The 288358-nt window shown below is 44.6% G+C and overlaps 1 protein-coding gene across 50 annotated transcripts; it reads right to left on the bottom strand.

Annotated features, from left to right (window-relative positions):
* Nucleotides 1–63012: 63012 nt before the first annotated feature.
* Nucleotides 63013–267423, bottom strand: Epb41l3 (erythrocyte membrane protein band 4.1-like 3). 50 transcript variants are annotated; one of them, XM_063266554.1, is made up of 26 exons: nt 267137–267423; nt 141425–141600; nt 139597–139794; nt 112491–112595; nt 110959–111001; nt 107142–107217; nt 104462–104680; nt 103722–103809; nt 99506–99658; nt 95230–95327; nt 92796–92971; nt 89492–89712; nt 86440–86985; nt 81658–81711; nt 79077–79112; nt 78827–78892; nt 78063–78254; nt 72148–72222; nt 71725–71823; nt 69404–69526; nt 68474–68848; nt 67060–67191; nt 66264–66362; nt 65688–65768; nt 65294–65410; nt 63013–64139 (listed from the first exon to the last, which is right to left on the bottom strand). In XM_063266554.1, the coding sequence occupies exons 3-25, from the start codon at nt 139648–139650 to the stop codon at nt 65300–65302; spliced, it is 3222 nt and encodes a 1073-aa protein (XP_063122624.1). In that variant the 5' UTR covers nt 139651–139794; nt 141425–141600; nt 267137–267423; the 3' UTR covers nt 63013–64139; nt 65294–65299. The 50 variants fall into 50 exon arrangements, with proteins under 50 accessions (XP_063122624.1, XP_063122616.1, XP_038938855.2 ...); XM_063266546.1 differs by lacking the exon at nt 267137–267423 and adding an exon at nt 220203–222777 and having other exon boundaries at nt 89492–89658; nt 141425–141627; XM_039082927.2 differs by lacking the exon at nt 267137–267423 and adding an exon at nt 220203–222773 and having other exon boundaries at nt 141425–141627.
* Between the last annotated feature and the right edge of the window lie 20935 nt (nt 267424–288358).

The following is a 288358-nucleotide window of genomic DNA, read 5'->3' as shown; positions in this document are numbered from 1 at the left end:
TTCTAAATTCTGTGGTTCCTGTTATGGGGGAAATACCACACTGCAGTATTTAGCGTTATTTTAAATTCCACACAGAAGGACGTGGACCCTTTCACCAAGCTCCAGTCACCCCTATTGCCAGAGGCACATCCTAGAGCCACACCTTTCTGAAACCTGAGAATAATTTTTGTTGCTTTTCTTTCTCTCGTCCTGCCTGCAAAGCTCCACCACTTGACTCCACGGTGGAGCACTGAGCCACACTTTGGAAGCTTTTCTTTTTAAAATTTTCAGAGGACAGACCAGAAGACTTGAATTTTTGTCATCGGTCAAGGACTGTTTCATGTAAGAAAGGAAAGTGTGTATTCTTACGTTAATATCCCACATGTTATATTCCTGTTGAGAAGCAGGTTTTTGAAGCTGAATTTAGTTTCCCCTTCATTGCGGCGGACACCTGAACGGTGGACTCCTGAACTGTGTGGAGGAGCACTTCACCAGTCTGCCGGATGGTGCGTACAGCACAGTTACCCTTGTGGTCTGGGACAGTGTCCAAGCGACCACTCAGGTCCTTTGGACTGTGACACTCTATAGGACTGACAAAGTGGAATTCAAGTTATGTCTATTATAGATGCTAAACTGAAGCACCTACTGATCTCTACCTACATCAGATTAATGCTCTGTGTCCCAAATGTTCGTCAGTGTTGTGTGACGGTGTTTAGAAATTGGCCTATCATATCAGTACCTTCAGGCATGTGATATAAAACCGCTATGTGATGTTACTTATGGTATTTAATGAACTGCTCACTCTACCTTTTATACGTGAAACTAGTTCATCAGCGTGGTACAAAATTTAATATTTTATCAAAACTATCATTCTGCCAAATATTGTTAAACTAATTTTAAAGGGCTGAATGCATTAGCATTTACTGCAGGTGAGCAAAAAAAATTTATTTTGCTTTTCTGGAAATCAAAAGGTCATGCTGTCTTGCCAGCCGTGAGTACCCCAAATGTCAATATAATTAATAGATAATTGAAATAAAAATTTCGTCAACTGGCATCTGTAATTCAGCTCCATATACAACTTCGTCCTTTCCAACCCTGGTGTACATGGTTGTGCCCCTTCACATTTGGGCTGTACGTTCCACATATATTTAGGTTTGTATTACCTAAACAAACTTGTTACAGCTGGTGAAACAGCCATCGAACTAGCCCATCAATGTCACGGTATTTAGTTTCTTATCAACGTCAAAACAGTGTCAGTTCACAAACTTAGTGTATAAATTGTTCAAGTAAAGACATTGAAGAAAAGCAGCTTACAGCAAGGGGTGGCTCCTTACCTGGTGTCTGGGTGCTGAGCTCGAACCACGTGTCACTGCCTATCAACCAACGTTCCAGGAGCAGGCTGCTTCATGCGTGACTCACGATGCAGTTTCCGTATTTCTGCAACCAGAAGAAAGATAGCCCTTCCTCAAGGGCCGATCAGTTCAATAAGTGGAAATACGTAGATTTTCTTTGTGATATACATAGATTTGTTCTAGACTGTCTTGCAGATTCGCTCATATATCCAAAAGATGCCCCGCCATGCCACGGGAACACGTGCTGCACTCTGTTCCTCATAGTGGCCTCATTTGTAACAGCTGGAAGCTGGAAACAACCCAGATGTCGCTCGACAGAAGAATGGATACAGAAAATGTGGTGCTTATACACCATGGAATACTATCCAGCTATTAAGAATGAGGACGTTATGAGTTTTGTAGGCAAATGGATGGAACTGGAAAATATCCTGAGTGAGGTAACCCAGACCCAAAAGGACATGCATGGTGTGCATTCACTGATAAGTGCATATTAGCCAAAAAAGTACAGAATACAACCCAATCATTTTAATAAAATTTCATGCAATGTAAAAAAAAAAGTGTACAACTAAGATAAATATCTACGAGATATATTCAAGTGAAAATTCATAGAGATGGTAAAGAAGTTGGGTAATTCATTCTAAATTTCCAAGAGAGAGATGTTTACTCCTGTTTGACCCTGGAAGTAATTCACGTCCTCTGAGGCAGCCTTAGATGATGAGAAACAAAAGGATAACTCTGTATTAGTAAGGGAGATGTTCTCTGAGCTAGGGTCTCATTTTGTATCCCAGGTTGTCTTTGACCTTACGATCCTCTTACTTCAGCCCCTATGCGCTTCTAACCGTTTAATTTAGGACTAGTCTTTGATTCATAGAAAGGTTTACAGAGATAATGCCTCCACACTGTGATGGCTACTCTTGGCTGTCAACTTGACGACATCTGGAATTGGCTAAAACTCCTCAAGTGGCTGGGTACAGCTGTGAGGGGTTTGTCCTAATTAAATCATTTGAAGTGGGAAGACCCTCCTTTGATCCCGATCTTTTGGGGGGGAGAGATTCACCTTAAATCTGGACTCCTTCTTGTGGCAGACTATTTAAAGGGTGTGGAAGAAGACAGTGTGTGCTCTTTGCCTGCTTGCTTTCACTCTCCCCGGCAAGTTAATTCCATCTCTGAGATTCTGGTCTATTCTCAGAAACGACTGACAAGCCTCAAGGACAGAACAATTACTGGATTCTTGGCTTTTTGTTAGTGGACAGGCATTGGACTAGCTGGACCACAGTCTGTAAGTCACTTTAATAAGTTCTCTCTCCCTCTCTCCCTCCCCGCCACCGTGTGTGTGTGTGTGTGTGTGTGTGTGTGTGTGTGTGTGTGTGTGTGTGTGTTTTGAGGGCATGCTTTTTTTTTTTTTTTTTTTTTTTAAGTAAGAGCTCAAGTAGTACAGGCTGGCTTCAAACTTGTTTATTGGCCAGGATAGCCTTGAACTCTTCGTCCCCCTGCCTTTGTGCTGTAATTGCAGGAGCGTGACCTCGTGCCCAGTTGACTCTGTTACATTTTCAGAGCAAATATTATTACCAATTATAGATTTAGGAAAATGATAAGCAGGTAGGAAAAGTCCCTATACCCAATATGTCAACTGCTGGGGGTCAACTTTGTTTTCTACAAACCATGAATTATGCATGGGTCTCTAAGACTTGCAGATGATGATAGAGTGTAGGAGTCTGTCTTAGTTAGGGTACCTGTTGCTGCAGTGAAATGCCATGACCAAAAGCAGGCTGGGAAGGACAGGAATCATTTGGCTTACACATCCATATCACTGCTCATCATAGAAGGAAGTCAGGACAGGAACTGAAACTCCTGGAGGCAGGAGCTGATGCAGAGGCCATGGAGGGGTACTGCTTACTGGCTTGCTCCTCATGGCTTGCTCAGCCTGCTTTCTTATAGAAGCAAGGACTACCACAATGTGCTGCCTCCCTCCCCACCCCCATGCCCTACATGCTTGCCTACCACCTGCCCTCCCATGAAGCTGTTTTTACAATAAAGATTGCCTCCTCTCAGATGACTTCAACTTGTGTCAAGCTGACATAAAACTAGCCAGTCCAAAGTGTAACATTCTCATCCTTGGCTATCCTCACCATCTAAAGGCAAATGCACTGGTAGACCAAACCTATTCCTAAAATAAATGATAGCAAATGAAAATTCCAGTTTTAAAATAGGTGGGGAATGTATTCAGCTACAGAGATTGCAAAGGAAGGATGCTTTCAGCCCCGGGAATCTGTATCACTTAGCGAGTAAAGGAAGAAAAGGCGTAGGAGGGAGAAACGAACCTGATCGAAAACAACCACCACTCGGTCGACAGACTTTATCGTGTTCTAACAGTTCTGTGGTCACCTCCATTTTCTTTGATGCCAATTTTATTTTACGCTGTTAGTATAATTGGATCCATTGTATCTGGAGGGCAACAGTCAAACGTTACATAGTGGACGTGGTACTGAACTGGCCCTCAGTAATGCCCCAAACAAGCATCGTATTTGCCCTGCATTCCTGGAGGTGGGCTGGTAGGGAGGGAGTAGGGATGTGGGGGGAGGAGGGTGTTACACATTCATTGTCTAGCCTGATTGTTGCAATATTTTCCTACATCTTCACTTTGGAAAGAAAGGAATGAAAGGCCGGATTGTTGTGGGATTTGAAATCTGGAGCCATCAGTGATGGTTTATATATGCTTGGCCCAGGGAGTGACACTGTTGGGAGGTATAGCCTTGTTGGAGTAGGTGTGTCACTGTGGGTGTGGGTTTTTAAGACCCTTGTCCTGGTTGCCTGGAAGCCTGTATTCTGCTAGCAGCTTTCAGATGAAGATGTAGAAGTCTCAGCTCCTCCTGCACCATGCCTGCCTGGATGCTGCCATGCTCCTGCCTTGATGATAATGGACTGACCCTCTGAACCTGGAAGCCAGCCCCAATTAAATGTTGTCCTTTATAAGACTTGGCTTGGTCATGGTGTCTGCTCACAGCAGTAACACCCTGACTAAGACACCAACCATGTGGTCTGCACTCTTATTTTATAGGTATAAACATAGATACCTGCAGATGTGAAAACTAGGACTCGGCTTCTTAGCAGCAGAGCATCATGGGAAAGAACCTCTGGGACTCTAGTCTCTTGGGTTCTCTGACTGGGTTCTTTGGAGGAATCCCGTAACAGAGGCTAGCCCTGTTTCCAATACCTCACGTGTTTCACTTGAGTAAAAGTCTTCATTATAAGTGATGGAACTGAAGCATGGGTGAGTTATACTGTGTGTATATCCAATTTCATAACCCAGCTGGATTGGCCAGCTATCCATTTTATTGGCAAAATATTAGCATTATGGGAGTGTGCATGTAGAGGAAGCTAGCCCACATTTAAAAATAAAACCTGAGGGCTGGAGAGATGGCTCAGTGGGTAGGGGCACGCACTGTGCAAGTGTGAGAAACCAAGTTCAGATCCTAGGACCCACAGGACACGTTAGTTTTGGTCTCACACATACCTTAGGTGAAGCAAATGTGGGAGAGTACGTGGGGCTTGTTTGCTGCGAGACTAGCTGGAAAATGTGAGCTCCAAGGTCAGAGAGACCCTGACTGGAATAAGACAGAGGATGATAGAGGACACTCAAAACCCTCACTGGCTTGCACATACATGTAGACATATATCAAAACACCACATGCGCACACACACATGTACAGGCACATGCACCCATGTACATCTGTGCACAGTATAAAAGAAAAAGAAAAGATTTGGGGTTTCAGTCCATGGCCTGTTGACCTGGTTCATTTGCAGTATGTGAAGAGGCAGCAAAGCATTCTGGGAGTGTGTATGTAGAAGAAGCTTCTCACCTCAGGGCAGCAGGGAAGAAAAAGAAGGGGAGGAGGAACGTAGGACCCAATATCTCCTTCCTTGGTATGCCCCCAGAGGCCTGTCTTAGTCACTGTTCTTCTGCTGTGAAGAGATGCTGTGACTGAGGCAACTCTTATAAAGGAAAGCGTTTAACTGGGGGATTGCTTACAGTTGGAGAGGGCGAGTTCATGCTCCTCATGATGGGAAGTTGACAGAAACCCGGACAGTAGCTGAGACGGTCCATCCGGATCCACGGGCTGCAGGAAGGGAGAATGCTGGGCCTGGCCTGCGCTTCTGAAACCTCAGAGCCCACCCTCATGACACTTCCTCCAGCTAGGCCTCACCTTCGAATCCTTCCCAAACGTTCCACTAGCTGGGGACCATGCATTCAACCCATATGAGATTATGGAGGGAGGGGGGCGTTCTCATTCAAACCGCCACAAGGGCCCACCTCCTAAAGGATTCCACACACCCCAAAAGGTACCACAGGCTGGGGATTAAGTTTTCAACACATGGAAATCTGGGGGTTACTTAGCCAAACCATAGCACCTACTGCTTGGCAGGCTAAGGATCTGAGCCCCGATTTCCTTGCTCTAGCATCTCAACTACCAAGCCAAACACTCTCTAACTCACACGTGCAGTTAGCTCTGCATTTCTTCATTTCAGCTGCAGACTCGGGAACGGGCCACACCTCGACCCCTGTTTGCAGCACTCCCGTGGCCAGGGTAGTGCGGGTGCTGATCTTGGAGGTTGCTGGGTCTCATGCTGAACTTCACTTCCCACTGGTTCCTCCACTTTGGCCTTTTCGGGGCAAGTTCTGCTTTAATCCAGTCACTTACTCTACAAATGCATGGCGATTACCTGCTACCCACGAGAGACCGGCGCGCCGCCATGAATCAGGCAGGTATAATCCTTGTACTCAAGGAGATTATAATTTAGGCCTGGTGGTGAACTGGGGAACTGGGATGGCAAACAAGATGTGTTCTCACAAGAACAAGGGGATCTTGAAAAAAAGATGTAGCAAATTGATTTCGTGTCTGGCACTGAAACCACCACTCCGGAGATCATAGGCCCTGGGACGGAAGCTACTAGTAAGGATTTACTAAATGGTTGTCAAACCGACTTTGAAAGACTTAGGAGTGTATCATGGATTTGTATTGCTGGCGGCCTTGGTCAGAGGAGCTGCTCTTTACAGTGGGCAGTAGTTAACGCAGAGGCCCACACGTGTCAAAATGCTGCTAAGAAGTGATCGTGAATACGGGTCATCTATATCAATACCCTGCCCCATGCGAAGCTCAGGAAGCATCATGGGAGAAAGTGTAGAAAGAGTCTGAGAGCCAGAGGATGGGGAGAGCTTCCCAAGGCTCCACCTCTGTACTGGCTGGTTCTGTGTGTCAACTTGACACAAGCTGGAGTTATTGCAGAAAAAGGAGCCTCTCTTGAGGAAATGCCAAATGCCTTCATGAGATCCACTGTAAGGCATTTTCTCAATTAGTGATCAAGGGTGGGAGGGCCTATGGCGGATGGTATCATCCCTGGGCTGGTGGTCCTGGGTTCTACAAGAGAGCAAGCTGAGCAAGCCAGGGGAAATAAATCAGTAAGAAACATCCCTCTATGGCCTCTGCATCAGCTCCTGCTTCCTGACCTGCTTGAGTTCCAGTCCTGATTTCCTTTTGTTGATAAACAGCAATGTGGAAGTGTGAGCTGAATAAACCCTTTCCTCCCTGACTTGCTTCTTGGTCACGATGTTTGTGCAGGAATTCAAACCCTGACTGAGACAACCTCTCACAGAGAAGCTGTTGGCAGGGGATCCTGCCAGTGGTGATCTCTTTTTGATGGGGAGATATGGCCACTGGCAGGTTGCTCATGCTCTAAAAAAGTGACTCTACACTATGGATACTGGACCAAGGCATTCGTTAAAAGCAAAGAAGACATGAGGTAGGGAGGGATGTAAGTTGCAGGGGGATCCTCAGGGAGAGTTTGAGCGAGGGAGTCAGGAGGGTGCACATATCAAATACACTGTGTCCATTAATTTTAAAGAACAAATTAAAATATTTTTTAAAAGATGCGGAGGTTGGGGGTGACACAAAGTAGCTTCTACTGTGTCAGCGAGTATACAGTGAAATGCTAGCTAGGTGGGGTCCCAGTGATGTGGCGCCTTAGAGAGGAATTAGTGTGAAGACACTGGAAGTTGGGTGTATAGTAGCGACGATTTATATATGACCCAACACACTGTGATTGTTTTCATTTTATGAATCGGTGTCATTATGTGCACCGTGTGCATGCCGTGCCCACGGAGGCCAGAAGGGGTCGTCAGTCCTCCAGAACTGGAATTACAGACAGCCGTGGGCCACCTGGTGGGAGCAAGAGCAGGAGGTGCTCCACTGCCGAGCCACCTCTCCGGCCCAACAGAGACACTTTCCACATTTGTATTTTCAAGGCAGTGCTTGTTGGCCAATGTTCATTTTACATTTCCCACGGGAAAAGGGCTTTCTCCTGTCTATACTTGGATGGAAGCAAATTGCCCTGTTTGAAAGGAATGGCGAGATTCTGTCCCGGCCCCTAGGAAGCTTCTGTTCCCCAGGACAGAGAGAAATTTTGTTTTCAAATGTCCCTCCAGCACAAGAACTGAAAACACTTGACATATCCCTTGCGGTTTCTTAGCAATCTGTGGACGCTGAAACTATTTAGAGATTTAAACCAGAAATAATTCCTCCGCTCTCATCACGTGGCCAGTGGGAAGCTTGTGGATCCTCTGTAACAGCACAAGGTCTCCAGAGGGGGATCTGATAACACAGCCTCAAAGTTCTTCCGGTGAAGTGTTAATTATACTTTGTATTCCAAATCCACGCAGTTTGCCTGTGAGATTCATACACCATGTATTACTCGTGGCCAACTGTAACTTTGAGAAGCCAGTTACAAAGGAAAAGAGGAACAATTATTCAGTGTTCTGCACAGCATCTTTATCCAGGCCAACACATAAGTTCTCTGACCTGGTCCCATATAAGCCAATGTGTGTTTATTTCCACACAGTCACAGGGAGCTGACCAACCTGAGACCACGGCAGGTAATCTCCATTCCAGCCCTGGCGGCTCCACAGAGCACCTACTGGTGGCCGGGTTGTCATTTACATGAGGACACAAAGCCTTTCTGTCATAAAGCAGAAACTTTGCTTTAGCTGTTATTTTCTCCCCACGCAAGTTGTCCAACGTTTCTAGGAAGAGACTGGTTGTTTCCACTTGGAACAACCCATTCCTTGTAGGATGGCCTGTGCCTCTTCTGCTGTCAGCCTCAAAACCTGGTCAGAAACCCTCGCGCTCTTGCCACAAGTAAACCATTGCTTCTTGTGAAGGTCCTCATTTTTTTTATTGTGGACCTGGACTCACAGAATGAGTCTAGACCAGACTACACTAGACGACACTAGACTAGACGACCCTAGAAAGGACACAGAATCATGAACCACAGCTTCCAGGCTGAACCCAAATCCAAATTATTGTGTCTTCTGCATCCCCAAACTTTCCAATGCTTCATTTTTAGACGCAGAAGAACAGTGATCGATTAATGGTGACTAGTCAGCTCATTGTAGACACCCACTTCATCTGTCCTTCCCCATTTTAGCCGTCTTTCTCTAGAAGCCTGAAGCACCTTAGATTTCTCCCAGTCCTTTAGCCAGTTTCATTTGGTAAAGATGCCCTTTTGTCTAATGCTGCTCTTTTCTCTCAGATAATGAGAGTCTCAAAAATGTATTAGCCCAAGTTTGAACCGAGGTTGCTTTTTCCAACTGTGTGACCTCAGGCATATTGGAAAATGTCTCCCAGGGGAAAAAATAGTAGATAAGTTACAACTCCCGTGAGGTTTTTTTAGTGGCAGGATCCTGTCTGTACAGTGTCTGACAGAGTAAAGGCCATTCAGATCCGAGCTCCATTCCTTTGAACAGATCCAACCTCTATTTACATTTAACTACTTATCCATGTCCCCTTCAGTTGTGACCAAGGGGACAGTAAGGGAAAGGTGCTCTAAAATGAATTCAATTCCTGTTTTAGCTACTCTTGGATAGCTGTACCGAAACACCACAGACAAGGCTTATAAAAGAAAGCAATTATTTTGGGCTTACCATCCCAGGTCATTCTCCGTTGGCAGCTATCTTAGTTAGGGTTTTACTGCTGTGAACAGACGCAATGACCAAGGTGATTCTTATAAGGATAATATTTAATTGGGGCTGGCTTACAGGATCAGAGGTTCAGTCCCTTATCATCAAGGCAGGAACATGGCAGCATCCAAGCAGGCATGGAGGAGCTGAGAGCTCACCATTTTCATCTGAAGGCTGCTAGTGGAAGACTGACTTCCAGGCAGCTAGGATGAGGGTCTTAAAGCCCACACCCAGAGTGACGCACCTGCTCTACAAGGCCACACCTCCTAATAGTGCCACTCCCTGGGCTGAGCATGTGCCAACCATCACATATAAAAACCTACTTATCTGAATTGTGTGTGTGTGTGTGTGTGTATGTATATGTGTGTGTGTGTGCGTATGTGTGTGTGTGTCTGTGTGTATATGTGTGTGTGTGAGTATGTGTGTATGTATGTGTATATATGTATGTATATGTGTGTATCTGTGTGTGTATGTGTGTGTATATGTGTGTATATGTATATGTGTGTGTCTGTGTGTGTGTATATGTGTGTGAGTGTGTGTGTGTATGTGTATATATGTATGTATGAGTGTGTGTATGTGTGTGTATGTATGTGCGTATGTGTGTGTGTGTCTGTGTGTGTGTGTGTGACATATTCCATTCATGAAGGCCTCTCTATGACTCTTCAATTATTGAAATATCTGGTTTACCATGTGGATTCTGAAGGTAGGTTCAATCCTTGTTCAAAAAGGTGAACAGTTGCATCCTGACAGCCTGCTCAAGGGGCAGCAATGGACCACCGTGTGACTTCTCTGCCCATAGCCAGACCAGCGGCCTTCATTTCTAGTTGGTTACCTCCCTGTGCTCCCTCGGGCCTCAATGTCTTCATCTACACAAGAGGAGTGGGAACTGAATGACCTGCTGAATCTCCCAGATTTGACACTCGTGATTACAATTAGAGTGCAAATTAACAGGAATTTTCCCTTGTCATCTTCCTGAGAGTGCCAGCATTTCTGGGCTGAGACCACAGACAGAGAAAGGATCCCCACCTCTGAAGACTGATGGAACTAACCCTAAGTCACCAGGATCATTTTCCCCACCCAATGTTCAACAGTGTTGGTATTCCTCAATTTGGGGTTGATACTGAAATCCTATTGATTCCTAGTTTTTTTGTTTTTTTTTTTTTTTTTGAAGCCTGTATCACCTTTTTTTCTTTGTCAGCTGGGAACAAAGGCAAATTCAAAACCACCAATGGTCACTTCCAGGTGTTCCCTCTAAAAACCAAGCAGGACCAGAAAACCAGGCACACCTGTGTGGTTAGAGCCTGCATAATGACAGGCCAACTAATACATTTTAGTCCTACGCATCCCTTCCCATGGGTTTTCTAGCACGGGACTGACTGAAAGAATATATTCCCAATTATCTGAGGGAGCACCTTATTGCACGGATAGGTTACTGAGATCTTCACTCCAGGACACTGTTCCTTACTCTTGAGTTTAAATTTGTTGTAGCGCCCCAGATGTTCAGCAACGTGGTGGTTTGAATGAGGTGACTCACTCGGGCATTTGAATACTCGGTCCCTAGTTGGTGGCACTGTTTGGTTAGATTGCAGAGGTGTGGTCTTGCTGAAAAAAGTGAATCACTGAGGTTGGGCTTGGAGGTCAGGAAGCATTTGTAGTATTCTCAGTTTTCTCTCTCTATGTCCTATTTGCAGGTCAGGATGTAAACTCTCAGCTGCCCTGTCTGCCTGTCATCATACTTCACCGCTGTGATGGTTGGCACATGCTCAGCCCAGGGAGTGGCACTATTAGGAGGTGTGGCCTTGTAGAGCAGGTGTGTCACTCTGGGTGTGGGCTTTAAGACCCTCATCCTAGCTGCCTGGAAGTCAGTCTTCTGCTAGCAGCTTTCAGATGGAGATGTAGAGCTCTTAGCTCCTCCCGCACCATGCCTGCCTGGATGCTCCCATGTTCCCTCCTTGATGATAATGGACTGACCCTCTGAACCTGTAAGCCAGCCCCAGTTAAATGTTGTTCTTAAAAGAGTTGCTTTGGTCATGGTGTCTGCTCACAGCAGTAAAACCCTAACTAAGACACTACGCCATTCAAGAAAAATGTATTGTATCCTTCCTTCAAAGATGGCAACCATTTACTTAGCGGAAAGCTGGGGCTGTAAGTTTAAGATGCATCCATCACTGCTATGGCGTGTTTTGTTTTGTTTTGTTTTTTGGAGAAGATGTTGAGGAAGAGTCTTAGACAATAAATTCCAATGCCTTCTTTCCAAGTATTTTGCTAATGGTGGGAAATCATCCTTTTTCCTTACTATGAGAAAACATGATTTTAAGTATGACTGAAAGAAATAATCCAGAATATTAACAATAGGTATTTCTAGACTATGGCTGATATTTTCTCTTCAAAACACCTTCTCATATTTGTTAACTTTTAAAAAAAGATTTATTTATTTATTTATTTATTTATTTATTTATTATAAGTACACTGTAGCTGTCTTCAGACACACCAGATCTCCTTACAGATGGTTTCAAGCCACCATGTGGTTGCTGGGATTTGAACTCAGGACCTCTGGAAGAGCAGTCAGTGCTCTTAACCGCTGAGCCATCTCTCCAGCCCCATATTTAACTTTTATTAAAATATGCACTTATTTATAAAAGAATATCAGGAGTACATCTATGTGTGCATGTGAATAGGTCTACCCATACACTCTTATTTGAACATATTAGAAAAACCACTGTCCTCTCAGGATTGACTAGTTGTCTGTCCCCGCCAGCGGGGACCCAGTTATTCAGGGTCCCGAAGAGGCTTTCTACCTGTGGGCCAAAATGGGGGTGAAGAGAAGAAGGAGACCAAGCAAAAGTTCTGTTGTCAAGGTCTCGTTTATTGAGATGAACGTTACAGCTTTTAAGGCTTTCAGGTAGGGGGAGTGACCTTTGTGAAACATGAAGGAGGGGGAGATAAGGGTATAGGTAGTGATAGCTGGAGGCAAAGAAGTCTGGCGGTGAGGTCAGGTGGTGGAGACACCGGGTGTAGACTGAGGAGATAACTGGTATCTGTTCGAGAATGTTATCTTCCTGTGCCGTAAATTCAAGGGAGAGGCTTTCATTCAACAATCTTAAGACTTAAGGCAGTCATCTTAGGGGTGAGTCTCTGTGGCCAAACAGCCCAGAGTCACCTAGTCACTTTGAACCATGCAGTTCAAAAAGCGGCTAGGCCCAAATCCAATATGGCTCCGTGCAGTTGTCACACACACACACACACACACACACACACACATACACACACATACAGACGGCAGCAGGACAGAAGTACTAAAGGATAGATGTTTGGAGTGGAAGGAGAATTTATACAATAATATTCTTGACATGTTTGACCTGGGGTTCTAGATACATAGAGCAACCCTAGACTTGTCATACAGGTAGAGAATAACCAAATGACCCTGGGCATTGTTTAAATGGAGCAGTCCTACAGGGTGCTTGGATCCCTTGGTGGATAACACCCTCACCTTGATCCCTTACCCTGATACACATGGACATTAAAGTATGGAGCATGCTCCCTCTTTTTTCATGCTACTGAAATGGACTTTTAATGCTCTGCACCCTTAGAATAAAAAAGAAAACATCCTCTATCCTAAGTATGTAAAACAACTACGGGAGGGAACTTTTAACCATATGCACATGCGGATAACAGACAGGAGTTGCTGGGATTTAAGAGGATCAAGTCCTATTAAAGCAATAATATAGAGCAGGTGTTATGATGCCCTCAGAGCCCACAGTTTTATGACACAAGGTGCCATGTGAAGGGCCCAAGCCTCGCCCATTCTGTGCAGTGCATTAGCCTCTTGTTCTGCAGGCACCCAGCTCCCCTGCACACCAGCTTGACCTATAGACCAGTGTGACCTACACCCCAGCGTGACCTGTGGAAATGATTGAAAATCTCATTTTCTTTTAATGATACACAGTAGCCACTGGCCCGAGACTAATTTCATATGAGTCTAACGACTTCAGGATAAAGGAGGAGTGTGCTTGGGAAGCACTGAGTCCCAGATGTGGTGCTAAAGCTGAAGGAAGTGGGGAGGGTTGCCAGGGAAAATACAGGCTGATGTAAAATGTGATTTTCAGATAAACAATGAATAAGCTCACATATATATGTACATATATATATGCTTTAAAATTAGGCTGTTGTTGTTCATCTAAAATTCAAATTTAACTGAACACATTTATTTGCTCTGTTTGATACCTACAAGAAGACAATAAAATATTAGTGCAACTTAATCTTTTTCACACTATTGATAGTTCCGTTTTCAGGGCCATTCTTAGTAGGTGTGTTTGCATTTTATAATATTTCTAATGTAGATTATTTGGGAATCTGAACTTCAGCGCTGTTTTTTTTCACTCGTTAGAATGTTAATGATTTACGTATATGGAACTATAACAAAGGTTGAAGCACCTAAAATAGGTGTCCTCCACACAGAAGAATAACTCTCACTGTTCTGTTTTTCAGAGGGAGGCTGACAACGTCGGTCTGGAAAAGCGTTGTAAAGTTCTCCAGCAGAGGACTCACCAGTTACTAGCTTCATCTCTTAGGTTTCCTTTCCTCCTCTCTTTCCCTGGTGTTTCCCCAACCTCAGCCATAAGCCACAAAAGAAGCTGCATTTCTCAATGCTGATAGATGAATTCAAGCCAGACACAAACTGGATGATTAGAACATTTATCATCTCATTCTCGGTGCTTGAAGTCTGAACTCAAGGTGTCCTGAAGGCTTCCCCCAACCCCTCGTTAATTTATTCCTTTGTTCAGTTTACATCCCGGTCGCTGCCCCCTCTCCTCCCAGTGCCCCACCTCTAAGAAGGGGTAGGTCCCTCCTGGGGAACCAACACCCTGGCAACTCAAGTCACTACAGGACTGGTACACCCTCTCCTTCTGAGGCCAGACAACGCAGCGCAGTTACAGGAGCAGGATCCACAGGCAGGCAATAGAGTCAGGGTAAGCCCGGGTTCCAGGTGTTGGGGGACCCACATGAAAATCAAGCTGCACATCTACTACATAAATTTGGGGATGGAAGGTTGAGGGGGGCTAGATCCAGTCTTTGTGTGCTCTTTGGTTGGTGGTTCAGTCTCTGAGAGCCCCCAAGGGTCTACTTCTGGGCGCTTGACGTTGGAACTCAAGGTGTCCTTCTGAAGGCTTTAGAAAAGTTTTTCCTTGCATGCCTGAGTCCTGGTGTTCCAGACAGTCTGCACCATCATCCTTCATTGTGAAGGTCGTTCTTGGTGGCCCATTTCACCATATCTGGATTTCACTAAAAACCCAAGGTGCTGGGTGCACCTGTGAGGGATAATTAGTTAACTGGATCATTTGAAGTGGAAAGACCTACCTTGGATCATTTGAGGTCAGGAGCCACACTATAAATCTGGGCCACACCTTCTCGTGGCCACTTTTATAAAGGACAAGGAAGAAAGATGCTCCTGTTCTTTGCCTGCTTGTCCTGAAGGACCCTCATTCTTACTGAAGTGTAAGAGCTATTAAGAAGCTTGACCTGGTAGAAAGTAGGTAGATTATGGGGTACGTGTGAAGGACTTTAGAGGCTTTCACCAGCCTTATACCCACCACCTCAGGTCAAGATTAGGCCAAGTACCAGCTTCCCACTTCAGGTCAAGGCTAGGCTAAGTTCCATTCTCCGCCCACAGTTCTCAGGAGGAGCAGGGACATTCTTGAAAAACCACAGAATGTACTGACTGATAGTCACCTGACCTTCTGGTTCCAAATAGAGTTCGAATGTATGTCATATGCTTGCTAGCCAATAGATTCAAAGGTCAATATGCTTAGCCAATAAGTTTAAACTGCAACCTTTCTGACATAACCTGTACCCCTAAAAAGTATAAAAACTGTGTTATAGCCCGACAGTCACTCGACACGAGGGGCTGATAGAAGGTAGACCCCAATACGCTGGAAAAATAAATCTCTTGCGTTTGCATCAAACTCTGTTCTCGTGTCTCACTTGGGGGATCTCCTGGTAGTTAAGACTCACTTTGAGCCCTACAGTCCTTGGTCTTGAGTCACTGGCATTAGAGCCTGCAGGATTCTGATGTACACCAAAGACCAACTGAGACACCTAGCCTTATGGACTGAAAATTAACGACTGGAAGACTGGATTTTGCACCAGGAGACAGCCACCCATTGGGCTAGCTGACCACAGCCTGTAACCCACTCTAACTATTCTCTGTTCCTCTAGAGAACCCCGCATAGATCACACACCCTAACATTTATCACTAACACTCTGACCTCTGCCTCCATCTTCACCTGACCTCTGAGTGTGAGAGTGTGTGGCCCTCTTGTTATCTGGACAAGTCATTAGATGTTGGCCTAATCAAGGATGGCCTCTTCTGTGACAAGACCTTATAGCCAAGGGAGGTCACATTCTGAGCTCCAGATAGATACACAAGTTGAGAGGTCACCACTGACCCACTGTATGTTATTATATTGTAATACTGCAAAGTACAAATACACTTTTCCTGCCTTCCATTAGAAATGTGAAGTGGTTTGGCTTCATGAATCTTGCATTCTAATGCTCATTTGGGGCACCCACGATTGGTTGCCCCAGAGACAAGACACTCTGCCCATAGACACTAGGTGTCTCTGCCCCCAGTTAATTGTGAATGGTAAATAAGATGCCAACAGCCAATAGCTGGACAGAAGAGACATAGGTTTCGGGTTTCCTGGGCTTGGAGAGAGGAGAATGAAGAAGAGAAGAAGATCATACAGGAGAGGAGAAAAGAGAGCCACCATGGGTTAGCTGAGCCATAAAATGTGACCACGTGGTCTGGCCAATTGAAGTAAGAGCAGTGCAGATGAAATATAGCAAACAGTAAGTAATAACTCAGGTTATCGATAGGAAAGTAGATTCTAGCAGTATGGAGGGAAGGCAGCTGCCCAGCTGTTCAGGGCTTATTGTAAATACAAAGGCTGTGTGTGTGTGTGTGTGTGTGTGTGTGTGTGTGTGTGTGTGTGTCTTTTATAGCCATAAGGTGGGACAGAAATCCCATGCCATGATTTTAAATATTTACCACTACATAATGTAGTCCCCGAGGTAGACCCAGACAATGCTGTATTGACCTTCTGCTGTCTACGCCAGCATCCAGCACAGAGAGCTGTGAAAGCCCCCGACAGGCTCATCAGCTTATACCCGCTTCTTTCTCTACCAACTCGATTTCCTCTAAGCTGATTCCCCCGACCTCTTCCAACTTCAACTATTTTCCTTCTTCGCTTCCGGTTCTTTGGTTGTTATTCCATCTTCAAGGTATTGCTACGAATGCTGCCCTAAACAGTTCTATGAAGCACGGGGACTCTGAGATGCTAGGGCAGCCTACGGCGTCAAATGCCGATGGACAGAACGGAAGGTAGATGGGTGTCTGTTTGGAGCACAGTGCTGAGCTGTGTACTAGTTCATCCAGAGATGCACTCCCTTCCAGGCTTCACCCAGCCCTTCATTACTCTTTACTTAAAGCTTAAGTACTGCGTAAAGTTACTGGCGTTCATCACAGATTTTCAAGCTTAAGAACCTTGAGCTTATATGCAAGTAGGAGTCTCTGGAAAAAGCCTGTTAGCTGGCAGAGCCACCTGGCCACCCCCAAGATTACAGTGTTTAACAGAACCTTCCAGGAAGATGATCAACGCATCTCAAAGTAGCTTGCTTCGTCCCCTCAGAGACAAGAGATCAAAACCCAGAGGGCTCTCCCTGTGTAGCCAGACTCAGAACTTTGGAGGTGGAGGCAGGAGGATGGCAAGTTCCGGGCCGGCCTGTCCTCAGTAGCAAGATCACAGACCAAGACAAAACAAGATAGCCCGGATGGTTCCCTGGTTCCCTGAGCAACTAGGTATCTTAACTCTCTCCAGCTTGCTGCCACCACAACCTACATCCCCGCTTCCCAAAGCATGCCCTCACCCTTGGCTATGCAGGCGCCTTTAACCCCAGCACTGGGAGGCAGAGGCAGGTCCACCTCTGTGTGTTCCAGACCAGTCTGCTCAACCTAGGGAGAGCTAGGCCACACCCTGTCTCAAAAGAGGGGTGGGGAGCAGGGCAGGAAACATGGAAAAACGAATCCCCCAAACCAACCATTAAAACCATTAAAAGGAGGTTCAAAGGCCAAGAATTACAAAGTAATTAAAGGGTTTTAATTTGAAAGAAAAAGATCAAGTGAACGCATTAAAAGTATCTACAGATTCTTGTCAGGAGAGAGGGAGCAAGAGAGTGAGGGAGTGCAAGATAGCAGGAGTGAGACCCTGAGAGAGAGAGAGAGGGAGAGGGAGAGGGAGAGGGAGAAGGAGAAGGAGAGGGAGGGGGAGAGGGAGAGGGAGAGGGAGAGGGAGGGGGAGAGGGAGAGGGAGAGGGAGGGGGAGGGGGAGAGGGAGGGGGAGAGGGAGGGGGAGAGGGAGAGGGAGAGGGAGGAGAGGGAGAGGGAGAGGGAGAGGGAGAGGGAGAGGGAGAGGGAGAGGGAGAGGGAGAGGGAGAGGGAGAGGGAGAGAGAGGCAGAGGGAAAGAGAGGCAGAGAAAAAACACCTGCAGGAGTAGCTGAAGAGCATAGAGTGGACTCCTCGCTGTGTGCTTTTATTTGGTTACAGTTTGGTGTTTTTGTTTCTTTTTGCTTGGTATTTTATCTTGTTTCCTTGGTTTAGGAGGATTCTGTTATATTGATTTTTTTCTTTGTTTTTTGAGAAATAACTTAAATTTGGGCAGTTAGGGAGGGGAAAAGGATCTGTGGAGACTAGGGGAGGAGAGGATATGATCAAAATATATTCAAAGTTAAAAACTATTTTAAATAATAAACACTATAAAGCCACTATCATGCATGTACCCATTACATGCACATGTAGCATCTATGTATGTACACATCTGTCATTTATTATCTATCAATCATCTATTAATCACCTATTAATTATCTAATAGCCATTTTCTATCTATCCATCTACTTTATTGATCATCTATTGGTCATTTACCTATCATCTATATCAATCATTATTTGTATCCATGTGACAATCATCTATCAGTCATCTATTATTGATCATCTATTGGTCATTTACCTATCATCTATATCAATCATATGAGCCAGTCATCTATCATTTATCATCTTCCAATCACCTACCATATAACCTAGTATCTATCTATCTAGCTATCTACTTAAACATAGGAGGACTGACTCAAGTAGTCATGGGGACCGCTGGGTTTAAGCTCTGCTGAGCAGGCTGGCAGGTTAGGGTCAGAGAACAGCAATGCTGCAGTTTTCACAGTGAATGAGGTCTTTGAGGCCGAACTTTTTCTCAAGAGACCTAAATCTTTTCTCCAAAGGCCTTCAGTTGCCTGGAAAAGAATCACACACTTGTGGGATGATAACTGTCTTTGCCCAGCCTATTGGTTTAAAGGAAACCACCACTGGAAAACACCTTCACAGCATCACCTGGAGGCATGTGTGTATGAGTAAAATGACATAAAATTAACATTACACCGAGGTTGTGCACCATTTCATGAGTTTATAGCAATCGATGTATCCTTTGTGTGCTGTGGATTGACTTGGATAAAAATACCTTATCAATATTCATGAATATTTCAGCTGAATTGCTTATTATTATTAAATTGTATCGATAAACGCTATGTTACAGATATAAAGCACTTACTAGAAATACCTTGAAGTATCTATCTGCTTTTGTTCTGTACGCTTTTTATTTTCCTCGTGGTATTAATTTAAGCACAAACATTTCCCTGGTATTTAATTTACCATCTCCTCCCTTATCGCTAATGTCCTATAGGACAAATCATGAGGCCACAATTATTTATTCTTGTTTTTTTTACTAGGAGTTTTTAGTCTTCAGTTTGTATAGTTAGAGTCATGACCATTTTGGAGTAAACTTTTGCGTGTGGTATACGATTCTTGAGTTGTTCTACTATTGTTTCTTGAAGAGATTATCCTTTCTCGTCAAATTGTCAGGGCATCCGTGCCAGAAAGCAATTGACCATAATATTAAAGCTTTCTTTATGAATGCTCGACTCTGTTCCATTCGTTTGTGTGTTAACTTTTAAGCCACAAGATGGCAGTGTTTCACGGCCAGGTCCCTCGAGGCTGACAGTGAGGCAGGGTCACTACCCAAACGGGAGGGAAGCGAGGGATTCTGGGACAGGTGATTGGACCAGGTGACTTTCCTCACAGGCAAGACGAGGTAGGGGTGGGGACGCGGGATGAGGTGCAGGTTGGGGGTGGGGGTGGGGGCTCCCAGCGTCAGGGAGCTCCAGAGTGCAGAAGTTTGGTTTTTTAATTGCCACAGAGTTTGTCTAATGTAAGGGTGAGGGCGTTACTTGTGTTACGTAATCAGTCTTTACCCAGCTAAGCAAGTGTTTATCTTGCTTGTATTTAATGGAGTGCATGTGTAAGAAAGACCTTGAGGTTTGCCACTAGATAGCTTTGATGGTCTCACTGCTGTGAGAAGGAAAACACACAGTAGGACACCACTTGATTACCACAGACAGAGGTGAGCCTTAAGCTTTAAGATGAGGAAGTGAATCCTCCAATTCTGTTCTTTGCCAAGGTTACTTTGGGTTTTAGGATCAGTTCCTTCAGTTTCCCTGGATGAGCTAGCTACAATTTTGGTAGGAAAACTATGCTGTCATGTAAACAGTCCTACATTTTCTGAGCCTCAAATATGAGCAACCCTTTCCCATTTATTTATGCCTTACTTAATTTATTACAACAATATTTTATAGTTTTTAGGGGACAAGTTTTTTTTAACTTGTCCTGCTAAATTTATATATGAATACTTTTTAAAAATATCTTTTATTATTTGCAATTATTTATGTATCTCTGTGGTGTGTATGTGTGTGTGTGTGTGTGTGTGTGTGTGTGTGTGTCTGTGTCTGTGTCTGTGTCTGTGTGCACGCCTGTAATGCAGAAGACCAGAAAAGGACATGAATCTCCTGGAGCTAGAATTTCAGGTGTCTGAGCCACTTGATATGGATGCTAGGAACCGAACTCAGGTCCTCTGCAAGAACAGCAAAATCTCTTAACTACTGAGCAATCTCACCAGCCCCCTATACCTATTCACTTTGTTGTCACTGTACACAATGCCATTTGTTTCGACTTTACTGTGAACTGTTCAGAGCCGGTGTATAAAAATAGAACTGATCTTCTGTATTGATCTTACCAAACGCTTTTGCTAATTTTTAAAATTTAGTGGATTCCATAAGTGTCTGGGAGGAAGCTCGACCAAACTGCTGGTTTATGGAGAAGTTTAAGTAAAACCAAAGAACGCACATCGCCCGTTAGCTGGTAGCTTACATTAACAATCATGCACGAACCCTAAACAAAAACCAATAAAGCAAACCAGAGAGACAGAAAATGACGGTGCATCACAGACAAGTTAGGTTTAATGCCTCAGTGGTGGTTTTAACATTTCAAAAGCAAATATTAAGGGCGGGGCATGCAACTCAGTGGTGAGCACAAGGCCCTGAGTTCTACCCCAACTCTACATAAGCCACACACGTGTAACAGCACACGCCACAATCCTAAGCAGTTTGGAGGATGAGAGGGCTGAAGTTCAAGAGCATCTTTAGCTACAACTTGAGACCAGATTGGGCTACATATGACCCTTTTTAAAAAAGAAACAGGGATGGAGAGACAGCTCAGCAGTTAAGAGCACTGACTGCTCTTCCAGAGGTCCTGAGTTCAAATCCCAGCAACCACATGGTGGCTCACAACCATCTGTAATGGGATCTGATGCCCTCTTCTGGTGTGTCTGAAGACAGCTATGGTGTACTCAGAGAAATAAATGTTAAAAATAAACAAAAAAATTTAAAAAACAAAGAAGTATTTTAAAAGGAGAAATAATAACACAGAAGTATCTGAACAGCACAAATTGGAGCCAATAATGATGATGATGATGATGATGATGATGATGATGATGATGATGATGATAATAATAATAATAATAATAATAATAATAATAATAATAAGAAGAAGAAGAAGAAGAAGAAGAAAAGTTTAGAAAAGGCAAGGAAATAGGCAGTTCTGGGAAGAGATGGGAATGTATGATCAAGATAACTGTCATTTCTCCAAGAAATACTAAAAATATTTTAAAAGAAACCATTAAAATTAGTTTCATTACTCTAATGAAGAAGAAAATACATATAAGCACATGAAAATATGTAAAAAATACATTTGACAAACATCAACATCCAAGGTATATCATTTTGAAAACTTTTCGTTTTGTTGTTGTTCTTTTGTTGTTTTTTCTTTTTGTTTTTGTTGTTGTTTGGGGGTTTGTTTGTTTGGTTCGTTTCGTTTTTGAGGTGGGGTTTCTCTGTGTAATCCTGGGACTCTGTAGATCAGGATGGCCTAGAACTTGAGATCTGCCTGTCTTTGCTTCTTGAGTGCTAGGATAAAGGCATGCACCACTACATTAAATATACTACCTGGTTAAAGCATAGATATTTTAATGTATGAGAAGAACATAAACACTACAGTAAACACCTTACTTTGTGCTGAGAGCAAGAATCCACACCATGGTGGTTTGAATAGGAGCGGCCTCCATATTCTTGAATGCTTGGTCATTAGGGAGTGGCACTACCTGAGAGAGATTATGAGGTTTAGCCTTGTTGGACAAAGTGTGTCACTGGGGCATCGGTTTTGAGGTTTTAGAAGCCCAAGACAAGGCCAGCAGCTCTTTCTCTTTCTGTAGCCCATGCGTCTGGATGTAGAACTCTCAGCTCCTTCTCCAGCGCCCTGCCTACCTGTGCGCTTCCCATCACGGTAATAATGGACGAAACCCCTGAAACTGCCAGCCAGCCCCAGTCAAATGCTCTCTTTCACAAGAGTTGCTGTGGTCATGGGTTTCTTTACAACAGTGGCTCTTAACCTACCTAATGCCCCTTTATACAGCTCCCCATGTAGTGGTGACTCCCCAAATTATTTTATTGCTACTTCATAACTGTAATTTTCTCCTGTTATGAATCATAATGCAAGTATCTGATATGCAGGCCATCTGATATGTGGGGGTCATGACCCACAGGCGGAGAACCACTGCTTTACAGCACTAGAACACTGATCAAGACACACACCAAGACCGGGACCGAGTCCACATAAAACTCTCACTGTGAAGGCTTGCTGGCCACGAAGGCTTGTTCTTTGTGCTCACTGGCCAGCTCAGCAAGTCCAAAAACAAGCAAACAAAAAGTAACATTAGAGTGATTACAGGATTATCTGCAAATTGTACAATTAGTGCTTTGAAAGCAAAACCAAATATACTCATTTATGCCTGCAGCAAACAATTAGAAAATGTGACCAGTACATGCATTGAAGTGAGCACATTACATCTTACAAATAGCTAAAATTATCATGCACTGATCAAACAACCTAAATGTTTAAGAAAGTGAAAGTGCCAATCACTCTGGTTTGATAATTACACATTGTATACATGTAACTAATTAACATACTGGGCCCCACAAATATGCATAATTATTAATAAAATTAAAGAGTATTTAAAATATTAATTAAAACTCTCAAATGTGTATAGGAATAAATACACTAGGCAAAACAACGCTTAATGCAAAATCATTGTATCAAAATGTAACAATGTAGCATGGCTGGGGTGGCTGTATTTGAAGTGACTGCTGCACACAGCATGGAGACCTGAATCTGCAACCTCAGTCCTTCTGTAAAAGACTCCGGTATGGGTTAGCACCTATGATCTAAGTAATCAGAGGCAGAGACGCTAGGACCCTCAGGGATCACCACCAGCCAACCCAGCCAATCAGTGAACTCCAAATTCACTCTGAAAACTTGTTTCTAAAAATAAGGCGGAAAGTGAGAGAGGAAGATGCCTAGCGGCAACCTTTGATCTCCACATGTGCACACATGGGTGCAAGTACTGTCAGACATGCATGCACACCTATACATGCATACACATGTGTAGGTATTGTCAGACATGCATACACATATATACATGCATACACGGGTGTAGGTACTGCCAGACATCCATGGACGCCTGTACATGCATACATGGGTGGAGGTACTGTCAGATGTGCATGTAATACCTATATATGCACACACATGAATACAGTTACTGGCGGATATGCATGAACTCCTATACATGCACACATGGGTCATTTACTAGCAGACATGCATGCGACATCTATACATGCCACACATGGATACAGTTATTTGCTGACATACATACATACCCATGTACATGTCACACATAAACACACACCAATTCTAAACATGTTAGTGAAACCTAAGGATGAATGGAGGGCATAACAGGCTAATGTATGAAAGGCTGTGTATAATGATTTTAAGGTATAGAATCTATATTAATGGATTAAAATATGCAAGGCAGCTCTCCAAAAATTGATCAACGTATTCAATACATTTCAAACTTATAATTCCAGCAGGTTTCTTTGTTATAAAAGTTTGCAAGTTAGTTCTAAATTTTACTTGGAATTGAAAAAAATGCCAAGAATATTGACGAAAATTAAAGGCTTCCACTGCTGGATAGGATTTATTATAATGTCACAGAAATTATCCACAAGGATAGCTACATGCACAGAGCAGAGAACCCACACTCAGCCCACACCAAAGTCGATGGCTGATGTATGGAAAAGCACACACAGCTAACTGGTGCACAAAGAGTAGCCCGTCTAACCAAATGCTTTGGGGCAAGTGGGAATCTAAATATACAGAATTATTCTTGACCCCAGACAAAAATTCCAATCTAAAGGGGGAAGGAAGGTAGGCATGAAATCCTATAGAGAGGCCATTGCCATTTGGTGAAGTTTCTGGGAGATGGAGGTTGTTTCCTTTAAGGGTCCCCGGTAAGTCGAGCGGGCTCTAGTGGATGACCTCATACACAGGAGTATGTGGATGACATAAATTGGACAGGATGAGTTATTTTTTTTTAAGAAAGGACAGACGCAAAGTTAAAGAAGATAGGGAGGTGTGGACTAATCTGGGAGGAGCTAGGAGAGAAACATGTCTAACATGCATTGCTTCACAATTCTGAAGTGTGTGTGTGTGTGTGTGTGTGTGTGTGTGTGTGTGTGTGTGTGCCTATGCGCATGGATATATATGCATGAATATACATATATGTGCTGGTTTGAATATGCTTGGCCCAGAGAGTGGTATACTATTGAGAGGTGTGGCCTTGTTGGAGGAAGTGTGTTACATTGTGGGTGAGCTTCTCCTAGCTACCTAGAACAGAGAGTCTGCTCCTGGCTTCCCTTGAATGAAGATGTGGAACTCTCAGCTCCTTCTGCAGTGCCATGTCTGACTGGATGCTACCATGCCTCCTGTCTTAATGGTAATGGAACTTCTGAACCTGTAAGGTAGTCCTAATTAAATGTTGTCCTTTATAAAAGTTGCCTTGGCCATGGTGTCTCTTCACAGTAATGGAAATCCTAACCAAGAAAAACAAAACAAAACAAACAAATATATACATATATATACATATATATGTGTGTGTGTATATATATGTGTGTGTATATATATAAACATATATACATATCCCTTAAAATTATACACACACACACACACACACACACACACACACACACTCACACACACACATGCCTTAGAACCAGGTGCTGCTCATGGGTCATTTGCCAGCCCTCTAGTGGGTCCTCAGGATATGGGAGATCTTAAAATCTGGGCAATCAACAAAACAATTTTTCTGTGGATAGGACCAAGTAGTCTTATGCAAAACCATCACTTTATATCTTTGTAGTTTTCAAGTTTGGAGAATTTGGAGAATTTGCCTTTAAGTTGTCAGATCTTACACTGTTAAGAGTTAGGGGAAGCGGGAGGTTAGGCCATGCATCTGTAAGACTACCTCATGCAAGTTAAGGAAGTGTTTTATTGTATCAGAAGAGAAGAATGGCCACTGTGTCCTTAGAAATCCAATTTGCTCAGAAACAAATCATCGTACAAAATGACAACTCATGCTCAAAAGGTCACAAGGCCAACTCAGCAATATTCCTGTGTTGAATCACTCATTCAATAATATTGACTCTCGCCTGGAGGTTACAGTCCAAAAGGAAAATATCACATTATGCACGATTTTTATCTTTACTACATACATCAAACTCGAAAGAAAATCACATTAATGCAAGGAAGAGAAAGGGCTCGAATGACCCTTCTAAACCCCTGGAAATGGCACAATGTCTCTGGCTCCTGTTAACATCCTAGGCTGCTGCTTCCTAGCTCAATGCAGAAGAAATATCTCATCCTCTGCTTCCAAAGCTTTGCCTGGCCTAGGCTATAAAATTACAGTTGTCAATGCCAGGAGTAATAGAAAACTGTCAGGCCTGGTTCAGATTTACAGTTAGATGAAAACCATACCTCTTCTCTTCTTCCCCTTGACGTCCACCAAAATCCTTCTTAGGATGGTCTTACATAGCTGACTTAGGAAATATGGCACGGGGAACAGATGCAGTGTATTGGATCTAAACCATGTATAAAAATTCCATTAAATAACCATTTGTATATAGTCTAAAGGGGAGATTCAAAGGCCAGAAGTATGTCATGGGCCATTACCCCCATTTATTTATTAACCTGATAACGTATAAGTACAACATGACATGAACTGGAGGTTGGTAAAAGGAAGAGATCGTAAAGTATGGCATAAGTACACAGAATGCACTTTGATGTCCTGGGACTCTACAACTGGATTCTTGATGGCGTAGCAAAATATGAGGCATAGAAGTGTGGAGAGGTTCCACTGAACTGGAGAATATAATTTTTCTAAATATTGCAAGAAAATCGGTTGAGTCTCTAAGCACACAAGGTAAATGATCTAAAGGAAGCTAATCAAACAGTTTAATTTTAACATCCTTAAAACTAAAATATTTAGGAACAAGATCAACCAAGGAGACAGAGGATTCATCCTGGACAGCAACTGTCCTCAGATGTGGACTCGGTGGTGAGCCCACGGGACTGCAGTGGGTAGTTCCAAACTTGTGGCCATGCAGACATCACTGGATAAAGTCATGGGTTACAAATCAGGAAGACAGGAATGTGGGAAAGGGAGAGGTGTGTTTGGGAAGGAGTGATAGATATATAAGAGAGGGGTGGGTAAGAATAGATACAATGTACCATAAGAATGTATGAAGTAGTCAGTGAGCAAATTTAGTCAGTTAATGAGAGTTTGGAAATGGATGTACATGGAAAAGCATTTTCAGTTTGTGGGTTGGAAAACTCAATGTTCTGAAACATCACATTGCCGGAAGTCATTCCATCCACGGCAACTCTTTAAAGATTCCGTTTTTTTGTAGCAATAAAAAAAGTCCTACCCCAGATGCATTGTTTTTTAATCACAAAGGATCTGGGACAGCCAAAACAATATTGAAAAGGAAGAACAAGTGGATATTATTATAATCTCCTAATGTTCAAACCTATAAAAGCCAGGCATGGCGGGGGCATGCCTTTAATCCCAGCAGTCAGGAGGCAGAGCCAGGTGGATCTGGGTTAGTTAAAGACCAGTCTTGTCTACACAGTGCATTTCAGGATAGCCAGGGCTATGTAGAAAGACTCTCTTTTAAAGAACAAACAAACAAACAAACAAACAAACAAACAAAGAGTTTATAAAGTTTAGCAAGCAAGATAGCGTGGTGGAGAGAGACAGAGACACAGACTAATACAACAGAACAAAAAGCCTGCAAGTAACTTCATGTGTGTAGTTGCGTGTTCTCCAGCAGATTCTGAGAGCACTCGGTAAAGAAATGAAAGTTCCTTCACCAAACGACATTTGGCCCATTAGACATCCATACTCGAAAGACCCAAGGGCAAAAACTACCTTAAATGAGTTAAAGTCACAAACACAAGACCTAATATTATAAAGTACTTAGGGAAAAGCACTGGATTTGGCAGCAGTTTCTTGAATATGATATAAAAAACACACGCAATTAAAGTAGATGAACTGGGCTCCCTCACAATTTAAACACTGCACAGATCAAAAAGCACTATCAATAGAAGAAAAAGGCAATCCACAGAAATCGAAATGGTCCCAATTCTTATATCTCATAAGAAGTTCATATACAGAATATATAGAAAAACCTTCTCCTGGTTCAAACATTCTGATTTTAAAATGGATAAAGAACACGAATAGACACTCGATCTCCAAACAAATACAAATTATTATGTAGTACACAGAATATTCAACTTTACCTATGAACATAGAAGTGCAAATCACATTTAGAATGAGATGCCATGTTGTGCCTATTCGTGTGGCTATGAGTTGCATTTTAAAGTACATGCCAGAGAAAACTTTGTGATGGTTGGAATGTAAAAGATGTGGCCACGGGGTTGGGGATTTAGCTCAGTGGTAGAGCACTTGCCTAGCAAGCACAAGGCTCTGGGTTCAGTCCCCAGCTCCGAAAAAAAGAAAAAAAAAAGATGTGGCCACAAAGGAAAACAATCTATAGTTCCTCAATATACTCCAAATAGAATTTTAATAAAGTTTAGCACATCTACTTCTGAGCGTATGCCAAAAGAACTGAAACCAAGCTCTTAAAGTCATACATACCCCCCCCCCCACACTGGCATTAATCATAGTAGTCAAACACGAGAACCAACCCAAATGTCCATAGTAGGATGAATGGGTGAGTCAGATATCACACACATATATAAGGCAGTCATAATTATCCAACTTCACAAAGCTTTGAAGTAAGGGAATTCTGATGCGTGCTCACACATTATAGGCAAACCATGACACTAGATGAAACAAGCCAGTCAGAAAAGGGAAAATGCTGTATGAGTCCCTCAGTACCATGTAGCTGGAGTAGTCCAATTCTTAAAGATAGAAAGTAGCCTAGTGGTTTCAAGGGATGAGGAAGGGGTGGGCAGTGGGTGTAGAGTGGTGCAGAGCCTCATCTGAGGGCAATGAAAACTCTGGAGACAGATGGTGATGACGGCTGGAAAGAATGTGTCTAAAGTCACAAATGACATATTTCAAAATGACTAAGGTGATAAAACTTTATGAAAAGTATATTTTAGTGCAATGAAAACTGAAGACAAACTTACAAGAACAGTTAAGGATAATATAAGACAACTAAGTTATTTTGTATCTCTTACAACCAAAGGTCCTTTTTTTTTAAAAGATGTATTTATTTTATCTATGTGAGGTCTGTGAGTCTTTGCTCTGTGCTTAGGTTAGGAGAGCAGCGTTGGCAACTGTCTTCCCAGGTGCTCAGGAACAGAAAGATACTGTAGCAATGGAGGAGAGAAGAGATGTGTTTGTTTCCAGAGGGACTTCTTGGGAGGGTTTTGGGGCCCCTGTTGTATAGAATTAGATCTGGAAATGTTCAAGTCTCTGGGCCATGGAGGCAATTCAGAAAAATGCCAGAAAAACAATGAACAATGTACACAGATGCACGTGTGTGTGTGTGCGTGTACACACACATGCCCACATGCACACACACTTAAAAATGATAGAAGTAAATGTCTTTAAAATCTAATATTGCTCTACCCTAGTATTCCTGAAGTAATGAGAGTCGGCACCTACTTCATGTACAGCACTCTCCACAATGGTCTACTTACGGAATCAGCCTGGGCATCCACCATGGATCAACAACTGAAGAAAGTGCACTGCATATAGAAGCACATTTGTTAGCCATAAAGAGGAGGCAAATTATGCCATTGTAGTAGTCAAGGTTCTCTACAGTTATGGAACATAGGGAATGTCTCTATAGATTAAGGGAATGTATTGTGATGGCTTACAAATCTGTAGTCCAACTAACCCAACAATGGGCAGCTGTGGATGGGAAGTCCCAGGATCTAGTAGTTGCTCAGTCCCACGGCAAGGCTGGTTGTGTCAGCTGCTCTTCTGTGCAGTCGGTTCCAACAGATGTGCTGGCATGGCAACAGAAGTGCAAACAGTGGAAGAGGAGGGAATCTCCCTTCTTCTGATGTCCTAGAGTAGGCCTCCAGCAGAAGGTGTGGCCCAGATTAAGGTGTGCACCACCACAGCCAGATCTGGCTTATTCCAGGCTGACCTTGAACTCAGAGATCTCCTTTTCTCAGTCTCCTGGGATTAAAGGCATCTACTGCCTTTCCTCGGCCTAAGCTTTCCATGGCCGCTATACCTCAAGACCTCTATGCCAGGATCCAGGTCAGAAACGTGTGTCTTCCAGCCTCCAGATCTGAATCACAGGCTCCTATTCTGGGTTGTAGTTAATTTCTGCTGTAGTCAGGTTGACAACCAGGAGTAGCCACTACAGTCCTCTTCCAGAAACTGGACGGAACCTGCAGAGAGCATCATTGAAGCCGAGTCAGGCCAGAAAGACAAACGTCCTCTCACATACGTAAAATCTAAATGTTCTTTTAGAAAGAATATCAAAGCCAATGAGGACCATTAGGGAAGGAGGGGACGTGCATTGGAGAGGGACAAAAGGAGTGTCCTGTTAACTGTGGTTGAGATACATTAAACACGTGTAGAATGTCATCATGGAAGCCATTGTTTTACTGTGAGTGAATGCTAACAGAGGGGGAAACTTGGACCGTGCTTGCTTTGCTGCCAGTTCACTTTTCTTAAGGATGAATTATTGGTGGCTAGTGAGAGAAGAAAGGAAGACAAACCTAGCTGAGCTTCCTGGTCAGCGGGGGACTCAGTAATTAAGGGTTGGCAACATCAATGGATGTTATTTAAAAATGCATGACGAATGCCCAGCTGTCACACTACCACACTAGCCTGCGAAATGCCTGCGGTGCCCAGAATGACTCCTGCAGAACGTTTTGACAAGTGCTATGTATTAAGAAGAGTGAACATCTGACTTCAGCCCTCTGGGATGTGGAAAAAGGAAAATGCTGACACCTCTTCCAAGGCCATGCATCGTAGCGACCGACCTCTAAATGCTTCTCCACCCCACACATCTTTAAAGTTTATATGTTGCTCAACTCACTCACCCCTCAGCCCATAGCACTTTCTCTCCCCAGGTTCTAATGCCAGCCTTGGGTTGGGATGTTTGGGGAGTTTCCACATCATTGTTGATCTCCCCCAGGCCGTCTTCCTAGTTGTTCATTCTCTGACATCCCACCTGAAGGTGCCATTTGTTGCCACAAGAATAGCTGGCACTGTAAGCTGTCCATTAGCTTTGTGGTGCCAGGCGAGTAGTTTAATATCTCCTTTCAAGTCTGTTATGTTAAGAACACCCATAAAGTAATAGCTCAAACCATGTCAGAATGACAACCTGTGACCAGTCCTGACCTACGTACGCAAGGTGCAATTTCATATGCTGGGAGAACTAATTAAACATGGACTGATTCGAATGGTGCCGGGCACAACACTCACCCTCTATAAATTCTGCCTTTGCCCAAGGGTGGCAAACTTGGGATCTGGGCTGCCTCTTCCTCTGGTGTGCCCAAGTCAGCACTGCGAATTGATTGGGAGACTCTGCACATTGAATGGCTGGGGGTACTGCGTGTCCGCTCCATTCATACTCTTCTGGCTTTGTTCAGCTTGTCTATTAGAAGGATACTCCTGCTCTTCTGTGTGGGCACAGGGATCCTGGCATTTCGTGTAGTTGTCCTGTGTGGTGCTAAGGGCTTACGCTCTGCTAATACTTGGCACCACTGCGGATTTCCTATTGGGTAGTTGGGTTTTGCTGGGTCCCTTAATGACCAGAGAAACGTGACACAATTTTGGCTCCTTAGAACATTAATATCTGCAGTTCAAACTCTCTATACTCTGGCATAAGGGCTTATGGGGAACTCGATGTGTAATCTGGTTAGCTGAATACAACCCGTCCAAGGCTAAAGAGCAGCCAGTATGTGTGAAGGGGCAGTTTCCACAGATAAGGATTCTCCGTACAACTTAAAGCATGCATGTGTGCCTAGACACTTCTCACTACCCCTGTCTCAGTGTCAGCCTCGCCTGCAGTTCGGTTGTTAGAACTCCTCACTCACCACGTAAGCTGTCAGTGTTACTAGCCTCTAACTTCCGAAAGGGCATTCTTCACCACCTGGGCACTGGCAGGGACCTTCCTGACCCTGTCCTTTGAGGTAGGTTCCATCGATGTGCCAGGTTCCCACACAGCTGGACGAGATGTGGGAGCACGTTAATGAAGATGGAGTGGTGAAAAGCCAGGCTTACCCGGAACGTTGAAGAAAAACAAGAAAACAGAGGCTAAGCATCCCACCCTCTGGAAATGAAATGTTGAAACAGAGTGCCTCTTTTTTTTTTTTAATTAAATGATAATAGTGAAGTTCACTTTTCAAGACTTGAGTGAGGTCTGGTGCCAGAGACTCGGTTTCTGGCCACGCACACAAGACAGGCTTTCCCACGCACACAGCAATTATTTTCAGGTGACAAAATGAATGGCTTTCCTGTCACACAGGCAAAACCCACTGGGAATGAATGCAAATCCAATCAACTTAAAGTGGAAACACTTGTTTCTACACTGTTGCTCAGGGGTATGGAAGGCACCCGCCCTCAGGAGGAGGAGGGTAACAGCAAGCAGATTCAGGCTGAAGAAAAGACTCGTCTGGCTGGTCTGGAGATGAGACTGGGGCTGATAAAACAGCCTACTGGAGATGCTTTCAAAGTTGGTTGTCTTGTCCTGTTACAGTTAACTTTGTCATCTCCACTTTGAACATGTAGCCGGACAATTATACACTGATTCTGTTTCACACACAGGAAGTTTGTATGCATGCCCTAACTACACCCTAAGCACAAGCTTAGCAGATATTTCCCTTAAGGATCTGTGAGCTTCTTCTGTACGTTAAGAATCCAAGCACTGGTGAAATTACGTCTGGGGACTCGGAGGGAACACTAATACTGGGTTTCCAGCCTGCCTGGGCAGGTTTTTTTTCTTGCTAACCCAGGTTTAACCTTCACACAGATCACATTTGTTCTAAATTTAAATGCTGCCGGATTTGTATCACACTTCACGGTTCGGCGTGTTTGAGGCACCGCTTTAAGAGGCTGCGATATTCTGGGGAGAGTTTGATTCCGCTATCCACAGTTTTGTTGGAAGGTTTGGATTTATTTTTGGTTTGGGTTACAAACTTGAATTTCAAAGGTCTTGCTCTTGAATATTGCACAGCCAACTAAAAGGGGCATCTGGGGACCAGGGGGTGGGGCTGGTCAGTTTGCTGCCTTGTGTTAAATGTGAGCGTCCTGCTTCACCCGCAACCACACCTGGACTTATTCAAGCCTGAACTTATTCAAGCCTGTGCTTCCAGATTGCCACCCATGGCTTTCAAGGTGGCTTTTTCGGTAGCCTCACATAGTGGCCCATTTTTAAAAGGTAATCTGGACCACTCCTTCAGAGGTGCCCCTCAACTCTGATGACACAGGTGGGCATAAGATGTAAGCACCAGGTTTTATACCTGTGCGGGCGGCATGAAAACCTACACGACTGCCCTATTCTGTTCAAGTCTCAGGTCCACTTGGCTGCATTTGTCAAGTTGTTTTTTTGATTTGTTTTGTTTTTAAGAAAGCAGTAGAGGCAGAGATTATAAAATCTGGAAAAGGGGGTGCATGGAAATTCACCTTCCATGCAGCAATTGCTGTAACAAAGACGTGGGCCCATCATCTGGCTTTTGAAATGCCAGTAACTGCGGTTCCATAGTTTGCAAACCACATTTTCCACATCGAGGCTAGTCACGACCGACTGAGTCCAGCTTCTTCACTGTGAGCTCAAAGCCATTCTTAATGACTCTCCTCCACCCCACAACCCAGACTGCAAACCTGCCCATCACAGCTCGTTTTTAATTTTATTTCCTGCCACTGTGATCAATTCCCTGAAAAAGGCCATTTCTTAGAGAGAAATGGTTCAGTTGGCTCACAACCCTAGGTTGAGTCCTTCCTTGCAGGGAAGTGAAGAGGCGGGAGCTTTAAACAGGCACCCCGGTCATACCCACTGTCGAGAGCGGAAAGCAATGAAATACTGTATACAGCAGGTGCTCAGCTTCCTGTCTGCCCTCATGCAGCCCCCCCCATCCCCGCCCCCGCCCCCATCCCCACCCCCACCCAGGGAATGGTGCTGCTCACAGCGAGTGAGTCTGAGCACCGCAACTGCTTATTCCTCTCGGAAATGCCCAGGAAACGACCAAATCTAGACAGTCTTCATTGAGCTCAGACCCCCTTCTCGGGTCTCTCTAGACGTGTTAACAGTTTAAACCACTGGCCACTCTGTGCCTCCACAGGGTTGTCATGGCGTTCGCTGATGGCAAACACTCCCTTACACCACTTTCTAACATTTTTACTCAATGACACACATAGTGTGCCATCATTTCGCATGACGAAGGGGAGTAAAAAGGAGTATATTAGGATATTTCTCTTCTTTTATTAGATATTTTTTATTTACATTTCAAATGTTATTCCCTTTCCTGGTCTCCCATCCATAAACCTCCTATCCCACCCCCTCCCTCTTCTTCTATATGGGTGTTCCCTCTCCCCAACCACCTGCCCTTGCCACCTCCCCACCCTGACATTCCCCTACACTGGGGGGTCCAGCCTTGGCAGGACCAAGGGCTTCTCCTCCCATTGGTGACCAACAAGGCCATTCTCTGCTACATGTGCAGCTGGAGCCATGGGTCTATCCATGTGTAGAATATTCCTGGCTTTTAAAATTAAATCGATTTTTTTCAGATGGCGATAATCATATAATGCACGAGATAATTCTAACTTTAAATAATATTTTGAAGTGACATGTTTTAGGTAGGGCCTGGAGAGACATATCAGTGGTTAAAAGCTTGGAGTCATGATTCAGTGCCCAGCACCCATATCGTGCAGCTCACAGCTATCCGTGACACAGCTCCCAGGGATCTGTCACCTCAGCTAGCCTCCAGAGCCACCCCCACGCACTCATTTCTGCACGCCCCCCACAAAGGCCTGCATGAGCACATAATCAAAAGCAAAAGCAAATCTTTCAAAGAAAAATCCCTTTTCAAATGTTAGTGACTGACCTTGTTCCTTCCCTGTATATGGATTTTAAATACCTGCTGTGTGTGTGCCTGAATGGTTCTATGGTTCCCAAACATGGGAAATTTCAATGAAGATTTCTTCAAATCATGGTAATCTTCACTGACAAGAGACTTTCACTATCAGCAACCGGTAGAGCTTATAAATCAATGATGGTGCCTTCATTCAGGATTTGAAAGGCAGCTGATGTTTTTAAACCCCTTAACAACTCATACTGATAACTACACTCTAATTCCTTAGATGATTTTTCTTCTCCAACTATACATAGGAACTGCTCAATACATTCACTGAAGTGCTCATAATTTTTATTGACTTTTAGATTATTGCTTATTAATTTTCAAATTCTACTCTACTTTCCAGTGAACCCACCCCCAAACACAGGGACCACGAAGAATCTGTTCCCCACAGACTTCCCATCCTACTCAGAGGAGACAAACAGTAAATTTAAGTAGAATATTTAATGCATCCAGTAAGCAATTTTGTAGTCAAAACTAGCTGGCCAGCTTTGATTAGTCTCACTAAGAAAAACCTTACCAAGAGAGGTGGCCTCGTCCTGGTACATGTATGGATCTCCAGGTTGACCCGAGTTCCTACTAACCCAGTATCTGGATAGCAAAGTTTGGCTTTGATACAATCCTTTGCCTGAGTTTGATGATGTGGGGAGGAACTTATTAATCCCTAAATAGTGGGTGCTGTGCAACAATCTTAAGGCCCAAAATCTCTTCCCCATTTTCCTCCACAGTTTCAATTGGTCTCATTCTTCAAGATTTAACCCAGACCTCAGTGCCATGTGTTCACAGTGAACCATCACACCAAGTTCCCTTCAGCATGTGGCTAGCACCAGATGTGGGACAGTATATCGAAAGCGTCCTTAGGTCTTTACTGCCAGAGACGATGGTAGAACTGCCTCTAAATTGGAAGCATTGCTATGTTCTTGGCTGTCAGAAATAATACATCTATTTCTAACTTCCTAAGATCTACCACACTTAGCTCGATTAAGAGTTGCAGAATCCAAGCTCCCCTGCCTTGTAAATGTCGTACAACCAGCTCAGATAGTTCGAATTGACTTTTTCCTCCTATGAAATCTAGCCAGAACCGAAAGAGTTAAAGATGTACATTTCCTCTAATTATTGATCTCGGTGGGGGCTTCCTCTGTTGTTCAGTTAGACCTAAGCTTCATGATTGTGAGAACTATGCCTGTGGGCAGTTACACAGGGAACTGTATCTGCCTGGTGTCTGACACCCACATACTCCAAAGACAAAGCCTAGACCCTCCATTTGCTCATTTATTTCATCCTAGGTGAGAAAAGTTGGCTGGAAGCTCTGCTTCAGTGACTGTGAACATCATTAATATTCAAGATATTACATGGATGTTTTATCAATAAAAAGTGGTTAAAACTTGGGACTTTATTTCAATATTAGATTCACGTTCTTTCTGATCTCTGAAAGGAAATCCATTGAGATCCCCGTGGATAAACCCTACAAGGAATTAAAAGCTACATGTTTGCCTACACTTTTCCAAAGGTTGTAGGTTTTTGACACTTTGATGTTGAAATTATTATAAGAAACAAAATTATTATTAAAAACTAAGTTCTATGTGATATTCTCATGGCTTACAAATATAATTTGATGGGTATTGCTATTCTCTAAAATTAATGTTGGTATATGAAAACTAATATTATAAAACCTGCATTAAAATATAAAATCCACATTAATTTTCACTTTTTCCTTCCTTCCTTCCTTTCTTCCATGTGTATCTGTGTGTGTGTGTGTGTGTGTGTGTGTGTGTGAGATCAGTTAACAGAAAGAATGAAGGACAGTTAACAACTCTAAAGTATATTTTCTAGAGCCAGGATCATATCATGAGACTTCTTTGTCATGGTGAGAAGGTAAGAGCTCCATGGGAACCTGCTGACATCAAGGGTAGAGGTGGATTTGGGGGGGTTGGTCCGGGGGGGACAATGGAAAAAGAGAAAAAACTCTTGAAAGTTGAGCTCTGATCTCTATCCACACAGTGTGGCATAAATGTGACTGAGTGTACCGGTTAGAGCACTTGAGTGCACATGCACAGAAACTGGGGGGGGGGGGAGTCAGAGAGTCATAGTGTATGTCAGAGAGAGTGTGCGTGTCAGAGAGAGAGTCAGAGAAGGAGAAGAGTGTGTGTGTCAGAGAGAGTCAAGAGAGAGAGAGAGAGAGAGTGTGTGTGTGTGTGTGTGTGTGTGAGAGAGAGAGAGAGAGAGAGAGAGAGAGAGAGAGAGAGAGAGAGAGTCAGAGAAAGAATGTGTGTATTGGAGAGCGAGACAGACAGACAGACAGAGAAGTGGGGGGAGGTAGGTTGTTTTTAAAGATTCACATTTAGAACATCAAATCAGCTTGGAGCTGATTTGGGGGAAAGCAAATACCCTGTCTATAATACACCTAATGGACAATATGAGAGAAAGAGTTTTAAAAATCATTTAATACGTTTTGTTACTTTAGAACATTGTGGCTTTTGAAAACCAAATGCAAAATTACTGTAAAATGTTTTCCAATCCAGAGCTGACTGCAAATTCTCAGCAGCCTGCAGAGTTTGAACAAGTAGTTATTTTTAGGGGCTCCTATTATTGTGTCTGACTTTATATTTAATGACCCGCCTGTCAGGTTGCTATACATGTTTCATTTCACTTTCTTACAACATGACAGGAACTTTGAAGTTTCAAAATAACAAGTAGTAGACTAGAGAGTTAGATACAAGGAAATGTAGCCAGATGATACTTTTAAGGCATCCAAAGGGCAATTAGCACGCCCACCCACACACACTAGTATATTGGAAATGGTCTTGAAAGTAACTATGTTTTAAATAAGGCGTTGTTACATTTTTATTCATCACTGCGGAACAGCACCGCACACGTCATCCAGGCATCTCGTCTTACTTGGCTCTCACCGGGGGCGTTTGAATAACTTTGTCCTTCAAATCTACTCAAGGAAGAGATCAACAGCAGCAAACATCCCTTACATTTAATTACTTCAAAATAACTTTCTAACAACCTCTGAAATATGTGTTACAGCCTGCAACAGTTTTGAGAGACCAGATCTTTTGGGCTCAGACTCTTAGAGAACCTGACCTAAGGTTGACCGAGTTAACTAACAGGCAGGTACCTAGCACCAGTTTCCAGGTTATTCCCCAACAAATCTGCACCTCCAGGTTACAGTCCTGCCCCTGACACTTTACTTCCTAACAACCACCAATCAGGAGAAAAACAGAAGTTAAGTTTAAGGTTTGACTCTCAGCACCGTACAGTTATGTTAAAGGTCATAATGCCTCCCACCTCCACCCCACCCCCAATCAAAGGTATGCCAGGCTAGATACCCCCTTCTTGCCTCTACCTGAAACTGGGTTCACTGCTGCCCCCTCCCATTCTGCTACATCAGAGAGGTAGTGTGACCCAAGCTCGAAGTTGAATAAAGAGACCCTAGTGTGATTGCACCTGAATCAGCTCCTTGGTGGTCCTTTGGGTGTTGATGGTCTCATGTTTCCTGGCACAACAGTGTATGTTCTGAAGATCGAAGGCCAGGGGTTCTTCCCACTGCTGTAGCTTAAAACTCGAAATCTTCCCACCCTCCAGAGGCCAACATTCAGACGCTTTGCCTTCAGTTTGGTGCTGTTGGAAGGTAGAAGTCTGTTTGATAACTAGGATCTGTCTAGTGGGAGGTTCTGGGTCGCAGAGGACACATCTGGGAAGGGGTGGTAGAAGGCTAGCCTCTTACTCCTCGGAACCCAGCAGTACCCACTCCCAACAGATGTATTGTGTTGTGACACAGCCCAGGGCAGTGAACCACATCAGGGATTGAAACCACCAAAGCTGGGTTCCATTCTTCTTAGGTTCTTCTTCTTAGGTCTTTGTTGAAAACCGAAAATTGGAAGTCTACATAACATACCCGGATAATTCCAGTCCGGTTCAACAGCCCTGGAGCTGTTTGTAGTGTTCGGGTCTAAAGCAGGTTCACCGAGCAGATGACGTGGCTCAGTGGGTAAAGGTGACCGTTGCCAGGCCGGACAACCTGAGTTCAATTCCAGAACCCACGTGGTAGAAGGAGAGAACTGGCTTGTGCAACCTGTCCCCTGACCTCCATAAGCTTAAACGTGCCTTAAGATAGTGGTTCTCAAGCACTTTGCTTCCTGGACATCTTTGCGCTGTTGACATCACGGTGAGCCCTAAGCCTTACTTCACTAGTCTCAACAGAGAGCTGTGTCATCGTATGATTTGTGGCTCATGAAAAAGAGATGGCAGTTTCCTTTTGAGAGATTGCAAGAACAACCTAGAACCTAGGGCTTTATCCCTGTGAAAAGTCCCACTAATTTCTTATGTGCTTCTGAATGTTGGATTCATCTCGACTTTTGGTTAAGCCATTTGTAATTTCAAATTCGATAATTCCCTTCTCTTGGCGCCATGATCCATAAATTTCCTATTCAGATTAAATTAGCGTACCTTAGATACTTCTTCGTGCCTCAGGAGATGTTGAGACGTTTAGAGTTCTTGATCTGTATAAAATGCGAGGTCTCTGCATACTGAAGTCTTTGGCATTGCGTTTGTAACTCTTTACCCTGATTCTCTTCTGGATGTTAATCCCACAATGTGCGTGTGAGATAAGCCTGTCTCTGAATAATGTTAGCATCAAAACTACTCTAAACATAACTACAAAACGATAACTTTCATTTTGTTTTTCTTCCTCTAAACTCAGAAAGACAAACTGTCCCCATGTCTGTGATGATCATTTTGACCATAGGGATGGTAATTTAATTTTGATATTTATTATGAATACATGAATATTCTTGTGTTATTTGGGTGATCTATGAATAGTACATTCTGTTAAAAAGCTGTAAGGCCTAAAGGCACCATTACAATTTCAATTCTAACTTCCTTCAAGGAGTTTTTACATTTACATTACAAAATACTGTCTCATTTCCATCTGATATTTTATAAGTTGTTGTAAGGCAAGGTGTTCAAAGGGAAAGAAAATTAGATCAGAAATTGTGGAAATTTGTAGCTTGTTGTATAATGCAAAGTGCTAAGCTTTGAAGCTCTGACTGAATTTCACCCACTCACATTTCGTAGACTGTCTTTACCTCAACAAGTCACCCTTCCTTCCTGAACCTTAAGCTTCCTCACCTATGAGTTTGGACACAGTACACAAGAGGCTCTCCTCACCTTGGTACTCACCTGTCTCCACCATGAGTTCTGAGACGCTGGGCAGCTAATAGCCTGCAAAGGCACCAATTTCTGTATTTATAGCTAAGAGACAGAATGAGTACATTTTAAATTCCCCTTCAATGCTGCGTTTTCTATTTCAGTGTCTGATATACATTTCCCACTATTTCCATCTTCTCCTGGAATCTGTTCACATTAAGGTCTTTCAAGGTTATCAGGTGGCTCCATCTCCACACAGCAGACCTTGCAAACCCCTCCACCATGCCCAGATCGCCTTGCCTCCTGAGAGGAAAATCTCCTTAGACCTGCTGTGATGCCACTTGCCATCAATCCTGGCACCGGGGATGTCGAAGCAGGTGGGTGATCTTGGTGAGTTTCAGCACAACTTGGTTGATGTAGCAAGTCCCAGGCCAGCTAAGACTACATAGCAAGGCTCAGTACCAAAAAAAAAAAAAATTGTGTACATACGTACATGCATGCATGCATACACACATACTCTTTAGGTATCTTTCCCACCTTTGCCTGCTGAGAGATACCTGCACCCAGGTTCTATTATTAATTTATTACTTAACAGTGATTTGTTTTTTAAACATTAAACATTAAAACATCGCCGTGGCACAAAATAGTATGTATTTGGTAAAAGACATAGTTGAAATTTTTAATTTTGGCAACTTCTCTAAGCTGGTGATTCTTCAGCCTGTTTGGTTTTGTTTGTTTGTTTTGTTTGTGTGGCCATTATGATGCTGAGCTGGGGCAAGCAACCGCAGCTACCATTCTGTTCCGTAAGCGCGATTGATCCAACCGACGCTCTTCGGGATCCCCATTGCTGGACGCGGTGTCCCGTAGGCTTGGTGAGTTAGGCACGTTTTCGGCTAGGGCTGGTGGGAACAAGTCATTCAACTGTAAATCATCTGCCCGTGGCAATTGCTGTCATTTGAAGTAATTAATTGAAGAACAAACGGGTAAACAGAGATGCGAGCCCAACTATGACAGATGGATGTGTGGACGGTGCATCTGCTTCCTCATGAAACAAACAGGAGCTTAAACAATAAATATATATAAGGTCTGGGGATAGAGCTCTAACATGCAGCCACTGGCAGGGCCACACCCTCTCTGAAACCTATGCTCTGCTCTTGTCCTTCCTGATTTGGATATTCTGCAGTGATCGTTGGTGTTCCTCCGCTTGAAGATGCGCTGAGTCAAATCTCTACTGTCACATGATGCCCTCAACTCTTCATCTGTGTTTTGGTCCCTTCCCATAAGGGCACTGGTCATACTGAGTTAATGAATTACCCCGCTGTATGGTGAACTCTTTCCTCCTTATGTCTGTGGCAACCATTTCCAAATAAGGCGGCCTCAGAGGTGCTGGGTTAGAGCTTTGAGTTGCCTTTTGAGTGAGAAGTTTCCATTTCTAGATCAAATCCTCATCAGACTACCTAAACTCTCTTCTCTTGACTTCTGGACTCCGTGTCTACCTTAATTATCCAATTTTCACAAGAATCTAGTCAGAGTCCTTCATAAACACCTTCAATATCTACCAAATTCTTTTGTTTCCAGCAGTAAGGCTTGAATGAGTCTCCTGCGTGCTGCACAAGGTCAGTCTGGGCCACACCAAAGTCTGTCTTCAAGGAAAGGAAATAGGGGCTGGAGAAATGGCACAGAGGTTAAAAGCAACTGTTGCTCTTCCAGAAGATCCCAGTTCCATTCCCAACACCCAGATGGCAGCTAAGGACTGTCTGTAACTCCAGTTCCAAAGAATCTAATGCTCTCTTCTGGCCTACACATACACTGCACGCATGTGGCAGAGGGAGAATAACAATATATACTTAAAAACACAAGTTAATACATTTTAATCAAACCTTTCTGTAATCAGGTAGAACTTAATGACTTAATAGAACTTATAATACCATCACAGTAGAACTTAATCCCTGGATAGTCCTGCATAAAGTTAGGAGTTGGAGATTGATAATGAGAAAAATAAAATAGACCCAGGTAGATAAAAAAAAAAGAGCCCAACCGTTAGCTATCCTGTGAGGTGGGTCTTCTCATCTGTGGGTCACTCTTCAGGCAGGAGAAAAAGATTCATTTCACACCCTCCATCTGCAACTGGAAGCCTTCAGTGACAGGACTGGGATCTGTGGTGCTTTTGAAAGTTCAACCTTCCATCAGATGTCACCGAAATTACAGGCAGGGGGAATAAAGTGGAACAGGCGCCGTTGGCATTTCCCACTTCCTGCCGAAGTGCTTTATCTCCGTGCAATTATTGTAAAGTACCAAAGCCCTTGTTTTTACCTCGCCCTATCATCTTGTACTTAATAGAGACAGTGACAATGCAAGCCCTGCCCTCAAATTATGCAAGCACAAAGGTGCTTTTATCTATTTTGTTCAGTTTGCCCTTGAATACAGTGTCCATTCACGAGATGGATACAATAGGAGAGGGTATTCAGCTGTGCAGGAAGGTAACATTTCCAAAGACATCTTCAAAATACTGTGTGGGCCCCCTCTGGGATCCAAGGTCTATTTGCTACATTTTCTGTTTAGAGACCTTCAAAGAGTGAATAGATAATTCACTCCTAACACAATGACCGCCTGCTGATAATGTAGAATGTACTCAGATGTGACCCTGACCACCACAGCACAAAGGAAGGATTTGAGGGTCCACACATGCTATATCCCTAACTGCCTGTTGACTGAAACCAGGCCCTCCTAACAACCTTTCAAATAGCAAACTTTTATCCTTCTGTAAGAACCTTAGCCTAGATACTTTTTGATTGTTTTGTGTTTAATTTGTGAAGTTCTTCACAAACTCTGGCTAATAGCACCCTGATATGAAGTATAGTTGGGAAAGACTTTCTCCCATCCTGTGGGCCACCTGTTTGCTCTGTTGATAGATTCTTTCTCTGTGCAAAAATAAATGTCATCCAAATGGCATAGCGCTAAGGCAAACATTTGGTCTTAGAAAAGGGGTGAGATTATATCCCTGCAAACTCGGTGATATTTAGACAGTTTTTTCTCAATGTTATTTCTTTATCAGATTCCAAATACATACTTGTGTCACTTTTATTTCCTCAGATGAAGTGATGAGACGAGAGTCATACCCAAACTGTGTGAATACAGTATTTAGGCTGAGCTCAGAGCATTTCCTTCTCTTTCCTAACTATCCCTTGGCCTAGGCCTGGAAGCTTCTAGCCTTCTTATAACCTAATCTTCCAAGCTGATTGATTCAGTCTGGCTTCTTTCAGCTTTTGCATCAAGTGCTCTGTCTAGCCTCATACTCACTCTGGCCATCTGTTCTAATCTTCTGGCCCCTTCTCATTCTCTGACTCTTTCTGTCTTCACCTGTGTCTAGCTTGTTCTCTCTGTAATGTCTCTGTAAAACTATCCCAGTAAAACTGCCACACACACACATACACACATGCACATGCACACACAAACCACACTGCACACATTTTTTCTCCTTCATTGCTTTTAAGTAGCCCCTCTTTCTCTGCTGTTCTTGTGTGAGTTGGGTGGATCGTATCTCTCACTCATCCTGTCAAATCCTTCTCTGAATTGTCACTTTGTCTGCCCCTCAACTAGATGTTACTTTTAAGCATGGCTGCTTCCTTCTACAAACTAACCTTTCCTTCACTGTTAGAGATTAAATGTGTGTACTAAGGGCATGTCTGTATTCCAGCTGGATCGTATCTTTGGATGCCATCCCTTGCCAGAGTAGCCATATTGCCAGACTAAAATTCCTCTACACGTATTTCCATGACGCAAAAAGGAAGGAAAGCACAACAGGATCTTCTCATGGGGACCAAAACAGAAGCCAAGGAAAGCAGTCAAGAGCTGACTTGATAGGGAGCTATAAAGGAGAGTGGAGGTAGAGATACAGAAAAGAGAAATGGACTCAGAAATGTAGACTTAATGTGTACAGGCTCTGTGGTACATTACCTGGTTTTTGCCCTTGACAGTCTCTTTAAGTGACTTGACAAAGATGGGATGAGCCAGGCCTCTGTTTTCTAAGTAAAGACTGAAATGCACTGGAAATGTTCCACTAGTCTTTTTCTTTTCCTTTTTGTGATAGATGTCTGGCATTATGTTCCCTAGGCTGGTCTTGAACTCATGGCCCAAGTGATCATCCCGCATCACCCTCCAGAGTAGCGTGTGTCCACTGAAAATGTATTCCAAACTAATATAGTTTATTTTAGTTAGCAAATACCATTCCCATAATTCTGAAGATATTTGGCATTTGTCTAATTATGATAGAAGACCAAGAGTTGGTGGAGGCAGGTGCTGAGGAAGGGGGTCGGGAGAACAATGGGACACGTGACATGAAAGCAAACAGGAGACTGGAGGGGGAGGTACAGAAAGTAGGGAGACTGAAGGGAGACAAGAAGATAAAAGAATTAACTAAAACGCATGCACCTAGGAAAGGCTCACATGGCATCCAGTATTATGTATGCTAATTGAAGATTTTATTTAAAAAAATAAAACAATGCCATTTGGGATTATTTTTAATCCGTTCCGAGATCTCTATGCAGAAAGAGACGTAACACAACAGGCTTGAGGAGAAAATTCTATGGCTTCTATTACGTTCCTTCAATTCGAAGATGCTCCCTAAAATCTCTGCAGTTGGGATGAGTGTTGGAACAGATTGTGTGAAGTCCTACAAACAACAGTATCTTGAGTGAATAGAATAATATATTCCTTGGAGCACAGGAAAGTCTTGTTTGACCATCATAAGTTTATGATTTGTTGTATATCAGTTTTCTCACTAGACACATATCCAAATCAGTAGTTATCTGTGGCTGTTCTCAAGATCCGGGGTAGGCACTGCCGGAAATAAAGATCGTTTATTGATGCATGTGATAATTGCACATTAACTTGTCAATATTTGCTTCATTCACAATGACTTTTGATGATTTAAACAGGAAAGGTCTCTGTATTCAAGAGCCTGTACTCTCATATGGAAAAAAAATGAAAACATAAGCAAAATGTACAAACAAAATGTGACATGCTTTAAGTATTTTGGGGCAGAATATTTACATTAAACAGCTCCATTGTTCATGTATTGAGGTGGGGTTTTGTCAACCGGCGTACCTCTTCATCAACATCTTTAGAGAGCCATCATTGCTTTCTCCGCAGTGTGTGTTTGAAGAACCACTACAGAAGGTCTAACGCGAGTGATTACAATAAACGGAGAGTAGGCACCTTTTGGGGTTCATTATAGTATTTTGTATAATTATTGGTGTCCCCTTGAAAACTCTTACCTTTTGTCACTTTGGTTATTTCTGTAATCCTTATAGCTGCCCTCTCATTGCCTGAGGTACGGAGCCCTGCACTTCCGCCCCAGGGAGGCTGTTGTTGATTGGCGGGTGCTGATGATTGGCAGGTGTTGCTGATTGATTGGAGAGTGCTGCTGGTGCTACTGCTGCTGATTGGCGGATGCTGAAGATTGGTGCTGATTGATTGGCAAATGCGTCTGGATGGGCTGCTGCTGCTGATTGCATTGCCCTGCCATCCCTGCCTCTTGGAGTTTTAGCAGTCGCCCCATTTGATCTCCAGGACCCCCAAGATGCAGCATATCAACAGGCATCTGCTTACACCATCCCATAAGGTGACTTCAGAGTATCATCTGCACACAGCTCTACGGCAGTGTGGATGTGGCGGATTTGATTCCCTTTGTAGAATAAAAATCACAGCAGGTCAAGAAGGCTGTCGCTCAGATCTCAGTGTAAGCCAGTGATTCCCACAGTCTGAACACCAGATCATGAGAACTTGCTAAATCGGCTCTTTGTTGGGAATGAAACCTAGGATTGTAACAGCCCTCTCAGGTGCCTCTGATGCGTGCTCAGGCTTGACACCACTTTACTCGGATGATCTGTGCACTTAAAATAACAGTAAGCTCAGGCTCCTACCTGCAGACCGATTACTTTAGGCTCCCTGGATTGAAGATGCAGTTTCAGGATTATTGAAAACACTTTTAGGTGATGCTCATGTGAAGCTAGAATTGAGATGCATTGCTGTGGTCTCTCTGTAGTCCGACTTCCTTCTGTCTCAGTGATTCCAAGCACTAAGGCGTCAGACAGGAGCCTAATCAGACACACGAAGCTTGGAATACAGTCATTTGCTGACTGTCACGTAAAAGCTGTCAGTGCAGACATAAACCTCAGTGTAGGAAAAAAAAAACCCCACTGAACCCACAGATAGGTGCATACCTGCTTAGAAACGCACCCTGTCAATTGTGATGTGTTGGTCATGAGAACATGCAGAGTTAAGTTTATGAATTCGAAGCACACATTCTCAACAGGCCCTGACGGTTCATGCCAGGTTCACTATTTCATTGACAAAATTAAATTTTCACCACAGAAAAGCATAAAAACAGTAACAGAACTGTGCCTTTTTTTTTTTTTTTTTTTTTTTTTTTTTGCTGCATGTCTCCACAAATTGGTCCAAATGACTGCAGATCCTGGAAAAGATCCTGTCGCTACTATTATTGCATAATATACTGTTGTTATTGGTCTCTTTGTTTAAAAATTATAATTTGATTTTTTTTTTAAACTTAAGCTATGTTGTCAACTTTGGAAAAAAAAATCCTGATTTTCTGTATTGAGTTTGGCATTACAAAAATTAATAGCCGGGTGTTTACTGGGAGTCCCAAACCCTCGGATCCCGGCCCGCAGCAGCTCTCTGCTCCCAGACCCCGTGGGAGAGAGACCTCACCGCCTGGTCAGGTGGGCACTCCTGAGGCTGCAGAGCGGAAGAGACCACCAACACTGCCCACCCCTGCCCACATCTCTGGCCCAAGAGGAAACTATATAAGGCCTCTGGGCTCCCGTGGGGGAGGGCCCAGGAGCGGCAGGACCCCTGCGTCTGAGACACCGCTGGAACCTGAAGGGACTGACCGGATAAACAGTTCTCTGCACCCAAATCCTGTGGGAGGGAGAGCTAAACCTTCAGAGAGGCAGACACGCCTGGGAAACCAGAAGAGACTGCACTCTGCAGACATCTCTGACGCCAGAGGAAAACACCAAATGCCATCTGGAACCCTGGTGCACAGAGGCTCCCGGAAAGGGCAGCACAGATCTTCCTGGTTGCTGCCGCCTCGGAGAGCTCGTAGGCAGCACCCCACGAGCAAACTTGAGCCTCGGGACCACAGGTAAGACCAACTTTTCTGCTGCAAGTGACCTGCCTGGTGAACACCAGACACAGGCCCACAGGAACAGCTGAATACCTGTAGATAGGAAAAACTACACGCCCGAAAGCAGAACACTCTGTCCCCATAACTGGCTGAAAGAAAACAGGAAAAGAGGTCTACAGCACTCCTGACACACAGGCTTATAGGACAGTCTAGCCACTGTCAGAAATAGCAGAACAAAGTAACACTAGAGATAATCTGATGGCGAGAGGCAAGCACAGGAACCCAAGCAATAGAAACCAAGACTACATGGCATCATCGGAGCCCAATTCTCCCACCAAAGCAAACACGGAATATCCAAACACACCAGAAAAGCAAGATCTAGTTTCAAAATCATACTTGATCATGATGCTGGAGGACTTCAAGAAAGACGTGAAGAACTCCCTTAGAGAACATGTAGAAGCCTACAGAGAGGAATCCCAAAAATCCCTGAAAGAATTCCAGGAAATCATAAATAAACAAGTAGAAGCCCATAGAGAGGAGTCACAAAAATCCCTGAAAGAATTCCAGGAAAACACAATCAAACAGTTGAAGGAATTAAAAATGGAAATAGAAGCAATCAAAAAAGAACACATGGAAACAACCCTGGATATAGAAAACCAAAAGAAGAGACAAGGAGCTGTAGATACGAGCTTCACCAACAGAATACAAGAGATGGAAGAGAGAATCTCAGGAGCAGAAGATTCCATAGAAATCATTGACTCAACTGTCAAAGAGAATGTAAAGCGGAAAAAGCTACTGGTCCAAAACATACAGGAAATCCAGGACTCAATGAGAAGATCAAACCTAAGGATAATAGGTATAGAAGAGAGTGAAGACTCCCAGCTCAAAGGACCAGTAAATATCTTCAACAAAATCATAGAAGAAAACTTCCCTAACCTAAAAAAAGAGATACCCATAGGCATACAAGAAGCCTACAGAACTCCAAATAGATTGGACCAGAAAAGAAACACCTCCTATCACATAATAGTCAAAACACCAAACGCACAAAATAAAGAAAGAATATTAACAGCAGTAAGGGAAAATGTCAAGTAACATATAAAGGCAGACCTATCAGAATTACACCAGACTTTTCGCCAGAAACTATGAAAGCCAGAAGATCCTGGACAGATGTCATACAGACCCTAAGAGAACACAAATGCCAGCCCAGGTTACTGTATCCTGCAAAACTCTCAATTAACATAGATGGAGAAACCAAGATATTCCATGACAAAACCAAATTTACACAATATCTTTCTACAAATCCAGCACTACAAAGGATAATAAATGGTAAAGCCCAACATAAGGAGGCAAGCTATACCCTAGAAAAAGCAAGTAACTAATCGTCTTGGCAACAAAACAAAGAGAAGAAAAGCACACAAACATAACCTCACATCTAAATATGAATATAACAGGAAGCAATAATCACTATTCCTTAATATCTCTCAACATCAATGGCCTCAACTCCCCAATAAAAAGACATAGATTAACAAAATGGATACGCAACGAGGACCCTGCATTCTGCTGCCTACAGGAAACACACCTCAGAGACAAAGACAGATACTACCTCAGAGTGAAAGGCTGGAAAACAACTTTCCAAGAAATGGTCAGAAGAAGCAAGCTGGAGTAGCCATTCTAATATCAAATAAAATCAATTTTCAACTAAAATTCATCAAAAAAGATAAGGAAGGACACTTCATATTCATCAAAGGAAAAATCCACCAAGATGAACTCTCAATCCTAAATATCTATGCCCCAAATACAAGGGCACCTACATACGTAAAAGAAACCTTACTAAAGCTTAAAACACACATTGCACCTCACACAATAATAGTAGGAGACTTCAACACCCCACTCTCATCAATGGACAGATCATGGAAACAGAAATTAAACAGAGATGTAGACAGACTAAGAGAAGTCATGAGCCAAATGGACTTAACAGATATTTATAGAACATTCTATCCTAAAGCAAAAGGTTATACCTTCTTCTCAGCTCCTCATGGTACTTTCTCCAAAACTGACCATATAATTGGTCAAAAAACGGGCCTCAACAGGTACAGAAAGATAGAAATAATCCCATGTGTGCTATTGGACCACCACGGCCTAAAACTGGTCTTCAATAACAATAAGGGAAGAATGCCCACATATACGTGGAAATTGAACAATGCTCTACTCAATGATAATCTGGTCAAGGAAGAAATAAAGAAAGAAATTAAAGACTTTTTAGAATTTAATGAAAATGAAGGTACAACATACCCAAACTTATGGGACACAATGAAAGCTGTGCTAAGAGGAAAACTCATAGCGCTGAGTGCCTGCAGAAAGAAACAGGAAAGAGCATATGTCAGCAGCTTGACAGCACACCTAAAAGCTCTAGAACAAAAAGAAGCAAATACACCCAGGAGGAGTAGAAGGCAGGAAATAATCAAACTCAGAGCTGAAATCAACCAAGTAGAAACAAAAAGGACGATAGAAAGAATCAACAGAACCAAAAGTTGGTTCTTTGAGAAAATCAACAAGATAGATAAACCCTTAGCCAGACTAATGAGAGGACACAGAGAGTGTATCCAAATTAACAAAATCAGAAATGAAAAGGGAGACATAACTACAGATTCAGAGGAAACTCAAAAAATCATCAGATCTTACTATAAAAGCCTATATTCAACAAAACTTGAAAATCTTCAGGAAATGGACAATTTCCTGGACAGATACCAGGTACCGAAGTTAAATCAGGAACAGAAAAACCAGTTAAACAACCCCATAACTCCTAAGGAAATAGAAGCAGTCATTAAAGGTCTCCCAACCAAAAAGAGCCCAGGTCCAGACGGGTTTAGTGCAGAATTCTATCAGACCTTCATAGAAGACCTCATACCAATATTATCCAAACTATTCCACAAAGTTGAAACAGATGGATCACTCCCGAATTCCTTCTATGAAGCCACAATTACTCTTATACCTAAACCACACAAAGACCCAACAAAGAAAGAGAACTTCAGACCAATTTCCCTTATGAATATTGACGCAAAAATACTCAATAAAATTCTGGCAAACTGAATCCAAGAGCACATCAAAACAATCATCCACCATGATCAAGTAGGCTTCATCCCAGGCATGCAGGGATGGTTTAATAACCATCAACGTGATCCATTATATAAACAAACTGAAAGAACAAAACCACATGATCATTTCATTAGATGCTGAGAAAGCATTTGACAAAATTCAACACCCCTTCATGATAAAAGTCCTAGAAAGAATAGGAATTCAAGGCCCATACCTAAACATAGTAAAAGCCATATACAGCAAACCAGTTGCTAACATTAAACTAAATGGAGAGAAACTTGAAGCAATCCCACTAAAATCAGGGACTAGACAAGGCTGCCCACTCTCTCCCTACTTATTCAATATAGTTCTTGAAGTTCTAGCCAGAGCAATCAGACAACAAAAGGAGGTCAAGGGGATACAGATTGGAAAAGAAGAATTCAAAATATCACTATTTGCAGATGATATGATAGTATATTTAAGTGATCCCAAAAGTTCCACCAGAGAACTACTAAAACTGATAAACAACTTCAGCAAAGTAGCTGGGTATAAAATTAACTCAAATAAATCAGTAGCCTTCCCCTACACAAAAGAGAAACAAGCCGAGAAAGAAATTAGGGAAACGACACCCTTCATAATAGACCCAAATAATATAAAGTACCTCGGTGTGACTTTAACCAAGCAAGTAAAAGATTTGTACAATAAGAACTTCAAGACACTGAGGAAAGAAATTGAAGAAGACCTCAGAAGATGGAAAGATCTCCCATGCTCATGGATTGGCAGGATTAATATAGTAAAAATGGCCATTTTACCAAAAGCAATCTACAGATTCAATGCAATCCCCATCAAAATACCAATCCAATTCTTCAAAGAGTTAGACAGAACAATTTGCAAATTCATCTGGAATAACAAAAAACCCAGGATAGCTAAAGCTATCCTCAACAATAAAAGGACTTCAGGGGGAATCACTATCCCTGAACTCAAGCAGTATTACAGAGCAATAGTGATAAAAACTGCATGGTATTGGTACAGGGACAGACAGATAGACCAATGGAATAGAATTGAAGACCCAGAAATGAACCCACACACCTATGGTCACTTGATTTTTGACAAAGGAGCCAAAACCATCCAATGGAAAAAAGATAGCATTTTCAGCAAATGGTGCTGGTTCAACTGGAGGGCAACATGTAGAAGAATGCAGATCGATCCATGCTTATCACCCTGTACAAAGCTTAAGTCCAAGTGGATCAAGGACCTCCACATCAAACCAGACACACTCAAACTAATAGAAGAAAAACTAGGGAAACATCTGGAACACATGGGCACTGGAAAAAATTTCCTGAACAAAACACCAATGGCTTATGCTCTAAGATCAAGAATCGACAAATGGGATCTCATAAAACTGCAAAGCTTCTGTAAGGCAAAGGACACTGTGGTTAGGACAAAACGGCAACCAACAGATTGGGAAAAGATCTTTACCAATCCTACAACAGATAGAGACCTTATATCCAAAATATACAAAGAACTCAAGAAGTTAGACCGCAGGGAAACAAATAACCCTATTAAAAAATGGGGTTCAGAGCTAAACAAAGAATTCACAGCTGAGGAATGCCGAATGGCTGAGAAACACCTAAAGAAATGTTCAACATCTTTAGTCATAAGGGAAATGCAAATCAAAACAACCCTGAGATTTCACCTCACACCAGTGAGAATGGCTAAGATCAAAAACTCAGGTGACAGCAGATGCTGGCGAGGATGCGGAGAAAGAGGTACACTCCTCCATTGTTGGTGGGATTGCAGACTGGTACAACCATTCTGGAAATCAGTCTGGAGGTTCCTCAGAAAATTGGACATTGAACTACCTGAGGATCCAGCTATACCTCTCTTGGGCATATACCCAAAAGATGCCCCAACATATAAAAAAGACACATGCTCCACTATGTTCATCGCAGCCTTATTTATAATAGCCAGAAGCTGGAAAGAACACAGATGCCCTTCAACAGAGGAATGGATACAGAAAATGTGGTACATCTACACAATGGAATATTACTCAGCTATCAAAAACAATGACTTTATGAAATTCATAGGCACATGGTTGGAACTGGAAAATATCATCCTGAGTGAGGTAACCCAATCACAGAAAAACACACATGGGATGCAGTCATTGATAAGTGGCTATTAGCCCAAATGCTTGAATTACCGTAGATGCCTAGAACACATGAAACTCAAGAAGGATGATCAAAATGTGAATGCTTCACCCCTTCTTTAAAAGGGAACAAGAATACCCTTGGCAGGGAATAGAGAGGCAAAGATTAAAACAGAGACAGAAGGAACACCCATTCAGAGCCTGCCCCACATGTGGCCCATACATATACAGCCATCCAATTAGACAAGATGGATGAAGCAAAGAAGTGCAGACCGACAGGAGCCGGATGTAGATCTCTCCTGAGAGACACAGCCAGAATACAGCAAATACGGAGGCGAATGCCAGCAGCAAACCACTGAACTGAGAATAGGACCCCCATTGAAGGAATCAGAGAAAGAACTGGAAGATCTTGAAGGGGCTCGAGACCCCATATGTACAACAATGCCAAGCAACCAGAGCTTCCAGGGACTAAGCCACTACCTAAAGACTATACATGGACTGACCCTGGACTCTGACCTCATAGGTAGCAATGAATATCCTAGTAAGAGCACCAGTGGAAGGGGAAGCCCTGGGTCCTGCTAAGACTGAACCCCCAGTGAACTAGATTGTTGGGGGGAGGGCGGCAACGGGGGGGGATGGTCGGGAGGGGAACACCCATAAAGAAGGGGAGGGGGGAGGGGGATGTTTGCCCGGAAACTGGGAAAGGGAATAACACTCGAAATGTATATAAGAAATACTCAAGTTAATAAAAAAAATTAATAGCCACTTTGTTCTAGAAATATTAAACTTATTTTTTCCCACTAGCACAAAGGTTACATGCTATACTAAATACATAAGGTCTTATATATGGAGGGTCTGATCATAGAAACTAATGCGAAGTTCTCTAAATATACAATGTACATAAAAGTAATCATATATTTCTGGCGTGTCCCTGAAAGGGATAAGACCTGACTTCCGTACCGGAAGGGATTCCGGATGTGAACACTCTCGGCACCAGGATTCCAGTGCAGGATGGTGGTTTTGCACAGTGGAGGGTCTCCATTCCCAGGCATGTTTTCCTAAGTAGAGGCTACTATCCGGAACTGACATAAGCCAGCTTGAGTTCTCATTACAGATTGACACTGAGAATGAGAACATTACCAGGAAATCAGACGACCATCGATGTCATCATTGGACAGCCAGTGACGTCATTGTACGTTTTGCAAATAACTCTTCTCATAGGTTCTTGTCTGGTCACCTGGTTCCTCTCACAGACTAAGCATTCTTATCACGGCCCCTCTACCGCCGTGGATCTCTACTTAGCACTAAGTCATGAGGAACACGTGAGGAGCACGTGAGGAACACGTGAGGAGCATGCGCCCTGAGGCTACAGGTGGAAGAGGTAGATGCAAGGGCGCTGACCCAGACACTTTGCGTATTTATTCAGGCCAAGCTTGCTTAAACAGAGATAGGACAGCTTTATGTATAGGAAAGGAACAGTTAAGCAGAACCCAGGGAGGCTTATCTTTGAATTATCTGGTGGCGATACTTAAATTTACTTTTATGGCACACTAAATAGCATCCCTAAAAAGCAAACGTAAAAGCCTATGTTGCTAATGTGCCTCTAAGGAGCAGCTTATCCATTTATAAAGACCCCAACATCTAGTGTTGCTATAAATAACTTCGTTATCTATAGTAGAAACCCATCTATCACCATTTTAATTAGAAGGTGACTAAGAAAGTCAGCGTTTAACAAAGGCATCTGTAACGTTCCGTGATGGTAATAATGGCCTTGAAGTCCAAGGGAAAAGTTCCCCAAATTTCTTCTCATTTACATGTGCTTTGTGTTCCATTATTATTAGTTTCTATATAAAATTATTGACATTGTTCCTTTAATTGCTTTTCTAAACACAGTATAATCATAGTGATGGGGATTTTGGAAGACTGGGAAAGCAGAGAGAAGAAAGCACTCAGCCGATGCTCTCCCACTTGACTCTCCCAGACATTCTTTGCACAGACAAGCATGCTCTAATTAGTACCATTGTCTGCACACGTTCAGGTTACTCCTTGGGATTATTTAACAACGTATATTAGGTTTGGTTTCCTCTCTCTTGACATTTTATAATTTTTTTTTGGTGGTTATATCATATTCTATGACTGTAAACGCAACACAGATTTCCCTCTTTGTGGACATTTGGGTGCTCACTTGTTTACTCCTGTTAAAAGTAGTCGGTCATTTTCATACATCGGCTCCTGGCTACATCATCTTTAAGATCCATTCCCCAGGGGCGATGAGCTAGGTCTCAAGCTCTGGTGTTCATGGCTACACATCTGCAGGAGCGTTGCCCAGATGAACTGCAGACCAGGCAGAGTGCCCCGACGGTTTCTGCTTTGCTCCTTGCTAATGCTTAGAGCTAGAGCTGTTTTAGCTGGTTTGATCTTTGGGGGATTACACTGTACCCACGTGTATACTTCTTTGCTGTTGCTCGTCTTAAGAATAATTAAGAAGGGGAAGGAGTAGGTCTGAAATTCAGGCAACAAGTATTCTAGCTGTTGTCCAAAGATTTGGACGATTTTAGAAATTTATGTAACACTGCTCTTCTTTGGGGTTACAAGAATCTGACTAACCTCTTACAGGGTGCAGTTATCTCAAAGACACTTAAGAGGTCATTCATTCATATATTTTCTCTCTCTCTCTCTCTCTCTCTCTCTCTCTCTCTCTCTCTCTCTCTCTCTCTCTCTGCTACTGCTTCCATTAGATTTTATCGACTATTCTAGAAACTGGAGCTGTGATGGTTTGGATGAAAATGTCCCGATATAGTCTCAGGCATCAGGCATTTGAATGCTGGGTCCTCGGCAGTGCCAACTCAGGGACTCTCAGGAGGTGGGGCCTTGTTGGAGAAAGTATGTCACTGGAGACGTGCTTTGAGAGTTTAAAGGCTTGCACTAGTTCAAGTTTGCTCTGTCTGCTTTGAGCTTGCTGTTTAAGGTATGAGCTCTCAGCTTGCTGGTCCAGGCACCAGGTCTGCCTGTTGACGTGCTTCCCCACCTCGATGATGATCAGCCCTCGCTCCTCTGAACTGTAAGCCCAAAATTATCCTTATAAATTGCTTTGGCCATGGTGTTTTATCAAAGCAATAGAAAAGTAACTAATGCAGGAGCTCAAGGAATTTTTGGAAACTGGAGAATTTACACACGTGGACCTCAGTACGCACATGCGCCTCACTATACACTGGGGTCTCAGTACGCACATGCGCCTCACTATGCTCTGGGTCTCAGTACGCGCATGCGCCTCACTATGCACTGGGTCTCAGTACATGCATGCGCCTCACTAGCATCTGCTTCCTTATCCCAGGTCTTTTAATTAGCTACACATTTCCTCTCATTAAAGAAAAGACAGGGGTTGGGGATTTAGCTCAGTGGTAGCGCGCTTGCCTAGCAAGCGCAAGGCCCTGGGTTCGGTCCCCAGCTCCGAAAAAAAGAAAAAGAAAAAAAAAAAAAAAAAGAAAAAGCGCAAGGCCCTGGGTTCGGTCCCCAGCTCCGAAAAAAAGAACCAAAAAAAAAAAAAAAAAAAAAAAAGAAAAGACAGTTGTTAAATATGCATCCTTGAAACTGCGCATAGGACAGTGTAAAATGTATTCACAGAGGTAAAAGAATAACGCTATGGTTTGAATGAAGAAAGTCTCCTTCTCCCAGACTCAGGGGTTTAAATACCTAGTCCCCGAAGTAGAGATTGTTTTGGACATGGGGTCCAGCTGTAAGACATAGAGCCAGCAGGGCCAAGGGTGAGGGTTGTAGCTCGGCTCTGTTTCTAGGCTCCCTACTTCCTGGTCAGTTGCTAAGAGGAGGGAATTGTATGAGCCTCCCTTAACCCTCAGGAGGCGTCTGCTGTTGACCTGCTCCATCGTGGTGGGCTGCATTCCCTGAACTGGGAACCATAGCCCTTCCTCCCTTAAGGTACCTCTGTCAGAAATGTGGGCACATTATTGAGAAAAGCTACTACCATTGACAGCATCGTTAGGAACAGTCCTTAGCTTCCAGGTGAGCTTTCTGATCAGATCTCTGCCTTCCCTCTTTTCAAAATTATCCCGATTTTGTGTTAATCATTTTAATGGTTTTTAAGTATTAGTAATCTTTCCAATACACACATCTTTCCCTCAGTAAGCATAGTTGGGGTGACTAGGAGAGTAAGGGGAGGCCACTTCCTGTGATTTCTTAAGAGACCATGGATTGTGGTAATGATCCCACTTTCAGCCACTTCATAGCTGTGTGGATGGTGCTTCCTGGATGAAGTAAGGCCAATCAGCAGACGTGCACTAGTTCACCCATCCGGTAAGGGAACTAAAAGCAACACGCCACTCTTAATGGTGAATTTTCAGGACGAGGCCACGCCTTGCTCCTGGGGAGTGTCGCTTCTCCCCCCTTTTAAGGAGTGGCTCAGGGATGATGGAAATGGAGCTCCTGAGGGCTTTGCAGAAGGAATTGTTTCTGTTAGGAGCTTCTCCTCCAGTTGAAACATTTCCTGTTTCAGTCCCATAAACATTTTTATGCTTCAGAGAAAATCCAGGAAAAAAAAATGGTGTCTCAAAGTTTGTAAAAAGAAACCCTTGCCGATTCAGTCCCATGTACAAATATCGAGCACCATTCCAAAGGGTAGGCACTGTGACGGATGGGCTACTTTCTCTGACTCATGGCATCCAGAAGAGATACCATCGGAAAACCCACAGATAGCTCAAAATCGTAACCCTGGCATGTTATATTTGGCAGCGTTGGTTCCAGACACGATGTGCAGCTAGAGTAGCATTTGGGAGGCTGAGGAAAGACAGCGGTGAGTTCAAGGCTGGGCAGGCTATGCCCAGAGATCTTGTCTCCAAAATGAAAGTGGCTATGCCGTTTGGGAGACACAGAACAAGGAGAGCTGAGAGGGACGTTTGAGGTTAGATCTGAAGTGAAATCAAGGCTGTGTGAAGAGCTGAAGATAACTCCTTTACTCAGAGAGGGCTGCAGCAAAGAGTGTAGAGGTCAGAGAGTGGGTAACACAGTGCCGGTCACGTGACTCAAAGAGTGGGTAGGAGCTAACCCATGCACAACCTCAGATCTGCTAGGCGGAGCCACAAAACGTGACAAGTCCTGGTTAACCTTACCTGTCTGTGAACCCCGTGAGCAACAGTAATAACCGTCGGACACGCTCACTGGTGGAAGAGTGTCATGCGCATCCTGGGAGCAACCAACTGATTAGAGTCTTTTCTCATCAAGATGAAGCCCATATTTGGCCTCAAGCCTGAGCAAAGAACCTATGGTTAAAGACAGGCACTAGGGGGGAACGACAGCTATTACTCTGTTACATGGACGTAGTATTAAACCAGCCCTTAATGATTTATTGTTATGTCTGTAAAGAATGGTATCTTTTCAACCCTAGTCAAAGAAGCCTCTCCCTTCAGAGACTCACAACTGGCAAAGTTGCAAGAGAACAAAAGACTTCAGAATGTTCGCCCCTAGAAGGGCATCATGCATACCCTTCTCACCTCCTCCCAAGCCTCAGGGCTGAGGTGGCATGGGACAGGAAGGCTGTAAGAGCCAGAGGCAGAGATGATTACAAGAAAATGTTCTCTTCTGGAGATAGCAGGGCAGTCACATATATGACCCCACGGCAGTTGTGATAGCATGCAGAAGACCCGTGCAAACTCAAACCATACAGAATGCTGGCCTGGAGGAGGGATGTGCACGAGGTCCCAGCCCTAACCTAGGAGAGACTTGCAATTGACAGCTGTTGGCTGTTGACAGTGGAGTTTGTTTTCACTAAGTGTAGCCCCTGGAGGTCAATCATGCTTCATGGGAAGCCATACATCCCAGTGAAAGTGCCTGGCATTTTCTGTTTTTTTTTTTTTTTTTTTTTTTGATGGATTTGGACCAAAGACCGCACAGTTTGAAGAGAGGGTAGAGCTGGGAAGAGTTGTGGGATAGGTTGGGGAGCCTCAGAGCACATTGTGGGTGAATATTTCTGAGAACTGGCAAACAAATAATTCAGGGACGAGCCACACACACATTTCACAAAAGCGATAAACTCTGCTTCTTAGAAGACAGCAAACTGGGGCGGAGGAAGCCAGGGAACACTCGGGGGTCGACAATGGGAACATTTGTCAGGGGGCTACGGGAATGGGAATGGTCGGGGTATGGAGCCGTGGTTAAAGTGAGGACATCCAGGAAGTGTCGTTGGTAAGCTAAGGAAATCGTGTGAGATAGGTGTGAACAGTCTCCCAGGTTCTTGGCTTACATAACAGAACGAGTAAGAACGAATACAAATGAGCTGTTTTTTTGTTTTTTAATAGACTTCCATGCTACGCTTATTTATACATCTGACTTCTTCAAATTAGATGCCCTCTAGTGTTTGTTATGATTTTGATATGAAATGTCCCCCTGATGTGTTCAGGGCATAGACAGTCTCCAGTGCAGCGTATACAGGTCAGGTTTTAGAAAGTGATTAGGGCTTTGCCCTCACTGAGGGCTTAGTCTGTTGATGGATTTATAACTCACCAGACTGTGAAGGGGTATGGAAACTGGTTTACTGAAGAGCACGGGTGGCTGGAGGTGTGCCTTTGAAGGATCTGGCTTATCTTGAGCCTTTTCCTTCTCTTTGTTTCCTGTCGTGAGGTGAGAGCAGAATCATCTGTCAAATGCCTCTGCTGACGTCATATCCTGCTTCACCACCGCTTCAACGCGGTGAAGTCAGCTGAGACCAAAAGCCAAAATATTTCTTCATTTACCCTGTTTATCCAAGGCCTGTTGTCATAGTGATAAAAAAGTGACAGATGTCCTTGTCGTTTGGTGGCATTAAAGGACCTGTGAGGCACAATGTCACAAGAAGGACAAGGGAGACCCTGTGAGGGAGGGCTGGGTTTCTGCTGCGCTCATCCTCATTCCCGGAGCTGAGTGCCTGCGTGTGTGCACATGCACATGCGTGTGTGCACAGCACAACGCCTGGGGGATCACCAGCTCTTTCTCCTCCCCACCTAAATCACAGGTCTCCTCTAGGATTCTGTCTGTCAGAATGCCATTTCCAAGATCAAGATGGGTTAAGAATAGAACACTCTGGTTTGACTTCACGAATAAACATCTAGCAAAATGCATCTCTATGGCAAACCAAGGCAGGCACTTCTTATATGGGTTAATGGAGTGAGAAAGAATATAATTGAGACATACCTAATCATGTTTTATAAATTAGAAATAATTTCGAATTTAAGTTCTTTCTTTTGATATTTAAACATGTGGCTAAATTTGCTATTAACTCTCTATACCATAGGAACGCTTTGAAGAAGTTCATATATAACAAAGACTGAAGACTACAACCATCATAAAATGAGCCCAAGGGTGCGTGACCTCCGTCACCCTCAGAAGGAGCTCTGAGATTTAAAAGCCATTGTCTTAGTTAGGGTTTTACTGCTGTGAACAGAAACCATGACCTTACAGGTGCAGAGGTTCAGCCCCTTATCATCAAGGCAGGAGCATGGCAGCATCCAGGCAGACATGGGGCTGGAGGAGCTGAGGGTTCTGCCTTTTGTTCTGAAGGCTGCTAGCAGAAGGCTGGCTTCTAGGCAGCTGAGGGCATTAAAGTCCACACCCACAGTGACACACCTATTCCAACAAGGCTACACCTCTTAATGGTGACACTCCCTGGGTCAAGCATATACAAGCCATGACAGCCCTACAGTTGAGAAAGGAATACGTTCTTTCAAGAAAGCAAAATGATTTGTGATGCCCATATCAGCCATCTGTCCTCATTCCCCTCCCCGAGAATGTGTCTCTTAGCATCTCTAGAGTTGTCTGTTCATCCCTGTGCAAGGATGTCTCTCCACATAGCCAGGTACCTAGATGAGCCATGGATGGGAAGTATGAGTATTTGATTTTAAGATTTATTTTTATTTTATGTGTATCATTGTTTCACCTGAGCATATTCAACCTGTACCATGTGGTGTGGTGCCAAAGGGGGTCAGAAGAAGGTGTTACATTCTCTGGAACTGGGGTTGCAGACCAATGGCAGCTGCCGTGTGGGTGCTGAGAACTGAGCCCAGGTCCGCTGAGAGATTTACTAGTGTGCTCTTTGCCTCTGAGCCATCGTGGAAGCAGGGATATTTTACCTGCATGGTTTTTCATTGGATCCAGGGATTCACTTTGTATTTAGAGAAAAACACAAAAAAGTTTTTAAAAGCTGTCAAGACAAAGCTAAGGTTTCTGTAGACCACGGTCAAAACCATGTGTCACGTCACAGTTTGTATCTTTGCAACTTTGTGCTTATTCAAAATAATTGTACATTCTGGCTTTCTTGCCACCCTGGGCTGGAATCTGAGAGCAAACTGAGAAGCACACTTTTCAGCGAGGCAAACATCTTCCAGAAGTGGAATTGTTGTAGCTTCTAAAAGTATACCTGAGGACATTTTCATAATATCGTAGCGACACTAAACCCTTCAGCATTACTTAAGTCTTGCACATGACTAAGCCAGGTTTATACATGAGTGAAATCGAGGAACAGGGGAGACTTGATAGTGGCTAATGAATTACTGAATCGAGAAATAAAATTTGCAGACACTGCGAGCAGGAATCACGTCTTGTGTCTAATTAGAAGCTGTCGTTATAGTGGGAGCCACACCCTCGGTTGGGCTATACCATATATGGCAGTGCCGTGACACAGCCTCATCCCTAACAACACTGAATGCTGGAGTTTCTGGTGTATAGTTTTTAAGAAGCAAAAAAGAGCTCCATAGCATTAAAAACAACCAAGTGTAAGGAGGGAGACTTGTAAGTACATCCTTCTCCAGAGACAGACTGGAAGTACAGAATTCCCCAATGAAGCCTCCAGAAGAGACACCAAGACCCAGCAGACATCCTAACTCTAGTGGTACTAAATCAAATACATGTGTGTGCATGGATGTGCGCGCGCGCACACACACACACACACACACACACACACACACACACACACACAGAGAGACAGAGAGAGAGACAGAGATACAGAGAGAGAGACAGAGAGACAGAGAGAGAGACAGAGATACAGAGAGAGAGACAGAGAGACAGAGAGAGAGACAGAGATACAGAGAGAGAGACAGAGAGACAGAGAGACTGAGACAGAGATACAGAGAGAGAGACAGAGAGACAGAGAGAGAGACAGAGAGACAGAGAGAGAGACAGAGATACAGAGAGAGAGACAGAGAGACAGAGAGAGAGAGACAGAGATACAGAGAGAGAGACAGAGAGACTGAGACAGAGAGACAGAGAGACTGAGAGAGAGACAGACTCCAGACCCAGAGAAACCACAAGGCAAAGGTATGTTTTGTCTCTAGTTGCTAATTTTATAGTAATTAACACATAACAACAACAAAAATCCTCAGGTTTTAGCATTTAACAGAAAAGTACTTCTAGTAGAAAAACCTAACTACGTAGGAGAGACATTTGGAACCTGCTGAGCATGGCGGAAGCTGGGAGATGTGTGTGAGTGTTGTGGAGAACAAAAACAATACTGGAAACATATGACTCTGTTGACGACGCCTGTTGCTGCTAAGGTGAGGAACACGAGAGCATTTAAGAACGAATGCCCGCCCTGCGTAAAACTTGGGACATCAACCTGGCAGGCAGTTGCAGGCAGTCTGAGGACACCCTGTGCCACTTTTATATGTTAACTAAAGTATTAACGTTTGTGGGAAAACTCTGCTAATTCAGGTCTGAATCCACCCTGACCGGATAGCCTCTGGGCTCAGTGCAAATGCGAGACTCCCTTTATTTAGCTGGGCTTGTCCTTCTCCGACCTCGTCTGAGGACTTCTAAGCCCCCACATACCCCTCTACCTGAGGAATGCCATGCAGCTTTAGTCTGATTACAGGATCAAATTCCTTTCTCCTGATAAAATGTTCGGCCAGCACCTGAGATTCCTGAAATGCTTCCCCATGCTAATGAGGCATGTCATGTACCCACAATCCTCCAGCCAATGACCTTTGCCCATCCTGGATGTTCCTACCTTCAGTTCCCCCAATCTTTGTAAGCCTTGAATCACCCTTAGTAGTTCATCGGCCTCCTGATTGCTGGTCCCAGTGTGGTCATTCACTGTCCTTACTCACAGGGCTTCTGCCCGTCCATCCCCACACTGTCTCTGCTTCCCCTGTCCTCATGGACGGAATCTGCCAACAAGTCACGAGAGCAGGGAGACCCACACACTTTCTGAATGTAGCGTGGGAAGTTCTCCTTCGCTACAAGCTAACCTTGGATGCTCCTTGGGAGCTGTCCACCTTGTATTTTCGAGGTAGGGTCTCTCACTGGTCTGGAAGTCATTGATTAGGCCAGGCTGGCTGGCCAGTAAACTACAACAATCCTGTCTCCTCCTCTCCAGCACTGGAGCCCAAGCACACACGACCACACTGGACTTTAAGAAGGACTTAGTTTTATATGTATCGGTATTTGCCCCCCATGTCTGTTTGCACACCATGTGCATGCCCGGTGCCTGCAGAGGCAAGAGAGGGTTTTAGGGTTCTTGGAACTATGGTGACAACTGCCATGTGGGTACTGGGAACCAAACTTGGGGTCCTCTGCAAGAGTAGAATAGAAAGTGGTCTTAACCATTGAGCCATCTTACCAGCCTCAGACCCCCTCCCCCCAACCCCGTCTTATGTCAATTCCGGGGCTAGAATTCATTTCTCACATTTGTATGACGGCAACTTGCCCACTAAGTTGTAAATGTCCTCATTTTTGAAGTCAGAACTCATGGCAAACCATGACACGAAGACGTCAATAAAGGCAGGCATTCCTTTGGATCTTGGCTTTCATGTTTACGACGTGAGGAACGTGACAGGATGAGGTCATGCAGGCCTTTGCAATGCTATCTGATTTATTCTGGTGGAGCCGGTGTCTGACAGAGCAGTGCTTCCTGGCTAGACTAAAAGCATTCAGAAACAAAAAGCACCCTTTCTCCTAGAACTGAAATATGACAGCCCACAATGGCCCTTTTGAAGCCATTGTAGGGAACTGAATATTTATATAAATGTATTTTGCTATCATCCCTAACCCATCAAAGTCTGCATACCACAGAGTGAATGTGTGAATCTCTAACCCCGACTACAGGATCATTCCGAATTTCAGTCAGACGGGGCCTTGGATGTGAGGCATGAGGTGCGTGTGAACTCTGGGCACTAAAACCACACAGAATGGCAACCACTCCACACTGGAGACGAGAGCTTTCAATGCATTTGCCATTTTTATTTCGCGATGCGGTGACATCATTCACGACGGGCTGTGATGCAGTTGACAGTGTAGTGGACAATATATCTTTCTGGAGGCTATTTATAACTGAACACTAAATATTTTAATTACAGTGGAAATTCTGTACAATTTAAGGCTTGGTTCTGAACTAGATTGTAAGTATGGACCAGATTTGTAAATAAAACACCTTTTTGTTCAAGTAAAAGAAGAAAAAAAAAATCAATGAAAAAGAAAAAAGAACAGAAAGTAAAGGTAGCCAGACAGGTATTCCCTGGAGTGAATTTTCATAATATTATAAACTAACAAAAAATATGTATTTTCTTCCCACACAAATGATAATTTACATTATTGAGGGTTTGCTTAGGTAATTCTGGGAATCTTTCTGGGTCGAATAGAGACCAGAGCAAGTGTGGAAGAAGAAACCACATCAGTGTGCTAAAACCAATGCTACCTTACAGCAAATTAGAGACATAAAGCAAGGTTTGTAAGCATTAAACATTTCTAGAGGGTCAGAGAGTTGTAACTGCTTATGGGCGAGAATAACAAAACCAGATTAGACAAGGACACGATTCAAGTTGTTTACTGGATAAGGTTGGTTATTGGCACATCTAATCTGGGGTAAATCTGACACACCAGAAGGACCTAGACGGCTGACAGCATTGTAGGGTGATTACCATTTATTGTAAACAGAGAATTTGTCATCTATGAAACTGCAACTTTGTTGAGACTTTTAATAATAAACTAGGAAAGGCATGAGTTGTCGATGGGTTACATGAGATCACGGCTTACACTGTTGGTTATGAACGTGCAGGTAGAGTTGAAAACGGAGATATTTTGGTGAAAATTAAAAGTGCTGCTCCTTTGTGATTTTTTTTTATCGTTGCTTCATGCAGTATCAGTTTAATGATGCTGATTTTGGATTGCTTTATTATGGGAAGATCTCTCTGCCAGGGTCTTTCATCTAACGGTCAAAGTCAGCTTTCCTGGATCGGAATTTTCCACGGACGGTTATGAGTCAGTTGGGTTAGAAGAGGGAATCCCACATAGGCTCCGGTTTTCCTGACGGCTTACACGACTGGGTTCACGTGCTAGCTGAGTTATTCCTGTGGGAGGAGAAAAAAAAGATTTCACTACTTTCTCGTTGGAAAACATCTGAGTAGTCACAAAAAGTACCTCGGAAGCTCGAGTGCTCACATCGGCAGCCTGAAAACTGCATCATCCAAGCCCACTGCGGGGGAGTGGGGGGAACGATCTTTCATTCCCTTTTGTTTTCAAGAATTGTATTAACTTAAATCTGAGTGGGTTTAGCATTTACTTTCTTATTTTAAAGAGATATTACTCATGAATCTAAATGCTAAACCTGAGATGAAACCGGAAAAAAAAATCCTTTTCAATGTCTTATTCCAGAAGCACAGGAGCAAGTTGCTACAAGGGCATTAGTCAGCATTCACAGCACACCCAGGGATGCGCACGGCCACCTGAGTGTCTGCATGGCGGGTCGGCATACACGACAAGGCTGTGCACACAGAGGGTACAGTTTGCTCACCACGCCGACCACACAGCTTGGCAAGGCATGCACTTCCAGGAAGGAAACAGAACCACAGGTCTGCATGTTTGCCCCCTCCCCCAACCCCCAGACAAAACAGTGTACCCCAGAGAAAGTCACTCACGAAATGCAGGAGATATAAGACATTCAAAAAAAAAAAAAAAAGTTAGTGCTCAGTTCCGAACCAAACCAAACAGTCGGAGGCACAGACATTTATCTTGGAAGCGTGAGGGCGCTTCCAAGGGGCGATGCTGTATCAAAAGCAGGAAGGGGCACGGCTAATCCCTCTACAGCTCCAAGCTGAAACATGGATTCAGCTAGTCGTTAGAACCCGCCGTGGTTCTTACCAGGCAGAAGGGCAGGGGAAGTCAAATTTGACAATTCAAATTTGGGTAACGAGGACAAGGGGAAGCCCAGACGGCGAGAGTGGCGGCAGTAAGGCCTGTGCAAGCAAGGAGCCTCCTTTCCCTTTTCCTCTCACTGGCATGGGTGCCCCCTTTCCCCCTCACTTGAGTGGGTGCCGACACAACCCTGAAGACTGAACCTCTACAACCCGGGACCCACGAAACAGTTCTCCTCCTTCTTGCTTGCCAGGCCCGACAGGCGCCAGTGAGAGAATGAGGGAGAGGGCAGGTCAGGCGAAGGGTGGGAGGGAGTGCCCCATGCCGCATGCCACCGAGGCCAGCCTGGAGAATCCGTGCCACCTCTTACCTGCGGTCAATCCTCTCCATCTTCTGGTGTGATTTCTGTCTCTTTATGGACCACTACTTTGGTTACTGACATGTCGGGGTGCTGCTCTTTGGCCTCTTTAATTGCCTGAGCCAGCGCCTATCCCCGGGAAATCACAGGAGGGCAAAAACAAAAAGGAGGTGGGACATGCATGAGCGGTAGCAAGATGTAGACTTACACACGCTAAATCTATCCCCACAGCTAACACCGAGGCACAACGGTCGAGGGAGGGGTCAAAGGCATCTACTGGAAGGTTAACTCGGAAACTTATTGTCGAATACGCACTGGGCTGGGAAGATTAGCACTGGGAACCCAAAGGGCCAACATGGTCACGTTTACCCCTCTGACAGAGCGTTTACCGTCTCGCCCATACTACCTGGTCATGGTCAATGTCGGCATCTCCCGTGATGACTATTCGCTTCTCAATCCTCGTCTCCGAAATGCCTCCTTTCACAGTCTAAAGGAAGCAGAAGAGCTCTGTGAGCTATCCGCTGGGGTGACGGGGAGGCCTAGCTGCCATTCGATCTTATAGAACTAAAATAGGAGTCGACCACAGACGTTTAACGTGTTTACTTTCAAAAGTGAGGGTAGGGTTGAGTTCTTCGGGTTTGGTAGGGCCAGTTTCTGTGAGATCCACTCTACGCCCACCACTGGAGAGAACACTGAGGACCCTCAACAGAAATTAGCATACCGTGGGAGATGCACGGTAAATACATGTGTTTTTAAGCTTACTTTTTTGTATTAAGCGTTTTTTTTACTGGGTGTTTTATGTATTTACTTTTCAAATGTTATCCCCTTTCCCCCCTCTCCCATATCCCCTCCTTCCCCTGGTTCTATGAAGATTAGAGCTCACTTTAATAGAGCTATCTGTGCAGCCTAATCTGTCCAAGGCTCTGAGGAGCGATGGCTTTCCCCAGTGGTCAGGAACGCTGTCGGGTGTCTCCCCACTTACTTTGGTGATATGTGTGGTGGTGGTAGTACTCGTGGTTTCAGACGTGATCGTTTGGGCGCTCATTAGCACACCTGGCTCCAGATCTGCCCCAGGATCGACCTAAGCGAGACAGGAACACACAGAGCACACGGGCACCGTTATATTTCCTCTCCTCAGGACTGGTCTGTTCTTTAATGCACTACAGTGAGTGAACACAGCCCTCCCACCTAGGACTCAATCAACCACAGACAGAAAAACACTCAAATCTATCTGCAAGCAGACCGAACGTGTGCAGACCCTGGCCAAGTAGCGGAGCGTGACAACTGCCCGCTCAGCATTCATGTTGTGCAAGGCTGTCCAAGCCACCTAGAGATTATTTAAATGGTGCCGAGGACATTCGCAAGTTACAAGCAGATGTTGTAACTCTAGGTGAGGGACCGCAGCACCCACGGAAGGAACACGCTTCTTCGGAAGGAACAGTTGCTTCTCACCATCCTTGCACAGTTCAGATGAAAGGTGAGAGCTGCCAAGAGTAAGCTCTAGGCAATGAGGGTCAACAAACTGAGACTTAATAAATGTGAGCTGAGTGTGGCTGAGTGAGCCCTCTTCCTTATCCATAGCTGTACACTCAGGTTATCTGAGGCCCAGGCTGAGCACCGACACCTCCATAATCAGCGATCAAACTAACGGTTGCACTGCACTGTTCTTCAAGACGAGGCTTGGCTGCAGGATCCTCCAGCCTCTTAGACTGATGCCATGTAGTTAAACTTGAATGCCCAAAGCCATGCAGTCGCCAGGTTCTCACAGACCGTCTTACCTGAGAAGACTCGTACGTGATGGTTTTCGTCTCTGTGTGGACCACTGGCACCTCCTTGGTAGAGGTCTCTAGCTTCACTCCTCCTGGAGAGACACTGCCCACACTTATGCTTTCTACCTTCACAGTGGACGACTGTATCGTGGGAAGCAAGGGGAGAGGTTATGGAGGCGGGCGCACAATCTGAGCTGCTTGCTCTTGGTTCACTGTGCTCAGGACTAAGTGAGGGGGTGACGTGGGGTTCGTGGCACAGAACAAATCTACGTTAGTCTCTCCGAGTTACAGTGTTGCTAATGTAGATTGTTCAAGGCAATGGAAACATTTGAAAGGAAATTAAAGAATAAGCTCTTCCTTCTGCCCAATCGCATATGCGAACACTGATGCTGTTAAACTTATAGATGAGTTCTTAAATTAGCAACCAAGGATGATGAGGCAAGTATTACATCATCGGTTGCCACCCACCGATGTTTGGAGAATCTCAGTAAAAGGATAAAGGATGAGGTTCTGTAAGTGGGAGGAGAGATTTCTGGTATTCCTAGTAAAGTCAATAATAGATCAGAAATAAATGCCAAGTTTTCTTTTTAAAATCTATTATTATTAGTGTGTGTATGTGTACATGTGTATGTATATGTGTGTATATGTGTGGGTATGTGGGTATGTATGTGTATGTGTATATATATGTGTATATGTGTGGGTATATGTGTATATGTGCATGTGTATATGTATGTGTATGTGTGTATGCATATGTGTGTATAGGTATGTGTATTTGTGTGTATATGTGTTGGTATTTGTGTATGTATATATGTGTATGTGTACATATGTGTATATGTATATATGTGTGCATGTATGTATGTTGTGCATGTATGTATTTTTGTATATACGTGTGCATATGTACACATGTGTATGTACATATGTGTATGTATATGTATGTATATGTGTATATGTGTATGTATGTGTGCATGTGTATATGCATGTATATGTGTGTATGTGTGTGTGTGTGTGTGTGTGTGTGTGTGTGTGTGTGTGTATTTTAGAGGACAACTCTCAGAACATGGTTCTCCCCTTCCACCGTAAGTCCCAGGGACCAGGGATTGAACTGAGGTCCTCAGGCTTGTGTGCCAAGCACTGCTAGCCACTGAGCCATCTTCGTGGCCCTCCAAATCTTCAATGTGTAATCATGGGTCTCCCGTGTTTTCACAGTCATAATTTCAAAGACAGAAATCGCATCCTAGAATTACACATCAACACTACTAGTTTCTGTGAACCAAAATCGTGGAAACCCTGACATGTGATGCAAAGGAAAAGAACAGAAAGAAAGACTAAAGGCCGTGCACGACGGGGCGTAACGTTAAATCTAGCTGCACGTTAACTCCGATCTGAATCTCGGCATCACAGGAAGAGAGTAACGACCACTTACCTCAAAATGAGACTTTTGTTCCAAACCCTCAGAAGAGTGGATGGCCGACACCTGATCCTCCTCCTGGGAGACAGTGGCTGGTTGTTCCTGCTCCGGGGCAGACTTGTCAGCCTCCTCTCCTCTCTGTTCCTTAGCTGCTTCTGTCACAGAAGAGCCCTCCTTCCCATTCCCACTGTGACGGTCTGCGGGTGCTGATTCTGTGGCATCCACATCATCCCTGGCTGTGTGAGAAGCGTCCCCACTGGCGTGCACGTTCATCACGTGCCTCTCCTCTACCAGCACCGTTTCCTGCAACACCTTCTCCGTGCTGAGGGGCTGAGGGTGTGGGGTGGGTTCCACCTCTGTTTCAATGGTCTCAGTCTTCGTTTCCAGTTTCTGTATGGGAAGAGTACAGGGTCTGGGTGGGTGACCTTTTATAAAATGAAACAAACAAAACCCCTGAAGTTCCCCTGCTAGGATGTTCACAGCCACCATCAAGAGCTCACAGGCACAAATGCTGATGGAAATAAAAATTAGCTTTCCTTCCTTCCTCTCACCAGCTCTGAGGTGAGCCTCTTTGATATACACACTGGGTCTTGCATAGCTTCCTCGGAGCACAGTCAAAAAATACACAAGTAGAGAAAAGAAAGGAAGAGCATTTTCTTAGACCCAACAGATGAGACAAAATGTTTTTAAAAGTTAAACGCTATTGAAGTCTCCTGACACAGTTGCTTTTGAGTACAGGAAGCACGTTCTTGAAGTGGAGTGGAAGGAACACGATGGATACATGGAGCAGCCAAAGCGCAACTGAGGACACCTTTGGGATGCAGGAAGGCAAGGCGGCTTGCATGCAAAACACACACATACTCAATGCATGCACCTAGGAGCGCACCCATCCACCACAAACTCACAAAGCAAAGCAAATGGATACATTCAGAAACAAATGGCCACCTGCACCCAGCTCTGGGTAGTAGATGAAACCCCTCCTATGAACTCTGTGGGTTTCCTCGCAGACTCTAATAGACTGAGGATCTCCGAGCCATCCATGAGCTTCTCCCCAGAAGATTGTTTAGTCTGAGTGAATAAAGAAATGAGAGTCAAGGAGGAGAAAGACAGCTAGGACACATAGTTGCAGCTTGTTAGACAAAACTGGAGGCAGAGGAAAGGGAGCAGGAAGGAAGGAGTCCAGGAACAGAGCTTAGAAACAGAAAAGAACGGGGCGTAATGGAGCGGACTAGGCGACGGAGCCCTCGTGTGCTAAAGCAGAGAGTTATTGGGATCAGGGTGGTGGCGATCTAAGCTGGTCACTTCCCCTCATCATTGCAAGCCACAGAAGCATCATCGCACCTTGGGAATGAGCAGCTGGAAATAAAATGGGAAAATGTTTTAATGCTGACTTTGGACTGCAATATTGATTTAATCATTGGAAGGGAAAAAAAAAAAGGGTAAGCTGGGCTCGCTGCTGCTCTCAACATAAAGCTAAGCGGCAAGAGAAACGGAAAAGGTTCAGGGTGGAAGGGCGCCGTTTCAGAAACTGTCATGCTGGAATCTTAAGCGGTGACCGAATGAGAGCCACTGGTTACCACCACTTGGGATGCGGACGACTCGGTGACGTAGTGAGCAGTAGCTACTGTAAAGGCCGGCTCTCGGGAGTACCGCCACTCAGACAGGCTCTTCCTGCGAGGGCCAAAGGGCCCCACCTTGAGGACCTCACACTCCGGCACCTGCTGGGTTTTGCTGGACCGGAGGTGGGCAGGTGCATCCTCTCCCAGCTTTGGAGCCTTCTGGGTATCATCTTCCTCAGGGCTTTGCCGACGAGATTCAGCCTCCTTGATGGGTGCCAGGGATTCTGACAATCTCCGCTTCGGGGTCTGGACCTCGGGTGCTCTTCCGGATTTCTCTGTCAGGGCTTCCAGGACCTCGTATTCCACCAACAGGGGGCCCACCCTCAGGGCCTCCGAGGCACCACTCTCCATCTTCTGCAGGCCTTCCAGCGTGGAGGGCTGCGGTCCTCTCTCGCTGTCTTTAGCTTTCCCAGTCATGGTGACGATTCTTCCGGAGACAGTGTCATAGGATTTCCCCAGCGTGTATACCTTCTGCTTGTTCTCTTCTTTGAGCTGCATTTCTCTGGCCAAGTCGTCGAAGCCATACATGTCTACCATGCCCGATTTTAGCAAGTCGGCTGGGATCTCCCCAGTTTTACTGCTCACGGTCACCACCTTGTAAGTCACAATCTTTTTCGAATCACCATCAACTACCTCAGTGGGTATTTTGTCTACAATAACCCAATCCTCTGTGCCCTATATTCGAAATATAAAAGCTAAGTTAGAATAGCCCATGGTATCCGGTTTCTAAAATAAGAATTCTTTACTAAAATGTCAGAGCATAACCTACACTCAGGCATGGGACAGGACAGAAGCAAAGGACTGCTGTCATCTAAGGATTTGTGACCTCAGTCTTTGTTCACCTAAAATCTACTAATTTCAACCTAGAATATGTTCTATGAGGCAGCGTTCCAATTTTAAGTTTCTTCAAATAGGAATGTATTTTGACAATGAATTTTATAAAAAACCTATTGACCCTATGGTTGGCATCTGGTTGCTTTTTAATCTAAGGTTGGATGGTATAACTGAGCTCCCTATCCTTGAACACACATATAAGTACAAAAGACACATTTCCTTGTTTGCTGCTGTTACACGGCGCTCCGCATACTGGTATTTTTCACAAGGAAGTTGCCGGTGTCCTCCAAGTTTCTGTAAAAACCATTTTCCACACATGCAAAGTCCTTATCTAGGGACATCAACTCGTGACGATATATGACATCAACGCACACTGAATGCACCTGGATTCAAGGCACTGGAATGGCACTTCCCCTGACGTGATACTACTGACCGGATCATCCTTTTATAGATAAGACTTAGTGGCTTTTAGGGTGTTCCAATCTTAACTATGGTCCGATGTCTCAGTAGTTTCTCTCCCGCTTTCTTTAGCACTAGTTCCAACTAGGGAGAAACCTTGGCCTACATGGAATCTAAGAGGGTAAGATGGGCTAACAGCTAGGCTGCCTGCCAGGTTAAAGAAGGAAGGGCGACCAAGGTAGGGACAGCTGAGCACCGTGTTTCACGCCTCACACTCAAGGTGCTCTCTCGTCTGCATTTACTGTTGCCTGAGAACTTGAATCTGGACACATGTTTATGTGAAGCAAAAAATAATTACAGGTTGATCTACATGCTGTTGTTGGGGTAAAAAGGAAATGAATTGGAAAAAATAACCTCTAGGGTCGATGGGACGCTTTTCTGGAAGATTATTTGATGGGAGGTGGCCGCAGAATCAGCAGAGACTCCCTCCCGCGTTTTCTTAGTCACACTTGGCTAGTAAGGAAACCAGTGTAAGTTCAGCGTGTTCAAAACCAGTCAAAGGCCATTTACAGCAGCAGCTTCCATAAAACAGGCACCGTGGAGGCCACGATTACCACAAGTAGAACTGAAGCTTCGAAGCAACTTTTGCCATGTAGAAGTCATAAGCCATAGGTAATCGACTATGGACACGCTCAGAAAATTCCCCTCCCCAAAGCCTAAGCGAATTAACATACCCACCTTAGCTTCCGACAAGAAACACTAAGGACGTAAAAACTAGACATTCTGATGATGCTGGAGAGTGATCCTTTATGCAACTACCCCGTGTTTGCCTTTTACCTGAGACTCAAGGAATGGCGAGGTTCCTTGCTGTAAAAATACAACTTTCTCAGAAATCTCTCTCTCTTCTTTGGTCTGTTTGAATAGAAGGGTTGGGTTGGGGAAGAGGAAGTAGACATTTTCCAGAAAGATGAGTTAGGAAGCAATGCCGTGTCTCATACACATGCACATCATTCATGACCTCCTTGAAGAAGTATGAATTTGAGAAAAGTAAAAACCGATCTAGAGCCATTGCGAGTGTTAATAAGCCTACCTAGAGGAGAGGGCAGTGCTATTTTCTGATATGGATGCTCACACAACTCCCAACATTTTTTACATTTCCACAGACACAGAACACACGAGAGCGATGGGAAGGGTTTCCTAGCATTTCTATGGGTCCCTATCATAGCCCTCATAGTACTGAGAGGAAGTGTGAGGAAAATATTTCTAAAGGTAAGTTAGGAGGAAACACTCTCTTTGCTTCTCCCAAGTAGCCAACCATATCCTTCCTCACTCACATGTTGCTTGGTAATGAAGAAAATGTGTACACATGTGGTTGGCCTGTTAGCCACTTGTCCTGGTTAGCTTTAACGGTTAACTTGATAGAATGGAGTCATTTGAGAAGGAAAAAACGTCAGCTGGTAAATCCCCCAGCCCCCCAGGTCAGACTGGCCTGCAGGTGTATCTGTGGGGGACTGTCTTGAGTGTTATTTGTGTAGGTGATGTCATTCCCTGGGCAGAGGGTTCTGGGATGCACGAGAAAGAGAGCTAAGCTTGAACCTGCGGGTGAATCATCAGGGAGACTACTCCATGGACTCTGCTTGAATCCTACCCTGACTCCCTTCAGTGACGGACTGGGAACTAGATAAGCCAAATAAGTCTCTTTGTCCCTTAAGTTGCTTCTGGGCAGAGTGCTTTTTTTTTTTTTTTTTTTTTTGAAATCACAGTACAGAAAGCAAACCGGGACACCATTCACTTGAATAAACCCAGTTAGTTTTGGAAAGACGTCTTTGCTGGCCACTAAGCAAACGAGAGTCAGGCTTTGTTTGAACATCTACCCTACAGTGAATAAATGATTTTAAAGTTAATTTCAGATGATCTGATTGGAAACTTTATATCAAACCGTGGTTTTCTCTAATGTATAGAATTGAGGAACTACATCATCCTTTGATATAGGAAGCAACCCTGGAGTTTTAAGTGACCCCTTTGTTACTTCCGTTACCCTTAAACAGACCTAATTCACATGGTAATCCCATTACTATTAGGCCAGACTCTGCAGGGCGTACAACTCCATACGGTAGGGACAGAAAGAATATTTTTAAAAATTAACCTTAAAAAACTAATCAGGCAAATTTCCAAATCTCTGGAAGAATGGAATTCTTTTAACAGTATCATCATAAACTTTATACTTTTAGGAAACTAGAGGTTAGCCCACATTCAGAACCACGTGCCACTCACAGAAACAGCCAACACAGTTGGATATGTTTAGAATTAAATTCTATACACGGTCTGCCTCCCAACCTAATCAGCCCTATTGAAGTGACTTGGTTTGTCTACTAGTCATTTAGTAAGGACAACGCTGAACTGCTTGCCTATAGGAGGTTGTAGGGGAACATCTAGAACATTCTGCAGGGCCTACTATAGATAGTGACAATACTATTCTCAGATGATTCTTTTTAAAAGAGCGGTGAGTAACCAATTTTCATAGGAGAAAAATAATTCTCATCCTGTTGCAATTCTGGAGGAAGACTATTACTGCAATTATTAAATGCAGATATATAAAAAAAACATTTCTCACTCACAGCCTCTATTTTTTTTTCAAATGGAAGTGGGGAGCAGGAAGAGAAGATCAAAATTATAGGTGCTCTTCCAGAAAAAAAAATTTAGACCTCTAATTACAATGACTGAGATAAATGTTAACCCAAAGATAAAAGCTAGGGGCAAAAGTCTGGCAACTAAATGGTGGTTTCCAGGAAATGTCCTGGCTGAAAAATAACCAACGAAACCCTAATTTTAAGAAACACGTGCCTGCGGTTGGACACGTCAACAAGTCATGTTTAGAACTGTGTGTCAATAACAGAAGCAGCTAACATTTGTAACCCAGCGGTCGCCTCTACTAATGAAGTGACATGCGTCTGATGAATGCGAATTCTCTACACAGGAGCCTTCACGACAGCCAAGCAGACAGTCACGAGCACGTGACAGCCATTTTTTTTTTTGGTTCTTTTTTTTCGGAGCTGGGGATCGAACCCAGGGCCTTGCGCTTCCTAGGTAAGCGCTCTACCACTGAGCTAAATCCCCAGCCCCTTGACAGCCATTTTTATCGAATGGCTAACCATTACTCTGCAGTGTACTTGGATGGCCAAGTCCAAAATTCACAAACTAACCTCTGGATTATTAATGTTTCCTACTAATACATGTGAGAGAGTGGGTGAAGTTGAAAATATGAATGCTGCCAATAATGGGAGTCAACCAATCATTATCTATCTGTACTGTCTTAGGCTCACTACGTGTATCGGGCTCCCCATATCACACGGGAAGTGCATCTGTGAGCTCAGCACTCACACGGAGAGAGGGACAATCCTGGTTCTGCACAGGTATTAACACCGCTCTTTTAATCGGGATTTGGAAAATCTGGGTATCCAAGTAACAGTCAAAGAGCCCGTGTGCTTGGCCCATGAGCCATGTGCAGGGTCATTGTGGAAACTCAGTCCTCAGTGGTTCTGATCACACGCCTCGTTTACACGAACCAATCTGTTGCTAGTGTCGTGAGGGAGTGATTTTATCCACTGCTTTGGGGGCACCTCTGCTATTTCTCTGCTGTTTCTTCACTCAGACGTATGAAACGTGGACACACCAGCAAGCAACGTCTGACCTCACAAACAGTGAACACATGGCATTCTCAGAGTAATCATTATCAGTCGTTATATAGTCACTATTATTAGTCAATAATAACCATTATTAGTTCACTACACAGTTGACCTCAGTATCTTCCTAATTGTTCACAAGTGGTAGCATCTTACAGAAATAACGGTTGGCATTCAATCACTACAGATGAAAAGAAAACTACGTTAAAAATAAGTTATTAGATTTTTTCCCCCCCAACATATCGTTTTCTCACCGGAATTCACCAAAAGACAAAAACAAAGCAGAAACCATTTAAGTTGGGCCATAAATTTGAATCTAAGTCTCTTCCTGGTTCTGACACGAAATAGCACTATTTTATTTGGGATGTCAATTAAAGAATAAATTAAATATTACTCTGTAGGCATAACCGGGCTTCTTTCTGCACTGGATAATTAAAGTGGCCACATCAAATAATAGAGAGATACCAAATAATAGATATTCTTTGAGAAACAGTTCCCATCCAAAACAAAAAACAAAAAAAACTGATTGCTTATGTGTCTGTGAACCAATAGGTTTTGTACATGCCTAGGTGCAGGCTAAAACGATTGCCTGCTTTTCAGAAAGCCAGAAGGAAAAGCCAAGGTGCAAACATAGTTACTGGAGTTGATTCGGACAACAGGAATGTTTCAATTGCTTTTAAGTGTATCTTTAGGGCTCTGGGCTGAACTACAGTCACTGACAACTGTCTGGTCCTAGTCTGGTCCTAGGAGTGTAGAGGTCGCTCTGCCTGGCTTGGGCCATGTGAAGACTGCTCTCACTCTGGCTATCCAGCATGCCTCACTCTCAAGCTCATTATACTCAGACAAGCGCCTCCTGATTTCATCTGTGTAAGAGAGTGATGGCATATGGAACTCCTGCACACTTCAGGGGAGAGTGAAGAGTAGCCACACTGGGCCTGCTCTGAACTACAAAGGGATGTTTCTATTCGGTTGAAAAGACCTTTCTGGGCTGTCTCTGTTGTTTGCATGGACACAGAAGGCATGGCTATCTACGGACCATTCAGAGCACCATCTCCTTCGATTACTAATTCAACACCATTCCCTAAGATTCAAGAGTGAAAGGTTTTGGGCTGGAGAAACAGCTCAGTGGTTAAGAGCACTGACTGCTCTTCTAGAGGTCCTGAGTTCAATTCCCAGCAACGACATGGTGGCTCACAACCATCTGTAGTGAGATCCGATGCCCTTTTCTGGTGTGTCTGAAGACAGCACACTCAGCTAAATAAAATAAATCTTTAAAAAAACAAACCTTTAGGTCGAGAGTAAAAGGTTTTAATCAGTCTTATGTCTTTTTTTTCAGTCTTATGTCTTTGACTTTTAAAGTCTTTGCATTTATTAACATCTCCAATTACCCAAATTATCATTCAGAAAGTATATCAACCGTGACTTTGTCCAGTATCATCATGGAAAGGGATGCTGGCCTTTCGTTTTTCTCTGTTTTGCTTTGGTGGCTCTTTGTTTTGTGTATTTATAACTTAAGCTCTAACATGTTCAGAGCCAGAACACTGTATCCAAAAGAGATAACTGAAATAAAGTGTGTGTGGTCATGCTCGAGTGCACACACGTGTATATGTGCGTGAGTGAGGCACACACGTGTCACGGCGTGTATGGGTTCTAGTTCTTGTCTTCTAGCATGTTTGAGACAGGGTCTGTTGTTCACTGCTGCGTGTGCCAACCCAGGTGGCTCAGGGCCTTCTGGGGACTCCTTGGTTTCTGGCTCTTTTCTCAGCATGGACTCTGGGACTACAGAGACACACTCCACATCTGGCTTTAGGAAGCATTTTGGAGACCCAAACTCCTGTCCTCAGGATCGCACAGCAAGTGCTTTATTAACCAAGGAGTCATTTCCTTAGTCGGTTAGTGCCCTTCTTGATAATGCAAAGGCAATAACGATTAAATCGACAAATGTGAAACTCTGTCTCCCGGTACTTAAGCAATTTGAGTGGAACAACCGGTGTTTAATGGTACGGGGAGACTTTGGTGACAATACTTTTATTCTACCTAAGGGAAAAAATAACTTCCTCACAGTAACTCGAATGGGTATCCATCTCTTCTCTTTTCATCCGGGACAGGCTTTGTCATGAATACAGTGATAATGAGATACTGGCAACTTTTGATAAACAGTGTTCAAAGGAGGATAAGGAGATGTTGAACAATACATGTAATTTGATTCTTATTCTCTCTGCAAGGACTTAGCAAATGCATATACGGGACTGCTTAATGGCTTTCTCTCACACAGCAGCTGGAGTTTTAACTTTCCATTCTAACACAGCTTCTTGGGCAAGCATCTCACAATGAAAGGATCTTGATAAGGAGGGCAATCAATATGGCGGCGCTCCAAAGATGCAATTTCCAGAAACGATTTATTTTGAAAGAGAGCAGGATGCTCTCTAGTGGGTGACTGAATGGTCACTACACAAGCTGAGTGTGAGCCCTGGGGTGACACAGCTGTCCCCATTCTGTAATTTAAAGTCAGTTTTTCTTATCTGAGAAAGTTTTACTGAAAAAGGGGGGGCTTCTCTCACTTGAAAAAAGGAAAGAATCACTGATTTAGAGTTGGTTAAAATAACCAGTTACGATTAAAATAAAAGACATTAAATTAAATAAAAGCCCAGTATTGTATGCCAGAGGGACGTCTGTCCTGACGTGCTATCAACTTCTCTCATTTAAACAGCAGACAGTCTCATCTTCTCATCAACGAGAAGAAGACACGAGTGTTCGTGGGCAATTCTCAACGTAGGAGAGGAAAGTGTGTTTACAGAAGGCACCGGCTCATTAAGAGATCACCAGCTTCTCCCAAGTATAAAACTGAAAGTCCGGGTAAGAACCTGGCAATGAGCTCTGGAGTCCCCTGAACTTGCCCAGTTATCAGCTCCATCTGAGGCTGAGGTCCCCTGCACCCTTTAGCCACCTGCTCTCTTTACCTGGTAGCTTTCTTGGGAGCCCTGAACACCTACTGTTCCAGAGGTCACCACCCCTCTGCCTAGTCCCAGATCCTGCACCACAGAGCAGACAACCAGCCGAAATACTGACCTCCTCAGGTACAAGTGGCTCAATCATGGGCGCATCCTCCTGCCTGGCAGCCAGCCGCACGGGGGATGTGGAGAGCCTCTTTTCCCATTCGTTTGTTAAGGCAGTTTCTGTAGAGGTTTCTAAGAAGGTTCTTTTCAGTTCGCTAATATTGGTTTGGTGTTTCACCAGCTCATCTTGAGTTTTATCTAGCTCCTATAGTCAGAGCAAGACAAGAGTCCAGCGGTCAGACTTCCACAGTGATTTTCTACTCCTCCCCCACTCTCTCTCTCTCTCTCTCTCTCTCTCTCTCTCTCTCTCTCTCTCTCTCTCTTTCTCTTAAAAGTATATCAAACATATTAGCAGTCAAACGGAAATGGGATTTGGATCGAGGTTTCAAGACACTACCACAAACGCACTAGTGAAAATGTAGTATTTCCAGGAAAAGAAAAAAAAAAAAGAAAAGAAAAAGAAAAATAATTTAGGTTCACACAAGCATTAAAAATAAATAATAAAAAACCAAAAACCAAAAAAAAAAAAAAACAAGTTAAAGGTAAATTCTACAGAGTGTGGAGCATGGTTTATGTGTAACCAGAAAGTATTAAAACAAATACACACGCAGGAAAAGGGGCTAAGTCTAGGGGAGAATAAGAAACCAGAGTGAGCCAAGAAATCACCCCGTTGCTGACAGCTGGGCACACGGTCATGCATCACGGTTCAAGGCCACAGGGATGCCATGGGAGGAGACCACCACACAGAAGCATGCACCGGTATACACCAATACCAACCTCTAACATAAGATTACTATGTTTGACATACACATTTTCACCCTTTATTCGCTTAATCAGACTATTCTGAAAAAAGTGGAGAAGAGAGGGAAAGGTAAGGGACACACGGTAGTCACGGGGACAAACGCCATTCTACACGCTGCCGGTAACCGAGAGGGAACATGCGGAAGATGCCTGGACACGGCAGACAAACAATGGTTTATCACACACTGGTCGTGGGGGGGGGCTTGCTGTATCTTTAATCTTCTACCTGTGCCTTGAGCTCTGCGTCTTCCTCCTGGTCCGACTGCCAGCATCGAGAAAGAGTGGGAGATAAAGACTTAACCAAGGGATTCGCTCTAAGGTTGAAGACCTGTGGTCTACACTCGATGCTCACTGGCCGTGGGCACCACAGTTCTCTCGTATGCAGGTGCAATGCTATCTTAGACAGGAAGGGTAACACTCACGGAAGAGGCTTCATTAAGAACAAGGGGTTCCTTGCTCAGTGGTTTGAGAGGCAGAGACGCCTGTGCTCTGGAAAGGGGTAGGGAAGGCTTAGCAGGTTGTCCTCACTGAACATCAGCAAAGACTTTGGAGTCTGGAAGTTGGGGAGTCAGTTCATTACATGTAGAATCTTACAGGGATCACATGTCAGCTATTTCAACTTTGTTTGTAGACCGCAGGACCGCAGCTGAAAGAGCTTAATACACAGTGTCCTGCATTTCTAAGTCGTGAGGAATCTTGGCTGCCTCGTACCTACGAACTTTGCTTTTTAAAATTATTATTTATTTTGTGTGTTAGTGTCTTGCTTGCTGGCAATTTTATTCTTAATTAAAATATACCTATCAAAAACATCCCACAGCCAATTCACTATTCTTCCTTCCCCAGTTTTAAGGGCCTAGTTTTTCCCTTGGCCTGATACTGAAGGACCAATGTTCAAGCACGGAAAAGCTGCTTCCCACTGCAGCTCTCCGACCTGAGTCGGCTCTGGATCCTCGTAAGAGTCACAGGACAGATGAGAATCAGGTCATACTCAAGCAAGCAGCCACGGGTGAAGCAGTCAGTCTGTTGAGGGCTCAGCATGTCATTTTGTTTTTGCTGAGACGGAGTCTTGCTACATAGCCCAGGCTGGCCATATACTTTGTTTCCATTTTCCAAGTGTTGGGATTACGGGTATGTATAGCCACATACGTCTTAACTGGTCTTCAATGTCTTATCAGCCAATGGGACCATGGGGCCTTCTCTGCACAGCTCCATAGTATATATAGCAATGCCCAGTGACACGAAGGGAAGGGGATGTGTTCACAATGGCAACAGGACAGCAACCCTGGACAGGTGGTGTGCTGGTTCTTATGTGTTGGGTCCCAGCTCTTTATTTCATCTCTAGGTTCCCAAGTATACAGGGCTACATAGACACAGCCACTTGCTTTAATGCTGTGCAACAAACTTAAAAATTGCTATAGAGATTTTTTTATCGCTATAGGCATCGTTGGTGAATTGCCATTCGCTTCTAGCACAGATCAGGTTTGGAAGGCATCTCCCTAATGTACTAGTCTGTGGTTGCTTACAACCGCAGGGAATTGCCTGTGGATATTTACAACCGTCTCTCACAGTTCACTTAGTTATGGCAACTGAAGAGAGTCTGCAAAGGGATTCTACGCTATATCCTTTCACTCTAGAATATGATCTATAAGCTGTGGCATTTCTAAAGGAAGAAACCCTATAGAGTGCCCACCAGAAAATAAAGTCTCTCTGAAGGCATTTTCAGTTAACTGATCTATGGAGATAACATAGCATTTTTCTCCTCAAAAATCCAACCAGAAAGTGTGATTATTATTGAATTGCGTAAGAAAAGATCACATTGCTTAAAGTATACTTTGTCACCAAGTAAAACAGGTTCATCCCGCATTGTGAGAAGCGAGTCCACCTTGATTTCATTCCTATAGAATGTTTTTACTGTTATTTGAAATATTTGGATGTTTTAGCCATATGAATATGTGTGAGAGGGTATATACATGAATTTAGGTAACTGTAGAGGCCACAAGCATTAGATGACCCCAGAGCAGCCTGATGTGATGCTTGGATGCACTCCCAATTGCTAAGCCATCTCTCCAATCCCAATTTTATAGTATTTTCACTGTTCCTAAAGGGGCAGATTTTTAACAACAACAAGTCACATACAGGAGAAATAATAGGATTCTGTCTGAATGCAATTTTTGCAAGTAGTAAAGCTGCTGGTCTCCTTTCTTTAAGGAATTCATTTCCTAAGAGTGACTTGTGTGGTAGCCAAGGGCTCAAAATGTGTTAAGTGTTACTTTACTAAGTGTTAGGTGGCCCCTGGGGATTTACAAATGTATCTGTATGCAGCCAATCAGCTAATTCAATTATCCATGGACCTTCCTCCTCATTCATCATGGCTGCTAGTATACACAAACAGCCTCCTATCTGAGCCAGGAGTATCACTGTCTGCCTCTCCTTCCTCCCAGCATGTTCCCATTTTGTCTTTAAGATACCGTTAGTTAGATAACAGTTTCTCAAAATGCAATCCCAAGACCAGACATTTGGGAACCGGTTAGAACTATAAATTGCCCTTGCCTCAGCCCGTTAGAACCAGAAGCAGGAAGCGAGGACCATTTCAGACCACTCGGACAGATGTCAGAGTCTGAAAACCACTGGCTTAGGCAAGAACAAACAAACCAAGAAACTAAAAACGAAACAAAACTTATTCGGTTTCTGCCCAAGGCCAGCATTTCCTTCCAGTCCGAAAGCTAAAGCAGAAATCTTGCGCTTCTGGTCGCCCTCAGTGTATCTGTGCTAGGAACCGTCAGCTCTCGCCCTGACTCTGTCCTCACCTCTGTGGCACTGGTCTCTCCATCAGCCGCAGTGTCTGTCCGCTCACTGTCAGTCTGTGGATCACAGAAGAAATCAGATCCAAGGAGGAAGCAGGGATAGAAAACAAACCGGTCTGGTTAGAGAGCACGCACTGGTAGGGCCATTCACATTCTTTCTCTGGGACCTGTGGCATCCTACCTTCCCACGGGGGTAAGGGGATGAGCGAAGCAAAGAGGAGGCAGAGCTTGGGGTCTTCAGCAGAGCCCCTCCGAGGTCAAGACCCGAGGCACACACACAGTGGGCCGCCCTGACCTGTCTGCTTTTACAGTTCAGAACCTCAAGTTGTTCTCCGCCTCCCCCAACCCCATTTCTACAGATGCCTCACACAAGCTCTCCTAAAAAACCAGTGAGCACCAATCAAATGGAGGTTCACGTACACACATCTTACTCTAGGAATGCCACATCTTAAAAGTACATGAATTTAGATTTATGCTCATGGCTACTGAAACAGTCGCTGGACTTTCAGCCCCTCATTTATTCTATTGGATCATTTGCACCCACTATATGACCACCAGGCTGTCTGCATTACCAATTAGTGATTGGAGCATACGCTGGTGATTCACGGGCATGTATTTTATATAGAAAGCATAACTTAATTTTCAAACAGCATCGCTAGTGGGTAGCAGCTCTGGTCGCTTTGCCCCATTCTCCAATATAAAGAGGTAGGGTTGGGTATGCATTTAAACGTCTCATTGCAAAAGTACCATTCAAATGATGCAAATGATAGCAGTACTAATGAGAGAGAGAGAGAGAGAGAGAGAGAGAGAGAGAGAGAGAGAGAGAGAGAGAGAGAGAGAGAGATATTTTTAGAGACACGTAAAACAAAGCACAGCATTGGGCAGAGCAGAGGATTCTGGGGGACTGCGAGAGCCGGTTCTGGCTCACTTTTGAGGTCTATGTGTTTCCATGTGTTTAAAGGGGCTCACGGTTTGAAACAGACACTACATCCTCTTAGGAAGATGAGCCGTCAGATACAAACCGATACTTTTTTTCATCCACAAATTTCAACCTGTTAGTAAGTTTCTCTCGGTCAAAGCCTTGCGGCTGATAGTTTGAAACTAAGTATCTGAATCAGAGGCTGGAGAGTTGTGCTCTAAATACAACTCTTACCTAAAAGGGGTGTTAGACATGGTGGCCAGGACTGCTTTGCCTCTCTTGACCTATCTCTGGCAGGACGGTGTCCTGGCTCTACCTCAAACTCCGGTTTTATATATTCCTAAAACAAAGGAATTGAACTGCGCACTTGGCAGGTGTGCCTGAGAATGGAGGACAAGGTTTCAACAGATTTTTCATGGCCTAATCACTTCAGCTTAAAAAGTGTGGCAGGGAGGCCAGGGGTGTCTATTAATTCTCCTTCAGGACTAAGGCATGGCTGTGGTGATCCCAGAGCCTCCACAACTGACAGCCAGGGAAGGATGGTTCGGGATAGTACAGAACACAGACTAACTGGAAGACAGTTTAGGTTTTCAAGAAAACAGGAACCAGCCATGCCTGGAATCGTAATTAGCTGTGTCGGACACAACTGATGTTATGGAGGAAATCCTCTTCCTACCTTAACGGGTTTTCATACAATTTTAAAATTTACTTCATGAACTCTCCAACCTGATGAGCATTCAGTCACAGGCAAGAGTGAGGAGTTGACGGATTAAATATACTCAAATCCTTGCTTTTCAAGCCTGGGATACACTGGTCATGTTTCATAATTTAACTCCTGGGTTTTTTTTTGTTTTTTTTTTTTTTTGGTGAAAATGGAGACAGTAACAGCTGTAGCTACATTGCACCAGGGAGGCCAAGTGCTTTATGGAATTTCCACCACACAGAATTGAAAGTCGCGAATGAGAAACTAAAATACAATATACTGTTAGTTGTTATTATTCTGGTTTTCCTAGTTATCGGATGTTGCTGGCCATATCTAAACCCTCACAACCTGGGTGCAGGGCGTACACCCGTAACGAGGCATAAGGACCCAAAGTTCTATGATAGGGGGGTTGGATAGGATGGGATCCTGTGTTTAAAAACTCATCTGTAGACCCTGAAATTCCTACTTTATAGTCCACTCTATCAACAAAAATAATAGTTCGAATAAGGCGGTTTTGACAGCAGCCGTTATGTATACTGTATATTATTAATAATATATACTATGTACCTGTGAGGACACAAAGCTGTAGGGCAGAATGTCATGAATTACTTATACGATACTATGTCTACACAATTTAGAGTTATAAATCAGTTGGCGAATCATTTTTTTCCTTGCATAGTTGAACAGATCTCCCTCTTCTTGGCACTAGAAAGAACTACTCAGAGACTCAGAGACCATCGTACCCGACGCCACAGCAAACTAAACTCATCTAAGCGTCTCCTGGAAGGCGACTTGATTTTCTGCCTCTCACCTGACCATTCTGAAAGCTAAGAGGAATACGGCTGGGCCAGTTACCGCTCCATTATCTGAAGTGATTGAGTGTTCATATGCTGGGCTTTGCTTTGGAGAAAGGCAGTAACTGACTGACTCCCTGTGGCAGGAGGGATGTGTTAAAAGGACCACTGTCTTTAGTGGTTTTGCAAAAGAGCGAGGCAGAGATGAACTGTGTTTTAAGAGGCCATCCAGTTTGGCTGCCAGAGCAGGTGAGGCCTACAGAATTAAAATAAGCCATGTAAACAAATGCCATTTTAAGAAATGTAGTGACCCAGATGTTGGTGACTCTCAACACCGGGGATTGAGAGTCAACACTGAACAGATGGCCAAACCCAGAGCCTGGTGGCCAGAGCTCTCTCTCAGGAGGCTGGAGACACATGGAAGGCTGCTCTGGTCAGCGCTGACTCAGCCTCAGAGTTTGCAGTACCGAGGACGGAGGGCCTGGGAAGCCCCTACTCTTCGTCCACTAGCTTAAAACAGGGCTGCTGTGATTTGCTTTGCTGATGTAATGCAGACATGCCCAAGTCAACACTGGTTCTCATGCACCGACTCCAACAAGATGTAAACCCTGGATTAGGCACAAGATCTGTGTGGTTAGCGCTGGGAACGTTCAAACGGCAATTCAGAATTTAGAAAAAGCGTAGAGCAGGAATCATCTTATCATGTGAGCATGAGGACTTTTTCCTCCGCTAAGAGGAAAAATAGAAACCCTAAATTTCCATGTGAGAGACCCATCAATGGTCTTTGTACATAATATTCTATTTCCAATGGCAGCACGCTCTATAGACAATGTTTGATAACGCTGCCACTGTGAAAACGTCACATCGAAAGCCTAAGGCTGGAAGTGTCCAAAGTCTGCAGCAGAAACATGGTTATCTATTTATGCAGCAGAAACATGGTTATCTATTTATGCACACGTACCCAGAATATGGAAAGGGACTCGTCAGCAGCCTAGACTCCCCTTTAAAACACTGGTGAGATGGTTTGTATTTTCCCCTTTGCTGCTCAGAAACAGTCACACTGCTACTAAAAATACAGGTACTAACACCTCTGGCAGCTCCATGGGCTAACGGGCAGGGGCAGGTCAGATTACGGAACCACATAATTCTCTTCTCTCTTTCTTCTTCTTCTTCTTCTTCTTCTTCTTCTTCTTCTTCTTCTTCTCTCTCTCTCTCTCTCTCTCTCTCTCTCTCTCTCTCTCTCTCTCTCTCTGTGTGTGTGTGTGTGTGTGTGTGTGTGTGTGTGTGTCTGTCTCTCTCACATTGCCTTGACTTTGTGATTTTCTTCTCATGCAAGGAGTGCCTAGCATGTCTCCTGTCATATAAAATGCTTGCCTTGTGGGTCTGGGTAAGCTTGGGGCTCCTAGGGAGTGGTACAGGAGACACAAAAGCCAGTGCCTCTGGGGGTTTGGCGGGGGCCAGAGTCTATTCTTTTCCCTCTGCTTTGACTGAAGTCCTTTGAAAAGAAAACCGCTGTGCTATTCACAGGGCCGTGGAGCCAGGGGAGGGGGAGTAATCAAGAGGGAAAGGTGCTAGTTACACTGACTTACCTAGGGGCTGGGAGGAGGGACGAGATGGACAGGCTCAAAGTTCAGGTTTTTCTCCCTGTATAAGAATACCTAGCCAAGGGCCAGAGATATCAAGACGATTTTCTGGCCGTACCTCACTACAAAATGTACACATTTTGGGTCTTATGCTGCTGTCAGGTACATACAAAGGTACGGCCAGCATAGGAGAGGAAAGAAACATCGGCTACATCTTGCCCCGAGTTTCTGCGGAAACCACAGCACTGCATCTGTGGTTGTTCATGTGGTTCTTTCTGGTCCTATTGATGGCCTTCCAAGATGAGTGATGTCAAGTGGGTGCTACAAACTGTTGTAGGCATTTCCTTCTGCCTCAACAGCAAGAACTTTTATCTCACTTGACTGTGGAAGCACCTTGGATGGTGGCAGGAGGAGAAACGTGGACAATCTGGGGATGCTTCTTAGAAGGTGATATTTAACGCCCAGTACAATTGCTTGGTAACTAAGACGTGACCTCTCTGCCTTGAGTGAGTTATGTGAAATCGAATTCCAGCTGAGTCCTTAGCCCACGTAGAACTCAGTGGGTAGCAGAATGGCTAGTCGGCTACAGGCTGCCACATCCCACATGGTGTTGTGCCTAACCCTGGGGCCTGGCTTGGACTCCCCAACACAGAAACCCTCAACGTCGTGGCACACACAATAAATGAGGCTCTGAAAGTAGGACCGCTATGGCAGCAGCCAGCTAAAACTGGTTCGGACTGAAGCACAGAACACGCAGGGAAATGTGTTCTATGCTGAGGTACACACCTCTTCCTCTGAACTGTCACTCGGGTCATTGTCTAGGGAGGCGCTCAAGGAGGCCGCCTTGGGCTCCAGGAAGCAGAGGCACAGAGCCAGAGGGAAGGAGAGAGTGAGGGCGTATGGTACTGAGAAGGAGGCAGACAGCAGGAAGAAGAAGATGAAGAGGAAGCAGGGAAGGAGGGAGGGCGAGCGGATGGGCAAGAAATGCTGCCAACTCTGGGGCAGGAGGTTGGTTTCAGACAGGTTGGGGAAAGAGAGGTACCCGTCTTCATCTAGGAGCGAGGGGAATGACTCTGGGAGCTGCAAGGAGAAGGAAAACAGTGTGGTTCCTTTGCCAGCCGGCTGCCTGTAACTAAATGCCACATCTTGGTCCCCTAGGTAGGCCTTCCCCTGGGCATCAGACTCCGAGGACAGCTCTGCTCTAGGCACAGCAGAACCTGGAGAGGCCCTTTCTTTCTCCTTGCACCTCCTACGGAGCTCTGTGGGAGAGGGAGGGTCAAGATGGGCTGATGGAGGTGACAGGGGACATGAGTCAGAGCCATGCCCTGGTGACTGATGTGAAAGAGGATGGAGGAAGACAGACAGGAAGCAGTAAACGTGGATGCAAAAAGGACAAAAAGAAAAGTGCAATTAGTCAACTTTCTCATGGGCATCGGCATAAAATCCGTAAAACAAGAGCTTTAAAGTAGTCAGTGCTGCTTGGCAGCGACCCTGAGGATGACTACGGCTCTCCCAGTAGACCGTCTGTCATTCAGAGGCTGAGACACCAAACCTCAGAACAGAATCTGCTGCGAGGAATCCCCCCGCAGAAACATGCCTGAAGACTGGACAACTCTAATAAACAAAAGCCAAGACTTTCAATAACGTTCTTCTGATCTCCAGGTAACAGATCAGCCTGTAGCTTGGCTGGATTGAGAAATGGAAACAAAGCACAATTCACATTTTGACTGTGTTCAAACGTTTTCTAGTCATCTTCTTTTCCTTGGTTAGCCAATTATACCCTTCTAATTAGGAAGTTTCTGGCCCCACTCCTGTCTGAAAGCAGTTACCGATGGGATGAGGGTGTCAGCAGTGAGCACTTCAGGGTCTCTGGTTCTCCATGGAGAAACGAGGTTCCTCCAAGTCACCCATCTGTGGCTTCTTTATCTATGCTGCTAAGGAGGACCTCAGCTCTCATCAGTGGTTTAAGGCAGTTAACCAGCAGAGAGAACAGGTTTCCGGTTTCCTGTACTGTGGTTTCTATGTGTTTGGTTTCTGCCACATACGGTCTACAAATAACAGAATGATGAAATTTTGTAGTCTTCCTATTTCTCTGAGCAGACAAAGGGTATATTTACAGCTGAGGTTTGACTCCTTCACACAGTGATAAAGCGGGCATTTCCACTGAAGTGCTCCCCATGAGTGCCTGCCTTTATGAGCTTGGAGAATCGACTCCATTCCCAGCAGTCTCAATGGCCAGAGCCCAAAGCAAAGAGTCCCTAAACAGGCTGGGGCAAAGCACGGGGGCTGGTATAGCTGATACGTTCCAGACTGGGGCATGTGGAGCCTGAGATAGCTTTCTTCAGCTACTCTGCCTCTGTGCGTGTGTGTGTGTTACCAAGCATCTTAAGAACATAAAATTATTCCGCCTCTGCTTGGTGGTGGCTATCCAATCCTGAGTTAGAGAGATGTGATAAATGCATCGGCACACGGGAAGAAAATGTACAAAGCAAATCACATGTGAGGCACCGGGAAGGGAGACAATGGCCTGGATAAAAGTTTATCTGGATAGGTCAACCTCTGAAATTTTTCCCTGACACTCATGCCTGATACTAAAGCATCCCCCAACGAGCCATTTGAAGAGGGAAAAGAAAGGAATTTTGGGAAGACAGCTTTGGGGTGGGGAGATAAAGACAGCCAGCACTGGAATTGAGCTACAGCCCTCCAGAAGGCGCTGTCGAAAGGCTGTCTTCCAGGGGCCTAGGGCTATGAGGGTCGTAGTTCTCTATGTCCTTCATTTCCCCTGGGGATGGCGATGGCGCAGAGGGAGGTAGACGGGCGCTGTGCATCCCTGCATGTAAGGATCACGGGGTGGTCTTTAGAAAACAGAACGAAGAGCAGAAAACCCAGATCTACTTTGGAAGAGAACATAAAATCCTTTCTCTCTGTTGGCCATTTAAGTGTCTCTTCCCAGCCATTGAGAATCCTCTGCAGGCACCAATTATCTCAAGAGAACGGGGAACAAACCAACCTAAGAACAGCCCATGTTTACACTCCTGGTGGGTCATCTCCCCTTCCCACGCCGCCCCAGTTATAAGATCTGACTTTTGGACAGCAGAAGTGACCCGAAGGTCCTGCCAGCCGTCACTTCTGACTCTGTGCTGATTTCCGTGTTTGGGAAACAAAGGATCAGTTCCTAATGGGAGAAATGGGATGGTCCATGGGGTGACCTGAAATACTTTTATCTACTACAGAAAGTGTTTGTCTCTTCTGCTTAGGCTTTTGAGGTCTCGGATATTAAACTAAGGCGCTGTGCATGCTAGGCCAGCTCCTCACCACTAAGACACAGTTAGAGGACTGAGAGATGAGATATAAACACACAGGTTATGGTCATGCAGGGTACACGTCATCGGAAATGAAGCTGTGTTTCCTTCCTATCTAAGCTAGCATAGCATACTGGGGTAGGGGGAGAGTGAGGCCAGAAACATTCAATAGCTTTAGTGACGGTTATAAACTGGGAGCCCGGGCAAAGTATCATACCATCCAAGAACATTTCTAAAGAGACCCATACAGAACGGCTGTTGAAAGTCTCGTAAAACACACCCCCTGCTAAAATTATCCAAAAACGTCAAAGTTTTTAAGGAAACAACTTTTAGAGAAAAACGCTGAAATAATAATAATAATAATAATAATAATAATAATAATAATAATAATAATAATATAAAATCTGACATGAACATGACCAGTGCTGGAGTCTGGGTACCCCTCCACCCTAACGCACTCCTGGCCGACCATCTCGGAATGACCGAGCTGTTAGTACGAGCTGCGGGCAGCTCTGGAAGGCAGCCGAGAGCTGTACCTTTCCCTCGTGCCGGAGGGCTGCGACGGGCGTGGCTTCCTCGGCCTTCTTCCTTCTGTCCTCTTCCTCCACGTGCTCCTCCTCAGCCTTTTTCTCCGGGGTCACAGTGGTGATCAGGTTGGTCTGAGAGATGACCTTGGTTGTGGCGTACTGGCCTGTACCAACCTCTGCAGCAGACATAGAATCCTTCATGTATATTTCATGGTTTTCATTCACTGAGGCTAAAAGCAAATACAACCGGGGAAATAAAATCCCAAACAGTTACGTCAGGAGACAAAACAACAACACCACGTGGTATCATCCCTAGGAGTAAAACCCCAGTATAAACTATCAGGCTGGTTTGAGGAAAGCAAGGGAGAGTTCTGCACGGACCTTCATCCCTCGTCCAAGCACTGCATCTTTCTACATCACAATACTGGTGTTTTAAGATGATTTAAATGCCGTGTCTCAAACCCTCCTGCTCTCTGGTGGGGTGGGGAGGACTTGAGGGAGAGGAGGCTGCTTTCACCGGCAAGAGCAGTGGCTGGACCCTTGGACCAGATTCACACCAAGCCCAACAATTCACAGCAGTATTTACGGCAAAGGCTCCAATCACTTGGCTTTGAGCATGTCCGAGGAAGTGCCCGCCATCAAAGGAGCGGTGGGTTGACTCTATTATCTTTTCAGTGTTGAACAGTCCGGCACACTTCCGGTACGAAAGCTCGAAGCACAGTAATGAGGTTTAAGCATTTTGGCGGAGACTGTAGAATTTGGAAGGTCATTCCTCTCAATGCTGATGTAAGGGAGTGTTTTCATTTCCACCGCCATGAAGATGTGCCTGAACATTCTCAGCGCTACTACGTGGGGAAAACAAGACAAACACTGCCAGCAAGCCAAACCCATGCAAGGGCAGAGCGTGGGAGCGGAGCGTGGGGATGCAGGCTCAGCCCCTCATCCCAGCTGCTGTCTTAGTGAAGGACGCTTCATTCTGGCCAGCGCTTAATTCAGATAGATTTTAAATGTTTTCAGTCATTCTTTTAGAGCTTGAATGTCATAAAAAACAAACTGAGACCTAAAAGCATTGCTTTTCAAATACTCCACAGCTGATCACGGACAAAAATAGGACCAGAATTCACATTTCTGGCACTTTAAGACACCAACTAAAAAACAGAGAAGAATTCTAAAGGGAAGCCTTCACTAAGATAGACGCTGCCTCTCTATGCTGATGAAAGGCTCACACAAGGCATGGCTGCTTAGTGGCCATTTGTGCTGTTATATACAGGCTGCTGCCTTGTCAGAAAGCAGTTTAATGCTCCCACATGCAGGAATGGCACCCGCTCCACAGCAGGGGACAGACTCGAAACGTCAGAAGGGGACAGCACATACTAACGTCACTTTTGGGCAGAAAGGAAGAGATAGCATGGTATTAGTCCACTGAGTTCACAAGTGTCTTCTGTTTTCTCAACAGTCATTTTCACACAAAGACCAAGAGGAAAGAAACAAGACAACAACAGCACCTTTCCCTTGGTATCCAGGGGAAAGGAAGGCTCGAGTCTATGCAAGTCCCTTGAATACCGACACAGAGGACATACAAACGGTTAGCAAAGAGTCTCTAAAGGGCAGGAAAAAAGTTCTGGCGCCAACGTGGAGATTTTCACGTCCTAATACAATCCTGCAAGCGGACCTGGGTCTAGAAACACAGAAAGGTATCTAACGGCAGTATCCTCTCTTGACATCTATTGTGGGTTGTTGCTGGGACGTCTCTGAATAGAGGCTCAAGTCCCTTATGGAGAATGACACGTCTTTTATACACACAATTTGTCTCTAGTGTTTAGGCCACTCTCTACTGGTTTTAATGCCTAGCACAATATAAATAAGACGTGAGTAGTTAGCACAACGCAATGTTTAGGGATGATGAAGGGAACACAGCCTGTGTATTCCGTATGGATATAATCTTCTAAGGGGCAGGAATACTGGAGGTTGTAGTTATCTGTTGGCTGTCTGTAAGTCTGTCTATTATGTTTTCTGGTGCTGGAGATGGAGCTGAACCTAGGGTCCTGGGCCTGCTTGGTAAAGGAAACCCCTATCCACCCTGGAGTCTCTCATATTTTCAACCCACAGTTTCGATCTACACTAGGCTGACTGCAGAGCGAGAACCTTTACACGTGGAGACCGATGGTAATCATGCTGTGGCCAGCTCACAGGAGCCTCTAAGAATAACTACCAACATAATTATGGCGACAGTTCTATTAACACGAAGACTGCTTTCCACATATCTTTCCTCTTCATAACAACCCCGGGGAAGGGTGAAGCTGTTCTAATGTCTTTTTTGCTTGACTAAAACCTAGGACCACATAGCCCTGGCTCCAGTTGTATTTTCCTACGTATAAGCCTTGTTTCTGTACTAATAGCAATATATACAACACAGCACTCACAATAAAAGCATGGCTGCTTCTTAATCAGGGGTTCTAGGGAACCCCTCACCCACTGCTACTTTGGGATAAGGTAAGTGGAATGGGGGTTGTTACGACCCAACAAGGAACAGCAGAAACACACAGACGAGGAAAGAGGGCCCAAGCAACCTAACTTTTCCCATTTTAATTTAGGTTTACTTATGAACACTGTGTATACTTTTCAGAAATGTCTAATTCTTTATCCATTCAGAGGACAGAAGGAGTCTTCCAAGGGCCAGCCAGGCCATGGCCAGGTGCTGAATTAGATCCGCCCACACCCAGGTCCTAAGTGTTACTATTGCTAGCGTACTCTGGGGCAAAGAGCAGAGCCCTCTGTTGTGAGGGATAATACCGCATGCCATAGACAAAACTACCCCCTACTGAAAACTCAGGATGAAGCTCTTCCTGACCAAGGGTCATCGTTGGCTGGACTTGTCTGACTAGACAGCAGACAGGGTCATCGACTACAGCAATGCTTTCTCCCAGGTATGATCATGGTTTTTAGTCTCCCTAATTTTTTTTTTTTAGAAACAGAGATGTATTTAATGTATAGTTTTCCTCCAGTTAATCCCTGAAGATCTGCCTGGAAGAGAATGGATTCCGGGAGGCTAATCCCTGTCCCGACAGTGAAGACATCTTCCCCAGGTTCTTATCTGAGGTACCCTACTCCTACATGAGCTCCCAATAAAACCCACCGACCAAGACATACTGTGGAGATGAGATGGTTCAAAAACCCGCCCTTCAGCCGTTCAGACTCACATAGTGACATCTTGCAGTGTTAGGAGATGTCTGTTTAGCCAAAACCCACAGTGGTTTCACACACCCTGCTGTGCGGCTATCAAGAGCTACTGAGACCAGTCAGCAGTGCCTACCTCCATCCAAGCTGCGAGACATGGTGTATCGTTTGCTGGACGAGCGTTCGAAGTAAGGCGCCGGGCGGTCTATCAATGCACTGGCTCTTCTCGTCTGCGCCTGGGTTCTGCCACTGTAGCGGAACTTGGAGCCCAAGGTCAGGAATTTCTTTGGAGGTGCTTCTGGTAGCAGTAGTCTAAGGGTATTCAAGAAAACACCAGAAATGGGAGCTCACCTTTAGATGGTGTTTGAAGCCCAGCACTGTGCTTTCTGTGCTAAAAGTTTAATGCACAACTTGCAGCTAAGTGAATCTGAGTTGACAGGAAACACTATCAACACATACAGCACACATTAACTGGGGGTGCATGTGGGGTTGGGCAAAATAGGAAGGAATGTTCTGAGGATATAGCTTGATGGTAGAACGTCTGCCTACTATGCCAAGGCCCTGGGTTCTATCCCTAGCACTACAAATTTTTTTATAAAAAGATAAAAGATATAGTAAGTCAGGCGAGGTGGTACATGCCTGAAACTCTTGCAGTTAGAAGGTGAAAGCAGAAGGGTAAGAAGTTTGAGGTCAACACACACACCTACACACACAAGCACATACACACACACACACATATATACATATACATACATATATACACACATATACACACACATACACATACACACATACATACACAATACATATATACACATATGTACATACATATACACACAGACATATACACACAAGCATACATAAATACATACATACAGGCATACACACAGACATACACACATATATATACATACACATACATATCATATATACACACATATACACAGAGACATATGACATATACACACATATACAGAGACATACAGACATATACACATACACACATACATGCATATATACACACATACATATACACACATACATATACACATATACACATAGACATACACACATACATATATACACACATATAACATACATACACAATTCATAATACATATACACATAAATACATATATACATACATATACACAGAGATACACACATACATACACACATATACATACATCATATATACATACATACAAATACATATACACATATATGTACATACATACACACAGACATATACACACATACATACATATATAAATACAGAGATACACACAGACATATAGACATACACTCATACATATACACAAATACATACATGCATACATATACACAAACACACAGACATTCACACATACATATAAACACACACACATAGAGGACCAGACAGTATAACTGACAATTATGAAATATAATGTTGAAGACACACAACATAAAAAAAGGACAAGAGCAGGTAAGTCAAGATAAATTACGGAAAACCTTCACGTTTGTCAGATGTTCCTTTAGAATTTCACACCAGCTCTCAGTGTGTGAGCTGGGAATAGAAGCACAGGCCTGCGACCCCAGCTCTCCAGAGGTTGAGGGAGTTGGATTGGGAGCCTCAGGACAGCTTGGATTACATAGTGTGCTGTCTCAATACGTGATGTACTTGCCTCGTAAGCATGAGAACCTGAGTTTGGATTCCCCAGAGCCCACTTAAATCTGGCAAGGCAGATCCTGTAATACCAGCATATCTATAGGGAGCCAGGAGTTGAGCCAGGAGAGCTCAGCTAGCTGTATGAATAGCACGTAGCAGCAGTAAAGAATGGACTCTGTCTTAAAGACGGTGGGAAGGGAGGAGGGATATATCCAAGGTTATCCTCTGGCCTCCATGTGTAAAGTGACATGTATAACCTACACACACACACACACACACACACACAGAAACACAGGCACACATATACATAAACATACACACATGCACACATATAGGCACACACACGCACATGTACACACACACATACACACACACGTGCATAGAGAGAGAAAGAGAGAGAGAAACCGACACACACACACACACACACACACACACACAGAAACACAGGCACACACACATAAACACAGGCACACATACATAAACATACACACATGCACACACACAGGCACACACACGCACATACACACACACTCGAGCATAGAGAGAGAAAGAGAGAAACCTACATACACGCACACGCACACAAACACAGGCATACACACACATACACATACACACACACAGGCACACACACACATACACACACATGCACACACAGGCATACACACATGCACACATATGCACTCATATAGGCATACAGATACACACACGCACACACACACGTGTGTGCACATGCAAGCATACACTTGCACACACACATATACAGAGGGGGGGGGGAGAGACAGAGACACTCATCCATGTATATTTTTAAAATGGAAGGAAGGGTCCATGACCCTTTCCTCTATAAACTTTTTGTTTTCCCCAAGTAAAAGTATCTCCAACAGTTCAAAATTTTGTTAGGAAGAAACAAACATTTGCTTCCTACCTGAAAAATGTATGATGTTCCACACATACTTTCCAGAGGCGCTTGGCAGCCCTATGGTTCGGCAACTTGAAGCCAATGGTGCTTTCGAATTGTTCAAACTAGAAATTAAAGAGAGAAAACCAGGAGAGATTAAAATGACCTTTGCTATTATAAATAAAAACTCTGCAAATAACATACAGACATAGAGTCCATCCTAACTCTTTCTGTTACTCACAGATTTGGTGATTATGCACAGACTTGACTCTAAGGAATCCATTCATTTTTACCTGTTATCTTTCACCTTAAAAATGCGTGAAGTGTAGATAACTGTGTTAGGCATGGGGTGCCTATACGATCACGAGTCTTGCAAAAGTCTGAACTCAAATCAAGGAGATGCATGGATCCCCTCCAGAGACCAGTTCATCCTGATCTCACCTCGAGCTTGAACTAAACTAACAGAAATGTAGCAGTTGTTCACTGCAGACATAGAAATAACATCTTCCAGTACCTGATGGAAATATATATATCCTTTCTCCATAGCTGATGCCTTGCTATTTACATGATATTGCTGAGGTCTCCCACGTGGTCTGCTGTGGTTACAGGACTGACTGCTAACACATCTCTCTATTGAACATCACAGACGAGCAGAGCAAATTTTTATATTTCCCATCTTGTTGAGAATCTTCATAGGATACTCTGTCAGCCATTTTTATGCTTTTGAAGATAAATATCTACTCTTCTGTATCATGTTTTGATATTATTACAGATGCACCACCACCTGCTTTTGGCGTCTGCAGGAGTCATAATCCATCAGGCCAGCAGAGGGCAATGACCTTAAACATAAAAGCTCATTCCACCGAGCACAGAACAACCGCAGCGTTGGTACTGACAGCAAAAGTTACTTATGAGGCAAAGTATCAAGGTGAGGGAATCATGGGAGATGTGATTACCCCTGACCTCTTTTGCTTGTCTGCTCAGGTAAATGGGGGAATCAGGAAATACATCAGAAGTGGCCTTCCCCAGTTTTGCATTGGATTCAGTCATCCCTGTAAAGTGGTAGTTGGAAAAACTGCTGTTGTCTGAAGGTCCCAGTAAGTACTGTGGCTGTGGACTAAGCACCACCGCCTTTAGCAGTGCATCTAACATCTAAGAGCAGAACACCCAGGCCAGGGGGTGTTGAGAGCTGGCCCATTCTCCATGCAAGACCAGGAGAAATTGCTCTTCTCTTTTTAAGAAAATCTCAAAAACATTTATGGTCATACAGTAACTGTCCATATTTTTGGAGTATCAAAAAAATTAGGGGTCGTTTGGGATACTCATCTCCTGAAACGGGCTCATGATTTAATGCTGGGGATATTCGAAATCGTCCCTACTAGGTGTTTTGAAATGTATTCCCTGTCAACTCTATTTACAGACTGAGCTACAGAACACTGGAGCCCTTCCTCCTATCCAAGTGCAGATGGGTCTGATAGCTATTTTCTTTCTAACTCAGCTGCCCCTGTAACCCTTTGGACGCACCCCCATCCTTCTCTCCAACTCTAGCGGCTCGTTGGTGGGAACAGAGAGGCTTCCCACTCTGGTTTGTGTCCGCAGAGCTTGTATGCCATGGGTAATTAACTCAAATGGGAGTAATAAAGGGTGCACATTTCTATGCGCCTGCTTCTGACACACCCCAAAGCCTTATTCACTGTTGTCTGTCATACCTTAGGATACTGTCTGTCACCCCCAAGAGCTGACCACTCACTGACCCTCAAGCCTCTGAACTCTTACATGGTCATTGAACACTTTTCCCTGGTTCCCATTCTGCACGTCCTCTGTGTAGTCCACAACACCACTAGTGAATCATTTGACACAGAGACTCATGTGGAGATTAGTCCCTTGTTGTCTGTGGCTGTCAGCTCCTCCATATGTTGCTTCTCCATCTGTCCTCTCTTTAAGGCACCCTATGATGGTTTGTATATGATTGGACCAGGGAGTGGCACTATTAGGAGGTGTGGCCTTGTTGGAGTAGATGTGTCACTGTGGGTGTGAGCTTTAAGACTCATCCTAGCTGCCTGGAAGTCAGTCTTCTCCTAGCTGCCTTCAGGTGGAGATGTAGAACTCTCAGCTCCTCCTGCACCATGCCTGCCAGGATGCTGCCATGTTCCTGCCTTGATGACAATGGACTGAACCTCTGATCCTGTAAGCCGGCCCCAATTAACTGTTGTCCTTCTAAGAGTTGCCTTGGCCATGGTGTCTGTTCGCAGCAGTAAAACCCTAACTAACACACATCCACACACTGTTTTTATTAAGGCCTCCTTTTGAACCCTTCTTTTTTTTTTCCTGTTCAATTTATGCCATGCCTAAGGCCTTCGATAAGTTGTATACAGCTGGTGACTCATTATTGTCTACCATGCAAGAATGAACCCTTAAAGTCTGCCTTCACTCTGCCAAGCTTCTCAAGTGACTGAGCGGTTTTTGTGTTTTTTATTTCATGATGTCTCCTGACTTTATTTCTCCATTGTGATCCTTAAAACTCAACATCAAAACAGACGTCAAAGTGTTAATAACTAAGAGACCCCAAAGAGCTGGGAGTAGATCCGCGTGAAGAGAATTTCAGTATCATTTTCTGAAAAATTTTGCCAACTCTTTCCTCACGGTTAAGATCATGTCTGCCAATGCCGCTCATGGGAATAGAAGAGTCATGGGAAATGACTCTTTTAGAAGCTTCTCCCTTTATTCCCATCCCAATCCTGCTCCAGAGCTTACCAGTTCTGCCTGGAACCCTCTCGCAAGCCTGTTCTGTCCAATCTTCCCTCACAGCCTCTGAGCCAATTGGGTCTTAGCATTGTCTCATTAGAGTTGGGATTTTGTTATGAAATTTACAAAAGCAAAGTATTCCTCCTGGACATTATGCCCTTATTTAAGCCTCCATGACTCATGGCTGTCCGGTCAGCTCATGTCACCAACTCTCCCCTCGACCTCCCCCAACACTTCTTGCTCCACATCTACAGAACGCCACGTCGTGTGCAGCGTGGTGTTACAGCCTCAGCTCCCACTGTTCCTCTGCTCAACAGAAGGCAAATGGAAAACGCCTTAAGTGAAAGAGCAGGTAACGTCTGTCTGTCTCTCATGCTCGACCCTGGCTGGGAAGAAGCTGCTGCTCACCTAGGTTTTCACTGAGTTCAAGTGAGTGCAGGTGCATTAAGTTTAAAAACACCACAACTTCAGGTGCAATCACGTGGAAGGCTTACGTATTACACCATTATCGATAATTATTGCTTTAAATTCATATTGCATTTGATCCTTGCTGTATATTTTAATTTAATTTTCAACTTTCTAAAGATATATGTGTGTGTGTGTGTGTGTGTATGTATATAAATGTTTTGCCTGCATGCTTTGTGCCCGAGGAAACGTCTGGAAGAGGGCATTGTATCCTCTGGAAATGGGGCTACAGATGTTTGTGAGCCACTGTGTGGGTGCTGGTGATAGAATCTATCTGGTCCTCTGCAAGAGCAACGAGCGAGTGCACTTAACTACAGAGCCCGTCTCTCCAGCCTTACACTTTCATTTTGAGAAATGATTTTCCACTAAGAGGCTTCAGTGGAGGGATGAAAGCCTCAGAGAGATTATGCCAGAAAATGTTCAGAGATACAAAAGGGCAGGGATCTTTGAGGCTTGAGAGCCTTTAATATATTAAATCCCACCTGTTAGAAATTAGAGGTACTTGTTAATTTTCTCCTAAGGGGGGGGGACAGCTGGCATTCACAGCTCGCTGTGCACAGATCGTCAAGGATGATGGAAGTTCATTGGGTAGACTGTGGCTTAAAGAGTATTAACAATTCTTATTCTTTTACTGGTTTCTCTAACGAATGAATAAAATAGATAATAATTGGCATTCAGAACTCCACTCCTTAGACCTTAGAGCATGTATCTTTAAGTTACTGGTGTGAAGAACACCCAGATTAACAGGAGAACACGACGACAAGACACCAGGGAAGAGAGATATTCACCACAGTTTGAGGCATCTCGATTCTACATTAAAATATAACTTTAAAGGTCCTTTCAGTCAATGTATGCCATTGGTTTAAAACAACAAAACAAAACAAAACAAAACAAAACACTGGACTAGCCTAATAAAGAAGAGAACATGTTGTTACCATTTCCTGGAGAAACCTACAATGAATTCTCAGAGGCATTTAGACGTGAAAATTCCCCGTGTCCCACAGTGCTTGCAATTCCCCAACACATGGTTTATATTTCTGCTTGCACTTGGGAATCTTCCTTCCAAGAGCTTATGGAGATATGGACTACTTACCTCTCCTGGCCGGATTTTAATGTAAAAGTTGTTCCGTTTATAAGAAATTTTTAGGACCTTGGGCCAAGCAAATCTGTTTATTCGAAGCCGGTCACGATAGATCAACAGGCCGCTGGCACAGACCCCTAACATGATCTCCACGCCTTCCGAATCCTGGAAGAAATAACGGGGCAGGTTCTCACTCATTTCCATTTTCTTGCAGGTACGAGATTATTTAGGACTCCATGACAGAAGGTATAATTGACTAATTTAAATACAAAAAATACTGTTGCAGTTTGTCAAGCACCACTACCACATAATAGCATTTTAATGATGATATTTTTCACTGTGGAGGGCTGGAAAAGTTAAATCAATTCCCCGAGTATCCTCAGACTTACAGCACTAATACTGCATACAGAGTGTGCAATACATGTGTGTGTGTGTGTGTGTGTTTGTGTGTGTGTGCAGACATACACATATGCACAAGCACGCACAAGCAGGCACACACACAGAGACACACATGCACAAGCATGCACAAGCACACAATACACACACATGCACACACATACACACACATGCACACACGCATACACATGCACACACATACACACACACACATGCACACACATGCACACACATCCATAGTCTTTATAATGAAATTCTGAGGTGTAGAGTGGCCCAGTCACCTTGTTTACAAGGTATCATTGTGACATCTGTCCCGCCTTGGAATGTTTTATGCATGGAAGTCTGTAAAATGGACTCTGCTGTGGCTTGTGAAGGATAAGACAGGACAACATCACAATGTATGTAAGGGGCAATGCCCCAACAGCTCTGGAAGCAGAGGACAGGAAACTTCACAAGCAGGTCCAGCCCACCCAGGAAGTGACAGGGAGGTCTCTGCTAGCTGTCACGGGCCTGCCATCTTGGAGTCACTGTGCAGCACCAGATAGGTAAAGAGGGAAGAACAGAAGAGCCAGACATGGGCACCTCATTCTCCTATGTGGTAGGAGTTACTAACCCCAAGACCCTCGCCATAAGCAAAAAGGAAGGGTCTTGCCTCTGTAACTGGCCAGTGTTGGGTCCGTCCAGCATGTATCAATCAACATGTTTGTTAGAAGCAAAGGTGAATAAAACAATGGAACTATGGAGTCTGTAGCTCATTAACTGCATACGAGCAAAAGATATTTCTGTCAAAATTCTGCCAGGGGCTACCCCTTGAGCCAATCTCAAGGATCTCAGGCAGTAAAGTTTTCATCGTTCTTCTTGGAGGCATCTCCCTGTGACGGCATTCATATACCTACTGCACTGGCTCTGTAGACAGACCTGAGGTGGGTCTGCCTGTCCTGGTGAAGGCAATGGGTTCTGTTATCAACTTAATTGATTTTAATTCATTTCTTTATGATTTCTGGCAGCAACAAGGAATTAACTTGGATCTTTGCTTTGAACAACAGACTTGGACTTGATTGTCTGAGGTCTTGCTACGTGGCTCTGGTGGTCTTATACATGCTCAATCTTCCTGCCTCTGTCACTGCAATGCTCACAGTGTTTACCAACATATGCAGTCTTTCTCTCCACTACTGAACTATTACTGTCCTTCAATATTTCAATCATAGGGCACCTGAGAGGAATACACACACATGCGCGCATGCACACACACATACACACACACACAAACACACATATGCACACACACATATACACACATACTGCACACACATGTACACACACATACACACACACATATATATACACAAATGCACACATACACATATACACACACCACACACATACACACACACATAGACACATACACACATATATACACACACATACCACACACACACACACACACACACTTTATAAACTTACATCAAATAAAAAAATTTGACAAAACCTAGTAAGACAGATATTAAGGGATTAAACAAGCACATACAGATTTCCTAAGAGAAAACAAATTATTTAGGGTCGGTTTTCCAAACACAAGACCATTCTCAAATACAGGTATTTCTTATGGGGTCCAAGGTGGCAATCTGGAATGTTTAAATGAATCTGGAGCTTAAAGACACACGTGCCATCCACATAAGAGAAGCATCTCACTGATGCCATCCACATAAGAGAAGCATCTCACTGATGACCGGAGATTAGCACTAATTTAATCAGTTTAATTTCCTTCTTGAAACGATGGAGCACGGCTTCACGAGAAAGTGAAGTCTACAACCGAATCGTTTGTTATACTTAATATTCAGATAAAAATCCTGTAACAGGATGCATTCCACTTCCATAACTCATTCTTCTTAATTGGCATAATTTCAAATCATATTATTAAACAAAAAGCAGCCATCTATTTAAGTTCAGTGGCTACTGCTATGTTAAGTGGTTTGATTTCCTGGTAGCAATGACCCATCCGGTGCTGCACTTCCCTAAAGGATGCACTAATCTTTATTTCTAGGTAGTGAAAGGATCACGGTGTGTGAGGTAAAGCAAAACTTGCTGCATTCACTCAGATTATCTTGCCATGCTCGTTTCTTCACCTTTTAGCCAACTGGAGAAAACATGAAGATTTAAAATAAAGTTTCACTGGATGTCTTTAGTTTTATTTTGAAAGCACTACCCAGATATATACCTGGCATAGCAGAAAAGACAAAACAAAACACCAAAAACAAGCAAAAAAGGACCATGCAGCTGACATCACCCCCCCCCACACACACACACACTTACACATACACACACACACACACACATACACACACACACACACACAGCAAGGAGATTGGGCATGTAGCATATTAGCATCCGCCTGGCATAACCCATCAAATCAAACAGACATCACCCATCAAACCACACAGACATCACCCATCAAACCACACAGACATTACCCATCAAACCAGATGCCTACCATTTTCCTGTCTAATCTCACAGTAGACTTGCCTTGTTTCCCAAGAGCTCCCCCAGAACAGGCTGACACACCCCAACTCTGTCTACACAGCCAGCACAGTAGGCATGTGAATGTCGTCATAGAGAGATGCCCCCAAGGACAGAGAAAAGTTTATTATCCACAGCACTTACAGAGCAGAGACCTCATTCTCTTTGTTTATCATGGTTGTGAGATTTGCTTGACCTTGGCCACCTGGAATCTCTTTATCCCTAGGCTTCAGGATGGACAGTGAAAAAGACTTTGCTTCCTTAGAAGCTGTAATCACACATTCTTTTGAGTTCTAGACTGTAGCTGGGGACATCTAACAGAGGTCAAATCCTTGTTCCTTTATAAGATGGATATTATCTTGTGAGCCTCAGGCAGATGGAACTACCCAGTATTGTTAAGGACCAACCCTTTGAAAAGGTCAAAAGAGATTCCGTCTCTAGAGTCCCAACCAAGTTCACGTATTTTGTCGATAGGAGCTTTTAAAAGTGCTTCTTATATTTTCACAGCATGTTTGCTCCCAGTTGTCTAAATAGTAGACTTGCAGTCATGTACTCAGTCTGGCAATGCTGAGGAGGATAATTCTAGAAAAACCATCACAAGGGGTCAAAACTGTTCTATGTCCTTGAACGATCAAAACGCTCCTGCGACTTAATTCCAACTTCTTCCTTCCCAGATGCACTTCAAACATTACTAATAACTACGTCCCTTACTAGTTGGGAAGGCAGTCCTTACCCTGAATGGCTACCCCCTAAGTTGCTGTACTTTTAAAGAAATCTCATTTCAAAGCACTGTTATATGGGTCAGAGTAGTTAAACTTCAGAGACAGGATTCTTTAAATTAAACACAAACTCACTGAGTGGTTTGGTGGGTTCAAAACGGGAGAGTTAGAAACAGTGCACAACACATAACAGATGAACGTGCGTGGCTTTGGACAACGTCAGACAGACAGACAGGAGCAGGACTGTTCAGATAAGGAGGGTATGTTTAAGGACGGGGGGGTGAGACGGGGTAGGGGGCACAAAGGTCACATGTCAGCGGAGAGTGAGAGATAGGTTTATATCAGGGAGGCAGGGAGAGTTAGGGCTCCTAGGTCAAGGGCAAGTACTGTGAATCAACAGGAAACAGAGACTTCACCTAGGCCTGGTTCCCATGAATGTATGTCTGAGCCAGGAAGTGTGCCTACCTCCCTATAAAGATGAACACTGTTTTGTTTGTTTGTTTGTTTGTTTGTTTTAACATGGAATAGAGTTCAAAAGCCCACAGGTTTGAAGCACAGAAATATTCGTTTCCATGAAGTGAGTCACAAGCACCTACCTTTGCGTGGTGTAAGTCTACCCCATACATGGAGAGCTTTTTGGCATTCTCCAGGAAGTGCATCTCTGCCTCGGCTGGCGTCATTCCTCTGGTCAGGAAAAATTTAAGTGTTACATCTTTTCCAATCAACTAGAATTGAAAATGGAAAAGCAACTGGCCCGCTCCTGCAGGCCCGTCTGTCTGCTGCTTCCCTTTACCTGGGAGGCCTGAAAGATCTCTCACTTAGTTCCCTCCTAATCTGGTACAAAGGCCTCCACTGGGAAACCAGCACATTCAAGTTTGAGCATCCCTAATTCAAAATTCCAAAGCTGAAATGCTCTAAAAATCCCAATCTTTTAAAGTATTGAGATGATGGTTTGAGGCATTCCAAAAAAATACTGTATAAGGTCACCTGGAGGTCACGCACGTCAGGTGTTTATTAAACATAACTGGGATTTCCTATTTAGATTCTCATCTCATCCCAAACATAGTTACTATGCCATATGTCCATAGTCTGAAAACATCTGAAATCTGAAACACCTCTGCTCCCAACCATTGTGAGTAACAGATACTTAGCAAAAGCGTGGGAAAATAATCTTGAGACATACAGCTTTGTAGGAACATTAAAAAAAAAAATGCCTGGCTACTTTGAGAGCGAGTTTACCTAGGCCACCATTTTAAGCACGTGTAGGCTCCGCCCCTCCCTTAGACCCTCCCACCGCAAAGCCCACAATGAGCGCACAAGGGCTCTCGGTACCGACCTGTGGCTCTTGTGCAGCTCGATCACTTTATCCTCCAGTTCTTTCGTGTGGTTTGGCGCAAAGCGGAACTCGCTAATGTAGTCATTTCCACATTCATCAGGATCATAGTCCCCAAGCTCTGACTGCACTGTGTAGGAGCCCAGCAGGGCGAGGGTCACGAAGGAACAGGGTAGGCGTCCAGACACAATATCATCTCGCAGCTGCAAGCAGAGGTAGTACCTTCCAGGGGCCAGAAGAACAAAGAGAAAGCTAGCGTTACTGCGCGCTGAAAGATGCGGAAGGGGCCATTCAGGGAGAACACGGTTCTACAAACACCATATTCGTGCATGAGATTACCAAGGAATCAGACTTAGTATTCATAAACAATTTCTCCCAGGCCAGTTAACTCTGTAAGGGTACATCTGCACACTCTTTTAACAATGTCAACTATAATCAATCAATCTATGTAAGGAGAAGCGAGTGGGTTATGAATGGTATTTAGAGAACTTACAAGCAGGACCTTTTCATAATAAAACAAGGCTTAATCAACCAAGCTCAGAGTGAAAGACATTTAAAGATGTATTTTCCTAGTATTTCCATCAGCAGTTGGGGTGAGTTGAGGATGGCCTTGTCTGGCATCAATTCGAGGAGATACCCTTGGTCCTGTCAAGGCTCGATGCCCCAGGGCAGGGAGGTGGGTGGATGGGTGGACACCCTTATAGAATCAGGGGGAAGGGAGATGGGATAGGAGGTTTCTGGAGGGAAAATTGGGAAAGGAGATAACATTTGAAATGTAAATTTAAAAAAATCCAATAAAAAAAAAAAAACAAAGGATGTTCTTATGTAAAATCACCAGAGCCAGGCAGCCTTCCGGGAGGGCTTATCCTCCTGAAGTCTAGACAACAGGACTTGTAATTCAACCAAGCCAACCCGAGATAACCCAACAGCTGAGGGTTAGGAGCTCTACCTAACCCTGGTTTTCTAAAAACCAGCAATTTCTACTCTTTTATATCGCTCTCTCTAGTATGATGTCTTCCTGGAATCTTGCTGACACAAATTCTATAAAAGTCTCCTACCTTGAAATCTGGGAACATTGTCATCATAGGCAAACAGTTTTAAAAGGAAGAGATATAACCCCCCTGTTTTTCATATAATTCTGCCATGATGTCGTAAAGCAACTGCATTAGTGGCCGATCTGTTTTTTGTTTATGTGAGATTCATAGATAGAAAACATGAAATAATAAAAAGATTGACAGATAACCTCCCCACAGGTGACAGTAACAAGCTTTAATGGTTATATAGTCATCTATGTGAGAGAAGTCTGCAGTAAGTTTGGCCACAGACAGATGCAAAGTCTGTGTAACTCAGATATTAGAATTCTTACACATCCCACGGTTCTAAGGATTCTACACCAGAAGGCGGGAGCTGTGCATTAATTGATAAGTCCAAGAATATTTAGGGTCTATAAGCACAAATCAGTCTTAACTAAGCGCTCAGTCCTGAGCAGAAGCGTCTTTATAAAAGACAAAGCACACATTTTCTCTAATTCGTTACAAACATAAAAGATATCCCTGGAACTGATCACTACTCTTTTCAAGAATTTTGATAAAATTGTCTTCCAATGCAGCAAGTGGAGGGGCACTGTTTTGAGAAATTTCTTTTCTTTGAAAAACCTTCCAAAAAAAAGAGTATGAGGCTTACACAGAAAATCGTGTGCACACGGGACCAAGTCATCTTGGTCATAGCCTCACCACTATGCATGGCAAGGGATGGGAAATTGAAATCACAGTGTGGAAACATCAACTGAGACATGCAGACTGAGAACAACGGTCCGGAATGCCCACGTCTTAGTGTCTGCCCCGAGATCCAAACGCTGAAAGGCTAGTCCAATCCCACGTGATGAGCTGGGTGGGGCTTCCAGGGGTGGTTAGATTCGGAGGGAGGAGCTTCATAAATGCGATTGGTGCCTTTAAAACAAGCTACAGGAAGTCTCCCCAGGGAGGGCACAGTAACAAGTCAGTGGTCTGCGACTAGGAAGCAGACCCTCACCATAAAGACTACCACTAGCAAACTTGTCTTGAACTCGTAGGCTCCAGAATGTATCAAGTAAATTTCTGTTTGTCAACCACAGTCTCTGGGGTTTGGGGAAGGGAGCAAGAACGGACTAAGTTACACGGTATGATTTTTGTAAAGGGAACCCCCTTTCGTTCTCTAAGCTCAGCCACCAATCGGGAATATTTGTCTGTTAGACCCATTTCTTAATATCTTCCCAGATACTATATTATATATTCCCAACTCTTTCACTGATTCGTGTCTTCTCCTCCCTCCTAATCTCTCCCTCCGTTGGGCTGTGAACTTTCAGGTTGGTAACACAGAGAGAAGCATGTAAAGACATTTGTAATTTAAGCTTAAAGCAGGATCCCTCAGTGTTGCCGCTATATCATGTATGGCTGGATCCCATGCAGGGTGGGTGGCTATCTCCGTTTTGCACGTTTCCCCGAAGTCCAGACAGACGGACATATCAGCCTCTCACTGGGGGATACAGTGGTGGGAACCCACGTTTGAGCTCATTTGGTTGCCTTTCCTTTGCCCTGTGCGAGGCAGTGACTGTCAGGCTACCACAGACGCTCTTTCTTAGCACACCCAAGACAGGCATGGCTCTCCCAGCATGCTACTGTTCCCACAGCCAACTTTCAAATACCTGGTGATATCTTCTGATAGCTGGGCAGGGTCTGGTGGGTAAAACTTCACATTAAATGAAAAATGCCAAGCACCACCTGCAGGGATAGGGCAGAAATCAGAAGAAATCCTTAGGGAACTACCATCTACGTGTGATTTTAAGTCAAAGCTCGTAGTGCCCCGACGACGCAGGGCAGTAACATCAGGTACCTTTGGACCACTGTTATCCGGACTCCATAGATAATTTAATTTTAAACCTTGACCCCAATCAAGTCATTTACTGGCCCCTTTAGGAAACAAGGAAAGTGACCAAATTTTCTCCTTTCTCTCATAATCAAGGATTTGCCTCTGTTGAAGGGAAGGGAAGCAAACCACAGAGGTGACCTTGCACCAGAGAGCTGGAACTGGCTAGATCCACTGCTATGAATTTCTCGGTAGCATGTATGCCAATCGCCAACAGAACTCACGTCTATTAGGGCCTTTCCACTCTGTTATTGCAAGCCAAATCCCATTAGGATAAATGTCAAGGTATGAGCAAACATATATTTATTTTATGGGAAAGGTCTGTGGTAGTGAATACTGCTTTCAATAAATGGGCTGCTCTGTAGCTGCTGAGAATTCCTTTCTGACCCAAGAGAACTTTCGTGGATACCCGGATGCATCAGAGGGACATCATCCAATCCCACTCACACCTCACACCAGCCTTTTTATACATTGGGCTATGTTTGGCCCATGGCATCGTTTAAGTCTTCTCCAGAAGCAAAAGTGTCAAGCAGATGTTGGCATCTCCATTCCCTGACCCGTCTGTACACTGCTACCCTTAAAGTGTCACCTTGATTTACTGAGTTTTTGGATTTAAGATGTTCCCTCGGAGCTCATGTTGAAGGCTTGGTCGTCACTGAAGCTGTGCTTAGGCAGGGCCTCTGGGATGTGACTGGATTATGCCAGCTACAACTTCATGACTGGATCAATCCCTTTACAGATTCATAGCATCATGGGAGGTAGAGGAGGGACACTTATAAAAGTAAGTCCTTCTCCTGCCACCTCCCCCTCCCTGGGAGTAAATGAGTCAAGCGACCACGGAGCTAAAACCAACCGTTTTTCCTTTAGGCTGGCTCCTGTCAGAAGCTATTGGGCACACTGAACTCCATGCTCCGGTAACGGAGCAACTGCCGTCAACATAAACAGGAAGCAGAGACACACTCGCTTTGACCTTTTCTGTATCTTTGTTTTTAGACATAATCTCTTATTTCTCTTGCTCATTTCTCTTGGCTTTAAGATACAGTGACCTGTCAAATTCTGGGCATCCCTCCTCTGTGACACCGAACTTGTTTCCCTCCGTCAGTGAGTACACTAATGGTTCTCTAGCATTTCCTCTGGAAGGATCTGCAAAGCTCCTCAAAGGTGCACTGACATTTGTGCCATGGGCTTGCTCATTCCGTGTTTCTGTGACCTAGTCCTCTCACACTGTCTTCCTCTGCCTGTGGAAGGACTTTTGGGAACTCCAGGTGCCCCACAAGCCATTCTCAGACAGCCCAGACAAAGGAGCACCACCATATATGTTTCCCCACTTCCGTCTCCTGCAGGGGTGGCAATGCTTGGCTCTGTCAGTGTCTACATTTCTGTCACCAAGGTCACAGCTCCACTTGTGACTCCTTGTTTATTCTCAGAACTACCACCACCTACCTCCTGCTTAAGGTTCTACATGCCAAAGAGTCGACAGCATCCAGTCAGCCATTACTGGGTGCTCAATACCATTTTCAAGATATTCAAGACACGAATGAAACACGGGCTTTAAGAATCATAATGCATAAATGTCTGCCATTCAAATATATTTTTTGGTGATCCTTTTCCTACCCTTTCAAAAAGAATCTTTATTATTGTGAAACCTGTCTTATTTTGTTTTATGTTCCTATTGATTCTAGCTCGGTTCTCACTAAAACAGATCCCCTTCAGTGTCTAACAATAGTCAGGTGACATCAGGAGCTGGCTTTACACCAAGCAAGTGGGATTCAAACTAATGGATTACTCATGGGAAGAAGATTGATTGCTCCTCGTAATTTTCATGGACTTCAAGTAAGCCTTGGCTCCATTGACAACTCAGAGTTGGAAACCAATCACCAGAGAGTATAAGCGACTTTTCAACACAAAACCCTCATTCTACTTATTGATTTGTAGACGACAGTGAGCCCAAACGTGTTCTGAGAAATGCCAAGTTTCTAAGCTTTATTCTGGAGGCTTCCATTCCTAAGCCTTGGAATATTGTGTTGAACCTTTGGTTTTAGTAAGCATCCTAATTTGGGAGGTGGCTGTGATGACCTCTATTACAAAGGAGTCACCTTCTTAAGCTCATGCTGGAACAACTCCAAAGTCTTTCAGTGCATTTGCAAACAAGTGGAAATTTTAAGGAGAGAGTGACACAATCTACATGCCAATCATGGACCCAAACAAAAGCCAGGGAGATGAGACACTGAACCAGAGATTACCGAGAAAATGAAATTAGGAGAGAGGAAAAGCGAGGGAGAGGAGGGGGTGGGAGGGAAGAAGGAAGGGAGAGAGAGAGAGAGAGAGAGAGAGAGAGAGAGAGAGAGAGACAGACAGACATGGTGAGGAAGGAGGGGCTCATGTAAAAGGACTGACAGCCTCTGCTCCAAGGATGGCCTAGAGGGAAAGAGAAAGCAGTCCCAACACAGTGATGTAAATACTGTGTGTGCACCATGCAGTATTTCAAATGATAAACTTTTGATAAACAAAGGGCTGCCTTTTATTAAAAGGTTATTAATCTTCAACACTGGTCAGATATTCAAATCTAACCATCTTTTCCTAACACAAGTCACTGTATATCACATTGCTATTACAGGTCATAAACTACCTTATTCTATACCATACGATTCACATTATATAGTAGAAGGCAAGATTTTTAAGCTCTAGTGTGGGTGTATAAAACACACGACCCTGAGTGCTTTCCTAAGAACAAGCTGTCCAGTGTCAGCATTTACATGAATCCGAGACTTAAGAGTTCACCAGCTTGGTCTCCAGTCTCTGAAAGATCTCATCCTACCAGTTGGGTAGGGTCTTGCTAGTAAAGATGTTGACCTTATGCAATCTTCACTAAGACAAATAAGTGGAAAAACACTTCCATTTTAATCTACATCTGAACACTAGATCTTAGCAACTTGCTTAATATCATTAGCTACTTCTGTCCCAGATCTGAGCTGTGCTTATGGAATGGTCTCTGTCAATTAGGAGACATACACTTTTTTGTTGTTCATGACTCTCTGTCTCTTTGAGACGGAGTCCTACTTAGTATCCCAGGCTGGGTATTGAACCCATGATCATCATGCCCTAGCCTCCTCAAAGCTGGGATTTACAAACATGTGCCACTAGGCCCAGCAGAAATGTCCATCTCTTGTCCTTAGGGAGAGAGGAAAGGTTGCCAAGGACAACGGATTAACTGGTTTGCTACCCCCTTTCAAAGTCACCAAACAGTTAATTTTAGCGTGGCTCTGTACATTAGTGACCATTTTAACATGAATAATTAAGTTTGGAACTTTAAATACTTAAGTGGTAAGTGCGGCAAAACCTGATTAAATTGTATTTCACATCTGGGTACAGGCAAGAAGCAGGTCACCTGTCAAAGCCATTTTAGTTTCTGAGCTGTGAGGACAAAAACAAGCCTTCCTGGAGCCAGACCCATGTGTCAGACCACATTTCACCTGGCAATGGTCTCCGAGCCCTTTCTTCTTCTTAGGAGCCACTTGGGTGTCGGTTACCAGTCCACGCAACACCCCTTCCACACACCGCCGCCATGCCACATAAAAGAACTAGAAGGAACTTACTTCGAATCTGCTTTTTAATTTCCTTAGCAGGGTCCAACCAGTTCTGAAAAAAGAAATGGACAGTATGAATTTGAATCAAAAAGAGGAGATAAATCGAGCAATGATTGGACATAGACAAGCCTTGTGAGAGCACAAATGCTAAATCAGGAGACACGTGCATTTACAGGGCCTGATAAAATTCTCCTGGGAAAAGCCAGATGTTTAATAATAAATCAGATTTTGCCTGTCACTTCAGTAGGAATATTCTTGACTTGTGTGCAATAAAAACAAACGATCCGTATGAACGGAACTTCCACACTTGGCTTTCAGTGTCCACGCAATGGAAACAGGGCCCCTCTTTGCTTCCTGCTTAGTTATGGGATAAATCTCTGAACTGCTGCACTTAGTCAAGTATAAGCATGTAGAGATATCATCCTAGACACCGAACACCTACTCACACGTGGTACAGGCGCTCACACACTGCACAGGTGCTCACATACTGCACAGGTCCTCACACACCGCACAGGTGCTCACACACTGCACAGGTCCTCACATACTGCACAGGTGCTCACACTGCACAGGTGCTCACACACATCGCACAGGTCCTCACACATTCTACACAGGTGCTCACATACTGCACAGGTGCTCACATACTGCACAGGTGCTCTCACATACCACACAGGTGCTCTCACACACCACACAGGTTCTCACACACACTGCACAGGTGCTCACACACACTGCACAGGTGCTCACGTACTGCACAGGTGCTCACACACACCACACAGGTGCTCTCACACACCACACAGGTCCTCACACACTGCACAGGTGCTCTCACACACCACACAGGTCCTCACACACCACACAGGTGCTCTCACACACCACACAGGTCCTCACACACCACACAGGTGCTCACACACTGCACAGGTGCTCTCACACACCACACAGGTCCTCACACACCACACAGGTGCTCTCACACACCACACAGGTGCTCTCACACACTGCACAAGTGCTCACACACACTGCCCAGGTGCTTACACACTGCCCAGGTGCTCACACTGCACAGGTGCTCACACACACCACACAGGTGTTCTCACACACCACACAGGTGCTCACACACTACACAGGTACTCAAACACTGGATAGGTTACCAGTTGGCAAATATCATTCTAATTTTTTATGTCACATCCACAGTTTCTTCACAGAGTTGGGGGGTATACATATGTTTTCCACATAGGATCTAAATATTTGGCTACCATGAGATCAAGAGAGATGTATTATGGGGAAAAGCCCTTGATCAAATGGTTCCCCAGCATTAAATCTAGAAGATGAAAACTGCCGCTGACCTACTGTTTCAAAATTCAAGGATACGGGAAGTTGCCTAGGATTCTCTTCATGAAGGAAAAGGGAGACAAGTCACATTTAGGGACCCAAAGATGCATGCGCATGGGGCAGGGGTTGTACACAGAGAAAGCTGCATGTCCCTTTGATTTCACGTCACTTCTGTACAGTAACACACAACCAGCCTTTATGGTTCACAGTCTTTGACCTCTCACCTTCTGATTCTCTGCGTCTCGATACGTGAGACCGAAGTAGTCTTTTTCTAGCAAGTTCAGATGTTCGCACACTTTGTCAAACAGCACTTGTCCTCGGGAGCGCTTCTGTACAGGAGGGAAGAGAGAAGAAGCTATTCAACACATGCAGAAAATCTCCCAAGAGACTAAAGCACAACAGGGCCAAGCATAGAAAGCAGACTGTTGGAAGGGGTTGGTGAGTGTCGGTCTCAGTGGCCCATGTCTGTGACCCCAGACCAGGGCCAGATGAGACAGGGGGATGCCCAGTGCTCTCTATCTGGCCACTCAGTGACTTCCAGGCTCAGCGAGAGGCTGTGTGAGCTCATGCTCATAGCTCATCACCGAGCAGACAGCATGGAGATAAGCCTCAGGGCGTTTCTGGTTGGATTTACCTAGATTAGGTCAGCCTCTGTGTGTACCTGTGAGGGTATGTATGAAGTAGAGATGTTGACGCAGGAAGACCCATATTTACTATGCATCCCACCTTTACACGGGCAGGGGTTCTAAACTATGAATCAAGAGAGAAAGGAAACCAGTTTGGTGTGAGCGCTCGTCACTCTGCATTTACAGCTCGGGAACAATAAATAGAACAATCACTGTTGGCAGAGCAGACTCCGAGTCGGTGGTTAGAGGCCTCTGAAGCACGAGGTGGAAACAGAAGTTATCACGATCCGATTGTTCAGCTGATGGCTATCTCCCCCACCTGATTAACCTTTTCCCCTCCCAGAGATTCACCCCACAACAAAGCCGCGATGCCCTGCTTTCTCCACCACAAGAAACTGTAGCCCCAATCTGTGAGTCAAAGTGAACCACTCCTTCCTTCCAACTTGTCATCACACGATGAGACAAATAACTGGTATTCCTTCTATCAGAAGATGAGGGGCAAAGTGATAAAGACGGCTGAGGTTGACCTCTGGCCCTGAAACCCGGAGTCATGCCTATGTACATCCACACATGACACAAATACACAAACATCCATGCACCACACCCCTGCACACACACACCTGTATATATACACATACACATCAACACACACACCTGTACACACACACCTACAGACACCCACCTGCACACACACACATCTACACACAAACACACCTGCATACACACACCTGCACACACCTGTACACACATACACCCATACACACACCTGTATACACACACACCTGTGCACACTTGTACACACACACCTGCACACACACACCTGTATACACACACACCTGTACAGACACCTGTACACACACACCTGTACAGACACCTGTACACACACACCTGTACAGACACCTGTACACACACACACACACACACACCTGTACAGACACCTGTACACACACATACACACACACCTGTTCAGACACCTGTATACACACACCTGTACACACATATCTGTACACACCTGCACACACACATACCTACACATACACACCTGCACACTGACACACACACACAACTACCACCAGCAGGCTTAGCAGTTTTATGCTCTCAAGATGCTAGGTAACACACACACACACACACACACACACACACACACACACACACACACACAAAGAGATCCTCATCCTACAAATGAATATACAACAACAACAACAACAACAACAACAACAACAAAATGTTACTGGTGTCACCAAGGAAGAATGGGTGACTGGGGGCTGACTCTTACGTAGAAGTATCTGGAGAAAGCCTGATGCTCAGTGTCAAACGCTCTGAAACACAAACCGTCTGAGAGCTGGAGAGAGCACACAGGACTTACACAGCCATGTTCAGAATGATCAGACACAACAGCTCCCCGGGTCTGGGGAGAGCTAGCTCTGTGTCTTATCCCTTCACATTCTATTCCGATCTTCACTCAACTTCTTATAGGTGATGTCCCCCTTAGCTGTGCTCATTTCTGTAATTTCGTTGTGACATTCGGTCTTGTGTAATGGTAGTCCGAATTTTCTCACCTCCCTTGAGAAGAAATAAGGCGAACATGACGACACGGAGGTAGCAAAACACTAAGTTTAAAGATTACAGTTAGGTCACACGAATAAGTGACACCAACGGATGTGCTGCACCGTGGATCCTCAAGCAGTCATCTAGCAAGGGGGGGCATTAATCACTGGGGAAACGGCCATCAGCTGGAATATTGTGCTAATGTCCATCAATTTCCGTCAAGTGCTTCAAAGGCCTTTAAACGCAGCCATGGAGTCTGCAATGTAACTGCCAACGATTAAGCTAAATTACTTTCCTGCTCTGCGGTATTGATATTTTATATGCAATATGCTAAGCATATTTATCTTTGAAATTTGATGTATTAACAGTGAGATAAAAGAAAATTGGTAAACTCTGTCCGTGACAAAATAATAACCATGAAAAGACCTGTGAGTGGAGCGGGTAACTGTGCATTTGTAATTATCCTGAAAGCTAGTCACTCAGTCCTCCCAAAGCCTAAGTGTTTGAGGAAAGGGATACATTCTGATGGGGAGGTAATGTGGAAATTATAGCAAGCTACAAAAGCAATGGCGTGTTCCACGGAGTAAGAAAATAACGACTCGCTGGCCAAACTAAAACACACGACTCAGAAATGTGAAAAAGCGGTTTATTCTACAGCATTTCTGAACTGTGACTGAAACACTGTAAAGTCTGTCTGTTAACACGGGTTCTTCCACCAGGGTGACCGACTCAGGAAGATGACTTCCAGTGTTCTCCCCTTGACCTGGCAGGGACACAGACAGCCTGAGGACTTCGTCATTTCCTGTTTGTCAGAAATGATTTACATTAATGACTCCTAGTTCCCTCTGTAGTAGTCTGCCTTTTTTTATAATTTGAACATATTCTGTTCATAGTGGTCCCTCCCTCACAGCCATGATATCTCGTTTCTTGGCCTTAAAAACCTTTAAGCCAGTTACTGAACAACTACTATACACCCATCTCTGATACATGTGACTACTACATCCATCCATCTGTCCATCCATCTACTACAAGTGCATCTACCTACTACATGTGCATGTACTATACGTCCATCTACTACACGTGTATCTACTTACTACATGTGCATCTTCTTACTACACATGTATCTACTACACATGTATGTACTTACTACATGTGTATCTACTTACTACATGTGCATCTTCTTACTACAAATGTATCTACTACACGTGTATCTACTTACTACACATGTATCTACTACATGTGTATCTACTTACTACATGTGTATCTACTTACTACATGTGTATCTACTACACATGTACAATATGGACTAGAAACAATGACATCTCTACCTCTAAGTGTCAGATACTCAGAGGTTCGAGAATGTTTGTCACCTCTCCATTTTCCTGCTGCCGTAGGGCCATGACAGGCATGAGGCTACTTGATGGTGTAGGGCTATGGCGGGTGTGAAGCTATAACTCACCTCCTGAGGTTGACTGGGTTTAAAATAATTTTCCTTGTCTCTTGGGTCTCTGGCAGCCCCACATTCTGGCAACAAAGAAGCTGCTAGTGGTGAGAGCTAAGACTTTAAACTTGTTTTCCACATTGAGACTGCTCCACTCCCTGAAATCTCTTCCTGATAGGAACAGGTCTTGATTTTTCTAACTCAGATTTTGTTTTTGAGTGGATTACTCAACTATTCCTACTTCTTGACATCTGTTACTTCTCCACTGCTGTGATGAAATACCACAGTCAAAAGCAACTTCAGGAAGAATTTTATTTTGGCTTATAGTTCCAGGGACCTTGGCGCCCATAATGGCTGGAGACGCAGCGGTGCAGGGGCAGGGAACTGAGAGACCACATCTCGTCTGTACACCGGAAACAGAAAGACAACTAGAGGTGGGGTGAGGCTACAGGTTCTCAAAGCCCGCCTCCAGTGATAATACTTCCTCCAACCATGCTTCACATACTAAAGTTTCCATAACATCCCCTAAAACACCACCAGGGGACCAAGTGTTCAAGTACCAACCATAGGGAGCTTTTCTCATTTGAAGCACAACTCGTAAATAAATACACGACTAAGGCCCAACAGATGAGAAGTTTTAGAGAATTTGTATTTATCTGTGATAGCTCTCAAAGACATGCTTTTCATTAAATGATTAAATAAAGGTTCCTTGTCATTAGACTGGGGGCCATGCGATTGCTTAATGCCAACTCGATGGGATTTAGAATCAGTTTGGAGACCTGGAGATGTCTGTGAGGGATTTACAGAGAGACGTACGTGAGGATAGAGGACCCACCCTGAACATGGGCAGTGCCATCCTATGTCCTGATTGTCTGGACTGAGTGAAATGGGGGAGGGGTAGAGTCCTGCATTGGCACTCATTCTGCCTGTTCACCGCAGACTCAGTGTGACAGTGCTCCTACATTCTTGCCACCATGTTGTCTTCCTCTCAAACTGTAAGCCAAAATAAATCTTCCCTTTCTGAGTCACCTGTTCTTATCTACATCATCACAGCACGAGAAAAATAAAAGAATACAGGGACATAAATGGATATTTTGAGTCAAATGAGGAAATGTATGTATATATACACATGCACACACATACATATATACACATATGTACATGTATATGTTTATACATATATATATACATACATGCACACACATAAACATATGTACATACACACATGTACACATATACATATGTGTGCATATACAAACATGCACATATACATACATGCACATACATGTCTACATGTTTATATGTATGTTTACATACACATGTCTATATGTGTATACATGTAGATATATGTATACATACATGTACATGTATATATCTTTGTATGTAGCTATGTACATATATGTGTGTGTATGTATGTGCATATGCATTTTTTCACTCATTCCAAATTAATGGATCAGTTACCTAACCAGGTAAGATTAAGTTTTAACGCTTGTCCCTTGAGAGTTAAGTCATCTTTGACTTTCTCAAGGAGTTCCTTGTTCACATGCAGCATTTCCTATGGTATCTTCTGTGGAAGAAGTTGTTTTGGTCCCAGAGGAGCATACCTGTGTTCACACCTACTTAGGTTCCTAATTTTAAAATTCCCCAACAGGAGGATTCTAAAGCAACTTTAATTTCTGTGAGAAAATACTCACTTTTTCAAATTCGCTTTAGGCCCACTTGGGCACATTTCAAGCCTCTTGTATCAATACTCTGTGTTATGAGAAAACTGACTTACCTGCATTAATGCTTAAAATCTGACAACATCCCTTCCCAACAAACATTCTCAGAAAAAAAATGTTCTCAAGAAATGACGGATGAACCAGCCAGAATCTTCAATGAAATGATACAAATAACCATCTAAAACACTGACAAAATCCTACAGAAGATTAACTTGCCTTTGAAGCTATTCTCAACATGTGTGCATGAAAGTTACAAATGTCTTACACGGCTTCTGAGTTCTGCAATTTAAGGAGACATCTAAAATGCACATTGTTTTTGCCTGGGTTCTGGGGATGAAAACCAAGTGCCCTGAATGCCTGGTCACCAGGCAAGTGTTCTACCACTGAGCTCCATGCCCAGCATGCACAGGCTTTCACCGCAGTGCCTGCTAGCTGACAAATGCTGTCAGGCAAGATTATCAGTGTGGCGATCTCCTTCCTACCTGAGCAGAAGCGTAAGCACCATTCCTGGCAGGCTGAAATGACTGACAGAACAACCCCACCCCTGACTGAAGAAAGAAGAGCAAAGGGGGAGCCACTCCACTCAGGGGTGCCCCCCTCAAACAGGGTGACTTGTCCACCTTGGAGCCCCTGGAAATAATTTCTTAATTCGTGTTTACATAAATAGTACAAAAGGAGAGACACAAAGTTGCATGCAGTCTCAGCCCAAGACCGACAGGAGGGACTGGTGTGAAGGAGGCTCTCCCAAAAAGACTAAACCTGAAATGAGAGAAGTTTGACACGTCAAACATCACCCTCTGCTTTAGGAACCAGGCTGCAGCTAAGCATCAGAGCGGGTTGATCAGGGCAGAAATGAGAAATGGGTTTGTTTGAGAGCACGGGGCTGACCAGTACCACCTAATCCTCAGTGATGCGACTGGGAGCCACATTAGATGTGCTTGTCATCAGAGTGTGCATTTACAGACCTGTGCACAAGCACACAGAAAATGGAACAACAACAACGACAACAGTGAGAACAATTAACAATAAAGACAACAATGACAATGACAACAGTGAAAACAAAGACAATGACAATAAAAACAATGGTGATGAAGACAATGACAATAACAACAACAACAGTGAGAACAACTACAACAACAGTGAGAACAACAATAAGAACAACAACGACAACAACAGCGAGAACAACAACAACAGTGAGAACAACAATAAGAACAACAACAACAGTGAGAACAACTACAACAACAGTGAGAACAACAATAAGAACAACAACGACAACAACAGTGAGAACAACAACAACAGTGAGAACAACAATAAGAACAACAACAACAGTGAGAACAACAACAGTGAGAACAACAATAAGAACAACGACAACAACAGTGAGAACAATAAGAACAACAACGACAACAACAGTGAGAACAATAAGAACAACAATGACAACAACAGTGAGAACAATGACAACAACAGTGAGAACAACAATAAGAACAACAACGACAACAGTGAGAACAACAACAGTGAGAACAACAACCTCGACAACAACAACAGTGAGAACAATTAACAATAAAGACAACAATGACAATGACAACAGTGAAAACAAACAACAATGACAATAAAAACAATGGTGATGAAGACAATGACAACAACAATGAGAACAATGACAACAATGACAATGACAACAGTGAGAACAACAAAGACGACAATGACAATGAAAATAACAATGATGATGAAGGCAACGACAATGATGACAGTGAGAACAATGACAACAAAGACAATGACAACGATGAACATGAAAACGACACTGACAACAATGAGAACAACATAAAGGATAACAACAAAAATGACAACAACAGTGACGATGACAAAAACAATGACAATGACACTGACAACAGTGAGAACAGTGATGACAATGATGTTGACAATGACGAAGATGATGACAACAACAATGACGAAGTCAACAAGAAAGATGGCAATGACAACAACGATAATGAAGCCAACTACAACAACAATGACGGTGAAAACGACAACAATGACAACACGAGGGAGGTAACCCAATCATAGAAAAACACATATGGTTTCCACACTGATAAGAGGATATCAGCCCAAAAGCTCAAATTACCCAAGATGCAATCCACAGACCACATGAAGCTCAAGAAGGATGACCAAAATGCAGATGCTTCATTCCTTAAAAGGGGGAACAAAAATATTCATAGGAGGGGATGTGGAGGCAAAGTCTGGAGCAGAGACTGAAGAAACGGCCATTCAGAGCCTGCCCCACTTGTGCCATATATATATAATGTATAGTCACCAAACTAGATAAGATGGATGAAGCTAAGAAGTGCAGGCTGACAGGAACCGGATATAGCTCTCTCCTGAGAGACACAACCAGAACATGTCAAATACAGAGGTGAATGCCAGCAGCAAACCACTGAACTGAGAACGGGACCCCCGTTGGAGGAATTAGAGGAAGGACTGAAAGAGCTGAAGGGGCTGCAACCCCATAACAACAATGCCAGCCAACCAGAGCTTCCAGGGACTAAGCCACTACCCAAAGACTATACATGGACTGACCCTGGACTCTGACCTCATAGGTAGAAGAGGATGGCCTTGTTGGGGCACCAGGGGAAGGGGAAGCCCTTGGTCCTGCCAAGGCTGGACCCCCAGTGCAGGGGAATATGGGGGGGGGATGCATGGGTGAGGAGAACACCCTTATGGGGGAGAGGGAGGAGATGAGGGCTTATAGGCAGGAAATCGGGAAAGGGAATTATATTTTAAATGTAAATAAAGAAATATATCCAATTTAAAAAATAAAAAAAAAGACAATGTCAACAAAGAGAAAAACAATGACAAGGACAACAAGAGAAATGGTAACAACAACCACATCCAAATTAAAAACAAAAGCCAAACAAGCCATACTGTGACAACTTAGCTACAAGCCGCAGGGAGGGGACACTGAGGCTCCACAGCCTCTCACATACTCTGAATCCAGATGGCCACACTGGTGCCCCTCACGTCCCATCAGGAGCCTTCCTTACACAGAGCACCGGTTTTCCTGGGAAGTTCCCCTCTTGGGTGGCTGCAGTGCCCATTCCTGTTTGTATTTCTGCTGCCTGAGGAGGGGAAAGCTCTCACTTTCTATTGCTGGGTAAACAAGGAAGGGGCCTCTGTGCCACAGAAGCCTGCTGGCCGGATCCTAAGGAAGAATTCCTGCTCACACCATGTTGGATTAATCTTGAGGCAAAACTCCACCTTTAAAAACAATGTCTCCCCCATGCGCTTCCTTTTCTCATTGCATTTTCTCATTGGATGCTTGAGTATTCCCTGCATCTCTGAGGATCATTGGAAACTTCATTTCTAAGGGATTGCACTACTGTTTCCCTTGGGCCCCGGGAGCTCACGAAGACCTCGATGGACTCCGTGTGCCAGGGCTCCAGCCTCTGTGGCCAGCTCAGCTCTGTTCACCATCCTGCCCTGGGCCTTCCTTTTCTCTACCATGCTCTCGGCAAAAGCATTCTAACACCGTGTGTTGTGGGAGTGGGTTTGCTCTTCAACTTATACGTGACTGCAGTCAAAGCCAGGGACAAACAGAGCTGGTGTCTGGACAACTGAATCCACAAGGTCTCTTAAAGGAGCTGGAGACAGACGGAGCCCTGGGAACCAAGACGTGCTATAAGCTGTCCTTGACGCAGCTACCGTGCTTTATACTTTCTGTCTCCAGTGTACAGTCAAAGCCACATCCAATAAGCACGCTGGAAAGTTCATTATCCCCATCGCCCCTGCCACAACCATTCCCACGGGAGGGGGGCAGGCATAATGGCAGCTACCAGCATATGCAGGCCCATGTGGGATGCGGGCTGCACACGCATGAAGACTGACACGTGAGGCAGAGATTAAATGTATAGAGGACACATATGTCTGCTTCCAGCCTCCTTTTTTAATTTTATAGGCTACCAGCTCCCCACCTCACCCCCAAACAGTAGTCCTTTCAAACAAGAAGCTAGCAATTAGTCAACAACTATCTTGCCATACTCTTCCTGTGTGGTTAGGTGATCACCACCTAGGGCAGTCTGTTGAAATGGAAATATGGAATGGTGTCCTGGTCCTGAGATGATTTTAGGAAAAATAGTTAATATGTGACTTATTTACCTGTCTAAATTGACTACATGTTCGAGTTTACCTAACGTCACTTAAACATCTTAAGATGGGTAATTTCACGTTTATTTTTACGTTTCATTGGAGCACATTAGACAGCCCCAGTTTAGACTCTGGTTGTGCAACTACCCGGCTATGGGTTAGCAAAGAGGTCACCCAATGTCTCTTGAGTTTTACTGTCTCCATCACAAGACAGAAGTGTGATTAGCGCTCCTTTGCAGGGTAGTGTGTGAGGCAAGCGGAGAGGCATACAGCCCAGATCCTGGAAAGCAGTAAGGAAAAAGCACTGCTAATCATCCTTAGGTCCCTTCAGTAAGCTCAAGGCAGTTTCTAATCCCGAAAGTCTCAGAAACTCAAGTACTTCTATCGAAGGCCCATTTCTTCTATGACGAATCCGCAAAAATCATTACGCTGCTCTTATGACTCACACGGTCATACTCGCCGTAGAGGTAAAAAACGACAAAATGATCTTTGCAAAACGCCATCCCTACCGTCAGTGACATGGGTATGCTTTCAGCCTTTTACACACAGGATGGTTCTGAATATGCATCGGGGAGACTGGCACATTTGGCTATCTCTTAGGCCAAGGCATAAGACGGGCATATATTGTCATGGAGACGGCATGCCACACCGTCAAAACAGAAGTGAGTGATGAGAGCGCATTAGCATCATCCCCCCCAGCATCTTCCACAAGATTCAAGGCACAAACACTTCCGGCACATACATCATCCAAGTCCCCTCTTGCAATTAAGCCCTGGGACCTTTTTATTTTTGTAAAGCTGCCTCTCTCTTTCACCCGTAATTGGTTTCTGCCCTCGTTTGTTGCAGCAATTGGAGCCTGTGTTTGAAATCAGACTTTTGTGTTTAGAGTTGAGTGTGGTGGCAGATAATAGCATTTGAGTGGAGCGTGCTTCTTCTTGGCCAGCAACCACACTTGGCTTCATTTCTCACAAAGGCTCGCACAGCACACGTGAGAGCCTGGCAGCTGCTAGACAACATTTCCTGTTGTCAATCTGCTACAGATTCAGGTCACTATGCCAATGTGTGCAAAGCGAATGCGGGAGGAGCAGCCGAAGAAAGAGGAATTTATGAGAGATACACAACAACTTAAACTCGACTTGTGTCTAAGGCCCCCATCAGCTCATTCTGAGTAATAGGCTTTGGGGACTTTTGCCTTTAACAGGATACAGTTTTCTGATATCCCCAAACCAACTGACTGACAGACAAAACCCACACAGACATCCACACTGTCATTTCCAATTCAGCAATCTACTTGGTCAAATAAAGAGCCACGGGGAATGGGACTGCAGAGAAGGAAATGTGACTTCTAAGTGTGCCAGCAGTCTGGATTTGACACACCTTTTAACCCTGTAAGACACTGAGGATCAAAATGATACAGTAATGGTGCTGATACTGCTCTAAAATTATGCATTAAGTCAAGCTGTGTCGTTTATTTCCATAAGATCTTTTAAGCTATGAACTGGGCAAGGTTGTGATCAACCTTAAAAGAATGTCCAGATCACTACAGAAATGCCCCACGATTGTTATAGCATTTACCAGGGGGAAATGGTAAAGGCTGCAGTACATGTGAAAAGAAAGGATGAAACTGGATGAGATGTAAGTGACTTGGACCACTCTTCATTTTACTTCACATTTAAAGCAAAAGGCATTGCTATTAAGGGCACTGTTATTCTATCTAATCCCACCCCAAGGTAACGAGAGACCTGCTAGATCACACCCCCTTCCTCAGGAAGTCTTTTCGTGAATGCTGATCGCAGGTTTTGAAAGTTCTACATAGAGTTACCATACCACTAAAAGGTCTCTTTTTCCACACCCAACTACAGAGACATCAGAACAACACACTTGGAGTACTACTCATATATTCTACCACCTGTATGCGTCATGGCCACTTATGGAGGTCTCACAGCAAGGTTGATGTTTTTGCTGTAGTCACATATTTCATGGGCTTAAGCTCAATAATTTTATATGGAAAATAATCTCATTTGCATATCTGAGCACAATGCTTGCTTTGAGCTTATCCTGAAGAGTAAAGGAAAGCATTGTGATGGTTCAGCTTCAATGCCCTGAGTGCTTTGGGGTTTATATGGCATGGAATGACTGAAATCATGTCCTGTGAACTGCAGTTTGGTTGTCTTGAGCCTCCTGTGGTCTCTCTACAATGGTGTTGTTTCAGATGCAAGGTGAATTTAAGTTAAGGCTCAGGGATTGTATGGCCCGTGTCCTTGAATAAGGAGGGTGACAAACTCCGTTAATGTGTCCTTGTCAAGTCCCCATCTCTCAAGAGAAGATGTCAATCATCTGAGAGTTAAACAACAGTTCTGATACACTGTTGAGACACTGAAACTACATGACTCCTTCTCATCAGCTTCAACTAGGAGGGTGGTAGCCTAATGTCACTCGGCTGCTATAAGGTCATGGCAGCTTTATGTACACTGTGTCCCAGTCCTTCAAGGGGGACAGCCAGGGAAGTCAAGCTGGGAGCCCAGGACATCTCTTGTGATGTTCCTGTCACCTTGAACTTGGGCGAGGGGGATGGGAAGTCCTACTGGTATCCCATCCATGCCACTGTATCTGGTTTTATGCACAGTAAAATTCTGTCGTGGTAAAAATAAAAAGGGGCTGGCAGTTGTGCTCTCTCACTAGTTCTGGCTCCAGTGGGTCACTGGAACTAGTGTTAATTTATATCAGCGTTGCCACGTTGTCCCCATCCACTTTCTAACCTGCTGTCTGAGAGTCATTCTAGCATGACATCTTGTCAGGCTGCCCCGCCCTCACTCACAGCTTTCTTGCCTGGTTTCTACCATGCCAGGCATACACATCCCAATTCCGTGGCAGCCCTGTGTATCTTGCCACTATACACTTTCTTGAAGTCAATTAAGTTGCAACACACAAAAGAACACATCACACAATATCCTCTGATCTAATGATAAGATATAATTTGCCCATCTAGACAACATAAAATTCTATACTCATCCATCCCTTAAGAACAGTCAAAGCCACCTCTAATATGTGTAAGAAAAAAATCTTAACATCCACCACAATGTTCTCTCAGCTCCCTCCTTGCTCCGGTCTCCTCTGCCTCTCTAAAACCCTTTTCCCACCCATCCTTCCTTCTCGTCCAATGACAGGCCTCTTTCTATCCTGTACCTGCCTTCACCTGCATAATGACATCAACCTACAAAATTCCTGTTGAATAAAATGTGTGTGTGTGTGTGTGTGTGTGTGTGTGTGTGTGTGTGTGTGTGTGAGAGAGAGAGAGAGACACAGAGAGAGAGACAGAGAGACAGAGAGAGGGAGAGAGAGACAGAGAGACAGGGAGATAGAGACAGAGAGAGACAAAAGGAGAAGACAGGTAGATAAGAGACAGAGAGAAAGATAGACGGTAGGTAGGTAGATAGATAGATAGATAGATAGATAGATAGATAGATGATAGCTAGAGATAGAGATCTTTAAATACCAACAAGAAGCCAAATCGTGGATATTTCTCTTATAGAACAACATACAGGAAGCTTATGCTGGGAGGACCGACCAACACAACTTGCTGACCGGGAAGGAAGGTACCTTGTGTGGCCGTAATCTTAACCTGACAGGTAATTACCCAGTGCATTTCAGGTTTGACTGAGAGAAGCATGAATCAGCACCAACAGTTATTTATAATCAGTCCTAGGGTAAGACATGGGGGCTGCAGCCGCAAGGCTCCAATGACTTCCCCGGCATAAGTGGGCTTCTCCTGAACAGCCGGTTTGGACACTGAGTGGTAGCAGCTCTCCCATCAGAGCCTTCCCGGGAGAGATCAGTCTGTGAGCTCTTCTCACATCCAGGTTTATATTCATTTTCTCTTTGTTGGTGTTGTCCATCTACTTAGCACCTTCTCGTTACACTCCGTGTCCTCATGGGAAGTGAAACATTAAAAAAAAAAATCCTTGGAGAGTGAGACAAAGCCCAAGTTAAACTGTGTCTCTGAAACTGACCAGAGCTCTAGCTGGGGGTGGGGTTAGGGGCCCTCTTGCCATCAAGACAAATTCCTACTGCTGTATTCTTTAGGAAAACTCTGCAAGCCATGACGTTCTAGGCAAGACTTTATCTAAAGGGAAAACTGGGGACGTTCATTCGGCATTTGGCTTGGGGTGATTATCTCAAACTATTCATGCGTTCTCCCAGCTCAGGCTAATGGCATTTCCCTGAAGAATGTGGCGCCTCTTTGGTGACTTGTATTTGCTGTCACCATGGCATTCCATAAGAAATAACGAGTCTCTGTATGCCTTTCCGTTTCCCGAACATCAGGACAAGAACGGTTTCTTGTGTGGCTGTACATCTGCTCTCTGTCACTCATTCCCGAGAGGCAGTCGGGGGGAGCAGGGGCCTTGTTACCAGTAAACATGGCTCCAAGAAACGGTCTCCTTTGCCCTTACTGAGGAATTTCAAATATACATACCAATGAGGGAGACACAGCTGTCTGTCACACGGAAATGCAACACCCCCATCCAACAAAGATATCGTGCACACTGGGAAGAACTCTATACCCCACGGAATAGAGTAGTTCATAAATTAACAGCTACCCCAGGCTGTTTAGGCTCAAGTTCGTCACCTATAGGGTTCTCTCTGTCCTGAATAGCAAAAGGTCACAGATGACACCACACACCAACCATAAATTACATTCATCTGGAAGCACATGGTCCATTAATACTCATCCAACAAGGAAAAGCGCAGTTACTGGAGGCTAACTTTATTGACAGAAATGTTGTGTGTTTCAAGAAAGGTTGCTGCAACAGGAAGTCTGTGACCTCTGGTAGAAAAACATGTTAAGAATCTGATGATGCAAAAGCTGACAATATGACTCTCCGAGTGGAAAGAGAAGACAATCTTTTGCTTTCCTGAAGAGAGGGAGTGAGACCAGATGTCTGTGCAGGGACCAGAGGGGAAAGACTCCCAAAAGAGAGGCGAGGGAGTGGGGGACAGGGTACTAATTTAGTTTCATGCTGGGTAAATATGAGGTTACGCTTACAGAGATTTACTTTTTTTCTCATTTGAAGAGTGTGTCTAGAAGAACTAACGGAATCATGTCACTTCCTCCTGCCTCATCATATGATGGCACAACCTTTAGAAAACAATACTGCAGAACACCAGTAGAGCTGCTAGTGCTCCCTAGTGTATCGACATGCAAGGTCGATACAAGTCCAAATTCAATAAATAAGAGAGACTTGGCAACAGGTTCAAGGAAGGCAAACTGGGACCAACCTCAAAGCATGACAGCACTCCACTACTCTTCCACAAGTGGCAACCTGTCCCTTTTCCTGCACCTTACAGAGAAACACCTTCAGTGGGAGACAAAACAGAAAATGCTTTCCTATATAGTTTTCATATAGTTCCTATATGAAAACTGCTTGAAGGAATGTAATTCAACCAGGGCCACGCACAGTCATCTCTCTAGGGAACAGCATACCCGGGTGACTCATCAGGCCATGCCTACATGTAGAGGGTGGTTCTGATGCTAAGGTCCTGTTTCCCAATTGGTTCGTGATCCATCAATCAAATTGCTTGGCTGAAGGAAAGAGGTGGGACTTCTGGGTCCCTGGAGGAAGGCTGAGACTCAGGGAAGGAAGGGAGATTTTTTTTGCCATGTTTCAGAGGAAGAAAATGTGACCAGCCATGTGAGATCTCGGGCACAGCAGCCATAGGCCACTTGCCCAGGCGGAGATTAGAAACATAACTAAGCTGAAGGCAGATTGAGGGGGCTGAGCTGGGACTAAAGGTAGCTGAGCAACTGAAGCTGGGGGTAGGTTAAGAGGTGCTGAACTACAGAGAACTGGGAAGAGCACACCAGCCATCGAGGATTGGAAGTACCCAGCAATTGAGCCAATAGGACAGGTTAAAAATAGTGTGTGTGTGTGTGTGTGTGTGTGTGCGCGCGCGCACGCGTTTCATTTGCAGATCCTAGAAAACCTGGTCGGGGCTGGTAGTGTGGTCCACCCTGAGCTTAAAGGGGGGTAGCAAAAATTACATGCTACACCTAAAAGGAGAAATGGGTTCTGTGTAGGAGGGCGACCTTAAGAGCTGACTGGTTGGATGAGTGGGGAGGGAGGGGGAAAGGTCTCCCCACTCCCTTACTTTTAATGTCAGTATTCCCTAGACTGAGCTAGAAACTAATGACCTTTTCTTTCCTTCACTCACGCCATGTTTGAATTAATGTGGAATATAATGGCCCCCACAGCCTGCCGGTCTGACATCTTTCTGACACCAAAGGAAACATGCAGGTGCAGCAAATCGCCACTTTCCTAGTTGAGATCGTAAGCATTCTTCCTGCGTCCCATGCCTATGAGTTCAGATTCCACATTGTTTGAGTGGTTTGCGTGCATCTCCCAAAAGTTCACAGGATGGAAACTTACTTCATAAACTCGTGCTAATGGTCTGGGGAGAGGGGACCCTTGAGAGGCAGCTGGGATGGGACGAGAACTCGAGTGTGAGGCCCTTATGAGAGGAGGAGCAGCGGTGGGCCCTGGGGTGCCTGCTCAGTCTGGAGCCATCCCTGGCCGTTTTAAATCCTGAGAAGGCCCTTGGCAGATGTCAGCCATGTGCCTCAGATCTCAGCTGCCGGACCACACGTTAACTGAGCCCCTATTTTTTAACCTGGTCACGGATGATCACGGTGACACAGAGCAGACTCAAAGAGAAGTTACGGTGTCCTTCTGTCTTGTTACTAACCCACCTGCACAAACCCAACCGATTCAGTTTGCTGACCTTCGAGGCAGGCCTTTGAGATACACTTTCACCTCTACGCTGGACGCCTCTGCTTTGGCTGGCACCTCAGCACCCCTCGACAAGTTTACTGCAAGAGGACTAAGCGGCCTCCACGTTTCCGGTCTCTTCCATTAGTTACTGCTTCACAGAGCCCAAACCTGAAACACGTAGGTGCGTCAACCGACTTCATGATGCGGTGCGTGGAACCCAGCTGTGATCGGGAGAATGCCACGTGCCCCTTACTCTTCCTGCCTCTCTGGTGTGTAAGCCCTTCTACTCCTTGAGACTATCAAGAAAATGAACCCCGCTGTGATTAAGTGTGATTCAAGGCCCATGCTCAGGCTTTATGCGTTGAATAGGAAAGCCATGTACCAGCGACACAGATGGCACCCTTCTACCACACGCATCGAATTGATCCTCATGGTCCTCTGGTCCTCCCCTCTGGCTCTCCTCACCCTAACGACAGAAATGCAAACAGTGCCCGCCCCTCACAGCCTCGTATCTGCCTAAGGGATCGAAGCTCTGAGCAGTGTGACGTAAATATTATGTGTACAGTATGGATTCCGTATGCTGGAGGGAAGAAAGGGAGGCAGAGGTGTGAGTATACCACAATATCAAGAGACCCCAGTAAAACACACATGAACGCTCCTCCCCTCAATCCTGCCTCAGCACGGACTGCCAGCGCGTTTTGATAATTAATTCCTCCCTGCCAAGAGTAGCTGGGGACCCATTCATCATGGTCAACAATCTGAACCACTCTGGCGGAGTCTTCACTCCCAGGGAAGTATTTATAGCCAGCTGAGGGCTGCCGGTCCTCCATCAAAGCCTAAACCTAAAAAGACACAGAAGAATCCAGTCCTCAAAGAGCCAAACCCTCTCCAGACAGGAAAGTTCCCGGGAGAGCAAAGGATCCGTCCCAAGGCAAAACAGAGTGACAGCCTGGTTTCCATCTCTTTTCTGTTCCCGGGGGCTTCCACTGTGTTTCTCATTGTTTTAAGAAAACTCATCTTAGTACAGAACTTCTCGTGAGATGAGGGGCAGGAAGAGAGAGGTCCTAGCCTATCCTTGGCTTGGGCAGGCAGGTACAGGATGAGCTACAATTTCAAAGATGCTTCTAATCAAACCGAACACTGAGGAAGCCTCTACCCATGCGGGGTTACTAGGTAAGTTACCACGTAATCCAACAACTGGAGGCTCTGTGGAGAAGAATGTTCCACACCACCTTCAGAGGCACTCAGCATGTAGGAAAAGCAGGGTGGATCCCGTCATGTGGTTCCCTCCATCCACTGACCATCCTAGGCCATCTGAGGAGTTCATTACAGAAGGGAAGAACTACAGTTCCTTGCTTGCCGTAAAACATGAATCAGCAGAGAGGCAAGCACTGCCTGCTGGGATGGCATGTGCGTAATTTCGCACACAGCGTGTCCATGCTTGCTCAGCACCTCCTGGTGTCTGACACGGGGGTCCCCAGGTTGCAGCGGGGTCACCACAGCTGTCTGTGTGAGCAAAAGCTCCCCGGGTGGGCTGCTCCGCCCTCCACTGTCTGGTCAGAGGGCACGACGACTTCCCACGCTCTCATGAAATTGTCGAGTGTTTCTAAACGTGCCGAACGAAAGGTTAGCACAGCGAACACCCTGATGCCAGTTCCTGGTTTCGAAAACACTGGAAATGGGGAGTCAACATGGAGCTTCCTTTCTCAGAAGGTGAAGCTCACTGTCCAGTGTCTGATACAGCATAACGAGGAAGGTGGTTTTTAAGACAGCAGGAGGGAGGTGACTCCAGTTCACCAGACACAGAGTGTTTTATATTCACACTCATTCTTAGCTACTTTCCAGAAGGATATGCTTTATGCTGTACGGGATGACCACGTCACTAAGGCGGGGTAGCCTCTGAACTTGCAAAGTGCTGCAGACCATTCCCTGGCATCTGAAGAGCATTCGCTCTCCCCATTTCTTACGGTGACCCCGAGCCTATGTTTTACAGAGGGAAGAACTGAGGACTTCGAAGGGTGAGACAAGTACAGGTGGCAAAGGTGACAAGCCACCAAGGTGAATAGTGACACACAACTTTCTGAAGGCTGGGACACTTGAGCCCAGCACGCACTTCTTCTGTAGAGCGGGCCAGGGAGACCTAGCTTAGATGGTGTGACAACATCCTCGCCCGCCTTTAGTCATCTTTCTCTCTGCCAAGACTCAGTCCTCCCATTGTTAGGGTATTTATATGAGTTTCAAAAAGATATATTTAAAGCCTGGGTATGTGTGAGTCCTTTAAATAAAATGCTAACTTGTGCCAATTTCCTACCAGTGAGTGAGAGGAGAGAAGATGTGATTTTTCACATCCTGTCTTAATGAACTCTAGATAACTTCAGGAGTGGATCATGAGACAGACACAGCAAGTTCCTCTCAACAAGCCCTTAAGAAAACACGAGTTTGTTAAGTTGATTTCCCAATTTCGGATGGCTGTTTGCTGGAGAAAGCAGCTGCTGTCAGCGTGTCTGACGCAGAAACCAGAAGAGATGGCTAGATGGTGTCAGAGAAAAGCCAGGGACAGGGGAGGCAGCGAGTCAGTGAAGTGTTTGTTTTGCAAGCCCGAGGACCTGAGTCTGAACATTCAGGATCCACTTAAGAAACTGCACCTGGTGGTCACCTGCAACCCCAGAAACCAGGAAAGGAGAGAAAGGTGGATTCCTGGAAGCTCACAGGTCATGCAGCCTGGTGTATTCGGAGAACCACCAGGTCAGTGAGAGAGTCTTCTCAGACAAAAGGACTGACCCTTGAAATGCCCTTTGGCTTTTCAGGCACCTTGCAAACACCCTTCCCCCCATCATAACCCCCCTACCCCACCCCGGACACCTTCCAATCCAAACCAATCCATAAAACAACAACAAAAATCCCAGGCAAGAATGATTAGTAATCACTTACGCAGGTGTAGCTGTAGCCTCAGATCCAAAGGACGGCTGGCTTTATAGTAAACACACCCTTTGCCTGAAACAAGGGGCCAAACCAACCGCTGCTAGAATTTACTCAGTTGCCTGTAAATACTAACTAGGGAGGGAAGATGCTTTGCCACCATTAACAAACCGAGGGGTGGGTGTCTGTTAAATTCCACCACGTAACATGAAACAGGGCTTTCGCTCTATTTCGTTTTCATGTGTTGCGTCTCCCAATGAATTATTTAGTTGGGAGCCGACAACACTGGGCGAAGACGTTACCATGGCAAATCTTTCCTTTGTGTCTGCTGTCAACATTAACAAGATCACAGGAGCAGTTCAGCCACAAGGTACTCATAAATCCACTCGAACATTTCCCTCGAGTTCGAAAATGTCTCCAAACCAACGGCCCCATTTTTCCCTTTGGTGATGAAAGCTAAAAGAACGTGTTACCTGTCTTAATCTGCCAATCAGATGCTGGACTCCAGTACAGGCAAGCGAGCCAAATTTAGAAACTAATGACTGCCAATGTGTACCTGCACCTCGGCAGAATTATCCAGCGTGTGACATCCCCAGAGCTGGGTGAATCGCTTTGTCAATATTTTACTATCCATATGACAGGTCCTCCAACAGTATGCCTACCTGGATCTTTCCTAGATGTACATCTATATTTTGCTGAATTTAAGCCACACACCCCCACACAGATACACACACAGATACATACACATAGATACACACACACAGAGATACACACACACACACACACACACACACACACACACACTGAACCAAATAAAAATAAAAATTTAGAGACTGAACGATGGACTGTGTCCCCCTGTGCTTCTAAGAACAGAACTGTGGTCAAAGAGATCACAGGTGTCATTTGCAAGGTGCATGATTTGGGGACAAGGGTTAAGATAATTCTTCTCCAAAGCAGACTGAAATAATGGAGGAGGAGCGTGAAGCCAAAGAGGCAAGCGATGTCACTCCCAGTTGAGTTCTATCCATGCAGATTTATCCTCATCTCCTGGCTAATGCCGGCAGGCTGACTTCCCACATGTCCTCAAGGGCTGAGCGTGCGCTCATTAAAGCCTGGCATGGACTTCAACACTCAGCTGACACCAGTGACAATTTGGCAAAGTCGTAACCTGCCTTCGGTGGGGAAATACTGTGATTATGAAATGAACTTGACTAGGGAAGTTGAAAAGGAGATCACTCCACGGTGAAGTTTTCCTCTCAGGAAATCGTGGTTGGGGACCCCAGGCTTGCTGGGGAATGCCAAGTGATGACTACAGAGTTCCCCTGATATGGTCCCACACAAAGATAAAGACTGAGGGGAGTCTTGAATCTTGCTCCATGCAAGGGCTGGAGGAGCACTTTACACATTTTATCTCTCCACCTGTCTTCCTCTTCTCAGTGGAAACAAAAGGCGGTGTTTTCAAGCTCCGCCCATCCCATCCCATCCTCAGAGCTCAGAGAGTGGTCTGCACTGGAGCTGACCATTCATTTTCAGAAATAAGCTTTTAAGAAATACTGGGAGACTGTCCTGTAACCTTGCGCTCGCTCTTGAATGGGCTCTGTTCAGAATCTCAGCTCATCTGCTCCAAGATACGACTTGAAAGGAATCCACTGCCAGCTCCCAGCTTTTTGAGAAAAGGCACTTGCTACGCAGTCCATTACAGCTCCCAGCCACAGGAAGGGGACAGGGAGGACACATTAAAAGGCGGGAGAGCTTTTAGGAGCCTCTCTTCCTTCTCTCAAGCTATATTTATGATAGTAAGAAAATAAATCGATCAGCCTTGAAGTCATATGCTTACAGAATTTAAATAGAGTGAGTGACCAAACATCTATTTCTTCTTTTGGGTGGTGCATGTGTGTGTTTGTGTGCATGCACACGTGCAAACGGGTGTGCCTGCATGTGGAGGCCAGAAGTCGATGCCAAATGCCTCCCTTAGCTGCTTACCACCTTATTCTATTGAGACAAGGTCTCTCACTGGACCCGAAGCTCACCGATGGAGCTAGACTGCTTGAGTAGTGAGCCTCTGGGTCCCTCCCAACTTTACATCCCTCCTCCACACTGAGATCCATGCCACACCCAGCTCTTTACAGGAGTTCTAGGTGACTGAACTCAGGCCCTGAGGCTTGTGCAGCTGACGTTTTACCAATGGAACCCTTGCCTCAGCCCCCAAATCTGTTTCTTCTTGAGAGACCACTGGTACTCCACATAGAAAAGTCCTCCCTCTTTTTCTTTCAAGTAGAGTTTCCTGAGTCCAAGCTGAGGGCAAATCATAACATTTGCTCGATACCTCTTCCTGGTGTAGGCTTTGCACTTTTTTGGTGAGGTGGTTATAGAACCTTTGGGTCGGGGGGAGTGGTGTGTGGATTCCTGTCCTTCTCCACCCTCCAGACAGTGTCTTCTCAGGCAGGATATTAACTTCTCTGAGCCGATTTTCCCAGTCGAGAAACAATGTAAAGCCATAGTTATATCCGGTGCTTCTTGTGATCAAACAGCCTGCCTCTACCATGAAGTATCCACTCAGCTGTTCCACAGTGACTGAGACAGAAGGTGCCCTAAGAAACACTTCCTACTAAAGCCTTTGTGAAAATTAGCATAGGTTAATATGCTCGGGCAAACAGAAGAGGTGCACTGTTTGAATACTTGATGCCAGCCAGCACTCACCTTGCACAACGCATCCCTGTGTCTGAGAATAGACAATTTTAGTAGATGCCCGCCATTTTTACTGAAGAAGGTTTTGAAGCCATACGTATAGACACGCTGTTAGGAAGGAGTCTGGAACAGCTGCACTTGCCCTAGGGTCACGGAGCACCTAGAACTCCACAGATGAGAGGCTCTGCTGTCCATGCATGGCACGGCCGCAGCCACCATGTTAGAAAGACTTTCCTAAATAAAGCAGTTGAGTGATGCTTTAGACTAAAGCCTTCCCCAGGACTCAAGCCAGGAAAGGCCTGGCCTCAACTTGGAGCCATGGAATGGGGAGAGTAGCTAGCAGTGGCCATGAGGGAGCACAGTGAGTTCTGTGCAGGACAATGAGTAGCAAAGTATCCTCTGCTTTGGTCTTCTGTGAGATGTGCCATGGGGTACCAGGCTGGCTTTTACGTGACGCTGGAGCCAAGAGTGAGCAGCCTTCCTCTGCAGCCATGGGTTCAAGGCAACCCCGCATGGCGATGTCGGCATCTCACGGGCACTGAGGTAACTGCGTCACTCACTGCTGACAAGGATTTCTCTCAGGGGACACATAACAGCCCTCAGCTGCAAGGACGGGAAAGATACTGAAAGACATGGGTTCTGAGCTCGTAAGCTAGACAGAAAGTACAAAGCAAGACTTGAACTCTTGCATTGTCAGTAAAGAAGGAAGTCGTGCATATGACGCCTTGCAGATGTGTGACAAGACGCCTGGACGGGCGGCAGAAATAGCAATGAGGCAGGCAGTGGTGCTGTGGGAATCGCAGACAGAACAAGTTTGTCAGCATGGAACCACAATTAGCAAACAGTGGCCCAGTAACAAAGTTAGGGAATGAGGGCTCACTAGGTGGGTCGGTTAGAAAAGGGCGTGTCGTAGAAGCCCAAGGACCAGAGTTTGATCCCCCAGAATTGATCTAAAAAAACTGGGAACAGTGCTGAGGCAGGAGGATTCTGGCTTACACACATACACACATGTACACATACATATGCAGTCAAATCCACCTATACAAGCAGGCACACATACATGTTTACAATGTTGGTAGCTGGTGTAAACACTGAAAGAATTCCTTAGTGAGTTTTCTTCTGTAATGTTTAATGTATTGCCCAGCACCTGATCACTCAGTATTCCTTAGTAAAACTGAATGTATTACCCACCATCTAATGACTTAAGCTCTCACTCAAGCTCTCGGAGTCTACTTGGCCTTCCGTACACAACCTACAACAGATGACACAGACGGTTTTGCAGTTCCTACTTCTCTAAATATATGCTCACCATTTTAACATCTAATATCCCTTAGAGGACTTAATAGGCCATGACCACCCTCACAATGGACTATAAAAGCTTATTACTTTTAAAATGTGAATACTAGGAGAACAGTTTTAAATTATTTTAGTAAGAAAGTCTGTCACCATGGAGCTTTAATGAAGACAATCCTCAGTGCCTTGGGGAACACGTCATGGCATCTCCCTCAGGCACCTCTCTCAGGCACGAGAGACAGTAACCGCCCTGTGTGCAACGTTCCTATGGCTGCACACAGAGTCATCACGTGAAGGAAAAAAGGTGAGCCAATGTCCTCCCATCCCCCAAGAGTCTGGGAGTGGGTCATTCTTCAAGCAGGAAATTGCTGCTGCCGGATGGGGCCATTAGGTTAGGGCATGAGACAGACATGTGGTGTGATAAGCCATTCCACTGAGAAGAGCAGCGTATTACAGGAGAAGACTGAATCTGCAGTCACACAGAGTGGAATCCTGATTTATGAGGCTTTTTCCTTGAAAGAACAATATTTGTACAGACTGTGAAAATGTCATGTTTCATATTTTATATTTATCTGTTTTAGGTAATTCAAGAAAGGTAATGAGCGTTTCGAGTCAACTTGCCCAATTAGGGTGATTCAAATGGTCAAGAAACCCTCCCCCCACATAACCCACGGAAATAGAGAGGCTTAGACATGGAATCATTTCTTCTAGCCAAATCTTGCTCGGTAAAGAGAGTGAAATAAGACAATCAAACAGCCACAGAGACAGACCACGGGCAGCTTCCGAAAGCATTTTTCTGATCACAATTAGAGGACCAAGCACACTTAACCCTGCTTGCTCAACAAAATCCCCAGGTTACAAGAGATGCTGCTGTCCCTACCCAAATTTGTCCCACCGTGGAGGGACCTCATGAAGTCTCTAAAGAGGGGCTAAGGCTTTTATGATGTCACTAAACCTTTCAAAAGCTACATTTGATTTGTTCCACTCTGGATTCAATTCTTTCTCCAGTGCGACTGGCTCAAAGGCACTTTTCCTGGGCTATGGGTCTAGAATGGATATACCTGGGTTGCTGTCTCACTGCCTAACTTGAAATGATTGACAGCCTAAGTAACTGGGAATTCAAATGGGGAGAGGAAGCCAGCAGGACCTCTTAAATAACCCTTGCAACAGAAACCTTCCCCCTTTCTAGTCATTTTTCATCTGTTTCCCAGGAGCTGGATAGGTCTCAGGATAGCTATGAATGTACCACCACCCATTTGTATACTACAATATCCGGCCAAAGTGTCAGAAGCCTGGACGCCCTCGCCATTCCACATGCAGGGACCTGAGTGAAATGCAAGGCAAACTATGCTGTATAATGTTTCAAATATTTTAGCCAAACTCCTGATAGAGTATGAAATACAGAATCAGGTCCAAGTTATTTTTCTAAAATCAAGGTCATATGAGATAAAGGGGTCCACCAGTAGGATATATCAAATGTCTTATTAGATGATATGATTGTGGGGGATGTTATCTATTCATCAGTGAGAGGCACAGCTGTCTGCCTCATGTAGAAGCATCCGGGTAGCAAACAGTGAGGTGAGGACTGTGCCCTGTGCTGTATGGGATGGGACATTTCTCTTTCAAAGGTCAACAAACTGGAATGGGAAGTCATGTGTCTTCTCCCGGAGGTCAAGACTACAAGGTGAATTCTGTTCATAATTTTGTTCACACATACAAATTTCGGAGGCATATATGTATTCCACAAACACGCATCCCGTGAAGTGGCCAAGATGACCTTTTTTATACTGTGATCGGTCAAGCAAAATGCCTGAAAAAAAATGACAGAGGCAAAGACCTCTCAAGTGGAAAGTCACTGCACACAATAATGATGTAAGTCAACGGTCATAAGGACGTTTAAAGAACTCACCAACGTGAGCATCAAGGCACGGGGCTTGCTCTGAACATGAGAATTCAGTCATGGTGTCAGAGACATGTTCCTTAAACTTCCCTTTCCTGGGTCTCTAGTTCTCTTCCCACTGTAGAACTTCTGAACAAGGGAAAATACAACTTTTAAGGTTTCAAAAGAAAAGAGGAAGGGTGCGTGTGCATGTGTGTGGGTGCATGTGTGCATGTGTGTGTGTGCGTGCATATGTGCATGTGTGTGTGCATGTGTGTGCATGTGCGTGCATGTGTGCGTGCGTGTGTGCATGCGTGTGTGTGCGTGTGCGTGTGTGTGTGTGTGTGTGTGTGTGTGTGTGTGTGTAGACAGGTGCCTTCTGTAGGTGACAAGCCTCAGGATTAAGTGACACAGCTGAGCCTTGTTCATTTTGCTGAATTAATGGCAGCATTAGGTTAGCTATGGGGAAAGACACAGTTTCATTAAAGTAGAACAAAGCTTTATTAAGTGCACAGAGAGGTCTTGCCTTTTGTTCCTAATTTCCCACAACTACACATCTTGGGGCAGCTGCCAGGGAGGCGATGCTGCTTCTCTCTCTCAGGATTGTGGCCTTTTCGTTCTACCACAAGGAGGAGGTTGGAGCCTGTCTGAGGGAAACTTGGTTTCTCTAAATGCGTCTAGTTTCTCTCCCAAGCTCCTTTCAGTGAAGGTCTGAGCATGAACAGCCTAACCCAAGATTAACATTTAGAAATTCTCTGAAGAACGATTTCCTATGCCTATGGCCTTAAGTTTGCTTTCTGTAAACTTTTCCCCGTTCTGAGCACCTTTCAGTGGGACTTCTCTAAGTCCTTGAGAATGGGTCATCTAGTCCCTCTGAGGACTCATGCTCAATACATCCAGTCCTTCCTGAGAAGGGTTTTGGATTACCCCCTTCTAAAGTTCTCTGATTTACAAAAAAAAGCTGCTATCGGATTCTGTATCTCTTACTTTCATTATAAAACAGCTCCTGGAGAATTGCTTCCTAGGAATAGGCTACATCAAACCCAGAAGAGACTGCCAAACAGGGTCTCTCTGACCCCAGAGAGGCAGCCTGCTGATTCATCACCTCTTCTCACCCAACCAAGCAGCAATGAATGAATCTTGTGAACTCAGCCACATCCCCTCTCTGCCGTCCCCAGAACGAGGCTAGTAGTGAACACACTCCTTTTTTGTTATACCTGTTATGAAACTTACAACTATTCTGCAAAGGAAGCCATCATCATCGTTTGGACAAAGTTGGCAGCCTACAGAGTGGGAGAAGAGTTTAGGTGCCCGACATGCACTGCACAAGACTGAATTCTATGTACATCAGCATATGACAGAGCAATTACCTCTACTTAATGTAAGGATCTAATGTTCTATGCTCCTGCAGGCTGAGATAACTTAGCAATCCATCTTTTATTTTCATCAAGATGATACTAACTCTGAAATTAATTTAAATGTTCTGTTGCAAAAATTAAAAAAAAAATAACGCACTACACCAAATATAACCAGAATGATACATCGGTTATAAGCTGAGGAAAGAGAGATGGGAGCTAGAGAGAGGGCTCCCTGGCTAACAGTTCCTCCAGTTTCCAGTACCCATTCCTGGGGCTCACAAGTACCTGGACCTCCCCACCCCCAGCTCCACAGGATCTGATGCCCCCTTTAGGTCTCTACAGGTACTGCATTCATGTGCACACACACCCACCCACATAGACAAACACACAGAAACTTAATTTTTAAAATAAAATAAACATTTTGAGAAAGAGAGAGGAAGAGGGGGCGGGACAGATGGATGTGAAAGAAGAGAACCCACAGACAACAAAGAAGACCGGGATGGGGGGGTAGGGGGTCGGGGAGGCTCGAAGTCTACTGCATGTGATATTTTTTGTCTTTTTGTAAAGAAAGAAATTACTCAGAAAGAAAAGGGCATGGACATTTTAAGTCATCCAACTACTGCTATCTGAAGGATTGGCACAGGGTGTCGGCCCTAAGTGATGCCAAGAGGAAGGGTAAAGTCGATCGAAATGTTTTTCGTAGCCAGAGTATTAGAGCGAAGTTCCCTTTGACGTGGGAACGCTAAGAGAGCCCATCCAGTTCTGGGTTTAGAAACACTATTTCTTAAAAGGGCGTACTTTTCACTACAATATTTTGGGACACTGCAAACTTGTGGTAATTTAATCTCCCATTAGAGCCGGATAATTTCATCTTTTGAATTCAGATGAGTGAGCTTTAGCATTCTGGAAAACGCCATCTGGCAGGTTTTGGGGCAGTTTTCCGTGTTTAAGTGCACACTTACATCTACATCACAGCCGTACTCAGATCCATCCAGAAGCGTCACTTTGCACTGCATGCTTTTAGGCCTTTTCACGATCTTCAATGGGGACCGTGAGAGTTTGCTGCTGGATGACTTCTGAGAGAGCTTATCGTCCTCAAACTGCTGATACTCAAGCTGTTTCGCAGCTGCGGCGGCGAAGTCCCGGTCTTTGTCGCTGACCTGTGAACGGCAACAATGAGCACCTTTCATAACAGGCAGGAAATGGACACTGGGCTGCTCAGACAGCGCGGCTTCAGAGAGGCAGGCTGCACTTCCCACTTCCAGAGGATGAGGGCTGTCTCAGCTGTGAGGCTACAAGTCAAGACTCAGATGTGAATGTTCCTGAAGCTCAGTTACACCTATATAACTCCGCCCACTCAAATGTCCCACTGGGCCCACTTCTCAGTCACCCCAAGACTTGACAGAGAAGAGAAGTTGCCAGTTCTGCTGAGATCTCACCAAATGAAGAAGGAAAGCCACTCCTGACATTTAAAAGGCATTGGGTAGGGGAAGGCCCTCGATCACATCTGGATCTCCTTTTGCACTCTGTTTTCGGAATTCATCGGATGCTCTTACATCCCCTGGCCTGCTAGATCCACCCCCCGGACACTTACAAGATGTACTTATAAACATTAAGGCTTAGAGGGTTGCAAGTGTTAAGCTTGTCTGCAATCTTCCAGCTGCTGAAATGTTTGATTCTACTCTGAATCAGTCCAGGGAAGTCAGCAAGGTTAAAGCTCAACGCAGAGTAGTCTCCTAGGCCCGTCTCTCTTCCTGGTGTGTATAAAGACCTCGGTCTGTCTCTGAGTCTCTTCCTCTGTTCTAGATCAGCCTCTTAACCACAGAGAAACGCCTCACAGAACGTGAAATTCTCCCTCACGTCAGCTCCCCAGATGTTTCTGCACCCCTCTGTTGTCCAATCATGAAAACAGTGGCGTGCAAATCTGACGCATGGTTGGGTGGTCTGTAGTGATTTCCTGCCTCGTAAGCAAGTGCTCAGTGCCATGGTGACGTGTTAGAACACCGTGAGCTCCAGAGCATTCATGGACAGGCTAATTCCGTGCCCACTCACTAGACATTTTCTACAATTTCTAAGTACACAACCGCTTCAGAATGCTGAGGCCGGTTAGGCCTCAGGCTCCGGATTCCTTCATTACCACAAGTTAGTGCTCTGACACATGCTGATTCCTGGTGTGACGTTTCAAGACTGCAGTGGTTCATCCTAACCACCCTCGGCCTTTATCCTTTTGATTGGAAGTGTCTGTACCTATTGATTGTGTTTTAATTTGGTAATAGTGGTGATGACACCAAGCTTCCACAGGCTAAGTGTGTACCCTATCAGTGAACTCCGTGTCATGGGGGTGTAAGTACACATTCATGCCGCGTGCAAGGAGCAGCAATGTACCTAGAGATGTATAGGAGGGAGAGGGAGCCTCGTCAAAACAGTCTTTTAAATTAAACAGTAACGCTCGGGTCAGAATAATGGCCGGGGAAATCAGTTTTGGCCTCGCACTTTGCAGCTTGAAATACGAAAACAGCCAGAGGCATAGTCAGGGCTGCCAGCTTGCTGTCTGTCTGTCCTGTAAACCCAGATCTAAGGGAGTTCAGCTGAGTGTAACTTTTTATCAAAGGTGGGATGGATGAGTGCTGTGGTGGGACGGTGGAGAGACGCCACACACTGGAAGCCTTCAATGGCACCACCGTTATCCCTCTGGTGAGAAGGCAAAGGGAGGTGACCTTCACAGTAGGGCTGACAGCAAGCAGCACGGCTCAGCCAGGTTGGCCTTCCCCAGAGATGTCCTAGGCTCACCTCCCTCTTCACCGGCGTGCTGTGTGCAGCAGCTTCAGGGAACTGCTCTAGTCCTGGCTGCTCCTCGACGTTTCCGCCAGCAGGCTCAGGTGCAGCCTGTGCCCCTGCTTGCTCCTGAGGTCCTGCTGCCTCCTGGGGCTCAGCCTCCTGGTCTGGCTTGGATTCTGAGTCTGATCCTGATTCGGTTGTCATGGTTGATTGTTCTGCAAGCAGAAAACAAGGCAGGGGCTGGTCACTAGAGGAAGCACAGACAAGCACAGTCTTACACCACACACCAGAGCAGCTCTGTGCAGAGGTACCCAGAGAACTTCTCGAAATGCCTTCCCCTCTCCCTCCATCCCATGCCTTTCCTGGGTCCCCAATACTTCCTATGTCCACTGGAAAACGATTATATCACATCTCATGTGAAATCTCATGTTGCTACACCCTAACAACACATCTTGGGGTGCAGAACTACCATCTTCTAAGGGAGGGCTAGGCCACACGAGGATTCTGTGTCTCGGTTTCCACATATGCCAGGTGAGAAGGCTGAGCATGTTCAAACCTAAACAACAGATTTGCTCAGCCACTTCTGTCTCTGGCTTGCAGATCTGCCTGATGTCTTAAAGCATATTCTTGTTATACGCAGTAAGAGACACGCTATGCCAAGCACACTGAGCACATTGTGCAATCTGTGTATGTATGGTAAATGCTCTAAAGACAACGCATCTTTTACAATTTCCTCCCACAATTCTAATCCCCCTTGTGAGAAAGAAAACATTCTGGGCAAAGGGCTAATGTAACTCCTTAAGTAAATGACAGATGTACCGGTGTGATATGGGATTACGCAGCTTTGACTCTTAACTGCACCGCAAACCCATCACTTAGTAATTTAACCATCTCAGCAAAGGGACGTTACGGACACCAATCATTGCTTTATGTACGCTCTTTACATAGGGCTCCTTCTCTCAGTTATCAACGCCAATCATTGCTTTGTGTATGATCTTTACATAGGGTTCCTTCTCTGTTACAAACACCAATCATTGCTTTATGTATGATCTTTATATAGGGTTCCTTCTCTCAGTCATGAGCTGTTCCTTTTGTTGGAAAAAAAGAAAGACATATCAACTTGGCATGTGCTGAGCTACCCTAAGCAATGTAAATATCAAACCTAGAATAAGACTGTGTGCTAACCTCTCCCCCAACCCTGCCCATCACAGTTTAAAGCTTTTTAAACACATCTTGAAAGCAAATATTATCTTTCCTTCGTCTGCTTATCCTGGAAACTGGTTTGAGTACCACGACATTGTGTGTGTATGGGGGGAGGTGGGGCAGGGTTAACCGTGTGGAATTCAGATCCCATGTGGATTCCAGGCTTGGGAAGGCCAGAGGATAATATTAGTAGTCAATTTATCTGAATATTGACACACAAATGCAAAACAGTGAGCGTGGTTTTACAGCAGTTACAGCATAGTATGTGAGGATAGGATCAAGTTTGAACATCAAGACAACTGAAAATACATGCAAACACCATTGGTGGGCTAAGAACCTATGGCTAGATAAGTCACGGGCTATAAGGAGACCTTAATATTAGCATTCTGTTAAATGGGCATAGTAATAAACAGACTCCTAGTAACTTATCCTTACACCCAGACATTAGTGCATCTTCAAACTTCACCAGTGAGGCTATTTTTAAAGTAGATGATGATTAACACATTGATCCACAACTGGTCAAGGGGAAACAAAAATCAGAGTCCAGAGCATTCGCTCTGCCCAGAATGGAAGGACTATTTCAGAATTCCCCTCCTATGGCTCACTGAGGAAGAAGAGGCAGAAAGATGCTTCGATGGTTTGTAAATGCTCGGCCCAGGGAGTGGCACTCTTAGGAGGTGTGGTCCTGTTGGAGTGAGTGTCACTGTGGGTGTGGGCTTTAAGACCCTCATCTTAGCTGCCTGGAAGTCAGTGTCCTGTTGTCAGCCTTCAGATGAAGATGTAGAGCTCTCAGCTCCTCCTGCACCAGGCCTCCCTGGAAGCTTCCGTGTTCCCACTTTGATGATGATGGACTGAACCTCTGAACCTGTAAGCCAGCCCCAATTAAATGTTGTCCTTGGTCATGCCTTGCCTCGGTCATGGTGTCTGCTCACAGAAGTAAAACCTTAACTAAGACAGATGCTAAGAGCCGGAAGTGGTGAGCAAATGCAATAAGAGTACCTTCTAGATATGACGGGGCAGCTGCACATAGGCACTTGCAGCAGTCAGGACAGCACACACAGAACCCATGCAATCTCAAGGCAGTCAGGAGGAGGGCACCAAGTCCCACCCATAAGTGAGGCGCTACTGGCAACTGAATACAACTAGGAGAGGTGGTGGGCGTGGTTCCTGGAAGGTTAGCCATGCTCCAGGGGATGGCCCCCAACACAAGTATTTGTGTGTCTATAGCCATCTATATACAAACCACTTGTCCCTGACTTCCATCTGACTGGAAAGTGACAACAAATTACAGAGTCTCCTCAGACATAAGAGGACATGCGAGCCTCCTGTTTCTGATTATTCTGAGACACGACTGTGTCCTCCTTGTTTGCGTCTTAGCACGCACACCTTCCGGCAGTCTACTACACAAAAGGCAGATCCTGCACCCCCTTCAGCTACCAGCATGTTCCTATCTTCCTTGCTCCCTCTTTTCTGTGACACCCCCAATATGAGCTGGTGACGTCACCCTAGCAGCCACCGTATCTAACCATCAGCTCGGGCCTGTTCCTCATCGGATTCCTTGGCAGTTCTAACTGGGTAAGATGCCCTGGTTATTGGAGCGTTCTTCTACACCCCAGTGCATGTTGGTCTTGGGGATCAGGCACACCATTCACTCTCTTCCTGCCTTGGTTCCTCTTCTAAGCTGCAAGCTGCTCCTCCAGCCAGGTCGTATACCCAGTCCAAGCAGGGAATTCTATTCTACACCTTCTGGTCTCCTCACCTTTCCTCTAAGCACACACAGCATGCTTTCCTGTAAGACAGTGGTTACATGTTCCCATCTTCAGCTCAGATCGCTGCTCTGTGCTGGGAGCTGGGATCAAGCCGCCCACTGCCAACGCTCAGGACTCCCTTTCTGATCTACTAAAGCAGCTTCTCCCCATCCCCCCTTCCCTTGCCTCAGAAATGGCAATGTTGTTTTCTTCGAGTCAGAATTTCAGAAACCTGTTATTTCCCTTATCTTACTTATAATTTTTTTTTTGGTTCTATTTCTGGAATCCATCTGGAACTGGCTCCCCATCACTACCTGAACCCCATTATTTTTCTACTCTGTTTTTTTAAAGCCTCCAATTGATCTTCGCAGACCCACTGCTGCTTGCCTGTGTAATCTTCATAAAACATAACCCTGATCTACAGCTCACTGTGGGAACCCTTTAACCACTTCCCAGTGCACACAAGTGGAATCTAAGTCCCTAGCTGCTATGGCCTTTTAACACCAAGGTCCAGGATCCAATTCCCTGCCTGGCAGCCACTGTCCACCCCCTCTCACACAAAAGGAGCTCTCTCTAAGCGTCTATATCATTTCAGTCTTCTGCGCATGAAAACTTGTTTCTTGTCACCCTTAAGTAGTTAAGAGTGTTGACTAAGAGAAACCCTTTTCAGTCACACAGCTGCTCTGTGTCTTAAGAGTTTCCTCTTTATCACTCCCCAATTTCATAGTAATTCTCTGCCCTGTAGAAATTCCATCTATATATTTCAGAGTGAGAGTCATGTATACTTGTGCTTCAATGTCCTCGGCACCAGGATACAAGCAAGAGTATACTCCTGCGATAATTATTTGCAAACCCAGCTTCTCTGGTTCATAGGTATGCATAAAGGAGAGACAGCTTAATCTTTGGGGAAGTCTCTCAAGCGTTTATACAAGTTTTTGTTTTATGCCTAAGAGAAGTTGCTTCAGTTTCCGAGCTGATGAACCTGAGGAGAAAAGAATTATATAAAGAATGAAAATGGCATATGTACGTCTGGGAAATCTGAGAAAAGAAACCTTTGTGTTTCCCTCGACAATGTGAGAAACATAAGGCTATACTCAACGTCCAGTGGGAGGACACTGGTGTCTGCACTGTGGTGCTTTGGCCAATAGAATGAACCTTCCCAACGAATGAAAGGCAGGGGTTCAGCTGTCTCTCAGAATCTCTCGAGACCACAAACAAAACACCAGTGGCCAAGTCATGAGCACAGCAAACTATAAATGACTATGAAAAAGGCGTGCTGTAAATAAAGCTCTATTTTCCTATGCCAAGGTACTTTTTACATATAAATCATGTTCACACTACCAAAATGATTTGGGGGTATCATTAAGGCCTTTTAATTATGTTTTATGAATATCATATTTGGGATTTTTTATCGTGTTATTATAAGTGGTTGAGCAAATGACAGCTATAATTTAATAACCGGATGTCAAAATTGTTACTAGGGACAGGCAAGGGCACCTGCTGGCAAGCCGACAAGGCCTGAGTTCAACTTCCAAAACCCACGTGGTGGAAGGAAGGAACTGACTCCCCAGAGTTACCTTCTGACCTCTACCTGTGTGCTGTAGCATGTGCGCACACACATGCACATGTGCACACATACAAACACTATCTGTGACAGAAAATTCAAAGCACATAAACTATGAGCAATTAAAAGTCTAGGACCTCATCTCAAGGTAGAAATGCTTCTGTCTCTTTCTCTGTACAACGTTATGGACAGAACCCCTGGAAATGACTGCCAGCAACATAAGTGTCACATATGATGCGTTTTAGTTTTCAGCAATGTATCATGCCTCTCTCTCATGGTCCTCATGGTTTCTGTATTTTCCTACCTTTTCAACGTAAGGGCATTCTAAGAAGAGCGCTTATACCGTAACATATCTCTCATATCCACGTGGCGTAAATGTAGTTACATGGAGAGTGGAGCTACAGCACTGTGAATCACTAGTTGTGCAAGGAAGTACAATACTTGAGTCAGAATCCCAGCAACCATCTGAAAAGTCAGCTGTGGGGAGACATATTATCCCACTGCTGGGTGGACAGAGATAGGCAGATCCCGGAAGCTCACATGCCAGCCGGCCTGGCTCAATCAGTGAGTCCCAGTTCAGTGAGCGATCCTGTCTCAGTAATAAAGTCTAAAGTGACAGAGGAAGACGCCTAGCGTTGACATTTGATCTCAAAATGCATGCATACACCACAGACGCAGTACGCATATGCACACACATGCACACAATATACAAACACAGAAAAACCTCTTAACTGTGCCTCCAGACAGGAATCTTTCTAAACATGATGCCGGTCTCCAGATTCGCTCAACATGAAGTGTAAGAGGAAAACAGTGCAGGGTTCAGTGTGGATGCCAATGCCGTAGGTCTAGTTATAAAACTAGTTCTTGCTTTGTCTTTACTTCTAAGACTCATCTCCAGGACAGTGAGTCAGAATGCTGGCTAGTTTTTATGTTGACTTCACATGGCCTAGAGCCATTTAAAAAGAGGGGACCTCAAATGAGAAAGAGCCCCCACGAGAGTGGCCTGTGGTGGACTCTTTGATGAATGATTACTATAGGAGCGTCCAGCTCACCGTGAGTAGTTCTGCCTTGAGCAGGTGGTCCTGGGATCTATAAGCAGGCTGACCAAGACATTAGGAGCAAGGCAGTAGGCAGCAGCCCTCCGTGGCCTCTGCATCAGCTCCTGCCTCCAGCTTCCTGCCCTGTTTGATAAGCAATGAGGTGGAATAGTAACCTGAAATAAATCCTTTCCCCTTCAAGATGCTTTTCGATGTGGTGTTTTCTCACAGGAATAGAAACTAGAAGAAAAGTGCAAGATAAACAGAGTTCAACAGCCACCCACTAGCTATTTAAATAAAAAAATAAACCCACCATCAGTTTTTTTAACCTATGAATATTCCATATCACACCTTGTCTATCATATACTACATGAATCGTAGAACTCAATAACTCAAAATAAATGTGTATGGTGCCATCAAACCTCTCTTAGGCATGTTACTGTTTCCAGCCCCCACACAGATGATAGAGTGAATGAACACCTCACTGTGATTTGATGACCTTTTATAAAATAGAACTTTCAAGGGTATGAGAGACAGCAGGGCAACATGCCTTTAAAAATGTAAGGCTTCTTAATGCTGTATTCTCACCAGAATCAAAAAATCAATATCCAATTTCACCTATATAAAAGGGCATAAATTCATCTCTCTCTCTCTCTCTCTCTCTCTCTCTCTCTCTCTCTCTCTCTCTCTCTCTCACACACACACACACACACACACACACACACACAGTGAATCCACCTTATGGCCTAGAGTAGTAAATTCCATCCCTACCCATATGCCAATATAACCAAGAAACAAATGATGCTGTGAACAGCAACCAGAACCAATCAACCAAAGACACTACTGATATCTTTGTTACCTCAACAAGTTCACAGCACTTCCCCACTGGGCCTCGGCATCAAAGCACTTCTGCAATTTTGACTTTTCATGGTTACTGTCCATATGGCTTTTTCTTCTGTTCCCCATAACTTGCTTCCTTGGGAACTTACAGCATCACTGCCCCCTTGCAGTGGACCTGAATCAGCATCAGGACCCCACCTATACCATCCAGGATGCCTTATTCTCTGCTTGTTCTTACAGCCAGGGATCTGGAAAGACTTTCCTCACACGACCACCACCTCCTCTTCTCTGCTCAAGTTTTAGACACTCCACATTATCCTAGAAAACTTACAAAGGTCCCAGGGACCTTTCAGGAGACAATGGATCCTAGGTGACACTGACTCTCCAATGTTCCCTGTGTGTGACGCTGTGGTCTTCCCTTCTCTCTTTTCTGCTCAGTCTGTCCCCTTTCTTATCACCATTTCCAAGTCAAGCAGAAATCTGTCTCACACTCCCCTTTCTTGGAAAGTTTTTCCACTTAAAATTCAAATACAAAGACAATTCCAAAATACACATCCCTCCATGTGTGGCCTCTCCCTGGATCTCAGACTCAACTGGGCAGCTGTCCTTCTTCCCACTCTACCTAGCAACCCCAGGGGAACCTGGGAGCAGCCATTTCTGCATCCAGACCTTAGATTGCCTCCATCCAGCAGGTATCTCTGCCACTGTTGAGTCCTAATCTGTTACATTTCTGTCATACCCACTTTACCAAGCAGCCTCCTCTGGGTTCACAATACCTCCTTCCTCCCATACATACAAGTTTAATCCTCTGCCTATTGAGTTCTGTTTAAAGAAATAACAGTATGCAAAAAGGAAGGAGTCAAAGGCAGAGACTACCAGACAGGTAAATGCAGACCAAGGGTGAAGCTCACACTTCTGTGAGGTCACAGCGTCTGCTGTGGGTGGCACAGCACCTCACCAGAGGCAGGTGAAGGCAGCTGCTAGGCAGAGAGGTGGGAGCTCTGCAAGGTCAGTTGTGTCAAGCTTTCTGCTCTCATTCCAAGACTTCACTCGTTCCAGGACAACACTGTTGCAGCCATGAGGGGCAACAGATCAAAGGGTCCAGCTAAAGTCTGTCAGCCTTTAGGTCAAAAGCAGACCAAACATCGAGATGGGTAGCGGTGGGGCAAGTTAGTCCTTAGAAGGCACAGAAGCTGCACTCGGGGCTGCTCATCTCCTATCTCCACAAGTGTTAACAGTACAGAATTGACATACTGATTACTGCTAATGACAGGGACAATCCTGACACACCCATGTGCAAGTACACACACAGGGGCGTGCACACACATACACACACATGCACACATGCATTACATATAAATCATATTGGCTGACATATAAAGATCATGCAAGAAGCTAAAAGTTGGAGTCTTTGTGAAGAAGATCTAAGTCAAAATCCACCACAATTATGGCCGTTGCAAACTCTTGGAAGATGTTAACACCTACCAACAGGGAGAGAATTTGACAGTCATGTTATAGCTGCAAGTTGGTGTTGTAAGCTGAGAAGTTAACCAGACCAAATACGTAAGTAGATAAAATACTCCTCTAATTCAAGAATATGCACTCTGAGTGGTAAAGGCAGAGGTCAAGCAATTCCTGTATCAGGCTAGGACTCAGCCCAGAGAGGAGACTTTCAACAGATCCGTGAAGCCAGGAAAGGTTTCCATAACAAGCAGTACACACGCACCTTCAGTCCCTAACTAGGTTGCTAATTTTAAACTTTAGATATCATTAAAGTCAAAGCCTACTTCAGAAAGATCAACTGGGAATAAAAGTGTCATGGAGGCACCATGACAGGGGTGTGTGGTAATAGAGCAGGAACATGCAAAGTGGTCAGGAGACCCTTGGGGGTATCTGGACCCACCCATGACATGGTTCTGTAACCTCAACAGATTTTGATTTTACTTTCTGTTCTAAAACTCCCAAATTCTACGTTTACAGAGAGACACTGGGGTGGGAACAGCCTGAGGCTGAAGGAAGTCATTTGTGTAAGGGAGGTGACTAGGTACAAGGCACATGCTCCCCTGGACACGCAACTGTTAACATCTAACAAGCTGCTAAGAAGGCTAGCCTTGTCCCACTGCCCAGGTTGGCTGAAGCTTCCTTAACTATTAGCCCATTAAGGTTCACTCAGCTCACTGAAATACTACACAGACCATGAGGGAAAACTGGAAGACATACTTGTACCTAACAAGATTAGAAAACAGGCTCCTTTTCTGAATTAGCTTTTCAAATTAAAAAGTTTTTAGATCTATGGGTAAGCAGAAACAGATTCAATAAGCATGCACATTTAAAAACATACAATAACTGTGTAAGCGTGAGGGACAACTGGTCTACCACCATTCATACTTTACGTCCAACTGGCGCCAGATTCTAAAGTGTAAAACTCCCTCTCTTTAAAATACTATGAGTCTTCCCTATTTGTTTCCACAAGTCTCCCAAATACACTTCAATAAAATAGGCTGTCCCTCTTCGGAAAGGGCGATTTGAGCGCCAGGGGACTTTTAATAAGAGTTCAGGAACCCTACTGAAAGAAGAGAAAGGATCCCGGTGGGTAGAGTTTTCTGGAATCAAGTCTATAGAGGGAGCAGCCAGTCAAACTTTGTTTTAGGATCTTTGCATCTGTGTATTCCATCGGGCACCGAGGTGTCCACACTATGGACTACTGGCCCTCAGAGATCTGGGAGGGAGGCTGAGCACACTACAGTATAGCTACTTAAAGGACAATACACACAGCCACCCTGACCAACACACCTGCTCTAAGGCAGAGGAGAATCTGCGGAGGTTATAAATACTGCCCTCATCCCTGCTCCGTGTATAAGTACATTCCTTCTGTGAACATTCCTAGAGCAGCCGTTCCGACACCTGGGGACACGGGATAAACCCGTATGAGTTCTCTGTTCTGATAGAACCCGCCTTCTATTTGAACTAGAACAAGAAATTACGCTCAGTCTGCGAGGGTTGGATGTTTTCGAGTTGACCTGTTAAAGTAGACTCCGGCTACTTCTAGTTGAGGGGTTAAAGATGGCTTTATCCAGGGGAAGGGGCATTTAGGTGAACTTGCTGTGGTCCGGTCACAAGGCAAATGTGGAGTAGCTGGGATGAGGAGGAGTGGGAGAGGGGGAGCTTCAGGGAAGATGGAGTAGGTCAGGTCCAGCTGGGTCCTTCCACAAGCATGGAGAAGCCTTTGAAGTGGGCAGGGAGAGTCTTCTGCACACTTAATGGGTCTCTTTGGCTTCTTGAATGGATGAGTGTTAGCGAAAAGGAACCAGATACCAGGCAATGCCAGCAATTGAAGGGGCGGGAAATGCCACCCAGGCCAGGGAGCAGAGGAGGCACAGGCAGCAGCATTGCCTAAGGCCATTCCACATTCTCCCTATGGCTTTGTGATTTAGGGATAGGAGAGGTTGGGGGGTTGATGCTATGGACCAATCCTCCAGGCAAAACGAATGTCTTACAAATGTTAGGTCTCATAAAGAAAAGGGTCTTCAGGGTAAAAATGTTTCACTCTCCTACAGACCGTAAGGCAGGGGCAGGCATCACAGGGTTAGGGTTAGGTCTTGTCTACAACAGTGGCTCCTCCATTTTTTTGACCCCACGAGTGATCCTAACAGTCCTCAGGCAGGGGAGAAGCAAGGCTTGCCCTCCTCTCTAGCAGTTGTTCCTGTGGCTTGGGTCACAGCTCCAGCCTCCCCCACAGGTAAAGGATTCAGTTGTAGGTCTGCAGTTGGACTTCTAGCCTTCACCTGAGAATTCACTAGAAGATGAACTGCAATTGTACCTAGTCTCCACGGATTTAATACGACTCTGCCTGATACTGCCACCGGGAACCCAAACAGGTACTATTTAGTTTCTGTCAGGCCCATACAACAATCTCTCTGATGCCACCAATGTCTTTCATTTTCTACACTGTGGACTTGCCTATTCTGTCTTGCTCTGAACTAGAGCAGAACAAACTCCTCACATCCAGCACGGGGCATGGTTGTTCTGTAATTCATGTATGTTTCTCATTTTAACAGAGTTCAGTGTACCACAGAAATACTCAAGGAGTTGTTCCTGGGATTAGAAAGTAGTAAAAAAAAATCTGTATTTTTAGATGTTAACACGAATACATGGGTTCTTTTTCCTGATAGCTACCATTATGGCAAATCATGAGTATTCCCTAGCCCTGAAATGGAGATCAGAATTGGCGATGGCTTCATTTCCTTTACCCAGAGGCAACCAGTTAATAGCATTCTGGAGATTTCATGAAGAATCCATTAAATCAAAATAGAAGTCTCAGAGCACCATGAAATATATAATAGCAAACTCTTCATGGTGAATTAAATCCTGGAAAGAGTCCGTGGATAAACTAAGGACCACAACTGTCAAAAACTATTGTTATGTCCTAAATGTATACAGTATAACTTAAACACTTGTGTGTGGAGGGGCGGGGGTCAGTTCTCAACCAGTCTTTAAACAAAAACTGCCTCTAAGCCAAAGGCAGCCTCTTGGTTCCCTAAAAGACAAGGACATTGGCTCTTCAGAAGCTCGGCCTTTTGTGATGTTCCTGTCACTTACCAGCAAGTTGTACCCATCAAATAAAGGGAGGCTGGTCACAGGGAAGACGTCTGTGAGCTTACTGTGACAGCTGGGGACACACGTCTCTCTAACACAGCTAGGTCTGTGCACAATTCACACAGGTCATAGGACACTGTTTAAATGATGTGTATGATGAGGCTAGTCTACAAAGAAAGTTCAATCTCTGCCCCCAACAGCATAGCTCTCTGTCTGTCTGTCCATCCATCTACCTATCCTGCACGAGTTGTACATGCTGTAGGACCACGAATTCTCCACTTGACCCATTTTTATTGCGGAACCGAACAATTTCCCTAACTTACTAGATTACATGTCCATCTGTAATTCCATCGGCTCATCTGGTTACATCATCCTTTTTTACTTAACAACCCAAGCACTAGCAAATCAAACCTTTGGTAAAAATCATATTTTGTCTTAAAGCTTATTTTCCCTAGTACTCGATGATCTTTTGAATCCAGGTGCGAAACCACAAGACCCCACCATCTTCCTTCATAAGTCGGGGCCTGAGGGGTAATAAGCCTTCAAGATTCTATCACCGGTCGTCTTGTAGCAGGCCGAGAGGTCAGAGGTCACCGGGGTCCAACCCCACCGCTCAGAATCCCCAGGCGTTCCCTTTCAGAGGCACTGGGATGGAGACGGCCCATTTACTTCCCTGCACTCTCGCCCAAGTCCATCTGGGAAGAACTTATTAGCAAAAAGATAAGTTTGGCACCTTAATTCAGGAGCATGTTTTTCTATTACGCAGCATCTGACTTTGCGTCTGTGAGAAATATGGTGTGAAGGAATAAATTACAACAGGCTCTGTTAAAGTCATCACCCCCTCCCCCGTCCCCAACCCAACGCCAAGAGCTCTTCCTGGAGGAGGCTTCCACTTCATGCAGGTCTCCCACTCACCTAATTCACTAGGTTTAAGGACAGGGAGAAGTTTAAGACTAAGATGTCCGACTTAGGCACCCAGGGAGGGGGGCAGTATGTATCTCTCCTCCTATCTAAGGACCTGTGGTCATGACACTGGTGAGCAGGTGCTGCAGACAAATAGAACAAAGATGGCTGCCGCCACTGCCGCTAACCTGTGAGTCCAGTGCCATTCTGTCCGGGAGAGCTTTTCCAGCAAGTAGAGCCTGCATGATTAGTGATTAGAGCAAAAAGAGCAGTCTGCTTCCCGCCCCTCACAAACACAACAGCACAGAGGGCCTCCAGCACTGTTGGAGTCCTGTTAATTCAAACAACAGGCAAGGCAAGCAGCTAGCCTGCCTGCTTTCCGAGGCCCTTGGCAAGTCCCAAGGCTTTGATCTCTGCGGTTAGCTCTTGACAGTAAGTTTCACAGTACCCCCCCCCCCGTACACCCCCAAAACCAGTCTCGGTCAGGACACATGGTGATAATTAGAAACAAAAGAGACAGAGAAAGAAAGCAGAGAGCCAAGGGCTGCTCAGGAACTCAGAGCACCAGGCAGGCAGTGCACAAACGTCTTATCTCTAGGCGGTAAGTCCTGACGGCCTGTGTGTATCAGGCACAACATTAGGTCGAATCAACAAAGAGGAAAAAGCTACTCCTACTCTGATGAACTGAATGTGTATAAAATCCTAGAAGTCTATCTCTGTTTCTATTTAGTGCTCATGAAAATCATGCCTGGTGGTGGCCATTAAGTATTCAAAAGGACTAACGTTTGGATGTGGTGCCTCTGTTAGCATAAATGCTGCCTAAGTGACTAATGACAGTCTTGGAAAACCAGATCCAGGTCAGGCTGACCCCAAGCCCTTGGCTGTCCGGTGGTCTACTGAACTGAGCCGTAATGAATACAGATTACCAGCACTCAGTTCCCTTTCCACAGAATATGCTCCATTGCCTCAGTTACCCTTCAGCCCTAACATTCCCAGGACACTTATGGTATCCCAAAGACAAATTAATAGAATTTAGTCTTCCCGGACCTTCTGCAGTATGGCGCCTCTCATGTCTAACACCTAATTAACTCAAAACTGTGCCTAGCCTGGCTCACAGAGAGAGAGGAAGCAGAGAACCCTTCTGACATGTTAGACTGCTCTACACGCCGAAGGTCCAACAGACAACTGAGGTTTTCAATCTCTAAGATGAGTCTGAGGCCAACTGTTTAATTATCCTGATTTTCCTGTAATGTGCCCTCTCATCTCCCTGCTAGCTAGAAAGGACGGTGACTATACGGAGTGTCCTTATAACGACCTCGCTGGCATACAGAATTGGTGCATGACAATGGCACCTCCTCAAGTTCCCTGGAGGCTCAGATGAGAGGACTTCCTTGTCCAGGGCTGTTTGTGTCAGGTCTCCACCACTAAGAAGGTTCCCAATTTGCACCTGAAATGCGTGACCAGGAACGCTTTAGGAAAGGAGCCCATGTCTTGTCTCCTTTCTGCATGGGAGGGAACTCAGCTTGCAAAACAGTGGCTAGTGATCAAAGAATCTACCTGCTGCTATCCTGATTATAGGGGCTGGTTGACTCACACAATTTACTGGGAAGAAAATGATTGAACAGCTACAAGGTGTGATATTTTGTTCACATTACTTTTCTCCAAGGGGCAACTAAGCTGATAAATAGCTCTTTCCATTTTCAAATCCACATATCTCCAGGTCAATGAGAAGCCAAAATCTTCCAGTCAAAAATAATACATTTGAGGGGAAACTGAAAGGCTAACCTGCAGCTCATCTCTAGAATTCTTATGGGGTTTTTTTACTACTTTGTTTAATGTCTGATCACAGCAAAATGTGCTACCTGTCATGTGTTGGTGGTCTTTAATTACTGTATTTGTCACAGTGAAATCAGTTCAGATCCTTCAGGCTGTGTATTTGAAATGTTGAGGTGAAAGCAAGTTTGTCCAGGCAAAACCTTTATGTGCAGCATATGAGATTCTGCACTGACTTTCCACCCGCCCCACCATCATCAGTGGGAAGCAGTGTACTGACTCTTCCACCTGCCCTGCCATCCCGAGGGGTCTGCACACAGTAGGGAAGGAGCCACTGATTCCTTCCTCCCACCCCACCATCCCGAGGGGTCTGCACAGAGTAGGGAAAGAGTGCTTGCTTTTCACAGTCTCCAGTGCAGAAGAAACTGAAAAGGAAGTGTGTTGCTGTTCAAGGAAAAAACTGGAACTGATAAGAGGGTATTGTTGGTTCTGAGGACCATGGGGGTCTTCAGTCATCAGCCACGAGTGCTGAAAAAGATTGCATCATGGTTTTTTCCCATTATTTTTGAAAAAATATATTTGAAAAATATCTGAATGTATTTAAAACTTACTTGAAAACTACATTCGGAAAAAATAATGTTCAAAGTATTCTGAGCAAAACAAAATAAGTATGCCAATAATGTTTCAGGTTTTCTGTAAAATGCTACTTTGATAAACCAAAGGACATGTGAACTGAAAGTTCCCCCCAGAAAGCCACGTTACATTTGAGATTCTGCAAAGGCTGATTGGAGGGGATTCCACTGTTGTGAGAGGTTGGAATGTTACAAGTCCAACGCCCAATCACAAATTATCTTGAACTTTCTCTAGCCCCTTTAACAGCTACTTATGGCCTCCCTGAGCCTGACTAATGTCCTTGTCACATGAAGCATGTCCTTTGGGATGTATTAGTTTGACAGATGGCCAGCTTCCAGGAGCCCCAACACTGAGGATGTCATCAGATAAAACACACCACCTGTATCCAATGTCTCCCTGCACTCCCACCAGTGTCTCTGAAAGGGTTTTGGTTTATGACTTTATCTTTTACTATCAAAACTTCATGAACCTATTAACATGTAGGAACATGGAGTTTGTGGGGGAAGTTAAATCACTGTTCACAGGCCATCGCTGCCCATATTTGGCTCCAGACTAAACTATTTTGTATCCCTTTCAAGGTGGTGGGTGTGTTTTTGACATCAAACCATCAAGAACAAATTAGTGAAATAGATACGAATAATAGTCAAAATTATATTTATCACTTTCTGTGCATATAGTACACATGCATGCTGTGATCTGTATATGTTTGTGTTTGTGTGTGTGTGTGTGTGTGTGTGTGTGTGTGTGTGTGTGTGTGTGAAAGAGAGATAGAGAGTCAGATACTCAGACAGACAGAGGTAGACACACAGACAGACACCCAGATACCGGTAGACAGACATAGACAGACAGACAGATTCTGTATTTACCCAGAAGTTGCCATTGGGATGACTTCCTCAACTGTTCCTCCATTTTTGTTCCTAGACAAAGTCTCTCATTGAACCTGTACTGAACTCCGCTGGGCTGACTGGACAGTGAGCCTCTGGGATCCACCCATGTCTGCCGTAGAGCTCTGGGGTGCATGCATGTGCTATCATTCCAGCTTGTACAGGTAGGCATGTCCCCAGTCCTTCACGCTTTCTCAACAAACTCTTAGCTAATAATGTAGTTTACTACCAAGTTACTTTGTATGGAAATAATTATAATTTTGATTTGTTTTGATGATTCTCAAGCAAATCTTACTTATCCAGCTTCGTTAATGAACCCAGCGGCAGCACACAGTGAATGGAACAAAGAGGAGGTTAGAAGCTTGTGAAGGATAATGTTCTGGTCATCAGCTCAGATGCATCTCAAGCCCTATTAGACTTTTAGATCGTTCAGGCCTACGTATACGTGCATAGAACCTCTGAGTGGAGAACTCTTACATCCCCATTGCTACCTCAAACTAAATCCTCCCAAGTCCCTCCCTCCCAGCCTGCAGGCTTCCAGGGGCTTACACTCAGAGCAACAAAACAAACAAATCCCCACAATGTCATCTCCTCGTGCTACAGCTCAGTCTTCAGCATATCCTGTGGCCATCTTATCACCTTCACCAGGGTACACTACACCTTTACCATCACCACGGCAGCCCTCCATGCCTCCTCGTCTGTTGAACACCTCTTCCTCAAACTGGACTTCCTGGCTTGGCCATTTCCTCTAGTAATTACCAACAACTGTGCACCAGATGCCTCCATGTTTAATGTCTGATGGTCTCCACGGTGGCTCGATGTGGAGTGGATTTCTTGGTGGAGACGTCTCTGGAACCTAATCTTTGCCCGTCCCTTCCTCTCTTCCCAAAGACCCTGGGCAAACAGCTCCTCTTGGTCCTGCCATGATGGGTTGGTTGTGTTGTGCCTCCAGAGACACGGAACCACACAGCCAAGTGACCACAGACTGAAACCTAAGCCATGGCTTCACAAGCCTTTGCTTGGGCATCAAGGGAAGCTGTCAGGGTTTCAATTCACTAACGGTAAAACTGAAAGGTGGGGGACTGTTGTCCCTCTGTGGATGGCGGCACATTCAGTCCTTGACAACCGCCTGCACTCTAGGGACAGCGTCATGGAATGTGACCAAAGCCACATGCTCGTGACATACTGTGGAGGTGGTGACACTCCTCAACCAGATAGATCCTTCCATGTCTTGTGAAAACAGGGCTAAATGATGGAATGAAGGCCCCCGCCTCTGGGCCTTACGGACGGTCTGACTCACCTCCCCGAGGCCTACATGGAGGAATGGCTCCCAAATGCAGGGAACCTTCATGACAGTTTGCATGAGGGAATGGATGAGACCAGACTTAGAGCACAGCCTCAGCTAACTGGCATTGAAAACACCTGCACAGTATTCAACGGTCCCAATGCACGGAGGTGGCCATGAGTGCTCCAGAAAGAGACAAAACTGAGGAGGAACACTTCATTCTGTGTAAAGAGCACACATGTCTTTATGATTCCTAAAGTCACTTTAAAGAATGACATACCTGTCCCAAACCCTGACTCTCTCGGGAATTAGCGTTTGTCTGAGGGCTAACGAGAGCATACTAGCCAAGGAACAAAAAGCCCAGATCAACCATAGAAGCACACTAGCAATCAACAGAGATGACGTGTGGCTTTATGCAATTTGGGATGAGCCCCATCTTTCACACAGATTCGCAATCAGAAACAAAGACAAACACTGAAACGCCAAGGATAACCCTGATCGGTCACTTGCAGATTCACATCAGTCATCCTTCCACATGCGGCTACACTTAACAGAATGCGTTGGTGGCTGTGTGAGTTCACATTATACTAGCTCTCTCAAAATCAAATTATATCAGTTGTAAAACACAGACAAGATATGTCATAAGAGCATGCAGAGTGATATCCAACATGGGGACATGCCCAGGAAGCACCCAGCAAATGGCTGTCACTTTTACATTAAGAGGACGTCTCCTGTGACCATCTCCTGGCTGGAATTTATGCCAGTCCTAATGAGAAAAAGATGGACATCTTGTTAAACTCAAGTAACGAGTGGGGTCAGGTTCTTTAAGATTAATGACATACTGTGCACTCTCCAGTAATCGCTAGGCTGTAAGGATCACATGTGCTAACAAGGATCATAGTTAACGTGAGCTAAATTACGGGACAGGCCAAACTCTAAGTGTAGACCTGTCAGGACAGTAACAGCAGCATCTATCAGTTTGGGCACTTGTCATCTCCAGTGTCCTGCCTAGATGGCACTCAAGAAAGACTGGGCCCCTCCCCCACACATTACACACCTTCATTAATAGACGCTGATATAATGTTAAGAAATACCTCTGAAATGATCTAAATGGCTTTGCATTTGCCCGAAAGAATAAATGCCTCAAGATTTCTTTGCAGATTTCTGAAAACTGAGGTCTCCTTTGCCAGGGCTCTACTAACTTAGTTTTTTGTTTGTTTGTTTGTTTGTTTGTTTGTTTTTTTAAATCACTGAATATGTTAAACGAGTAACCTCAACCCGGACTCTGGTCACAAGTTGCCTGCCTTACTAGAACCCACAATTCCACTAAACCCCATATCAGAGAAAGTTGATATCTAAACCTCGATTTTAAAGTAATGGTTAAGAGCTGACAAAGGTCTCCTCTATTTCCTCTCAGGAAAGGCTTTGACATTACATAGTTAAATAAGTGCTGCTTAACTTCATTATGAAATCAGTGCCGGGGGCCCAGACAGACTCGGGTGCGTGTGCTTAATGGGGCATCCTTGGAGCATCATGGTCTGGTTGGCATTTAGACATAGCACGCTGGTATAAAGAGAAGGACGAAGAGGGTGCAGACCTGGGAAAAAGTTAACGGAAGTTAGAATAGAGAAGAGTAGGTTTCTGTGGTGTAGCAGGAGGAGGAAGATCAGGGCCTGGAAGACTACACACGTGTGAAAATAAGAGGACCTTTTGGGAAGAAGCAAGGAGAACAGGGTCGTCATCATCACCACCAGCGTTTAAAATGGTGGACTGTATAGACACCGTGGAAGGTACACCTTTGAGTTCCCCATTTCACATACTTTCCATGGTTAGGTTCCGCCCACATAAAAAAGCTACAACCAATATTGAGACATTTGAGAGGATTCTAGAAAGGAACCGCAGACTGTTGTGGACTCAGGACAAGAAGGTCCTATGGGATGGTCAGTGCACCTTACCTCCCTGCTCCAATTGGGCAGTGCATCCCACTTCCCTGTTCCAATTGGTCAGTGTGCCCCACCTCCCTGTTCCAATTGGTCAGTGCGCCCCACCTCCCTGTTCCAATTGGTCAGTGCGCCCCACCTCCCTGTTCCAATTGGTCAGTGCGCCCCACCTCCCTGTTCCAATTGGACAGTGCGCCCCACCTTCCTGTTCCAATTGGACAGTGAGCTCTAGTTCCCTGTTCTGATGGGCAGAGCGCCCAACCTCCCTGTTAAGGAAACCAAGGTAGAGAACCACATTGCCCTCTCCCAGACATTTCTTTCTTTTCTTTCCACGCAGGGTCACATTTACCAGTCACGCTGACTCCCATCCCCCATTATTAGAGTAACTAAGGGCGCTTTGTAAGCTCCGATGCCTGTAGAGTGTCAGTAAGAAATGGATGTTTTATTAAGGACCTTTAAAGAGATGTGGTGGTCACCACAGCAGATTAACTGCCTGCTCTTGGGGGGCCGAACTGGAGAAGAAGGCCATGCACTTTATAAACAGAGAGAGGACAAAGATGGCGGCATTTGTGTTGAGTCTGAAATACCTGGGAAAGGAGAAAATGTGCGCTGGTGCGATGGAGACAACGTAGTGGGGGAAAACCGATCAGCCCTTGTTTGTCTCCTCCGTGGTGCTCGCAGCCTATTGCTGGACTCCCGGGAGACTTGGCAGGGAAGGGAAGAAGTTTGAGGCCTGCAGCCATAGTCCTGGGAATCAACTACCTCAGTAATTTGCTGTGTGACTTAGGGTAACTAACAGTTTCCTGGTGCCTTGGATTCATAAACGGGAATATCAATCATATTCACAAACTCAAAAAAGAATCATTGGTTTTTGAGAATACAGAGGCAATAAAATTCTTTAAAAATCCAGATACTACTTATTATTTACATATAATGTTCTAAACCCAATACATACAGAAACCAAATTGATAATCTGACCAAAAAAAAAAAAAAAAAAAAAAAAAAAAAAAAAAAAAAAAAGGATGAGGCAAAGCCAAAGTTCCATTTTCTCCCAATTTTTAAAAAAATCAGTTGTTTGAAATAGCATACACCATATCTTGATTATATCCCCCTATAACTCTTCCCAGATCCCTACCCTCCCAACCTTGTTCCTTTTTAAAAAGAAATAACTCAAATGACTCCAACATGTGTTCCCTATATGCTCCTGGGTGGGGCATCACTGGATGTGGTTCACCTACTAAGGGTCACCCCTTTCAAAGAATTCCCACCAGATCAACCGTTCAGACTCTCAGTTAGGGGCAGCAGCTCACGGATCCCTCTCCACTCTGCTCAAGTCACATTTTTAAACCTTAAGGTTCATATCCATAAAAAAAAAGCAATAAGCCCCTCATTCACGTCAGCGCAGGAGCAGAAGTGTAATTATAAGGCTACAAAAGTGGGAGAGAACGACCATTTCTCCCAGCATGTCTTCTGTATTAAATTACAGCCCTTAGCGGCAACGGAGATGACATCAGCCCTCAACTCGGTGATTATTTCAGTACCCGAACACTTCTTCTGATTTCTAGCCCCACCTTAACCGAAACAGAACGCCCAAACATCTGGCAACACTTGTGCATCTTCCCCTAGTGCTGTGAGAATACACGTTTGTGTGTGACGCCGACAGCAAATGGTATACATTCTTGTACCGGTTCTGGGCAGTTTGAAACTATAACCAAGCTCAAAGATACATTACACTCAAATGGTGGAAGCATAGGCTCCTTTCCGGAACATTCTTGATATTTTCTTCCCCCATGGGAAGTACGGTGGCTCATTTGCACAAATACGGCTTCTATAACCAAAGTGACTGTCTAAAGAAGGTTTAGACAAGAAGCCAGAAGACCTAGCCTTATACGCATGGCAGACTACTGAACATGCCTGTCTTACGCTTTATCAAAAGGCCTGAAAACTAGTAAAGACTGAAAAAAAATGTAGTTATAAATTGATTTTTTTTAAATGAAAACTGCTAAGACTTGAGCACGTAGCACCTCATAGGAATCATTGTTACTTTTCTGGTAGTCCTTGTGCTTGAGTTTTTATTTAAATAAAATAAATGAAGCAATAAAAACAAGACTCACACATATGCTAGAAGGTGGGATTTCCTTCATGTTAGAATTCATGAGGGCAGGCAGGGTACAGCTGTACCCATAATATTCTGATATTCCAAATGACCTTGTGTAATATTCATCTCCTCGGCTACCTTTCTGTTAACGTGCCCTGGGCAAACCTATGCTTTCACGGCATAATTCTAAGCTATCAAAGATAAGCATGTGTCCCCTTGCTCCCAGACCTCTGGAGCCAACGCTTTCAATAATTGGCCACCAATCTATTATTATCAGCCATAAGTAGAGTGATTCTGCAAGTGTGTAAGGCCGGCAAATGCTGGATAGGACATGTTATTTTTATTCTACATGAACCTTGGCTCCCTGGTGCCCAAGGCAGACAGCTGTCATTTGCTTCAGGCCTTTTGCTAACACTTTCTGAAATTCCTCAGGGGCTTCCCACACTATAATTAGGACCTGCCAGCTGCAGCCATGGATATTGAGGGCATCGCAGAGGTCTCTGCTTTACTGCGGTCCCTGCAAAGATCCTCCACTGCTCCAGTCACACTGCTTGGGATTCAGCTTGGATAGAAAACATGAATCCTTAGCCATTTGCTACGAACAAGTCTGTTTAACAGCAAGGTCTGCATTGAGGTGAACTCTGGGTCAGCCACGCGGGAGAGGAATCGAGCATATATGAAAGGGAAGAGAAATGCAATTGCATAAGCTCCTGACATGAACATTCAGACAGCGCTGGGGCTGTCTGGGTTAAGGCAGTCCTCTAGGGGATTCGAGTAATTCCCCTTCCCAGACAGCGGCATCAGAACGGAAATGACGCAGCATGAATGAACTAAGAGAGGCATCCTACTTCCGGTTCACAGTACCAGAGCAAGAGGAAGAAGCAAGATTTAGGTTAGGGTTAAGTCTTCCAAATGAAATGTAAGGAAAGCATTTAACCCAGCTTAGCCACTCACCACTATCCTCAATCGGCCTGAGTGTCCCAGGAAACACATGCACAAGGAAGATCTACCCTATTCCTCCCGAGCCACAGGGGTCTGGCAGACCCCGTGCAACTGCAGAAAGCAGCCTGGGTTTCAGTACCATCTTCCACCTCAGAAAGCTGCTGTTGCCCTGACTATGAAATCTGCTAGAACCGGGGTTGTGGGGTGGGGAAAAGAGCTCATTGGTGTCGCTTCAATCCCCAACACCAACGATATAAAACAAAAACAAAACCCTGCCTGTATTCTAGGAAACCAGATAGCCAATAACTGATACAGAATTAGGCAATGAGATACAGTTAGACGATCCCGAGTTCTTGGCGCTGTAGATGTCTGTGGTCTGAGGTCCTGAAACCTGCCATGTTTGTCTAGCACAGCTGTGCCCTTCCAGGCAGGTAATTCCTGCCCACTACTGGGAACTCACTGAGGTTCTTAAGTCCCAACAGACCAGGGAAAACCATGGCTCCCTTTACTTTATGGGAAGTGTCAAACCCTGACAATGAGGCGAGGGCACTTTTGTTAACCTTCTGTGACTACATCGAATAACCCAAAGGATCATTTACAGAGAGACAAGGTTAATTTTGGGTAGATCATCTTTGAAAGCTCTATTGAGAGCCCAGGATGTTATGAATGGTGGACGAAACTTCTCCAGGAGACTGAAAACAAGAGACCTCAAAGGACCTGGACCCTCTAAAGCAGTGGTTCTCACCATCCCTACTGCTATGAACCTTTAATACAGTTCCTTATGTTGTAGTGACTCCCAAACCATAAATTTGTTTTCCTTGCTACCTCTTAATGGTAATTTTGCTGCAGTTATAAACTGTAATGTAAATATCCCATATACAACTCCTAGAGGGGTTGCTACCCACAGGATGAGAACTGCTGTCCTCAAGTTTCTATCACCCCCCTTCAACATCAAGCTGGGTACCAAGCCTCGACAGCAGACCTCTGGGGGCAATCAAGTTATAGGAAAGTTGTACTGGGGTCTCTTATTCCGACCTTCTGCTTGCCAGTAAACAAGTTGTTCTTCAAAGGCTTCCCATTGAAGTCTTATCCAGGACAAATGTGGACAGTGTTTAGTGGAATCTTGCAGACCTGTGTGAATGGACTCCTTAAGCTCTGTGGGAGAAGCCAGCCCCATAGCATGATAAGAAAGAACATTTGTCTATTCTGCCCATTTCTGTCACCACATGTTTCAGGCAATTTCTGGAACATATGAGACTAACCCAATTGAAGTTCTGAAAGTGATTACAGTGAGCGGTTGGATGGTTTCCACATTCAGAAAAATTCAAAGCAGTTACAAGGAGATAAAGGAGGGCAGGAGACTGGGGTCCGTTGTCAACTCAAGGGCTTGACTGGAAATAGCCTATATATGTACTTAGGACTAGCCGTGACAGTTGGATGGAAATGCCCCATCTTGCCCTACTACAGCCCCAGTTTCATATCATAGAAGAAACAATGTCAAGCTTTGAGGTTATTCCAAGAATTTTACTATCATATTTAAGCATGCATGTGTGTGCAAAACACATTCATTCTGAAGCACATAAAGGAGAGGAGGATGAGCTGGAGGAGGAGGGGGAGCAGGAGAAGTGGGAGGAAGAGGGACTGAAAGAAAAGGGATGGGAGGAAAAGCAGAAAGAGGAGTAGGAGGAGGAAGAAGAAGAGTGGGAGGAGCAGGGGGAGCAGGGTCAGGAGGACCCACCACACAGAGCTCCTTGCTATGCCTTTCTGTTGGATATCACTTCCTTCTCCGTTGATCAGTTCCTTCTTTAAGAACCTGCGTGCTGGGCTTCAGGATCTCTGCCCTCCTCACTAGCGGACCACAGCCCTACAATGGGCTCAACATCTTCTCTGTGAGCCTCTCCCTCATCCCCTTTCTCACAGAGCACTCTATGGACTTGCTAGAGGTTTCTGAAAATGTAAGGTTGTGTGAATGAATCCCTGTGGCTAAGACTTCCATCAACTTCCCATGATTCGCAGGGAGGCCACAGCCTTCCCCTGGCAAGCACAGCCCTCCCATGTGTGATCTTTTCTGTACGATTTGCCATCTGTCTCACTCATGGATCTCCCCTAAAGTATTCCTGAACTGTTCTACCCAGACTCTCAACGATGGATCCCAGTCCTATCCTTGGCTTTATCCCACCCCCATGTGTAGGATGATGTCATTATACAGGGGAAGGCAGGTACAAGACAGAATGAGAACTGTCATTGGATGAGAAGGAAGGATGGGCAGGAGAAAAGTTTTACAGAGGGAAGGAGACTGGAAGAAGAGAGGCAGCTGAGAGAACATGGAGGCGGATGTTAAGATTCCCCTCTGCACACTTACAGGTTGTTATGAATATTCTAAGGGATGGATGTGTACAGGGCTTTGTATGTCTAGGTGGGCAATTATATCTTATCAATTGGATCAGAGGTTATGGTGTTGTGTGCTCTTACATGTGGTGATTTAAATGAATTCAAGAGAGTTGTGTGGTGGCTGGAGACGTGTGTTTCTGGCATGGTGGCAGCCTGCCTTGGGAACTAGATGGGTAGAGAGATTGCCAGGCTCAGAGAGAAGTCATCAGCAGTGTGATGTGGGATGGAGCAGAGTGGGTGAGACGCTTTGCTGACTGAGATGAAGATGTCTACCAGATGTCTTGGGGCACTAGGGTACCGGACCTAGTGCGAGGTAAAAGACAGCATTTTTTATTTTAATTGTACAGCAACACCCATGATACATACAGATTTCATATCTGTATAGATCTTCCACTTATTTTCTGTGTCCCACCTCAGTAGTATAAACAAGATTTCTTTCAATTCTTTTTGTTTGTTGGCTGTTCAGCTGCTAAAAACCAGAACTTGGGAAGTACAGGCTGAACGCCCATAATCTGAACACCCCAAACCCAAAATGTCCTAATGCCTAAAACCGACACACACTACAAGTGGAAAATCCTTTAGCATGAATCGAATGCCAGGGCCACATCAAATGCACTAACAACATACTATAACATCACCCTCAGGATATGCATTAGATTCAAACAACACAAAAGTGAGCTGAATTTTACATTGGAATGGCCTCACTGCCAACATATCTCATTATGTATTTATGTATGTATGTATGTATGTATGTATGTATATATATATATATGTATGTGTGTATGTATCACCCAAAGTCTGAAAGAAGTCTAAGATTCAAAACCCTTCTGGCCCCAAGTATTGCACATAAGGGCCCTGCAATCTGTATTTGTTACAAAAGCAGATAAAGTCGTGTCCCATCAACTTCTCTATCACATAGCTAGAATGTCCTCCTCACAGTTATCACAGGGCCAGCTTGCCCACCTCTGGGCTCCCAACATGTATCTGTGTCACCAGCCACAGAAGGGCATCTGGGGTTCCCCAGTCATTCATTGTCCAGGAACAGGAGCTCAGCCTTTCACTGAACAGACATTTGTAAAGATGGGATACTAAAACGCAAACCGTGGGCTTCCCCTTCCATGACATATACCTTAAAATTTAATAAGAATAAGCAGAAACCCATTTAAAAGTAGGTAAACATGTCTGTGGGCCTACGAGCAGGCAATCTGTTTGCTGGGCTGAGATGCATCTTAGATTGTGTCAAGTGACATCCCATAGCGGATTATTATGTTAAATTATAGGTTTGATAAAAGAGAAAAATTACAGGGAAAACGTCTCATGTTAAGCTTTGTGGAGGGCAAAACACAGCGCGGAACAACAGAAAGCCCCCAACAGTTGTTTTTGGTAAAGGACGGATCACGTTTCTAGAAAAAAAACAAAAAAACAAAACAACTTCCCTTGTTTTCCGGCAAAGCATTTGGCCCTCTTTATGGGAACCTGGCAGAAAGGCAGCGAGGATGGAAACACTCAGGTCTGATTGTCAGAAGAGGGGACATCTGTCAGAACCCAACTGTCCCTGTGTCAGAGCTATTCAAGCCGGCCCACATTGAAGCTACTTCCCAGCATGCCTCACTTCTTCCTCTTTTTCCCTTCACAAAATCCTCAAGGAAGAGTCGCTCGGTTATCTGCTATAAGCAGCACCAGACATCCACAAAGCAAGTGCCAACTGTGTTTGTAGAACAGAAGTTGGTTCCCTGTAAGTGTTCCACTCGCTTTTTGCAGAAGGAGGTGACGACATAAACTGTGTCCCACACACAGAGATGCCCTTGGCCCCCGCAGTTATAGAGCCACGTGCCAGTCAGGGCAGGCGGACAGGGGCTTGCCCTACTTTCAAGGCAATCACCAGCTCTTCCAGCCCTCTCCCTGCATCGGAAGGAGCTGCAAGCTCAGTAATCAGGGATGCGTCATCTCTACTTGTCCTGATTCCACAGACTCTCTCCGTTTTCAGGGCAATCACACAAATGCGGACTGGCACCGGAAACACCGCACACATCCTGGTTAGTGCAACGCAAACCTAAAAGGTCTGTGTGGTTTGGGGCAAGGGATTCTCGGTCCTGGAACAGTTTTCTTTCTGAAGTGAAGTCCAGAGCTTTGTCCATGATGTAGTGTTAAACTTCCCAAATCCACTGCTGGGCCCAGGGAACCGACTAACTATGCAAATTATCCTGCTATCTCTACTTTTGAAGATGTCACAAATTAAGACTCAGCCCCAAAAGAGACGCAACTCCAATCAAGGAGAAGATAATCAAAGCTGAATAAACTAGGTCACTGGATTTACTTCTGAATTCAGTGAGTTGGACATGTGTCTCAGTATTAATCTACAAGAGCAATCACACTGCCCGCCTCACATTATACAGAGGAAGAAGCCAGGAACGAGGTAATGGTGACTAAATGCTTTCTAGTAAACTACATTGCTCTCTTTAGATGATGCCACAGTACAATAGTTTGCAGTGTGATTTTTGTTGTTAAGCTTGTGAATAATCAAGCAACTTTTCAAGCCAACATTTCTGTAGTCCTTACAAAGATGAACACTTCTGAGGGACGTGAACACTCTTACTGGTGCTAAGGTGGTGTGATTAAGGTTGCCCCCTATAGGCTCATGTGCTTGAATACTTGGTCCCCAGCTGGTAGAACTGTTTGGGAAGGATTGGGAGGCGTGGTCTTAGAGAAGGTGAGTCACTGGGAGGTGAGCGGTGAGGTTTCAAAAGATGCAAATCTCATTCTTTCTCTGTGTTATGCCTGTAAATCAACAGGGAATGTGGTGCTGTAAGCTCTCTCTTCACCCTATCATCATGGATACCCAACCTTCTGAGATCATAAGCCAAACTAAAGACTTTCTTTAAAAGTTGCCTTAGCCTAGGTGTTTTATCATATCAATATCAAAGTAACTGAGACAGATGCCTATCATTTGGCAACACAGATAAAATGGTACCTAATTAACACCAGCTTCCCTTCTGAATACTATCATCCCTGCACCATGGACATAAATATATATATATATATATATATATATATATATATATATATATAATAACATACATATGTGGTAGAGAATATATAATATACAGACAGCTGACACAAGATTAAAAAACAACCCCTAAGATTTAAAATTCTGGTAACTCAACTTCCACTCTACTGACCAGACTATTCTGTCACCAAAATAAATGCAGAGCAGGGAGCTTCCACTGCCCAAGGCTGGCAGCCCTGAGCAGGACTGTACTCTTCAACTTTTGTTACATGACTCGTGATTGGAAGCACTCGGTAAGATAACCCCAAAGGGCCTCTCAGCTCTTATAAAAAATAAAGCACTAAATACGTAATTTTAGCTTGTCAGAACTAAATAGATAAGTTTTGAAAGAAAAATATTTCCCAAAATGGGGCCTCAGTCACAGGAGGCAAGAAGAAACCAAACCAAACCAAAACAGAAGGCTGCACACTCCACAAGCTCCTTGTCACTCAACTCTTAAAATCAAAACATCGCGAGAAATTAGCAACATTATCGGAAACGGCTGTGACTGAAACTAAATAAACTAAAATGAAATGAAACATTTCTAGAATCCCTCATGATTTTAACAGAGACCCACTCGTAAATAAGAGCCCCCACTCCTCCTTTGTTATTCAAACCTAAATACTTTCAAACAAGTGGCTGCTAAAGAATGAGCCAGGCACTGATTAATTTTCTTTTAAGCGCTTCGTCTAAATGATTGATTAACATGGCATATTCTTCACCAAGGTACGCTCACCTCGGAGCCCCAAAACAGCACATGGCCTAGAATTTCGTGTCAGATTTCTTGGGGGTGGGATGAGTACTTACTGGTGCCAACTAGAAGGATCTTGCTTGAGTCTATATTTAGCTAACACATAGCCCATCCAATTAATCTCAAATACTATCTGATTTAACACCAAACAGGAGGAGCTTGTATTGCTGGTCCCCATCATTTGTGTGTATGTGCGCGCTCGTGCGTGTGCGTGTGCATGCGGTATTTACGTGACAATAAATACAATAAATACTATCACGACAGTGACCATGGCTAGCTAAATACTGCAACTGTCAAAAGTAGAAATGTTTGAGTTTTAAAACCATCACAGCACTGGTCAGCCACACTCAGAGGGCACTTTCTCACAACGAAGGGAAAAAAAAAATAATCAGTGCCAAAGAAATTGCTTTGAAACTGGACGGTCTCAAATTCTAAATCTGCCTTCGCTAAACGTATGCTGTTGGACAATTCGTTTAACTTCTTCAAGTTCAGTGTCCTGTGTGTGAAACCCAGGTGGATGACAGTTAGCAGACGGCTGTGAGCTCACAGCTCTCAGGATCCCATGAGAACAGACGTTCAGTAGGGGCACACAAATTTGCTTCTGACTCACTGTCGTAGGCAAAAACTTTCTGGCACATAATGGGTGTTCAAGAAGTGAAGAACAACAATATCAACCAACCAGAACCCCCCAACACTCCGAGGGACTAAACCACCAACCAGAGAGTACACATGGAGGGACCCATGGCTCTAGCCACATATGTAGCAGAGGATGGCACGGTCAGACATCACTGGAAGGGGAGTCCCTCAGTCCAGTGGAGGCTTGATGACCCACAGTAGGGGAATGCTAGGGCAGTGAGGAGAGAGTGGGTGGGCTGGTGGGGGAGTACCCTCATAGAGGCAAGGGAGTGGGGAGGGGAAACTGGGAAAGGGGGACAACATCTGAAATATCAATAAGTAAAATAACCAATAAAAAATGAAAAAAAGAAAGAGAAGTGTTTGGGTGAACTGGTGAATCCACGGTGCCAGAGGAATGCTCAACAGGTAAATGCACCTGCCTCTGACTAAGCCTGCAGACTTGAGTTCAATCTCTGAGACTACAGAACAGACGAGAAGGAACTTCTCCGTGTTGTTCACATTAGTGTGTGAAAATACAACACACACACACACACACACACACACACACACACACACGATGTGGTCAAAGCATTTAAAAGACCATCACACCTGGCACTCAAAGTATCCCTGGGTTAAAACATACATAAGCTATCAGAATGTTGGTAATGAATCTTAACACAGGAACCTTAATCAGGGGGCTGGAAGGATAGCTTACCATGTAAGAGGGCTTACCGCTTCAAGAGGACTTGAGTTTGGTTCCCTATGAGCACACCCTAAAGTTCATAACATCTGCAATGCAATTCTAGTTCCAGGGCTCTGATACTTTCTTCTCACTTTCATGGGTGGGTGTACGAGTTTGCATGCACACGCAGAAAGAATATTAAACAAACACACGTATGAACAAAACTTCAAAAGCAACCTTAATTCGTCTCAAGGATGCAACAAAACACTATGAACAGCAAACCCCATGGGGTTAGTGCACGTAAGAGTGTTATCTTTGTACAGCAAAATGATCTCTCTTTGAAATGCCAAATACATTTTAGCTGAATTATAATACAATTCATCTATAAAATCGTGATCCAGATGGACGTAAACATTTGTCATTTCCACACCTACAGGCTTCTATTTCCCCTCTCTTCTTAGACAGAGTCTAAGGTGCACAGGTGCGGCCAACAGATGCTGTGCATCAAAATATCACACAGCAGGCACCTAGACGTTAGGTTTTTGGTTTTTTTGTTTTTGTTGTTTTACCAGTGCCTACTACATATGATGAGCCAGAATGGGGGTGGGGCATTGGAGTTACTTTTAAATCCCATGCTAATGATTGTGGGGGACTCTTAAACAATGAAAAAAAAAATCAGAGAAACAGATGCAGAACAACAGATATGTTTTTCGTTCTTTATCTCAAAAACCGTACACCGACTTGTTTTAATATTGAAAAAATGACAAGGATCTAACCAATATCGGCAACTTCTTAGACCTTAACACAGAGATATAGAACATGAGCAAGTCTGATGGGAAAATGAGTTTACGTTTATTTAGCGTGGGTCTGGGTGCTGAATACTTGGTACAGCATCCTGTGGAGGTCAGAGGACGACTTGTAGGAGGTGGTTCTTTTTCCAACAGATAAGCCCCAGAGACCAAACTCAGGATATAACCAGTCCCCATGAAGATCTTTCCCAAGGGCAGCCTGTACCCTGACATTACTATTTGACACGCGTTGACTCCATAGACTGGTAATACAACATTATGTGACATCAGAGGGATTCAGAATGACGCTGCAGCAAAATGTATCCACGCTGGCTTCTGAATAAAGGCCTTGGAAGTGTCAGCAAAATGTATCCACGCTGGCTTCTGAATAAAGGCCTTGGAAGTGTCAAGTCTTTATCCTTCTGTCTTCTCAGATCTTCCCTTGACTCTTAGCCACCATATGAATGAACAACCTCACCTCAACATTCAGAACTTCTTTTATAACACAAGGCTCCACCCCGATCACAATATGCAGTTATCATATGCATATGCATATGCATATAAAGATGATTAGTATCTGTTATCGGTAATATGTAACTTAAAATCTACATAGATTTCAAATCTTTTTAGAGCTCAGAAGGAAAAGAAAGATTTCAGGTGGAGCAGGCCTCCTGCATTTTCAGTTGCTAGAGAATGTCTCGGTTGAAGTCTCTTTGCTGCTCAAACTCTCCCACCATGATCACTGCGGAGGTCTTAATATGCTTGCTCCGTTCAGAAGGGTGCCCGTGGCATGCTTCTCACTTATGAGCCCTGTGATGCGGCCGTGACGACGTTAGAATTCTGTCTACTGAACACTTTCCATCTTACCCACCTCCCCAAAAGGACAGAAAGCGATGAAATATTACACACCCATTGGAGACCCTAAGAGCTTCTGTTAGCAAAGCTACTGGCGCAGGCTTGAGACCAAATCCTGGCTTCAAGGTACAGTAACTTCCAGTGGACTCATAATTAAGAGACATTCCAAACTCAGTGAGGCCAGTTTCAGGTGAAGCCAAAGAGTGTGAGCGTCCGTGGTTCTCCTTCAGACCTTCTGGTGCCGCTCAGCGCTGGCGTCGTTCACACAGAAGACTGAGCAGAGGCTGGGTCTCACATGCCTCCAGTTGGTAGAGAATATATCTAGGTTGCTGTTTTTAACACCCCACTTCTCCTCACAAGGCAGTTGCATGAAAACCACTGCATTAACCCTACACCTTCATTTGAAAAACTCACAGAACGACTCAGAACAACTGACATCAAGAACAATGGGATACAAATCTAAGAACGAGTTAGAACAGTCAATGTCACCAACATGTGGAGTGAGCGATCCAGGATCTAAAGGGGGATTCTTGATTTTTGCCCTCCTGAGTCTAGATGTGATGAAATTTAAAGAAACATTCAAGTTTCTAGAAATAAAAATAAGGCAGAGAAGTCATTCTTCTGGATGAGAAGGTCTTCAAAATTGAGTTTAAAATCCTTTGGCCAGAAAGGAAGCATGTATACATGACTTTAGACTTTGGAACTGTGCCATAACAGAGGTCCGGATGGAAATGTATTCCGTTCTCGTTAATCAGAACTCCAACCAAACTCTTGTTTACACATGAAGTGCTTAACTAAAGAACTCAATAATGAGAACCAACTGCATTTTGATTTCCCCAGCACTGAGTATAGAAGTGAAAGTTAGGTACACAGTTTATTTTTCAAATTGTAAGGCAATGGGATATTCACTGGTAAGAAAAATTGCGTTTCCTGGGGCTGTGATAGAACCGGGAGAATGTGAAATGAGCAGACCAGATGATACAGCAGAGAAAGTGCTGGCTCAGCAATGCTCATTCTCAGGGAGCACGGAGAGTCCCATGATTCCCATGTCCTGGTCACTCTCAGTGCTGTGTGGGCAAAGTCCTCCCATACCCCTAGGAAGCTTCTGGGGGCATTACAGGCAAGCTCTCCTCCTCAGGAAGGCCCACATTGAGGTCCTATTTACAATTTACAGTCAAGTTGTTTTCAACGAAGCCATTATCTTTCAGTGAAAACATCAAGGATTGATGAAGAATTTTCCTTCGTAAGTTCATCAGACAATTTCACATAGTAAACTCCTTTATTTATTGAGGACCGGAGGGGCAGAGTTAAGTGATGCTTAGAATAAACAAAGCCAGACAAAAATTCTTATTCTCTTCTCCCTCACTCCCCTCCACCACGCTGTCTCCAACCCCCAAAATATATATGCTAACAGTCATTAAATAAAATTGTTATGATTTTTTTCTAAAAGAGCTAGAGAGAGGGTGCCTGTGGCAGGACACAAACGCACGATTCTGAAGACAGAATTGTAAGAGGAAAATGCATCAGCAGGGTGAAAAGCAAGCAGAAGAAGGTCTGGGCTGGGTTGGGTGAACAGGGGGAAGGAGAAATGAAGCCAAGGATTGTTAAGAGATGAAAGCTCAGGTTTGTACACTGGGAGAGGAGATTCCAGGCTGAGGAGTTGGTGAGTACAGTTCTCCCGAGGCAGACGCATATCACGGGACCTTGCTTAACTCCACTTAATAATACAAAACATATGAGCCCTTCAGATAGAATGTAGGCAGGCTCTAATCATAACGTCAAACCAAAGGGCGGGAAACTCACATATTAAAGTATTTCGAGCACTAAAAGTAATACCACAGATGATGACCTAGTGATCCAGTCATGGAAAGAGAACTTACGATTGTGACAAACACAGACTGGGAAGATTCTTCCCAGGAAGAAGGGGTGTCTGGAGGAGGGGAATGTTGGGAGACTGACCAATTTCGGAAATGCTCACTTAAGATTAGACGCTATCTTATACTCCCATTCAATCTTTTAGTGTGTCAGAACTATTCATATTGCTTTTCAAACAGAATCCACATCGCATTTCAGCAGGTCATTCTTGGCTCGATTGACACTTCAACTCACGAGGAAGGCAACCCCAATCCGCCTTGGTCAGCTATGATCAAGAACACCCTGCTATTGTTTGAACAGATTTTGTTATGAGCAGAAAGAGCAAACTAAGGGGATTAAGAGGTGTCTTGGGCCTCTTCAGTTCTCTGTAACTGCACATGGAGCAGAAAGGGGCTTCATGAAAGAACATACAGCAAATCTTAGGGTCAACGCTCTCAGCTGAGATGCCTGTCTGAGGGCAAATGCAGCCCTTGATCTACATAGGAGATACAGACTCTCAGCAATGCCACTTTGCTTCTCAATAAAGTCCTTGAAACAAAATCAAACCCGGTGAATCAAAATGGCACCTTATTCCCCATATAACTATCTCTCGTCTTCTCTTTGGGTTTTCTGGAGTTTCCAGATGGCCCTGCTGTGTGCATTGATGTTTCCATGTCTTGAATTTCTCTCACTGAGCTACCATAACCTGGCGTTCACCCCAAGAAGAAAGCACTCAGGGATGAAGAGAAGACAGAGATGTGGAGGCTGGGTGTGCACAGCCTGCATAGTGATGCCTCCTTTATACTTCCTCACCATCAGCTGGGCCAAGGGAAGCAAGGGCTCACAGGACCATCTGAATCCCTGAAGGCTGAGCAGATCCCACCTAGAATCAAGTTTCCCGTGTTTTCCCTCCCTGTCCAATCTTTTGCTGTTCCTCTACCAAGGTTCATTCTGCTCTACTGCAGTCCTGGTGAGTTTGCTTTCCACGGTCAGAGTCACCTTCCTATTTCAGTGATTTTCAAGTTTTAGCTGGACCTCTCAGGCTCTCAGACTGACGAGGCTTTTAAGGCATCACTACACAGACATCCCCAGGACCTTCCCGAAGGACCTTCCCTTGGGTTCTCCCACTGTTATCTATCCAATCCCAGTAACTCCTCTGACGGATGCAAACTCTGGGAACGGTAGGGTCATCCACCCTCACCGGCCTTGGCAGTAAGCATTAAAATTACCCTCCTAAACAAGCAGGATTCTTCATGCCTCAGTCTCTCTCCTAATTTTCACGATCTTTATTCTTCCTCGAAGCACCCGTTGCCACCGCTGCCTCTGTCCTAACCAGGAGCAGACTTGCACACATGCTTGTCTCAGGACTGAAGCTCGGTGGTGATTGGTCTGACCACTCTGATTGTACAAAAAAAGAATGTGAAGCCTTTAAAATTAGGCACTTTGCATAAAGGTACAGAGTGGTGGAACCAGGGTGTGTTCATGTGTTCTCCAAAAGCTAACATGGCCCCTAATCTAAGGCATTTCTTTTCCCAAAGACAATATAAAATTGTTTAAATGGCCATTTTGGATTTAGTACTTGAATGACCAAACAAAACACTGAAAAAAACTTAATAGCGTGTTACATTTCTTCACAAATTGCATTATTTTTTCCTATGTGAGTTTTAGCTTATGTCGGTGATTTTTTTTTAATTTTTTTCTGTATGTGTGATATATGCACCTGCTAGCCTGTGTGCTGTGTGTGTGTGTGTGTGTGTGTGTGTGAACATGTGTGCAATGTCATGCATGTGTGTATGTGTATGTGTATGGAGGCCAGAGGTCAACATCTGGGGTCTTTCTCATTTTCTATCTTATTCTTTTAGACAGGGTCTCTCTTACTGAGTCTGGATTTCACCAAGTGATCAGACGAGACCATCAGCATTGAGCTTACAGACGTAAGTCACCACATCCGGTACTTGTATGGTCAATAGGGATCTGTATTCAAGTCCTCATGCTTGAAGTGGGAGGTACTTTAACAGCTGTGTTATTTCCGATTGTGAATCTCAATCTCAATCTCCCTCCCACCCTCCCTCCCTCCCTCCCTCCCCTTTGTGTGTGTGTGTGTGTGAGTCTGTCTGTCTGTCTGTCTGTCTGTCTGTCTGTCTGTCTCTCTTTAATGGGCGAATGATTATCCTGCTAGGATAAATCATAATATGAGAATGTCAGTGCACACCCACAGGCTGAAGGCAGATCAGGAAGCTGACTCTAGATGGTTGGTTTATTTTGTGCTGCTGTTTCTTTAGGTCAAGAGACACTTGAACTTGACATCTAGAGACAGGATAATTCTAACGTTGGCCCGGATTCCTCTTGAAGGACAGGAAAACAATCCACTCAGATAAGGAGCCTAGGGAGCTATCTTTGATCAGACCGGTAATACAGGCACTCAACTACACTAATGTGACCAAATAAGACATTTTACAATTTTAGCCAGAAGAGGCCCCAGGCAAGAAAAACACTAAACTGAAATCCAACTCCTAAATGGGAGTCTGCAGGAATAACAGGTCTGATGGTAAGCCAATACAATTACATTTCCCCTCCATTGAATATTTTACTGAAAATTGAGTGGGAAAAGTTTAATTTACTACTATATGTTTAGATTTTATTCTGGACTACAGGGCCTTTTAAGGTTCTTCTCCATAGGCATTTGTAGAGATGGCCTCCATTTTGGAAATGTGATGTGGCCCCGAAGAAGGGAACATGAGGGAAAGAGGCTGATGCCCAAAGGGGATGACAGCTCACAGGTGTGAGAGCGCAGCAGCAGGTAAGGCCAGACTCTTAGAAAAAGTTCAGCTTCATGACCAGATAGATCACTGCAGCTCCAAAGGTCTCCTTTGGATTCTATTTTGAATTCTAAGGACCAACTAGGCTGTAGTTTACAGTGACTAAGGGTTCCAGGGTGTGGCTCACATTAGTGTATCTTCTCCAGATATGAATAAAAGGGAAATAACTTTGTATAACCACAGTGTACCTGCCCCCTTCAGCCCCAGCACTACTAACATCAAGTATAACATCTGCACTGAAAAGTTCTGGCCCCATTGAGTTCCATATATATGAGAGCTTTGTAAGACAGAAAGATATCTTCAAGACCCAAACAGCTCTGGGGGAGGACCCAGCTTAAGGGCTTCAAACCCTTAAGACAAACGTTTCATCACTGAGCTACACGCTTGTTGTAATTTTGATCAAATGATCCTATCTACTCAGACAAATATCCTATCAGGGTCAAGGAAAATTAATTCCAGCTGCAGATATAGTAAGAACATATACTTTCAATTTTTATTTAATCCTTTTGGATCATCTGGCTATTTAATTGTTATCATTCCTATTTAATAGATAATAAAATCTATTTAATAGAAAATAAAAACCTTTATTCAACCTGTTTTAAACTTAAATTTTACAGAACTTCCCAGGGCAAGTATGGGTCCCAAGTGGTAGACCAGTAGGCTGGTATGGATTACAAGTGGTAGACCAGTAGGCCATTCACAATGAAACCCATACCTTCTGAGTCAAGGCCAGGGCTCTTTGACTCTCTCTTGAACATCTGTACTATTAATTTACTATTTATTTATAGTGCACCATCTCCCTAGAGTAAATGCTCACCTAACAACAACCAGAAAGCTGGAGAGTTGCTGAGTCAGCAGTCCCTAAGGCACTATCACTGAAATGTGTCTCAGACCCAGTTCTATCAGAGGTCACCAGAGACTCTAAGAATAATGGCTGCCCAGACCCAACTCCAGTCTCACTAAAGGTGAATCGATGAATGCCCCTAGAATTTCCTTTTTCACTGCCCCCCTCCCCTGATCATTCTGTTACATTTGAAATCCATCGTGTCTTATTCTTTGCAAAGCTGTATTGTCATTTGGAGTCTTGCACTTGATGGAAACCCTATATTCTGCTAGGTGATTATCTTTTAGATTCTGGGAATTTTACACAAAGCATCACATAATTGTCTTTGAGAGTCACCCTTGGATCAAAATCCCTAATGTTTGCCTCTATGGAACAAAGCAGGGAAATAAACATGGTAGCAAAAGTGTTAAGGCATGTACTCTGAACAGGCCTACCTACTCTGAACACACACCTAGAGATCCAGTCAGCTGATCTCATTTGATCTTTCAGGTGGCACCAGCACCACTTCAGAGATGGACAACTTTGTGAATTGATGACCAGCTCCATATCTTTCCGTTGGTGGTTCTCTAACTCATAGCATTCTCATCATTCACAAAGACAGCTGCTCCCTGTGGGTTTCTGTTATCTACATCTCAAGAATTTCAAGTGTCTTAGGCTGAACAAGTAAGTCCATCCCATTTCAAAGCCGTATACTTAGCCCGAATAGAGAGCTACAATCAGGCTGTTCATTGTCCTCTAAAAGCACACATTCCCACCACAAGGACCCACCTAGCCACAGGCCCAAAGCAACATGCCCACGTAACTCTGGAGGTGCAGGGTTGGGGGCAGGACACTGAACACTGAATAACTCAGAGTAAGCAGGCTGAGATCATCCCTCTGTGAAGAGAGGACATTAAAATTGAAGAAACTGGTAAGTAGGTAGTGGACATCTGGTTGTTTTCCTTCGTTAAAACTAAATGTCCACACATAGCAAAGAGGAATATATATTTACCCTTAGAAAACTTAATTGTGCTTACTGTTTGCTGTGTGTCAGGGAAAGCCTTTTGATGTGCAGCCCAGAAGGGAACAACTCAAAGTATAGAAAGAAAGAAGCAGAGAGAGGTGGGGCCGGAAGACATGGCTTCTAAATTTCTCCTTCTTTAAGGTAACGATCAACACTGTGCAAGACCGACAGGAAATAATTGTTGTTAAAGAGTGTGAATAAGAATTTGTGTTTAATAACTATATATTATTAGACATTTCCCTTCCCTTCCCAGTCTCTTTACTCTTTACTCTCATAAAACGTCCATGACTTTACTGTCCAAGGTGTGAGGGGACCCATGTATACGTGAAAAATCTTCTCCCGAAATTCTGCGATGCAGAGAGAATGGCTGCCCAGCAGCACTGAAGGTGGAATTCTGTTGACATAAGCTATGATATCATTCATGTGGATGACTCTACATGCATGGAAATAATATCACTGGTTCAAACACTTATGAAACCCTACGCATCCCGCTCAGTGTTTGCATGTGGTGACATTTAACCCTCACGCCTTGGAGAGTTAAGAGTCAGGGAAAGCTTATAAATGAGTAAAGAGACTAAGAAGGAAAGGAAATTGACCAACATGATAGAGTTATTTACAAAAAAGGCAACAATGGGGGGCTCACACCGGGTGCGCCTTATTTTTAGACACAATGTCATGCATTCGGGAAGATGCTTGTCAAGGATGCATCTCCAGACAGCGACGAGATCTCCGTGTTTTCAGTGCTGTCAGAATACATTTTAAAGTGAGTGCCTATTACTTTTAGGAATGAAGATGTTTTCGTTGGAAGGGTAAATAGAAAGGAAGATTTTTCTCATCTTCTGTCTATCTCACTTCTGTCTCTAATGACTGGGAAGTAATATTTAATCTCTAACTACACACACACACACACACACACACACACACACACACACACACACACACGTATTTGGAGTTAAATGCCAAAATGTCAATCACTCAGAAGAAAAATTGTTACTCTTGATTTCTGAAAAAAAAAAGTAAAAGGATTAGTTAAACAGGAAAAATATCCGTTGCTAGATCCTCGGTCTTGTGGTTCATTCTCCATGGATCACCAGATGAAGTCTTCCTCCCTGCTCGAACACTTTCAATGGCTCCTCCTCTCTACAGAGCAAATGCAAAGCCCTTCCACAATCACTCATAGCTTCATCTCTCACTACTACTTCCTGGTATGAAAGGTAAATCTTAAATCTCACTAGTCTTAGGCTCCTTACTTCTGAAATGTCTTCACAATGTCCATATCTTAATAAAGGCCAAACTGTCCACCAGGGTCAAAACAGTCAGATATAGGGGGGAAAAAAGGGAGGGCTCAGTCTTCCAGCAAGATGGCGTATCTAAGAAGGGTAGTTACCTCTCACACACACAAAGACACAAACATAAACACTCAACAACATAAGGTGTCAAAAATGCACAGCTGGGGTTGGAGAGATGGTCCTGCATTTAAAGCACTGACAGCTCTTACAGAGGACCTGGGTTCAACTCCCAGCATCTCCATGGCAGCTCACAACCGTCCTATTCCAGGGGATCCTACACCCTCTCTGGCTTCCTTGGGTAGCAGGCATACATAGGGTACACAGACATATATGCAGGCAAATCACCATACACATAAAATAACAAATGAATTCACAAAACATTTTTATATGTTGCCTCTGGTTCAGATTTGGAATGGTCCCCACAGGCCCATTCTTGAAGCACTGGTCCCCAGACTGGGGCATGACTAGAAACTTATCGAGTAGATAGAGCCTAACTTGAGTGAATTGGGCTGAGGGGAGGGTCTTTTGGAAGGTGACATTAGGGTCTGTTCTCTTCGCTTTCCTTTTACTTCCAGCGGATATGAGGAATTTACACCATCAGCCCTCCAGTCATGATGTGTTGCCCCACTACAGGTCTGAAACCAAAGGTCAGGGACTGAATCCTCTAAAACCAGGGCTCAAAATAAACATCTCCCCTTTCAGTCAACCGCCTCAGGTATTTGGTACACCGAGAGATCCCTACCATACTCCACACGAATGGCAAACCATACCCATGTAGATTATGACATCAGGTATGTGGCAGCATTAAGTTACGGAGCACTCCTCCAACTGAGTGATGGCCCATGCACTGTTTTTTAAAACCAGAATTTTAAATTTCAGCTGGTTTAAAGAACTCTGGGACTTCTGTGTGCATTCGGTGCATAAAGAAAACGTAAGCAAAACGAAATCATCTAGGCATTTATGAAACTACAAAATACTTGATTGATCCTATGGCTCGTGACTGCACAGTCACCACCACTGTCTTTCTGCATGCTACCACCCGTGTGTCGTCACCAGGAGCACCAGACGCGTGCATGCTCCAGTGCATTCTTCTGAGTGTCTGTAGATGCAGCTGGTGTCCAGCTTCCTGTTTCTAACACACAGACCCTAACCTATGAGTCAGAGCCTCAGCATTCTCTCGGCCGCACAACTGACACCGTGAAATACAACCCAGCACTTTGAGTCTTTAAGAGGAGGAAACTGGGGATTTATGTGATGAGATTTGGAGCTTGGGTTAGAGGAACACACTACTTGAGAATGCAAACTATATATATATATATATATATATATATATATATATATATAGTTATATATATATATATAGTTATAGATATAGATACAGGTACAGGTACAGATACAGATAGATATAGATATAGATATAGATATAGATATAGATATAGATATAGATATGGATATGGATATGGATGTAGATGTAGATGTAGATATAGATATAGATATAGATATAGATATAGATGTAGATATAGATATAGGTACAGGTACAGATACAGATACAGATAGATAGATATATAGATATAGTTATATAGATATAGATAGATAGAGAGGGGGGCATACACAGGGTATACAGATATATATGCAGGCAAAACACCATACACATAAAATAATGAATGAATTCAGAAAAAAGTTTTACATGTCGCCTATGGTTCAGACTTGGAATGGTCCCCACAGGCCCATTCTTGATTCACTGGTCCCCAGACAGGGGCATGACTGGAAACTTAAAGAGTAGATAGAGCCTAACTCATATATACACACACACATATATATACACACACATATATATCTTATGTGTGTATATCTATATATATATATATATCTTATATGTATATATATATCTTATATATATATCTTGTGTGTATATCTATCTATCTATATCTTATATGTATATATATCTTCTATGTATATATATATCTTGTGTGTATATCTATCTATATCTTGTATGTATATGTATATATGTATATCTTGTATATATATATCTTGTATGTGTATATATATATCTTATGTGTGTATATCTATATCTATATATATCTTATATGTATATATATCTTGTATGTATATATATATCTTGTGTATATATCTATCTATATCTTGTATGTATATGTATATATATATCTTGTATATATATATATCTTGTATGTGTATATATATATCTTATGTGTGTATATCTATATCTATATATATCTTATACGTATATATATCTTGTATGTATATATATCCTGTGTGTATCTATATCTTGTATGTATATATCTTGTATGTATATATATATATTGTATGTATAATATGTATTTATGTATCTTGTATATACACATTATATACATACAGCGTTTTCCCCCTTTTGTATCACAGGAAGGACCAGTACCATCGCCCAGCACTGAATTACTTCAGCTTTTGCCCTGCTTCCATCTGCTACCTCCCTTCTCAGTGATCATCTCCCTACACTACACTGGTTCTCCCTGACACCGACTAGAGTTGGTGGGAAAGGAGACAGAATGCCCACAGTCCTCCCTTGGAAGGTGCCATCCTCCTGTGTGCTTAATACCTTGTAGCATGCTCTTCTGATACAGCAAGCCTGCTGGAGCCTGTGCACTATACGCTACAGCCAGGGAACACGGAGGACACCAGAGGATCTTTCTATTAGAAATAACCGCTGCATATATGACCAGGTGACTTCAGTGCTGCGAGCGGTAGCGATGCTTCCTGGGCATTTCTTCTTAAGTAACATGCCCCAAATTATCTCTTATTCAGTTGCATAAATACTGAATGAGTGAGGAGTTAAAACTGTTCAGGGATAAAACCCAGGACGAATAAATCCCAGCCCATACCATGCACTCGATCTAGTATGATTGGAGGGAAAACAATAATCACAGAAAAAAAAAAAGTTAGACAATGTATTTGTTTTCTAGGCTTAACATAAGGCTACCTCCCTCCGTGTGTGTGTGTGTGTGTGTGTGTGTGTGTGTGTGTGTGTGCACATGCACATGTGCAAATGCTTCTGTGGATGCACATATGTGTGGTTTGTAAGAAAGTCTGTAAGAACAATGTATCAAAATGTCAGCGATCTTAAAATTAAGTTGTCAGCCTTTCTTCCACACTGCAAATTACAAAAGAATTAGGGGGTTTGGAACTAATAGAAGCTTCCAGTCCTGCAGCGTGCAATTTAACCAATCATCGCAAGGTCTAAAACCACAGCACCAGAGACATTTCACCAGTGATCTGCAGGCCTAGCGCCTAATTTAGACTCCTCTACCTCCACTGTTCTCAAGTCCTTTTTTCTTCTCTCTGCTTCAGAAGCGTGTCCTGGAATAGCCGAGTCATTTAGTAGGAACCACCCTGACTTCCTACACCATTACCTCATCAAGGCGAAAGCATGGCAGTCATCTTTGCAAAGAGCCGTGCAGAAGACAGCTGTGACCCATGCACGGCTCTTCCCTTTCCCCTGCTGAGATCACACCAGGTTCATAATCAAAGCAGCAAATGTACTTCCTGGTCTATAAGGCGCAACGGTAGAGCATAGGGACACCCTGAACCTGAGGTCGTCTTATCACCCGTTAGGACGAGACGACGTGTCTCCGCACTAGAATTCTACAAGGCTCAAAAGGTCAAATTACAAGATAATATCAGCAAAGAAAGCCAAGTTGTAATGGAAACTAATTACCCGCAAATCATGGCAGAGAGCTCCTACATCTGTCAAGTCCCTCTGGCTTTTCCACCTTTCCCCAGTCAGCAACAGTGAGTACATCGCATAGTGCCACCAACTTGGAGGGTATAAAAGATACTAGATATTTCAAAGACAGCCCTAATGATCTAAACCCCCCAAAAATGTAAGTACGACATTGCAACAGAACAACAGCGCAGACAGGATGAACTACCCACTTAATGAATCGAAAGACGACGGACTTGCTCCTTCTTTAATTTTTAAAAGACCCTTAAAAGAAAAAACCCACAGTATTTTCTTATGGAACAGGATTATTCAATGATTTTTACTCTTTCCCATCCGTATGATACCTTGTGGTGCTGTTCACCGTGAAAGCCTCATTGCAGGCATCTGTAGGCTTCGATGGTACTCCAATGGTTCTGCCTGCCCCGCCCTAATTTCCTTTGAGCCATAGTGATGTCACAGCCCCAGCCCAGGGATGATGTCACTGCTCCAGGCCCTGCTTCCTTTGTATCCATGACAAAGGCAGTGGCAATGGAGCCCTCCAAGGGCCCTGAGTGTCTGATGAACTCCCAACAAATCAGTGACCAGTAAACCTCTGGAAAGGAAGGGTTGCTGCAGAGAAACCTGAGATATGGGTCTCCGTGAGGAGCCTACACTCTACCCTAAAGCTGACACTCAGAGGGGAAAGCTGTGAAAGGTACTTGGAAAAGACTCTGAGGACGGAATTATTAAGATGGCCAGCGTACTCCACTTATGACACCTCTCTTCCGTTATACTTGAACTCTCACCAGAAGAAAATATTTCTCAGGCTACTCTGGGACCAGGTCCACTTTCACTGCCATGCAATCACCAATTTGCACTTATCAACTGTAGAACTTCTGCGGCGCTAACTTTAAAAAGATGGCCGCACTGGCCTACAAGAGGGGAAAGCAAAGCTAAGCCAATCTCTCCACACTCACTCCAGCTCAGCCACCAAGGGCAGCAGCAACAGCTCTCTGAGGTCACAGGTGTCTGCTGCCTCTCTGCACCCTACCTTAGTGCACCCTACCTCAGTGCACCCTACCTCAGTGCGCCCTACCTCAGTGCACCCTTAGTGGCTTTGCCACTGGGTTTTCTTTAAAATAAGGTTTTCTCATAATTTATCTGTGTTTATTTTATGTGCGTTGATGTTTCCTCTACATGCCTGTCTCTGTGAAGATGTAGGGTCCCCTGAAAATGGAGTTATGGACAGTTGTGAACTGCCATGTGGTTGCTGGGAATTGAATCAGGGTCTTCTGGTACTGACTCATCTCTTTCAACCCTGACATCAGAGTTTTAAAAAGACACACACACACACACACACACACACACACACACACACACACACCCAGTCAAGAGAAATAAACTCGAATCTTGTATTTCCACAGAAACCAAAGTTGGCCTCAGTCCAAGGACCCAGTGGGAACTGGCAAATGCACTCTCTAATCTAAACCATATTTACACCTAAGGAACTTCCTAAAAATTAAATGTAAATATGTCACGGGACACTGGCCTTTGACCTTTAGCTCTACAGTCCTTGGCCTAAAGGTGTTTACGCGCTACAGAGGTCGCTCTTCTGGTTTCCGATAAACCTCTCAGAACACAGGCTCTGTTTCTGAAAGAACTTGCTGCGAGACCAGTTCACGCAGTTGCTTGTGCTTCTAATTATCTTGCTTCTCTAAACCGTTGGGGGAAAAAAAATCATAGTGTAAATAATTCAATACTAGGCATTCAGCTTATTCGATCAGTGTTTTGAAAACTAACAAGGGAGAAGCATGCTTCTTCAATTTAGAGATTATTTCCGCTCACAGTAACTTTGTTACTCCAAACAAAGGTTTAAAGGTTGATGCCACAAGGACCATGCAAGTCAAAGACAACAGTAAGGACCACTGCTGAGTCAAGATTAGGATCATCAAATCCCTTCCTTGTCCTCAGGTTCACTCCTGCGGAGCCCCACTAGACAGTAATGGCGCTGCATTCATGGCCTCCGGATATACGTGGAGTTTCATCAATTTTGTTTCATGGAGGATTTAAAAGGCCGAGTAAGATGCAAAAAAGAAATTTCTTTTTAGCACCGTACATCATGACTCCTTTTCTTGGTTAAGTTATGCTACCAAGAGTAACTCTCAGAACATCCAATCGCCCTATAGATCCCGAAAAGGGCCCCTGAAAACCACAGCCAAGGATGTCTGCAAAAGCAATTCCATAAAGTAATGTAAAAAAAAAAAAAAAAAAAAAAAAGCTGAAACGCCAACTTAAACACGTAATGGAAGCATTGCGTTATATTAGCAGGACTGCCTGGCCCTCTCAGGACTGCTCAGACTCCGTGCTTAATTAATACCACATGTTCCCTTTATCATTCGATTTGTTCTGTAGCACTCTTCCCAACTTGAACCCTGTTCTGCAAAGACAGGAGGGTAAATCCCCCCGCGACCTCCAAGAAAACTTCAGATCAGTAAATCTAAAAGGAGAAAGGGCAAGAATGCTCCCACCAGAAGGACCACACTTACAATCTGAGAGGTAACCACACCCACCGCATTGCAGAAGCTGTGAACTTGGCACCCGGTGCAGGGGGTAGGGGGAAGGGGAAGAAGTAGGGCGCGATTAGAGAGCAACCCGAAAAAGCAAGCCCCCCTGGTGCAGGAGCCTAGGCGCGCCACTCGCAACTAGTAGGGATCCGAGTCCTGCGGCCCCCCAGCCTCCCCGCCCCCACCCCTCCCTCGACCCGCAGTCCGGAGGGCGCCAGGTGAGCCGCGCCCGCCCGGGTGCACTGGTCTGCAGGCCCGGGCGCGTTCCCGCCCCATGCAGGGAGCCGTCCCAGGGGCGCGCGGCCGGCAGGTGCCCAGGCCCGGAGCAACCTGGCTGGCCGGCCAACGGCCCGGGGACGCTGGCCACTCGGGGAAGGAGGCAAGTTACGTAAAACCGGCCGGCCCCGCCGCGGAGCCGAGATGCTCCGAGCTCCGCCGCGCCCGCCCAGGGCAGGGACGCAGAGGCAGCCGCAGCCTGCAGGCGCACAGCCCCTCCCGCGCACAGTCCCCGGCCTGGCGCCGCAGTGTCGCCCCGAGCCCCCGCAAGCTCCGAACATGGCGCCCCGACCCTGGGCTCCGCGCCGATGGCTAGAGAGGGGCGCAGGGCCCGGTCGCCCCCGGGGGCCGGAGCTCGGAGGGAGGCCCCCAGGGCGGAGGCCGAGCTAGGCGAACGCAGCGCAGCGCAGCGCACCGGGGTCCCGGAGCCCCGCGCGCCTCGGAAGTGAGCCCCCCTCGGAGCCCCTCGGCCGCCAAGGGCAGAAAAGTTACCTGGGGGAGACGCGAAGGCCGGGCGCGCCGCGGCGTGGGGACCGGGCTGGCGCTGGCGTCCTGCTCGGCGGTGCGCAGGAGACTCCGCGCGGGAGGAAGCCGCAGCTCAGGGCTCCCCCGCCCCCCTTTGCAGGAGGCACGGAGGCTCCGCGGAGCTGCGGCGGGGCCCACGCCCAGACACCAGAGCGAGGGAGGCCAACCTCGTCCCGGCTTCCCTCCCGCGCGGGGGAGGGGGCCGCCGCAGTTCTTTAGGACACCTAGGTCCTCTAGATCCTAGCTCTGGGGACCGCGACCGCGTAGCAGTAGCCTTTGGATTTCACTTGGAATATTACAGGGCCTCTGGGTCCCCTCCACTCCCTTTGCAGAACCCCGCAGGGAGAGTGGAGAGAGGCTTTTTTTTTTCTTTGACCTTCCGGTGAATTCTTTATGGGCTTGGGAACTGCAGTATCTCCCCTCCCTGCCCCCAACCCTCCCGTTTTGAAATTGGAAGCGTCTTACACAGGTTCAATACTCCAGATATTTAAGTTCCTAGAGAAGACCCGAGTTAATTAGGATGGTAACTAGGTTTTGGGTCTCTCTGCAGCTCCCTCTTTCCTGGCATCTAGAAAGCTGAAACTGAAATGGAGAGAGAGATAGACATACATCCTGACTTGCTGGTGAAAGAGACTGCTTAGTTCTCTGGTCATCTCACACACACAACTGCCCTGTTTCTTTAAGGCTCCTAAGGCCTTTCTCAAAGCACCTAGTCACTGGCCTGAACTCCTTAAGGGAGGGAAAGAGATTCACGAACTATTGAATTTACTAATGGATGGCATAGATACACTGCAAAATGAATGTCTCCAGCAGAGATGTGTGGTGGCTCCCTCTGTGAGCAGGCCTGAGGAGATAGAGTCTTGGCCTGGGTATCTAGAATAGAGACTATGTCAGTAGAGACTATGTCCATTGCCTTGGCTGGAGAAGAGGGAACTTTGATACCTCTCTGGAAGAGAAGGTTAGGAAATTATGTTACTAGTCTGCTATAGAGTTTAGGGACTTGTGTTCTGTAGATGTGCACCTCTGGGAATTTAAATTCTGAGTGAAGTAGTCTGACATAAGCCATGCTTAAAGAAAAAAAAAAAATCACAGACCATAGGGTAGATAAGCAGATTCCCGGCTGCAGAGAGAAGGAGCCTATGGTTCAGATCCAAGAGCCGGAGGTAAAAAGCACCCAGAGTTCTTTACGATTAACGTGTAAGGGTTCAAATATCTAGTATGCGCGAGGGCCACCCATGTTAGTATAGAGACATGTGTACATGTTATATATGCACATCCGTGGCTATGTTTCATAAATCAATGAATGGAGGCAGTGTGTGTGTGTGTGTGTGTGTGTGTGTGTGTGTGTGTGTGTGTACAATGAAGGCCTCTTCTTTGAAAGTGGACACGAACAAACCGTATCGTTTACAACAAACACAAACTTAGCAATTATCATTTGAGACCCAGATGGCTCCAGGCTTTCATTCATTTTGATGCAATGTTTTCTAGATTTTTTTTAAAGGAGTTGAATGCAGACTGTTCTCTCTGTGACTCATGAATCCTCGTGGATACATCGGTGGTGGCATGTGGGTGACTATTCTCCAGGGAGGAGGGAAAAAAAGCAGTAGAAGGCTAACTGTTCTGTTTGGAAGCAGGAGTACCTAGTTAGTTATCCTAACAACCTGCAAGTTTAAGGACTGCATTAAGAACTATATATGTAGCTGGGTTGGTAGAGAACTTGTCCTGGTGTACAGGAAACCCCAGTGCATGCTGGATCCCTAATCTCAGCACTTAGCTAGGTAGGGGCAGGAGGATCAGAAGTTCAAGTCTTCCTCGGCAACACAGCAAATTTTAGGCTAGCTCGTCTCACATGAGACAGCATCTCATCCCCCTCACACACCTCGCCCCCTGCATACACATCCTGTATTGCAGGAGCCTTTGGTAGTCCTCTCTGTCTCCCCACGGTGCCTCGCAGGGAGCATTGCAAGCCAGACCCATATCTTTGCTAAATGAATGGAGAGATGTTGACTATTGGCCGATGCTGCCTCTTTACATGGAGGATTCAGGCTCCTTATGTAGGCAACAGCAAGGCTATTTTCAAAATTCCTTAAGCTTCCATGTTCTAGGATTCCATAAAGCTCAAAAGACGCCGTGGACTGAGGAGCTAGCCACCGCTCAGGGCTTGCCTTGTGATCGAGAGGACCTGAGTTTGGTCATTCAAAACCAGGATAAGAGAATCAGTCCTGGTGATGGCACATCAGCACTTTGAAGGTGGAGACAGGGCTTGGAGGAGAAACAGCAAGAATAATGGATAGGACTTCCAGGCCTATCAAAAACTCTCATGTCAAAAAACAAGGAAGGTCAGGCATATAAGGAGCGACATTCGACGTTGACCTCTAGCCTGTACAAGCACACACACACACACACACACACACACACGCGCGCGCGCATGTATCCACCTACAAATAACATATACATCTTAAGGCCTTCCCAGTACAAGTAATATACTAGTAGCCCATCTAACGCCCATTGGAAAATAAAATATCCAACTCTTCCACATAGAAAGGAGAGGGAGAAATAGTAGAAAGTAAAAGTTTGGGTAACGCGATTCTATCGATCACAGCTGGATTTGCCTGAATTCTTCACAACCCCTTTCACTATTGCAGGTAAAGTGGCTCAGACCTCAGGGAAGCCCTCACCTTCCTAGTGCAGAAACCCCGTGCTGCTTCTTCTCCAACAGGTTACAGAGAAGTGGTTTTGTAGTCCATTTCTAACTGAGATTTACAGCAATGCTACCAGGTAAAAGCCTCTCTGCGCTGCCCCCAGAACGAGTGGTCATTTTACAGGAGAATCCGGGTTTGGTATAGACGGTATCACATGGGGGACGCCGCGCAAATGCAGAAGCCTACGAAATGCAGGGAAAGACTCTGTCTCTGCAGCTTAGGTCTCAGGATCCCCGTTCTGTTCTCCCCCACACACACTCAGGCTTGCTCGATAACGTTTATGTTACTTCTATGCTTCCTACTGTTGCTTTACTGCGTACACTATGTAAGCATCACTGAAGGCCAACAGCCATGCAGAATTCTATCCATGGCTCGACCTGAGAAATGCAGCCTCTCTCTGATACAAAATGAAGAGGCAGGTTTCCCCAAGAAGCTCCATCCATATGCAGGCAGCTGTGTGCAGCGGATTCCTCCGTACTCACAGCCCCTCCACCGTCTGAACAACAGTGATTGCTCCCACTCAATAACCAAGGCAGGGCGAACAGAATTTCCAGGTGGCCTTGGCGGCAAGATACGTCAGCTTTACGAACAAGATACCACAAGAAGTGATGGGAATCTGACTGTTGACCCTATCTGAAGATCCTCCAAACATTCGAGGAAGGAAGACTGGGGTTTGAGCAAACCCCCGGACGTACTGCTTCATTAGGCAAACACACCATTTGTTCTCATCTGCTCACTTTAGGCTGCAGGCTTAGTAACAAGTTAACAGCCTTTGAAGGAACCAGTCTAGGCCTGCTTTACGTTCAGAGGAATGTCGGGCACCCGGATTGCATATCGAATCCTTGAAATCAGGACACAAGTCTTTAGTCACAGTGTTACCGGAGATCGTAAATAAGAAATACGAGGATGGAGGCATAATTCAAAAGCAACGGGCGTCTCTCCCTCTGAAATAAGAATTCATTTAAGAGTGCCTAGTGTCTAGATGCTCAGAATGGTGCTAAGCTTATAGCTCATTAAGGCTTCCAGATGCTGGTCCCATCGTGGGTGTGTGTACTGATCAGTTTAGAGGCTGGATAGATGCACGGCACAGACGGAAGGCACGATTCTAAACCCACCAGCAGCTACAAATGCACCACAAAGTGCGCAGAAAAAAAAATATGAGCATTTGCGAAGGAGCGAGTTTTGACATGCTAACATCACTGAGGGAAGTCACTCCCGTTCGGCAGAATTCCTGACTTGTCTCCTTTCCCTCATATAGAACCTAAAAGTCGGGTCAGTACACCTTGTGTTTCACTTTATTAAAACACACCCTTATAATTTTATTTTCTCTAAATGTTAGAGCTTGGTCTCGGTGCTTTTCAATAGAGTAACACCTAGCAATACAATTGTAAGAGTTGTTTTAACACCTAGTCCTTTGTAGAGCTGAAAACACTCAATGATTTTATTCTTCTCTTAAATAAAAATAAGACTCCATTGTGAATGGTTTCTATCTGGGAGTCTGGTATATAATATAAAGAAGAGAGCTGCATGGAAGAAATGGAAGCTAGAACGGTGCAATTTCATCCCACTTCCAAATAAAATAAATACACACACAATGTTTTGACTCTTGGGAATTCTCCATTTTGGGTAAAAACATTGAGAATGGAAGATGCTAATATGTAATAATTGCTAAATTCAACTCCCAAACAGCTGACTTGCACTGAGCTGTTCTGAGATGTTTAAGGTTCTTGACATTTTCTACCTCCCTAAAAAGGCACAGCAATAACAGCAGCCAGCCTCCAGCCTCCGTGTCTCTCATACAATCGTCAATTCTCCTAATCACCAATTATATTTCTTTCAGTGGTTATTAACAATTAGTGGAGGGAGCGAGGAGTGAGAGGCATCCGGAAGCTGGCTTGCTGACTTGCCAGACAAACTCAGGTTTACATTGCCCTCTTTAGGCAAGCTGGGGATGGTGGCCAAAGGAGACAGCTTTGGGTCTTAATTGGTTCCTGATGTCCAGGACTCCCCACCCCCACCCTGAACCCCTGTCCCTGCTCACTGCTGTTTTTGTCCAGCATGGGCCCACCCTGAAAATCTGATTTCATTATAGTGTGCAGCTTCCAGACCGCTTTCAGAATCAACAAAAATGATATACGGGATGTCTGTGTCACTTGAAACCAATTTTCAGGGCATTTCAAAACAGCCATAGTTGCCGTCTCTGCCCTTATCAGACTTGTATCAGGGATATATCCACATATCCATGACTCGTTTGCAGACGGTAGAGATTGGGAAAAAATATCAGTCTCCCAAACTAGATTGCACACAAAACCACCTTCTGAGCTGATTCTGTCTCCGGAACAAACATAATCACAGCACTTATGTCAGACTCACCTTGACATATGACTAATAATGAAATGTTTACGGGTGGTGGCCCAGACTATGCAAATCAGAAGAGGTTGGGTAGCAATTCCCCCAAGTGATTATAACTCGCTTAATCTTGATAGCCACTGATCTAGGTGATTGATCAAATGACCATGGGTCCCCATGGGTGACATGTTTCACAGAAAGGTAAAAGAATACAAACTGTAAGAAGAACTTTGCACACACACACAGACATGTGTGCACATACAGAGACACACACGACATACACACACACACACACACACACACACACATACACACTCACACACATACAATCTGGACTGCAGCAGCCTCATTAAGACCCAGAAGTGAGATATGCCCAAAGCATCCACACCATGCACATACACACACATACCATATATACACACCACACACACATATACATACATACACACATATACATACATACACACACATACACCACATATACACACCACACACACACACCACACACACACCACACACATACACACCACACACACACATACACCACACACACATACACCACACACCCACACCCACACATACACACACACACACACACATACACCACACACACACACACACACACACACACACACACACAGGGGATCTGGACTGGAACAGCCTCATTGAGACCCAGAGGTGAGCTATACCCGTGGCACCCACACCACGCAGTTACTTCACATTTTCCAGAAGAGCTATTGCTTGGAACTTGTCCTTGGATGCATCAGCCTGCAACAGCAGTTCATTAGCAGTAAGTGCAGCAATAAATAACAATGAGAGATCGTTCTGTTCCCAGCCCCAGCAATAATTGCATTAGAAGGCCATTTATGGAAGACTGCAATAATGGTACATCCCTCACCTTATTTTCCAAGCACAGGAAACATCTTTACAGAATTACCAAGGGGTGCCACACTGAGATGGGCAATCAAGGACTCATGTCTGGCTGTTTGGGGTAAGTCTGGCATTTGACTGATTGAAACCCAAGAGATAGATTTTCCTAGATTAATATGTGTTGGGTTAATGTACCCAAAGAGGCATTTCTCATGCTAACTAGTAACCACATTAGGTAAACTGATGAGAGCTTACAACTTTCTCTCCAAAGGCATAGAACACAGGATTTTCATGAAACAATGCTTTTAAATCAACACGCTGTTGATTTTTTTTCTATGAACCTTGTGTTTGTACATCGATTTAAAGCACTCTTTGGTTTTATGAAAGGACCCACAAGCATTAGAAATCAAGGTGTGGTTTCATATCTATAGTGTGTGGAACCAGTGATGCTTTCCTTGTTCAGGCCATGTCAAAGAATTAGGATTTGGCTCAGTAAGTGAGGATGGATCATGGTTGTGATGTGATCAGGGCTGTCTTGAGAGCACTGCATCCTGTGGCTGTGCCATTCAAGGAGACACCAGCAGCTACCTGTTAACGCTCCAAGGGACTCCTCTTGCTACAGGGTATTTGGGCAAGAGCATCCATAAAATACTATCCAATACAGAGATGAAATTGATCTTCAAGGGTCTGTCACCCAGGAATACAGGGGTGTGTGCCTGTATTTCCCATACCTGCAAGCTTTGCCTATTACAGATTGAGATACATTTGATGCTGTGGTGGCGCTTTCCTCTAGGAGTCTAAAGACACCCCCCCACCTCCCCTTCCCTGAGAAGGCTCTCTCAGACCCTCCAACCAATCTGATCTGCTCAACTTACTGTCGCTCAGAAGACCTGTTTTTAACCTCTGAGCCAGACTTTACCAAGTTACTGTTTGAAGTCAAGGCATAAATACTCAAAATGGAAAACCCAAAAGGTTTTTTGCTGAATCCTTCTGAGGCATCACAATGTTGGTTCCTAAATTGTATGGTTGTTAAAATCTAAGAAGCACACACACACACACACACACACACACACACACACACACACACGTGTGTGTGTGTGTGTGTGTGTGTGTGTGTGTGTGTGTGTTCTCATGAGGGCCATTATAATTGATAGGCAGAATACTAGATAATGTTAGGACCTATAGGCTTCAGATTTTTTTCTTAGTATCATCATCTCATCATCCCTCAAAACATTCTTACATTTTCTGATTAATTAAAATAGAGTGGTGCTTCTGAACTGTGAATCCATAGTAGGACCCGGTGAGAAACTTCCTACAGCAGCTGAAGTTAATTATTGTGGCTGGAAGACAAGAATATGTGGTGTATGAAAACATTCTCCCTGTGTGGTACACACTTGAAATATATTACAAAAGTTTCAATGAGGAGAAATTTAATACAATGTGGACATGTCATGACTAATCTTAAGTATCAACTCCACTGGGCTTTGATTGACCATGGAAACACACACCTCTGTCCATGACTCTAAACATGTTTCCAAAAAGGCTTGACTGGAGAGAGAAGACCCACTCACTGTGGGTGCTGCCAACCCATGAGCTGGGGTCCCAGACTCTAGAGAAAAGACAGAACATAAGCAGAGCATTCTCTCTGCTCCACAACTGCAGATACAATGTATCCATCTGTGTCATGCTCCCTCTGCCATGCCTTCCCTGCCATGATGAACTGTATCTTCAAGGAACCAATGTAAGCCTTTCTTTCCCTGAGAGGCTTTTGTTAGATCTTTTGTCAGTGCAGTGATAAAGGGAACTGACTGGGTCTCACCAGGTAGCTCTTTGTCTGTGCTTTGGTAACAGTGAACAAATGGTCACCAACACGGGTATTCAGTGTGTCTGTTTACTGAATGGAGGGAGGGAAGGGAGGAATGAATAAGTGGATGGGTGAATGAGTGAATGAGTGATTGAGTGAATGAGTGAATGAGTGAATGAATGAATGAATGAATGAATTAGACAGGATTACAAAATATGGGATTCTATGTGAGCCATAACTATAGAACTGGAGCCCGGACCGCAGCAGCTCTCTGCTCCCAAACCCCGTGGGAGAGAGACCTCACCGCCTGATCAAGTGGGCACTCCTGAGGCTGCAGAGCGGAGGAGACCACCAACACTGCCCACCCCTGCCCACATCCCTGGCCCAAGAGGCAACTGTATAAGGCCTCTGGGTTCCCGTAGGGGAGGGCCCGGGAGCGGCAGGACCCCTGCGCCTGAGACACTGCCGGAACCTGAAGGAAACAGACCGGATAAACAGTTCTCTGCACCCAAATCCCGTGGGAGGGAGAGCTGAACCTTCAGAGAGGCGGACACGCCTGGGAAACCAGAAGAGACTGCACTCTGTGCACATCCAGGCGCCAGAGGAAAACACCAAACACCATCTGGAACCCTGGTGCACGGAGGCTCCTGGAAAGAGCGGCGCAGATCTTCCCGGTTGCTGCCACAGCGGAGAGGACTTAGGCAGTACCCCACGAGCAAACTTGAGCCTTGGAACTGCAGGTAGGACCAACTTTTCCCCTGCAAGAAACCTGCCTGGTGAACTCAGGACACACAGAGGCAAAATTCCTCTAAGGCCGGGCACTTCCTGTGTTTACCGGAAGTCCCACACCGGCGGATCCCGGACCGCAGCAGCTCTCTGCTCCCAAACCCCGTGGGAGAGAGACCTCACCGCCTGATCAGGTGGGCACTCCTGAGGCTGCAGAGCGGAGGAGACCACCAACACTGCCCACCCCTGCCCACATCCCTGGCCCAAGAGGCAACTGTATAAGGCCTCTGGGTTCCCGTAGGGGAGGGCCCGGGAGCGGCAGGACCCCTGCGCCTGAGACACTGCCGGAACCTGAAGGAAACAGACTGGATAAACAGTTCTCTGCAACCAAATCCCGTGGGAGGGAGAGCTGAACCTTCAGACAGGCGGACACGCCTGGGAAACCAGAAGAGACTGCACTCTGTGCACATCCAGGCGCCAGAGGAAAACACCAAACGTCATCTGAAACCCTGGTGCACAGAGGCTCCCGGAAGGAGCGGCACAGATTTTCCCGGTTGCTGCCACAGCGGAGAGGACTTAGGCAGTACCCCACGAGCAAACTTGAGCCTTGGAACCGCAGGTAGGACCAACTTTTCCCCTGCAAGAAACCTGCCTGGTGAACTCAAGACACAGGCCCACAGGAACAGCTGAAGACCTGTAGAGAGGAAAAACTACACGCCCGAAAGCAGAACACTCTGTCCCCATAACAGGCTGAAAGAAAACAGGAAAACAGGTCTACAGCACTCCTGACACACAGGTTATAGGACAGTCTAGCCACTGTCAGAAATAGCAGAACAAAGTAACACTAGAGATAATCTGATGGCGAGAGGCAAGCGCAGGAACCCAAGCAACAGAAACCAAGACTACATGGCATCATCGGAGCCCAATTCTCCCACCAAAGCAAACACGGAATATCCAAACACACCAGAAAAGCAAGACCTAGTTTCAAAATCATATTTGATCATGATGCTGGAGGACTTCAAGAAAGACATAAAGAACTCCCTTAGAGAACAAGTAGAAGCCTACAGAGAGGAATCGCAAAAATCCCTGAAAGAATTCCAGGAAAACACAATCAAACAGTTGAAGGAATTAAAAATGGAAATAGAAGCAATCAAGAAAGAACACATGGAAACAACCCTGGACATAGAAAATCAAAAGAAAAGACAAGGAGCTGTAGATACAAGCTTCACCAACAGAATTCAAGAGATGGAAGAGAGAATCTCGGGAGCAGAAGATTCCATAGAAATCATTGACTCAACTGTCAAAGATAATGTAAAGCGGAAAAAGCTACTGGTCCAAAACATACAGGAAATCCAGGACTCAATGAGAAGATCAAACCTAAGGATAATAGGTATAGAAGAGAGTGAAGACTCCCAGCTCAAAGGACCAGTAAATATCTTCAACAAAATCATAGAAGAAAACTTCCCTAACCTAAAAAAAGAGATACCCATAGGCATACAAGAAGCCTACAGAACTCCAAATAGATTGGACCAGAAAAGAAACACCTCCCGTCACATAATTGTCAAAACACCAAACGCACAAAATAAAGAAAGAATATTAAAAGCAGTAAGGGAAAAAGGTCAAGTAACATATAAAGGCAGACCTATCAGAATCACACCAGACTTTTCGCCAGAAACTATGAAGGCCAGAAGATCCTGGACAGATGTCATACAGACCCTAAGAGAACACAAATGCCAGCCCAGGTTACTGTATCCTGCAAAACTCTCAATTAACATAGATGGAGAAACCAAGATATTCCATGACAAAACCAAATTTACACAATATCTTTCTACAAGTCCAGCACTACAAAGGATAATAAAGGGTAAAGCCCAACATAAGGAGGCAAGCTATACCCTAGAAGCAAGAAACTAATCATCTTGGCAACAAAACAAAGAGAATGAAAGCACACAAACATAACCTCACTTCCAAATATGAATATAACGGGAAGCAATAATCACTATTCCTTAATATCTCTCAATATCAATGGCCTCAACTCCCCAATAAAAAGACATAGATTAACAAACTGGATACGCAACGAGGACCCTGCATTCTGCTGCCTACAGGAAACACACCTCAGAGACAAAGACAGACATTACCTCAGAGTGAAAGGCTGGAAAACAATTTTCCAAGCAAATGGTCAGAAGAAGCAAGCTGGAGTAGCCATTCTAATATCAAATAAAATCAATTTTCAACTAAAAGTCATCAAAAAAGATAAGGAAGGACACTTCATATTCATCAAAGGAAAAATCCACCAAGATGAACTCTCAATCCTAAATATCTATGCCCCAAATACAAGGGCACCTACATATGTAAAAGAAACCTTACTAAAGCTCAAAACACACATTGCACCTCACACAATAATAGTGGGAGATTTCAACACCCCACTCTCATCAATGGACAGATCATGGAAACAGAAATTAAACAGAGATGTAGACAGACTAAGAGAAGTCATGAGCCAAATGGACTTAACGGATATTTATAGAACATTCTATCCTAAAGCAAAAGGATATACCTTCTTCTCAGCTCCTCATGGTACTTTCTCCAAAATTGACCATATAATTGGTCAAAAAACGGGCCTCAACAGGTACAGAAAGATAGAAATAATCCCATGCGTGCTATCGGACCACCACGGCCTAAAACTGGTCTTCAATAACAATAAGGGAAGAATCCCCACATATACGTGGAAATTGAACAATGCTCTACTCAATGATAACCTGGTCAAGGAAGAAATAAAGAAAGAAATTAAAAACTTTTTAGAATTTAATGAAAATGAAGGTACAACATACCCAAACTTATGGGACACAATGAAAGCTGTGCTAAGAGGAAAACTCATAGCGCTGAGTGCCTGCAGAAAGAAACAGGAAAGAGCATATGTCAGCAGCTTGACAGCACACCTAAAAGCTCTAGAACAAAAAGAAGCAAATACACCCAGGAGGAGTAGAAGGCAGGAAATAATCAAACTCAGAGCTGAAATCAACCAAGTAGAAACAAAAAGGACCATAGAAAGAATCAACAGAACCAAAAGTTGGTTCTTTGAGAAAATCAACAAGATAGATAAACCCTTAGCCAGACTAATGAGAGGACACAGAGAGTGCGTCCAAATTAACAAAATCAGAAATGAAAAGGGAGACATAACTACAGATTCAGAGGAAATTCAAAAAATCATCAGATCTTACTATAAAAACCTATATTCAACAAAACTTGAAAATCTTCAGGAAATGGACAATTTCCTAGACAGATACCAGGTATCGAAGTTAAATCAGGAACAGATAAACCAGTTAAACAACCCCATAACTCCTAAGGAAATAGAAGCAGTCATTAAAGGTCTCCCAACCAAAAAGAGCCCAGGTCCAGACGGGTTTAGTGCAGAATTCTATCAAACCTTCATAGAAGACCTTATACCAATATTATCCAAACTATTCCACAAAATCGAAACAGATGGAGCCCTACCGAATTCCTTCTATGAAGCCACAATTACTCTTATACCTAAACCACACAAAGACCCAACAAAGAAAGAGAACTTCAGACCAATTTCCCTTATGAATATCGACGCAAAAATACTCAATAAAATTCTGGCAAACCGAATCCAAGAGCACATCAAAACAATCATCCACCATGATCAAGTAGGCTTCATCCCAGGCATGCAGGGATGGTTTAATATACAGAAAACCATCAACGTGATCCATTATATAAACAAACTGAAAGAACAAAACCACATGATCATTTCATTAGATGGTGAGAAAGCATTTGACAAAATTCAACACCCCTTCATGATAAAAGTCCTGGAAAGAATAGGTATTCAAGGCCCATACCTAAACATAGTAAAAGCCATATACAGCAAACCAGTTGCTAACATTAAACTAAATGGAGAGAAACTTGAAGCAATCCCACTAAAATCAGGGACTAGACAAGGCTGCCCACTCTCTCCCTACTTATTCAATATAGTTCTTGAAGTTCTAGCCAGAGCAATCAGACAACAAAAGGAGATCAAGGGGATACAGATCGGAAAAGAAGAGGTCAAAATATCACTATTTGCAGACGACATGATAGTATATTTAAGTGATCCCAAAAGTTCCACCAGAGAACTACTAAAGCTGATAAACAACTTCAGCAAAGTGGCTGGGTATAAAATTAACTCAAATAAATCAGTTGCCTTCCTCTATACAAAAGAGAAACAAGCCGAGAAAGAAATTAGGGAAACGACACCCTTCATAATAGACCCAAATAATATAAAGTACCTCGGTGTGACTTTAACCAAGCAAGTAAAAGATCTGTACAATAAGAACTTCAAGACACTGAGGAAAGAAATTGAAGAAGACCTCAGGAGATGGAAAGATCTCCCATGCTCATGGATTGGCAGGATTAATATAGTAAAAATGGCCATTTTACCAAAAGCAATCTACAGATTCAATGCAATCCCCATCAAAATACCAATCCAATTCTTCAAAGAGTTAGACAGAACAATTTGCAAATTCATCTGGAATAACAAAAAACCCAGGATAGCTAAAGCTATCCTCAACAATAAGAGGACTTCAGGGGGAATCACTATCCCTGAACTCAAGCAGTATTACAGAGCAATAGTGATAAAAACTGCATGGTATTGGTACAGAGACAGACAGATAGACCAATGGAATAGAATTGAAGACCCAGAAATGAAACCCCACACCTATGGTCACTTGATTTTTGACAAAGGAGCCAAAACCATCCAATGGAAAAAAGATAGCATTTTCAGCAAATGGTGCTGGTTCAACTGGAGGACAACATGCAGAAGAATGCAGATCGATCCATGCTTATCACCCTGTACAAAGCTTAAGTCCAAGTGGATCAAGGACCTCCACATCAAACCAGACACACTCAAACTAATAGAAGAAAAACTAGGGAAGCATCTGGAACACATGGGCACTGGAAAAAATTTCCTGAACAAAACACCAATGGCTTATGCTCTAAGATCAAGAATCGACAAATGGGATCTCATAAAACTGCAAAGCTTCTGTAAGGCAAAGGACACTGTGGTTAGGACAAAACGACAACCAACAGATTGGGAAAAGATCTTTACCAATCCTATAACAGATAGAGGCCTTATATCCAAAATATACAAAGAACTCAAGAAGTTAGACCGCAGGGAAACAAATAACCCTATTAAAAAATGGGGTTCAGAGCTGAACAAAGAATTCACAGCTGAGGAATGCCGAATGGCTGAGAAACACCTAAAGAAATGTTCAACATCTTTAGTCATAAGGGAAATGCAAATCAAAACAACCCTGAGATTTCACCTCACACCAGTGAGAATGGCTAAGATCAAAAACTCAGGTGACAGCAGATGCTGGCGAGGATGTGGAGAAAGAGGAACACTCCTCCATTGTTGGTGGGATTGCAGACTGGTAAAACCATTCTGGAAATCAGTCTGGAGGTTCCTCAGAAAATTGGACATTGAACTGCCTGAGGATCCAGCCATACCTCTCTTGGGCATATACCCAAAAGATGCCTCAACATATAAAAGAGACACGTGCTCCACTATGTTCATCGCAGCCTTATTTATAATAGCCAGAAACTGGAAAGAACCCAGATGCCCTTCAACAGAGGAATGGATACAGAAAATGTGGTACATCTACACAATGGAATATTACTCAGCTATCAAAAACAACGAGTTTATGAAATTCGTAGGCAAATGGTTGGAACTGGAAAATATCATCCTGAGTGAGCTAACCCACTCACAGAAAGACATACATGGTATGCACTCATTGATAAGTGGCTATTAGCCCAAATGCTTGAATTACCCTAGATCCCTAGAACAAAGGAAACTCAAGACGGATGATCAAAATGTGAATGCTTCACTCCTTCTTTAAATGAGGAAAAAGAATATCCTTGGCAGGGAAGGGAGAGGCAAAGATTAAAACAGAGACTGAAGGAACACCCATTCAGAGCCTGCCCCACATGTGGCCCATACATATACAGCCACCCAATTGGACAAGATGGATGAAGCAAAGAAGTGCAGACCGACAGGAGCCGGATGTAGATCGCTCCTGAGAGACACAGCCAGAATACAGCAAATACAGAGGCGAATGCCAGCAGCAAACCACTGAACTGAGAATAGGTCCCCCGTTGAAGGAATCAGAGAAAGAACTGGAAGAGCTTGAAGGTGCTCGAGACCCCAAAAGTACAACAATGTCAAGCAACCAGAGCTTCCAGGGACTAAGCCACTACCTAAAGACTATACATGGACTGACCCTGGACTCTGTCCCCATAGGTAGCAATGAATATCCTAGTAAGAGCACCAGTGGAAGGGGAAGCCCTGGGTCCTGCTAAGACTGAACCCCCAGTGAACTAGACTATGCGGGGAGGGTGGCAATGGGGGGAGGTTTGGGTGGGGAACACCCACAAGGAAGGGGAGGGGGGAGGGTGATGTCTGTCCGGAAACCGGGAAAGGGAATAACACTTGAAATGTATATAAGAAATACTCAAGATAAAAAAAAAAAAAACTATAGAACTGGAAAGAACATAATTGTGGAAGTGTGATACCCAGGACTGAGATGAGACGCTGAAGATTCGTAAGGGAGAAACCAAATACAATGGTAACAGTCGATGTACGATAAAAGTGTGTGCAGAGCTATATGGGACACAGAAGAAGCATCTATTTAGCTGGGGGAGATGCATAGGGTACACACTGAAACCAGAGTCGGTATTGAACCCATATATGCTATTGTTCTTGTGGATTTAACTGCGGTAAAATTTAATTTACACATTAGACATAGTACGAGACTGATGGTAACAAAATTAAAGTATAAGAATACTCTGTAATAAAAGTGCAAATGTGGTCTGTTCACATCTCTCTTGAGATAGCTTACTATTCTCTACTCATCCTTTTCCTATTAACTAGGGGTAACCCAAGCCTTACAAGTGAAGCTGAGGGTAAGCAGGGCAACTATATGTCGATTCCAGCCAACCGTGCTAAGAAGTACCCCATCCTTGCTCCGAAGACAACTGAGGGTCTACCTGCAGGGTCCTTCACTGTGCACCCAGAGATGAATATAGATCTGATATACTGAGTGTGTAGACGCCCTGTGCACAAGTCACTGGGCCATTCTCTAACAGCTGGGGCATTGACAAGCACTTATCTCCTCAGAGCAAGAGACAGCATGACAGGATGGGAGAAGGACCGTCTTTGCTCGTGTGCACAGACCGTGGAGATGACCACAGCAGTGGAAAATATCAGATCATCTGAGGCAGAAGTGTCCAGGCTAATATTAGTTTTCATATCAATGGTTGCCATGGTGATACCTATAAAGATTTAGTGATGGCCAGGCGGTTCGCGGCTTTAAAAGAGGCTGCTGCTGAAGTAAAAAGAAATTGCGACCCACTTTTTGTCCTCGGATCACTCATCCCATGGGTTCCCGTGAAACAACTCACGTCTTTTAATTGTTCTTGGCGTGCCTACGAAAGACCCAAGTAGAGCCTGCCATTTGACGCTCGAAGGCTCCCATGTGGTTTTGAGTTAAGGTTCGACTCGGTGGTTCTGAGCATTCTTCCATACACCGCCAGGCCATTCGTGCATCTGCGTCCTGATCTCCAGTCTTTTCCTTCTAAGAGTTTCTTCGCTCCAGTTTTAGGGCCTCACTGCCCTATCACCTTTTAGTGGGGCATTCATATGTAGTGTCCTTTATTACTTACAACTAGCATGCCTCAAGCATGAAGACAGCGTGGTGTCAGATAATCTTAATTCCCCAGTCTCCACAGATAGACCGCCAACTCCGTCTTCCGGTGTCCTAAGCCCGGGACATAGATGATAAAAAGAGGAAAGTCCTCAAACCACGTGCCATACACCGTAAGAGCCGAGAAGAAAAGTTACTAATCCTGGCTCGTGCGAGTTCGAAACTCTCAGTATGAAATTGGCCTCCGTACGATCTGGCTTTTGGCAAGCCTAGAGCGCATGTTAAAAAAATGAGCGATTGATGGAGGTAGGGTGGACCCCGCCCACGGTGGGTGGAGTCACTTCTGGGCTGGTGGTCCCAGGTTCTATAAGCAAGCAAGCTGAGCCAGCCACAAGCGGCAAGCCGGTGAGGAGCACTCCTCCGGGGCCTCTGTATCAACTCCTGCGTTCACACTCCGCACCTGACTTCCCTGTCATACATCTCGAAACGCAAAATGAAGCAAACCCTTTCTTTCCCAGTTTGATTTTGTTTCTGGTGTTCTATCACAACAATGGTAACCCTAACTAATACAGATGCTTTCCTATAACTTTATTCTCCCCAACCCTCTTGGCACATCCAGTACCAAGTCCTCCAGACTTTACCTTGGATACTCTGCGTCTGTCCATATCCAGTCCTAAGCTGCACTGCTCTCTCCTCTGGTCTCCTGCCCAGTTTCCCCTCACATGAATGAGTTCTCTGGTTACAAAGGAGATGCTCTCACCTAGGCCTCCAGCCTCCACGTCCCATCCTCGTGGCAAGGACAGCATTCTCCAATGCCGAGCGTTTGCTTCCTTCACTCCAGTCAGCAGAACCACACATATCCATCTGCTTTTTCAATGTCACGAAGGTCACGCCTCAGGGAGTATGGTCCCTCTACTTTTCTAAGGCTACCACTGCACTTGTGCACTTGGGGACTATTTGATGGATCCCTTCATCGACTGAAAGTTCTCCTTAGGATCTTGGGACACTGCTGTTTGTGCCCCCAGCCTGTACACTGCCTGATGTGTGTGATATGCACACTGGATACTGTTGGTAGACACTGATGGGTTTCCAGCATTGGAAGCAGTGTAGTACACACAGTTGGGGGTCAGCCTGCAGAGTTGCTGGTCAGGGGCTCCCTACTTCTGCTGCCTACACAAGGAAAAGCAAATCCACAGACAGAAATCAACAGGCTTTGTAGATTTTGCTCACATAAATGAGGCACACAGCTTATACTCAAAGATCCAGATATTTTCCCTTATCATTTGCAAACACGGATGGGACACCTGTTCTGAGGAGAGGAGAGGACAGGACAGGAGAGAACAAGATAGGACAAGACAGGACAGGACAAGACAGGAGAGGACAGGACAGGAGAGCACAAGATAGGACAAGACAGGACAGGAGAGAACAAGATAGGACAGGACAGGACAGGACAGGACAGGACAGGACAGGACAGGACAGGACTGCTGATGGTGCTTCAGAAACCCAAACCTTGCCACTCTTCTTAGCTGGATTGGGGCAGGGTTGAAACACAGCTTCTTAAGGTCAGCATAACTATTCTTCACTCTGGAGTCTGAAGTCAGGTACTGGTTCACACTCCACAAGCACTCCCTGAGAACCAGTGACTAATTGTGACGGGGAAGCCCAAGGCAGAAAATCAAGAGACTTTGGTCTGAAGGTCCTGGATGGGTTAAAGAAGCACGGCACAGACAAGTTTTCCTGTCTGCCTATGGAGCTTGGGAAAGTCGGAGTAGGACTCTTGAGGTCTCCAGACCCACCAGCTCTTCTCCTTGTTCCTGTGTTAACCTTAGCTGGCCTGCATAGCCTAGGTTACCTTTACCCGTGTTCTTGTTGTCCACCTCATTGACTAAACCTGTTTCAAGAGCATAGAGAGGGTTAACTAAAGCAGCTGACTTAGCAAGCACCAGGCTCTAAATACCACATGGAGCTGTACCTCAGCCACTTCCCTCTATGGGACAGAGGACTCTCATTCTTGTTTGACCTCCATGGACACAGAGTACAGGATGTTGAACATGAAGCTCTTGTAGAGCCCTGTCTTTGACAGTGTGAGGGGGGAGGGCTCTCAGCCTTTCTGAGTTATGCTGCACCAACTCCACTTCACAGGAGAAGAATGCTGAGAAAATGCAGTCAGCATTCCAGGCAGCTTGGCTGCTGTGGCTGCTGACTGGGTTACTTTTATTTTGCTTGAGTTAGGGAGGCAGATGCAGGAACTGCATTAGTTCAGAGACACCGGGGCTGACATGGAACCGGTGTGTGAGAACGGATGGCAGCGTGTACGTTCCCGACCCCTTTCTCCAGCTGGCAGCCAGTTTCTACCCCTGTTTATTGGATGACAAGATCTTGTGTGGTTTAGATTAGCCCAGAATTTACTTCATATTCCAGGCTGTCCCCAAATTTGTGATTCTCCTGCCTCAGTTTCCTAAGTGCTGGGTGCACCACTCTAGCTGGAAGGTAAAACCATGTTTGAAGTATTTATTTGAGAATATTTCTAGACACCATACACTACACATAAATCAAATAGACATCCTGTTAAAGTTGGATCTTTTCTTCTATTGTTTTTAAGGGACCCAACGTGGCTTAGCACCAAGATAAAGAAGTAAATAAAATGTTAAGCCTGGTCAGAGCCCGTTGTCATCCGTCAAAAGAAAACCACGGAACAGCAACAACCAACAAAACAAACTAACAAAAAACAAACACAAAGCAAACACACCTTTGGACTGTACAGAGCTCAGCTGTATCATAAATAATTCTTAAGATAGTTTGATGAGCTACTCACAGAGAAAACTCAAAAGTTAGTTTTCAAAAAGGCTTTGAGCTACAGGATCATCTTCCCCTCAAAATAACCTCCTTTCATTGGTAAGCACTTAGTAGGTGGCAGGCTTAAGTACATAGTGGGTGACAGGTACTCTGGGAGCACTGTACATCTATCGTTTAAACGTCAGAGAACCCCTAACCCTATCACTCTTACCTCAAAAATGAGAAATTAACAAAATGGTCTGAGGCCACAACTAGGGAACGCATTTACTGACATAGGTGTACTTCCTTCCCTTCTCTGATTATCTGGCCTCACTGAAATTTTGAGATAAAAGAAACCCCTTGTCCCTGATGGTGCTTCAGTCAGTCAGTCAGTCATTTGAATGGGAGGTGATATCACCCCTCACCCCGCAATACCCATGGTTGAACACATAGTCCCTAGCTGGTACTAGGGGAGGTTATAGAATCTTGTTGGCCAAGGGGGGTAGCTGATGGAGTAGACCACTAGGGTGAGTCTTTGCAGTTATGTCTTACCTTGCTTCCCATCTGGCGGTCTCCTTCCTGGTCGATGCCATGTGAGAGACTACCACACTCGAGGTCACAGGCTCCTTCCAGACTCTGTGCCCTCCCTATTGTGATTGAGTCAACCATCTGAAATGATGGGACAAAAAAAAAAAGCTCTCCTCCCTCAGGTGCTTCTGTTAGCTACTTGGTCACAGTGAGAAGGCAGGAGACGAATAACACTATGTCTGAGTTTCCTGCCTCCATATTCTCCAATCACAGATCAGAAATACTCAGAAAAAATAGAGTAGGCTGCATAGACTTTTCCGGTCCTTATTCCTAAATTACACAGAGAGCGACCATTTACACAGGAGTTACACTGAATCGGTATTATAAGTGGTCTAGCTATGGCTTAAAATATATGGGATATGTGTGCTGGTTGAGTGAATATTCCATGCCTTTGGCTAGATGAAGCTCTAGTTTGTGTTGTCAGGATACCCGTGAAGTAACCTCAGAACTGTGCCCCATGGATACCAGAAGAGCACGCGTACTTTATATCGCCCTCCTCTTCAAGGAGACATCGTCCCTTTGAATGAAGACAACTTACTTTGTTTTGTTTTCTAAAACCCTTTTATCCCTTACCAAGTGGCCTTCGCTGAGCCAGTACACAGCATCCCTGAGGAAGATAGGCAGAGACCTTTGGGTCTGTGAGAAGAGAGCTTTGGAAATGTACAGCATCCCCTAACGCTGAGACCAAGAGTAATGAGAGCCTTCCAAATGGGAGGCAGAAATGAACCTAATAGAAACCTGGGGAAGCATCCCCATGCTTCTGTGCAGAGATTGAGCCCTTCATATTTATAAACAGTATGCGTGTGTTGGTTTATTTACTTACATAGTGCTTACACAACACTCAGTTTGTATGGTCTGGACATTAAGCGCTCTGATTGATAGCAAGAGTAACGATTAGTAATAGTGAGATTAGGCCTCACTAACCAGTTCCTAAGTGTTAGCATTCCCTTAGAATATCTTCTAGGCTCCACCTCACAGTTACCTGGCAACAGCTAGAAATACCTGGCTCACTATAAAAGGGCTGTTTGCCCCCTCCTCTCTCTCTTAGTCTCTTATTCTCTTACTCTTTCTGTCCCTTCCCTCCCCATTCCCCTCCTTCCTCTCTCTGCATGTGTTGTTCATAGCTGGCATCTATTCCTCTACTCTCTCTCTCTCTCTCTCTTTCTCTCTCTCTCACTGTCTCTGTCTCTCTCTGTGTCTCTGCCCCCCTCCCTTTCTCTATCTGTACTCTCTCCTCATCCCCCATCCCCATTCCCTAAATAAACTCTATTCCATACCATATCTGTCTATGGCTGGTACCTCAGGGAGAAAGAATGTCTCAGCATGGGACAGCAGAGACACCCCCTTCCACCTCACCATACCGTGCCTCAGCAAAACATATCCCTGGCTTCCTTTTCTTTGGTATAAAGCACATCAGTGAGGCCTTAGTTTATACTTGGTTCAGGGAACTGCTGGCAGTGAAGAAAATTACTGAAACCTTAACACCTCATTGTCTTCATCATATACTGCACACCATTGTACAGTGAGGACAACCAAGTGTCCTCTTTATGGGGCTGCCTGGGAATCAAGGTCATTGAACGTATCCAGCTGTGCCTAAGCTACAGTGGTAAGCACACTGTGGTGGTTTGAATGAGAATGGCCCCATAGGCTTATGTATTTGAATGCTTGGACCCTCAGCTGGGGGAACTGCTTGGGAAGGATTAGGAGGTATGGCCTTGTTGGAGGAGTTACGTCACCGGGGGGTGGGTTTTGCAGTTTTAAAAGAGCCATGCCAGATCCAGTCTCACTCTCTGCCTCCAACTTGCAGATGAGGGTGTAAGCCTCTCAGTTATTGCTCCAGCACTGGGCCTGTAAGTAGACCCCCATCAAATGTTTTATTTTATGCCAAGAAGTGCATGCTGGCAGGAGCCTGATATAGCTGTCTCCTGAGAGGCTCTGCTAGAGCCTGACAAATACAGAGGCAGATACACGTAGCCAACCATTGAACTGAAAACAGGGTCCCCAATGGAGGAGTTAGAGAAAGGACTGAAGTAGTTGAAGGGGTTTGCAACCCCATAAGAAGAATAACAATATCACTCCCCAGAGCTCCCAGGGACTAAACCACCATCCCAAGAGTCCACAGAGATAGACCTATAGCTCCATCTGCATATGTAGCAGAGAATGGCCTTGTAGTGCATCAAATGGAGGAGAGGCCCTTGGTCCTGTTAAAGCTTGGGAGGCAAGAGGGAGTGAGGGAGCACCCTCATAGAAGCAGGGGGTGGAGGGATGGGATAGCAGGTTTCTGGAGGGGAAACTGGGAAAGGTGATAACACTTAAAATATAAATTAAAAAATATCCAATAAAAATGTTTTATTTTACAAATTGCCTTGGTCATAGTGTCTCTTCACATCTATAGAAAAGTAAGGCATAAATATATTTAAATGTTGTTATTAATGTCTATGTGAGCACATTAACTTTTGCTCATAGTCATTATCTGTAGGAGATCATAACGGCATTTGTCTTGGACTTTAGTAGGCTAACTTAATTTAATTTAATTGGACTACATTAAGTATGAGGAGTTTTTGTTTGTTTAAGATTAAGAGTGATTTCTTTGTCAATATTACTGTGTCTGGGATTAATGAAAAGATCCTTGGACCATTCCTGTATAAGTCCTGGGAAAGAAATCATCTGGTGTGTGCTCTTCAGAATGTGAACAGCCATCTTTACTTTCCCGTGGAAGGCTTTGTGATGTTTAGAATGCATGGCCACAGTTTTATAACATTTTACAACAAAGTTGCAGACCAAGGAAATAGAGGAAATATTTCCTTGGATCATTAGCCTTGATCTTATTAGAAGAAAATTCCCTCATCAAGAACATCTATGCTATGCTAAGAGAGAAGTATGGACAGCAGAGAGTCTTCTCTGAGCAAAGGAGGTCCCTGAGGGACCTGTGGTGTGGGGTGAGAGGGCTCGACTCACAACAGCCATCAGGTAGAACAGGGAAGGCAGACTCCCACCTCAGAGAGAAGGGCAATGGATTTGATGTGACTGACATCAGGCAGTTTTCCCATACCTGAAGCATGTCATGGATTTAAAGGGCTTTTGTCCAGTTATCGGGGATACCAACCAAAATAATCTTTTGAAGAGAAGATGTTGTCAGGGTTACAGATGATCAGGCTGTATATATATAAAAAGGTTCTGTTATCTGTTGTTCCTTTTCACTTCTTACTTTTTTGGGGATTGGGAATCGCTGTGTAACCCTTGCCAACCTGGTGCTCAGTATGTATGAAGCTCAAACTAAGGGAGTCCTCCTGCCTATGCCTCACCAGTTGCTATCATTACTGAGTACACCATCAAGCCCAACCAAATAAAACACTCTCTATCTCTTCCATAAGCACCAATAAGACCACAGAAAATCTCCCTTGTCTATCAATGTCTGTCTGTATGTCTATATATCCTCTTTTTATCTCTCTATCATCTATCATTGATCTACATAACATCTATTTACTACCTATCAATCAATCAATCAATCATCTATCTACCCATCTATCTAGATATCTCTCTATACTTCTCTTTATCTATCTGGCATCTATATTATGATCTCAGCTTTCATATTTAACATTTCCACATATGTGCTCTTCACCAACAGCCCATTGCTTAGTAATTTCAAATGATTTTTCTTTTCATCTTATTTTCTTGATCTTTTGCCCAAATGCAGATGCCATGCAGATATTAAAGCACACGCATCTCCATTGATCTTGTCTGAAATGATCTGTTTCCACCAGTTTCTACTTAAATTCTTATGCTGGAGTGGAATTTTCTATAACTTTGGGTTACAGAAATAATAAGAGTAATTTAAGGTGTGTTTTATAGAAAGATGATATAAAAATAGAAGTAGCAGAGGAGCTGACTAAAGTGAAACCTAATGTTCATATGGGTTCCCTTGATTGATGGCAACAGCCTGAAGAGGGATGGGTGGGAACAGCCCTGCTCTAGACTCACTCTCTCAGGAGGAAGAGCTTGGGGTTTCACTTTCAAATTAATGTCAAAGAAGACTCTCCCCTGTGAGACACAGCTGCTGCCTGAACAGTTTTGGCATAACTTTCCATCTTGATAGTTGTTTTAACTTTTCACATTTAATTCACTTTGAAGGAAGAGACAACTGACTACTGAGCTCAGTCACAGCCTCAGGTGAAGAAAAAGATTCACCTGAGTGGGGCACTAGGCTTACAGACACTAAAAGTTGTTATGAACGCAGCAGGCACCCTGCCATACCCCCTGTGCCATTCCAAACATCTGCATTTGTTTGGGAACGTCTATTAGGAAGGAGAACATTTGCACAGTAATTGAGAGCAAATTAGAATGCAGGCATTTGAGACGTGGTTGGAATATGCTACACTCCACACATTACAAAGGTAACTGTCAAGACGTTATGTTGGGGCAGAACCTGGAGAAGAACACGAGTTACTGTTTCTGAGGTCACCTGAGAGAAATCCTTCACAATAGATTCAAGCAGCTAAAAATATAGTTAACAGACCAGGTGAGTGAGATAGACTAGGAGAACTCTTTTGACATGGAGTTTTACTAAGTATCCGCTGGTGACTGCAAACTTGTAACAATCATCTTGCCTCAGCCTCCCACATTCTAGGATAGCAGGCATTCACTGCTATGGGGGCCTCCTGATAATACACTTTGGTGTCTAAGTATGATATGAAGTTGCAATTAAAATTTTAAGGTTTTTAATTTTCTGAGCATCAGTAAGTGACAAAAGAAAAAAATCCCAAATAAACAAAAGAAAGCACTTTAAAAAAACTTTTCTAAAAAGGACAAACTGAGGGCCTATTGAAAGGACCCTGAAGACTTCCTAATGGTGAGGGTCAGACCGTCCCCAGAAAACTGTGATATAAAGACAGTATAGAATCAAACTCAAGAACACAGGACTTGATGTTGCTCTAAGTGATTGAGCAAATAAAAGGAGGGGGAGGGGCGTGTCTTGCTACAGAAGATTTAATTTAAAATCTGTAGGAGGGTGGTAGAAGCAGAAATATCATCAGAAGCCCACTGTACTGGTTCATATATGCTCGGCCCAGGGAGTGGCACTATTAGAGGGTGTGACCCTGTTGGAGCGGATGTGTCACTGTGGGTGTGGGCTTGAAGACCCTCATCCTAGCGGCCAGCATTCTGCTAGTAGCCTTGAGAGGAAGATGTAGAACTCTCAGCTCCTCCTGCACCATGCCTGCCTGGATGCTGCCATGCTCCAGCCTTGATAATTTTCATGGCGCTAAGCTGTGATTCAGTAGCAGGGACAAGAGGAAGCAAGAGAAAGAAGCATGCTGGTGGGAAAATGCTCTTTGAGATTTGACCACTTATTACCATCTATTTTTCCTTTGTCTGCGAATCGGCAGGTTAAATTTTTGATAGACACATAGAGGTATACTTATTTGCGGTATTTACTAATGTATATATGGTGCTCGATGGTTTGATCAGGGTAATGAGCCTCTTGAACATCTGTCATTTCTTCATATTGAACATCTACAAGTCTCTGCATCATAACACACAAGCCGCCATAACCTGTAGTCACACTGTGCATTGCAGAGCATTAGAACACGCATCCTTTTATGCTTCTAATCTCATCGTCTGACTCTCTCCAGCCCCCTTCTTTGATGTCAGGTCCTTTGCACAGTGTTGATTGTATTAACTTCTGACTATTGAAGGAGGGGTCTGCGTTGAGCCTACCAGGTTTCCAGATGAGGTGCTGGCTTACTTTATCAGTGAAAGAGAGAAGAGTAGACTAATGAAATGTATTTGGAAGAAGAGTGGAAAGAGTGTCAGATAAGCTAATAAAATCTTTGGGGTACATATTTAGTCTAAGTCATTCCTATGATATTTAATTCAGACTTTTAATAAATGATCAATAAAATATTTACCTGCGGCTCACAGGACCCGGAACTAGGTAAAAAGCTAAGCTACTTAGGAGCACAGAAAATGTCACCAAGAGGCGTGGAAATAATAACGTGGCTAAAGATGGTTTTCTCAGGAACAGCATGAGTTCCTGCCTGGTTGGGAAGAGAAAGATCAAGAAATAGCCGTCTAAAAAATTAGCTCAAGAGATTTTTACAGGATTTTGAATGTAAAAGTTACAAGTGACCACATCTGAGACATTTCCAATGAGTTGGAGGATAAGTAATTCAATGGATTGAGGGGTTAAAGACACCGAGACTCCAGACCTGGTGAAATAGGTTTGTAATCCTAGGTGTTCAGGAGGCTGGGGCAGAGGCAAGAGCATTGTGAAATTAAGGCCACCTTGATTACAGCATAGGTTCAAATCTAAAGTAACCCTCAAAGCTCACCCTTGATGTCATAGTTCCTTCAGCAATGCCACACCTCCTAAACCCACCCACACAGGGAAAAGGAACCCACTCACAAATCATAAAGAAAGGAGAAAAGGTCAACTTTTCATCTTACTTTCCAGAGAAATTTTGCTGCTCACCCCATTTCCCCCATTCTCTTCCATCCAGCTCCCTGCCACCCCAGCGACCACAAGGGCTCATATGTCACAGGGCTGACCAGCGGGGAGGAACATGGACATCAGAATTCTACCCCAAAGGACAAATGCATTCCTAATCAAGAACTATTCTCCAAGAACAAGCAGCCACACGAGAACTATTCATCATTTACGGTGGAGAGCGTCTTCATCTTGGAGCACCAGATCACTCAAAGAAGCATGCCTAGGCTTACCCAGTCCCATCTCACTTTGCTTGGCCCTTTTTCTTTTCTTTTCTTCAGTGCTGGGAATCGAATTTAGGACCTGTCCATGTTGAAATAGTGTTTGTCTCATTTTAAGAGGCTAAGTTTCCTCTCTGGAGGAGAGCTGTCAGGAGGACTTCCTCTCTGCCCTCTTCTTCACAACCTTCCTTTTCACACTGGGCAGTACAGAGGTAGGTCAGCCTCTGTTTCGTCTGTGCAGTGTCAGGAAGTGACCTCCAGTGGTCAGAAGGGGAACCTTCTCTAATACTTGTGCCAGATTTGAGAAATTTCTTTCTTCAATTATCTGAATTATTTTCAATGCTAATTAACAAATTCTCCACACCTCAGGTAAGCAACTACTTTTTCCTTCCTGCAAAATTGAAAGAGAAAATGAAGTAGGTGATAAGGTGATTCAGAAACTTGGAGGGCAGATGGGTAACATGGGTTCTTTGAGAATGAAAGGGGGAGGAAGGGAAGGAAGAAGGGGAAGGAGGGGAGGGAGAGAGGGAGGAAGAGGAAGGAAGAGAGGGAGGAAGAGGAAGGAAGGAGAGAAGGAAGGAAGGGAGGGAGGGAGGAGGAGGAAGAAAGGAAGGAAGGAAGGGAGGAGGGGAGGAAGGAAGGGCAGAAGGAAGGAAGAGGGAAGCAGAGAGGGAAAGAATTCTAAATTCTATTTCATTATGGCAAAATGTCAGTTTTCCACAAACACATGCAATAACAGAAAATACTGTGCTTGTACTGATATTTTTTAGCCATTCTGTTTTTTGTATTTTATAAGTATTCATTTGTAGTATATTTTGTGTTGTTTATATCTAATATATATCACTAATAATCATGATTATTCTGTAATTCAGAAGTTATTTTCAAAACCTAGTGTTTTATTCAGATAAAGTAACAATGGAAGTCCCTCTCCCTCTCCCTCTCCCTCCCTCCCTTCCCCCTCTCTGTGTGTTCATTTTATTGGATTAAGTTATGAGGCAATTAGCAAACTACTTCTTCCAGCCTAAAGATATTGTTAGGGTAACATTCTGTAGAGGAAATAGAATGTAAACAAAAGTTTTTGGAGGTAAAAACATATGCATGGTATCTTTTTAAAACATCCTCCTGTGGTTATGAAGTATATGATGGTATATGATGAACTGTTATGGAATTTAAAAGACATAAAAAGGGAGGTGTGTTGGCTATAAAAAGTAAGATATATACACGATGTCTGAAATTGCGTGCTGTAGGACTATTTAAAGATAAAATCCTTAGATGTGAATTTCTAAATGTGTAAGGAGTATATAGCTTCATCAAGTGGTGCTAAGTAGCCTACAGTCACAACAGGAAAGACAAGGGGAGAGAAATACCTCCAAAGCCCACCCACAGTCTTCCCTAAAAGCAAAGGTTCTGTTGGTATTCCAGAAAATGTTCTGAAACTGTAAATGTTAAGTATGACTCTAGCTTTTCCCAAGGGGACATCCGCATTTGACCGGCAGGGGGCACTCTCAAGTCCTGATTAGATGCAAAACATCCGTGAGTGGCACTGACTATATATCAACAGGAAAGCAACAGAGTTGCAAGTTCCCCAAGGAATCTCCCCAGAGGCTTGCCTTCAAAACAACCACGGGCTCTCTAATGGAAGAAGCCTGTTCAATGGTTTGTTCTTAGCGTTCGTAGTTTTGGACTCCTGATTTTCCAAATGGCGAAGTTGTTAATTGTGCTGACCCTTTTTGCATCAGAATATTGTAAAAGCTTTGGCATGACACTGACATGCTTCAGGACTCTTGTAAGAACTTGAGGTGGAAGCTATACACGGTAATGTCCACCTGTCTGTCATCTGGGAGGCTGAGACAGGTATGCTGTGGGGGTGGGGCCAGCCAAGGCTAAATGATAAGACTCAGCCCCAAACAAAACAAAACTCAAAGGACAATATAGAACAGCAACAATGACCATGAAGGAAACTCAGATTGAACACCTAGGAACGAAAACTCGAAGTATATATAGTCCTAAAAACCCTGCAGGAGCTGGTTTGAGACGTAGCTCAGTGGGCAGAGTACTTGTTTAGTATGCAGGAAGCCATGGGTTCGATGCCCAGAGCTGTATACAGTAGTAGTTCATACTTGCAATCCCAGCATGCAGAGGTGGAACCAGGAAGATGAAACTCAGCCTCATAGTGTATCTGGGCCAGGCTAGGATAGATAAAACCTTCAAACAAAATCCAAGAAGGCACTGCAGAATGAAAGGACCAGTAAAGCTTGATTTGGGCTCTACTTATTGGGTCTCCTGAGGCAGACTTCCCTAAATCCAAGGTTACAAAATGTATCCTGAGGATAGACCACAGATAGACACACAACTACATGCTTCAACAGGACAGCACAGTGTTCTTAAAGAATTTGCACATCTGGAACATATAGTCAGGTCCTTCTGGTATGAGGCAATCTACAGAGGCAAAGATAAGACAGTGACAGTGTCCAGGCTCCAGGAAACAGTTTCCCCTCAGCCATTTGCAGCCTGAGGAGGAGCGAGCTGATGAGTTTCGGTACACATATATAGAGTTAATCAAGTGCTTAGTACCAGTCGCTCACCTTTTAATTTGGAATTACTCTTACTGCTGCGTGCATGACAAAAACAGTAATTATGAGTCTGCAGGGTTCGAGAACAATTAGATTAAAGTGTTGCCGAGGCATAATATATAAAGTATTCTCCCTAATCGGAGGCGTCCCTTGGGAATCAGTAGCCCTGCGAACAGGCACTTGAGGGACGAGGGTGAAGTAAAGAGTAAAGAGGGCCATGTACAGTCTTGGGTTCCTTGGTGACAAACGGTTTTACAAAAGAATTTTAACACCTTAGAGACTCCTCTGAGGCAGGAATTTCTCTCCTCAGAGGTGAAAATATCTCTCTGTGTTTCCTCAGAGCAGGCAGTTTTCTGCGGTTAGTACTCAATGTCTGTAAGTCGGGGATACATATGTGACATGTCTAATTCCAGCTCATAATAAATTTCTCTGACCGTGCTTCAATTACAAGTATAATTAACTTATATAATTACATAGGAAACTCCAACTTATTGTGCCTTCTACATTAATTTTAGGTTAGCACATAAAACAATTAGTTTCATTCTGGTTTTTCCATACATATATGTCAGACATATATGATACGGACTATTTGGGCCTGGGATAAGGAAGAGAGCCAGCCTGAGGTGGACAGAAGGCATTGGGGAGAGAAACAGCAGAGAGGAAAAAATAAGAATGCAGTAAAGTTCACCTCTGCAAACTCTTGAATTTTGTCACTAAATGAAAGAGGTCACAATAAATGCTATTTTCAATGTCAACCATAAGTAACGCAAGCTTTCCAAAGTACACAGTTGAGAATCTAGAAATGGAACATAATTTTATTTATTATGATTGTTCTTTTAAAAAAAACACCTTACAGGATAGCCCACGGTGACCTCCAATTCACTATGCCACTAAGGTCAACCTAAAACATATAGTTCTCCACCTCAGTCTCCTGAGTTTTGGAGATTACAGGTATGTCCCACCAGTTCTGTGTGGTTATGATGGTTATGATAGTGTGTGTGTGTGTGTGTGTGTGTGTGTGTGTACATGTGTGTGCATGTGTGTGATAATGTGTGTGCACGTGTGTGTGCACATGCATGCGTGTGCGATGCACAAACACATGTGAGCATGTACATGCATGCCAATGTTTGGGCAATCCACCACATATGTGTACAGGTTAGAGAACAGCTTGTGGATTCCATTTTCTCAGTCTACCAAGTGGGTGCTTAGACATGGCTCTTGGGTTTTCAGCCTTGGTGACAGCCACCGTAACCTGCTGATACAGGTATGACAATCCTTGCATGCAGGGACAATACTGGGAGCTTTCAGGAGTTTTGAAGGCAGAAGTTGCTTTCTACAGCTGCAAAAGGCAACAGACAGCTGTGCTTAGACTGCAAAAGGCATTCAGTGCCCACTCTGGCCTCATCTACTAGTGGTCATTTCTAAATTTTGTCTGTCTATTTCCTTTTGTCACCCATCTCCATACCCTTTTAAATCCAAAAGCAAGACTTAAGAATGCCCTGAGTAAGATACTCAGGCTTAGACTTCGCCTAGCTTCCCCCATAGCTAAGAAGGCACATTCTATACACAGGCTTTACAATACCTCATGGCTGTTCAGTGATATTTCTCATTTCCTAGGATCTGGCATTTGGAATAAAAGAATCATCAATTTTCTAGATAGTGAAGGTATTTCTGTTCAGTGCTTCAAGAGAGTTATGAATTGTATAGGCGTATAACGAGTAGATTAGGTACAGGGGAAAATGCTTTTAAATCCTTAAAACCCGGCTTGCCTGCTTCTACAGTGCAGCCCATTCTTAGGCTGGGAACTTCAGTCACTCAGGTTTTATTTCTGCTGCTGTTGCCTGGCAACAAGATATGGCCAGAGATGTCAGAGGTCAGAGAGCAAATCAATGTCATGGAACATTGCCCTATCAGCATTTCCCATCAAACTTTGGAATCTTTGCAGCAAAATAGGTCTCATTGTATTAAATGCCTGTATTTCTCTTCTTATCAAATGCCAAGTTTTTAGAGACATTTTTTTCCTTTCTGAATATGATTCCATTACACATGGGGAATTATGATGGTGGACGTGGCTTTGTGACAGGCCTCTCTATTACAGCAGGCTACTTTGAAGGTTAAAGTGAACAGCATCTGGTGTTATGAAGCCCAGGCTATAAGGGACATGCTTGTGGACAGTTTTTGAATGTATTCCAAGTATTAGAAACAGTCAGTCCCTCGCTGGGAAGCATCGGTTAATATCACATTAAATTTATTTTTTGAAGTGTAGCTCTCTACTTACTAGGAAAAAAGTAATTAAAGCAGACCTAGAACCTTCTTTGTCTCTACTTCAAAATGGGAAAAGTTGTGTTCATGATTTAAATGTCATCCCCAGTTCAGTTTTTCAGTCAGTTCTGTACCAAGCTCCGGAGGGACACTCTGTGGGGGTAGTAAATGAAGTGAGGTTTTGGTAGGATGAAGTCTAAAGGTTAATTTCCGGTCTGGATAACACACTAGGCTTCAGTGACAAGTCACTCGAAAGAATGATCACAACCCCTGGTCCAAATGCTTAGCGTTTCCAAGTTAACCTCAGTCTAAACAAGACAGCTGAGTTAAGATCACTTCCTATATTGGTTTGAAAGAGATCTCTGATGGTTAGTGCCCCTCTCTAGGTGAAGCAATGGCTACCAGCCACTTAAGAATGTACCCCTTGACTTTATCAGTGAAAAATACCTATGTCCTTCCTCCTTTCTCAAAGGCTCTGGAAATGCTGACCCTTAAGTTCCAGCTAAGTCAGTTCTAAACCAGGAACCTACACTGAGTAATTTCTTACCAATTATAAATAATTCCTATTCATGGGAAAGTATGCCCATGAATATAATTAGCTAAAGGGATCTGCCTATTGTTCCCAAATTTCATCCCTTTTCTCTTCTAAAGAGATACAGACACCATGATGCCAGCTGTCTACTTATTCTCGCTGTCGCTTCCTGCACTAGGGGACATAGGGCTTCTCTAGTGTACAGGCCTGCTTTGAAGGTTAGAGTTGATGCGTGACATTACGAAGTCATGTAGTGTGTGAAAAGTAATAGCAGTTCTCTAAGAAGTAGCAGACGTAGGTGAGAGCCACACCAGAGGACAGGGAGACCTCATTCTGTGATACTTGTGATTACAGGGTCCCCTCTAAGGAAAGTACAAGCTGGGACCCACTTGTATTACATCCCAAAGTGACATTTAAGATCCGAACACACACTACACTTGAGAGTGTCACGCATGCAGTCCACATTTATGATATAGTCGTGTTGAAAATGATGCAGGACATCATCAAAGTCCTGAATGACAGCCCTGGGAAGAAAAGCTCATTTCTCCATCGAATTCCAGCTTAGAAAGATTTTTTTTTAATTCTACAAAAAGAATGGATTCATTGAAAAGGTATCAGAGATACTTCATAGTTAAGTGTGTAAAAGAAGATGGGGTGTGCTGTAAATGTAGGAATGCTTAAAATGTCACATGCCCTGTGGCTTTCTCAGAGTCCAGCTTGGTGTTTTGAAAGCCATGATCAGCAGAGGAGGGGGGAGGGAGGGAGGGGGAGGGGGGGGGAGAGAGAGGGAGAGAGGGAGAGAGGGAGAGAGATGCAGGAGACAGGTTGGGTTCTTATGCATTCACTGCCCCATGACCCTCAGGATGAGGCATGTAAAACAGATAGGCACTGTCTTGGGACATTAAGAGCCCTTTGTGAACTAGATAGAAAGACTAACGCTTTCCCCAAGAGAAGTTCCTGAGGTCCCTGAGTTTCTGCTGCTTCTCTCTGGTCACCAGTCACTTCTAGTCCCGGTCACTGCTGACATCCACTATTTAAAGATCAAATAAAGATCAACACAGGCTCCAGGAAACCCAGGCATGAGGCGCTCTCTCCTGAAATAGCTGAGCTGGGTTAAAAGCAGCCACATCCTTTGATTGTTGGGAAATTAACAACCATGCATCAGTGAAGTTGGGTTACCAGTCATTTTTTTTTTTTACAATTACTTACAAAGTAAACTTAAATTTCATTGCACTGTTCTTCTGTTTAATTCTTGGCACAGAATGAAATGAATCACAACTTGTGAGCTGCAGGGACGAAGCCCGAGAAGAAAATACTCTTGTCTTTGGAGAGAGTTCAAACTTCTCTTAACTACTTCCTAAACTCTAAGTTGCCATCACAACTGGAAAACTGTTTCCAGATTGTTCAAACATGTTTTGCCAGAGCAGAGAATTCCTAACGAATGGGTCAGACTGCTGTTTGCAAGGGAGGAAAAAAACCCAGGTAAGGTGACATTGTAGCTAAGTTCCATGACCTCTTGTCCCCAAATTTCCCTGCTAAAACCGACAAGCACAGCTTTCTAAGGGGAGGACCGGAAGCAGAGCAAAAGTCACAAGCGAGCAAACGTTTTAAGAGTATCATTCAGTAAGAATAATTTCCATGTTCCCCTTGTAGAATCCATATGTTAATTTGTTTAATGGCTTATCATATTCAGACTCTGATTACAATTATAATTCCTAACTGCTGTCACTCCGAAAAGGTACGCATTTGTGTTAGTGATAGAGAGAAAATTTACCTCCGAATCCTAAGAGAGACTTTGAGCACAGACATATGGAGGAAGGCATATTCTGCAGTACAGCGACCTCAGTAGTACAGCGACCTCAGCAGTACAGCGACCTCAGCAGTATGGTGACATCCACAAGCAGCAGCTCCACTCCTCTAGAAAACTGCACTCCCAGGAAAACACGGAGCTCCAGGCGGTAAAGGCAACCTTCTACCTTCTACCACGCCTTCTAAATTCCCCTCCGGAATGCAGCCTCAAAGATCAAGCCAGGAGCCAGAATCGGCTAGTAACTGTATAGCATTTCTGAACGTCCTTGGGATTCTGCTTCTAGCTCTTCCCCGGGTTCCCAGTGCAGCAGCTGGCTCTGCATGACTGTGCGGTGTTCTCCAGAACTCGGTAGAAGGAGATTCTAGGAGAGACACGGAAACCCTGAAGCATCTAGGTTTCCCTGTGAGCCTGGCTTCTAGGCAGCAATATGGAATCTGCCGTTTGGTACCAGCTTTGTGGTTTTCTTGGGTATAATTTCCAAGTCATTTCATCCCCCAATTGTCATATTAATCCATGCATCAAACAGTCTACAGGAAGACTGTTAAGGTCACAGAGCAATTACAGCCAATTTCACCCCCCCCTTTTTTTTTATCTCTTCTTTTTGATTTGTTTCCTTACTGATTTTCCAAGTAGGTCTATCTATACTGTCTATAAGTTGCTTTAGTTCTAAAATATTAATGCTAGCAGAAATATGCTGGTCACACCAAATCAGCGAAGTCTCTCCTCTAAGAAGATGGATGGGGCAAATCTCCAATAGAATCAGTCCATTGATGGGTGGTTCCTGTGGGAAGGGGGAAAGCTCACCCAGCAAGGAAGAAGCAACCTTTCACAGTGATCTAGGATGCTCTCTGGACAAATACCAAGTACCATTTGCAAACACTAACTTATTTTCAAGTCAACCCAATGAACATTATATTATCATTCCATCCTTAGCTGATGAGGAAAAATGTCTCCAAGCAGTCAAGTGATACGGTCCAACATATTCCAGCAAATCAGCGAGAAAATCACAACTCTGCTGCAAAACAATGGGAACTGGGAATACACGTGTCGTGCCTGGAAGGAGATGAGCTGTTGTGTGACAAGAAGTCTTTATCACCGTCATTCATCAGAGAAAAACAAATTCGGGATGGAACAGGGGACAACTGCATCAAGTAATAGAAATTGAATTTCTTACCCACATACATCAAATAACAAGCACCAAAGAACCGAATCCCAAAAAATCCCAAGTCTTGGGAGAAGCATAGACCCACACTCTAATGCCGAAGTAATTAAGACAGCAAGACAGAGCTGGACAGTTAAATACCCTGTGGTCCAGCAACCTGCAGGGCATGAATTATTCTTATTGTCAATTGAAAGATGAGGTGACCGAAAGCAAAGGGGGTTAAGAAATTTCCCCAAAGTCAAATAGTTATGATGAAAGGTGGACACGGGTCCATCCTGCCTCGTTCATGCCCTTATCATCTCACATGTATATATGTGCAGCCGGCATGCATGTAGACACATGTGTAGATATACACATATACACTCATAGGATCAGATACACACATGTGCACATGCAAACACTAATATTGCACATAAGTAAACATATACACAAGTATAGACTGCTGAGTGCATGTGCATACATGCCTTTTAGTGGGAAGAAGCAAAGAGTGGGGAAGGGCCTGGGGCTTGGACGTGATCTTCCAGGCTTCGGGGGGTTCCACTTCCTGTAGACATAAGTCCTCCCGCTTAAAGTTTCCAGTCTCCCAAAACAGTGACATGTTGTTCACGAATTATCCTGTGAGTAATATACATTCAGACACATATATAGATATACAATCACGCAACTGTGTGGAGGACACATCCATACATATATGTACAGTCACACAGGTATATATACATGCATGCTGTCCCTCTTAATACAGAAAAAAAACAGACAAGTGAGTACATGTGACTGTGAGTGTGTTTTCTACACCTGTTTGGGTATGAACACATCACTCTATATTGTGTAGACATGTATAAATGTATGCCTATATACACACTGATACACGCATACATACAGGTGTATGTATTTTCACATATGCATATACAGACACATATATAGAAACATTTAGATGACAGGAACAGAAAAATAGTTTGGAAGTTAAGAGAAGTTGCTACTCTTTCAGAGGTTTGGGGTTTGGTTCCCAGCCCCCACTTTGGGTAGCTTATTACTTCCTCTAACTCCAGATCTAGTGCACCTGACATCTTCTTGTTTCCATAGGCGACTGCACATATACATGCAGACAATACTGTGGTCGGCCTAGGGAGTGGCACTACTAGGAGGTGTGGCCTTGTGGGAGTCAGCGTGGCCTTGTTAGAGGAAGTGTGTCTTGTGGGGGTGGGCCCTGAGACCCTCCTCCTAGCTGCTTGGAAGACAGTCTGCTCCTGTTTGCCTTCGGAACAATATGTAGAACTCTCAGCTCCTCCAGCACCATGCCTGCCTGGACCCTGCCATGCCTGCCTGGACGCTGCCGTGATTCCCGCCATGATAATAATGGACTGAACCTCTGAACCTCTAAGCCAATCTTAATTAAATATTGTCCTTTATAAGAGTTACCTTGGTCACTGTGTCTCTTCACAGCATTGGAAACCCTAACTAAGACAGATACATACACATGCACATAAAGAATAAGATAAATTGTAAGAAACACAACGCACACACATATACACACATTCATGAACAAGCATGAAGGTCAATATACTTCCATAAGTACTGGACTGTCACGGTATTCATACATATGTATGTATAGGTGATTACACCTATAGCTATATAGATAGACATGCATGGATGCACATAGATACACATAAACATGCACTAATACATATGTTCATACACACAGGTATAGATAACACACATGCACACTCACACACATATGCATACACACGCAAACATGGGTCTGGCTTTTTTTCTGCGCTGCTCAAGAGGTGCAGGAACTGATGCCTACTCCGTCTCCCTCCAGCATATGTGTCACAGCCTTAGACTCGAGGAAAGCAAGGTGAGTGGATTCCATGGAGCCCTCAGCCCCGTAACTTCCATTTGGGGTCTCCTGCTTAAATCCACCATACATCTGTAGCACACAGACCTCAGCATGGCTTGTCCTTTCACCTCAGAGGGCAACCACAGGCACCTCTGGCTGTACACAGTGTCTAATTCTATGGAGAATAAGAGTCAAACCCATAAGTGACTACACAAGGTAAACTTAGAAGAAGCTAAGTAGCCAATATTTGAAATCATGCGTTTGGGGAAAAGTTATGAAATATTATTTATATATAGTTCAGCTACAAAAATTATTTATATTTGTGTATGGAAGACAGAGGTTAGATTAAAAAACCAAAATGAATAGGTAGCAATTCTTATCATGAAAATAATTTAAAACACCAGTAATTATTATTATAATTACTAAGAAATTATAAATATATTTATATAAGTATATAAATTATAATTACTTATTATTATATAGGAAACTAATTATGGGCCCTTTGAGAGCTAGAGCCTAGAGTATGTTGGTCTTTGGAGAAATAGCCACAGGAAGTAATGGATCCCAGGCTACCCTTCCTCCCCTCACTTTCCAGAGAAAGGTGAGAGTTTCCTCCGTCCTGAATATCCATCATGATGCCCTACTCCACAGGCCCAAAGGCCACAGCCAATCAGCTGTGAACTGAGGCATCTGAAGCCAGCAGTGAAGCAAACCCCTCCAGCTGACTGTCTCTCATGTTCCGTCACAGGATGGAAAGCCAAGGAGGAGAAAGGGACACACAAGAAGAAGAAGGGTGGCTATGAGACCCTTTCCACATCCGTGCTGATGTGATTAGTGAGATGGCTGAAGAGTCAGACACAGAATGCAGAAGTGCCAGCGCCCAAAAGGGGCCTCCTCAAACTCTCAGAATAGACAGAGGGATAAAACTATGTAGTTAGTACAGGAACAAAAGTGAATAGACAACACACGTGTGTAAACATGTGCAGGCATGTGCACACATATATGCCTGCATGCACACATACATACACACATGCATATACACACATGCACAACACTGCACACATGCATGCATATACACATGTGCACACTCACACACATACATACACACATTATAGTTTACTTTGACACAGTCTGTCAAACATCCTCTAGGTCTCAGTATATTAATCTAATTTCCTAACGATGAAGATGTTGCATTTCCAGCTAGACTTTCAACATACAATGCAGGAAAAGAAAAAAAAATACATGTGTGAACTTTTATCTCGAACTAGAAATTTTGGTTTTCTCATGTTTTTATAGAAAAAAAGTCCCAGGAGATTTCAATTGAAAGAGCAAAGCATTTTCTCTCAAACTCATTCTCAAGGCTAGAGACCGCATGGTCTCTCAGTGTCTTTTTTTCACATGACAGCAATCAGCAAACGGGTCAAGAACTATAATCTGATAGCTGCAGGGAGCTGTTGCCAGAGGGAGAGGTACAAAAACCCCACATGAACTGTATAGTTCTTCATCCCAGATGAGGAAGAAGGTAGAGGAAGGATCGTGGTGGAAGATTCAAAACTTGGCAGCTGCCTCGAGGCTTGTTAGAAAGTTGCAATTTAAATAAATACTGCCACAGAGAATCGAACTACATCTGGAGTCTACAGTTTAATCTCTCTCGGCATTCAACAGATGTTTACGTATTGAATTTTAAATAGGATATGTTTAAGGATAGTTTAAAGCTAATGTTTTCTAAATACTGTAGATGGGACTTGGTATATTTATGCTGCTCAAGTGATCTTTATCCTAGAACAACAGCCCTAAGAAAGTCCGAGGCAGTGAGCTCACAAGCCCTCCGTTCTGAGTTAAAGAAACTGGGCCTCCAGGGGTTAGGTACCGAGTTACCGGACTGTACAAATTGTGTCTGAGCTGCAAGCAGAACCTGAGTGGTGAGTTTCACCTTAAATGTTTAAAATCTCCTGAAAGTTTTTGCGCCTCTCTCATAGAATGTAAAAGCACACATCATAAGTGTATACACACAAACTAGGACTATCTCCCAAGACCCAGGGGCACCACGAGACTAAGCAACACCCAGTAGAAAGCTGAGCCCACAATGGCTGAAAGGGTGGCAGAGAAGCAGCTAGCCACGCCTACCAGCCGCTGCAGACCTCTTGGCAGGGAGCCACAGAGCAGCCAGGAAGCTGGCAGGTACCCTGGGGGAACTCAAGGGTCCCAGAGGTGAGACAGCCCTGTTGGACAGTGTAGGGAAAGCTTCTAAATACAGATAGGAGAAACTTGAAAGATTTTAGAGTTCTTGAGCCGTAGACAGAGAGGGGGAGATTTCGTCAAATAATCATTGTTCACTGTTTTTAACGCGCTAGTCTAACTCCTTGGTAAGGCGGCTGAGACCTATATGCCACAAATCAGTGCAGAACACTGTGACTGTCCCCACCAGTGTATGTTAGCCCCCACTAAACCGAACCCAGCAGAGGTCCTGCTGAGCCGCTGTATGATTTCTCCATCAATTTAATAACAGCTTTTTATTGAGGGGGATTTGCGAGACAGGCAATCAGCTTCTCACTGTGAAAATGAAGTCTGAAGACTCAGAGTGACAGAGTGCAGCTGAGTCTCGATTTTGCACACATCCACCTAAACTGGGGCCCTCCTCCCACCCATCCCCACACTCCCAGGCATCTAACCTCACTGCCATTCTCTGAGGTCACATGTAAATCTCTAGACAGCCACATAGTTCTGAACCAACAGCCTTTGCTCCATTTCTAAAGATGATCCAGGGAGGCTGACCACAAGCGGAGAAGTTTGCCACCAGAAAACATGGCAGAGCACCTCTTTACTTCCTCCTCTTCCTCATTCCCTTTCCCCAGATGTATCAGCATATCTGCACACCATATGAAGCCAACCTGGCGTCCATTGCTGTAGTGATTCGTCACTAACCACAGGCATCTCAGAAGAGGAGAGTCAGGGTGTCCTCGGCCAGGCAGTCAGTACCTTTGAAACGGATGGGCTGAGAACTTGTGGCGATATGGCTGTGAAAACACAATTCTCACGAGTTTACCCTGCATGTTTCTGATCTTGATCAAATCTTTTGTGTGCAGGCTCTTTACCTACAACGCCACTGGAAATCAATGCACAGAAAAGCTGGCCAATAACCCGACTGTATTTTACAACCATAGGAGTATATGCGGATCAGTTAGGCAGATCCAAAATTCTTGGAATACATTTGCCACAAGGGTCAGATTCTTTTTTTTTTTTTTTTGGTTCTTTTTTTCGGAGCTGGGGACCGAACCCAGGGCCTTGCGCTTCCTAGGCAAGCGCGTTACCACTGAGCTAAATCCCCAACCCCTCAGATTCTTTTAAAAGGAAATAAATCACATTCTCACAACCCCACAGCACTCACTGGATCTGACACGTTTCACTATTTTGTTAGCCAGTGACCGGATTCCTTATCAGCTTTCGTCTAAATGCATGAGTCCTAGTGATAGTTTTTACAAAATCATTCCACTCTCTGAACCTTCCTTTTCCTCATCTTCAAAGTGGAATGGTAGACCAGCCAGTGCTGTAAGGGTTAAAAATGTATCAACAAAAAATAATTTCAAAATTCTTTCTAGAAAAAAAAAGTGAGGTACTAGGAGAAGACTAAATGAAAAGACGAAGATATCATGGCAGGTGGTAGGCAGTTAAGTGGAAATTTCTTACCAGAGCACTTAATAAACATATGAAAACAATTTAGACCCATCCGTGGCCAGGCTTCCCCATTTATCAAGTGAGAATGTGCCGTAAATTAAAACCAAAGCAAAGCGCCTCAAAGAGAAGACGGACTAGAATGAAAACAAATGGGCACTAAGCGCGAACGGAGACGATGACTCAGGAAATCGGATCGTGCGCAGAACCGCGAGGCTCCTCTTACTGTATCCGTCAATGGCTGCCTTGTTTCCAGGAGCGAGCTATTTCCCAAACATTAATATAATGATCTTTTTATCCCTCCGGTGTTTATCTGATACTTTTTAAAAAAATGAACTCAAAAACTGAAATCTAAAACAAAACTGGAAATAAACACTCCTAGTGCTTGGGTCCATGTTACCTTCCGATCTTCGGAATTTCCCTTTTGCTTGACCGGGCGGGGCTTGCTTCTAAGTGCGTGTTGGAGTCTGGCTGGGGAAAATCTATCGCCAATGTGTGAAATCTGTCTACTTGCTACATACAGCATCTATGGCGTGTCAGATTATGTGTATTTTTATGTATGTACACTTACATGCTCATGTGTACACTTGAGTGTGCATCCACGTGGAAGCCAGATGTTGGCACTAGCTGTTTTTCTCCGACCGATTGTCTTTGAGACAGCGTTTCACTGACTCTGAAGCCTTCAGGTCAGCTACTCTGGTTGGCCAGTGAGCCCCAGCATCCCAACTCTGCCTCCCCGGGGATTACAAGTATACACAGCCACACCCAGATTTTTTTTACATGGGTTCAAACATCTGTTCATGCGTGTATAAAAAGTGCTTTGTTGAATCAGCCATCTCTAAGCTCATATGCATATTTTCAAAGACATTTATTTGTCAAGGCCGCACTAGACGGCGAAATGCAGACTCACTGACGTTATGAGCAAGTAGTCTAAAGAGAGTTTAAAGAACTAATGAATTGTATTATATTGTGATTGTGCGTGGAGTTATTTGAAATAAATAGGATTTCGTGTATGGTAATTTAAGCTCTTCCTGAAGAGAATTATTTGGCAGCTTGGCTATTCAGTCTGCTTCATGAAGCCTGAAAACACAGCACATTTACAGGCAGGTGTTGGAAATACAGACTCTGTCTTTGAATCCTCAGTGTCCCGGATAATCAGAGCTATCAGGCTCCAATCTGTTCGGAAAACTCACAGTTTATTAGCCGTGTACACGTGTAACTAGGTAGCAAATCTTTAATATTCTAAAGCAGCTTGAGAAATCGGACGAAGTTGTGTGTTTTGGTTTAGAGAATGTATAAAATTCCCTAAAATAGACGTGGATGTACATCTTGAACCCCCCCAAAATTCAATTAAGTCACCATTGCTGCCAGATAACCATCGGTCAGGGTTATAACCATGCAGCTGTGGGGAACTAGAAGTCTTCGGGGTAAGATAGGAAAGTGTGGGGGCTTAGTCCGGCAGAAGGCTGAGAGAAGGTAATCCTGGGGAAGGCATGTGCCGGTGTGGACCAGACCAGGAGCAGCCAAGAAACCTTGTCCTCTTCCTGCTTCTGCTCTTGAGGAAACGTTTATAAGAATTTCCCAATAGCATAAAAAGAACCAATGGAGGTTAATATTTTTTTAAAAGGACATTTATTTGTTTTTATGTGTGAATGTAAACCTATTTGAAGGAAGGACTTAGGTCCCCCAGGCAACACTGAAACTCCACTTAACAGGACCACAACTTAGCTCACACAGGAGTCCAGGAATGCTCTGGAAAGCTGTATCAGTTCACCACCACAGACAATGAAGGCAGTACTGAGTGAACCGAGTATTAGGTGCCATTGCTCAACCACTGAGCTAGGAAATGCAAACTAAAATGACAATTCTCTTCTCTGCAGGAGTTGCAAGGACTCACCTAGCCTCCTGAAAATGTGTGTGGTAAACTCGGAGAACAGCCATGGGGTAGGCTATAAGAATATTAAGGTCATCCACAACTCAAGACCCAGTGATTCCAACGTTAGAACTGGTATCCTCAAAATGCAAAGAGGTTTGGTGAACAAGGATATTTCTTAAGATGCTTTCAATGATACAAAATAATGGCCTTTTGCCAACTACAAACAAGGAAGAGTAGTTTTTAAAAAACAATACCTCCAACATTTAAATATGAAGCATACACCCTATGTAGGTATTATACAATGGCACGTGTGTGTACATATTGAGTGTAGGAGTAGGAAGACAATAGTGGGTTCATTTCTGCATCAGCAAATACCTACACGGTGCTTCTCCTGTTCCCCAGGTTGAAGTTCTGCATGCTTTAGATGGGAAAATAAGACAAAGACAGAGAAGAGACTGAGGGAAGGGAGGCACAGTGACAGGCCCAACTTGGGATCCGATTCAAGGGGAGGCTCAAAGGCCTGACACTATTACTGATGCTAAGGTGTGCTTACACGGCTGCCCTCTGAGAGGCCCTACCAGCAGCTGACTGAGACAGAGGTAGATACTTACACCTAACCAATGGACTGAAGTTGGGGACCTCTGTGGTTAGGGAAAGGTTGGAAGAAGCTGAGGGGGAGAGAAACCCTATAGAAAGACCAGCAGTCTCAACTAACCTGGACCCCTGAGATCTCTCAGACATTGAGCCACCAACCAGGCAGCATACACCAGCTGATATGAGGCCCCAGACATGTATACAGCAGAGTCTGGCCTCAGTGAGAGAAGATGCACCTAACCCTTGAGAAACTTGAGGCCCCAGGGAGTGGGGAGGCCTGGCAGTGGAGAGAACATCCTCCTAGAGGGGGTGGGGTGGGATGAGGAACTGTGGGAGGGCAGACAGGGAGGGAACAATGACTGGACTGCAAAAACAGTAATAAAAATAAATGAATAAGACACAAGGACGTCACATACATGGCCCAAGGTGACAGAGCATAGGTTGTGAGTAAACTCCAGCGTCTGTGTCTCTGAGAGCTGAAGGTCATCTCTCTGCCACAATTAAGCAACATTCTTATTTCTTTGTGTTGGTAAACTGAAGAAAAAAAATACTAAGTAAAATCTCAAGGCATCCAAGATAGGATCCATTAAATAAGTATGATTTTAATTTTGGAAGAAAGTAATAGGTGTCGCCAACCGTCCTGAGATTTATTTCTAGAAACCTAAGTATTTATGATGTCTTAATTTCATAAAAAAAGGAGAAATGGTTGTAGTGCAATGAGGAAATGTTTTTAGTATCTGTGCTGTGCTGCACATAGCAGGATGAAGGCACACTGTGTTCCCATAAATGTGTAAGTGATTTGGCAGGTGACACCGGAAGTTAACAGATAAAGCCATGTACAGTGACAGCAAAACAAAAAGACACGTTCTCCCCCTTTTCATTGAGGGCAACTCAAATTTATCTTATGGCACACACTGTGGTCTTAGAAACTCTAATGGTTACAGGAAACCAGGGAAGCGATCAGCAAACCATAGCAGACTTTCTTTCCCTGTCAACTTCCGGTGCCAAAAAGTAACGGTCAAATTACTTAAGCTTCATCTAAAGGACGCATAAGTGTGGCAATTACAGAAAGTTACTTCTCAACTCTACCAGGTCCCTCTACCTGAAGCTGTTGCCAAGAAACCTGGGATCCGGGTCACCAGCACGGAGGAGTTTGAGGGTAGGAATACCATTCGGAACCATGGCAACGATGAGAAACAACACAGCCTAGTAACGTGGATGGGATTTGGGGTGTGTCTTTTTCTTTCGTAAAATTATACGCAACTGCCTCTCTACTCAGACCCCCAAGTAAAAGGTAAAAACGTAACATCAAGAGGAAGAGAGCAAAGACTCTCCAATTGTTGTTGTTGTTGTTGTTATTATTATTATTATTATTATTATTATTATTATTATTTTGGTTCTTTTTTTCAGAGCTGGGGACCGAACCCAGGGCCTTGTGCTTCCTAGGCAAGCGCTCTACCACTGAGCTAAATCCCCAACCCCGACTCTCCAATTATTTAACCCATCATTTCTTTCTTTCTTTCTTTCTTTCTTTTTTTTTGTTCTAAAAGCAAGGAGACCACATTAAAGATACACAATGTAACCTTTACAACAATCCCGTAGTCCAGAAAAATGGGGAAACTGCCAAGCCACAGTTTGTCTACTCTAAAGAATATTAAGCTAAGTAAAGTTTTTATTTATGCAAAATGCTTTAGAGAATGGGATATTTCCTCAGTGTCTTATCTTTGAAAACCGAAAGACAGTGAGCTAATCATCAATAACTCAGCTAAATTAAAGCTGTATTAGAAAAATCATTCCGTTGTAGTGGAGATTTCTTCTTTTTTGCTTTTGTTTTTGTTAAATAAGAACACCCATCAGGGCACCAGTCTTCCACGTTGCCAAAATTAAAAGTCACAGTTTATTTAACAAGTAGACGCTGTTACAAAAGTTTAGGACAAAAATTAAGCACAATGAATTTCAACACAAAAGCGGTGCGCAAGTGTACAAACTCTAGTGCAGAGTTGCAAAAATCAAAGGATTGGGAAACAAATGTAAATCATACTATAAATCACGTCAGAGGGACACGAGGGACCACCTAGTCCACAGTATGATTGGCCACAGCTCTGCATCACCACAGGGAGCTGGAGACTTCTGGGAATGGGCCGTGCTATCTCTGGCTTTATCTACCATATACTCCCAAATCAATGCCATTAAAAACCACTCTGTTCCTCTTGGCCGTATCGCTTGGCATTTTTCCATCAGTCGCATCACTATACTGACCTGGCTCCCAAGGAAGGACCAAACAGGCTAATGCTACTGCACTTGAGAATTGCCCAAGCCCTTTAGAAAACAATCACCAGGGCCCAGACTCAGGGCATAGGGGCTTCATCATGGATGGACTTCAATCACAATATGGATAAAGGAACAAAGTGGCTGACAAGACATGGGTCTTTTCCTCCCCTGGCTGACTGTTTTCGTTGATAAACTTTTTTTTAAAGATGTATTTATTTATTATATATAAGCACACTGTAGCTGTCTTCAGACACACCAGAAGAAGACATCAGATCTCATTACAGATGGTTGTGAGCCACCATGTGGTTGCTGGGATATGAACTCAGGACCTCTGGAAGAACAGTCAGTGCTCTCAACCACTGAGCTATCTCCCCAGCCTAGACAGACTTCTTAACTGCAGATAACAAAGCTAGGATACTGAACTCTAATTCCATGTGACTGCGGATGATAGGTATATGAGAATTCTTGTAGGGTCTTACACTGAAATAAAATAGACAAAAAGGTATAACACCACACACACACACACACACACACACACACACACACACACACACACACACTATAAAACCTTGATGTTCAGCAATATCACCCCACATTTTGATACAGACTAGATGTCTTTTAGCTTTGGGGTAGACATGACATCATGACATATGACTATGGTGCTGGGGATTGAACCTGGGGCCCTGTATATGTCTGCAAAGCATTCAACCCCTGAGTTGCTTCCAGCTCTGTTTCTACATTGTAGTTTCAGGTGGCCTCTCACAAGCTGCCCAGGCTGGCTTAGAACCCCTCTGTATCCCAGGCAGGCCTTGAACCTGCAGTATCCCTGCCTCACTCTCCAAAGCTTCTGAATCACAGGTCTCTGCCTCCAGGTCAGCTCACCAAACTGTTTAGAAGGCAGACATAAGAACCAGCTCTGGGGGATAAAGAGATGGCTCAGCTGTTAAAGAGCACTGGCTGCTCTTCCAGAGGTCCTGAGTTCAATTTGCAGCAACCACATAGTGGCTCACAAGCGTCTGTAATGGGATCTGGCACCCTCTTCTGGTGTGACTGAAGATAATGACAGTGTACTCACATACATAAAACAAACAAATCTGAAGAAGAAAGGAGGAGGAAGAAGAGGAGGAGGAGGAGGAGGAGGAGAAGCAGCAGAAGCAGCAGAAGCAGCAGCAGCTCTATAAGTGGCTTCCTTCACACGGAGTTCAAGCAGCCCTCAGTGCCCCCTCCCGTGCCACACACACACACACACACACACACACGAGCCCAAAGGTGATCTAGCAGGGAAGACTAAGGCTGAGCAATTAATTAACTCAGAAAAACACTTCCCTACTGCCCTTATTTCCTCCAGAATTGAATGATCAAGAAATAGTGCTGGGTGATGTGAGGTCACCAAGACAAAACTATCATAATTGGGAAGGTCTATGAATTAACGAGGAAATTACCTTCCTTGCAAGAATTAATTAAGATCGTGTTGGAAGACTGTAAAACACTACCTCACAAACACCTATTAAGTATGTAGAATTAATGGATTCACACCAGGCGCCTTACTTGCCACTAAACTCTCAATGCTAAAATAGAACTACCGTTCAAAGTGCTGGGCAGTGTCTTCTGGGTACACAGCCATAACTTACGCAGTACGGAGGGCAGCCTAACTGTTGAAGACCCAATACCTTCGGTTGGGAGGAATTCTATTTCCAAGAGACTCCCTGGAGCTACAGTAGGGACTAAAGAGTGCAGCCAGTGTAGGAAAAGGCTTAACCTCATCCCTGCTTTGGAGCTGTATAACAGCCTAACAGGAGCCAGGAGTTCTCACTGAAAGCTTCTCATTGATTCTGACAGCCTAACTCCTAATAATCTTCTCACTTTCCATCTACGTCTCTAGCCATCTTCTTAGCATACTGAGGCTCTTCCTCTTCCTGTCGGACTTGAGAACCACCAGAAGGTCAGTTCCTGGGCTTTGTCTGTTAAGAAACACCTCTCCTTAGAATAAAGAATCTGCTAATCATCTGGAATCTATGCTGCCCACGTTCACAACCATACTATGAAATTTATGAGGAGTAGAGAGACAACCCTCCCCAGGGCCCAAAACTGTGCCTTCCCTATTAGAAAGAACTTGGTACATAGTCTACAAGCAACAGACACTGGAGGCATTTATAGAATGTGTTTGTTTTCCTTAACCTTGTATCAAAACATTTAATAAGTCAGTGCTACTTAACCATGAGCTTGAGGGGCAGGGATGGCCAAAGGGAAGGCTGTCACCTCCAGAAATCACACACAGCTAGTAGACCTAGTAGCCCCCACTTTCCACAGATTCCACATCTAGAGGTTCAACAAACTGTGGATGCAACATATTTGCAGATCTTGTGTCTGTTGTTGAAGATACAGACATTTTCTCTTCTCTAATTTCCTAAACCATGGCGCATAACAAACTCTTGCATACTGGGTAGCATCTATGTGACTCGGTATGAAAACGTAGGTGGAAAAAGACTTTCTCTTGTAAGGTCCTGCACTGAAATAGAATACACGAACAACTGTTTTTTAAAAAATATAATTTCTCTTTTTAGTCTGTATTTCGGTAGGCAGCTGTACAAACCAGCTCTTTGTGTGGCTTTTCACGCTCATACATCACTTAAATCATATGTAGATGCTTTCAAACCTGAGATAATGTGCATGGGGTATAAGCCAATTATATTGTATCTGAGGGACTTGAACAGATGCAGGTTTGGGTATCTAGAACATATTGCCCATGGATATTGAGGAAATGTATTCTGCCTGCTGGCAAACATGATATACTTTTATTATGTGATTCATTCTCTCTCTCTCTCTCTCTCTCTCTCTCTCTCTGGAAAAGTTTAAATTTTAAAGCTACTATAATCTTGGAACAATTTAGAAATCTTAGTGTATTTTTATTTTAGTGTAAATTTAGTGTACTTTTGACAGTTATTTTCTTTTTTTCCTTCCTTCCTTCCTCTCTCTCTTTCTTTCTTTCTTTCTTTCTTTCTTTCTTTCTTTCTTTCTTTCTTTCTTTCTTTTCTTTCCTCCTGTCTTTCTTTCTTTCCTTCTAAGACAGACAGGGTCTCACTATGTAGCATTGGCTGTCCTAGACTTCACTCTGCAAAGCAGTCTGGCCTTGAACTCACAGAGATCCATCCATCTCTGCCTCTCATGTGCTGGAACCAAGCCTGTGCACCGCCGTGGCTGGCTGACAGCTATTTCATTTTTATTAATATGTTTTTAATTGAAAGAGAACGGCATTACTTTGCCCTTCCCTTTTCTTCCTCTAACCTCCCCTATGTCCCCTACTCTCAAGTTGAGAGCATTTTCTTCTTCGATGAGTATTGTTACACACACATGTATATGTGCACACATATACAAATGTACCCTGTGAAGTCTGTTTTGCTCTAACTGTATTTTTGTGCAGACCATACTGTCTGAGAGCTTTATGAGATGACTCATCAACGGGAGGAGACACCTAAGATAACCCTCATCTTCTGGATATTTCAAAAGTACAACTCTCTGTTCTGATTGGTCCAGACAGCCCCATCCCTCATCTTAGTTAACTGATCTGTTGCTGAAAGAGACACAGTGGCTATGATAACTCACAAAAGTAAGCATTTAATTGGGGCTTGGCTTGCGGTTTTACAGCGTTAGTTCATGATCATCAAGATGGGAAGGAGAGAGGCATGTTGCTGGAATAGGAACTGAGTTTTACATCTTGATCCACAAGCAGCAAGGAGAGGGAAGGAGAGGAGAATGGACAGGAGGGGAGGGGGAGGGGGAGGGGAGGGGGAGGGGGGAGGGGAGACTAGGTCTAACCTGAACTTTTGAAACCTCGAAGCCCTCCTCCAGTGATAAATCTCCCCTAACACGGACACACCTAATCCTTGTAATGCTTCACCAACTGTGGACCCAGCACATTAGTATAATCCTATGGGTGTGTGGGGTGTGTGAGATTTTCATTCAAACCATCACATTCCTTAAGGCCAGAATAAAGCATGCGACCTCTCAGAATCTTAGGCTGAGAAAGTTGCAGAGAACCTCAGAGGGCAACCAATCCAGTGGGCCCCGAGCTGTGACATGCACAGATGTCTGTAAAGCTCGGGAAGGCACGTCTCGCCATCTCCCGCCTCTACAATCTATATTCTGGTAGGCATGGGAGGGGCCCACGACGCATTTCTAACAAATTCTCGTCAATGCTGATGTACACCTCGTGGAAGACCATCTGAGGAACGCTTGACCCGACCTTGTCTCCTATAGCATCAGTCAGCAGATGGAGACCCTGTAGATCGGAATGTGTTCTAATCAAAGTAGCATAGTCAAATATGAGACCAGAGGTCTGGCCACATTCTGATCTCGGACCACGTCAGACATTAAAATGTGTCTCAACCAGAGACACTCAAGCTTGATCACGCCAACTTCACGTGGTTCCAGTGAGAGGGTGTAGAGAGAGGAATCCCTTAACCGAAGAGTCTGTGAAAGGCCGTGCCCTCCTCCCCTCTCTCCCCCAACTTCATAAAGATGAATTGTTTGTGGTAATTTTATTGCCACAGCTAAAGTGTTCTTTCAAAAATGAAAGCATGATGCCATCTTTCTGATAATGCAATGAGAAAACTATTTTTTATAGGTCACTTGCACACAGCTTCAATAATTAAGTAATTTTCCATGAGCCTCCTGAATGCATTTTAAAAATGACTTTTCAGAACTGTATTTCCCAGCATTTCACAGTCTCCCTCTCCAAGCCCTTGACGCCATTCAGCAAGATCATAAAATGCTCAACAAGCTTTGGTTTAGCGCAAACTTCCACATTGCATGGCAACATTCCCCGTGGCAGGTTGCTAAGGGTCTAGCTACAGTCGGTTCTTCGCCCACCTGTGATGTCATCAGATCCATTCAATACCCGTTTGCTTTTGTAGGCCGTGCTTCACTGACCTGTCTTACGATCTCAGTACCTTCTAACACTTACACTTACACTTGGGGTTCTTGGACTAGGGTGGGGTCTCTCCTGTTGGTCCCTGGGCATTCCTGTAACTGTCAGGTCTCAGAGCTCCCACCCACAGAGGAGAGAGCTCTGGAGCCCCGGGTACTGCTCAGTGCCTGCTGTGTGGACTGTGAGCCTTTGCCTCCTCAGGAGTTCTCTCTTCATTTTCATGGTGTTTGTTCTCTATTAGTTTAGGGGAAACTACTCATTATTCTGTCATTCGTTAAATATTGAATCCCACATTCAATATGAACGCACAATATAAAAATCCATACACACATAGACATACACAAACACACACATACACAAATACACAAATACACACAGACACATACATACACAGATATATACACATACACACAGACACACACAGACATACACACAGACATGCACACAGACACATACACACATACACACACAGATATATACACATACACACAGACACACACACAAACACACACAGACACATACACACATAGACATACACAAACACACACATACACACAGACACATACATACACACACAGATATATACACATACACACAGACACACACACAGACACACACAGACATACACACAGACATGCACACAGACCCATACACACATACACACACAGATATATACACATACAGACATACACACACAGATATATACACATACACACAGACACACACACAGACACACACAGACATACACACAGACATGCACACAGACACACACACACATATACACACAGACACACAAACACACACACAGACACATACAAACACACACAGACATATACCCATACACACAGAGATACACACAGACATACACACAGACACACATGCACAGACACACACACAGACACACATACACACACAGAAACACATGCACAGACACATACACAGACATACATGTACACATACTCACACATGCACCTACACTCATTACAGAATAATGCCCAAATATAAGAGAATACAATTGTCACACAATTGTTTTCTGTTAAGATAGATGAAAAAAAGATGGCCAAGCAGTTCAGAGACCCCAGCTTCAGCCTCCAGCATCCACATCAGGAGACTCAAAGACACCCACAAACCCCATTCCAAAGGATCAGACGCCCTCCTCTGGCCTCCTGGAGCACTTGCAGACAGGTGGTGCCCATACACACCCTCTAGTTTAAAGCGCTTTAGAGTCACACATAAGAACCCTTATATCACCAGAGTCACATCTGACTCTGTAAGCCAGCTAGTTGAGTCACTTCTGATGGTGGTCCCATGATACCATACCATCCAAGGATATCCTGGGGACACCAGCATTGAGGCCAGCTCAGCTTGCACTCTGTAGTGTTCACTCAAAAGCAAAACCATCTAGTGACTGGGGGAGGCAGAGAGACAAAGAGACAGAAACAGAGACAGCTACCTGAGAACTGAGTGGGCTTTTGAAATCAAAGATCATTCCTAGCGACACAACTCCTCAAAAAGTATCATGCCTTCTTTTTTTTTTTTTTTTTTTTCGGAGCTGGGGACCGAACCCAGGGCCTTGCGCTTCCTAGGTAAGCGCTCTACCACTGAGCTAAATCCCCAGCCCCAGTATCATGCCTTCTAATCCTCCCCAAGCAGCTCCACCAGTGAAAGACCAAGAATTCAAATCTATGAGCCGCTGGGAACCATTCTTGTTCAAACGTCCACACTGAACCACACGTAGCACCTGAATTTCCTCTCTGTGAGCAGAAAATAGGAGGGAACCCAGTTCTATTTTCAAAACTGAAGAAGTTACCATGCCAACTGCAGGATAATTCCATTTGGTTACTAAGTAAACAAGTCTAAATCATAAAGTGGCATATAACCCAGGAGCTTTCCAAATGTAATTTAATGACATTGTTAAAATTTTAATCAAACTGCCCATCAAAACCCAATCCCCAGTTTACAACAACGAAGCAAACCAGACGGTGACTGTAAGCCAACTGCTTGAGTCATTTCTGAGCTTTTTAATTTTAAGGTATCTCCCTTGCTTTATCACCAGAAAATTACATCTAAATCTATTGACCACAGGAGAAGGTAACAATTACAACTTAAAACCGAAATCAGATACATAATTGCCTTTAAAAAAAAGTCTATGAAATAAGAACTTTTGGAGAAAGGAGGGACTGGTTAAGAACTTTTCTGTGGACCAGTGTGTAAGTCACTTGTCACCAAGCTTGTAACCAAATGAGAGAGAGAGAGAGAGAGAGAGAGAGAGAGAGAGAGAGAATCAACTCCAAGAACCTTCCCCATATACACAATAAGCACATGCAGAAAAGCTTTTAGAAAAGAATGCCTCCATAGCCACAATCTCCTGGATGTTCAGAGCCAGGAAAGCACCTTATGAAATAGCAATGACTTTTGTTTTACCATTTTGTAAAGGGGAAGAGTCAGTAAGTTCACGTTTGTCCCTTTGAAAGCCCGTGGGATTTTCTTAACCTGAAAGCGACACTAGGTGGCGCTCGCGGCACAAGATTTGGATCAATTAAAACAAGGCAAAGTAAGTTACTGGACAGATCTTAAACTCAATAGTTCTACTACAGAAAGGGGAGGGGAAGTGGAGGGAGGGAGAGAGGGAGGGAGGGAGGTAGAAAAAGAAGATTTTCTAATCATTGGAAGAATTAGAACTAATATTTCTGAAACATTTACTATGGAGAGACGCTCACTGCAAAGCTGCTGTCTGCAAAGCTAGATTGTGTGATTTGGGGACCAGGCTCTGAGGGGTACACAGAATACAGTCTTTGAGAATACCCCCCTCCAAAAAACCGGTTTAACAAGGTTAGCTTTCTCATACATAAAAAACAACTTGCGTTCAGAAAATTAATGACATTTTCTTTGTATCGATGTTGCAGGGCGGGGGGGGGGGGGCGCACTTTCCCAAATTACCCTCAAACCTCTCTGCTTTTCGGAATGTGGAAAGCTAGGAAGCCGGTATCCAGACCTTCTGAGTGCGTAAGAGAAAGGAGAGTCTGCGGAAGGTACAAAGTGCAGGTTTAATTACCGGTAAGCAGGGCTCGCATTTGAAAGCAGACTCTGGACAATACTCCTGAGCCTGAGGTAGGCTCCAGCTAGAGCAAGATATAAAACTTCCAGATAAGCAGCCACTCCAGGACCTCTTGTCCCTTCGGGGTAGATAGAAGCTTGCCTCCAAGGCTAAGCTGGCTCCCTGAGCTATCTCAGACTGCCTCGACACCTGCCAACCCTACTGGGAAGGCAAAGTTCAGAACCGCAGCGTCAGACTTGTTCAGTCCCCAGCGCTTCTGCTGACACCAGTGGACCTGACAGGCGGTAAAATGTTGCAGGGTCATTTTCCCCCCTTCTGTGGATTTAAAAAAAAACCCATGAGACAGGCAAGATGTTCTGCTGACAGCTGAGTATGTGCCGGGGTGACCTTCGAACGAGCATGACTCACACAGTTCCCATGAAGTCCAAGAAACAGTTTGGATCAGGGTCAGATAAGCATGAAGGCAGGGAGAACCACCCCAGAACTGCCGGTCTGTGTGTGGCCAGACTTTTTTATTCTTGGGATGGGCTACCAATCCCTATGTTTTCTTCACAGCTTGCAGATGTAAAAAGTGAACTCTTTTTCCTTTGTAAACTGTTGCTAAGTCAAAGAACCCAAGTGTTAATGCTGCCACCATAACTGATTTCTAAAAGCACCCTGACCAGAATAAACAAGGACAGAGCTTCGGAGTGTTTCTTGTTCCAGAGATAGCTCTTTTCGCTTTGCCATGTGTATTGGGGGTAGGCTGTGCTCCTGTGCTCTTGAAATAGGTGTGTCCACCAAACCGGGAGCTTGCTTTTTTCACCTAGGCTGACTCACCACCAAGCCTCCACCATCCTCCAGCTGCCCCACCCCAGACCTCAGTGCTGAAGTTGGAAACCAGTGTGGCAACAGCAGCTCTGGAAGTGGGTCCTACTCGCCAGAGGTGGTGGCGCAGGGCTTTAAATCCCAGTGAGTTCGAAGCCAGCCTGCTCTATAGTGAGTTCTAGGACAGCCAGGGCTACATAGAGAAACCCTGTCTTGAAAACCAAAAGGAAAGAAAGAATGAAAGAAAGGAAAAAAGAGAGAAAGAAAGTCAGCCTTGAGGATCTGAGTTCAAGTCCTCCCATTTGTGCAGAGAGGGCTCACAGAGTTGACTGCAACAAACAACAAACAAACAAACAAACAAACAAACAAACTCCTATGAACAGCCTGAAGCTATGAACTCTGAAGCTATTTACCGGCTAAAATTAGGATGAAATGAATTGGATAAATTATTTAAAGTGGCCCTTTTCAATAGCTTTAAAACTGAGAGAGGCTTTCATGTAAAACTGGCCATCAACGTGTGGGTTTTCACACCAGTTCTCAAATGGATGGCCAGGCAATTTGACCTATGATGCAATGGAATTTTCCAATTACATTTTTAAATGGGAGTATGTGTGTCTGTGGGGGGGGTAGCTAGCCACATGTTCTGTGATATAGAAGCCCCATACTTCCACAGTTTCTCCTTAACACGGGACTCTTTCCACAAACCCTGCCAGTGTCTAGTAGAATAACAGATCCTTGAGAAGAAAGTTAGAGGTGATCCTGGTACCATATAAAGAAGGTGAAGCTAAATCAATACAGATACAAAGCTTTGCAGTTCCCTCGTGGTCTCCTGTCTCTATCCCTTGAGCAAAGGCTTTGGAGAAGGAAAAAGTAAGCGATGGATGGTTTTTAAATATAGGGGTTTAGGAATGACAGAAAAATGACTGATAAATAAAGCTACACAAGATCGAAATAGATTTTAAAGTCCTGTGGCTAATCAGCCCACTCCCTCTCTGTCTGGGAAGAAGAACTTGATGAATCAATTGTTTCTCGTTTTGCTGATGTTCACTATTGGCCCTGAGTACAATTACTTTCTAAGCAGAGTAATGTTTAATGAGACCTTATCGTGCTCACCACCTCATAAACATCATTTAGAACTTTGCCTTGGACTCCAGGATGCTGGCGTTTGTTTGTTTCCTTTCTCTGAAACCTTTGAAAGAGGCACACAGTATCTCATTCGTCTGCACCATTGTTATCTGAGCAATAATTAAAGATACAAGTTGAGAAAACAAAGGAACAATATAAGCACTGAAACCCTGAGCAGGAGACGGGCCTCAGGTAGGAGAACAAAGGCAGCTTCTTCTTCCAGAACCTGGTAGAAAGGATCAGAGGCCCTTCCGTTCTGTGGCCTCAAGTCACAGAAGCCAGGGACACAGGGTTAGTCTGGAGTTCTGTGCAAGACTAGACCTGTGTGCAGAGGCTGAAGAGCCCAGCCCGGGCATGAAAGGTGTTTGCAGATGTAAGAACCTTTTCCATTTATAGGAATCAAACCTGAGGGTCCAGAAAAGTGACGGCTCTGACATCACTGTTAGCCTGTCCTGTGCCTCTCCTTCATCATGCAGATGCCAGCTGCAGCAGAAGCTATAGAAGCTGAACCAGTGTTTTAGGAAGGAAAAAGGAAACGCTAACATTTCCTGGGAAAGCCAAAATGAAGACTCTGGAGACTTAGCTCAGATAACTCATTCCTAAGGTGTCTGACCACACATACATACATACATACATACATACATACATACATACATACATACATACACACATACACACATACACACATACACACATACATACATACGTACATACATATACATACATACACACATACACACAGACATATCCATGTGCACGTGTGCACTTGTGCACGTGTGCAGACCACTCTGCATGGTCCCCATTCTTCCGCCAGCATGATTAGTACATTTACTCTCTGTGTATAATAATATTATACTTCCATTTTCCCTGTACTATGGCCTAGTTGACCCACTGTTTAAAGTCCCCTTAACTCCCTGGTATTTGACTTAAGTTTTAATGAATTCATAAACTTGAAATAATCAATGTGTTTGTAGAATGAGCAAAACTCCATTTATTTATTTATTTGTTTGTTTGTTTTGTGGGGCAGTGGTGTGTGTGTGTGTGTGTGTGTGTGTGTGTGTGTGTGTGTGTGTGTGTATTGGATTGAATACAAGGCTTTTCATGTTAGGCAAATGTTCCATCAATGAACTATATCTTTAGCCCAGAGTTTTCATATTTGGAAAGTTAAAAACTATTAGTTACTGCCTTTAGAGCTAGCACACTTAATTAAACGTTTGTTATGTGTGTGTTTGTGTGTGCATTACTATGTGCATGTATATAGATATGGATTTGCATGTGCGTATGTATGTGTTGCTAAAGACAGAAAGCAAAGGCTTAAACATGCAAAGCACACACTCTGCCACTGAGCTATATTCCCAAGTCTTAATTAAACCTCAAGGGCTCTCTAAAAATCATATCTTCTTATTCAGAGAGAAATCCGTTTTACTGAAAACCTCTTCCATTAAAATTGAAATTGCCTAATTGTTCCATTTCTTTTTACTCCTTCATGCCCCAAATCCATAGGCATTTTCCCCCCTTTAGATAATGTCACAAAAAGTCACATGTACTAGGATTTAGTTCCCAGGTCCCCTGTAAGAAAGTATTCTTCAGTTGCTGGAAGTGCTACTAGCAAGTGGCCCTTGGGTATCAAGCTCCTTCAGAAGCTGCCCTACCAAAGACAGACACCTCATACCCCTCCAACCTTGGAAACCACCAGTCAATGTGGGGGCTTCCTCAGTTAGAAATGGCTGGAGTTCAACCCAGTTCCCCACCAGACTGAGCTCAGAACCAAGCTGAAGCTTGGCTGTCCCTCTGCTTGTACCTGCGTTACTCTTTGATGTTTCCAGCCACACGGGCTGAAAGGCTCAATGTCCTCAAGGTCCGCTTCAAAGGCCACTTATGAGACAGCCATGATGGCCTGCTAGCCAGCAGGTGTTAGGCACACAGAAGTCACTAAAGAGGCAGGCTCAGCTTCAGAAACCAACACGGGGTGAGGAAGGTAAATCCCTCCCTCATACATAATGAACAAAGTTGGGTGAGAAAGACAAAGACCTGGTACTGTGAGTGTCTCGTGGGAAACCCGGGAAGAGTTGGGGACAGGAGGGTCAAAACATATATGACGTTCTCACAAAAGTACTTTGAAAAATAAAAAATTTGGAAGGAGTCTTAATCCAGAGAGCTGGGAAAAGGAAGGCTATTGGATCTCTGGCAGGAGCTGGCAGGAGCCGGCTATAATGAACTGCAGCAACTGTGAGGTAAAGAGAGATAGAAGAAGGAGGGTGCAGAAAATGAGAATGTGAGGCCCTCTAGGATGGCCAAGGCCAGATAGAGGAGTGGGCAGGTAGGGCTGACCAGGCAGGGATTAACAGCACACCGGTGTAGAGGAATCGGGTAGGCAGAATGGAATTGGAGAAAGTGTGTGTGTGTATACATGTATGAATGCATGTGTGTATATGTGTGTGTGTGCATGTGCACGCACGCATGTGAGTATGTGTGTGCTTGTGTGTGTGCCTCATATGTGCATCTGTATGCCTGTATGTGTGTGTGCATATGTCCATGTGTGTTTGCACGTGTGTGTATGTATGTCTTCATGTGCATGGGTGTGTCTGTGTGTGTGTATGTGCATGTGTGTGTGAGTGTGTATGCTTGTGCATGTATGTGTGTGAGTGCATGTGCATATGCATGTACATGTGTGTGTGAGTGCATGTACATATGCATGTACGTGTGTGTGTGTGTGTGTGCGCGCGCGCGTGCGTGCACGAGAGTGTGAGGCTATCCTAAAAATTCTGAAATTTTTCTCACTCTGAGATACAGAACCCATGACTTTTCTACAGAGAACATATTTCTGAACTTCTCATCTTCCAACAACTACCAAAATTACTGGGCGTGGGGTGGGGAGCAGCATTGGCCATTTGACATCTTTATGTAAAAACCTGGATGTAGTGATATCTTCCATTCAACGTGAAAAATTCTCAGTGCAGATTATTATTTTACTCAGAAAGCCTTGTTTTATGCTGGAAAAGGAATCTGACACTTTTATCTCAGACCTCTGCTGACTGGTTGACATGAAAAGGCATACCGTGTCCTAGTGATAACACTTGATTCTGACTGAAATTAAGGGAAAGCCCAGACCATAATCTTTCTACTACAGTGTTCACTTTCTCATTTGCCGGTTTTCTTGTGCCTTCTCTCTGCCGCTTACTTGGTGACAATGACGATTGTCATCTGGGGGGGAGAATGTTGGCGTGTTACTATGCACAGTATACATGTTGGAGCTTACTTCAGACTTAGTCTCTCTTTCTACCTACAGATAATCTATGAATAAAACTGCACAGATAACCAACATAAAATCATGTCATGTAAGGCACTGAGGAAACTCTCCATGACCTGAATTATTGGCTGTACCATGTACTTGGGCAATAGGGCAGATATCAATTCTGATGACAGGAGGCAATCTCTGGTGCTTTGCTGGCACTGATACCTGATATCATTTCTCTCTCTCTCTCTCTCTCCCTCTATCCCTCCCTTCTTCCCCAACAACACACTAATACAAGGTTACAAGCCAGTGTTGGCTTTGGTGGAACCACCATTCTAATCTAAGAGCTCAGAGGATAAGCTGATCTCCACCGAAGCATGAGGACTACAGTTGAATCCCCAGAACCATATAAAAAGTCAGACAGGGAGCTAGGGAGACAACTCAGTGGTTAAGTGCACCGGCTGCTATTCCAGAGGACCCAGGTTCAACTCCCAGCACTCACATGATGGCCTACAACCATTTGTTGACTCCAATTAAGGGAATAAGATGCCCTCTTCTGGCTTCTGAGGCCACTAGGCATGCGTGTGATGGTAGACATACATTCACACAAAACACTCGTACATTTAAAATAGATATATTAAATTGATGATGATGATGATGATGATGATGATGATGATGACGACGACGACAACGACGGTGGTGGTGGTGGTGGTGGTGAAGCCAGACAGTTGAGAAAGTACTTGCTACACAAGCATGAGGACCTCAGCTGAATCCCCAGAACCCATGTAAAAAGGCAGCCTAGGCAGTACTCCCTTATAATTCATGCCAGGAAGCCAGAGGCAAAGGGTCCCTGGGATTTGCTGATTGATGAGCAAGTCTAACCTACTTGGTGAGCACTTGGCCAGCTAGAGGCCCTTTCTCAAAAAACAACATAGAAGACATCTGAAGCATAAGGCATGAGGTTGACCCTTGCTCCCACATGCACAGGCATGCTCCGTTGTGTGTGCACACATACGCACACACATGCACACACATATCCATACATATGCACATATACACACATATGTGCACAATGCACACACATGCATACACATACACACATACACATAAGCACATACATGTGCATACATATACACACATACACATACACACATATGCATACATATACATGCATACATACACAAATGCACACAGACACACACGCATGCACACACACGCACATACACATGTACACATGCATACACACACACACTAGAAGTATACATACATTCACACACACACACACTTTTTTTAAAAATTAAGCATTCAGCTTATTAGTGCCACTTGCTGTGACACCCCCACCCACGTCCTACTCCTTTCTGGGTTGCTGTAGTACTCTACTAGAGAAACATTACCAAAAGCAGCGTAAGACCACTGGGCTGTTTGAAACGGGAGACAATTATGGCCTGGACATGACTCTGGAGGATTCAGAGAAAAGATGTGCTGAGAGTGAGAGGAAGACAGTAGGGATGGTAACTGACACCACAAACCCAGAGTAGGTGACCAGAAATGCAGGTGCTCTGGCCAACCCCTACCCCACCCCACCCCGGGGCTCAGCCCGTTCTTGTCCTCGCTGAGGTTCTCGAAAGGAACATGAGGGGCAATCGACCAAGATATCGTTCCACTTATCATGTCTCTCTGATTTTGAGAAGGGCCTTATTATCCTGCTTAATAAAGCAGAAAATTAGCCATTAGAGAAGGGCCCGTGATTAGATTTAGAAGTCTTAACACTCGATGACAGGAGTCAAAAATCTAAATGGAATTTGTAGGTGAAAGATTCTATTGGAGCCTACAAGAGGATTAGAGTCTGTTTGCTTTTGTGTGCCTAGCCTGTGTGTAGTTGCACTAAAATACGAATAATACAGTCAGGTGCAGTTAGATAACGCAGTCTGTGTATCTAGAGACAGAAGCACTCTGGGCATCACTGCCTTCTAACATGCTTAATAACCTCGCCTGTGATCCATGCTCTACCGCAGAGGCATGGCCACTTTTGTCTCATGGAAGAACTTGGTCGCTATGTGCTTAACACGAATCAGAATGAAGTGGACATGACCTAATGTCCGTCATGTGTCCTCAGAGCATGTCTTGGTGCAGAGGGTCAAGAGGGTCAAGTGAGATTGGTCAGCACTAAGTGTGTAAGGTAAAAGGATGCTATGACCCTGACACTGACTCCACTGCCCTGATTAAAGCCAGGCTCCTCGGTTTGCTTCTTCTTGCCCTTCAGCAAGCTGATCTCTGTACCTCAGTCTGCTCTCCTGGAAAGTAAGATAATTCCAGTTCTTGTAACCAGATTGAATGATAGCAAGACTCAAATCAAGTCTAGAACCTGGGTCTCAGGAACAGGTAGGAAAGTGGTGGTAACTGGGCTCATGGCCCTGTGATAAATCCATCCACCACTCACCCTTCACTACCGGACCAGGGCAACCTGTTCTCTGTGCTTGGTGGAAGAGTAAATTTAATTAATTTAATTCCATTTAATTAAAGTGGAAAAGACACCAGCCTAGTCTCTCTTCCAATACCATACCAGCCAAAGGCTTCCTTGGAATCCTGCAAAACTAGGAAAATGTGTTTAAAATATATATGTTTATGCCTATAGGCATGCATTTACATACATTGTACATACATGTTTCCCCCATTTCTCCATCTTTGCCACACACATAGGACAGCAGGGGGTTTACGCCTCATTCCTCCCAATGTTTGGGAGGACAAAGTTGCATCCATATTCAACAATTTTGCTACTATGGAGTTTAGATTCCTGTCTCCCACGGGACAGCTGAGAAGACCCGACTCACTCAGGTGAACGCCACGTTCAGTATAAACACACCCACCCGATGCCATTCCTGAGATGACACAGTCCATCCCAGAACCATCGCAGACACCAAGCCGTTCGAACTTACGTCTGCCACACAGGGATTTTAAAGATCTGAGGCATGTCTCACCAAAAGCCCTAGAAAACAGCAGATCTAAACCATGGAAGAGGGTGAGCCTTCTCAAAAGGCTCTGAGGTAGGATGCCATAAAAATACAACATAAACCCAACAGAAAAAGGCAGAAAAGAGACCACCAAAAATATCTCAACCTCGTCTTCCGTCAGAGTGACTGGCTGGTTTCTGTTTCTTGGAGCTTGGGACTTTCCTCTACTTTCGCTCTCCACTTCAGGAGGCTGACCTCTGACCCCAGTCACATGGGCTCCATACAGACATAGACAGGCAGCAGGAGCTAAAGATAACTGTCAAAGAGCCACTTGAAGAAGTATCCTTCCCCCAAGAGAGAAATCAAGTGCTTAAATATTAACTTCGGGACTCACCATTTTAGCCGCATCCCAGCAACCAACGGTAGCATTTTTCCAGATGATAGGCCATCCAGGTTCCATGTTCCCCGAGGCAGTGAAACAGGAAGATAAGGGAAGGAAAAAAAACACAGAGAGAGAACAGGGTTAGAAATGGCTCAAGGACTATCATCACACCCCCTTGGGGACAGACAAACTGCCACTCCTCTCTAGGACCCCTCCCCAACTGGACATCTCAAGTTGAGAAGAAAGTGTCTATGGGAACAAGGTGCAAACAGAATGGGTGTGAGGTGTGCTTATAATAGATAAGAATTGAGTGAACGGAGGGAGACATAAAAATAATTAATACAAGTCTGGGCTGGAGGTGGGGGAGGGGGACCACATCCATGGCCTAACCAGAAATGCAGTGAAATTCATCTGAAAGAACTTTAACCTACACCTCTCGAAGAATAGAAACTATACGTAAGTTTATACATGCTGCGGGCCAGGCCGTGGAGTGGATTTAAATCCTTCAAGCACAAGGGAATAGAACCTTATTATTATCTTTCGATCAGGGTAAGTACACTTACTAATATGCATCTTGTAGGAGTCCAGACCGCTACCCCCCCCCCCAATAAACCCGTCATTGAATCTAGAACCGTAGAATTTAAATGGTTTAAAAACCACAGTCACTGAGATTTCAAGGTCCATGAAATCACATAGACATGCATCATCCAGGGAAGGAACCCCCTAGTGCGAGGGTTTCTGCCACAAGGTCAGGAGTTCTGCTAATTTTAGGAGCCTTGGGCCTCCTGGGCTTCTGCCTTACAGAAGAACTGTAGACTTACTCCTTGAACAAACAACTGCTGCCAACTTAAAGGAAAAAAAATTCTTTTGTTTGTTTGGTTGGTTTTGTTTGTTTTGCTAACTGTTTTTGTCAGCGCCTGTACACTACAGTTAGTTCCTCAAGGGCTCCTACTACTGAGGGTCCATTTCTTTTGAGAACTAAAGGTGAACAATGCAGGTATTCAGACTCAGGCCCCTCTCCTCTCAGTGGGTCCTGTGAACAGGTATCTCATGCCATCCCTGAAAGTTAGGGCCACTTGAAGTTACCAGTGTCTGGGGACACAGCTCCAGATGGAATTCCAGGAGACCCAAAGCCCTGTCTAGAAAACCACTGGGCCTGAGGTGACACTAGGAGTTTCTTCTGCCTGTGCCAAAGGAGGTCCAGCCCCAGGAAGTGGAGCTGGGAACAGAGGGCCATCCTCAGCACACGTTGTCCCCTCCTGGTCCTGACATCAGGTCAGGGTTTAGTGTCAATGTGAGCACTTTCAACTGACAAAGAAAAGCTGGGCCGGTGACAATAGCAAAGTCTTTCCCCTCCGCCTTAGTGAGGTCTACCACAGCATAGGGTCTGGAAGAGCATTCGCACGCGTGTTTCTATAGCTGCGTTATCCACGACAGTCAAGTGTGGGGGTCCACGCAAGTGCCTGTCAACGCAGGAACGGAGGAACACAATATGCCACTCCTTTGTAAAGGAAGGGGATTCTGACACCGTAAATGCACTCCAGGGTGTGAAATAAAGCAGGCTTAAAAGGCGGCCAGGATAATACCTCAGTTAGCATGAAGCCTCCCTGGTAGGCACGCTTAGAGCGACAGACAGAATGGAGTGGTGGTTAGCAGGGAGGGAGAGATGTGTAAGGGAATAGAGACTTAGTTTTGCAAGGTGAAGAGTCTAGGATGCTGGGTGGCCAAGCCACATGAATACACAGAGCTTCTGAATTGCACCCTTAAATATGGCTGTCAGCAAAGCTGTGACTTACCCCACAGAGGCTCCATCGTCACCGTAAAGCGTTAAGAGACGCTTTTAGTAATAGAGCCCATGGCAGCTTAGTTTTAATTAAAAAAAAATTTAGCTTTTCTCTTCAGCAGATGGTAGGGTGAGAGGAACTACACAGTGTGTGCTGGAAGAGACCGTGTGACAAAAATGTCTACAAAGAACAGTCAGTCCGGCTGTCAGCCTTCAGCACAGGACTCACAGAAGACGGGGGAGCCACTGGCTTGTGGCTGTGGCCTCAGGGGCATCTTAGCCCTCCCTAAACCTCTAATGCTTTTCAAATTGCCATCGAACACGAAGGCTTCTGCACATGGTTTGTGCAGTCTTAAAATTCAGTCAGAACCTTGGCCTGTGGATAACGTTTTGGTTTTTAATTCAAGACTGGATTCTTGTTTTTTCTTCTTATAGAACTCAAACTTTACTGTACAGGCCCAAGAAGTCACACAAAGGTCACAATTGATCCTTTCTCTTACATTGAGTAGTTTTTATCTGGAAGAGGTTGCTGGAGGTGGTGGTATACTTGGGAGGCTAAGGCAGGAGATCATGAGTTCAAGGTCAGGCTGGGCTACAGAGTAAAATCAGGTGAGTCTTGAAAAAAAAATCCAAAATGTAGCACAAAAACAAAGATCCATAGCGGGGAAGGGAAATCCATTGGTAAGCAGCTGAGCTGACCCTTGCTCAAACTCAAATATCTGCTTGCAAACCAGGATTCTCACGGCAGGCTGACCTGGATGGGGTGGGAGGAACTAACCTCCCTAGGAAAGGACTCAGGGGTGAGAAGTGTGGGCACAGGGGTCCCATTACAAACCAGATGACCTTGAGCAAGCCGCTGCCTGCACATCTCCCTTCCATGAGTGAAAAAGGAGAGAAATAGATTGAGTTTTTCATGGAAGTGGGACCCAAGAATACCTCCCAGGGACACAGGGACGCAGGCAACAGAAATGCAGGGAGGACTTTGGAATGTCCTTGTCCTCAGGTCCACAGAGGAGGAGGGTCCATGTGGGGCAGACGCTGCTTCCTGCCTTGGTTTCTGCTTGGCTTGAGTGTACTCCAGTGGCCTCAGGGTCTGAGTGTGGGCTACCTCAAAGGCTAGGAACACTTCAGCAGACATAACATTTTGGCCTTGTTATATTTTAGAACCCAAACCTACAAAAGTAACACAAAACAGACAGATGCGAATTCTGCTTCTTCTTCTTCTTCTTCTTCTTCTTCTTCTTCTTCTTCTTCTTCTTCTTCTTCTTCTTCTTCTTCTTCTTCTTCTTCTTCTTCTTCTCCTCCTCCTCCTCCTCCTCCTCCTCCTCCTCCTCCTCCTCCTCCTCCTCCTCCTCCTCCTCCTCCTCCACCTCTGCCTCTTCTTCTTCCTCTTCCTCCTCCTCCTCCTCCTTCTCCCCCCTCCTCCTCCTCCTCCTCTTCCCCTCCTCCACCTCCTCCTCCTCTTAGCTTATAATGTAATCACAACATTCTTAGTTCTCTTTCCTTTCTCTAAACCCTCCCATATGCCATTTCTCTGTTCCCCTTTAAATCTGTGGCATCTCTATTTTTATCTTGTTTAACTTTTTACTGTTATTTCACACAGATAAGTAACCCTAAGTCTACCTCTCCAGTCTGTGTATTGTTACCCAATGGATGTTTTGAGGGCTGGCCATTTGATACCTGCTGATCACTTTTTAATCTAACAAAGTCCATAGGTCTAAGGTAGTGGTAGGGTCTAATGTCTTGGGTACCCCTAAAATGCAGAGGCGAAGCCATGAGGTCAGAATGATTTTTCTGGTCACACTTAGATATTATTTCCCTTTTATTTCCTCATGAGGCTCATGGCAGTTAATAGAAGACCTGCACTAACCTAACTTCCATTTTTCAAAAAAACTGATTTATTTCATATATGTGAGCACACTGTCACTGTCTTCAGACACACCAGAAGAGGGCACCAGATCTCATTACAGGTGGTTGTGAGTCACCACGTGGTTGCTGGGATTTGAACTCAGGACCTTTGGAAGAGCAGTCGGTGCTCTTCACCACTGAGCCATCTCCCCAGCCCCCAATCTTCCATTTTTAATGCAGAAACAGATGTAAAACTCCCTACAGTCAAGCCAAACACCAACAGATTTACAACACCAATCTTTCCATTTTGTAAAAGCTTTTATTTATGTACATGGGCGTTATGGCTGCATGCGTATCTGTGCATCACGGGAATGCCTGGCGTCCAAAGGCCAGAAGGTGTTGACCCCCCTCCCCAGCAAGACTGAAGCTACAGACGGTTGTGAGCCACGATGTAGGTGCTGGGAGTCGAACCTGTGTCCTCTGGAAGAACAGCCAGTGCTCTTAACCACTGAGTCGTCTCTTCAGCCTCTACAGTGCTATACTTCAGTCAGATTTATTTTTATTATGGAAAACACAGTCAGCCTTGAAAACTATTTGTGTGAAAATGGAATGAATTTATTATCTGCAGTTTGCAATTCATTCGAAGGGAACGTTATTAAAGCTCCCCTTAAGCAGTCCCCTAGCGTAGTTAACACACGCAGCACGCATAAAGAAATGTTCTTTGCAACTTTTGATGATCTACAGGTACCCTTCCTCCATACATATACATATTCATGTGCATGTGCATGCACATATACATCATATACACACACATACATATACATGAGCGCTAGAGTTATCAGCTCTTGGCTTACTGGGGCAGTCACACGGTCACTTACATCAACAAATCTTCACTTCCCTGGAATGCCCCTCAAGGCCTTTGAGAAGAGCAACTCTGTTGCAGGACCAGATGGGCAGGAGAATTGAAACTCTTTTAACACCACCTCTGGCTAAGCTGTGGGGAATGTGTCTAGAAGCGCCTCCTTCTCTTTCTGTGTTCCTAAACAGCCAGAATCAAGGTCAAGGCTCCTGCTTGGGGGATCTTGCACAAAGCTGAAGGAAAGCCACCACTTATGCAAAAGATGGGCTTTCTTCGATGTTCACACCACTCCACTCTGTGTCTGGTTCTTTCCCTCATCTCCCCTCAGAAGTTGTTGTGTGCTCAATCTGTTCTCAAGGTCCTCGTGTTGGAGAAAGAAAGGAAGGAAGGAAGATCCATTCAGCTTCAGCTCCAATAAGAAGCCAGGGGCAAACGCTGGTGGCATAGTACTGCCTGACTCGAGACTGCAGCGTTGGAAGGATAAAAATAGGTCTTTTAATATTCGGTCTGCGGGGATAAATCACACCTGAAACTGTGATTATGATTTTAATAACAAATCGAGGGGTGTGCGTTAGCAGAGAGGAGTGGCTGGCTGTGGCAGGGTCAGCAGTGTGTGAAGACAAAGTAGTTACTTAGCCAGGGACAAGGCTAATCGTGACAAAATGTTTCACTGACTGACACTGTCCATAGATGCCTGCTGGAAACTCAAGTAACAGAAAGGATAGAACACAGTCTAAGCAGAGAGATGGAGAAGTGGTCAGAAGCAGGTTACATCCCCCCCAGAGGCCCATGTGATTAAGGTTTGGTTCTCAGGGTGGGCAGGGCACTTGAGGAGTAATGAAGCCGTGTAAGGTAAGGCCTAGGAGACCTATTCAGCTCAGGTCCCTCAAAGGGACAGACTCCCACACTGCACTCGCACTCTCTTGCTCCTAGACCATGCGTCCAGAACTTTTCACCATAGCACATTCTCACCACAATGTCCCACCTCGCCATAGGCCTGAAAGCAATGGGTCTACTCAATCACGGATAGAAATTTTCAAAATTTTGGACTCAAAGAAACCTTTTCTCTCTGTACTTATCTCGGGTGTTCTGCCATAGTGTTGGAAGCTGACGTTGCAGAATTCCTTTGTTAGTCGATATGCCTAATTTGTTTTCAATGATTGGTTTTATAACAATTTAATTACTTTTTTCTAGTTATAGGTAAGGTTTGGTATTTTCATAAGAGCCTCTCTGGTTTCATAAGAGCTGACTATGGTTTATGCTGTGGTAATTGGTCTTTACCTACTAGGTCTCTCTGCAACATGATGAATAGCATTCTTTTTTTTTTGGTTCTTTTTTTTTTCGGAGCTGGGGACCGAACCCAGGGCCTTGCGCTTCCTAGGTAAGCGCTCTACCACTGAGCTAAATCCCCAGCCCCGATGAATAGCATTCTTATTGGCCCAGATATTCCCATATCCTGCGTTGCCACCTTGCTTCATGATATGATTCACAACTATCAAATTTGAGGACATGCAGAACTCTCACTTGCTTTGAGTCTCAAGGTATTTCACGTTTTATACAGAGTCCTCTCTGTAAATACAATAAATTCAGGTTGCCTTTTACATATTGCTTAGACCAGCATAGCTAAGACGATGGTTGTTTTATTTAATAAAAAGAGAAGGTAATAAATTTTGTGTAAGGAGTGCATCCTGAAAGGTAGGACCCTGGTAAAGTGTGTCTGAGCCTGGTGGACTGGTGCTGGCTGCCAGAGAAAGCACTAAGGAGTGGGTGCTGTGAAGCTATTCTCAACACGGTCCTACCTTAGGCTGTCCATGTGGAGACACATTTAACTTCCTACCCCAAGGTCTCACAACCGATCCTAATAGTTTCCACTAGCTCAAGACCTAACCATATTTTTATTTTATAACATCTCTTCTCTAGGCAAAGAATTCAAAATTGTGGACCACGAGAATACTTTTTGGGAAAATGAGTCATCTCTCTGTCCACAGGGATGCCTGTGTTCAGAAAGTAGCTCTCTGCCTCTTATCACCCTAGGCTTTTCACCCCAAAGGCTAAAGAAGCCAGAGGCCAAAAACAGGTGACATTTTCATGCTCTTGAGAGCAAAATGTGTAACATTCATTAAGATAAAGTACTGTTCGCCCATGGTTTTTCTTCTGCTTTGAGGAATTCGCAAAAAGGGGTAACGTCACTTCAGGGGCAACGTCAAGGTTTAACAGAGACAATGGGCTAGAGATGGGAAGGACTATGTCAGCAACATTTCCAGCCTGGGTCAAAGGGTACACAGCCATTGGAACCAACTTTCTTCCCCAACACGAAAGTGGTGCGTGAGGAAATAAAAGCCTTCTAAACCTTTCGAAGTCCCTGACCTTGTCTCCCCGGGTCTCTGATGCTGGCTTGCTTAAATCACTTGCAAAAGGATACTTTACTAGGTCAGTGCCAAAAGACCAAATTCCCGAATCCAGTGTGTATCTTTGGGAACAGAGACAAGTCAACTCAGTTAAGGGCTACACCATAAATCGCCAAAAAGCAACCTCATGTGCACAAACACATATCTATGAGGAGACCATCCAACCAGCAAGACAGTATCTTGCTTTTCTTGTATTTAAAAAAAAAAAAAACTAAGAAAGAGAGTATGCTTACTTAGCACCGGTAGAATGCTCAGATTCAAAGAGAGCCCGTGTGGTGCTAAGAATGCACTCAAAGCAATCGTTAGGCACAGGGAGATGATAAAGGCAGCAATGTTTAAAACAAAGTGGCCAACTCAGCGGCTAAATCACCTTGAATAATACAGAGCTGTTTATTGACTTCAATTTCAATTCTGAAGAACCAAGTTGTGTTCTGTGTAAAACAAACAAACCAGCAACAACCAGCCCCACAGTATCTGGCTTGCAGTTATTAAGAAAAAATTTTGGAGGTGGGGGTTGGAACTTGGTTAATCTTCAGGGAAGGAAATGTTTAATTGACCCTTAGCTTCCCGAGAGCCTATGATATGGTCTACTGAATGCCTGCTACGCTCACTGGCCTCACCTCCAGCCCCCGAGATATAGCCTAGCAAAGTCTAATGGCGAATGGGGGCTGTGTTCTTCTGCTTCATATCTTTCCCTCCACTGTCAAATCTGCTCCTTAATCTTATACTTCCGGTGAAAGTAATCATTTTATAGGTCAGAGTCTTCCCCCTAGATCAGCTGTATTTCAGGCATCGAGGTAAGCAGTGTGCACAGAGACCTGTTTCTTCAGCCCAACTGTCCCTGGAAGAATTTACATAAGGGGATCCCAGCAGGAATATGCCACTTGCTACCTCCCAGCAGGACCCAGGGACCTTTTATCTTCCGCTAGGGCAACTGTCAGATGTAACAACTGTTCCTCCTAATGCCAAGCAGAGGCCAGCTCACATAGTTTCAAGGATGTGCTAGCCTTCGGCCATTTATTTGTCCCTTTTAATTTACTCTAGATAATTCCTTCTGCGGCTCTGCTTTGAAAGAAGAAAAGAAAAATGTTGTCCTGAGTCTCTCCGAATCCCTTCGAAGCCAGGAAGTGGTCAAAGGAGGGGTATTTACAGGAGACCCTCAGATAACATGGCAAGTAATGACAGCTGAGTTGACTCCGAGCATAGCGTTTAATCAGCCACCGGCGAGGTCTCGGGACTACTGCCCGGAGAACTCAAACCCTCAGGATGGGTGTATGTCATGGCTGTTCACAGAGCTGAGTAGAACTTACACGGCAGCAGAATTTGCATGTGCAAAGTGACGCTGTCCTTCCCTTATGTCCGAAACGTGTTTCCACGGCGCAGGACTGTGCTCAAGCTCCTGCCAGGCTGAGGAGACAACAGTCTTCCATGGGGGGCAGCACTGGAGGGCTGCAGGTTTGAAAACTTAAGCAGCTGTGTGACTCCACCGTAAAGAAGCACAAACTATCATCCAGGGAAATCAGGCAGCGAGGAGCCCCCCCCCCCCCACGCCATCTGGAAAGCAATGTTTGGCTTGTCTTTCCTGAAGCACACCTCATCATCCTCTAACTGCATGCCACAGAGAACAAAGCTGTGCTTAAACACTGTGTGGGGGAACCTGCAGGGAGCAGCGCTCACACACTGATGTAGAGGAGATGAAATGAACACCAGGACACTTTCCCGCTCAGAGAGGAGCTGTGGCCCTACTCTGTCACCCTGCACACCGGGTGACCTCACTCACTGCACCATTACCTAATCCGTTCCAATCTCCGATCCTTTTTGTTTTTCGTTTTTAAGGAAGCAAGCAGCTAAGAATAGCACGGATTATTCATACTGTATAAACACAATCTGGAAGATGTGTGACATGATAATATTCCCCAAGACTCAAGACTCACACATTTTTTTTTCTTTCTGAAAGGAAAGCATCCCACTCGTCTGACCACTTAAAAATAGCATCTGGGCCCTGCAAGAGGGCTCAGCAGGTACAGGGGCTTGCCGCCAAGACCAAGGACTTGAATTCGAGCCTCAGGACCCTCATCGTGGATGGAGAGAATGGACTCCTGCACGTTGTCCTCTGACAGTCACAGAAGTACCAAGGTGCATGGACACCCCTCTCCCATAATAACATAAATAAGTAAATAAATGTTTAAAAAAAGGTATTTTCAGGCTTAATATCCCAAGACTTAACCATCATAGAAAAAGTAGAGTGTAATAAAAGAAGCCGGAAGAATCAAGACATGGGATGACTCTAGGTCACTGTGGGACCTGGTACAGTGCAGAGGCTTCTGGTTGGCCCTCTCTGAACTCTGGTTCTCTGGGGTCATCCACTGCTTCCCCTACTGTTCTTCATAGAATTATCTGTGGTTCCCCAGACTGCTTGGTGAATTCCAGAATGTCTTGACCTTATACACTGTATATCTTAGTTTAAACATACATAAGGACCACCGGACCTCACAGTGACCCTGAGCCCTCTACCACATCCAGATGGCATAGAAGCCAGAAACAGAACCTCCCAGCAATGCTGATGCCAGTGAACCACCAGCCGTGTGGATTTACGAGTATCCACCAATGCCTTTGGCTCTTTGATGTTAGATCTTATTTTGGTGACCAGAACAGGAGCATACTAAAAGACCAGAGGCATTTAACACAGAGACGTTTCTGCTTCGACTTGCAATGTTTACATTTTGAATTCCTAAACCATGTTGGGAGGATTTGACCATGGTTAGAATTATATCATTGCAGAAGAAAGAGTCCCACAAATACAGGTATATTACACCTCAAACTCTTGTAACCTGGTTACATCGATATCATAATGTATGTGCATAGGCATGTGTATGTGTATGTGCATGTGTATGTGCATAGGCATGTGTATGTGCATGTGCATGTGTATATGTATGTGCATGTGCATGTGCATGTGTATGTGTATGTGCATGTGCATGTGTATGTGTATGTATATGTATGTGTTTCCAAAAACAAGACTAGTTCTAAACACTTAAAAAAATGGAAGTACAGCAATTTTATCTAATTACTTGATAATAAAATAACCTAGATAGAGAGAATAAATTCACTGCAGCACAGGGCTAATCCTTGAGATTTATCATTCCCTCCAAATCGAATGATCCAGAAATACAGGATGAGCGAATCAACAACACAGAGAGAGTAGTCATGTGCTTCTGAGGCGCAGAAACAGTTTGCACGAGGAGTATCAGAGGTATCGACCCAGGGCTAAGGTTTATTTCTGGATATGTCTAAAAGTAAGCAGTCAGAGACGCCATCAAAGGGTGAGATGTAAATACTGAAATAGGCGGACGTTAGTTTGTTAAAGTGAATCGTGGATTAGGTATCAGTCACTCATCTCACATGGAAAGAAGAGCAGTGTTTGCATGAATACTTAGTGTGCGCTTAGCGCTTAGTGGGTACTCTCTACAGCAGCTGTGCAGGTAGGTATTACCAAAGCAGCTTCAGAGAAGAGAGTGCAGCCCAGAGGCCTTGGCAAATGTGCCCCAGGCAGGTGGTGAGCACCCGAAGTTGGGTACAGTGGCAGTTAGCGTGCACTCGGTGTGTGTCGCATGTGCTAATGTCCACACTGCTCGTTCTAATGCTGCATCCCCACTTGCAGGCCGGATACAGGCAAACTCACTTGCAATTGTTCATACTGAGGCCGGATGATATGGAGGCCGTGGGAACTAGAATTTGGATTTTTTGATGCCTCTTCCCAGGGTTCATGATGATGCAGCATGGTCTTCTCCTGAGATGCTGGGCAGGGTCAAGAGCCATTGCTCTAGTCAGCTGTGAAGTGTGCTGGGGCGCTGAGCTCTGGTGCCTCAGGCTAGATGCATTAAAATCCTTGCCAGCTTAAAATATTTTTAACTCACAATGGTTTGTCAGGACTATGAACTCGTCATAAGCCTCTGAGTGGTTATGCATTCTCATTTGTATATATCATCTTATTCACCGTGCAGACTTAAAGGAGTACCTGACGTCCAAAGAAACCACTTGCGGGGAACAGAAATGTATTTTATTCTGTGGGAGCCTTTACTCCAGACCTCAGGCCTATTAAAACATTCACAGCCCAACCCGACTCCCACACTCACTATTTAACTGCAGAACTGGTGTCAGTTTGTAGAGAAACGGACAGGTTTTCTCCTTTTTGTTGTTCTGGGTTTTGTTGGTTGGTTTGTTGTTTGTTTTTGCTTTTAATTGGACGGTGCTGATGCCTCATGCGTTCAGGCTGTGCTTGAGCTCAGATCCAATCTCATAAATGTTTCCCGTTGTAGCTTTATGAAGGGTTGTGGAAAGAGCAGTTTGCTGTACTGCTGAACTAGCATGAAGCTAGCAATCAAACTGCCGTGAACGGCTCGCTTTATCACAGATAAAGCTCATCCACAAATAAGATGTTATCTGGTTTTTTGTGTCCTCTATGGGATGTGGGAAATTCCGTTATTGCCGTTTAGTGAGGGAGTTGAGTCCAGGAGAGGCTCAGTAACCTTCCAGAGGCCTTCCTGGTGTGAGACACATATGTGTGGCCAAATATTTACACACAGTGAGCAGACAGCATTCTGTCCATTTTGCTGCAGTTATGGGCACTGTGCAAATACCACACGTGCAGTGTGGATATGCCGGTGCAGAAGCTTTACTCGCTCATAGCCACACAGGTGCTCTCATTCCAGGACAGTTTTGAGTACATAACTCCAACATTAGAATAAGGTCACTAACTCCACAGTATTTAAAGCCTCAATACTGGACTATGTCAATTCCCCACATGAGCTGTTCTCTTAGTCACTGTTCTGTCCGCTGAAAGCTACAGCCTGATCCACAATCAGGGGAGGAGGGGGAGGGGAGAGAGGAGAAAAGAGTGGAGAAGGGAAAGGAGAGAAGAGAAGAGAGGAGAGGGGAGGGGAGGGGAGGGAGGGAGGGAGAGAGAAACAGAGAGAGACAGAGATAGAGACAGAGACAGACACACAGAGGGAGAGAGAGACAGAGAGACACACATACAGAGGGAGAGACAGGGAAAGAGAGAGACACAGAGAGACAGACTGGGTGCACCTAGTATGGGCTTCTGAAACCTCAAAGCCCACCCCCAGTGACACTCTTCTTGCAAGAAGGCCACACCTCCTAATCCTTCTAAACCTTTCAAACAATTCCACTCCTCCATGACTCCTCACTCAAAATATGAGCCTATGGGGGCTGTTCTCATTCAAACCACCATCTCTCTTTACAAGGATTTGATGACTGCAGAGCTACATATGTGCTCAAGGTTGAAGGCTTGTATATTTAAGACAGTGTGCTAGCATTTCTGCCGCCAGGATATTGAAACCAGCAATCTTTTATTATAATAATTTTCCCCACTCTTGACTTCAGACATTTAATATGCACATGAGAAAAATGGCTTCATCTTTTCACTCTTAAAAAAGGAAAGAAGGAAGGAAGGAAAGAAAGAAGGAAGGAAGGAAAGACAGACAGACAGACAGAAAGGAAGAAAGAAAGAAGGAAAGAAAGAAAGAAAGAAGAGGTATGCAATCACAAGAAATCCCTCATCCCTAAAACTTGGGATAAAGAGTTTCATCTAAGACCCGAGGCATTTCAACATCCCAACGCACCAGCAAACACACGCACAATGCTACTTTGTAAATCACAGGAATCAGAGGGAGAGCAATTGAATAGGAGGCAAACCCTAGGCCCACACGCTGAGAGTCTTTTACCGGATTGCTGGGTGCACCCCACACTTCCTGGTATCTGGCCAAGCATTTCCGTTGTCTTTCAGCCAGATCACTATCATCCTGGCCGGCCGTGTCTATTCTGCTTTTGAAAGAGCTGTGGTGCTCACATGGCTCTCCTCTCGTCTACACAATGAAGAGATTCTTCCTGCTTCTGAAAGCTTAAATTATCCACGCAATTAGACAAACGAGGCAGAGGACCATTTTCTAAGTTTCTAAATAATGGCTCCTGCCTATCGGGATTGGCTCCTTCTTCCTCCTCCTGACTCAGCTCGGGTAAGACACCTCCCTTCCCTCTTTTGTCACCACTTCTTCTGATGTATCTCTGAACAGTCATTTACTCCGGCGGGACTTATGAGGAACCCTGATGTTGGGCACTGTTCGTGCAAACAGGGTGAAGATAACAGACATCGAACTCTCCATCCATAAAGCCCAGTGAGGGATGAAGGCATTGCAAATGCCATAGACGGGGAGAAACAGGGGAAGGCCTTCCTTGTAGACATGAGACTTCACACGGGTAGCGCCTGTGGATTTGATCTAGAAAACTGATAGGTACTCAAAATGGATGGAAAGAAGGGGTCAAGCACGGGAATGACACAGAAATGAAACACGGCACGAGTAGGCATCGCTGAGAGTTGATATGGGCCTTCTGTAGGACCCACGGGGACAGTATAGAATGTTAAAGACAGGGTACCGAGGGCACGGCTAAAAAGTAGGAAGAGTTTTGAAGTAGGGAGGAATGGAGTCAAAACCACACTGCCCAAGAGCCGATGTGATCCAGAATAATATCCTTGTGGTTTAAGCAGGAGCAACGGAGTGGACAGAGGCTGACAGCACTGTAGTGGGAAGGGCTGAAGTAGCTGGTCTTGCCACACAGCACTGACATTTCCACAGTGTGTGTTTACGGGGGAGCAGTGCATGGAAAGGAAGCTGTGAGAGATGGAGACCAGTCTCCGTCTGGGGCGACTCAGGACTTGGAGGTTTTGAGCTGGGGGTGGAGAGGTTGGGATCTCTAGGCTACCTTAGACTGCGGTGGCTGTGGGATAATGGGATGGAAAAGTCACTCGGAACCTAAAGAGCAGCCGAGGCTCGATTTCGAATGGAAGTCGAGTCATTTCAATCCAGATCTGTCAGTCATTCAGCCTGCCAAGGACCTCTTCCCATTCTGGAAGCCGGTGACCTATTTCTGGGGAGCTAACCTGGAGGCCAAGCCCAGAACTGGATGTTGCACTGCATGTGTGTGTTACTGAGTTCTCTAAAGGCCACTTTGTCCACTCATTACAGATGGGGGGGACTATGAGGTCTTAGATACATAGAATGAGCCCATGGCGGGAGCAGTGAGGAGTCCAAATTCTGGATCATTCTCTTTGTAATAGAATTAGGCTTATTGACATACCCACCACCTCAGACACACAGGAAATAAATTCATTCATTCATTCTCTCTCTCTCTCTCTCTCTCTCTCTCTCTCTCTCTCTCTCTCCCTCTCTCTCTCTCTCTCTCTCTCTCTCTCTCTCTCCCCCCAGTCATGCCCAGGCCATTCGCCTGGATCACCACTGCATTTCCTCTGCTCCCTCCCTCATGCCACAGCATCCTAAGATGGGCTTCCTTCAACTCCATGTCTTCAATTCTTTCCCTCGGACACTGTCCCTTGCCTCGGCTCTAGGCCGTGACACATTTAGCTTTCCAGAACATATTCTGCACACGCACCCACCTTTCTTTTTACGAAACACCATCGAAGCACTGAAATCCTCCGAATAAAATGTTCAGGTGCTACACAACCAGCCTTAAGCCAACACCAATGCTTTTCTTTTCCTCTGGTTTGCTTTTCCACCGGTTTGCACTGATGAGATGACAGATCATAAACTCCGCCTCCTCACTATCTAGACTTTTCTCCCATCTTAATTGTGAAGAGTAGGTTCAGCGCCTTTCAAAATCTGTAGTCTCGTTAGCTAGGAGCTTTTCAATGAAGTCATATTTTCATCCATTTATTTGTCTATATTTAAACGACAGATCATGACTGGAGTCTATATTTAAACGACAGATCATGACTGGACGTATCTGCGATGCACAGTGCGATATGTCAATGAATGCTTACAATAATCAGTTAGATAAGGCAGAGTAATTGACTTATTCATCACCTCGAAGACTCGTCATGTCTTTGCGTTGGGAGCACTCACAGCTGTCTCTTACTCCTTTGAAACACACAACAGCTCACTTTCAACTGCAGTCGTCCTACTGTGTCTCAGAACTCTAGAAGGAGAGTCCGAGTCCCCGGCAGAACTGCATTTTTGGCGTTGGGGATTTAGCTCAGTGGTAGAGCGCTTGCCTAGCAAGCGCAAGGCCCTGGGTTCGGTCCCCAGCTCCGAAAAAAAGAAAAAAAAAGTGCATTTTTGCACCTGCCAACCCACCCTTCTTCCACTCCTCCCTGACCACTCTGCTACTTTCTACTTCTGTGAGATCAATTCTTTTACTTCCACATCTGGATGAGATCATGTGATATTTGCGGACGTCCGTCCGTCCGTCCCATCCTTCCAATGGTGGTTCTCACTACCTCAGTAAGTCACCTCTGAATCAGAAAATCCTCTGTTCTCATGATCTGTCTCACACTTTCTTCTCAGTGTCTCAGATAGCTCTGGAGTTGCAAATTAATTCTTACAGACAGAGTTGTAGAGGAATTATTATTCTCCCTGTAGATGAGGAAGTGGCTGTCTGGACCGGACTGTGACTCATCCCACTCTCTGGATCTTTTTTTAATGAACCATTCACAGCCCGCCTGCCCTCGCTTTAAAAAGTCCTACACAAATCACACCCTTTTTTTTTTGTTGTTGTTGTTGTTGATCTTTTTTAAAAAAAATTTCTTTTTGTGCTTTCAGAAAAAAAAAATGTGTGCTCTCATGTAGCATATTGTAAAGAGGGTGAACCGTTTGGGGCTGGGGTAATATGAAAAAGCTATGGCTTTGCTTTGTAGAAACAGAGGCATGGGGAATTTTTGCATTGGTTACTTTTCTAGTCTGTGGCCTAACACTGTAACAAAGACAATTTATAGAAGAAAAACGTTTAATTGGGGTAACTGTTTCCAGCAGTTAGAGTTTATGGTGCCAGGAGGAGTAGCTGAGAGCCTATGTCCTAATCTGCAAGTAGATTGGGTCAGGGAGGGCATCACTGGGAATGTCCCAGTCTTCTGAAACTTAAAAGCCCCACCCCCAGTGACCAACCTCCTCCAATAGGCCACACCTCCCGATCCTTCCCAAACAGTTCTACCATCTTGGTCCAAGCAGAGGCCATTTTCAAACCACCACAGATGGCACCAGATTTTTCCAGATTTTTCCTGTTTTAGAATAGGCATGGAGCCCAAAGTTGGAATTGACATGGGGGCCAACTTTAACACAGGCTGGTGTACTTCTTGCTTGTCTATACAGTCCTTCTCGTCCTTAAGACACAGCCCACAAGACTGGTCCTTCCTGGTGTCTTCCCTGTTGCTGTTACTCGCAGCTGAAAGCTGTTGATTTCCCTGTCTGCCTGTACAACAGCATCAAGGTCATGTTTTCATTGTGGACCCACAGAGTGTAAGCTTAGTGTGTTTATTCTCCAAACAGGGATGCAACACAGCTAAAAGTAATGAGATCCCCATTTCTAGAGACATTCAGTCAGGGACTATTATAGACTTTAAGCACCTATATCATCTCTCCCCCCCCCATATTATGTAATTGCCTATGTGTCTTCTCATTTGAATCAATTTCACCAAGCAGATATGCAACTAGATAGTGCAAGGTCCTCAAAATAATTATTATCAATAGTTTAAAATGATTTCAATAATGATTAAGTCTGGATCCTAGAAATTATTACACGTCTTCCTAGCTCAGTGGTTTTCTTTACAAGTGTCAGTTCTCCTGTGGTTAGATACCTACTTGTACGTGAAAGAGCTCCACTTTTAACAGTTTATGTCCCAGAGAAAGAGATATCTCCATTGTCTGGACGGAGACCTCAAGGTATAAGGATAGCTTCTCAGCACCAAGAATGCCCCTTCCAAAATCCCCAGCGAAAGGACCTGTAGCATGGTCTAAGTGCTCTGTGTCACCTAGGTCAGAACTTCGAAGGAAGCAGTGCCTAGGGACAACAAGGTAAGGTAGACACCTAGACCCCAGTATGGATTTAGAACCAGTCTGAGCTGGAATCTTTCTTACTTACCCAGCTCCCAACCTTCCCAATCCTCCTAGGCAGTAGGTTTCCAGCCTGGCCTGTGCAAATCTTAACCTATCCTTCACCAACTGTCACAAGAAATGCAGGGTAAGGGGCCCTCACACAGACCTGCTCTACTAGATTATAGAGTCTGTTTGTATTCAAATGGAATTTAGATTTAAATCGCAATCAGATCAGGGATTTGCAGTCCTTTCTACTCTCATTCGTTTTTGTGGATTTCAGCCCTCTTCTGGCCCAGTCTTAATCCAATGCACTTCAGAGGGAATTATGGGCATAGTTGACCAGCCCAGTGTTAGTGAGGATGAGGCAAGGTGTATATTAAACACCAACTCAGCTTAGGAGAGAACCCAAGGCTGGATCCGACCTCTCCTCTGGGTTGGGTTGACCTTATTTCCCTTAGAAACCCTTGACACTCTACCTGCCCTCTCCCGATTCAGTCACATATGGGGTCCTGGATGCCCTGTGTCCTTAAGTGCCTTTGGGGGTCGCCCTTTGCTCCCAGCAAAGAGAGTTTACCACGGGGACCTAAGCTTTCTCAGAAGAGACTGGAGGCGAGTGACAACCCTATCGTCTTCCCTTCTGCAGAAAGAAAAGCAAAAACCACCAGCGGGGGCTCCAGTCAAATGCACTGCGTGGCTGCAGCCCTTAAAGCCGCAGGGGTGATCACCAAGCGGTACAGACCGGGTCTCCACTTCGCCTGCAACTCGGGTACCCAAGAACCAGACTCAGCTCCAAGACTGGTGTTTCTGCTCACAGATCCCGGCTCCAGAAATCCCGGCGAACCCAGTGTAGCTCTGCCCTGCCAACCCCCTGCGGCGCAGCTAGCCTGCGCGCCCCTGGCTTTCCTACTTCTGAGTAGGGCGCGCCCTAGGGAGTCCTGAACCTTGAACTTCTGCTTTCCCAGAGAAGCGACACCCTCCCCGGAGCCCAGTCAGCCCCCTCCTACCCCCAGCTCAGGTCCTGACAGCCCGAACCCTTGAAGATGAACTGCCCGGCAAGGGGCGCTCCTATGCAATTTGAAAAACAGCCCAATTCGCCTCCCGAACGCCTGGATCCCTCCAGTCTCCAGCCAGAAGATTTTCATCCCCGGACAGGCTTAGATGGAGGGTACTAGAGTTCGAGAGCGAAGGACGCCTGAAGCCCCGCATATCTCATCGCAGTTGGCTGCAAAGGACAGCGGACACACATGGGTGCGCGAGAAATGCACACACACACACACACACACACACACACACACACACACACACACACACACACAGAGGAAAACAAGCATACCCTCTCATTCTGCCTTCAATGCCCTCCGTGCAGAAAGCCTGGAACTCGGAGGTCAAGCCACTGACCACCCACGCTGGGCTCAAGTGCTGAGGTGGAGACGAAGGTTCTGGCCCTCAGCTCCAAGGCTGGCACCTTCTTAGGAGGCTTCCCAATTCTACCCAAGACGGGCAACATCTAAGTTCCAAGATTCCCTCTTTGAGCAAAGGGTTTGGACAGCAGGGAGGAGGGAACACGGAAGGCACTGGAAAGTGAGTCCTCGCAGAAAACTAGCTAGGCTCACAACCAGGTAGCGGGGGCCAGGGAGTGCGACCCCCAAGCGCCCCAACTCCTGCAAGGGCAGAGAGCTGAGTGACAGTAGTCACCACTGCGCGCGTTGGCACTGGCACGAAATCTCCGAATCCGCGGGCTAGAGGCAGTCAGTGCTGAGGGGTGGAGGCGAGAGGGAGGAGGAGTTGCCAGAGCAGAGAGGGATGACGTCCTCCAGAGCCTTTGGCTCCTAGGGACAGAGATTCGCGAGCTCTCCGAATTCGCTTGCATTAGGTCGGGGGAAGGCGATCTCTGGGGAGCCGCGCCCCACTGTCGCTGCAGCTTCAACGCGGCGAACTGTGGGCCGAGTCCCGCTAGAACGCAAGCCCGCAGGCTACCCCCAAAGCACCTTTCTGCGGGTCTCTTGACTCTTAGCGTTCGCTTCGTAGAACCTATGCATTCCAGAAGGGCGCTAGCAGGTAGCCTTCAGCCCGGCCATCCTCGCCTCTTCCAGGCTTCTCAGGGATCGACCTCAGCCAAGGGCAGGCGCCCCGGCCACTGCCCACGGGGTAAACCGGCGCACTGCACTGGCCCCTGCTGCAAGGAAGGATGGAAAGGCGCTCACCTGGATAGCAGAAGCCTTGCTCTTGATTCCTTTCCGAACCTGTTCCCAGCCCCCAGGCACAACCTTCCTCAGAGAAAACAAAGTAGTGCAAGGGCACCGAGACCGAGCGCTGCTCTTAGTCCCTGCACAGCGGCTGTTCCCTTCGGCTTTTCCCGGGTCTGAGCTCGGACTCAGCGGCGGGAAAGGGCTCCCGGTAGCTGCAAGGGGTTGCCAGACCCGGGCTTCTCCTGCAGCGTTGGTGGCAGCGCCTCCAACTTGCCACCTGCAGCGCGCGTCGGGCGCCTGTGACTACCGGTGCCGCTCAGTCTCAGCTGACCCGCCCTCCGGGTGTGCTAGTTGGCTGCACCCTGCTCCTGGGCGGACCCCATGATCGGCTCCTCCCTATTTCGGCCTCGCAATAGGGAACGCTCGCAAAGTCTTAATGCCAGGCTTCCTTCAGCTTGCTAGCCAGCAGTCTTTGCTAGCAAGGAGAGATCCTTCCTACACATACCCAGACACACAAGTGCACACACAATTCTGTTTGTAAAGACTAGAAGAAGGGAAGAATTTGTGAGTGATGCCCTTCAAGTGGATTCAAGTGTTTGAACAAGTAAAATGTTCTATGACGGTGGCACTGGATTTTTGCAATCTGTGGAAAGACTTAAAACCATTGCAGCAAGAAGTCAAGGGATGGAGGCCAGATAGTGGCTTGGGGATGCCTTGGGTATGTTTCACCCCCATCAGCATAGTACTGCTGTTGCTCTTCCTCCTCGGAGTCCCAGCTCCTACCTCATATGTGGCCTAAAGGCAGATTATGTCAGCTTCCTTTAAGATCCTATCTTTGGTTTACAGTGTCCCAGCCATGCAAACCCATGCCCAGGCATTTGTTTACACAGCCTGTACTTTATATGACTCCTTAGGCCTTTGCGGGTTAACAGTGGTTGTATTATCTGCGGTTCTTTTGGCTCTACGTCTACCCGGGACACCTATTCCCCCTGCACCTGCACAATCTGCCTGGGCCATTCAGGTACATTCCTCTTGCACTTTGGCTCTTAGCAGCTCCTGGAGTAGAGCCTTTTGGAAAGCTGATTTGGTAAAGCCTTCCCAGGGATAAAAGCTATTAAAAAAAAAAAAAAAAAAAAAAAAAAAAAAAAAAAAAAAAAAAACAACTGACAGGCACAAGTCTGAAGAGCCATCCAATCAACCAGAAATGTCTGACTCTTGGGTGTCTCTATGAGAATGTGCTACATTGCCAAGTGCCTATCAGTTTAGAAACATTACAAAATTAACTGCCCAAATAGCAGTTAATGGTCCATTAGGGAGACGTCTATGCCTGAGAGTGCAGGTGTGACACTGTTAAGTGTAACTGGATTGTGCACACACGTTTTGTGAAATTCTCTGTGCCCTGAAGTGATAGAAAAGATGATTAATGAATCAGACATTAGGAGCTTAAAGGGGGGATGCGTTAAGGGGGATTGGCACCGCTCATGTTGACTTCTTGTCAAAAATCAGTTAATGCTACTTTGTAACAATGGGTATATTATCTGCTACTTTGTAACAATGGGTATATTATCTGCTACTTTGTAACAATGTAAATTTACGATAAAGAGTTTGTTTCCTGAGACCTCGTGAGTCCACCTTGGGGACCAAGAACACTCCCTGCCACCAACAGAGAGTATTTGCTGTCTTGGGCCAGTTCAGCATTCACAGGAGATTTTTCAGCAACCTGGGCCTAGTGTTCCCTTAAAGACTTGAACTTTGACCTGAATTGAGTAAGACAAGCAACAGAATGAAGGTGTGGCTTGCACAAGCTGGACTCCAGGTTTACTTACTCACCAGGGCAACACCTGATACAGTGGAGGACGAAGCAGGGTTTAGATGGTTACACCATCTCGAATCTGGTACACTGACACCCTGGAGGGGTGCGAGGACTTGACAGACCAAGTGCTTTGGAACTACCATGGAAGTGGTAGTTCTTGCTCAGGGGAACTTCTCTTTTTCTTTCCTGTAACTGTAGAAGGGTTAAGGGGAGGGAGAGTTGATGTAGGATAGAAATGAATCAGAAGAGAAAATCAAAGTGCCTGTTGATGACGGGAGAAATTAGCAGATGCTAGAATGCTGAATGCTGAGTGGTCCCAGCTGGTGCCGAGCAGGCAACAGGAACTGCTGGGGCTTAGAGGCATCAACTGTCAAAGCAGAGACCAGGAATAGTACTTCAAGGAGCCAGCAGTCATGATATTAAAGCTGTATAGACGCCTCTAAGTCCCCTGTAGGCGAGCATGCAGGGCACATCATTAAGCTCCACTTTTTCTTATTTATAAAAAGGAGATGCAGGTGCCTACAGGATAGAGCTGTTGTCGGGACTAAGATAATTCACCTGAGATGCTCTACACAGAGTGAACTTCCAATGTGTGACAACTTTACTATGGAGCGTTTAAAGGGCTCAAAGACCGCCTATAACTTGTACTGTTTGTTGCCAACAGACTACTTTTTATGTAGAGCCCATGGTGCCTGTTTTCTCTTTATGGTTGAGAATTTCACTTCCCAGAATGGCTCCTAGTTGAAGGTGACGTGTGTGTCAATAGCTTTTTTTACTGGCTGACTTTGTCTCTATGCATGGTGGCCATCCAAATGCGTAAATGTCACCTGATGGGAGAGTCTTCTACATTGTTTAATCCAAACAGCAGCTGCCTTGGGTGACTTGCTTGGCTAAGGCTACATTTGTTTCTGTTCCTTTAGCCTCTCTTCACATGACTGTCAATGTCTTTCCCCATCGTCCACTCTCCACACTGCCTCTGACCTTAAATTATCAACACAATACTCAGTCCCACCCGCTCAGAAAAAAAATGCCCTTGTTAACATTTGTTATGGTGAAATCTGTGCCTTGGTACACATTCTCATTGGGACATTCCACTCCCAACACTCACTGAGTTTCCTTCCATTTAAAACAGGGCCTGGTGGCACAGTGTGGGGCTGAAGCAGGAGGATGCTGAGTTTGAAGCCAGTCTGGGTAGAGTCGGTAGAGACAGAATAAACAGAATGAGAAAACACACCGAAGAATTCCTTTTCCATCTTTTTGTATGGTACCTTCTATTCATAACTTCGATGGAAGTCTTAGCTTGCCCTTTAATGTTTCCTTTTCTGTAAGAAGGTAGACTTACACGGGAAAATGAATAAGGTCCCATTTTTGATAGTTTATTTTAAAAATAATTTCAAATGGAGGAAATGGGGATCCTATGTTTCTTCCCTGGTTCTCTCAATTGTTATCTCTTTACATTTGATATATCCCTAAACGGATGTTCCGCAGATGGTCTGCAGATGTGCTGCAGATGATGTTTAAACATGTAGGTGCTCTCGGTCACTATTCTTTCACCCACTGAGGAGCGAGTGCAACCTTAGGGGTCCAGCGCCTTCAAATTCTCCAATCATTCAAAATCGATGTTTGGCCCTGACTGTTCTCTCCAACTGGTTTATTAGTTTTAAACTCTAGGTCTTCTGAGAGGACAAAGCAGGAAATAAATGATTCATACCTACACATAGCAACACGCAAACATCTCTATTCTTTATGTGTCTATCTATTCAGTGATATCCCTAACGTCCACTCGTAAACTAGTGTATTTATTTATCGAGGTTGTGAGTTTGTGCCAATAGACACAACCATCATGATTCTTTCTAGCCTGCTCCTTTCTCTGAGGATGTTTTCTCGGCAGAGCGATTCCTGACTCCTACTTTCCTCAGCACATTGACTTATGGCTGCATATGTTTCCTTAGAAATCTGCCCACCACAAGCCCCACCCCAGCCTTGCCTCTGTGGCTCTTTTGTTTTTTTTGATCGGGCTCCTTTCCCACCAGAATCTCTCCACTCCATCTTCTTGGTCTGCGTCCTCCTCAGATACTGGCCACCCCTTCAGGGAGTGGTTTCCTGTACTTGGGATCTCGCAGTCATCGCTGACCACATCTACTCCTAATCTGTGGGAAATTCTGTTGGCTCCATTTCAAACAGGTCCAGCATTCAACTCTCTCTTACCACTTCCACCAGACTTGTCTCAGCGCCGTCTTCCCTATTTCTCCCTCTGTGCTGGCCATTTCTGGCCATTTCTCATTTCCTGGGACTGCTGTCAACCCTCAGCCTAAATAATACTTGAAGAAGAGAGATGTGGGAAGAGAGCTCAGTTGGCAAAGTGCCTGCCTGAAAGCACAAAGACCTGATTTCAATCCCTAGAGCCCATGTGAAAATTGGAGAAATGATTTCACACCCTTGCAATTCCAGCGCTGGGGCAGCAAAGACAGGTGGGTTCTTGGGGCTCTCTTGCTCACCCAGCATAGCCTCCATGGTGAGCTGAGGCCAGTGAAACAGAGAACCAGCACCGGAAGTTATCCTTTGACTATAAGGCTCAAAGTGGGTCTTAACTACCCCCAAGTAAGACATGAGAATGGAGTTCGATGCAAATGCAAGAGTGTCAGGGTTGACCTTCAATCAGCCCCTGTGTCCAGTGACTAGAAGGTGACCCCAAATGGCTATAACAAGCAATTTTGATATTTTTTTAGGGGTACAGGTTACATCAGCAAGGTTACAGTTTAAACTTATTGGCTCTCTTTGAATCTATTGGCAAGCAAGCATATGACATGCATTTGGACTCTATCTGGGACCAGAAGGTCAGGTGACTATCAGTCAGTACATTCTGAGGATTTTCAAGAATGTCCCTGCTGCTCCTGTGGGTGGAGAATGGAACTTGTCCTAGCCTTGACCCGAGGCGGGAAGCTGGTACTTGGCCTAATCTTGACCTGAGGCGGTGGGTGGAAAGCTGGTGAAAGCCCTTATGGTCCTCCACAGGAACTCCATAGCCTACCTACTTTCTACCAGGTCAAGCCTCTTAATAGCTCTTACACTTCAGTAAGAGCTAGGGTCCTTCGTGACCTCCACATGCACACGTGTGCACAGACAAGGCATGTGCGTGCCTGTGTGCAGGCCGCCACACAGATATCTCAGGAGTCATTTTGCTTCTTTGCTCGATCACAGCCACTTCTCCCACCGAATAAATAGGCTGATCTTAATGCCAGCCTCCACTCTCTGCCCTCCATGCTCTTTGTACTGTGCCCTCAGGGCACACTGCCTTCAATACTCTGCCTCCTGCCTGGGACTCACTTTTTCTGTAAGGCTTGTGACTTGCTTTCTCACCACTTCAGGTCCTTGCCTGGAGGAGTATTCCTCTAGGACACGTCATTTAGGCACCATGTAGAAAAATCACATTGAAAACTCACACCCCTTTCCAGCTGCTCTCTTTCTCTCGGGCACAGCTCTTTTCAATAGCACACCACAGTCTAGTGCTGCTGCGCACTGTCCCTACCCAGTGGTTCTTGCCCCTTCTACCTTTATAGGAAGACTTCATGGAAAGGTGATTTTGATCGTATTTTGTTTCTTCCCGAGTCTCCAAATCTCGCAGCAGAACCTGGTGAAAAATAGATATGGGGGAACTGGGAAAGGGGATGGCCAAAGAATGGCTGAAATTACAGAAATATAACACATCCAAGAGTAGTTATAGATATAGTTACACACTAAGTGGCTGCCAGAGTACTTGAGAAATAACATTTAAAGTGTTCATCCAGAGGAATCACATATTCGTTAAAGGCAGGGTGAAGCAAAAGTGTGCCCCAAATGTAAAGGCAGGAAATAATAGAGAATATATTTGATAAATATGAACTAAAATAGAAAATCTGGCAGCAGGGAGTTGTTGGTATTAACCAATCTATTATCAAATCAAAGACTAGATTATATACCCCTAAACATAGAATTGAAGATATTTCCAAAAATATTTCCCACCATAATCTTCAAAGTCAGGGATTCCATTGAAAGGTTTTAGTCTCTTTCTTTCTTTTCTTTTTTAATCTGAGAACAATGGTTTCTTGCAGCATAAGAAATACATTAAAGAGGCTCAGGAGATTTTTAAATCTAGTACTTTCTTTGGTAAGGTGACCACTCAGCCCACAAGGGAAATAAAGCTCTTTTTGTTTTATTAAAGCTCCGTGTACAACCTGGTCCTTTAAAAGCCAAAAGCCCTTGGAAAAGATTTCACAAATGAAATGGAAACTCATACACGTTGGGCAAGCATGCAGCATTGATTCATCATCGGGTTTTTAATACACCGCATTCTGCGTTGTTTAAAAGGTTCTGCGTGCTCATCTGAGAAGCGATTATTAAGCGTCACTGTGGCCAGACCTGAAGTTCCCTTCAGGCTGCGCTCAGGGACTGCGTGGAAGATACAGCAGTTTCATTTGCAGTTGCAAAATTCATTATTTCAATTTCCTGGAAGTCCCCACAGATATACAGATATATATATTTCAACAAAACATATAGATCCAAAGGAGATCTGTATGTCGGATAGAACTTTCGCTCTCCTGACCTTGAAAGATCTTTAACCCTAATGAGATGATGGGATGAATGGCTGAGAAAAGGTTATTTCTCCTATGTTAGCATGAAAACTTCAGGACGAATCTTGGGGAAACAGCTGTCTTTGAGAGGAAGACCTCTGCATGGTTTCCTGTACAGCTACCAGTGTTCACTCAATGGCTGGCCAGCTCCTCACTGGTAACTTGTGCCTACCCAAGCATAGCCAGGGGACCTGGCTGCCCTATGTAAATCTCATCTCCTTTCTGCTGCTCTTCCAAGGCTGAATGCTTCCAAATGCTAAGCAAAACACAAACAAGTTATGATTCAGGAAATGCCTCTTGAGTTCTTCTGCTAGCTGTGTGGTTTCAGCTTAGCCTATGTCTTCATTTTCTTGTATAAATCGAGAGTGGCATTATGCACCTCAGAGAACAAGCAGGGATAAGGGAAAAATTGGTGAAAAGAGTTTGAAAAGCAGGCGGTTCACCTCACTCTTCATCAAGCTAGCTACACTGGATTACTGGAAATGCCCTCGGGGAGATGTGCTCCCCTTTTCTGTTCCTTGGCCCCCCTCCCCTTCTCTCAATCACCTCTTCCCTCTCCTACTTTCATACTTAGAAGTGATTCCTCTGACATCTAGAACCTGATAAATCTGTCATGGTCTAAAATAGCTCTAGAGAGACTTTTTTTTTTAATTCTCTCAATTAAAATGTTAAAGCTTAGTTTCTGATCCCAGAAACTTCTAGAGTCAGCTCCACCCTTTGCAGCTGCTGATCAATAAGCTTTTCCATAATCGCCGATCATGAACTCTCTACGCAGATTGACCCTTGACCTGTTGACTGCTCGATGAGCTCCAGTCTTCAAGTAGAACTCTCCCAGTGCGAGAGAACGCAGAGGCTATTCTCTGATCTAGAGCAAGCATGCAAACTCAGCAGTGAGCTGAAGTTAATTATCTTGGAGGTGAAGCTTTTGCCAAGAAAGAAGTTATCACGATTCGAGATAAGACCAGTTACAAGTTGGCAGCCGTTGACATCTGTATCAGCTCAATCCACACTGGTAACTGGACTATGAAGGCTTATGACACTTTCTCTCCCTTGAAGTTACAAGCAAACAGTGAGTGTGGTGAAGACCTGGAGACTGTGGCTGGCTAGTGGGATTTGTTCTCATTCATTTAATTTGGTTATTTCTTATTTTTATGGGAAAAGATTTCCAATTATCTTTCTGTAAGCTAGAAGCAAGGGCTAGAAGCTCAGCTCCTGGTTAGTAGGTGCTCTCTTGACTCACACATTTTTATTTTTCACACACACACACACACACACACACACACATCTCACACATACCACACACACACCCACCACACACACACACCACACACACACCACACACACACACAAACACCACACACACACACACCACACACATACCACACACACACCACACAGACACACAAACACCACACACACACACATACACATCGCACACATACCACACACACACACCACACACACCACACACACACACACACACACATACACATACACATCGCACAAATACCACACACACACAAACACCACACACACACACACACCACACACACACACACAAACACCACACATACACACACACACACACAAACACCACACACACACACACCACATACACACACACACACACAAACACCACACACACACATACACATCGCACACATACCACACACACACACACACACATACACATCGCACACATACCACACACACACACACACACACACACACACACACACACACTTTGATTTTTGGAGGACAAAAGGCAAAGCTTAACTGTGATACCAGGGGTTGAAGTACAAGACCGCTGTCGACCGGAACAACAAAACATTTGAGAACGTCTTCCATCCAGGAGAAGATGTGACAGGACCCATCTGTTGTGTCCCAGGCAAATCACTAGATGGATTGCAGCCCACACCAGCCCTAGACCTACTGGGGACTTTAAAGTCATGCATCTATGTCTAACAACAGCTGATTTTTGCTTAGTCAGTCCTCGGCTGCTGCTGATTTTCAGGAATTCCTTCCTGGAAGGTGCCCCGAGTTTAATTGCAGCATTAGAAACTGTCATTTCCTTCAACTGGGTTATATTTAGGGAAGAAAGAAGGTAAAAGAAAAGTTGATCTGAAAGGGAGTTTTGGTTAACTAGACATTCAGTAGATCTGGAATGGACCTATAGATGTTATAAGCAATGAGTGCATCTTTTTAATGCTCTCATAAATCAGTGTTTGTTGGTTCAGAGTGGCCAATGTTAACAGTGACAGGATCTTCTACCCATGCCTGCATGTGAGACCTTGTCAGTCTTTGTCTTTGTCTTGGCCTAGGGCCCTTTTTATGAGCTGTTTCTGTTTGAAGTGTTACAGCTGTTTATAGGAGAGCCCACAGAATTGGGCTAATGTCTAGTTGATGAACTGGGAGTCCAGAAGGGATTTTGCATACAAAATGGGGTTTCCATACAGGAATCACATTGGTGTCCTGGAAACACATTGGGATTCTTTGGAACTAGAGAAACTATATTATGAAGTTTCCTAAGTAGAAACTATGAGTGATTGTCTTAGAGTTTTACTGCTGTGAACAGACACCATGACCAAGGCAACTCTTGTAAGGACAACATTCAATTGGGGCTGGCTTCCAGGTCTAGAGGTTCAGTCCATTATCATTAAGGCAGGAGCATGGCTGTGTCCAGGCAGGCATGGTGTAGAAGGAGCTGAGAGTTCTATATCTTCATCTGAAGGCTACTAGGAGAAGATTGGCTCCTCCCCCTCAACTCCCCATGGTGGTTAGAAGGAGGGTCTAGCCGTCCATCCCCACAGTGGCACATTTCCTCCAACGAGGTCACACCTACTCTAACAAGGCCACATCTCCTAATAGTGCCACTCCCTGGGCCAAGCATATTTAAACCAACACATTCTACTCCCTGGCCCCATAGGCTTGTTCAAACACATGCATCTATAGGGGTCATACCAAGCCATAGCTTAATTAAAAACTACATTTAGTCCAACTTCCAAAGTCCCACAGTCTACAGTAGTCTCAACAATGTTAAAAGTCCCAAGTTCAAAGTCTCTTCTGAGATTCATCCAATCACTTAACTATAATCCCCAAAGCAAGGCAGGAAACCATCTGGGCAAACTTCAAACTCATCATCTCCATGTCTGATGTCAAAGCTGTCTTTAGATCTCCAGCTCCTTTTTCACCTTAGTTGACTGTAACAAACTTCTTTTTCCTGGGTTGCTTCTACTCCCTGTTAGCAGCTTTGCTCAGCAGATATCCCATGGCATCTCGAAAATCTTGGCGTCTCCAAGGCAACTTCAATGTTACAGCTTCTTGTTCCAATGTTTGAGATCCACACATGATCTTCTGGTCTCCTCCAAAGGGTTTGGGTCACTTCTTCAGCTCTACCCTCTGTGGCACTCTGAGCTCAGGTTGATCCACTCCACTGCTGCTGCTGCTCTTGGTGATCATCCTAAGGTAATGGCATCTCTAATTCACTGGAGTCTTCCACTGCAACCAGGCTTCACCAATAGCCTCTCATAGGCTCTCTCATGGTGCCAAGTCTCAATTTCTTTGCATGACCTCTATAGACCTGGGCCATCAACTACAACTGAGACTGTACCTTCCCAATGGCTATTCTTGGCCTCAAACAGTGCCAAGCATCAGCTGCTCTCCATGACTCCTGCATGTCTTCAAAACCAGTACCACCTGGGTATTTCTTACACATTATCAAGTCCAGCTTCAACATGAGGTACAACCTTGGCTATCTCTGGAACACAGTTTCTTTGTGCTCTCCGAAGACACTTCCCAGGTTTCGCCTAGGCGATCCTTTTCTTAATCACCACTAAATTCTTTGCTCCAGCTAACCAGCTTCAATTGTCCCAGTAGCCCTTTTATTTTGGACTCTAAAAACAGAGTCCAAAATAGAACACATGGCCAAAGCTTCTGAGTTCTGCTGCTTGCTGAGGCTCGAACATGGCTCCGTTATTCTATTACATTATCACCAGCTTTCTGTTTTCCAACTCATTTACCGAGTAAGCTTGGCTGTCCTGACACTTGCTCTGTAGATTGACCTTGAACTCAGAGAACTGCATGGCTGTCTCCTGAATGCTGGGATCAATGTCATGTCTACCATCACACCTGTACTTAAGTTTTTCTTTACCTAGAACTTGCTCCGTCTTAGGCTGTCCTTGAACTCAGAGATCTGCTTGGCTTTGTCTCCTGGGATTAAAGGTGTGTACCACCATGCCTGGGCCTAAGCTTTTCATGGTCACTGTTCTTCAAGATCCCTATCAAAAGCCTGTGTCCACTTCAAGATTTGGATCACAAGTATGCCCTCCATTTCTGGATTGTAGTTCATTCCAGATTAAATGTTCAAACTATTCCTTGTTCAACACAAACAATAAGCTTGTCTGGGTGGGATCCTGCCCTGCGATCACCACTACCTTAATCTCTTTATCTCCTTGAACATAGGATTGAGCTCCACTCCACTTCCTGATATTCCTTTATTATGACATGAACCATGAGTTTTGTATGTTTTCTTTTTCAGCTTGCCCTCTTTCATTAAAACACTCTTCATAAGAGTGAACTTTAGTAACCACACAACAGAATTCCTACTAGGCTGTTCGGAGACTTCCTTTGACAAACTAATTAATCTAAATCTTCTTTTCACCTTTGCTTCTGGCAGACTCTTCAGACAATGGCAAAGAGCAGCCATGTTCTTCACCAAAATATCACAAAAACAGTCTCTAGGCCATATACTAACATTTTTCTCCACTGAAACCTCTTGGGTTGGCAGGCCTAAAACATTTCAAATCACCCTCAGCACCGCCATCTTCTATTTTCCTAAGTGGCCCATTAAGTCCCACTTAAAGCATCCCATGGCTTTCCAAATTAAAAGTCCCCAAATCCACATTCTTCCAAACAAAAAATATAGTCACGCTTATCACTGCAATGCTCCAATCCCTGGTACCAACTTCTGCCTTAGAGTTTGACTCTGTGAACAGACACCATAATGAAGACAACTGATGTAAGGACAACATTTAATTGGGGCTGGCTTATAGGTTCAGAGGTTCAATCCATCAAGGCAGGAGCATGGCAGTGTCTAGGCAGGCCTGGTGCAGGAGGAGCTGAGAGTTCAACATTTTCATCTGAAGGCTACTAGGAGAAGATTGGCTCCCATGTGGTTAGGAAGAGGGTCTTGTTGCCCATCCCAACAGTGACACACTTCCTCCAACAAGGTCACACCTCCTAAAAGTGCCACTCCCTTGGCCAAGCATATTCAAACCACCACAGGGTTGTTTTAAAGAAAAGCCTTGCCCACAGAATTTCCCCAGCCCTCACATTTCAAAGAACTTTTAGGGTACTAACGTGTCCCATGTCATTGACCCACAAAAAGGACAAGGCTTACTGGGCAAATCAAAATCTCTAAGAAAAGACACTTCTTTTAAGGACAGCTTTCAACCCTATTATTTATGTGCCTATGACAAGGATTCCATGGCTCTCAGCATTCCCTGGAGCTTTGGAACTTTATTCTGACTTGAAGCTAGGTCACACCAGCCCAAGCCACCTCTTCCTACAGTGGAACTTCCAAACCCCTTTATTCTCTGAGCAGGGATACCAGCAGTCTCCCAACTCTTCTCATACCCAGAATGACCTCTGGCTTATTCTCCACATTCCAGCCCTGGGCTGACCCTTTCTGGGTCAGGACTTTTCAGTGACTGTCTACTGAGCTAAGATAAACCTTAAGAATTCAGAACCGGGCCACCTGCATACCCAGTAGTTCAGCTTGTTTCACTTAGCTTGGACTCCAGGGAGGACTCATGCTGAAGCCCAGGATCACAAAGGTCTCCTTCCAAAACCAGGGCTTTTCCTGAGAAGTGTAGCAACTGTCAACCATGGAGGCTTCTCTTGAGCCCCAAGTGAGTTTCACTTTTATTGATCTTGTCCATTCCTACCTGCGCTATTTCCACCGATGTGCCACATAAATTCTCTTGTGTTCTTTTATTTCTTTCCTCTCCTTTTCAAACCTCTTTCCTCCCCCTCACAATCTCCTTTCTAGTTTCACTACTTGTACTCACATTTACATAAAATGCACCTGCATAAAAGTAAGGCATTTCAATCACAGCACGCAGGAGGCAGAGGCAGGCGAATCTCTGCAAGTTGACGCCAGCCTGGTCTACATACTGAGTTCTAGGACAACTAAGGCTATGCTGTGAAACTTGTCTCAAATAAGTAAATTAAAATAAAATCTAGGATTTGCAATTTTAAAGGAACGTGCTACATACATTTGACTTCCTAAGTCAGGATTGCCTCAGTATGGTAATTTCCGGATTCACCAATTTCCCCATATTTTTCCCATTAAATTGTTCTATTTCTCTATGGCTGAATAAAGTTCCATTGTCTATACAGACAGCAATTCCATATCTGACCATCTGTTGATGTATGACTAGGCTGGCTCCTGGTCCTTGCTACTGTGAAAAATGCTTCAACTTCCTGAGGCCCAGATGAATTCCTTACAGAGGACTGGCCAACTCATTGACCTTCTCAATTTAGATCAGATTCCACATGACCTTGTGTGAATCCCCCATTTCACTCAGTATTGGTTGATCTGTGACATTCTTGACAAGACCAGGAGCTCCTTGGAGTCAGAGGTTGTACTTGTTCTCTTTTCTATTGACAACAGGTAGACAGTCCTGTGTCTAGAGAGAAGGAACCACGTGGGGCTGAGCATAGCAACTGCGTGTTAGTTCTGACCTAGGCAGAGTCACCCAACCATCAACATTAACTTCCCTGTCAGCAGAATGGTCCCCCTACACAACTAGGGCTTTCCTTTGTAGTCCAGTTTGGACAATGATGGGCTCCTTCCACAGTGAGAAACTTTGAGGCTTTGCTTCGTCAGTCTGTCAAATAATGAAGAATATTCCAAGGGAGTAGTCAAGAGTGCTGACCACTGTTTCTGCAGACATTCTTTGGATAAGTATTTTTGACTGAAAGGATGAATTTATGTTACTTGGTTCACAGATTTTCTTCTTGTTTTGGGTAATCTTTTGTCCATTATTTTCTTTAGTTAGCATACTAATAATGGGCTCCATTATGGTATTTTTATACACAGATATTATCTGGCTCTGTTCATCTTCACCCCCTATCACCATCCACTGTCCTTCCTCCCTGTCTGCTGGCTACCCTTCCTCTTTTTCTACTTCCATGTCACCTATAAATAAATTTATGTATAGAGAGAAATTGACACTCTTCCTGGGTTTAAATGATGGGACCAAGAGAATACAAAACTCCTCTAGTTAACATAAACCATTACAACTTTCCTTTCATCAAGAAAGCCAATGCAGCGGCTGGAGACATGGCTGCTCTTGCAGAGGACCTGAGTTTAGTTATTAGTATCCACACTGAGCAGGTCACACCTGCCCGTAGTTCCAGTTCCAGAGATCTGAACGCCCTTCTGGCCTCCATGGGCTCTTCTCCAGCACGTACGTGGTGACTGTGCACTCGCAGGTGCAAATGAACAGAAAACAACCAATCTTAAAAAGTATAAGTCATCAACTCACGTTGGTTCTTGTGAATGTCCTTAGGAGTCCCTTGCCTTTCAGACAGTCAAGACCTTTTGTAGCAGTTCCTACCACCATTCCTAACTTGATTCTTCTTTCACAAAGTACAAAAATGGAAACAAGTCCTGGAAAGCCCCATGAATTACGCAGAAGAAGCAATATCTTATCCTTATTTCCACAAGGAAGTTTGTCCATCATCCAAATGTATTTATTAGGAACGCTGCTATATATAAAGTCAATGGATGGGTTGATTGGTCAAGAGAAACCATCTAAAGACAGTTCCCTATGTTTTTGACCTCTTTCTTTTTAAATTTTTATTTTTTGGGGTTCATTTACTGTATATATTTGTTGACTGATTATATGCAGTGGTCAGAAGACAACTTTATAGGCCTGGCTCTCCTCGCCCACCTTTACTTGGGTAATCAAACGCAGGTCCCCGCTTGCGTAGCGAGCATTTCCACCCAGTGAGTCATCTTTGATGGCTTCTGATTTTGCTTTGATGACTGAGTCCATTGCTTGGTTTGAGAGAACAGCGAGAAACAGCATTGCGTTCTGCTCCAGTCTCTTTCCCTGCCTGGTTACAATACTTCTTTTTAGGATGCACTTTTATATTTTCTGTGTGTGAACATTTGCTTGCATGACTGCAAGTGCATCCCATTTGTGCCTGGTGCCCACAGAGAGCAGAGAGTGTTGTCAGAGTTCCTGGAACTGGTGGCTGTCAAGCTGTGGATGCTGGTAACTGAACCCAGGTCCTCCACAAGAGGTGCCAGTGTGTTTACCCGCTGAGCCATCCTTCCAGCCCGACAATGCCTCGTTCTAGGTGCTATGTATCTTGCTAGTGGATTTCTATAGTGAGGTCGTCAGTATTTAACCCAGCGTTCTTACCATTTTGCAGTTCACAGACTTTGGAAGAGCATGCTGACGTGACTCTTCTGCTGATGTGTTTGCAGTCACAGTTATTTACCCTAGAATTGGGCCGACGATTGAGGACCCTTGCAGTGCCCTCATGTTATCTTCTGGACAGTTCTTTATTTTTTATGCTAATTTTTAATCTTTAATTTTGCTTATTAAAGGTACAGCTCTGTGCGTGTAGCCTTCAGGTTGGAAATTTGAGAACTATAACGTCTGCTTTATACGTCCAAATTTCTAATTCTCTTAGGGCATAAGTTACCTGGCTACATTGTTGAGGTTTGAAAAGGCTTTTGTATATAAAATTATACCTTAATTTAGCGAATCAAGCCCATACCTATTTTAGTAAAAGGACTGAAACATAATTAATGTCCTGGGTTGTTGGCTGGATTATCCTTGGCAAGCTAAATTTAGATGTATAGAACTGCTTTATAGGAAAGACCATTTTATTTCCTAAATTCATTTCTTTTTTTTTTAAATAAGCCTGTCTGTCCTTTTCAAACTTCCCCCTTCCTATCTCCAAGTGACCCCACTATTAAATTTTTTTGTTTCAAATTTAACAGTCTTGTGTTCGTATATTTTTAATGTAAAAATAGAATTTTGTTCTCTAGCTATATTACTCGGTAACCTGGTTATTTTAACGTAGTGCCTGTTATAGAGAAATCTTGACTGTGTAAGAAGTATAATTTTCACTTTCTAAATAATTCATAGCGGGAGGCCTGTGGTGGTGGGGCCTGTGTTCAGAGTTTCTGGAGAGGCCGAAACAAAGTCCTCAACTCGAGGCCTGTCTGTGTTTAGTGTAGGGCCAGTCTGGGCAGTTTAAGAGAGGGCCTGGTAATGTGTTGAATGCAAAAGACCATAAACTCAAGGCCCAGTATGACATACACAAGAACTCACGACAAAGAAGCAAACCCCCAAAGTCCACGGCTACGGTGCACAGATTTTCAGATCATATCTCCCAAGGGTTCACCTGCTGAGTGCAGACTCTGAGATCTGGTACTTGGAGGAAAGTCCAGATTTCAACAGAACTGCTGCTCTATGGGATAGGCGGCAGCCTCTAAGCACGGCAGGAAGCACACGAGTCAGTCTAAGGCGGTGCAGGGTGGTCCAGGGCACACCTGACTGTCAATCATTTGCTAGTCTGTCCCTGCCACAACCGCATACGCAGTGATCAACATAATCTTTGTGTCCAAAGTACACAGAACCAGATTCACTTTATTGCCTGAGTACGGAATCCTGCTTGCAGGGACGAGGTCTCCCTCCGGTCGTTTGATTTTTTTGCACACTCTGCCTGTTTAGCCCAGTCATTCCTGCCTGCCTCACCCAGCCATCGTGATGATTTAGGCATCTCAGAGCAGGGCTGGATTGCTTTTGCTTCGCCACTGTGTTAGCTTTCTAATTGTGGTATAATGTACGATCCTGTATGTTAAATAGCATGCATTTTTTCATGAGTGCTATAATATACATCACACAAACATTTCCTGCTTAATCATGTTAAGTCTCCGGCTAAGCCCCCTCAGCCCCAGCTCATTTGAAATGTTGAGTCTTCTGAGCATTAGCTCCGTTTACTCAAGGTAAACTACAGGGAGGGTCCCTCTGCTTCTGGCCTCGTGGTTCAGCAGTGACTGATGAGATTGTATCACTAGCCAGAAGCACTTGGGAGTTTGGGATACTAGAAATACCATTCTGCATAAAGTACTTTCCAGCCTTGTCTGGAATGACTGTTTCAGAACAGTTGGGGTTTTCAGTTATTGGAAGAAAGCTGATGGGGATTAAATACGCGGATCAATACCAAACATGAGCTCTTGTAGAACTCGACCCTTTCTAGTAGGCACGTCACTCCTCTCTTAACGTCCCAATGCTCTTGAGGCAGTGGGCGTTTGTGCAACCTCATATTTTATCAGGTAATCGCAACTCTGGGTACAAACAGCTAACGCCGTGGAATTGGCGTCTATTCTGGGGACACCAATCTTGCTATTTCTGCTTTTGCAAGATACACAATGAAGCGATGTAGACTGAGTCCAAGCACCTGTTACAAAAGACACTCGACAACTGAGCAGCTGGTGCATCCCAACACCACTGTCCTAGTTAGGGTTTTACCGCTGTGAAGAGACACCATGACCAAGGCAGCTCTTATAAAGGACATTTAATTGGGGCTGGCTTACAGGTTAAGTCCATTATCATCAAGATGGGAGTGTGGCAGTGTCCAGGTAGGCCTGGTACAGGAGATGAGAGTTCTACCTCTTGTTCTGAAGGCAGCTAGGAGAAGCCTGGCTTCAAGGGAGCTAGGATGAGGGTTTTAGAGCCCATGTCCACAGTGACACACTTCCTCCAACAAGGCCACACCTCCTAATAGTGCCATTCCCTGGGGCAAGCATTTACAAATCACCACAACCACCACACTCACATCTTTTCTCCCCTTTACAGAGCACAGGTAGGTATGACAAGAACCACCAGGTCTGAGTCAGGACTTCGAAGGTTATGTGCATGTCCAAATGAACCAGGAGGAAACTCACCAACATGGTCATGGTTTTCCATTCGTCCCTCCCATTGGACTTCTCTACAGTGAGCCATTCAGCATTGCCACGCCTCAGCTCTCAGGGAGAGCTATGTGCCAATCACAAATAATAGAAAATGACTCTTTGCTTCCATCCCTCAATCTCACCCGTGGGGTGTGTGTGTGTGTGTGTGTGTGTGTGTGTGTGTGTGTGAAGAGTTTACTGAGTGTGTGTTGCAGCCTGGTATGCTGTGGTAGTGTGTCGGGATTCCGGAGTCCACGCCACATTTCTCGTATCATCTCCACACATCTCCGTCCTAGTCATAGACAGCTTCTTCCTGGAGAGTTCATGAGGTGTTGATTCCACTTGAGCAACTATGTCTCAGAATAGCATCAGGGACTCTCAGACCATGTTTACACAACCCTCTAGATTCTGCTATGATCAGAATTCCTATGTCCCTCCCCATGCATATGTTGAAATCTCAACCTTCAAGGAGATGGTAGCGAGCAGGTCATCGGAACAGAGCCCTCACCTCATGACTGGCTTTGACTGGTTTTAGCGCCTCATTGAAGACGCCTGCTGAAACTTGTTTTTCCATCTGCAGTGCCAGCAAAACATCCCTAAAAGGGTCCTGACAGAATACCAGATCTCCAGGCCCTTATGCTTCAAGACAATAGAGTCTACAAAACAAACACTGTTATTTATCAGACACCCAGTTTGTGGTGATGCACTACTGAGTCCTACTTCTAGAAATTAGAGGGAACCCCAAGGTATTTCTGATCCTCTAGATTCTATCGATATCAACCATGTTGGAGAGTTGAAAGTGAGGACTTTTAAAAACTTAGAATGTAAGCTGTCGAAGTGGTGGCACCACTGGGTGCCGTGTAGCCTCTGGGAGCCCCACTGCGTGTGCACAAGCACATAGGAGTCAGAAAGACAACCTTCTCTTAGCTGTGTTTGGAAAGCAGTTTGAACTTTGAAGACCCTCTGAAAGGGCTGTGGCCGTGCTCAGCGTCCCCAGGGCGACCCTGTAGGACGCAGTCTCTGAGAATCAATACTTACTTATTTTTAGTTCCTTATACTCTGTATAATATTACTATTTCCCAGAATCCAAAAGACACACACTTCAGGGAAAGATACTTGGTAACGCTCTGCTTCGCTTGACGCGTAGGTGGGAAGGTGCTTGGAAAAGGAAGTTATTCTCCCAACGAAATGCTTTTCTCCATATTGGATGTCTATTTTATTCCCACCTCCCACGTCTCAGAAGGTTAGTAATCCGTCAAGACTAGAGTCCTCAGTTTTAGTGAAAGCAGTTTAGTGTAGAAACAGCAGATTAAAAAAAAAAGCCCATCAAGCACAGTACATTTTGATGGCATGATGCTGGAGTTTGGTTAATGGACTCTGGATATTTGAGCCAATGTTTAAGGAGTGACCGAGATAAGGAGAGAACACCGTCTTGGACATTTGTGAGGAGGGGCATTGGGATGATGTCATCTGAGATGCATCCTGCCAGAGATTTTGGGGAGAAGCCACGGAGAGCTGGAAGGGATCTCCAGTAGTGACAACACAAACCAAAAGACAGCGGATGGCTCAGGAGCTAAAAGACCAACTCTGAGGAGAGGACAGCGGAGACCTGGAAATCAGGAGCTGCTCTGCTGTAGAGGAGAGGTGAAGTGGAAACTGTAGAGTTTGCAAGCTAGACTGTCCTGATGTCCAGTCACCAGTTGTGTGACTCTAGGCCAGTCCTGGTCCTCTGTCCTCTGAAATTCTCCCCCAACCCCCCCCCCACCAACCCCTGCCAGGGAATGATATTCTGATGTCTGTTTTGACGGTGACTTTGAAGCCCACAATAATGGTTTCTATCCGAATTGGTCACCAGATAGATGATAGGGGAGTTGGAAAGCAGTTGAAAAATGACGTAATGGTGACAATGACAATGACGCTTCTATGTCCTCTCCCCTCACGCAGCTTCGGAAGTCCAAGGGAAAGGTGCGGGGCCCTCAGTTTGGCCTTGGTCCCCTGAGGGCACACTATTGGTTTTCGGGTATCCTCAGAGGTTTTAACTGATATTGGACCAGAAGATAAACCTCAGAGGACCTCTGTTTGAACATCCCAAGACCGGCTTGCCAAGGGTCAGGAGTCTTCTTTGTAGCTAGGCTTTTCCTCTACAAATGTTAGGTGAGAGAACACCATTGCTCTAGAACCTTCTTTCACCAAGAATTCAGTAGGAGCATCCGTCGTCTCTCATGAAAAGCAACGGAGCCAGTTCCCCATCCCCGGCATTTCCCACCAAGGACTCTACCCGGCTCTGTGTTCTCTGCTGGCATTATTACGTGTCCAAGCTGACTTGTCTCTCCCTCTCTTCAAACCCTCTGCAGCTCTCTAGTGTGCCAATACTGACAAGCTTCCTTCACGTGTCACCTTCACCCCCTCCCAGTCATTACCACAGGTGTAAAACCCTGGTTGGGGGAGAAACAAGACATCTCAGGAGTTTCTTAATAACACAAGAGTAGATTTAGAGGTGTGAAAATTATACAAGATAAAGAGAAGAAAAGCACACCTCGCTAATGGGATTCTTTGAGCTTTACAATTGAGGTTCTCTCTGAGCAGTGATGGACTGGGACTGGTTTTTATTTATTTATTTTTTTGCTTCAAGGAAAGGTATTTTAGATATTATGTCGACCATTAGATATTGGGCAGGGCACTTTGCTCAGTGCTTCAGAGCATGACCCCTGATGTCTAGACCTCAGGAAAGATGGGTACGAGATGAAAAGGTCGCCCATTCTTTTTCTTTAATTTACTTTGTTTTTTTTACATTTATTCAGCCTTGTGAGCATGCAAATGCACATCTGAGCTCCACAGCCTCCCTGGAGATGAGAGGACATCTTGCTGGAGTTGATTCTCTCCCTCTACCAGGCCGGTGCTGTGCCTGGAGCTCATTGCTTCGGGCTCAGTAGCACATGCCTGAGTCCAGTGAGCCACCTCACTGGTCCACCTATTTTTAACTGAATCGGTGAGTTACTTTATTCTTCTACAAGTAAAAATTTTTGGTGGCATGGGGGTGGTTGTGGAACACCCAGACTACCCTACTTTCCTTCCAGGCTAGGTTAGTTTACACCCCTAACATCCTGCTTCTTACAAGGTGGCCACAAGCTATGGTCCAGCGAAGATGAGCAGCTTCAAAGTCTGGAAATAGCCCCTCCGCACAGCGGACCCCAGTAAAAATCACAGCATTAAGGAACTGGCTGCCTACTACATAGAAAGTCACTATGTAATGTACGCTTGGATCGAAGCAGCACTGTTGTGTCAGGTGACCTTATACAGTTATGCTATGTATACGCTATAGATTGTTTTAGGGCTTTACTGCTTAAACAGACACCGTGACCAAGACAACTCTTAGACAACATTAAATTGGTGCTGGCTTACAGGTTCAGAGGTTCAGTCCATTATCGTCAAGGTGGGGCACGGCACCAGACAGACATAGAGCTGGTGGAGCTAGGAGTTCCACCTCTTGTTCTGAAGGCAGCTAGGAGAAGCCTGGCTTCCAGGGAGCTAGAATGAGGGTCTTAAAGGCTGTGCCCACAGTGACGCACTTCCTCCAACAAGTGCACATCCACTCCAACAAGGCCACACTTCCTAATAGTGCCACTCCCTGGGCCAAGCTTACTCAAGCCATTGCATGGATAAAATAAAACTACAAAAAGAAAATACACTAGAGACACACAATAGGCTGAGGAAAGCCACCAGCAGGGGCTGAAGTGGTGACATGTGAAAACAAGGCTTCCGGTAGGGAGAGCTTGCAGCCCAGGTGATTACAGAACCATTGATGCTTATCTCTTGTCTGCTTTCCTCTCTCC

Source organism: Rattus norvegicus, chromosome 9, assembly GCF_036323735.1.
Source record: "Rattus norvegicus strain BN/NHsdMcwi chromosome 9, GRCr8, whole genome shotgun sequence".
Lineage (NCBI taxonomy): Eukaryota > Metazoa > Chordata > Mammalia > Rodentia > Muridae > Rattus > Rattus norvegicus.
Note: the sequence above shows the minus strand (reverse complement) of the source record. Positions and strands in the feature narration are given on the sequence as shown.

Coding starts and splice junctions, on each gene's coding strand:
- Epb41l3 (XM_039082927.2), bottom strand. CDS start 220,251: ATGCCTTCCTCCATATGTCTGTGCTCAAAGTCTCTCTTAGGATTCGGA. Junction 72,223..78,062: donor AGCCACTTGTACCTGAGGAG/GTCAGTATTTCG, acceptor CTATTCAAACAG/ACCAAAGAAGAGAGAGAGAT. Junction 67,192..68,473: donor AACAAAAGTCTCATTTTGAG/GTAAGTGGTCGT, acceptor CCCACGATACAG/TCGTCCACTGTGAAGGTAGA.